The sequence below is a fragment of the Acanthochromis polyacanthus genome, chromosome 16 (genome assembly GCF_021347895.1).
Source record: "Acanthochromis polyacanthus isolate Apoly-LR-REF ecotype Palm Island chromosome 16, KAUST_Apoly_ChrSc, whole genome shotgun sequence".
In the NCBI taxonomy this organism is placed as follows: domain Eukaryota; kingdom Metazoa; phylum Chordata; class Actinopteri; family Pomacentridae; genus Acanthochromis; species Acanthochromis polyacanthus.
Genome location: NC_067128.1, coordinates 25,261,093 through 25,513,457, shown reverse-complemented (window position 1 = coordinate 25,513,457; position 252,365 = coordinate 25,261,093). Strand labels below are relative to the sequence as shown.

Sequence of the window (252,365 nt, the reverse complement as noted above, 5' to 3'; positions counted from 1 at the left end):
TGGCATTGTGAGTTTCTTTTACCCATAGAATTTCCCTCTTATCTTATCTTATCTTATCTTATCTTATCTTATCTTAACAAAACCTATAATCAGCTGATATGATAAAACAACAGTGATGCTAACTTAGTGAAAACAGACTTTTTAAAAGCAAAATACATGACAATATTTATCCGTAGCCCAAATGTAATATGTACCTAACAGAATCTTATGAACTACAATCAAACACTGTAGTCACATCACCCATGGAGTTTTTATGAGGTTATTTAATGGCTGTGAGACACTAAAATCCAATAAAATGCTCACATAATATCAGAAATAATTTGCAAATGCTTTGATGTCCATCTGACAGGCAGATCTTAATCTGTGATTATCTGTAAAAACAAAACAAAACAAAAACAAAAACAAAAAAACAACTCACACACACATTAAAGTGACACAACCTAATTTCTGTTGCAGAATTATGGCTAAAATATGATTAATGAATGTTGATGGTTGTCCTGTAAAGGCCAAAAAGAAAGATAATTTTGTAAAGCATTATAGTGCTGCAAGAAGTCTAGCTGTACCTGAAGGGATATAGTCAGAAATTACAAAACTATAATCAATAATTACTCAGATGTCGACTTCATTTTCAGTGTGAAAACTTCACATTGCACAATTTGCCATGATTTCTGTGAAATAAAATTAATTTTGGACAAACTCTATACAAATATTGTGATTCAGTGCAGTTAAAGTGAAATTATGATCCAGCTGACCTTGTCAGTAAAAGCTGAGTAACAGTGTCCTTCGCCAAACAATCATTGTTTTTAATATTTTGTATTTAGAGAAAAATGATAATTTTCTCCAGGCTGCATAAATCACATTTACATATTTACACCAGAAAAAAGAGAAATTTTTCATGTTTGCCAACCAGACATTGAAGGTTGCTTCTCTGTTCTTCTACAAGCGGTCTCCGAAAGCAGCACAAATTGAGGTCAAGGGGGGAAATGCAAAATTAATCATTTCAGGGCTTATTTAACCATCACCCATTCAAATGTGTTGCAACAGCGCCTCCTGGTGAAATAAAAGCAGTACACACTCTGACCTACAGTTGGTCAATGTCACAAAGGGAGGTCGGGAGATTCTTATGAGCAAAAATGATCAATTCCAGGTGTGATGTGGCAGAGGTGGAACTGTGGGGGTTTCTCGGTGATTTTCTGTACAAGTACCTAAATTCACATTTGACCTCCTTTTAATATGTTATTCTCTCACTGTTAACACTGATGTAGGCGTGACTAACCACAATAGGGGAAAGTCTCAGCTTGATAGGGAATCCAACACAACATAATTTGTTTGCTGTGCAACACCTAATACAACAGCTTTCTAGTCCTCAACACGTCACCTCACTGAGATGTGTTTAATCTGCCTGCATGTAACTAACTTTTGGGTTTTTTTGGAGGCTTTGACTGTGTTTGTTGAAGTTTCATGGAGGAGAACTGGAAAAATACCCACATATGCGATGGAAATTCTCTCAGATCAGGTGATAGTGGTGTCAGCATTTATGACTCATTCTCCGGGAGGTGCACATTTCCAGGGTAATACAGCTCAAGGAAGACTTTCCGTTTGCGTGTGGTCGTGTAAGCTGAACATATTGATATGATTGTAAATGATTCATCTAAAATGAAAAGCTAAACAGCTGGCTGGTTAAAAACTGCAATAATCATTTTAAGTATATTTCAATCTTTATAAACTTTTGCATAGAGTAAGGAGTTTTTAGTGTTCATGTAGTCTAAATTGAAATCTAAGGGACTTACGGGCTGCAAATGATGCTTTGAAAATGAATAATGAGCAACACAGTCTGTCATTTAAACAAAATATCAGATTAATGATGTTTTGAAGTGTAAAGTTATTGGAGAGAAAAAATGTATTACTGTGATGACAGATTTCTCAGCTCATTATCTTCTACTCCTTAAAATGTTAGAAAAATTGCAAAACAAACATGAAATGCTCATCACAATTCATTCCATGCTGGGTGCAACAGTTGAAACCCGAAAGCTATGTTGCGTTTGAAAGTTCATTGTTGACCTTGGTGAAAAAAAAGACCCAAACAGTAAATTCCTATTTAGTTGGTCCTGTGCTTTGATTGCATCACATAACCCCCCTCAAGCACATGAAGAGGTCCAGTTGTCATGGAGATGGAGATGTGCAAAGGACTTCTCAATCACGATGGCTTAAAAATGAGATTTTCACTTTCTTATAAAATACAAAAAAGAGGAAAGAAGTCACAAATGAAAAAATGAAACTAGGGAATGTTTGACTTATTTTCTTCAAATTCTACTTCTACAATTAGCTCATCAACTAACTGATTAGTCATCTACTTGCTATAACTTTAGTGTAAAGTAAAAAGCTAAAAGCATTTTTCACAGAATAACATCACCTCTCTCAATATTCTTGTTTCCTCTCACCTCTTAATTAAGAAACAAAGACAAAATGCTGTCAAAATCACAATGTTTGCATGTCAGACATGTGCATGCAAAGACACGTGCTTCTTTATCACTGCCTGAGCAGCGAAGAAGTTTGAGCAGTAGTTGCTGGCTGTTTGTGTGAGACGAACCCTGGGGCCCCTTGCAGCAAAATCCAGGAATGCACCGAGATCTGGAAAGAGTTCTGTGTTAACACATGATTTATTAGCTTAACAAACGTTGCTTAACTGCAGAGGAGCAGTGCAGTGATAGAATTAGAATAGAGACAGATACTTTGTATTAAAGGATATCTGTGTTAACTAATGTCTTGTTGTCTTTTTAACTTGTGCATCATTTGTTTCATTGGTTCTTTTGTCTCTGGCAACCACCTTATCAATTAAATATACTTCTTTATTTTAACATTCTTTGTTTTCTATGAATTAGACAAGTATAGTCCCTTTTCTTTATACAGTATATCCCTCATTTCCTTCCCATGGGTACTTGCCTGAGGGATACTTGTGGTTAGCTGAGAAGTGGCTAATAAAATGAAAGGGAGCTGTGATTCCTCAGAGGATGAAGTCTGTTGACTTTAGTGATGCCCCGATTTTTCCACTACGGATTGCCAACAATGCACCATGCAATTTAGAAAAGAACTTTTATCCTCTGGCTTTTCATCTACCACCACAGTAAGGTCAAATTTTAATGCGTTCAATACTTTATTTACGCAACAGCTTGGTTTTCTTTACAGTACATTACACAGCATTACAGCACAGAGCTGCCAGAGTGGCAGTAGACCCTTTAATCTTGTTCAATCCTTTATTTTCTCTTACTTCTTTGTCTTTCTCGACCTCTCTCTTTCTTCATCTCCTTCTCCCTTAGTTTGTGTCAAGTCTGTACTTGGCAATAGAAAGCAGGGCATACTCAGCATTCCTAAGGAGTGTCTAAGAGTCAAACTACTCTGACAGGCGGAAGAAGGAAAGAGTCTCTCTCTCTCTCTCTCTTTCTCTCTCTCTCTCTCTCACACACACACACACACACACACACACACACACACACACACACACACACACACACACACACACACACACACACACACACACACACACACAAACACAAAGCCAACTCTACAAGGACTTACAGTGCTGATGTTTACATGCAGACTGTCTCTCAGTGTGTACAGTTATTAAAGGACTTTGGAGGATAAACGGTCCGGCAGTTCACAGAGCAGAGGATGTGGGAAACGCCCGTAACAAGCACAGAAGTACTTATAAATGACATCACTTTGCCTGACTCACAGCTGGGATAGTCACTGCTCCAAATGCCAGCTTGCCATGAAAACTGAAAACCACCCCGGCTGCCAGAGCTCCGCATGAAACCGGCCGCCATATTGGATCAATGGATACATATCATCCTGAGAAGCAAAGAGAGCCTTGAGCCTAAATGTCCGAGTAACTTACGCAGTAACATTTGCCCTTTCTGTCAATCTAAGCCACGCCCCTTTACCTCTGAATGTTTGCCAGAACAGCCAATCACATCAATGTGCTTAATGGACCGACAGCTAGAATGGCGAATAAGAGAAGCAGATGTTGACAGAAAGGGCGGGAGAAGGCGTGCCAATGGGACTAGGGTGTCGCCGTGGTGGCTCCCATTCGAAGGCGACGGCGGTCGTCTGTATTTCGGTTCTAATCTCTCTAGAAAAAAAGCGAAATCGCTCCGGACAGACAGTGATTTTGACACACTTTTTTGCTGAGATTTTTTTTCAAATTCTTATCGGTCGAGTTTGTGGCAGGGCACTGGAATGACGGGGTGTGCCGAGAATTTGAATTAGCTCGCCGTTAGTTTGAAGAAAGAGTGAGTCGGGGTAGAGAGAGGAGCCATTTTGTCCTGACTGTGTGGGAGAAAAGAAAGAGTGGAAAAGAGGAATCACACGGGAGGAGATTCTTATTTTTGCTTTCTGTTCTCATGTTGTAAGGGGGGTAACAGTCGGGTTTGGGAAATATTACTTATCGGACAAGTCTACGGGCACGTTTTTTGGGTGGTTTTTAGCCAACTAGCTTGCCAAGCTAATCAACAAATCCCAGATTGTTAACTGTAGCAGTCAAGAGGACCGGGGCAGTTGGTCAGGTTGGCCAAGGAGCTGGCTTTAGACTTCAGATAGGTGTGCTAGGTCATCAATTGTTTCTGATCTCTGCGTGACTCGAGGTGGTTTTCAATGGCGAAGAAGACGTACGACTTGCTGTTCAAGCTGCTTCTGATCGGCGACTCGGGCGTGGGGAAGACCTGTGTGCTGTTCCGCTTCTCTGACGATGCCTTCAACACAACCTTCATCTCCACCATAGGTAAGAAGACCAAGGGACACAGGCACAGGATGACGTGTTGTTATAGGTGTTTTGGGTGATGTTGAACCCCCATTCGAGATAGTTTGACAGCTGGGAGACTCGTCTGACACTACCCTGCAGCTGGAAATGGTAGGCAGGACATATTTGGTTAGCTAGCAAGCTATCAGCTCTTCAGGCCTGCACAGGTTAGCTGGAAAGCTAGTAGTGCAGTTTTATGGCCCTTAGTTAAACCGTGGTCACGGCTGTTCGCATCCCTCTGACTTTTACAACGAAACCTTGGTTATGTTATTCTGGTCTAGCTTGGCAGTAACGGGAAGTAAAACCGGTTTAGGTGTCAGAGGACTTGCTGTCATATCAGTTGAGCCAGTGGCTAATAAGCTAAGTAGGCTAGTAGCACCACAGGGCCGTGCTGCTGTTAGAGCAACATTAAAAGTCATCTATTCATGCAAGTCTAGGCGTTTACCTCTTACTATTACCGTGATGGATTTGTTCTGACTGACTGACACCTTAAAGGTAATACATGTCTGAGTCTTTGCTCAAGATGAGAGGTTCCATACTAGTAAAGCCTTCCCAAAAGCAGTGAATAAAAAAAGTATTCAGATCCTCTACTTAAGTGGCAAAACCACTGTATTGTGCATCATTATATATACATAAAATATACTGTGTGTTGTAAGAAGCTCATATGTTGACGGTGTAAAGTATGAGGTAGCAGTGTACTAACTGACATAACTGTTGAGGAGAAAAAATCTCACAGAAACTAGAAATATTAAGTAGTAGAAATGGCTCCTGAGAAATGTTTAAGTCAAGTACTTATGTAAAAACAAACAATTCATCATGGTGGCATCATCAGCCCTTTTTTCTCTCTGCCCTTTACGCATGCATTTAACATTATGCTCACATGAGTCAAGTGTCAAACGATGTCATGGCCCAAGTGAAGGCTCCATTTACTCCTGTTGCTTAAGATCAGTGCTGAGTAATAATGTAACACTAGATGTGCTTTACATGAAGCTTAGTGTTTGCAGTGAGCAAGCTTTATATTCCTGATCCCTGTACTGAGCTTTCATTGCAAGCCCAGCTTTTCGTAACTTGTGTATGATCAAGTTGACCTGACTTTATGCCCAAGAACATGCAACCATAATGGGTGACAGTGTTCCCAGTGGCATCCATGCTAGATTAGATTTGTTGAAATACAGCCATGTCCTGTCACTCTGTTGCAAAGCTTGCTGTCACATGTATTATTTTTTTTGGCTTTGTTGATGTTTTGGCTTTCCCTGATTTCCAATAGTGTTTGCGTTTTATTACACTCCATCTCATTTCTGGAAATAAAGTCGGAGTCTATGCTGTTAAAGTAGAAGCAACATTTGAGTAGCTATGTGGCTTGTTTGGATTAAAGCCACCATATCAGATCTCTTCTAGTTTAGGGGAAAGATGTGCCAAATGCTGTGGTAATAGCAGTCCAGACTAACAGGTTCTTCAGTATTCACAGACCAATGGTGACCTTTGCTCCTTGCAGGGGTAGTTTCCCTGCCAAGGTGGATAGTACGTCAGTGACTATAAGCGTTTGCAGCAACCACAGTCATTGTCTTTTCCTTTCATTTAGAGAAATAGTAAAAATATATTCTGCATACTGTGTTTAACTCCAACTAAACTTTATAGGTTCTAAAAGCACTTACTTCACATGGTGGATAATGTGTTTAACCCTACTAAAGAGATTGTATGGGTGTCTGTTGCTTTATGTTAGTTAAAATGTTATTAAAAATATCAGGATGACCAACAACACAGAGGATAACAGTACTTCAGGAAAGCTGTCCACAGCAGTCATTGTTGTCAGTTCAGGTTAGGAAGTGCCCAGCAGCAGTCTTCTCACTTTAGTTTGTCTAATTTTGTAGTGGGATCTGTGGTCTTGAATCAAGTCAAATGATAGTAGCTCAATAAAGATGTTGTGAAGTGCAAAACCCAACATCATTGTGGAGGCTGTTCTCTTAAAACTACTGTAGTTACATACTCCTTTGTGTTCTTGTCTTTGTTCTACATCTGTATTCAAAACAAAGTAGCAAGCAACATGATTAGCAGTAGAAATGTAAGAATATGTAGTAGTAGTGTAGTCTGGACTTGTTGTTGCCTTTATTGTTGTCAAGGTAAAAGTCTTCCGATATGGATTTATTGAAACAGCCTGGCATTAGTTGCTATGTTGCCAGGGAAAGATTCGTCAGTGTGATTGGGGTCTCACTTACAAGACAGACAAGGCAAAACAAGTTTTTAGATGAACTGGTACAATAACAGAAACAAAAAACACAGTATAAAAAGAGAGAGAGCAATACAAAGAATGTTGAAATGAACAAAGAGAGACAATTAGCATAAACTGTACAGCTGTCTTCTTCATTTTTTTTACAGCCAAAATGTAGCTTGAACAGAAAACACAAAGGCTTTGTTTCCCATTTCTGTCTATATTAGTGACACTCAGCAGATTTGTGTTGTGATCTGAGATAAAAATAGCAAGGTGTATTTAATTGACTATTACAATAGTTGTAAATACATGTGACAGAAACTTTTCCAGAATTCTTTTCTAAATGATAATATACCAGAGATATACAACTTTTGCCTGTTATTTTAATGAAAGCATTCACATAGCAGCCAGGTCTAGAACTTAATACATACCTAAATCGAAAGTCTGAAAGGAACAAAATTCTGTAAAGACACAGCAAAAACAGGACATATGAAACAGGAATGTGTTCTTCCTCTGACACAGTACTCATACCTTTCGAGACACAGATGCACAGCTGCTTCTCAAAATACCCCCACTGGAAACCCCCCTCACTCATCCTCTTTTCCAATCCTCTGAATGCCCCTCTCAGCCCTTCCCTCTTACATATCAGAGGTTATGCAGATTAAGAGTGCTGAATATGCATAATATTGCAATCTCCAGTCTTTTTTCAAATAATTTTGCACGGAAACTGACAAATGGCGACAGTGGAATTTATGCTTGTGGAGTGAATGAGTCCTCTATGATTGAGAAGAAAACCAGCCATAAACCATGTACTTTCTGTTTAGAACGTCCAGTTTAACGGTCGGCTGTCTTGGAAAATATCATTCTCCTCCGGTTAGGCATGCCTCTTTTTCCAGTAATGGGGCAAATGACCTGTGATTGCACAATGCACATATTATCTTGACAACTTGCCATTGCACCTCATAAGGGGAAAAAAAACCCTGATTTACTCAGCGTTTTATTCCTCATCAGGAACATACACATTTATCGTCATCCCTGCTGAGCCTGATTTTTGAGAGCTTAGCTTTTATTAGTTGTTGTCAAGAAAACTCACCGTCTTTCACCATTCTATCCCCAGTTCCCCAATTCATATTCTTCCTATTTGCTCTTACTTTCAATCCAACAGCATCTTTCTTTCCCTCTCTTCCTCTCCCTAGAGTGTGCATAATTTGTAGTGAGTCACACTTTGGCAGCCAGTTCCTTCATTATTTGTTTGCCCTGCCCCACCTACAGCACAGCTGTGTCTTGGACTTTCTAAGCAGCCACAATTTTTGACCAGAGCAGAAATGACAGTTCAAAATTTTACAGGAAAACACCACTTGTTGGCCAGAAGTGAAACCTCCTCTATGCCTTTACACTTACAAAGATAAGAATCATGGGTACTTTACTTAATATTGTCAAAATGATAATTGTATTCACCTCCGTCCATCCGTCCGTACATCCCGCATCCTTGTCTGCGCGATATCTCACGAAGGAATTGTCGGATCTTCTTCAAACTTGATGTCAACATGTATTTGGATGATCACCCGACACCAGTCAATTTGGGTGACCTTCGCATAATTTTCAAGGTCACACTGAGCGTTTGTTGACTTTGACTTTGAAATCCTTGCCTGCGCGATATCTCACAAAGGAATTGTCTGTTATTACTAACATTTTCTTCCAATAACATCTGTTAAACATTGTGGCGGGGGACATAGACACGTTAGTGTCAAATACTTGTTCATTTCAATTTTGCACCTGTTGCTTTCAAATTTTTAGACAAAACGAACTGCTGGTAGGACTATGGCTCATTTTCTCTGAATCGTCAAGAGCTGGAAATAACTGTTGTTGTCCTTTTTGAATAATGTCACGAAATGCCAGTTCTTTATAAATTGCTTAGTTGCTCAATGTATGAAAAAAAACTAAGCCACAGCCATGATTTGCCAAAGCCCGTGAGTGATGTACTCACTTCTTGTATTGTTTGACCAACAGTCCAACACCCAAAGCTATCCAGTTTATTGAAATGTATAACTGAGAAAAACTGAAAATTCTGATGCGAGTGTCTGGAATTGGCTATCCAGCAATTGTTAAAGAATTCAACTCTAGTTGTTTACAATAATTTAAAAAAAAAAGAAGTCATAAGTCGGTGACCACATGCCACCACAATTTTCAAAAGCCCAATGTAAAATCTTCAAGTGCCTTGTTTTACCAGATTAAAAGTCTCTAACCCAATGAAACTCAGTTTACAATGAGTTTAATACACAGAAAAGTTGTAAATTCACCAAGTAGGAAAAATATGACAAAGGCAAGCTTGAAAGGAGGAAACCTCCTGGATGAAATGAAATGGCAATAAACTTAGCACTGCACCTTTATATCCAAAAAAGTTAAACTGAAGGTCCAAGGAAAACTGAATCGTAAGCCTCAATACCTTTCCAATGTGGAACATTTAGTTGCTTGTATACGCACATAGAAAAGTTGTATTCTCTCCACCACTGAACCAGTCCTCTCACTACATCAATCAAGTTGCTTTGACTCAAAAGACAAAACAACTCTTAAGGCTTTAACATTAAATATCACAAACCCACCTAAAGTATGCCAGACTCAATATTTCTTTTCAAACTACATGTGTTTAAGTTTATGCTTTACAGTAATGAGGTTATGGTGATAAAAAAACATTCTCAGTTTTCCTTCCTTTAACCTGATTTCACTTCGTACCCCGGTTTGTGTGTGCCCGTTGTTAGCCAGCTGCTGGTCCCACAGCTGTCTGCTGATAGCCTCAGAGCTTGGGCATGACACTGCAGAATCAGGAAGAGCTAATGTTATTGTCTCTCTGATGGAAACACTTGTCACTCACTTTCCACTTCCCTCTCCCAGTGTCATTCTTTGGCTGTTCCCGATTCGCTATTGTTGAAGTATTTGTCTGAGCTGCTTTTTCTCTTTGTTTGCATCAGTGCCAAAGTCTTTGTATGTAAGCCTTTATTTATTCATTCATCTCTTTCCTAATGGTACCTCGTGTGATACTAGTGCATGCAGCACTTTTGATAGATATTGTGTATGCTGATCTGTTTTTAATTCTTTACAGGAATAGACTTCAAGATCAAAACTGTTGAATTACAAGGAAAGAAGATCAAACTACAGATCTGGTTAGTATGTTATATGTTGTAGCTATTCTTTTTCTGTACCCATGTCAAGGGTTGTTTTGTACTTGTGTGCAGACTGAAAAATACACTGACGTTGTGAGAGTCATCTTGCAGTACAGCCTCTTGAGTTTGTACCTTGTTATATGATAGTGAAACATCTGTTTGACAAACCTCCCTCAAGGACTGAAGTGCGCTAGGGCAGGAAATGATCATCAGTCCATCAGGAGGAATGCTGAGGGTTGTCATTGTAGTCGACAGCTGGGGATTTTCACCAAGTGAAACTGACATTTAAACCTCTTCGTTTAGCAAGAGTAGAACACATACACTTTGTCACTTTGCTACTGAACTTTGGTCATTCAAAGCTGACATTTACAGTCATTATTTAGATGTTCAAACTTTTGAGAGACTGGAACCAGCCAGCCCACAAAGTTTTAACATTTTGTATTGGGAAATGATTGAGTGATTAAAGGTTAATTTTCTGTCATCTCAAAGTGTTTTTTTGCAAGAATAACTAGTATACAGTCATAATTTCCACAATGTAACAGCATTCCATTTTAACCGTAACTGGCTTCAGAAAGAAGTATGGAATAGTCAAGATTGTAATGTTCAAAATGTTTTAAAGCACAAGCCAAGACCCAGTTATTGGTTAATAGTTTTGAAGCCAATACAGAAAAAAGTAATGGATACATAGGTTTTTTTATGTCAGGGTGAACATCTCCACAGGCGACAGCGTTTTCATTCAAGACTGATCTTTTACTGTTATCTAGAACATGGAGACACCTGTGCATCCCCACCCACTGTTATGTGAGAACCAAATACACAAGGGGGAAAAAAACAAACTCCTTTTGAGATTTGATCTTTTTGTCAGACCAGATGGTTTGAATACAGTATGGCAGCTTAGGCTCCAGGTGCTTTTCAGTGTTTGAGGGGCAAACATTTATTTGAGGAACTAATTAACTATTAAGATAACTGTTGCAGCCCATCAGTTTTGCTCAGAGGTTCAAGGCATTATGAGAACTTAGAACAAGTTGTTATGCAGTGACTGTCTTAGTGTGTTTTCATTTCCTAAGCCCAGGTGCTTTGCCCAAAGGAGGCTTCTCGAAGAGACATTTGAAATATGAAAGGACATTTTTTATTTTTAATATTTATCTACTTATTTTAACTGTGTGGTTGTTAGTCAGTCTGTGGCTATGAACTCATACAAGGGGCCAAGGATCTGTATTTGCAAGATAAGTTGCAAAGGTTTTGCAACTTGTACATGTATAAAATGTTTGGTTTAATTCTGATGGTGTTCTGTTTCAAAGTTTGATCACATTTGATCCGTTCCATGAGGCAATGGCCGTGGCTGTTTGCACTACAGTCTTTCTCTACATCACATTGCCCTCTTCCTGACCAGGCAAATTATATCTGAGTTAAATCTTCAAAATTTTACCTTGCCTCCCGAGCATATAGTCACGCTCTACAGATCAGCTTCTTGAAGAGACTTTTAGTATTTTATAGTCATTGTGAAGCAGCCTTTTGTAAGTAAAGATTCGTTTTGCTTTTTGTGAGCCTGGTGCTGCTGGGCTTCCTCTCTTTTAATCTCTTAGCAGTGATAGATGAATGTTGGCAGGGCTTCCCTGATAGGAAAATGTCATAATTGAGGTGCATGCTAGTGCAGACGTGTGAGGGACAAGGCCTGCGGTGGATTTTAATGTGTTTGTACCAGGTTCACTTGACTTCTGTGACATGGCAGACTTTCCAAGTGAAGTACAAGTTAGAATTAAATTACAGTTGTTCCTCTGACAGGGCTTTTTTCCCCTGACAGTCTGAATTGTGCTAATGGGTCATTAAATATTTTATAGCTCTTATTAGCCTCTATTGGTGACCAAAAGAATTGCATCACAATAGCACATCAGGCACACCTTATGATGTCCTGTAACTGGCACATATAATCCGTTTTTCCTCAGTAAAGAGGAGTAAAACGGGTAGACACATAAAATATTGGCCTAATGTATTTTTATGCTATTTAATACAGTAATAATCCTCTTTTTTGCTGTTGTGCTTTGGACTACAGATTGTGACATTTGTGGCTGATAAATGTTTTGATTGGCATGAGTGTAAGTCAAAAAATGGCATGATTTAATGGAGGAATGAAGTCATTGGTCAAAGGCTGCAAATAATTTAAGAAAAAAGTCAATACATATAAACAAAATATGCTGCATGTGTGTGCAGGGACACAGCAGGCCAGGAACGGTTCCACACCATCACCACCTCTTACTACAGAGGAGCAATGGGCATCATGCTGGTCTACGACATCACCAACGCCAAGAGCTTTGAAAACATCAGCAAATGGCTGCGCAACATTGATGAGGTAAGACACAAACACAAAATCCCCCCAGACTCGGTGAACATATCGTCATGTGGGTGTATACTGCTTGGTAAATTTTGATTCTTTCTGGGGAGTCAACTGTTGGCACTCCTGGGAATCTTTTGTTTTATCTTTGGCGTAATGACACAGTGATAAATACTTCATGGGAATGCAGCCAACATGACTAACAAGCTAGCTAAACTGAGTGCAGTGAACTGTGGAACAGGAGTCTGTGACTAAATCACATCAGATGAGCCAGATGTCCGTATGCATCTGTCTCACTGTAGCAGAACCAGGGATTGTACTGTTTTAAATCTGATCACAAGTAAACAAGTAACTCCAAAAGCTCCAGATGCCACAAAGGCTGTCTCAAACACTGAGCCTTTTTTTTTTTTTTAAACTACTACTCTGTGTTAACAGCTAATACACTCCAGGTGCAATAGCTGATTGCACCCTGAGTTGTTGGTTAAAGATGTCAGAAGCCAAAGCAGTGGTGATTTATTACATTGAATACTTGGGTTTGGATTTTGGGTTTGGGTTCTAAAGAATTCTTTAAGAAAAATAAATTGAAATTCTTCTTCTTATTGGTTCAAAAGCAATTTTCCCTTTTGTTAGCTTCTAAACAGTGTACTACAGACACCTACTGTGTATCTGCTATATGTCTGCACCATTCATCATACGAGTTGTATGCATCCGTGTCTGCCTATCTCTTGATGCATTTTCCTAAATAATTTATTCTGCTTAGCTACTCAACTGTTACTGAGTTGTTTTGATTAGCAGATGAACAGTAGAAATTGTGTGATTCTCTTGTAACAATCACCTTAATTTAGCAAATGCTGCTACATAATGCATTACAAAGACAGAATTGCACTCTACTATTGTTAGAGTACCTCAAAATATTCAAGAGATTGCTGTAGTTAGGATCACTTTATTTAGCTCTATTTTTCTGCTAACATTTATCTATGGTAAGCAGGGTTTCACACTTGAAAAATGAAGGAGGGTGCCATAGTAACATTACATGAACAGGAACTCTTTAGTCTGTGTGTTGCAGCGAATACAACACACAGACTTTCATTAACTATTCGGCTTATAGACGCATGTTACGGCTGACTGAAGTAACTCACTTTACACGGAAAACCCACCATTCTGTGTGACAACTTTCTTTTATGGCAGTATGCAGCTGTGCAGACTGTGGCTATGCTAACTTTAGTGGTTCTAAAACTAAATTAATTCACATGATAAGTATCTGTTCACTTTGACAGACAGTAATGGGCAATGGCGGAGAAAGCACTCCGATCCTTTACTTATGTAAAAACACCAGTAGCACACTGTAAAAGTGTCCTGCACTGAAAATGTTACTCAAAGTAAAAGTTTGTTAGTATAATCCAGTTAGAATACTATGGTAATGACAGTACTCACTGGAAAAAAAGCTCACCTGTGACTGTTACATTCCAATACAATATATTATATTGTTGGACTATTGTAAGTCATGCATTAACCCCTTGATGCCGGAATTTATTTACAATTAAATAAAAACCTTTTTTTTGTCTTTTTGTTTTCCAGCTGATGCTAAAATAGTGACGATTACTAATTTGTCCATTACACATAGAGCATAGATATATAATAATTAGGTCCCACTCTGACCGGTCCTATGAGAAACCAGTGCTTGCAAAAGGTTCTGAGGTACCTGTTGAATATGCAGAAGCCAGCATTTGGGGAATGGATACGCTATCTAAGCTGCCGTCTGAAGGAAAGTGGTTTGTTGCAAATTTGGGACAATAGGTATCAAGGGGTTAATGTAAAAGCATTTACTGTTGTAGTAGCCACCTAAACCTCAAAGAACTTCAATCAATCTTTGTTAAGAAATGTAATTAATAAACAGAATCAGAATTGTTAAAATAATTCCAAAGCTACTTAACACCCTCATTATGTATGCAGTCTAAGTTCTTTAGAATCTTAATACTGTTAAACAGGAAAGTTGTACATGTGATACAATTATTCTTTACAGAACAGTAAGTACAATTATATTATTTGTAGATTTAGATTTTTAGAATTTGTCCCCAATTTGTGTCATCCTCCTCCCTGAGAAGTTTTAGAAAAGTGTTAAATGTTTACAGCCATGATATACGACCCTAAAGACGAGGCACTGTAGCCTGATCTATGTGCAACATTTAATGACACCCCTCTCCAACAAAGCTGATATATCAAATTGTTGGGTGGTTACCAGACAAGCTGTCAGTAACACATGGTCAGTTTGTCCTCCTGCCACTCCTCTGTGCATCTCCCTGGAAAACTGCTGCTTTCAGCTTCGTTCTCTACGGTTTTCTTTGGTGGTGGTGCTTTGTCTTGATGATTCAGTTATGTGAATAATCTATTGCAGATTAAACACACCAGACAAGTTGATGTGTGTTGGATTTAACATCATCTATCTTCTTTGTTCCAACAAACATTAAAATATTGTGACACTATCAGTGAGTAGGTGTTACACAGTTGGCAAAGTGTCCTGGGTGAGACTACGTTTCTCTGGAATTCATTTTTCTCACTTTTGGTGTTGAAGAGCTTTGAGTCCGGTCGGTGAAAGCAAACACAATGAATTTCCTGCTAACTAAGAACTCGACCTTGCTCATGTTTTACCTCATTCGATGAGGCTGGTTGTTGTTGCCAAACTTTTGTCCTGCGATCACTCAGGAACACGGGTATCTACTTGTGAACGATTTTAAAACCAAAGGGTGATTTTTATTTCCTTGTTCAATTGTGGTCATTTTTACGTTGAGTTGTCATTTAGTTCGCATCAGATTGGTTTATTAGATTTTTTTTGTTCAAGGATCACCTCTCAAGATATTAAAATGCTCTGCTTACTTTGTAAATTGCTTGTGGGCCAATAATGACTAGTTATTGTGATAAATCCTGTCGGAACATATAAAAGTTTAAAGGTGAGAGGAGGTCATCAAGTGTTGTCTGCACATCAGTTATTCAGCACACTGAAGCAACACTAAGCAAGGCATTTTTTGAGTGAAGGAGGACAGGGAGAATTGAATTAGAACTTAACTTAAATATCTTTGGGGTTCGTACTGTTGGTCGGATAAAACTGTCAATTTATAGATGCATTTTGGCCTCAGACCCCAATAATATCCTTAAAAATAATCCAGCAATTTGAGGAAAGTCTAAAATTGACTTTTTTGTAACTTAAAAACCCCTTTATTCTTTAGTATGTCCTGTTAACCATCTTGAACCCTTTCTTAAAAAGAGCAATGAAGTTATTTTACTAGATGACAGTAACACACTTACTCGATTTTCCACTCAGTCAGTATGCCCCCTGGTGGCTCTTAGAAGCTCTGACATGTCAATACATACCTTTTGGAAAATAATCCTATTCATTGCCTGAGTTTCATTGCATTGATTGGCATAGGGGATGTAGCCCAACTTCTCAGGATTCAACGGTTTAGTGTGAATGAAGTCTAAGATGAAGCTTGAAGTTAAATGTTCCAGTAATTTACACTTTCTTCTCTAACTTTTTTCAGCATGCAAATGAGGATGTTGAGAGAATGCTGTTAGGCAACAAGTGTGACATGGAGGACAAAAGGGTCGTACCAAAAGCCAAGGGCGAGCAGGTGAGATGGTACAGTCCTTTGCAGCTATAAGCAAACATTTATCATCAAAGTCTGCCGTGTTGATTAGTGGACTTGTCGCTGCCCCTTTGCATATTGATTTCATAGCCCTGAACAAATAAGATGTCTACACATTCAGTCCTCTGCAGTTAATCACATTTCAGTCCCACTTTTCCACTTTGAGGGCACAACACAATGACAGCGGTCACAGTTCCATAAGTGTCTTGTTTGCTGGTTCACCATGAATCAATGTTGCTGGAAAATAACTGAAAAGCACAGAGGAAAAACTGAAGTAAAGCATGAAGAACGGCCTTAAAGAGAGGTACTGGAACAGGTGGCAAAGTTTGAATTGTGTAATTGCAGCTCAAAACTGCCACTCAAAGCATTTGTACTAACTAGAAAGTGCAATAAGCTGCTACTGGTCTCTGGATGCCATTCAGTCTTATGTTCTTTACTGAACTACTGTGAAAACAAGAGTTTCTTTGGACATAAGCCAAGTTCATGAACAGTCATTTAATTACATTTACTTTATTCCTGTGTTTTAATTGCCACGCAAAGGCTACACAAATGAGTCCCATGAGAACATTTAACACATTTAACCCTCTGAGCACATGGCAGTTTTCACATTTTTACTCACTGACACCTCATTTTTTACTGCAACATAAAGTCCTACACCTCTATAGAAACAGCACAAACATGGCTAAAAGTAGAGAGAACTCAAAAATATATTGTGTGCGGCATAACACTGTTATAATGCCATAAATCATTAAAGTTCTAGGTGAACTGGACCTATGTGTGCAGAAACATTTGAAGAACAACTAAAGAACAGCACCACTTGCATAGCTGCTTACACAGCATCCTGCTTTACTTGGTCTGCCCACTTCTGCTTCATCCAACATGGAACTGACATGTGATGTCTAAAACCGATGAACATTTAATCAAAATATTAACAAAGTTGGAATAGGGTCTAGTGCAAATCCCACATTGCAGGAACTACAAAATTTTCTTTCTGAAGCTGTTACAAGTGAAGTATTGCAATGCCACAGAGATGGTCAACAAGTCATACTGTCCATACATACAGGAACATGCTTGTATAGTACAGACCACATTAAGAATCCCATCATTTGTTTCAGGAATGCAAAATTTCCAATTCCCATTAAGCTAGGAGTCATCATAACATCTGTCAAAATATTGTCATATGATTTGCATTCACATATTGTTCAGTGTTGTTACAGAATGACCCCTGTTAACTTTTACCTTTGATGGCATCACTTGCCGTTCGTGCCCTCTACTGGTACATGTTTGGTCACAGGATGTATTGTCAGATGTGGTTTAGCCCAGTTCCATCCTGAGCACATCTCTAATCGGCTAGAATGATTGAAAACACCTGTATGGGAGTACAGGGGCTTTAAGAGCTTTGACCCAAAGTACAAATGCAAACTCCCAATGACTGCTCAGTCTGCAGATTAAGCAACATCAGACACAGATCTGCTTACTCCCACACACCTACCCGACTAGTATTGTTGTGTATGTGCTTGAGCGATACACCAGTGATACCCGATCTCTGTTCTGCAGAGGAGATCAGCCACTTTATTTTTGGACTGAGTCATCTTTAAGCCACATCCACACTTTCTAACTCGATCTGCTTTCGCCTCCACAGATTGCGAGGGAGCATGGCATTAGGTTTTTTGAGACGAGCGCTAAGGCCAACATCAACATCGAGAAGGCTTTCCTCACGTTAGCAGAAGACATCCTCAGAAAGGTGTGTGCACTGTCTTTGGGTCTTGGACATTAAAAAGACTATATGTATTCAGTTGTGGTTATTTTTTTTGTCATTACTTTTTCAGAGCCAATGTATTTTATTGACTTTGACTGATAGTCGCTGGGATTCCAGTTCTCAGTTTCAATTTACAGTTAATCGTTGTGTGTGGCCTCTACTGGTCGAGTTATGATAGTTACAGGAACAAGCACGTACTTTTTTTAAAAATTCCTATAACAGCATGAATTTAAATGAGTTGTAATAGTTGAATAGCAGTAGCTCTCAACTTTTTGATCTTGTGACACTTCAGAGACTTAAACACTACAGTGAAGCAATATCAGTTTTTTAGCCTTGTGTTTGTCTTTGAGGCACAAGCAGCAAAGGTTTTCCTCTCTAAATGTTTAATTTGAGTGTTTTTTAAAACCCTAGTGCTCTCTGACCAAATTGCAAGTGCAATGTCAATTTAAATGGATACACCAGAGGGCGGAGTGAAAAGCCAGGGGGAAGGAGATGTAAACAGGGAGCAATAGTTTAATTGTTCAGATGAAAAGTGCCAAACAATAATTGAGCAGCAAATGAAAAAGAGGATTATAATGGCCTCCACATATCTGAATGTCTGGTGATCGTTTTCAGGAAGACACTGACACCGACTATCTGACGTTAGAAAGGTGCGATTGTTCAGGTGTTTCTAACAACTACTCTAATTTTTTTACTTTTACAACTACTATTGCATTTCCCTTCGGGGATGAATAAAGTGATTCAGTTCTACTTTGATAGTTGAATAATATATGGATGTGATGTGCTTCGTCTGCTGTTGTTGACTCAGTGAAGCTGCTAATGTTAAATGTTAAGCTTTCCATCTGGGCACCACTGTAACTGTAGTTGGAAAACCACAGTCAAATTGTTCTGAGTGTGTACAGAAACACAATGACATCACCAACAAATCGGCAACCAGTTGCTGGCAACTATTTTAGTCATCAACTCTTGTTGACTGCTTTAATTATTCATTGCATCCCTACTGTCTGACCTTGTGACATGCAGTTTGGACAACATAAATCCTGCTTAAACTCCATCGTTTGAAGACACAGGAGTGGGATTTAAGTGATCATGTCACTCAGACAACTTTAAATCCATCCAAAGCCTTAAACCACAGCTGAATCAGCCCCCTAGAGTCATCGTTCTGTGTTGTCACTGACAACAGAAGTGCTTTGCATCTGTCAAATGCATCACAGTGCACTGTTAGCAGGTGGTAGTGTACAGTACATGCCACTGACGATACGATTTGTTTGTTAGATTTTATTTCCTGTTGGAGAGCATTGGAATAAATGTATTTCATACTCAAATAATATTGCAGACAGTATAAATGTTGCTGTATGCAGTAGAGTAGAAGTAGGCCGCAATTCTGGACACAAACCAGAGTTGGTGTGTTGCAATACTGAATGTCATGTATTTAATTAGATGTTTTTTTGTTGTGTGTGATTGTGTGACAGACGCCTGTAAAAGAGCCCAACAGTGAAAACGTCGACATCAGCAGTGCAGGTGGAGTCACAGGCTGGAAGAGCAAGTGCTGCAGTTGAACAACAACTCTTTCTTTCACACTAATGCACACAAACACACACACAAAAACACACATATTCTCTCTCTCTCTCTCTCTCTAACTGCTAACTCTAACTCTCTCGTCCTCTAACCTGTCTCATGAGTTTTCTTGCACACTGACACTGTCTCTTTATCAGAATAAAACAATAAACCACTTCACTTGTCTAATCCCCTCTCCACCCTCCATATTCCTCACTCTGCATCTGATGATCATTTTTATTTCTGATAAAAAGAGAAATCCAGTCACGTTTCTTGTCATTTGTTTTAAAGGTCTTTAAGAAAAAAGTGTGAAAAGACAAGCTCATATTTTTAATATTTCCTTTGCCTGAGCTCACCTGATTGGGCATCCTCACCTCCCCCCTTAACCCCACCCACCCACAGCACTCACCTTCAGTCAGAGGAAATCCAAGTAAAAAGAAAATCAAACAAAAAAGACTAATATAGGATTAACATTTTGTACACTTAGTGAGGTTTCTGTTGTCTAACCGTATTTGGTCATTACAATTTGTTACCAAGTGACAGAGGCGTGGCTAGCTCCTTTTGTATGTGGGGGTTTATTTTGTCCTGTGCCTTATATGGAAGACAGGGGCGGGGCTGTGTGGTGGGCAGAGCCACATCCACCCAATGAAATTACAGTTTAATATTATGTCGGTTCAGGCTTTCATCATGAAGAAGCCAAACTGAAGCTAAAGAGTTTGAATTTCTCCTCCAGCCAAGAGAACGGCATTATACCGTATGTCCTGTTTTAATGGTGTTTTATTTGTATCTGTATGATTTATTTTACTTTTATTTTTTCATTTATTTTTTTTCCCTTTTTGGGTTGATTTTTTTTTTTTTCCTGCATGCAGATTTCTTTGGGTTGGAAGCGTTTCTGTAACGTGTAACGTTTGCCACTGGGTAACTGTGGGCGGGAGGTACAGAAGTTCTCTTTGGAAATTCAAACAATTTTGCAGATCCATTAAAAATAAGCTTGTTTAAGTTAACTTGTTTGTCCTCAATCATGTGCTGTGTGTAGTTTGATGTCTCCATTCATGTCAGGTTGCCGAAAAAACACTGGTTTTAAAATCTGACACTCAGGATGTGCAAAGTTTGACCGGAAGATGATGCACACAACTCTAGAAAAGCTTGATAGAGCTAATATATATAGACAGAGTGGAGCAGGGGTGTCAAACTCCTCTTAATTCAGGGGCCACATTAGGCCCAATTTGATCTTAAATGGGCCAGACCTGTAAAGTCAGAGCATAATAACTAAAAAATTACCAAAACTCCAAATATTTCCCTTTGTTTTAGTGCAAGAAAAAACTACATTGTAAAAAATTTCACATTTAATTAACTTCATTTTATTATGAACCACATGAGATTTCTCAAGAAAAATATGCAATTTCTACAATCTTATGCCACAGTTCATCATTTACACATTACAACTTACAAATCGCAGTGTGTCGACAAAGGCACAAAACATTTAGTCACAGGTATCTGAAGATGAACAGTGTAGTATTTTACTTTACGATTGAAACAGGTTGTCAAAATCTAGAAATTATTTTTAATTTACATTCATTTCCACATCTGTGTAGTGATCCTGACTGCCTGAACTCCTACATCATACAAACTGAAGTTGGAACTATTTAGAAGGTTTAGTTTTCCCCATGCCTTGTAAATATATTAAATTTATACATTAAAAACATAACAGTTGTGGCAGCACATGAACAATAAGGTTAACAAGGTTTGGTCAAAATTGTTTATCTTTGACCTGAAAGTCAGCCCTTTCAGTGCAGATATTTTAACATCCTTCAAAAGCACAGGTGTAACCAACTGCACCAATGATGGCTGCTTTGTTTAAGCCAAGTCAGGGAGCCAGCATGAAGGATTTAAGAACCTTGGAGCTGGCTGACATCCATGGAAAGCAGCCAGCAACAGTGCAGTTATACCGGTTTTTTGTGGCTAGTCCTCAATGTTAGTACACTGTCAGTGATGCATGGAAAATCTGAGTATCATTAAGACATCAACAATCATTTAAATTAAAAACATTACAAGTGTCAGCATGTTTTGAGTTTAGAAATGCGTAATATGTTCCAGTTGCGAAGCAGAACTGAACAGATGTTTTAAGCTAAATTTTCCCGCATGTTAGAATTATGTATTCATGTAAAGACAACTATTAATTTCCAGCTGAAGCAATGCAGTATGTAATAGAACAGGCAAATGTAAGACACCAGCGCAAGCTCTTTGCATGAGACATGTCTAAAATGATCCTCGATGGATCCAAATTGCTCACTACAGTTGTTTTCATATAAATTATTCTTAAAAATGTTCTCATGCAGGCCAACGTCAATCTTTGTAATTTTGAACGCCAAGGAAATACAGGAGCTAACTGAAGGAAGGTGAGAAAACTGAAAAAAATATTTAAAGTCTAGTTTGCTGTTTTTGCTTGCACATAAAAAAATAGCATCCTTTTTGGAAAATTTTCAAAATAATGCACTGTCAGTGCACTGTGTATGTGTGCTAGCTGGGTTGTTGTCATGTCTTTGGCGCCTTCTGGTGGTATGAGCGGGTAAAACCGGCCCCCAAATCACCACATTTATTTTTTATAAAGGATTTTTTAATGATTATTTGCTAGTGATGATAGACACAAAATCCACAAAATAAGGCATAATAACATTTACAGCGGTAGACTTGTGTATAACTACTTATTAACTGGAAACCCCCTCAAAAACGAGGTGACACACCTCAAGGGGTTATTCCAAATAAAGAATTTGTCTATAACTTAAGCAGTTGACGAGATGTAAACTTTAATGTTCATATTAAAGGTGCTCTATTAATCATCACTAAATGATTTATTAGCCAGTAATAAAAGTTTATGAATGGTGCCTTATCAGAAAGATATTAATAACCATAATACATGATTGTCAGTGGTAAGGCCTACGGTGTTGTTACACTGACGTGTTAAATTGACTGTAGACAAGTTCATTTATTCAGGGAATGCAGTATCTAGTTACTAGCAGAGGCTGGAGCCAGGGAGCCTGTTAGGTAGAGATGAAAATATACATTTGAACATATTTGTATATATTTGTTATCTGTGATTGAAATAATTGAAAAATGTGATCCTTTTGATTTTTTTTTTTGTGTTATGTATTAACAGCATTGTAAATTTTAACCCTAGTCATGGATTCAAAACTTTAGATGAACTAAGACTAATGTAAAATGATGCTGCCTTTGGCATCTGTTGGAGTTTTAAAATACATATTTCTAATTTAGACACAGGAAATTTGTATTTTCTGAAACACTATCCACACGACAATGTCGAAATACCACTCACATGCTAGCTTATGTTTGGTGTTACTTCATTTCCTGACTAAAGCCAGGGTGAAACTACAGAATTTATCAAGTCAAACCCAAGAAGTGTTCCGCTTTCAGATTTCCAGTTGTCTTTTCTGGCAAACTAGCATCAACAGGATTTGAAGGCATTTGAACATCGTGAGACCATACTTACTATTGAGCAACTAATCAGCAGCTTAATTGACGATGAAATGAAAATATGCTTGACGTTTAAATGAGCAGTTAAATAATCTGTTACTAATTCATACTAATGAAGATACATCACGGTTGGTGTTCATGTAAAACACATTTTGTTCTTTACATTCTTTATTTATCACCCTCTTCCCTGTTTCCAAACCTCCCAGAGCAATAACGTACACAAAAATAAAATTCTCTCACAATGAAAACACAAAACCAGTGCAGAATGACAGTGGTCACCATTAAGTCATAACAACTACATTCAGAGATCTTTCCTACACACACAAAAGTACAGCGGGTTACAAAATCATCATGATATGTGATGAAGAGTCCAGTTTCTCTTTATTTTCAATACGGCAGCACACAAAAAAATCAACTCTGACAGTGGCCTGTGGTGTTTCCCCAGGTCGCCATGTGAAGTATTATAGGATGTCATGATCAGGTGCCAAAAAGGCAAGGTACTTCTGGATGATTGTGTAACATAATACCACAAAAACTAGCTTCATGGTGTTGTGACAGTTTGTTTCTAAATGTGAGTTACTGTAAAAGAAAAAAAAGTTAAAAAAAACAAACCTATTTAGTGCTTTGGTTGAGAGGTGAGCATTAAATGGCAATGAAAGTAAGTTCAACAAAAGGCCTTAAATCTATTCAGAGTCCTGTGAATTAGTGTTAAAAGATACATATTAACAGAAGGCAGCAGCGGTGGACACTGATGAGGGCCTGCCCAGAAGGAAAACTAAAAAAGAAAAAAAAAATCAGCTGACAGGGAAGAAGAAACATATTTACATCCACTGTATACAACTTAATTTATAAATACATTTTAGGTATAAATTAGAAAAATATAACAAGACACTACTGAAGTTCAATCACCCACTTCTACTCTTATTTAAAATACCAGTATGATTATTAACCCTCTTTATATTTGGTGAAAGATAAAATAAAATTAAAAAAAATCATAAAAGGCACAGCAATGAATAATTAGAATAATGTATCCCTGCAAATTTCTAAAAGTCACTAAATCCCCATGGCAACAAACATTAAAATATAAATTAAGACAAATCTTACTAATGAAAGTAATTCCAACAACAAAAATCCCCACACTCAAACAGCATCTACACTGTTTCTTAAATAAATTAAGGCTTTAGGGGGTTTGCAATAAGTCATCAATGAGAGCACCCTGATTTTGCTTTTTCCTGCTTTCTGTTCCTTTTAGGGTTTTCAGGCAGCACACATCGTACAGCGTCACCTCTCACAAATTAAAATACAACACTTCCGGAAAACAAGCCAAGATTTATAGTAGACTGAAAAAGGCTACAGACAGCATCTGGTTAAGCTTAGCTTAGCATAATTATGTTAAATGGAAGCCCCGATTCTGGCCGAAGGAAAGAAATTCTACCTACCAGCATCTCTAAAACTCCCTACTAACATGTCAGATCTGGTTTATTTGCTTGATAGGCACAAAACTGAAAGTGCTGAATGGAAACCGTGCACAAGCCTGATGATGCATATATAATGGTTGTTCTATGCCAAAAAGTAAAGATTTTCTCACACTAAAAATGTTTCATTTCACTGTAGATTTGTATACATCCTGGTTGCAGAATAAACATCTGCAGTTATAGTGTTAAGACAAATTTGAGAAGCTTCAAGCTTTTACACAAGTCAAGGTTCAACAACTAACCCCCCTTGAGTGAAGTATTTAGGCAGGTGCTTTTAAAACATATGAGACATAACTCAAGTTGTAATCAGAAGTAGTCAACCTAAACAAAATTGGCAAGAATATTTCAAGAATGTTTGGTTCCAACTTTTCAGATGTGAGCTTTTTTGTGTTCTTTTGTCACATGAAAGAAACAGCATGTTACTTAGTGAGCCTTAGGTCCTGATTTTACTTCCTTGCAGGGTCAAACATGGACAGCTGCAGACACCACGAACTGCTCACCAGTCCACTTGGAGTTGGTTGGAAAGAACTTGGATCCATACGTCTGCACTTTTCTTCTTTTGAGCTGCACAGACTCATGGACTTAGGGAGATGATGAAATTTACATCATGTAGACTTTCGCGCACTACCGGATTTAAAAAAAAGTATAGGCTTGGCCTTATTGGTGTTAACAGGCAGATTTCTTCCCCTTGGACCAAAGCAGGGCACCTGTCTCTAGTGTTTAAGGTAAGTGAAGCAATTTCTGGCCAGCTTCATATTTACAGCTATATCTTTATTCCTATGGGCTGTCTCTGGGCAAGAAAACAAATGTTGAACTATTCCTTTAACTTGTAGTGTCAATTCATTGTTTGTTAAGGCGACTGTGTACTGCAGAGTGTATTGACTGTTCCTACAAACATACTTTCCTACGTTCAAGAATTTACATGCTGTACTGCTGCACTCCCCTTCACACAAAATCCCTTCCACAAACTTATATACAAGCAGCTCAGCTGGCCTCAGCTGCTACACGTAGACTAGGTCTCGGCCCTGTGTTTCTGGACTGGCTGCCTCCTGCATTGTGCCCTCCGAGTCTGCCTCGTCCTCGTTATAGCCCTCATACTCGATGGGTTTAGGGCAGCTGTATGGATGACCGTTGTCGTCAAAGAAGCGCCGAAACGTGAACTCGTAGAAGGCGTGCTCAGGGTGCTTGCCGTTGCGGAACCAGCCATTCAGGGTGTCATTATGGTTGTCCTCACCATCGCTGTCGCTGCTCCACAGTTTATCTGGGTCCACAGGGTCAAAATTGGAGGTGTCTGTGGAGTGAGCGATGGTGGGGATGTAGGGCGCCACCTGTTGTCTCAGGTCACTGGAGAAATCAATGCTCTTAAAGAAAGGGTGAGTTTTGATTTCGTCTGCACCGTTCTTTCCGAGGCGGTCCTCGGGGCCACGGCACAACTTAACAATGAGGTCTGACGCCTCTGGGCTGAGTTTGGCTGCCGGGGGAATGTGCAGCGTGCTCTTCCAGTTTATCACCTGGTGTCAACAGACAAACAACATGAGGAAACAACAAACTCTGTGGACACAAAACCTTTCACTGCTGCTTCACATACCTTCAGCTGCGTCTCCAGGGGTGTGGTCGCTAAGAAGGGAGGCTGTCCAACAACCATTTCATACAAGATGACACCAACACTCCACCAATCACAGAGCTGGGTATATCCTGCCGCAGATTATAGACAACATTGTATTAAACATACTGTAAACTTCTCTTAGGAGGGTTTGGAATCAATATTGTTTGAGACACTTGTTCAATTTCAGTGCTCTGTTGCTTATTTCAGTTGTATTTCTATGCATAAAGACACAATTATCTGTCAAATGTAGCTTACACAATCTTGCTACAGCTAAACGAAAAAAAAAATCTATAGACCAATAATAAACACATTTGCAAATAATTTAAAATACTTCAAGAAAAATTTCTGCGTCTCCAACATGAGGTTATTTGACTGAACTGGGTTCAACTGCAAGCTGTGTTTACTTAGTGCAGAAAGGACACGAGTATGGAATAGTACATGTCACTGTTTAAAATATCTCACGAGAAACTACCACTTTTCCTAGAATTTTACACATACATGAAGTGGTACATGTTGGTTTTCTGAAATTTCTGTACAATGAATGATCAAAAGAATTCCACTTCACTTTTTCATTTTTTATGATTTATGGCATTTTAACTGTAAATGTATTTTAGTTTTCTCTCTACTTCTAACCACAGTTTCCACAGAGGTAAAAATGGGGCAGGAGGAAAAATCCATCAATTATGACTTTGGCACAGATACAACTGGCTTTTGAGATACAATATAAATACAAATTTTTGGAAAATAAATTGTGTGCATCTTATGATATGTAATGCTGATGCTGCACATGAGCAAAAATCATATTTTTTTAACATACTTAAAAGCTACCCCAATAAAGTGAATGTCTTAAATTTTGAGCTGCTCGTCAACAGATTCCTGATAAACATGGTACCACAAGTGAAATATGGACAATCCAATGTAAAGGGGAAACAAATGAAGAGTAATATTTACTTCCGCAGTAAACTGTTCTAACTCTGGTCCACTGTACCTGTTCTGAGCAGCACCTCTGGTGCTATATAGTTGGGTGTCCCCACAAGTGAGTGGGCCAAACAGCGCTGGTGCTGCCTGGCCTTTCTCCGCTCCAGAGGCTTCAGGCGGTCTGTACAGCGGCAGTTGGCCGGATCTTCCCATTCCTTACTGAAGTCCATGCTGTCCTGCCTCACATGATCTCCTGGAGAGAGATCACACAGTACCTTTAAGCAACAGCGTTTATTTTATCAGGAGAAATTCTAGAATCGCTAAAATTAGAAGTCGATCAGCTGTCATTTCTGAAGTAAAAATGCTACAAATTTAGTGATTCTAGCTTCACAATATGTTAATTTGCTGACTTTTGTAAGTATTCTGTGGTACAAAGTCAGATATCTTTGGGTTGTAAACTGTTGAGATAAACCAGACAGTTTGAAGCTGTCAACCACTATTGTATTCTTTAAAATGTTCTGAATAATAGATATCATTTATAGACCAGCTAATAATTTGTTTGTTGCCGTCAGGCATCTAATGAAAAACATGTTCTTGTACTATGAAGGTCAAGTGAATGGAGCTCCCGTTTTCCTTCAAGCTAAATATTTTTTTTAATTAGCCCATTCTTATTTGACAATTTGTGATATGCACTGTAGATTATAAAGCAAATGTATTACTACAGAAAACTACTGAACTGTTAGTTACTAAAAACTTATTACCTACCACTCTGGTAATATTTGGAGTCATGGGTCCAGCGGAAGCCAGTGCAAAGACCAAAGTCAGTCAGCTTTATGTGTCCGTCTCTGTCGATGAGGATGTTGTCTGGCTTGATGTCTCGGTGGATGAAGCCCATCTTATGGACGCTCTCTACAGCGCAGGTGAGCTCTGCAATGTAAAACTGGGCCAGCTCTTCTTTAAAGATTCCAAGTCGAATAAGAAGGCTCATCATGTCCCCTCCAGGAATGTACTCCATGACAAAGTACAGGTTGTCCTTGTCTTGGAATGAATAGTAGAGACGCACTACCCACTCGTTGTCAGCCTCAGCCAGTATGTCCCTCTCAGCCTTGACATGAGCCACCTGGTTTCTCAGCAGCACGTCCTTCTTGCGGAGCGTCTTCATGGCATACAGAGCTCCTGTATCCTCTTTTCTGGCCAAGCACACCTCACCAAAAGCTCCGATGCCGAGCGTCTTGATTCGCTTGAACATGGACTTATCCATCTTGGCCCGCTTTAGCCGGATGTAGTTAGATTCTTTCTGACAGAGCATCATACGCATTTGTTCTTGGGCTTCTGAAGACAACCCCACCTGAGTGCAGCAGAAAGTCAAAAGTCATATACAACATACAACAGCCAAAATATTCATTTAAAAAAAAAATCACACACATCGAGCCGTGGTTAGAAATAAATGGCGTTGAGAGAAACAATTGAAGACAATTAAGGAAATTAAGGAAACCAGGGCAAAATGCATTTAAAAAAATTACTGTAGATGCAAACATAAAATATCTTGCTGTTAAGTGTTAATCTTCTTTTTATTCCAAAAAAAATAATGCACATGCAGTGTCAGGACCAGTAAGATGGAGGTCATGGAGTGGGGCAAGCATCCAACGTACTTTCATCAGAAGATGCAGTACATTTAAAAGACAAACACCAGTCTCTCAACAACACCTTACTTGAATGACTGATGTGTGTGGACTATTGTGTATCACAGGACAGCAAAGATACCTTTACCTTTTAGATCAGCTGTTAGTGACAGCAAGGAGAAAAAGAGAAAGGAAGAACAGCTAAGAATAAATAGAACAGCATGAAAAAGAATATAGTCAGATAGCAGAGTGGTGACAAGATAGTAAATAGGGAAAAAAAAGTTGGAAATTAGCAAAAAGTGAGAATTTTTTTTAAAGTGGCCAGAAAATTCTTTCTCACCCTTTGCATCTCATTTTCCAGTTGCTTCCTCCTTCGAATCCGCTGCTGATGGTTCTTCAGTATGTTCTCCACATGTTGTTCCATGAAGAACTTGAAGGCCTGTGGAGAATATAGAGCGATTCTTCCAGACTCCCCCCTCCGCTCTTCATCTTTCTTGTTTCGGCGGACAGGAACAGGTGATGTTGTGATTTGCTTCTTCTCTTTCTCTGTTGCTGCAATGCTCTCAGGACTTTCTGATGCCTTGTCTCTCGCATTTTCACTGCTGCTGGTCTCCTCTTCAGCAGGTTCTTCTCTGCCTGTGCCCAGCTTATTGGCTCCTGCGTCATATGCTGGGGGGCAGGGTGCAGCCTGCTGCTGGAGGAGGTGCTTTGGGTAGGGTGGAGGGGGCCCCTGGTAGCTGGGGACCTCTGCCACTACAGGGATCTGAGGGACTGCAGCTGAGGGTTCTGGGTAGGCAGGTGCAGCTGCAGATGGAGGTACCTGCTGCAGCCATGGAGGGTGTGTGGGAGCGACAGCAGTGTGTAGTTCAGGTTTCTGGACACGCATGCTTTTGACTGGCTGCAGGATAGGAGCCTGTGTGATGGCAGTGACAGTGGTAGCAGAGGGCTGGGAGCTGGCTGGGTGAGCAGGTCGGCTGTTCAGCTGGTGGTTATTGAAAGAATTTGAGCGGACTGGCTTGTTGTGCTGCCATGATGGGGACAGATCCTGGTTGCTGCTGTTGCCAGAGGAAGATTGGGGCTGGTTAGAAGCCAGAGGAGCCTGGGACCAAGGCTGAGGAGGACCAATACTGTACATGTCGAGGTTGTGACTGTTACGGTTGGGAACCATCATGGATTGAGGAAGGTTTCCACCATTAACATAAGAAGGAGACGATGCAGGTCCTCCCGCCTGCATCTGCTGATCAGTGGGACTGTGTCGGCTGCTCTGGTTGACCGGGTATGGAGGAGGGGGCTGTCTGCTGCCTCCTGCCATGTAGTCAGACTGGGGGGAGCCATTCTGAGACCAACTGGAGGGGAAGGTGAACTTATTCCCCCCAGAGCTTTGCATTATGATGGGTTGGTGCCCCACAGGCACTGGGCTGATACCACGCTGATTCTGAGGTGCTGCAGTTGGGTACCCATCAGGCCAGGCCCCCTGGGGTACTGGAGAGATGCGGGGCACAAGGTAATCCATGTTTCCAGAGTAACGCTTGGTTGATGGGTTGCTGTCCCAGGACGATGCAGGAGGCATGGCACCACGGTTTGGTGGAGGTGTGACACTGCGTACCTGAGGAGGCAGTGGAGGGTTAACTCTCTGGCTGTTAGCAGGATGGCCCTGTGGGAAGGCAGGAGGCGGTCCAGGACTGTCTGAGCGGTACATCATTCCATCCACCATGAGAGGACCATGTCGAGTAGCCAGAGACTCCTTAGAGCCTTTCCAGCTTGGCCTCCTCAGCACAGCTTGCTGGATATGAGAAGCTCCTGTAGAAATAACAAAAACAGTAAAAAAACAAAACAAAAAAACAATCAAGCTGAAGGGGAAAAGGATGAAAAATTACTTGTAGCACTTTATAGTAGCACAACAATTAAAACCAATGCCCAGGTAAAACTATTTTGGTCCAATTGAAACAATTCCTATGTTGTGCAAAACATGTAAAACCCACACTTCTGCATTAACATGTACAACTGTAGTGCTCTCTCTGTATCCAAGAATCAGCAGTTAATTTGGTATGCACAATGTTATTTGGGATGACAATAGGTGAATAACACTGCTTGTTGTAAAATACTTTTGAAATTTTCTAGGATTTTTTTTTGCAAACATTAGCAATAAATAAAAGATAAACAGCACACCTCTGTTGATACTAAACAGATACAGCATCCCTCTACTAGTATGGACTATGACTGCCACTGTAAATGAAAATCAAACAATCTACTATGCAACTTCTTCCCATAACTGATGCAGTGACTCATATTCTTTGTCACCACCTATTGTTATTTCTTTAAGCAAATGTCCCAAATCCTGCAAACAATATCATGGCTGAATGAACAGACCTGGATGGATGATAAAAGAGGAGAAGCAACCGTTAATCCCAGTGGACTGTTTACATACCTGGGGCTTTCAGGCCTGTAGCGTTGGGGTTGGCAACAGCCATCTGTTCCCTCATTGAGTCTTGGTAGCTCACCTTACCCGTGTAGTCAATAGTCAGCCCCGCACCTCGACTGCTGCTTGGCTTAAGAGACAAAAGTAAAACAACTGACATTTAGACGATGGAAAAATGCAATAAGATGCAAATAAGCTGTAAATATACTAAATGTTTTTTGTTGTTCTTGTGCATAATACATCATCTAAATGGTCTTGAGTCTGAGGTGACACTTTTAAAAAATGCAGCAAATCCTCACAATTAAGGAGGTGAAGGATTTTAATTAAAATATTACTTTAATGCAATTAGTCAGTGATCAGAATCATCAAAATTATAACCAACAATTGCTGCAGTTCTGAAAATTACTTGTTAAAGGTGAACACTACTGCAATACATACTGTTCCACTTCATACCTGGACGGCACACACTCACTCAAAACAAGTGGCAAGTGCCAAGTGAGAAACTACTTTTGTAATGTCAACTGCACAAGCTTGCCATTCCACTTTGCATGCCTGTCATTTTCCACATAATTCTCCAGTCAACAAAGTGCCCTAAGTTATTATCCTCTATTATAGAGATATGTATAGAATGACATTCATCCACAGTCCTTCACAATAACCAGTATTGTCATCTCACCTCCTCAAACCCAGCATATGGGGGTTCCAGCAACGTGTGTTTGTTAACATCAGAGCCTGGAGCGCTGGGCTCATTGGCAAATGGCAATAGAGACTTGCGGATCTCCTGTAACTTATGGTAGTGATTTTTGGGGTTGCTACAGCGCCCCTGTTGCCTTGAATCCTCAGGGTGCATTTTTCCAGGTATGGGAATGTCCACTTTAGGCGGGTCAGAGGGTTTGGACAAGTTACGCAGGCTCTTCCGTATTTCCTGTAGCATTTGTTGGCTGTTGCCACTGTAGTTGCTGGCGGGGAACGTTTTCGGTCTCATCTGTCTGTATCCTTCGGGTTTCTCCCCTCTCTTCATGTAAAAGCATGTATGTCAATAACAATGAAGGAAATGAAGAGGATGTCACCACTCCAGGGCTGCAACGATAGAAAGGGTCTCTGATATCTGACCTCACATCTGTGTGCTACTCCTGGTAACATAAGACAAAAGAGTATCATACGTATAAGCATCCAGTGTAGCTGTCATGTGAGGCTGAAAGAGTAGTAATAACAGATAAACAGATGATTCTGTCACTTACGAGGGAGTATGAGCCATTAACTTAAAATGTTTTATTTCACTCGATTTATCATTTAATTTTAAGCTCAATTCGTTGTACAAAAATTAAAATTTAATAAACCTGCCACAAAAGAAACGGTACTCTTGCACACATCAAAACCTCCTCCACTTGTTAGCGTCGTTAGCATTATACGCTAACAGAACGCTATCTTCATTCTAATTCTCCTGAGTAGGGAAAGGTAACATTGCATGCTGAAATTGTTTGTCACATACGCCCAGTTATCTCCATTAGTTTGACACTCACGAATTGTAAACTCTAGTTAACATAATTTAAGTTTTCATAAAATGAGACGACGCAGCCGAACGTCCGCGGCCTGTGTGTTAACGGCATCCATTTACTGCTAGGCTAATTCAACAACAGGTTGCGAATTAGCCTGCTAGCTCCTAACACAACTGGCAACAGCTAGCTGAGTTGGACAACTTACCAGCGTCTGTAGCTGCCACTTTCCTCGACACTTTCCTTATTTTAACAGCTAACGTCGCTTGCTTGACCTTTCGCGGCGACAAGGACGCGGTTTTAAGCAAAAATGCCCTTGTTGTGCTGCGCTGGCTCGTTCCTAGTCGTATTGAATTCCTGGGATGTCTGAATGACAAGTACAACAGCGTCAAGGTAAACACGAAACCAACGACACTCACTTCCAGCTGCTGCAGCTTCAACAATAAAACAAAGTTCAGTTCATTACAGAGATCGCCGATAAACTTGCTCAAAGTTTACTGTATGCTCGAAGTGCAAAAGAAAGAGTAAAAATGCAGTGCGATTTGAAATTTCCAAGTGGAACAGCTTTAATGGGTGTATGAATACGTTAAGCTAGAAACAGTATGAGTACTATTACCAGTATAAACAGTGCATGTAATTATGCAAGATAAAATAATATCTAACATAGCCTATATATGTATATGTTTAATCAGGTAAGTTTTTATTTTACAGAATTTAGTAGTGTTTTAGTAATTAATACTTAAATAAGTTTAGTAAATTCACTTAATAAAAAACACTAGAGTTTTTATATGTCAGATAAAGATATTAGATAAAAGTCCAATCTTTTTTTTTCTCTGCTGGAAAGCACTTCAGCTTAATCTGTTTTTAAAAGCACTACATTAATAATGGTGACTTTAAATGGCTTGACAATTTAAAAAAAATAAATAGAAACAAGTAGTGGACATTATCATTGTAATAACAAAATGCCCAATGATGTCATTAATACAAAACACTTGCTCTTCATTTATTTTTATTTCTTGCTCCTGATGTGGAAATGTCACCTTAAAATCCAGTTTGTTTATTTGACATTAAGAGATTATATGTACAATGTAAATACAAATATGCACACAACAGTGCAAGTAAATAAAACTTTTCATATTTGTTCATTTCCAGTTTCAGTTAATAAGAGGATAATCTCGGACACAGTCAACACCAGTTACTGAGGATGCACACAAAACCTAACTCTCACAATGGTATCATGTTAGAGCTTTAATTTGAAAAGAAACACCAGAAGCCCCACTAAGGGAAACATTAAGTGAAGCCTGGGAAACATCACACAAGTTACCCAAATGCTGTTTGCTTTGTGCACTTTACAGCTTTCACATCACACCTGAACCATTTATTTACCTGTATCTCATCAGCAGCACTGATTTAATCAGGTAAAGATGTAACATTTAATTTACAGCAGCTGCAGTATTTTAACATAACTAAAACAAGAGCTCAAGTAGTGCTGGTGTTGCTGTTTCAGTCTGTGAGCCTTCCTGTGACGGTCAGCCTTGAATTTCTGTATTAACAAAACAGTCAATTAAGTCTTGAGTTATGCATAGAAAGGTTTTATTTTTAGGAAATAACTGTTTGTATATGTACTTCTGTACGAAATGACTGTTGAACTGAACAATTCTGCCAGGAATGACTTACAAAAACCTTGATCCATGATGATCCGTTACCGCACAGGTAACTTACAAATGAAGCAGTGTGTAGGACACAAGTAAAGCTAAACTTAACACAGAGCATTTTGGACACCGTATATGATTTAAAAAGACATTATACCTTCTGTTGTGACTGAAATTGACATCAAATAAACATCTTCATCCACATCTTCTGCTTTGCAACAAAACCCTTTTTAAACTGGAACCTGTCTGTTGACAAAAATAGCCTCTCCATCAGTCCCACAGACAAGACATTGTTCAAGTACATCCAAGCTGTTGACTGACAGCGTCTGGCTGGGAAGCATGTGACTTGTCTCCAGACGGCCTTTACTAGAGTCCCCGCTGAGCCAGGCATTGATGAGGGACTGATTCCCCCCAGCTGGTGCCATCGCACTGCGAGACATCATGCTGCTGTTCCTGCCACCTGAGAAAACAATATTATGAATTATTACAGAAGATTATTATGACCCCATACTGTTGTATATTAATGTTGTGTTCGATATGCCAGATTTGAGATTTGGGCTGACTGTCAGTTTTTCTGACAAACAACATATAGAAGCAAGACATTAAAGACATTAAATATGAACATATTCTATGACTAAATTGTTTGTGATGTCATGTATGATTCTCAATGCTTGTTGCAGCTATTAGCTGAGGAAATTTGGTAACTGGTTTATGTTTAGAGAAGCCATAAATCACTCTTTACAGCTAGATATGCTTGAATAAAATTCACGATGCACAATATTTCATTTCAGCATTGACACTGCATTGTGTACAGAGTTTGTTGGCATGCAGGCTCCACATGTGCACAGCAAAATGTGCGAGGAACTGGAGAGAAATACAAAAAAGAAATATATGCTTGCAAATAAGACAAGCAATGTAGGGCTGCACAATTATTGAAATACTGAGAATCACAATATTAGCATTTCACTGAGCATGGTCAAATGTGATATTGAAATTCAAAATGTGTACTTTGTACACAGTTACTTGGCACATATAAAACAGTCCTTGTACATAAAACCACTTGGTTTCAGCCTGCCTCTTTTCAAAGTAATTTTTTCAGCACACATTTGCCCAAGTTGCAGACTTATCATGTAGTAACTTAGTGGAGACTAGAGGCTTTTCTGTGCACAGCTGTCTAGCTACTATATCCTGCATGTGAGGTGTTCAGGAAACACTGGGAAATAATAAAACACCTGCACCATTTTCACACAATTTTATAATCTTGCACTACATAACTGGAGAACATTGTAGTTGTAAAATCTGACCTAAAATCTTCAAGACTTTTTGCACTAATGACTTTTACATTGAATCTCTGTTGTAGTAAAAAAAAAAAAATACTGTTTTTGGAGCACATAGCTACTTTCTAAAATGTTTATTACTGCCAAAACTGACTAGCAGCAGCAGAACAATCTATAAAAACATTATATCATCTTCTTAATTGACTTGCCTTGTAAGAAGGAGGGCATTTCAGAATGTGAGGAAGTCTCCCAGTGTAACAGTGAGCCATCTTCTGAACATGTAAACAAATGATCTGGGTTGGTTGGGTGAAAGTGAACTTCCCACACTGTCGAGAAATCGAAAGAAAAACATATATAAACAGTAATAATTCTTTGCATGCATGACATCTTTGAAAATTACTTTTAATTGCCATATGGGTAAATTAATTTATCTGCCCAAAACAAATCTTACTTTCAGCAGAGTGTGCCTCCATAAGTGAGAAGGGCGTGTTGCCTTGTCTCACATCCCAGACACAGAGCATGCCATCCTGGCCTCCTGTCGCCACAATGTGCTGTTGATTTGGATGTCTGTCCACACAGTGCAAAGGAACTCTATCTCCAGACCTTGCGCAGGAAAAAAAAAAAAAAAAAAGGAAAAAAACATAGAAAAGTAGCCAAAAAATAAATAAAATGCTCAAACCAATATGTTTTCTTTTTCATCTTTTTTTTTTAAACAGATCTTACAGAGAAAGAATCTGGGAAGGTGAGTTGCTTTGCTGCCTGAAATCCCACAGCTTGAGTTGGCCGATGGAGTTTACTGTCAAAATCTCTGTTGTCCTCAGATAAGTCACAGCATGAATCGTGCTGCTGTCGGCATTCTCTTGCAAAGGTGAAACAATTCAATAAAAATGTTAGTTTCACTTTAGTTCACATGAGTTGAAAATGGTACGTCATGCTAAAAAAAAAACAATTCTGTCTGCATATTAACATGACATGATGGTCTGGCTACAGCAGATGAACCTCAATCTCACCTATGACTCGAACCACTCCCTCCTGGTCGGCTCTAAAGACGATGATCCTGCCATCTTCCCCAACTGTAACAATCTCAGGACTGCTGCATACAACACCAGTACAGGGAGCATTGTCACATGGATAACGATGTGCTCTTGCCCACTGCTGAGCAATGGATATTTTCTGCAGTCAAGAGATAGGAGACACAGGTAATTAAACCATATCCAACAAGTAATCACTGGTGTCAGTCCTTTACTGCCGCTATTTGCTGTGCTCACATATACTGTATTTTATTGCAGACAAATTCCTAGTAAAGCTGTTGTCAATTACTCATTTTTCAGTGTCTGTTGTCATACAACTGAATAGGTATGAAATAGTAAGTGAAATGCAGTATGTTAAGACTACAGTACATGTTAACCAGCAGTAACATCAAAGCCATTTCTAAGCTGTACCTACTATTAACCTACTGGTTTTAGTCATGTTTCAAACTCACCACACAAATGAGTTAAAGATAATGTCTACGCTTGATATGTTTAAATATTTGAATGTAAAATGATCACTCTGAGAAAAAGTTAGCAATGACAGAATGCTCTCAACATTCATTCACATCTGTGTCAGCTGTTTAAGACAGGAGTGCAGCTGCATTCAAAAGATACAGACACTGAAACAGCCCATTTAGAACAGGGTTCAAAGCAGGGTAAAATGAACCATGTTTGTGGTATTTTGAAATGAAACTTGAAAAACACAATCTGAATACGTGTGAGACTTCAATCAACTTATTAAAACACTGTATAATATGGGACTTTGAATAAAGGTTCATAAAATTATTGCTAACACCCCTAAGGACACGGTGTAAGTACTGTTTGCTTATTTTTAACCCTTTCATGTTGGATTAATAGCCTCAGGATTACAAGGTAAAGCACAGCAACAGAATTTTTTTCACTAGCCCAGTTAGCTCCATTTACTTGCACACACGTGGTTCAACTAATTATAGCATTTTTGCAGGACTGCTCAGCATACGTAAAGCCAAATGAAGGATAAATCCTAGAAGTCAACCCCCAACTATCTTTAGCCAAGGATAAAGAGTCAGGCCCAATAACAGGCCCAATCAAAGGAATTTACTTCAGATTTAACAATGTTTGTTTTAAGATATTTTTGTCTTGCACACGAGCGACCTTACATAAGTGACGTCCCTAAATATATTTTCCCACCACATTCTTATTGATTTTTCATTTATATTGCTTAAGCTTTAATCAAAAGCAACAATTTAACTTCACAAAAATGTAAGAAATGCCTGTAAATCTACCAAGCTCTACACAGAATGGCTGCATAAAATGTGGCTACAGACATTTGTCTCAAGTCTGATGTAGTTGTAGTTTGTAGGAGGATTTATGATGACCTACAGACACAAGATTTGGATAAACACAATGTATATGAAACCTGATGGTACCTGATTGTTTTGGTGATGATGGAATATGGTGACTGCTCCTGTTGAAGATGCTGTGACGATTCTGTCTTGGTCCAAAAACTGTAAATAAATAACATAACAGAAGTAAATTAGATCTGATTGTTGAAGATATTCTTCCAGAGCGCATCCACCTGAGTCAACATTTTCCAAATCAATGCAGAATTTTAAAGATTATTTTGGTCTGATAGAAAACAGACTATTCTCTGCAAAAATACAACAGCGACCAAGTCATAGAACTATCTTTTATAACAACAGTGTTTCTTTAAGCAAAGCAACTTCTAACTCAGAATGACAGTTGACAATAAATGCTATCAAGCAGTGACTGTAGGCCACAATGAAGTGCTCGATAATCTCAGTATAACATTCCCAGCACTACAATATTACAGGCTGCCTAATTTGCTTCACACCGTATTGAGTGTCTTACTTGAAGGTCGAGAACATCTCCATCGTGTTTCTGTTCACATGAAAGCTGCGGCTCCCCTTCAAATTCATCTTCCATAGCAGAACTTCCATGACTTCCAATGGACCAAAATGAAATTTTGTTGTGCTGTAGAGACAAACATTTGAACGTAATAATTCAACAAATGTTGGAATTGAAATGATGACGCAGAACAGCCTTTATTTCACATTTTCTCGTGGAAATTTATCAGCCATAGCGAAAATACAGGTTATTTGCCTTTACGCTAGAAAAAAACAGTTGTAGTTTAGCGTTACTAATATCCCAGCGACAAACTGAACACGTTCTAGTAGTAGCGACATGCCGAAGGGACACAGTTAGGTTGATATCATGTCTCAAATCGTACTCTCATAGTTACAACGTGTGTAAATATAAATACATTGTACAAACATGTAAAATTTGGTTATTTTTCTATGACGTTGGGCGCGAGGTGCACTCACTCTTATCATAAATAAGACCAGACAACTTGCCCACCTCGTTGTCCCACGAGCCAGTTGCAAAAATGTCTGGCTGTTGCAGAAACGAATGCGATATTGGCCGCCATCTCGTTTTGCTGATTTTCTGGGACACGTATTTAGCATTTATACTCTCCATGAAATCAGAAATAGCTGTTCCTACTTAAAACAAATAATTGGTGTTAGCTTAGCATTCATGAACAAGACCAAAATATGCGCGCCCGCTACGCCGTACGTAACTACGGTGGCCCTCTAAGACCAAAAAACTGTCAACTAGATTTTCTCACATTTGCTGTCTAACTTGTGTTGCACTCCACCTAGCGACTGCCGTTTATGTTACTGCGGCAAAAGTGTTAATGCACTCAGTGAGGAATGTGGCTTTTTCCCTGCAACTAACATTGACGTAGGCACATGTCCATACAGATTTAATTATTTTATTTCATAAACTATGGCTCTGTTGTGTGTAAGGGCGTGTGTTTGAAAGGCAGCCCTGCAGTAAAATCATTTGGATGTCTGGTGACGTATCCGCCGCTCCGCCGTCTGCTCTGGAGGTTGTCAGCTTCATCGGCAAAACATTTGGCGCAGGCGCGGCACTGACAGCTGCTGTCTACTTGCTCCGCAAAGTCTGTCTAATAATGGCCTGGAAATCTGGAGGAGCCAGCCACGCAGAGCTTGTCAATAATCTCCGTAGTAAGTATAAATGCTTCGTTGAGCGCCAGCACCGACAACTTCACCGACGCGTCGGTACAAAACGGTTTAGTTAGAAGGCTGAGATGAAGACAGGAGGGGCAGCTAGCTGGTTGCTAAGCTGAGTGGTATGTTGTTGTTGTTGACCTAGCGTTACCTTTCTCCACCCCTTTCTCAAACCACGTTTACGCTTAGTACAGATGCATGCTTCCGTAGCTGTAGAAAAAGAAGCATTAAAGATACAAATTACCTCTTCATTGTACGTGAACGCAGAATATGTGTGCAGCTCTGTTTTGTATGGAGTTAGCTTAGCCTGCTAGCTCTATGTGCGTCATTTGGGACGTTGGAGCTAGCGGTCGCCGCACTACAAGCGAAGAGCCGTGCCTACATTCATTGATAGCTGTCTCTATCATTCATTGTACTTTTACAGTGAATGACAGTGGCAGCTGTAAACGTGAGACTGGTTTCTACAGCGCCTTTGTTTGTGGGTGATTGAAAACGACAACTTGCTGTGTCATAGCGGCAGTTAGTATTTGCTGGCTGCAATAAATGAGCAGTGACTCAGTATGTCATCCTATCAGACGACTGTTATGTGGTGCTAAGTCCACTACGATCGATGCCACCAATGCCACATGGTTTTATCTGCCATCAGAGGGTAGTGCATTGTGGGGTAAACACAGAACGTCAGTCTTTCACAGCTACTTTAATAATACTCCGGCTCTGAATGAATATGTTTCTCACATGCCACCAAGTGACGTTGATTGTGATGGTATCTGCAGACTTGAAAGTACAAGTCCACATTCAATATTAAATATCTACCGGGTCTATTTATAGTCTGTGCTGGCCAGCATATCCTTGCAAGCAGCAAGCATTTTGCCAAAAGCTGCATGGTTTGGGGTGCAGTGCCCTGATAAACTAGAATAAACAGAGATGTTCTGCAACTCAGTTTATCATTGACCATATGTTGCAACTAGTGAGATAAAAAAGGAATCTGTTACATAGAGAAGTTTAATCCAACTTCTTACTATGCAGTGCATTCTATAACATATAAATATGTAATAGTAACATACCTAAATGCTGAAAATAAAAAGCAAATACAATTTAAACAAATTACCCTCGGCAGGAGCTTTTCTCATCAAGTCCCTTCATGTTGTCTTTTAATGATGCAAGTTTCTTTGTACCATCAGTACAATTGCACATTTTCAAGTGAAACCCTTTCTTATTTAGTTAATAGTATATGTGCTAAGTGAAGCAAATTTCGTATTATTTAATTTGATCTGTTTTATGTGACTGTTATTGTCTATTTAACTGGACACTGACCCATTTAGATGCACGAATGGCTTAAATTTAACCCTGAGTTTGCATAAGCTGCATTTAAGCAGGTCACACACAGGATGAATGCTAATTCACGACTTTCTTATTGTCTCTGCCCTCCTGGTCAGTACTCAGGACTGGTCAGCACAGGCCTGTCTCATAGTTTCTCAAATCTTGAAGGCTTCATACATTTTTAAAGTTCACCATGCTGCATGCAGATGTGCCTCCAAATTCTAAACTAAATGGTATTATAGCAGAGGAAAAGCATTACATTTCAGTTGTTATGTTGGCAAAGACGAATTTGAATTTGCAAATTGGAAGCAAACAGCTTGAGATGTGCCAGTATGGGTTATTTTAATTTCAGAAATCACTTGTAGGTGTCCATCTGGCAGCTTGTATGGTCTGTTTGTAATGTATCCTAAAGCGGCGCATAGCTCTGGGGGTGGGGGGAGACAGTAATGAGAGCAGCACCGGCTGTTGTTGGCTTTTCCTGTCTTTGGCTCAAGCTGCTACAGGAACCTGTTAGGAAGGGTTAGACTGAAGACACTAATGCATTGGGGAGCTTTCCTGGCTTTTTCCATGACTTGTCTACAAGCTTTAGTGCTTTTCTTCCATACATACAGTGTATGTGATAACCACATGTGTTGCTTGTACTTTTGCAGCATTTTTTGTGCTACTTTTCTAGAATATTTCCATGTTTTCATGTTGGAAATACTGTGATTTACATGCATTTTCCTATTTTTATTGCCTTTTTGTCAGTTTACTCAAGTGTTTACTTTTACATACACATGTTCATGTTTCTGTTGTTAAAATGTGCCAAGGTATAGCCTGTATCAAATGCAATAATAGCAGTAATATCCTCTGTCACAGTATAGGTCATCTTATATCACAATATTAATATGTATTTTAATACAGTAAATTTTTTTGGAAAATCATTTGGGACACAGTTAAAAGGTTAAAAAAAACACAACTTTGACAGGAATGGCTGGTTTTGGCTGATCAAGTGAATTAAAATTCTGAAAAACTAAAGTGTGCCATCAGAAAAGATACACTTCACAGTTTATGTAAACTTTAGTTTTTACTCAAAGCAGTCCTGATTTGGAAAAATGTCAAAGTGTCACAATATTCTCAAACACAGTTGTACAGTATGTGTGGCTTTCTGTAGAGGCCAGCACACTAGTGGCACATGGTCTCATATGTATGTTTCAGTCTTCTGTTCATCCTTTGTTTTTCTCAGATTTTTTGTATTCCCTTAATTAGCATATTATTATCCATCCATCCATCCATTCTCCATACACCGCTTTATCCTCATTAGGGTCGCGGGGGGTGCTGGAGCCTGCATATTATTATTTGTAACTTAATTTTCATCCCTCCATTTTTTTCTTTTTTTAATTACTTGGTGTCTCAGTATTTTCTGCTGCTTATTTTCTGCTCATTTATTATAGACACGCAGTTATGTTGTCTTTCATTTCTATGTGCCATTCTCATAGGCTGGGTGATATGGATAAAATCCACCAGGCATAATTTTATATTGTAATGTGGACACAGGAAATTATCTGGAAAGTTGTTTGAGAAATGGGTATAATAAGTTAAAAAATAAGACAGGATTGTCTGTTTAGATACTGGACATGTCATCATAGTGACTCAATCTGTGTATTTTCATTTTATCATAAAGCAGAGTGGTGCATTGATTTAGAAAATTACCCACAATGGTCTAATACACTCAGTGTTACAAAGGTATCAACTCTGATGGTTAACAAATTTTCACAGTATGTAACATATTACCAAAGCTCAAAGATACAAGTAACTGTAGTAGTGTTGTTGTGTTTAATGTCCCTGAATTTACTCAGCTCTTACCTCTCAGTTATTTCCTCCGTGTATTTTTTTAAATCTCTGTTTGATTCTGCTGCAAGATTATGTAATCCTTTTCTGCCCGTGTCTCCATAACGCACAGTGACACAAACTCTTTTGCATCCTCAGAAAATGGCATTATTAAATCCGACAAAGTCTATGAAGTCATGCTGGCCACAGACCGAGCACATTTCTCTAGGTGTAATCCTTACATGGACTCACCGCAGTCAATAGGTATGTTTGTTCTTGTAATCATTCATGCATTGCAGCACAGAGCAAAACCAGTCTGAGATCTGAGAGATAAACTAACCTGATCTGTGCCTCTCTTTTTACCAAAAGGCTTTCAAGCAACTATCAGTGCTCCACACATGGTATGAATTTAAGGACTTTCAGACATTTCAGCACCCTGTGAATCACAGCTTAGAGTTTTTTTTTTAAGCTTGCTCCAATTCAGTCAATGCTAATCATCTATTTTTAGTAGATGACAACAACAGTTAACTAAATCTTAGCAATTTTATGTATTTGTGTTCAATATTGGTATGTTAGATTGTTATATTTGTCAAAACCTGAAGCAAACTAATAAAATGAGTCAATGAGTCAATACAGCTAACAAACAGAAAGAGGCAAGCAGTGATGTTAGTTAGCTAGCCACGCCTTATAGATTGACTTTAGGGTCATTCTGTGTGGTTTCACCAGATGGTGGTTGCCACACCATTTTCAAATTAGTCCTAAATTTGCATGCCATTAGATAGTCACAAAAGTACTTTCTATGCAAAATTATAGGCCTGTAGCTCAAATAGTTTCTGAGTTGTGGGGGTCTGAAATTTTCAGAATTTGGGCTATAAAAAGCCTCGCCAGGTTTTTTTTTTTCATCTTTAAGTGGTTAATTCTCAGCCTCTAGACATACCAGAGAGCTGTGAGTTGGTAAACAAGACCTCTGCATGTAGCTAGTGCCCCACAAACATCCTCAGGTGTTTCCCTACACTCTGCAGGCCATGGGGGCTTACTAAAAATGCTAAAAATTAAGAAAAACCTACTCGCAAGTGGGGTTTGGGACCTTAAAAGTACTAGAAATACTGCACAGAAGTGTTCTGACACCCCTGGATTCCATTCTACACAAACTTGTGTGATAACTTAGCAAACTGGAGCTTTCTAGGTACCTCAGTTTGGAAAATATGAGCTCCCAAAGTTGGACGAGATTTTTAATTGACTATTTTTGGTGGCAAAAATCTCAGTGTGGGACAGGTACCAGAGACCCCAAATTTTTCTACAAGACAGTTCCATCTGTCTTCTATCACTGCACAAAAAAGCAGCAGGGTTATATTTGTAGTTACTGAGATATTCTTACTCAAAATGGCATGGATAATGTCAAAATCATTTTTTGCTTTTCAGTACTTTAAATTGGGATACAAGTATTAGTAGTCATTCCAGTGGTAGTATTATGTATGTTTTGTTCTTTTTGAAATGTGAGTTGTTAAAGGTGACTACCTTCAAAAAGTATGATGCTCTTTTTGTGTCACAATGTCTAGTTTAGAGCAATACCTGTAGATATCATGACATGTTGACACCCATTTGCAATGCATACATGTAGTTATAACATACACATTCAAATTACATGTACTAACTTGAATTCAGGGAGCTCTGTAGTAGTTCATGGTTGATTAATTTAAAAATACAACAATAATGTTGAATTTTACAGTATCAGTGCAGTGGGATTTAACATGAGCTACTTAGGTATACCTAAGTTATAACTTACGGATAATCACCCATGAACTACTACAGAGCTCCCTGAATTCAAGTTAGTACATGTAATTTGTGTGTGTATGTTATAATTACATGTATGCATTGCAAATGGGTGTCAACATGTCATGATATCTACAGGTATCAGACTTCTATGGCTATGGATGGAAAGTACTTTTGTGACTATCTAATTGCATGCAAATTTAGGACTAATTTGAAAATGGTGCAGTAATACCCCTAAGGAATATCTGGTCATTTCGCCTGGAATGACCCTTTATCCTACTGTGAGTCAGTCTTAGCAGCAACATGAATGCAGACTGATGGATTGTAAAGTAGTTTTCTTGTTGATGCCCCCTCCACCCAGCACGCGTATGCCCTGGAGCTTCTACACGATCAGCTGTATGAGGGAGCCAAAGCTCTGGACGTTGGCTCCGGCAGTGGAATCTTGTCTGTTTGCTTTGCACGAATGGTGAGCCACATATATGACGGGTAAACATATACAATTTCTCTTTGGTGTCAGTCTGATTTATTACACTGATTGACACATTTATGTGTCAACCAATCAACATAATATCTGAAAAAAATGTGTGTAATGAGGTGGAATTCTTTTATGAACTTATCGCCATCCTGCTTTGTCCTTTACAGGTAGGTCCAAAAGGGAAAGTTATAGGTATTGATCACATCAAAGAGCTGGTAGATGATGCAATAACCAATGTGAAGAAAGATGACCCCAGTTTGATAACATCGGGCCGAGTGAAACTATTAGGTAAGATTGTCTTTCATACAAAATTATGGCATTTAGTATTTTGCTCTGTCATCAGACTTTTTAAAAAAAACATTGACAGCTTTCTATATCTTATAAAACAAGAGACAGTGTAATGGTCATCAGTGGAGAAAGCCATAGAGTAGACGGCATGCAGTACTAAATAACTGAGCAGTGACTTTCTCCGTTGGCAGATTGAAGTACTGCTACAATGAGGTCAACAGACACTGTTTTGTATGATTTTACAACTTCGGTCTTTCCATATTTTCCCCTTGTGCTTTTGTATGTCTGTAAATTCCAATTTTGTAAATGTTTTGCTAATTAATTAAGTGAAATTAACATTCTCTGCATACTGCTGTGTGTAATTAGTTGAAAATGGATTTCCATCTGATAGTGTTTGCAGAAACAGTTAATAAAAAAATACTCCCAGCAATGCAATAAAAGGGGGCACAACAGAGACAACACAGAAACAACATTCTGAGGAGTAAAAGGTGTAGGCTGAAGCTTCAGCTTACTGCGCCCACCCTTTTGTACAGAGCATAAGTAACAATATTTCATGTCAAAAGTAACATCACAAGAAGAGCTTCTTTGTTTTTTTTTGGCAGATGTCAGACCAAATAAGCTATTTTCAGACACCTTTTATGAAGCTGAGAGATTTATTAGTGTGCTTAATCGGTGATAACAATCTAGATACCATTGTCAAAATACTGTCACATTAGTCATACCTTATTAAGTTAGTGAGTGAAGATGTTGAAATGTAATTTTGTCAGTGTTGCTCAGCTATTTACAGTATGAGTCCTTGCTTTTACTGGAGGCACTTTGTAGTTTAAATAATGAGGTGAAAATTGGCTATAGATTTATCAGTAATAAACAGTACAGAATCATAGGTAAGAGCTGCGACCGCACAGCAACATGAGTGACTGACAGTCTGATGAGGACATTTATCAGCGTTGTGTTGAGTCTGGCAGCCAGTTAGTGATACCCTGTTGTGTGTTTCAGTGGGAGATGGGCGGATGGGCTTTACGGAGGAGGCGCCGTATGATGCCATCCATGTTGGCGCAGCAGCACCTACTGTCCCTCAAGCTGTGAGTCTCTTGGAATGCTTTGAACTCTGTTGATCAAGGCCATGGAGCATATTCAGAGATGAAAAAACACATTTAATGTATTTTATGAAAGTCATTACATAAATATTGTGCCTCTTGCAGCTTCTGGACCAGTTAAAGCCGGGCGGCCGGCTCATTCTCCCTGTGGGCCCGGCCGGAGGAAACCAGATGCTGGAGCAGTACGACAAGATGGAGGATGGCAGCACCAAAATGAAGCCCTTGATGGGGGTGATTTATGTGCCTTTAACAGACAAAGACAAGCAGTGGTCCAGGTGGAAGTGACTTCCTTCTCCCCCTCCTCCCCCTCTCTCCTTCTCACAGTGGCAAAGGTGAAATGGTGTGGCTTGGAGCAGGCAATGGATCAAAAGAGGCTGCATTTTGCTGCTTGTTGACATTTTTTGCTTCTTCCATACCATACCAAAGAGTTGCACGTTTCCTTCATTTTATGTTAACACCATAGTTTGAAATTGGTTCTGCCCAACTAATGCAGTTTATTCTGTTTGGGAACTAAACACCAGAGAAATAGCAGCAGTGTGAAGGCGTATGCTTGGTTTTCAAGAGCATGACTGCTTTGTTAATTTGGATGCTTTTTAGACAATAAAACTCACCTTCAATTTTTTATCTTCTCTGTGAGATGTAGAAAGAAACAGCTACTGTTTGACTTTTATCATGACAATATATCTTCACATTTTGCATGGAATTCTAACTCTTAACTCTGTTTGCATGACAGGAGGACGCTTGTTTCTTGCAGGTCATCATGTCTTTTCTAACATTTGCATTCCGTGTCTCACAGGGATGAACTTTGAAGAGGAAGGCAGTCCATAATCCACCTTTAAGTTTGAACCTGGAGAAAACTTGGATGGGGGTCAGCCCTTGACATTTTGTTCAAAGCAGAATAAAACATGCTCTTTTTGTTTTACATCTAACGAGGGACTAGAGTACCACGTTGATGACAGCCCTGAGGGGCTGGGAAGAAGGACTGCTTGAAGCTCAGCACAGAAATATTGGAGAGAGTTTTTTGGTTTTTCTTTTCAGGCCTGCATCCTCTTGGTTATGTCTTCTTTGTAACCGCTGGATTTTAGGTTTGTTTTTCTTTTGTGGTCTCACCATTTCAATTGCAATCAGAATTTTTACAGCATTACATTTCAGCAGCATCAAAGCTGAATATAGAAGGAACACTGGACAACGAAGAAGAACGCCTGAGCCTTTTAGATAAGTCACCTAGCTACAGTTTGTATGTGTGTGTGTGTATGTGTGGATCATCTAACAGCAGACTTCTCTGATAAAATGTGAGCTTTCTTCCCCTGCCAGCAGTATTACAAACACACACGCTCAGACACACAGACACACTCTCACATACACAGGCAACACAACGGCTGATGTAACCCACACATCCTGTTTTATGTGCAGCACTCTTAGGTCATTCTACACAAAAAATAACGCATTGGATCATACTGAACATACTCCAAAGAGAGCAGAGCACTAATAACACCGACACGCGTGCTTTCCACTTGGTGACGTGTTGCTTTCTGCCGCTGGTTTCCATTTACAGTTTGTGCAGGCTCTACTGGTGACTGACACTAAATGGGGTAGTCGCTGCTTTGCCAAAATAAACTCCAACAATATAAAGCAAATGAATGTCTGTTTTCTTGGGAAAAAAACATGGAATGAAAAAAGCATATTTTACTTTGGGTGATCTAAGTTATGGATGATAATTGGCTTTCACAGTTTCTGGAATGGCATATGAAAATAAAGAGACGCTTATGTTTTTGTCTTTCGTTACTGATTTTTTTTGTGTGTACAGGCTGCAACGGATATTTTTTTAGAATAGTGAAGTCAAGAATCCAGATCCACACAGGACAATCTCACATTCTAAAAATTTGCTCACCAAAAATAGTTTTTGTGAATATTTAAAATAATGAAAACTTTATATTGAAGTTTTATTATGTTTTTTTTCCAAAATATAAATGCACAGAACTGCTAGGAGAAAAATGAATAATTCTGGTAGAGAAATAGAAATTGTTTTCATTCCTTTTTCCTCTAAGAATAGTAAAATCTGACGATAGCAAGAATTATGTCAATGTCCAGTGATAATTTTGAACAGAATAGGCACAAATTTATCAGTGTTCAGTGAATGATTTCAGTCATTCCAGTCTCAATGGTAGTTTAATCCATAGAGAAAGTGACCCTATTGCTGGTTTGTAAATCTCTGTCAACATATATCACCAGTAACTTTTAAATATATAATAAACTTTAATATGCCACATGAAAGACAGCACTTTGAGGGAATACATCTGTGCAAATATATATGGTACATACTCCAGATATGTTTTGTAAGTGAAGAAAAATAGGCAACAAAATATAGACAAGAATAGAAACTAACCAACAGAATTTTCTATGGCTTCATATGATTCAGGCAAACATTAAGAATAATTAATTTGTTGATTCCTATGGTACATAACAGGCACTCCAATGCTTATGCGTCTGCTCTTCAGGCAGGTTAACTCAGGTGAAATGTACAGCACAAATATGGCACATTAGTGCCACATAGTGGCAGAAATACAACATACTCTGTGCAGCACTTGAAAGGACAATACATCACAAGTAAAAATGATATTAAGGTAACCAGTGTTTCAGGAAGGAATAAATTACAATAACATTGACAAAGCAGTCTCTCTTAATGCATGTATCAGTTCCAAACAAGGAATGTTAATATTTCATCACTGATTCAGTCAGGTTTAAGACAACATAAATATGGATTCACAAGCATCTGAATATGTGTCATTGGCTGTGAAGGCAGCATCCATCACAAGCAGATTTACTGTACCAGTCAGAAGGGATCAGTGTGGGGGTGTTCAGAAACATTCATGACAGCTGAGCGTTGGATGCTTCCAACCAGAAATGAGGATAAATTTGAGATATAGGGCTGCAAGAAATATTGAGTGCAAATTCAGAACATCCTGGAACACGTCTTGGAGGACAACACCCTTTGTTGTTTCTCAGATCTCCGCCTGGCTGATCAGCTACAGGTACATGCCATTTATGAGGTAATCTGACTCCTCTGTGGTGAGGGGTCGCGCTTTCTTCAGCTTGTGACGAACAAGTCTGAGACGACAGCCAATCATGAGCAGCAGCAGAGCGGTGATGATCAGGCCGAGTGCCAGAGGAAGGATGGCACCTGGAGGAGGGAACAGGGATTTACATAAAATGAGGAAGATGACTACTAAAGCAGAATGTTGCACAAACAACAAAGATACAACAGCTACATGTAGGCATACACAGTGGGTCTAACCTGACTCAGGGACTGGATGTCCTCCCATTACTGGAAATGGTTTAGAGATGGGGGTGTCACTCTCTGCTTGGCTCTGTGAGATCTTGGGAGCAACTTCAACAAAAATACAAATGCAGCTTAGATTAGAAGCAGAGAACTATTAACTCTGTGTTACTGATATGTGTTTGCAGCGTTGATGAATTTACCTAACACAGTCTGTTTTGTGACTGGAGGGGCGACACTCGCTGGTCTGAAAGCTGGATCTAAAACGTGTTCATAAACAATAAAATCACTGTATTTCATATTTTTGCAATTCACATATTAATTTAAAACATAAAAATGAATGGAAGACAAGTTCTCACTTTTTTGTATACATTCACTGACACAATCAGATTCCTGGAGGAAGTTGTTATGGTTTCCCTGGCAACCACCATATAGGAAGTGTTTGCATTCTCCTGCGTTTTGGTCATAGTACCACCGTGGGAAGGTGCCTTTGCAGGGTCCCACAACGGGTGCAGCAGCACATGGATCTACAGGGAAAGACAAACAATACACCTGCTTTAGGGTGGACGAATTAAGATTGCTTCTCTTGTGCATTGAAGTAGTTGAGGTTGGCGAAATAGTGAAGTCTTGGGGGGGTTCAGTCCTCAGCATACTGAAAAGATGAAACAATATGCCATCATCAATTTAATTTTAAATTCTGAATTTTAAACCATTTAACTGATAGAAGGCAGACTATCAATTAGTAATCAACTAATTGTTAAAATATGCCAAATACCATAGACATTCTTCTATAATCTAGAATTTTTTTCTTCACTCAAACCAATTAGTGGATTTTTAAAATAGGAGGTGATTAATGTAATAGTCGATAAATAACTAATGTAGCACTACAGTGAATTAATTTTTTTGTAAAACAAACACTAATAACACTGTTAATAAATAAGAAAGTTTAAAGTTGACACGCTACACTGAACATGGTTGGTTGTTGGTATGTTGTTTGGACTTTGGGATTATTTAAGAAAGACTGATGATGAAATGAATCCATACTTTTAGCCCTTGTGTCACCGATGTACATAAGATATTAGATATTACCAACTTTACCTTCACCAGAGTGCACAGGTTAAAGCCATCTAGACGATGTATCAACAAGCATTTCACTGCCAGTAACTGCTTCATGTAATTTCTAGTATGTGACAATAAAAGTCTTGAATGAATGAACTGAACTATATATGTGTATATATGTATCAACTTGCCATTTCCTTTTACTTCTCTCTTTCTCTCCGCCAATTAATGAGGTATCATCTTAGTTTGTGAAGCATTTGGTCATGGGGCTGAGCATTTGTGAAATAAAGAAAAGACTCCTGAGAATGCACCTTAGACATGTAATACCTATGGTAAAATAGCAATGAGGGAAGAAGCCCTTTTGGTGATTCTCAGTCTGATTCAGGGATCAGATGGCGGAGGAGACAGAGGATCTTTGTTCCAGCACTCAGAGGGGAGGCAAGCATGGAGCTGCTTTCCCAGGGAATGCAGAGTGGCCCTGTGGCTTTGCCAGCATTTTGAGCTCAGTGTTATGACTCAGTGGCTGCCTACAGGCTCCATCTGCTTCCATGTCCACAAACACATTACAACCCTTTCTGCATCTTTACACAATCATACTACATTAATGACACAGAGACTGGATCATATTGTTAGGCATACATTTTTAAAAGCAATAGAAACAGTTGCAGATTTCAACTGAACCATGCATTTGGAATGACCGCTTTATTTTTTATCATCCCACTGCAGAGCAACATTTAAAGATGCCTCCCCAAACAGACTGCAGGATGCTTTAAGCAGAAGCACCATCCTACCGTGACTGACTGAAGCTCCCTGTTCACTGGGACTTAGTGGGGGAGCAGCATTGCTTCTGTCCTGTGGTGGTATGATGGTCTTCCTGGATCCAGCTGGGAGCACAATGCTGTCCTGGGCTTGTTCTGTCTGGGCTGCAGGCTGCTGAGGGCTGGCTGGTTCCACAGGGTGGGTCACTGACTTTCGGCTGCCATCAACTACAAATAAACGGACAAAAAGCAATCAACTGTCAGAAAGTCTCGGTGTATTTACTGACATTTTCACTTCATTTTTTGTCAAGCGACTGAAATCCACTGGGTCAAATTAATGTAAGGGATTATGAACTGCTTCTATCAATTCCCTGCTCACAAAAGCATGCCATATAAAAGAGAAAGTTTCTTACAGTTTGGGCAGAAGTCTTCATCAGAGCGGTCTGGACAGTGTTGTTTCCCATCGCAGGCGTAGGTGATGTCAATACAGCAGCCATCATCACACTTAAACTGGTAGTTGGAACAGTGACCGGTACACACTGAGGACATATACAGGTATAACTACAGACCTCCTCTCTCAGTTGGTAAAGAATGCATCAGCGTGAAAGACAGACTGGTAAGCATTCATACACATGAACCCAGAAGACACAACACAGATCAGAACATAGATGCATTTTGTTGAGTTTGTCACCTTCTGCTTGGTGTTTTGGTGCCAGTACGGTGACAGAGACATTGTCTGAGCTCTTCTGTCCTGCTGTGTCAGTGACCGTCATTTGGAAAGTGTAGACGCCTTCCTGTAGCCCGCTGATCTTCAGCAGCCCTGGATGGGTAGCCTTCAGCACAAATACGAACACAGATTAGGTCTCTAATGGCTCTGATTTTAATGTTGAGAACAGAATTATCCGATTACAGCATCATCATCATCATCCTCTTTCCTTGTATATGTATTTTGTTTCTTCACTACAAAATAAATTTTCTGGAAAACTGAGAATTTGTTAACTTGGCACATAGAAATTAGTTAATGCAGCAAGTAACATAAAGCAAATTACTTTATCATTATATCTTGGTAATAATGCAATGAAACGGTCATGATCTTTGTTTTGTAGAATTGCTCACAGTTATCTCAGAAATCCTGTGGTGTTAAAGGGATTGTTACTGTACAACAAAATCTACGAGTTACAGCATAAACTGTGTGGCTAATGCACCAATGTTCCTGTGAGGTGTTCCCACTGGGATGCATTTTCTGTTGAAAGTATGAAATACTAAAACAGGTTTAAAGTTTAAATCTTGTCATAAAAACAGGATACATTCACTGAAAGACAGTTTCAATCACTCTAAAGTTATAAACACAGTTCAGCCTTTAGTACTGCTGCTTGCCGTTTGGACAAAATCAACTCTTTTCTCTAATGATACAGCAAACTTTTATGGAGCTCTGCAGACAAGCCACCCTGTTGACATAAATTATGTAAACATCCAAATGCATTTCAGTCACTCTCGTCTGCGAGGATGATTAGTGACAACTCATACAGCAAATGATAATGTCAGAGACATCTGATTCCTAAAGGGTAGAACAATAGAGTTGTGCCTGCGTATCTTCTTTCATTTTTATTCATTTAGTAAACATTTATTTAACCAGGAAACCCTTTGGGATTGGAGTCTCTTGTTCAAGGGAGACCTGGACCTGGAGTGTCCCATTATGAAGTTATAAAAGATGACAAACTCGAGCATGACAACACACATGGGACAAAGAAAAGCACAATAAAACAACCAATTGCCTAAAAACACACACAGAAAAATCCAGCTTAAGAACAGCAACTGTACTCTTCAGTTACATATCTTTTAGTTAGAGCTTTGAGCTGTCACAGGCAGATAAAATCATGTAGCTATAGTATGTGTTGAGGGAGCAAAAAGAGGAAAAGGTCGTCCTGAGGATCCTGTGCTGCAGCTGTTTAGATAAGTAAAAATGATGACAGGTAAGTGATAGAAAATTACACAAGTTAGAAAGGAGTTTAGCACTCCAGTACTACTTTGAAAATAAAAATATATCCATGCTGCTGTCTCCCTAGCCCCAACGAAGGCCCAGATCATAAAGAACAAAACGATCTGTAGCAGGGCTGTTGTACACAGAATTTAGGCAGCAAAGAATGGAAGTAACAGCACACATACAGAAAATGTCCTCAGTCTAAAACAAAATGTAGCCTGCACAAATGTTCTCCTCATTGCAAATTAGTGTAGGCTCTATTTTGATAGTAAAACCCCAAAATAACCTTCAGTTTTTTCACTGCATGCTCAATAGGAACTCCGAAATCTTAATTTGTCCATTCAGTGCCTATTTCCAGTGCAGCTCGGTGGGATAGACTGCTGCAAATTGCTGTCACTGCCAGAGGTTTAGGCTCTCATTCACACCTGGATTAAAACTGTATATTCTGATACCAGTATAGTACGTATAAAGCAAACGCTGACCTTCATATTAATGGCAGTGTCCCCTTTCACAAGAGTCCATTCATAGCGGCTGATTCCACGGTCATCCACGCTGTCCCGTCCGTCCAGCACGGCCCAGTCTGTGGGTAGCTGGATCACCACATCCTGCCCTGCGTCGCTGCGAGGAGGTTCATCCACGTCTGCAATAGCAAACCCTGTTTAGATGGAAGCCGTGCATCACATGCAAGTATACTCTGAGTAAGAACAGAGATTTTTACAGTGTACATTCTAAAACAAAAGATTGAACTAAGAACTACGCATTATTTTTATATGAATAATTAAGCTGCAGTTAGCATATAAACATTAGAAGTATCCTCTCTAAATGTGAGCAAGTTCAACATCTATTGTATGAATCTAATGTGGACTTCCTCGGAATGTCTGAAACTTGGTTAAATGAAAACTCGCCAACAGCCGGTTTGAATGTGCCTGGCTTTAACATTTACAGAAATGATAGAAAACAAGGAAAATGTGGTGGGGTTCTCTGTTATGTAAAGGATACAATTTGCTGTAATGTGATTACGTTTGCAAACTGTGAACTGGAATGTCTTGGTTTAAATATAGTACTGTCATCTTCAATGTCATTCATCCTTATAGTGATTTACCGTCCCCCTTCAGCAAATGGTAGTTTTTATGAGAAGTTTAGAGAACTATTACTTCAATGTAATTTTAACAGAGAAGTCCTTGTAATGGGTGATCTAAATGTTAATTGGCTAAGCAGATCCTCAAGGAAGCATTTGAAACAGGTAACTGACAGCTTTAATTTAAAACAAATAATTGATGGACCCACTAGACTCACTAATTCTTCCTCAACCCAGATAGACCTTCTTTTTAGCAATAAGCCTGAAAGAATAAGCAACTCATACAATCTTCTAACAGGGCTATCTGATCACAATATGATTTTAATGACACGAAAACTACATAGAAGGAGCTCTAACGCAAAATTGAATTTAGAATGTATGAAGATACCAAATAACAAAAGGGAAGATTTTAAAAATGCTGTAAAGGATATTAATTGGGATGACCTGTTGGTAGCCGACAGTTTGGAGTACACTAGCGAGTGCCTTACAGAAAGATTAAATAAAACAATCAGGGACTTTTCAAAGAAATTTAGAAGTAAATATAAAAAGGCCTCCCTCCCATGGATAAACAAGAGTTTAGGTCAAAATATGAAGGAACGAGATCGGGCTCTAAAAAAGGCATTGAAATCGAAGCTGATAACGGATAGGCTTAAATTCACTTCACTAAGAAATCAAACGACCAGAGAAATTAGAAAAGCCAAGGCAAATTACTTTCTGGAAATAATAGAGAATTCTAAAGGAAATCCCAAAATTATATGGCAAGAAATTAAGAAACTAATTGGACAAAATAAAGTAAGAAAACAGATCGAATTAAGGATTGATGGTAGCATAATAAGCAAACCGTCTGTGGTGGCTGAATCTTTTAATGAGTACTTCGTTGATTCTGTAGCTGGCATTGCCAGCAGCTTTTCAAATCCTTATATTTACAACATCACTGCTCCAAACCCAGAGCAAAATAGCTTCAACCTTGAAAAGGTGACAGAATCACAAGTGCAAAAAGTAACTGACTCGCTTAAAACCAAAAAATCTAGAGATGTGTATGAAATGGACTCTGCTATGATCAAGGACTTGTGCCCTCTGGTGAAGAAACAGATAACTCACATTGCAAATATTTCATTTTCTGAGAGTCAGGGTGGTTTCCCAGAACATTGGAAACCAGCTGCTGTCGTTCCCATCCTCAAAAGTGGCAACCCTGAATTAGTGTCAAATTATAGGCCCATAAGTATACTTCCTGTTATATCCAAGGTAATTGAAAAACTGGTGGCAAAACAATTAATCTCTTATCTTAATACTTATCAACTATTACATCCTATGCAGCATGGCTTTAGGGCCAACCACTCCACAGAAACTGCAACTGTTTACTTCGCCGAGAGGGTCAAATCCTTGATCGACCGAGGTGGTGTAGTTGGTGCTGTCTTTCTTGACCTTAAGAAAGCGTTTGATACAGTCAATCATAATGTCTTACTGGCTAAATTAAATCAATTTAATTTCTCTATATCCACATCTACTTGGTTTAAATCATATCTCTCCAATCGAACTCAGTGTGTTAAAATCCTTAACTCTATGTCCAGCTATAAAAACCTTATGTCAGGTGTTCCACAGGGATCAGTCTTAGGCCCAATCCTTTTTAGTCTTTACATCAACGACCTGCCGTCCGCGTGCCAGGACTGTGAAGTACTTATGCATGCGGATGACACAGTCATTTTTGTTAAAGGTAGAAACCACAGAGAAGCTGCTACACTACTCACAAATACCATGGTCACAGTAAGTGAGTGGCTGAACAACTGTTGCCTACAACTCAACACTACTAAAACAGTTGCTATGTTCTTCGATAAAACAAATAAAGCTCATGAAGACCCTGACGTGTTATTTGGTGGACAGAGAATACAAATAGTAAAGGAATACAAATACTTAGGCATTGTGATTGACTGTAATCTCACATTTAAAAATCATGTCTCCAAGATCCGTAGAAATATAAGGTCTGCTTTGGCAAATTTTCGTCATCTAAGAAATCATATGACTACCAAAGCTGCAAAAATGTACATGTTTTGTCTTATTTTATCCCATATAAACTACTGCTTATCCACTTGGTTCACTGCTAACAGCACTACCTTAGCACCGGTCATGTTTCTATATAAACAAGCTCTCAAAGTCTTGGATAAAAAACCCAGAGCATACCATCACTGCACTATATTGCAAAAATACAGACTGTTAAGCTGGGAAAATCTCATTATTTTTAAAACCTGCTGCCTAATGTTCCGGATACATCAGCGCTCTGCCCCCTCTCCGCTCTGTGACTTAATACACTTTCGATCTCCAACGACTGTAACGAGAGGAGCAGTCAGAGGTGACTGTAAAATTCCACTTCGAAGGAGTGCATTTGGACAGTCTGTGTTCTCCTACAAGACGGCTCAAGAATGGAATAAGATCCCACAAAGCATCAGAGAATCCAGCTCATACATCTCCTTCAAAAATAAACTTAAGAGTTGGCTAATCGATAGTCAAAGATGTGAACATTGAATTCTACATCTGCTGGAGCCTGAACTGGTTTTTCTTTGCTCTGATTCTGAGTATCGAGCATTACTGTAACCACATGTATATGATATATGTTAGGTAGAAATCTTACGTACTAACGTGTAACTTTTTAAATTTTTTATATATGCTATGAGTATGAGACTGGGTCACATAGTATGATACTATGTATCTAGCTGTTTATTAATGCGTTTCTTGTATTTTTATTGTTGATTTGCATAGTATCCGTACTTTGCATTTGTATATTGTCTATTATTTTTATCTCTTTCCGACCAGGCACTGGCCTTTTAATTCTGGCAGGGGGGACAGCCGATGCAAACTAGCCTTTTGGCTAATTCGGGTGCATTTACATTTTTTTTTAATGTATATAAAATGTTTATTAATGTGCAGTGTCCCTCCGAAACAAATAAAGAGAAAAGAAAGAAAAAAAGCACTGTCACCCCACAGCTAGAAGATCCTCGGTTTGCATCGCGGCCTGGACCTGGGATCTTTCTGCATGGAGTTTGCATGTTCTAGCTGTGCATGCGTGGGTTTTTTCTGGGTACTCCGGCTTCCTGCCACAGTCCTCAAAACATGCTGAGGTTAATTGGTGATTCTAAATTGTCTGTAGGTGTGAATGTAAGTGTGATTGTTTGTCTCTATATGTAATAGACTGGTGACCTGTCCAGGGTACCTTCACCCTAAGTCAGCTGGGATAGACGCCATCCCCCTGCGACCATAATGAGGATTAAGCGGTGAATAGATAATGCACGGATGGATAATTAAGCTGCTCATTATTTTATTAAGCAAATGTTTTAGTTATTTATTAGCAGAAAATAGTGCAAAATGCCTTTAGCAATGTCCTAGGGCCTGACAAACAGTCCAATAACCAAACATGAATGAGATATAACATACAAATCACCAAATTCTCACTTTGGAGAAGTTGAAACAGCAGATTTGGGATTCGTACATTTCAAACTGATAATCAAGCAATCAGTTAGTTTTCATCAGCTCTAAGCTTGTTATTTTACTATTTGAATGCATGCACAAGAAAGACCACTTTTGTTTCTATTGTCATAAATACACCTGCTGTCGCTCTCAGTGTCCTCATCTAACTGTGCAACCTGAGAAGCAAATCATTAACTCGCCCTTCCTGCCTTATCAGGACAACAAAAGGTTGTGGTAGTGGCTGGTTCTACAGTTAAACAGAACTGTTGCTGACATGCTGACAGAAAGGTTATTATACTGTCAAACTAAAGTGATGATGCTTTAACAATGAATAGGCAAGAAAACCTTAACTACAGAAAAGAGATTGAAAAACTGCCACACCTTCAACGGGCAAATTTTTTTCAGCTTTCAGGGACCTGAAAAAGTTTCATGTATCAAAAAAGAATGATGAAGAAATGAAGATTCTACCTCCTCCTATCTGTTCTATAAATACATGGAAAGAAATAATGAGTGAGTCATTGCAATATGACCATGCACAATGACTACTTATCAGTGACTGAACTGAGGAGAGAGGTCACCTTCATAACAGAAGAAAAACTTGCTGATAAAAAATGTTCACTAAGCAGTATGAGCCACGACACACAAAGGCTGCCACTAATAATTACCTCTCTCGTTAAAATGTTGACTCAATTAGGCAATTAGTTTGGTTTAAAAAATGTCAGAAAAGGTTAAAAAAAAATCCATCAGTGTTTTCCAAAGCCCAAGATGACAAAATCTTGTTTTAGCCACACCACAGACATTCAGTTTAGTGTCATAAACAATTTAAAAAAATTCAGGAATAACGCACACTTAAGAAGGTGCAATCAGAGAAACTGAACTTTTTTCTTAAAAAATACTCTAATTAATTATCAAAATAGTTGACAGCTGACAGCCAATCAATTAATCGATTAACTGCTGAAGCTGTAAAATCCAGAACAGGCAAAAACTCAATAAGTCTTTTCAATATGATCATGCACAATAACTAAATGCCTTTCAGTGACTGATCTGAGGACAGTGTTTACCTACCAGTCTTTTAAAAAAGTACAAGATTATAATATATAATTTCTTTGTTGTGGAGAATAACATAATGATGAATAATATCCAAGGACCAATATAAGTAACTACACATGAATTACTTTGTATTTCCCTGATGTGCTCGATCATTTACAGGCAAATATCAAGTCCATTCTCTTTAAAATCTGCGTATCAACAGGAAAAAACCTTGACACTTACAACTACTCCCCTGGCTACATTTTAATTTATCAGTAGTATTTTAGTTTTATACTGAACCTTACACACTAAAATGAGGGTAACCCTGATTTCTGATTAACCGCCCAGCATATTCACCCGCTTATTTAATCATGGATTTCTGTGGAATTGAGCTGTTAACTAATGATTCCAGCTTTGTAATGACATTGATGAGCAGACACGCACAACGAAGACTGAATCACGGAGCAGCATCATGTTCCTGGGTTGTCCCACCTTGGGTCTCGGCCGCCTCTGGCGGCCCTTCCCCGGGCCTCCTGGCCGCTCCTCCGGCTGCAGCAGCGACGTGTCCCTGCGTGCTGTTGGCGGTGCGGCTGTATGTGGTGAAGCCTTGCAGCGGGGCGAAGGAACAGACATTCTTATTCCTGTAGGTGCAGGTGAACAGGTAGCAGCTGAGGCTGTCCCCGGGCTGCCGCAGGTCCTCCTGCACCACGGCCACGGTGCAGTGCGGCTGGGAGCAGCAGGCGTGCAGGCAGTCCTTCCAGGTGAACACCCGGTCCGGAGCCAGCAGGAACGTAGCGCCCTGCTCGATGGAGGCCTTGGCCCGGATGATGCGCTCCCCGACCGCGTTGAAGTCGCCCACGCAGGAGTCCATCACATCGCCTACTCGGTACGCCTGATCCTGCTGCAGCTGCTTGCGGAACTCCTCTAAGAGGTCCTCCACCCCTGATATTTTGGATTTCAGATCCGAAATCGGCGAAGCGCGAGTGTCGACGCGTTTAGGGACGAGCAGCAGCAGAGCTGCGAGCAGCAGCAGCGGATGCTGAAGCAGAGCCAGAGCCATGTTGTTTCTTCTGCCTTCCACCGGCTTCCCTCTTAGCAGGTCCCGCAGAGGAGCGTCCTACATGGAAGATTTCTCCGTAAATGTAACCTTAAACACTATTTCACATCATAAATGTTTCTAAAGGAACACAGGAGGAAGTAACGTTGTGTCGTCTGACGATGCTAGAAATCTGCCGTTGTCATGGTGAGGAGGAGGCTGCCGGGAATCCGCTGACGTTACAATGAAGAGCGAACATGGCGGCTCACCTGTGCAGCTATCAGCAGCTGCTCTTTCTGCTCTGCTGTTTGTATCATCCATCCTTCCATCCATTATCTGTACACACCCTAATCTTAATTAGTGTAGTGGGGGTCTGAAGTCTATCCCAGCTAACTTATGATGTACATAATTGTCAAATTAGAAAATATTTATTAAAAGGTGAATCAGTTTTTAATTATTTGATATTAAATTGATATTGGACTCACTTTTGGTGTATACTGGACTATACTGTACTGTCTCCCCCTGAAATGTAGTGGAGCATATGGCAAGTACAGGCATGAAATGAATGTTCTTATGAGGCCACTTGCTCAAAACCCCACAGTAACAGGCGGGTAAAGTAGTGGCATAAAGGTAAAAAATCCTCCAGCTTTTCAGTCGCAGCTATTTACAAATGAACACTGCTAACACATTTCCTTCACAGCTTCAAGATGAAACGTTTTATTTTAACAATATGACAGCAATCCTGAATTATTTTACACATGAAACAAAATGGACACACTGCTCCAAATTCCCCCACCCCCACCCCATTTTTGACATCATAGTTTAAAAAAAGTCAAGGCTCTCTATAATATAAATTTGTTTTAAATTTCATTACAACAAACAGCTGATTGAATGATCAAATCCACACAAGCAAGATAAACACAATTTCTGTCAGTGTACAACAACAAAACAAATATGTGATGTAATATTAACTGCTCACTGAATATTATCTCCTATGATTTGTGACACTAAAAAATACAATAATTTACAATTCCTTTTTCACATGTGTTCATAATAGACTTGGTCCAAACCACAAGGAAATGTAATGATTTTTTATCAATGTCTTACAATGAAGAACGTAAATGTCATTCACGTACAATTCTATAACACAATATTTACATAATCAGCTTCTTAAAAATAAAATTGGAGCTTCATGTTATAAAAGGAAATGTGAAAAAAAACATTGACAAATTAAATAAGTCTCAGTTTGGATTGAAAAAATAAAAACAAAAAGAGAGCATGCACTCACATCCTTCAGATCACCATGACAATTAAATTAAAATACATTTAAATAAAGTAGTGATAAGATGGTATGATAAAAATATTAGCACAGATGATGCTGAATGTAGTATTTTGTGTCTCAGGCTTGTGTTAGAAAACCGTCAGTCTCCAGTTTTGTAAACATTACATCTTGTAAAGACAGGAGAAATTTTTTTTGACAGTTTTCGAGATTTTGACAATAGATTATCCCATCAACTGTCATTTTTAAACACACCTGTAACAAAAGCTGTGTTGTGTCAATCAGGCATAATAAAACTAGTGGCACTTTTTAGCAGTTCATGCTTTCAAAATGACCGAATATCTAAAATCCTTGTTTCAAAATTATAAAACACTCCAGGAGATTTTTGTGTGGGCGGAAAGCTGCTTTGCACACACGGGGAACACAGGCATTTCTCCTAAAAGATTTGCTCTTATAAATACTGAGGTAAAGAGGAGAATGCTGCAGTTGTCCTTGCTTTTCTGTGAGTGGTTGTTGCCACTTAAGGCCTTAGGTCGGCTTCTGTCTGTAGTCTGTGATGGCCTTCCATAGTTTACACAAGACTCCACCTCTGAAGGACAGGAGGAAACATTGTTAGGCAACAGTAAATTACCATTTGCAAGGAACTATCAGAGATGATTTTTTTATTACACATTTTCCCATTCTTCCCAGCAGTATAAAGCAATAATGGAATAATAAGGAATGTTGACTTTGGGCTTAAGATAACAACTGCAAGAGGAGGACTGTATTTTTAATTCTGGCATTGGGTCTTTTTGTGTTTTTTGTTTCTTTGTGTCTTACAGATTTCTGCTTACTGCGGCTTTAAATCCACAGGTTTGTTAACCCATGGATTCTTATTAAGACTGCAAGACCTCCACACATCCCAGAGAGTTAATGTGGTGCGTAAACAGACTGTGCATAAAAGATGGACATAGTCTCTGACGCCAATGCAGAAATGAGTTGAACCTGCATTCCTTTAAACTTCCAGCAGGGGTGGACTCCTCTGGTTGAAAAACGAAATCTGACTGCATAGAAGTCTATAGAAAATGAACCTACTTGTAACCTAATCTACCTTAGCAAACATTTTTCATTTATGATCTTAATTACTACATTCAAGTCTTATAAAATATAAATGGATACAGAAAATGACAGGCTCATCTAGAGTAAAACAGACAATAGAGCAGGGCATGCTTCATGGTGGGGCTAGCTTGTGACTGACAATTCCCAACAGAAAATGCATGCATAGCATCCTTGACTTGCCATTAAGATCCTCCCTTGTTGCATACTGGTAGTTTCACATGACAAAGACAAATTCCAAACTACACACAGAGTTAGATCACAGTAGCTTCCTCATTCTTTTATATACAGACAATGGGAATGTAATGCTGTCTGCCACCATGTATTTTTGATAGTTTCTCCTGAATGCTGTTAGTTGTAAGATTTAGTGTCATCTCTAGAGCAAGGTCGTGTTCAGAGAACATGAGTCAGATCAAATCTGTGGCTCAACAAAACACTTTCAAAACTTGCGAGCAGTTTCATGCAACGTGCATACTGAAAAATACAAAAAAAAACTCACTTCTGTTTTTTAATGATAAATTTTCCTAACGATAAGTTGCCCAGTGCTAACATAAAGTAAGAACAGGAAAACGGAACCATTTTGCAACAGTGAACGTCACAGCTTCCTTTCTGTGTGGCTGTTCATCAGAACTCTGCAGAATCAAGTGTCAGCATGTATTTTTGTGACAAAGTACTGAATACAGAAGTGAAACTAATGTATTAAAAGTAAAAAAAAAGGTTTACTACCTCAATCTTAGACTCTTCAGATCATCTCTTGTTACATCGTGGAGGATATCGTTCAATGTATACTCCTCATTTAGTATCTAGAGAAACAAAATTAATGAAATTAAACCTCATTAATAACACAGTTGCATGAGATCCAAGAAAACCGAGTCCTTCGAGGTTGGACTGTACCACTTTAGAGTTTAATCAAATTGCAAAGTATGTAGTAAAAGTGCTTTACAAGGGGCTTTACAATGAACTTCATTTTCTTCATTGTTGGATAATGAAACAGTTGTCACAGAATGATGACCACCAACTCTGATATCTCAAAGGTTCATATGAACAGACACCCACCCTGTCTATGGAGTCCTGGTCAGCACCGTAAAGCCTCAGCCAGCCGGTCAGCTCTGGGTCTTCATGTCTCTCTGCACATTGAATCCTCTCTCCCTCCAGACCATCTGATGATGTGGGGACATCTAGGAGAGGAGATAATGAGAAGAAGTTAAGCTTCATGTAAAATTGCAACACAAGGACAGATATTTGCTGACACACTTAAGACTGCTAAACCCTCTGAATCCAAAACCCACAGATGAGTTTGAAATTTACCATGGAAATAAATTCGAGAAACTGAGAGGGCAAACAAACATACTTGCTCAAAAAAAAAAAAAAATAGAGAGGGAATACAGTTGAACTGTCAGAAGCTGTCAGCAAGTTGTTGGAAAATACATTCAGCACAGTGACAGAGTTGATGTACAGAACAATGTGAAAAAAATGTAAATAGCTAAATATCTAAAGCACGTCCACATCTTGTGTCGGCAACACAGAACCAAAGAGATTCAACTTTGTCATGTTGATGATTTCTAGCACTATGATGTTGTTGTACACAGAAAGTAGATTTGAATTCTTTCTATTTCTAGCAATGGTAGTTTCCATAGAAGTGCAGGACTTAATATTATTAAGACAAATGAGCCCATAGTGAACAATAATATGACAGGAGCAAGCAAGCACTCAAAAATCAAAGCTGGTTGTAAAACGTAAAGCAGACTGGAAGCTGCTGCAGCAGCAGCAAAGGTGGTGCTACTTTTACAGATGGCTGAAAAGGTAGGTTAGATTAGAGAAAGGACCTGCGGGCTCAGATCGCAGCCTCAGTAGTCTGATCTCCTGCTCTCTCTCTTCCAGCACTTGTTGCAGGATGGCCTGATACTCTCTCTCCTTCTCCAGCAGCTGTTCCAGCAGCCTGGAATCAAAGAGGTAGAGGAAATTACACATGTGGATTTATTTGACAGACTATTACCAGATGTGAATAAATGAATAATTCATAGGACGACTCAAAAGCTGATTAAAAGCTCAACAGATGAAATAATGTGGCTGATAAATGAAGAGATCCCACACTGCTGCTGATGTGTAAAACCACAGTGGATGTCTACCTGTTGGTCTCCAGCTTCATCCTGCCCAGCTCCATGCTCACAGAGCGCTGAGCATTATGGGATTCATGGGAGACGGTGGAACTGAGCGTGCTGACTCCTGACGTGGCCACTGTGTCGTCGTGAGCGACAGGAGGTGCTCGGCTCTGGTGGGTGGAGTTTCTGTCTGGCTCAGCATCATCATCAACGTCGTCCTGATCGGCCGGGTCACTTTCTGAGGCCAGACTGAAGTGAGGCCTCAGCTCTGAACAGATGGAACGTGATGCAGTTTGTCTGATTACATATTTATCATGGAATCAGATGTCACATATGTATGCATGAATATATTTGAGTATTAAAACCAGTATTAAAACAATTCGGCTGACAACAATTTTATTATGAAATCATTTAAATAATACATTAGACAGACACTGGTTCTAAATTCTCAAAAATAAAAATTTTATGCTATTATTTTATCTTTAGCTAAATGATCGATTTGCAGGCCTGAATGCAACACAGCACGCTAAACTTTCGAAGGAAGCCAATCAAAAAAAAAAGAAGAGAAAATAGCATATGGGGATGCTGATGATACTACCTGGCACCAAGATTGTGATGGCTGTCTGCACAGCTTTGCGGATGATGTTGTCCAAAGCGAACATCCAGTGAGGCTTGATGTTATGGTTTCGCAGCACTTTGTTTACCTGAAATTACAAAGGTTTTCATAGTCAGAATGAAAATCTTTGCGTCGATTCTCAGTCATGCAGGTAATGGTCATCTGGACCAAGGACCTGGACTTTTCTTATTGGTTGTTTAAGAGAACTAGGTGAAACAAAGAACGAAGAGGTGAAATTTCTTCAAAATCAAAAAGAGAAGTTTTCTGTTGAAGCTCTTCGACTGCATCAAGCAAATATCCCCAAAGGGAAAATACCACTGTTTTTGCCCATGTTTTACAACATTATCAGTAGATACAGTATTAGCAATCATACACTACGTCATGCTGTCCAAACTGTTTGCACTGTTGACCAGCAGGAGGCGCAAGAGCTTCATATGGATCATGATTATGTAATACCCCTTTCAAATATGAAAACAACCACTTGCTCCAGAGTCATTTCATTTGCATAACGTCAATTTTGAACAGGAGAGCAGATGAGCCTTTTTACAAAATGTTCAATTATTTCTGACAGATTCCCCTTTTATCACCTCACTTAAAGGTTACAAGTATTTCACATTTATCTGTCTGATGCGTGTGTAAGGAGAACGACAACCATCAGAGGCAGCCAGCTGCTGTCTGCAGCTCCTGTAAAATGATAACAATTATACTGAAGTGTTTAGAACCCATGGATTGTGCAGACGCCAGAAGCACCTCCAAATGAGGAAATAATAGACAGAAAATCACATGTTACAGGTGCATGAGAGCTGAAAATGAGCAGCTTGTAAGGGGAATTGTAGTTACAAAAAAACTCATTAAATTAGTAGTTTGTTTATCTAGCAATTTAAAATTTGACCCTTAGGCAACCTGATGACAGTTACTTATAAACTGAACTATATGCTGCAAAGACATGAAAAGTACTGTGGGTTGTCAGGTTTCATATTTTGATTCTGATCAATAATTGATAAGCCCATTGGGATGCGATGTGAGACGAAATACAGCTGAGATTTACTGCATTGAATTACTCCTTGACCCTCGCTGCAGCAGTTTTCTTAGCTCTCCGATATTAGATGGTATGTCTGTTAACACTTACAGCATCCTGGAAGCCAAACAGCACAACCTGCAGCTGACTGATGGCAGTGCTGTCAAAGTCCAGCTCCAACTTGAGTTGAGACAGGGTGCTGGCGATAATTTTCCTGTCTGCCATGCGAACAAAGTCAGCTAGACTCACTACAAGGGTGGAGATGTGCTGAGGTTTCAGCTTCATTTCTTCAGAGCCCTGAGATAGGAGAATGAGGCAAAGTGGGGAAAGAAGATGTGAAAACAGAGTTGTAGGTTTATTTGATGTAGGAGATTATTGCAAGTATACGCTGTTGATTTAGGTATCATGATATGTCTGTAAAACAAACTGAACCTTTAATCGCTGAGTTTTACTACACAGGAATAAATGATTCTAGGAAAAATCGCAGCAGACAATGCAACAGAGATATCTGTCATTCAGTTTTCCATCCATCCATCCATCCATCCATCCATCCATCCATCCATCCATCCATCCATCCTCATTCGGGTCACCGGGGGGGGCCCAGGCTGGGACACAAACCAAAGTGTTTTACATTTCACTCATTTACACACCACTTGTGACAGAACTTCCACACATCAAGAGCAAACTCGGGCCATGGGGAGTAACTTGGTGTTCAGTGTCTTGTCAAAAGACACTTCATGCAGAGGGGCAGGAGATCGAACCACCAACTTTGCAGTCAGCGGACAACCCACTCTACAACCTGAGCTATAGCTGTTCAGCTGTAATTCCGTTTTGACCAGTCAAAATAACAGTTGCACATATCTCAAACGTAATTACAACCAGTCTGAATAATGCTTTGAAACAGAAAGAGCTCATCAGCAGAGAGTTTGTGGAGAGTGAGATCTTCATTCATTAGAAACTTGTGATAGAAAGTTACCATTACTTTGACCTCAGGTTGCACTGACATGCTAGCAAAATAGCTTGTCATACAGTGCAATAGAGTGTTTGAAAAACAACCAGCCTTCGACTTGTTGTAGCTTCTGATGTAACTACAGATATCGGCAACGTCTTTTTGCCCCATTGCCACTCTAATTTAAGATAACTGTAATTACATTCTGACTAGGGAGAATTCCAGTTTGAGACATGTACAACATAATTTTGATTAGCTGTAATTTCAGTCATTCTGACCAGTTTAATATCTTAAACTAGAATTGTGACTACTTAGAATTAAACTGTGGATCACTGAAACTGAAACTAGTCATAATTCAGTTGCACATATCAGCTGAATTGTAGATATCTGTAATGAGAAGCTGATGACTAGTAAAAGTAGCGTCATTCATCCTGGAAAGACATTGTCCATCCCTTCCCTCCAAAAGGTTTCTTCCCTTACCAACCTGTGTGTGGGCCTCCATGAGGTTGGTCACCACCTTGTCCTGATCCTCGGTCAGGATGTGGTGGAGGGTGGCTCGCCTCTCGCTGTCCTTTCGAAGCATAAAGAAGCCCGAGTCCTTCTCATCAGGAGATGGAGGGGCACTGTGGTCCTCAAAGTTCTCCACTGGAATGCTGGGTAGAAAAAATTTAAGATACTTATTGAAATGACTGGTTTGTCTCTGTGTGTCATGTTTGGTTGTTTCTTGTTGTGTGAAGACTGGGTTAATCCACTAGTCAGGGTTAAAACAAATGTGACCTTCAGAAAGGCAACTGGCTTAGAAGTACAATCATAAGGTTATGAATGTAACGTAGTATCATTTCAATGTAAGACAAAGCAAGAAGAATCATTTTCAAAAAACTGCAGCTGTGACGTTCACTGTAGCATTCACTATGATGACACTGTGTTTATGTTTCAGTTGTTCTACCTGAGAAAGAGGGACCTCGGCCCCTTGACATCCCTCTCACTGTAGCACTTGACACTGGGCTTGAAGATAAAGGGGTTGGTGTTGAGGTCGTTGTCAGGGGAGACGGAGCCGTACTCGCTGCTGCTGCTGGTGTCCTCCACCACCACCGGCACAGGCAGGGAGATACTGCGGAGGTACTCTGAAACGCAAGATAAAACTGAGTCTGCCCACATACACACAAAAAATCTTATGCATTTCTTCATTGCAGAGAAATCTGAAGCTTTCTGTATCAATCAGGAAAATGAGTTGCTCTTCCATAACAAGGAGAGCTAAAACTTCAAGACAGTGAAATTAGCCAGAGTGCTGATGAAATTTTGGCTGCCTTTTCAGAAAGGAGAAAAAGAAAACTTGTATCTTGATTCAGCTGCCAAAAATGGTACTACTCCATTATTATGTTTAGGGAGAGGAGCTCTATCTGATATTTTGCAGGAAATTACAATTTTGTGTCATATTTCTGATTATAAAGACATTTAACCTTTTGAAAAGATGTCTTGCTGTGTACTGTCTATTTGGAGTTCTTGGAAAGGGCAAACTCGCATGAGGTACATAGCAACAAGTAGGAGAAAAATGCAAACTTTAGCCTAGATACTCTTCAGCAAAACAGGCAGACATTTCATGGAACTGACATCCAGTTCATAAAGTAGGCCCATTAGTGGTAAATAGGTCTGCAAAAGGAATAAGTGTAGAGAGAAAAATTGCTCACCTGACCCTGGTGACAGAGCTGCGGGGGAAAAACAAACAGTATGTAACAGCAGTTAAACAAGAACAAAGCAGAATGTGACTTACATCTAAGACTGGCAGAATAACATTTCCAAGAATGCAGGGAGGCACAAACCTTTAAGCTTTTTCTAGTCTTTAAAATGTGTGACACATGACTACATCACTGCTGTTAGGTGGAAACCTAACGAGAAGTGAGACTATTCTCAAATCCAGACAGTGAAGAAGGATGTGGTTACAATTTATTAAGAAAACAAAGAAAGAAAAAAAGCTGGCTGCATGAAGAAAAGATGATGAAAAAATTACAAGATTAGCTACTACATATGAATGTTTAGGATAAAAGAAACTCAGCTGCCCCTGTACCAGGCATATTATCATTTAAAGAAATCACCAAAATTGCAGCATTTATTAGAAATAGAACAAACTGTTAGATCTTTTACTTCTCAGATATTTTACTTCTTTTGTCCTCTGAGTACAGCTTGTAGTTCATCCCAGTTGAGCGAAAAAGACACTTAAATTTTGTCACCAGACTGCTGGTCACAGCTAAGTCTCTTACAGCTTCACAGTTGTGGGGAGGAGTACAGAAGTTTCAGCTTACTACAGAATATACAACACATAATTTTAGAATGGTTTCAAAATCGTCATAAACCAAACAAACATTGAGAAAGGTTTTGTTTCATACTGACCATCAACTCTTTGAACTCATCAACCTGCTGGACAGTTTGACAGGCATGCCATCTCTAGAAATAACTAAAATCTGATAAAAATTAACATTATCAATGGTGTGTACAGTCACATTGGAAAGATGATTTTTCAGATTTTGTAAAAGAAATAATACTTGTAGCCATGGTCATGGCATAGTGGTGAAGAAATTTATACAGCACTAAAAAAAAAAATCAGCTCACAATGAGTAAACATGTGACAGGAGTAAACAAAATGCCCTGAAACTGCCTGGGGTTGAGAGGGTTAAAAAGTCTTCATGATGCAGTCTGCTTTAAGCGCAAAACCTCAAAACGTTGTTTCATATGGGGTTGTATTTGGGACTATTTGTTTATTGGGTGCAGTTACATACAGACATGGAAGGTTTCCCATTTTCCTTTTTGTAAGCTATGGAGGTGTGGGCACCTGCCTGTGGACAGATCTAGACAGGCTGTTTCCCTCAGTATCCAGTATTTCTACTGATCTAAGATAACCAGTTTCATATTTACTTTACAAATAAGAGAGCGTGATCAACCTTCTCACCTAACTGAGGAACAAAGAATCTAAGTGTTCCCAAAGTGACAAACCATTCGCTTTGGGAAGCTCAACGTGGTCAATTATTGATACCAATCAAACAAGACTTCACTCTTTTGGACATGGTCAGCTCACTTTATATACAGCTTGCTTGTTAAAAGGAGAAGTTAAATATGAAAAAGGTAAAAGTAACTCTCAATTTGCAACGCAGCAAAAGAAGGGGCATGTGCCAAGCTTCCTGGCCCACATATGGATCAATCATTCAATTCTGTAACATCAGATGTGCCCCTCACAAGACCAACGGAGGGCCTGATCCCGCATGGTGGGCAGGATTCTTCGGGAAAGTCAGCGGTGGCGGCTGCGCAAGGTGTGTTTGGAGATGGGCTGCAACAGCTGCTGGTAATGAAGCAAGACCTGCGCCACTCTAGTGAGGCTCTGCTCGGTAAAGAACAAGGGCAGATTTTTGGATCTTACTGCAAAAAATTAGCCAAGAGCAACCAAGCTGGTGAGTCTGCTCAACTTGACACACACACTCATCCAGAGACTGATATCAAAAATCCCACTGATGGCGCACACATGCAAACTATGCAAACTATCGGTGCGCAAAAAAGGGGACAGACGTGACTCCTACAGTGCGTCCACTAGACTTTCACAAACTGTCAGAACTGTCGGTAAAGGCTGGAATGGACCTCGAAAACACGATAGGACACCACAGAGAGGAACATAAACTCTTGGATCTAAAAGACGGGGCTGTACCGGAGCGCTCTGCTGCAGCGAGTCAGGACGCAGGCTTGGGGAGGACTGTGTGCCACGCTGTGCAAAAACAAAAACAGTTGTTGTTTTTCAGACAGTAAATCATGCCAGAGTGCTCTGGGATTTAAGATCAAAACCTAGAGGCATTCTTGGTGGGCACTTAAATGTCCGAAGTTTAATACCAAAGAAAGATCAGATCCATTCTTTACTAACGGAATCAAATCTGGACTACCTCTGTGTGTCTGAAACTTGGCTGCACAAAAGCATACCTACACACATGATAGATGTCCCAGGTTATGTATGTTATAGGAAGGATAGACCTGTAGGGAGAGGAGGTGGAGTTTTAATCTTTATTAAGGACAGGTTTAAATGTAGGGAAATACAATTAAACACTGGTCTTGAATGTTTAGCTCTCAAGGTTGTTCTCTCACAGCAAATAAACTTTAATGTGGCTGTTCTGTATAACCCTCCATCATCTGGTGTTTCCTTTTATGATGAATTCCAAGCTTTGTTAAAGGGATTTGATAGTCATGTAGAAACTATACTTTATGGGGATTTCAACATTAACTGGTTAAATCAAAATAATAAGAATAGATTGAAACAAATAATGTCAAAGTTTAACTTAAAACAAATTATTAAGGGACCTACAAGGATCACGAGAAACACAAGCACTTTTATTGATTTGATATTAACCAATAAACCAGAGCGGATAACCAAAACATACAACTTAGTAACTGGATTGTCTGACCATAATATGATTCTCTCTGTGAGGAAGCTAACAAAAAGCCGTCTTCAGTATTTTGGAAATGATACTTCTGACTCAATGAAATTGATCATGCCCAAGTCTAAAACGGCACAATTTGAACAAGATCTTAAGAGTATTAGCTGGGATAAGATAATGAATTCAGGCAATGTGGACATGTGCTGTGAGTCGTTGACAGAAGATCTCACAGCACTTGTAGAAAAATACTCAAAAAATATTAAATGTAAACAAAAGAAGAACACCCCACCATGGCTGAACAGTGAAATATATAAATTAATGAAAAAACGAGATTTAGCATTAAAAACATCATTATCTTCTAAACTTAACACAGATCATCTTCTGTACAAAAGTTTGAGGAATAAGGTTGTCCTGGAATTACGCAAAGCAAAATCATCATATTACACTCGAATGATAGAAAATGCCAATGGTCACAGTGCTTTTATCTGGAAGCATTTAAACAGTTTAATCAACAGACCACATGGTCAAAAACAAATCAAAGAGCTGAGATCAAATGAAAAAGTCCTCACTGATAAAATCACTATGGCTCATGAATTTAATATGTATTTTATCAAATCAGTTGAAGAGTTAACACATAACTTTGGTTGTTTGACAGCAAACCCTATGGAACCTAGAGAACAATGCAACCTGTTTAACATCAAAGAGGTAAACGAAGCAAAAGTTTTAGAAATAATAAAAAAGTTGTCAAACTCTAAGGCAAAAGATATTTACAATTTGGATGCACAATTCATGAAAAAGAACAGCTCTATATTGGTTGGTCCCCTGACTCACATTATTAATTTGTCAGTCAGAGAAAATACGTTTCCAAATAACTGGAAAAAAGCTGTCATTACACCAATTTTAAAAATGGGTGACTGTGATTTGGTCAACAATTACCGCCCTATCTCTATTCTCCCTGTATTGTCAAAGGTACTTGAGAAAGTTGTGGCAGAGCAGGTTATAGAGTTTGTAGAAACCAATCAACTTCTTCATCCTAAACAGTTTGGTTGTAGACCAAAGTATTCAACCGAAACTGCAAATACTTGTTTTGTTGAAAACATAAAACAGTCTCTTGACTGTGGTAATGTTGTGGGGGCAGTGTTTGTTGACCTAAAAAAGGCATTTGACACTGTCAACCACAACATTCTAGTTTCCAAGCTTTCATCTTTTAAGTTTTCCAAAAACACAGTTGATTGGTTCAAGTCTTACCTCCTAAATAGAGAACAGTGTGTAAAAGTTGACGGACAAACATCACCCTTTTTTAAAAACACAATGGGAATTCCTCAAGGGTCAATTCTTGGCCCTTTGCTTTTTAGTCTTTTTATAAATGATATGCCCAAAATGTGTTCAGACAATGGCATCCAGCTTTATGCTGATGATGCAGTCATTTATGCTCCTGCTAAGTCACCTAGCAAGGCAGCAGAAATCTTGACTGACCATATGTATGGAGTCCAGCAGTGGCTGGAGCTCAATCATCTTGTTTTAAACTTAAATAAGACGGTGTCAATGTGCTTCTCCATAAGGAAACGGTGCCAACTTGAAAGATTTTGTGTGAAAATAAAGGCTCTAGAAATACAAGAAGTCAATGAATTCAAATTCTTGGGAGTCATTTTAGATCCACAGCTCAGATCTGATAAACATGTGAAGAAAATCGCCAAATTAGTAAAAAGTAATCTGAACTGTTTTAAATTAATAAGGCAGTACATACCAATTCAGGCAGCTCAGATATTTATGCACTCTATGATCTTTTCTCATTTCTCATACTGTATGACAGTTTGGGCCCAGGGTTCACCTTCAACAATCAAAAGTCTGTCATCCTTGTATAATAAAGCCCTTAAAGTAATGGACAAAAAAACCCATCCGTTGGCACCACTGCCACATTTTGAAAAAATACAATCTATTGAGCTTTGAAAGTTTCGTGCAGATTTCATTCCTTAAATTAGTTTTCAAATGTATTAATAATCTTGCCCCCGAACCCTTATCCAAATTTATTCAAAGACAGAACAGCAGCAGAGTAACAAGAAGCAAGGTGAATGGAAACTGTAGCATACAAAAATGTAAGTCAACATTTGGACAGTCAGCTTTCTCTTTTAGAGGCTCTAAACTCTGGAATTCATTACCAACCGATATCAAATTAATCACAGATTTAAAACCCTTCTCTGCAAAGGTCAAGTGCTGGCTAAAAGCAAATCAGAGCTGTAATCATTCTTAGTTTGCCATGTTTTTGTTTTTTTTAACTTATTTTGAACTGGTTTGTGTAATTATTTGTTTTTATGTGAACATGTATTTTATTGTTCTTTTGTAAACTTTTGTGTTATTTTATGATGTTATATATTTTGACTTTTATATTTAAAGGCCCATCTAGGGACAAGAGTTGGAAACTAGCATTTGCTATAAACTCTCTGTGCAGCACATCAGATTCATGCTAAGTAATGGAACTATGTTAAACTGCATCGTCCCTATCAAATAAATAAATTCAATTCAATTCAATTCACTTATTTACTGATATGTAATTATGCTCAACATTTTATTTGATACCAAGAAATTTTAACAGGGGGTTTATTTTTTGTTTTTAGAACCTCATGAAGACCATTTGCTACAAGATTAGCTATGACTTTGTATAGGCCACCTGGGATGAAATAAAACAGGAAAAATGACATCAGTATGTAACTTGTGAGCTGAACCTACCTGTGAAGCTGCTCTTGCTCTTCTTCTTGCGGCTGGTGACGGTGAGGAACTCATCTGTGAGCAGGTCGAAGGCGGTGGCCCGTCGGTCTGGGTCGGGCTCAAAGCAGCGTAGGATGAAGGCCTTGGCTTCCAGCGACATGGATTCTGGGATCTCTGGATGGATCTTAAACATACCCACCTGAGAACAAATGACACACAAACACTTCAGTCTGGTGTATATTTAAAACATATATATAAGTATATAAACAGTTAGGATAAAAAGCTGAGACCACACAGCGTCTCTGAAGTGTCCTTCTCTTTGGGTACATTATTTGATTATCTGTGCAAAGCACGTGTTTACACAGTGAGGTCTGACTAGGACACTGTCCTTCAGGCCTGGCTGTAGTTCAACCACAAGACTCTCGTGGCAATAAGAACACTGCAAATTCTTGTTGTTGATGTTGAGGAATGTTGACTTTAGATTAGCAGTGAGATGCCCCTCCCTTGAGACATTCCACAAGGATGAGTGAAGAGTATATGAGAACTGCTTTAAGGTTTAATGCTATTCCGAGTACAGACAACATGAGATCCTTTCACAGATAAAGCTGACTAGGATTTTACTTGCAGTTCTCTAAACTCTGTGATTTCTGTCCAAAAAGTACATTTCTTTATTATAATTTTTCTAATAGAAGGTATAAGTTACAGTAACATATGCCTGCTTGTTTGGATTCACAGCACTTAAAGTAATGTACATCATACGGAAAATTCCATGATTCACATCTTTGACAGGTTTGTATAATGCTTTTCAGACAGCCCTTAAATGTATTCATTGCTCTTAATGGGCTACACGTGGCTAAACAGCAATAATTCACTGGTGTGGAGCATTTTACATTTCCATTCAAAGCAAATACAGCGTGCAAACTTTGTGGGTAACGAGTTCAAACACACATACGCATGGAAATTTGAAGGAGCCTTTGCCAGTTTCTCATCCTGAGCTGCCCATGTTTGTTTGTGTTCAAACAAAGGTTCATGCAGACACACACACTATTTGGAGTTTCTACTGTGCTTGATCATGTTACAGCCCACAGGTGGTAACATAATGCAGGTGCATTATGGCTGATGGGTTGGTTTTGTTTTCGTAAAACAGTGAAATATTAAGTGGAGATTGGAGATAACTGAATGGCATCTTTCTAACAAATACCCTTTTTATAGAGCAATTAATAAAAAAATGCAGCAGATTTTGAAGGCTCAGAGTGGTGGAGAAAGCCTGGCACAATGCACTGTGTATGCAAGTGGTTTACATACACAGTAGGTTTCCATAAACAACCACGGGTCTGCCTGAAGGTTGGCAAGAGCTAAATACCAAAACAGAGGCTAAACCGTGTCTAGTGTTATCATGGAGGTCTAAAGGAGAATTTATAATGTTAATCCTCTGGACCCAAAGTGCTCTCTGGGTGTAGCTTGGAAAATCCAAACTGAATCTCCATGTAATCTCCTATCTCCATGTTAGGAGATACAGGAGAATCAGTTTGGCACTGGGCAAATTGAATCGTGTTTCCCTCCCGGGAAAGTTTGGTACGACCAATCATAGCACGGGAGGCGGGAGTTAATGCTGCGTCATCTTCAGCGCCTGGATTACCCATACAACTTTTACACATACGCACCGACTTGGTTTGGCTCCGATTTAAAGTTATTCCTAACACCGCTAATCGTTCGGAAGGAGTCTTCAAAAATAAAGTGTTGTACTTGAGAGTACCCCATGTATTCACAGATTTTTGTGACAAAAACGGCAGTAATCATTCACTGCGACGCTTTCTCGGCTGCATGCCATTGTTGTTTGGACTACATGGACTTCAAGGTCGATTTGTTTGTGCGTCACATCCGTGTTACACTGATTGGTTCTTTCTCGTTCAAGCTGCATTCGTTAGCCCCTCCTTTTTGAAATCGTCTCCTGTCATCACAATGCCAGACTGCCTTTATTTGTATTTATATTAATACATAAATAAAGTCAGTCTGGATTTTCCAGGCAAATCTGGGTGTTTTGCTCCAGGGACATTTTTACTAACTGTGGTGATATTTTTCACTGCAATATAAAGGTCTGCACCTCAATGAACAGCCCAACTGTTGTTAGAAGTAAAAAGAACTCAGAAATGTCTGTTGTAGAGTATGACTATATTATAATGCCATAAAATAATTTAAAAAAGGAATAAAAGTGAAGTTAGATTTGTCAGATTATTAATTTTTACAAAAAAATAAACAACCTGGAATCAACATGTGCAACATTTTTCTAAGTGCCCAGAGGTGTTCCTAACACAGAAAAAATGGTGGCACTACATTTTAAATTGTATTTCATACTTTGTGCTCTGTGTGAATACAGCAAGTGGGTCAGTTGAGAAAGTCCTTCAATTTTGTCATATGACTGTCAGTCATAGCTGAGTCAGTCATGGCTTCTTGGCAGTGCAAAGAAGTGCAGAAGTTTTTTTTTTTTTTAAGAATATGGTTTCTTTTTTGCAAATTTTAAAATTGGAAATAAAGAAATAAAGTCATTGGGGTAAAATATCATGATTTTAAGTGAAGAGTTGGTTAAGTTTCCAAATAGTACCAGAAGTCATGCAGGATTTGTTCTGGCCTTGAACTAATCCTTGAACTTTAATGAGTCTTCATATTTTCACAATTTCTGGCTCTAAAAAATATCTTTTTTCTGATTTTTGAAATATAGCATACCTTTCAAACCTACCAGTGGGTTTTAGAGGTCAGAGAGTTAACTAGGCTATAAAAAAATCCCTGACACAAATTGTGTGGTGTTAGAATAAGTCATGCTGTGTCATAATATACTGTTTTATTCCAAATAGTGACATACAGTGCCTTGCGAAAGTATTCGGCCCCCTTGAACTTTTCAACCCTTCGCCACATTTCAGGCTTCAAACATAAAGATATAAAATTTAAATTTTTTGTCAAGAATCAACAACAAGTGGGACACAATCGTGAAGTGGAATGAAATTTATTGGATATTTTATACTTTTTTAACAAATAAAAAACTGAAAAGTGGGGTGTGCGATATTATTCGGCCCCTTTACTTTCAGTGCAGCAAACTCACTCCAGAAGTTCAGTGAGGATCTCTGAATGATCCAATGTTGTCCTAAATGACTGATGATGATAAATAGAATCCACCTGTGTGTAATCAAGTCTCCGTATAAATGCACCTGCTCTGTGATAGTCTCAGGGTTCTGTTTAAAGTGCAGAGAGCATCATGAAGACCAAGGAACACACCAGGCAGGTCCGAGATGTTGTGGAGAAGTTTAAAGCCGGATTTGGATACAAAAAGATTTCCCAAGCTTTAAACATCTCAAGGAGCACTGTGCAAGCAATCATATTGAAATGGAAGGAGTATCAGACCACTGCAAATCTACCGAGACCCGGCCGTCCCTCTAAACTTTCACCTCGAACAAGGAGAAGACTGATCAGAGATGCAGCCAAGAGGCCAATGATCACTCTGGATGAACTGCAGAGATCTACAGCTGAGGTGGGAGAGTCTGTCCACAGGACAACAATCAGTCGTACACTGCACAAATCTGGCCTTTATGGAAGAGTGGCAAGAAGAAAGCCATTTCTCAAAGATATCCATAAAAAGTCTGGTTTGAAGTTTGCCACAAGCCACCTGGGAGACACACCAAACATGTGGAAGAAGGTGCTCTGGTCAGATGAAACTAAAATTGAACTTTTTGGCCACAATGCAAAACGATATGTTTGGCGTAAAAGCAACACAGCTCATCACCCTGAACACACCATCCCCACTGTCAAACATGGTGGTGGCAGCCTCATGGTTTGGGCCTGCTTTTCCTCAGCAGGGACAGGGAAGATGGTTAAAATTGATGGGAAGATGAATGGAGCCAAATACAGGAGCATTCTGGAAGAAAACCTGTTGGAGTCTGCAAAAGACCTGAGACTGGGACGGAGATTTATCTTCCAACAGGACAATGATCCAAAACATAAAGCCAAATCTACAATGGAATGGTTCACAAATAAACGTATCCAGGTGTTAGAATGGCCAAGTCAAAGTCCAGACCTGAATCCAATCGAGAATCTGTGGGCAGAGCTGAAGACTGCTGTTCACAAACGCTCTCCATCCAACCTCACTGAGCTCGAGCTGTTTTGCAAGGAAGAATGGGCAAGAATTTCAGTCTCTCGATGTGCAAAACTGATAGAGACATACCCCAAGCGACTTGCAGCTGTAATTGCAGAAAAAGGTGGCGCTACAAAATATTAATGCAAGGGGGCCGAATAATATTGCACGCCCCACTTTTCAGGTTTTTGTTTGTTAAAAAAGTTTAAAATATCCAATAAATTTCGTTCCACTTCACGATTGTGTCCCACTTGTTGTTGATTCTTGACAAAAAATTAAAATTTTATATCTTTGTGTTTGAAGCCTGAAATGTGGCGAAAGGTTGAAAAGTTCAAGGGGGCCGAATACTTTCACAAGGCACTGTATTTATCTGCAGTCTCACCTCTCTCCTTTCAAATTACATAAAATGTAACTTGATTACAGATTTATTTCACTAGAACAGATTTAGGCAGGATCTCTACCAACAAACAACCACTTGTTTCTAAGTTAGATTTTTATTTTAAGTGATGACAGTTGAGCTGTCTCCATTCACCAACAAATGATGTCCACAGTTCTTTTGTTAAAAAATATTTTCAGTGGAATGGTTTTTGTGAAGCATGAATAGAATAGCTAGCAGATGTCTATAAAATTTAATAAAAAGAAAAACATATGGTGACAATTACAAAATATAAATAGTAATTTATATTAAATATAAATAGTAATAAATAGTAATAGTAAATAGTAATAAATAGTAATTTTAAGTAATAACTTAACTCAGTGGGTAGAGTGGCCGTCTTGTAACTAGAAGGTTGCCAGTTCAATCCTCGGCCTGTCGAGCTCATGTCGAGGTGTCCCTGAGCAAGACACCTAACCCCTAATTGCTCCTGTCGTGGTTAGCACCTTGCATGGCAGCTCCCGCCATCAGTGTGTGAATGTGTGTGTGACTGGGTAAATGTGACATATCATGTAAAGCGCTTTGGATAAAAGCGCTATATAAATACAACCATTTACCATTTTTAAAACTTATAGCTTAACTTTGATCAATTCTAAATTTATGGATCGGAACCCAGAAACCTGTTGGTGGATTTGAAAGGTATAAAAGGCATTCAGAGTCAGAAACTGTGAACACACAAAAATTTGTCTGGTTTTCAACCATCTGGAGGTCTGTGAATAAATCATGTATAATACATGGTTACATCAGGAAAAATAGCCAAAACAGGTTTAAAATAGTGATTATCCATTGAAATCACTTTCACATTATGCTTTATTCACTTCAAAATTTAACAAAAATAAACCAGATCCTGTTAAATAATGAAAAATTCTGTGCTCCTCAGCTGAGACTGACTCAGCTGCAACCAACAGGCACATGACAAAAATTCTGGAAGTATTTGAGGAAACTGCAGGCTGTTTCCACATAACAAAGAAGAGACAACCAGAGACTGGCAGGAAAATAAAACATATTTGAGCAAAAGAAAACATGCAGTATGACTCAAAAATGGCAAATACGTTTTTTGAATATAGACTGATCAGGCATAACATTATGACTGCCTAACATTGTGTTGGTCCCCCTTTTCTGCCAAATCGGCCCCGACCCATCGAGGCATGGACTCCACTCGACCCGTGAAAGTGTGCTGTGGCATCTGGCAACAAGATGTTAGCACCAGATTCTTTAAGTCCTGTAAGTTGCAAAGTGGGGCCTCCATGAATCGGACTTGTTTGTCCAACACATCCCACAGATGCTTGATTGGATTGATATTTGAGGAATTTGGAAGCCAAGTCAACACCTCAAACTTGTTGCTGTGCTCCTCAAACCATTCCTGAACCTTTTTTGCTTTGTGGAACTGCACATTATCCTGCTGAAAGAGGCCACAGCCATCAGGGAATACTGCTTTCCTTAAAGGGTGCGCATGGTCTGCAACAATGCTTAGGTAGGTGGTATGTGTCAAAGTAACATCCACATGGATAGCAGGACCAAAGGTTTCCCAGCAGAACATTGCCCTGCCACCTTGCCTTTCTCCCATAATGCATCCTGGTGCCATGTGTTCTTCAGAAAAGTGACGCACACGCACCTGGCCATCTACGTGATGTAAAAGAAAAACATGCTTCATCAGACCAGGACACCTTCTTCCGTTGCTCTGTGGTCCAGTTCTGTTGTTTACGTGTCCATTGTTAGCGTTTTCAGTGGTGCACAAGAGTCAGAATGGGCACCTGGACTAGTCTGTGTCTATGCAGCCCCATACACACGTGGACAAAATTGTTGGTACCCCTCAGTTAAAGAAGGAAAAACCCACAATTCTCACTGAAATCACTTGAAACTCACAAAAGTAACAATAAATAAAAATTTATTGAAAATTAAATAATCAAAAACAGCCATTACTTTTGAATTGTTGATTAACATAATTATTTAAAAAAACAAACTAATGAAACAGGCCTGGACAAAAATGATGGTACCTCTATAAAAGATTGAAAACTATTTGACCAGAGTGACATGATTAACTCAGGTGTGTCATTTAATTGACATCACAGGTGTTTCCAAACTCATAATCAGTCAGTCTGCCTATTTAAAGGGAGACAAGTAGTCACCCTGCTGTTTGGTGAAAAGGTGTGTACCACACTGAACATGGACAACAGAAAGCGAAGGAGAGAATTGTCCCAGGACATCCGAAAAAAAATGATAGACAAACATCTTAAAGGTAAAGGCTATAAGACCATCTCTAAACAGCTTGAAGTTCCTGTGACAACAGTGGCTCATATTATTCAGAAGTTCAAGACCCACGGGACAGTAGCCAACCTCCCTGGACGTGGCCGCAAGAGGAAAATTGATGACAAATTGAAGAGACGGATCGTTGGAATTGTATCCAAAGAGCCCAGAGCAACCTCCAAAGAAATTAAAGGTGAACTCCAAGGCCAAGGTACATCAGTGTCAGATCGCACCATTCGTCGTTGTTTGAGCCAAAGTGGACTTCATGGGAGACGACCAAGGAGGACGCCACTGCTGAAAAAAACTCATAAAAAAGCGAGACTGGAATTTGCAAAAATGCATGTTGACAAGCCACAAAGCTTCTGGGAGAATGTCCTTTGGACAGATGAGACCAAACTGGAGCTTTTTGGTAAGGCACATCAACTCTATGTTCATAGACTCAAAAACCAAGCATACGAAGAAAAGAACACTGTCCCTACGGTGAAACATGGAGGAGGCTCAGTAATCTTTTGGGGCTGCTTTGCTGCATCTGGCACAGGGTGTCTTGAAAGTGTGCAAGGTACGATGAAATCTGAAGACTATCAAGGCATTCTGGAGAGAAATGTGCTGCCTAGTGTCAGAAAGCTTGGTCTCAGTCGCAGGTCATGGGTCTTCCAACAGGACAACGATCCAAAACACACAGCCAAAAACACCCAAGAATGGCTGAGAGAAAAGCGTTGGACTATTCTAAAGTGGCCTTCTATGAGCCCAGATCTGAATCCCATTGAACATATGTGGAAGGAGCTGAAACATGCCATTTGGAGAAGACACCCATCAAACCTGAGACAACTGGAGCTGTTTGCTCATGAGGAGTGGGCCAAAATACCTGTTGACAGCTGCAGAACGCTCATTGACAAATACAGAAATCGTTTAATTGCAGTGATTGCCTCAAAAGGTTGTGCAACAAAATATTAAGTTATGGGTACCATCATTTTTGTCCAGCCCTATTTCATTAGTTTGTTTTTTAAATAATTATGTTAATCAACAATTCAAAAGTGATGGCTGATTTTGATTATTTAATTTTCAATACATTTTTATTTATTGTTACTTTTGTGAGTTTCAAGTGATTTCAGTGAGAATTGTGGGTTTTTCCTTCTTTAACTGAGGGGTACCAACAATTTTGTCCACGTGTGTATGCAACATGTGATGTACTGTGTATTTTGACAACTTTCGATCAGAATCACGATTAACTTTTTCAGCAATCTGAGCAACAGTAACTTGTCTGTTGGATCAGACCACACAGGCCAGTCTTCGCTTCCCACGTGCATGAATGAGCTCTGGCCGCCCATGGCCCTGTCACTGGTTCACTACTGTTCCTTCCTTGGACCACTTTTGACAGATACTGACTGCTGCAGACTGGGAACACCCCACAAGAGCTGCAGTTTTGGACATGCTCCGACCCAGTCGTCTAGGCATCACAATCTGGCCCTTGTCAGACTGGCTCAAATCTTTACACTTGACCTTTTTTCCTGCTTCCACCACTTAAACTTTGAGGACAAAATGTTCACTTGCTGCCTAATATATCCAACCCACGAACAGGTGTCATGATTAAGAGATAATCAGTGTTATTCACTTCACCTGTCAGTGGTCATAATGTTATGCCTGATCGGTGTATATTCAACATGATGAAATACATTTTTAGAGTGAATGTGCAGAGTAGTATAAAAGATGGCAAGTTTGTAGAGGGTGTAAAAATGTAAAGAGACCTTGTCAAGGTCCTGTTTTAAATTTTTGTAAAAAAAAAAAAATTTACAAGAAAATATTTTAATGATTTATTTCATTATATCTGTGTTATATAGTACAAAAGACATTTCTGAGTTCTCTCTACTTCAAGCAATGGTTGTGCTGTTTCCAAAGACGTGCGGTATTGCAGTGAAAAATGAGCACAGAGTGAGGAAAAATTTGAGTGCAGCAAAAAGGGCCAGAAACTATTTGTCGTTGAGAGTAATGCATGCTTTTGCAATCTATGGATGGATGGATTTTAGCTTTAAGAAGACTTTTTCCTTTCAACAGTTTGCCAAGTTTTTGCAGGATCATTGTCAGCCAACTTTATATCAGCTGTTTAACTTTCTCTGCTTATGCAGTGAAGTAACATTTAATCTGTCTCCAAACTTGTACTAGAACTTAAGCATTTAATTTTTTACTGATGGTTTGCAGAACAGGATAGACAAGGTAATCTGGCTTTTGGAACAAATGCATAAATCTGATATGATTGTAACAGGGAGGTGATGGCAAACTCTTAAGCACAGCCATAAAACATAATATGATACATATCACATACTCAGCTATTCATACTTTTTCCTGTCATCTGTCTCAAGGGTGCAATTATCAGCTCTCAAGGATATAAACTGACGACAGATTCAGTTTTATCGACATCGCAGAGCTGCAGCTGTTCATTGCTATTTTTAAGATGTCACTATAAAAACAGCTGTTCATCAGCTCACTGCAATCTGCTTTCACATAGAGGGATGCTGGAATAACTTACTGCCAAAGTGTCTCACCTTAAACATGGCAGCTTGTGGTTCTCCAAGTTCATAGAAAGGTGGTTTACCAGTGGCCATCTCGATAATGGTGCAACCCAGGGACCAGATGTCTGCTGGTTTGCCGTATCCCCGAGGACCTTTGTCTATAATCTCAGGTGCCATGTATTGCAATGTGCCTGAAAAACAAAACATAAAAAAACATCAAAAACAGTGGCACATAACTCCTGTAAAACAACAATTGGTCATTTTTATTCTTAGGGTTAAACAAAGAAAATAAAATGTGTTCATTAGTGAGTTAGCCTGTCTGTCTCCCCTGTTTCCTGTCTTTATGCAAAGCTAAGCTAACTAGCTTTAGCTTCATATTTATCCTTTCAACTTGAAAATATTTGTAGTTTTCACTAACTCTTGATACATTTTAAACGGTATTTTCTTCTTGATCAAGTGAGAGTTAAAGAACCAATTGACAAACACAGAACCTAAACCAAATCAACCTAGCTTACTACTCACCCTTAACCAACCAACCAACTAACCAACCAATCCAAACCAACGAAAATAACTGACCAACCAAGTAAACAAATAAATAAAATATTGACTGTCACTGTCAGAAATTTGCAACGATGGCACACTCTTACTAATGTTAATTGCATGTAGTTTATACACTGTCAACTCTGCCTTTGGTTGCAGACAAAATAGGTGCATTTTTGTTTTACATTCTTTCTTACTGCTTCATGCATAACACTAATGATGAAATCAGTGTCACAGATAATCTATCCTGTTAGTGACAAATGCATTACAGTAAGCCAGAAAATGACTAGGACAACATTCACCGCATCGGAGTTTCTGCAGCATAACTTTCAAACACCAAGGTACAAAGTGTTACATAGTGTACATTAGGTAAAATTAGCGTCAGCAGCCTGTGAAAAAACTGATGTGAATGTCAAAAATACCTTGCCTTAGGCATAATTATAAGTTACCTCAGCCTTAAGGTGATGACACAATTCCTACAAATGGCCAATCAGGTTAGAAAAGCATTAACAGGGCTTATGCCCTTGTGGGAGCAACAGCAAAGAGTCTCAGTGTTGTCAGCTAATCACTGCTCAGTCGAAAGAAATTTTTTTAGGTCCCTACTGAAAGGATTCTTTTGTTCTAATAATAACCTGCTGGCTACTTATTGCTACTTTTACAAGCTTGTGTGCTGAGCTAAAAACAGGCAGGGACACATTTATATCAGATAGGGGCTATTAAAAGGAGTAGCCCAGTTTCCTGAAAGACTCCACCATTCAGGGTAAGTCCTTGTCTGCTCCAATCAGCAGGCAGATGGACTAATTCAGGAGGTCAAAATGGACTGCAATTGGTGGCTGTGGAGCTGACATCACAAGGCAACAAACCTGCCGGGTTTGACAGCAGACTCATGCCAAACCCAACGCCTCTGAACACCAACAGTCAGCTACTGTCAGTGCTATCACTTGCTGGCCAAGACGCTGAGGCTGGATTACTGCTCTGAAATGGTAACAGCCAAAGACAGTAGATTCTGTATGGGGTTACCTTGATGTTCAGTTTTATTTATAGCAATGACTAAGCAAAGTTTAGCCTCAAAAGGTTTACTCAGGTGAGTGTTAGAACTCAACAGACATCTTAAGCCTGCTTGTGTTTGTTTGTATGAACAGGAGGGAATAATCTCGATGGGGGGGTCAGAACGTACCTGTGAAAGTCTCAGTGCACGGGTTGATCCCAGCTAACCTTTTAGATGTGCCAAAATCTGATATCTTCAGGACGCCACTGTAGGTGTTGATGAGGACATTGTCACCCTGTGGATTGAAAAGACATCTGTGAGAACAGATACACCCATTCTGCTGCTGAAATTCCAAGACCATGATGGTACTGAGATAACGTGTGGTGCTTGCAAATCCTTGAAAGTGACAAACAGCAGGTTACAACATCATGCGGGGGAGGAGGAGCTCCCAGCCAAAACAAAGTGATTACCATTGCTAATGATGCTTATATGACCAAGTTGTTAAATCGGGCGGACGTAAGGGGAAGTGGCTGCTGACCCTAACGAGTGTCAGTGATAGGAATATTATCAGTGCTGGCTGGTCATAACAGAGATAAAACAGGAAGAGTATCTTACTTAAGAGAAAGGGATTACTGCTGTAACCAATGGACTTTCAAGAAAACACTACATGCCGTGACCAGCTGTGGTGCTTTTTGAATGCAAGCACACACACACACACACACAAAAAAATCAATTTTACTGTGCACAGAGAGTCACAGGAAATACATTTTTATAGTACAAACAAGCAGTGAAGTCGAGTCTTTAAAACTGAAATTCTGCGATCCTTGAGATATTTTACTGTAAAACTTGTTCTGGCTGCAAAATGCAAAAGTGCAAAATAATATCCCATACTTTATTTCTTACTCTGTGTTTGTGCGTCTATGTTGGATGTGGATGCAGGGTTTATCAGACTTTGGGAAGGTGGGTATATTCTTAAACGTACTTGTTTTTTGATATCTATATAATCTCTTGTATTTGCTCATTTGTTCATGTTTTGAGTGGTGTTTTAGATAAAGACATCAGCTGACAGTTTTGGCAAATATATCTTAAAACAATAGTCTTGTGTCTATATGTGCATTTAACAACAATTGTAGTGCAAAGTTTACTCTTTATGTTACAATGCCTTTACCAAGCTCAGCATGGAGTATCTGTTCAGAGAAATACCAGGAGGGAATTCTGAGCTAAAAGGAATGAAGCTTTCAAAGATACCCAATTGATCTGGAGACTCATTTCATCTTTAGGTGTGGGTTTTGTTTTTGTTTTGCACAGAACAAGGAATGTGTAGTTTGTTCACCATCACTTTTACTGAACAAATGTAACATTTTAATAAATTCTTTTTAACACAGCGGAATAAGTATTTGTTATTCTAACACACACCATCTCTACAACAGAATGGATATCATCAAACAACCAATTCCAACTATTTTGAAAACACTGGTGAGATGGAGAGGGGGAGTCATAAACCAGAAATCACAAGTCACTTAGGTGTTTTTTTCATCACATAGTGCCACACCTGTGATGCACAGAGTTAATGAGGCTGTTGATGCTGCTTGTGGAATGCTTTCTCACTTATCCCGAAAGGCTCGATGAAGTTGGCAATGTTGATCATGCTTGTCCGACATCCAGAGCATTATGTGGTAGATTGTCTGCAGCATCACGCTGTCTGAAACAATTTCTTAGACACCAAATGGTGAGTTGTGGACATCCAAATGTCTGGTTGTAGCCCTAATTAATTAATAATATCCAGAATGTCCATAGCTCGTTCTCATCTTTTGCTTGTCAGCTGTGGTATTGTGTCATTTGAATAAAGCTGTATTTTAGGGTGGCTTTTCATACTTACAAGTCAAAGAAGTCTCTGTATACTGGTCACAGTATGTGATTATTGTCAATTAAAGTCACACCTGACTAGGGCTGAGTACCGAACTTTGGTTCTTTAATGGCACCAACCGAAACGTTTCGGTAGTAATAAGCCTGGTCTTTTGATTCCATGTTCCGGTACTTATCACGTGATTATGATAAAGTAAACCTGTGATTGGCTGTAACATTACACGTGATTGCGGCAAGCCGGAAAAAAACATGCTGTGGCGCGCCCCCCCATTCACAGACAGGTTTCACGTTAGGTACATTGACTTTACTGCAGTTGTGTAGTGTGTCGTCGAAGTGGGAAAAGATGCCTCTGAGGTCTAAAACGTGGCTCTACTTTTGTAAAATGGACGCCAATAGTGCACGGTGCAGCATATGCCAAAGCGGGTGGAAAACACCATCTAAGGCTAAATACCGATACGAGACCGATAGTCGACAAGTACCTTAAGGGAAAGTTGAAAAGAACTTTGAAGAGAGAGTTCAAGAGGGCGTGAAACCGTTAAGAGGTAAACGGGTGGGGGCCGCGCAGTCCGCCCGGGGGATTCAACTCGGCGGGCCAGGGGCAGTCGCTCGGGGCTTGAGGATCCCCTCGCGGGACCTCTCCCCAGGTGCGGGCCGTTCCCCGCCGGGCACATTTCCTCCGCGGCGGTACGCCGCGACCGGCTCCGGGTCGTCCAGGAAGGGTCCGGGGGCGAACGTGGCTCAGTATGTACTGAACTGTCAGTGATCCAATATTTTCTGTCTTTGTTCAGTCACTGGAGCTCTTAAATTTCTTGCTTACTATTTGGGTCATTTCTTTACAAAACCAAAATGTAAATGTTAAGTGCAAATCTTTTTATGAATATGGCAATGTAGTGCAATTAAAAGAAGCTGTTAAAGCAACTATTGTCATACAATAGGATACAAAGCAATTAATGTAAATACTGAGATTGCTTAAGTTTAGTTAGTCATTTCCTTCAATTTTTATATAATATGTTTCTGAAAAGGAGTGTGCAAAAAAAGCTGATGATCCTACAGAATGGTAATAGTGCAATGACTTGTGTTCAGTCACCTTGATGTCTCTGTGTGCTATCTGGTTGTCATGGAGGTATTTGAGCCCCTCTAGGATCTGTCGTGTGTAGAAGCCAATGGTGGGCTCGTTGTTTTTCAGTGGGCCCCACTTGGACCTCAGCAGAGCGGACAGACTCCCTGGACACAATGGGACAAAGTACAACAACAGTTATTATATTGACTCTGACCTGAGATTAGCAGCACAGGACTGATTAGTCTGCACACTTAGAGTGTCATGCAGCATGTACAGGTATTCAGCTGATTCACTACCTTCAGATCATCGACAAAATCCATTTCCTTCCATGCAATTTACTAATCCCTCAAAATATGACTGTATATTTATGTTTTAGAGCTTTTGCTCATGGTTTGCCCTTTCCAGACCCGCAAAAACTATCCCAAACAATTTAAGTCAAATGGTGAAAGATTATTAACTTAGTAACAGTAACAGGTGGCTGCACAACTGAGTTAAGACGTCATAGATGTTTGAGATTTGGAATATGCAGCACAAGCTGTTTGATGTGCATCCTGTCATCCAATATTTCAATTAATTTTGTGCTCTCAGTAATTTTGTAAAGACAACCCAGTGACAGCAGGTGTCTTACCTCCAGGCACCTGCTCCATGAAGATCTTGATGAAGCCGTTCTCACTGATGGATCCCACGTATTGGACAATGTTCTTGTGCTTTAAGTGCTTGTGAAGGGCGATCTCTTCATGGAGCGGCTGAGAGTATCTGCATTCAAAGGATGACACATCAAAATGCTGAAAAACACTTTCATCCCCAGAAAACAGGTCAGACACTGTATGTAGATGAAGTTGGACAGGGACCAGTGCTAGACATCATACCAGTATTTTCTCTGTTTCTCTGCAATTTTTTCACAGTTCCTTATCTCACTTTTGCTAGATTTCTGAAGGTGCACAACTTATTTTTTTCTGTTAAATGACTCATTTGTATAAAGAGAAGTTCTGAAAACTTTTTTTAAAATATGAATTGGTTGGCTTTCACTGTGTCTGTGTGGGTTTTCCAGATGCTCCAGGTGCCTCTCACATTATACAGACATGCAAGGCAGGCCAACTGGTGATTGTAAATGGGCTGTGGATTTCGGTGAATTTCGGTGTCACAGGTTATCTGTGTCTTGGTGTTTGCCTTGTGATGAACTGGTGACCTGTCCAGGTTGTAACCTGCCTTTCACCCACTGTCATTGTAACTCTTTAAAAAGATAAAGTGGGTTTAACTAAGAAAAGATGAAACGTTAGTGGAAGAATATTAAACCAAATACTAATTACTGCATTACTGGTATTACTTTTGACTACATAGTTATTAAAGCAAAGCTAAAACAGCATTAACATAAAATTGCAAAAAATAAAAATATCTAAAAAAAACACTCCCTGTAATAAATCATTACTTTTACAGATCAATTAATCCAGCAGTTCCTTCTCTCATTACTGTATAAAATGTCAGCAACTGGTGAAACAGGCCTATTAGAAGCTTCCAGCACCTGTTTAGCCGACAGTTAATATAGAATAATAAGAAAACAAGAAAATCTTCCCAAATAGGAGAGTGTTCCAATATTGTTTTTACATGTGGTAAAAAATTATGTTAATCATTAATGATCAAAATGGGTAATATTCCATGAACTGATGTTCAACTCAAAACAAGATAAAAATAAAGACAAAAACAAGTAGAACTTATAGTCACCTTTTATAAGCTGAATCTGAGTGTGCACTGTTCAGCAGAGCAAGTAGGCTTATGGAGATGTCATGTCAATGTGTCATTTCCTTAAGGCTATGTGAAAGTAAACAACATAGATACAGACAACCCAAACCCAGAAACAAAAGAGAAAGCAGCAAAAACCTAGACTGAATCCTGATATCTGACCAGAACAACAGGTACCTCCATACAGTGAAAGAATGCCTGCCAGCAATTTCTTTTCACATTCAACTCCCTGCATGAATCACACCTTCACTCTCTCTCTCTACCTTGAGACTTCTCTCGACTTCTGAATTATTTACCCAGATTCTCCACATTCTTTGCAGCTGAGCGCCCTGCTGCCTCGCTGATGTGATTAGTGGAACTAAGTGTGGAAGTGCAATCATCTAGTCTGTGAGAGAGTCTTGCAGTCTGAGATGAGTAGGTGGAACTATGAGGAGACAGGCATTTTGAGCAGAGACAGTGAAGGGAATAAAAGGCAGAGGGTGGGAGTTTGCCTTCTATGCTCTTTACTAACCAGTCACTCAACTGGATACCAGCATACCAGCATTCTGTGCGCCAGAAACCACCAGGGACAGCGCTGATCTGTGCTTTGCGCTCTCAGTCGGAGAAAAGCAGCACTTTTCTAAATGATGCTTGACAGCATTGCTGAACAAGCAGAGGCACTAACAGCTCTAACACTTGTTAACATTCAGGCTGTAATTCAATCCTTGTACAGTGCAATAAATAGATGATGTGCAAAACTGCTAAATATGTGAAATATGGCCTGAGGGTGGCTTCAGATGAAGACTTTATCCCCCTCTGAACATGAATATGCTGAGCCAGTTCCATAGCAGTCTGTCAGTCAGATAAATATTAATTACCTATTTTGTAAGCAAATATGGCATTTTGCTCTGTTAATAAAAAAAAAAAGGAATGAGTCCTCTAAGCCTGTGTCTTCTCCCATCGTCCTGTGTGGTAATAACGGTGTGAAATTTACAAAGTGACAATTAAAAGAAAACACTCTGTCCTCTTTTTCTGACCTGCTGTCTCTCTCTGGTATCTCTTTGATGGCCAATCGGACCTGGTTGCTGAGGTCTCGGCCCGCGTACACCACTCCGAATGTGCCTTTTCCCAGAACCACTCTCTCTCCGTGCTCATCGTACTCATAGTCGTACTGTGGAGAAAAGAGAAACAGTTTATCATAATATCAATTAAAAGTATACAGTACTCACTATAAGGACCAAACATAGCTGATAAGCTGTTCTTAGTACTGTAATTACAATAAATTTCAGATTAATACTAGCCAAATTCTCTGAAGTCTTTTGATTAACTGCATTTGGCTATTATAATCCAGTGTAATCCAGCAATAAATTGATCCGTGTTGCCATTGTCTTACTAATGGTCATTGTGAAAAACTGTAAGCCATTTTTAGATGAATTTTTTAATCATTTAAGCATATCATACAAATAAAAAAAATGCAATCAAATACAAAATAGCCACTTGAATGAATGTATTACAAGACAAAGACCACATATCTTTGAACTCCTGTACAGACACCAGTGTGACGTGTAAGTGTTAACCTTTACAAAGAAGTTACCTGCTGATACAAAAGCAAATAATTGCATGGTGGGTGTTTGTTTACACTCTAAAATCACTGTTAAAATGAATCTGAACACAGTAAATCTACTTTCTTCTCTTTTTTTGTGTGTACTGTACTACTGATTTGAACACTTCCGCAAGAGCATTCTTCTGTACTGTATTCAGGAAAGGATTTTCCTCCTGTTTTTCTGACACAAACATCCAGAAATCAGCACATCTTTTCACTCCAGAAAAACGGATCTGATCAGCAGTTTGATAATTAACAGGGGGTCTTTTCTTTATAATCAGATTACCTGCAGCCTGTTACACTGATTCTCTGACCCCGACAAGACCTCAAAAAGAACGGCCAAAAGGCGGGCTTGAAAGCCATGTTTTCCTGAAAAACATTGCCAATATGACGCCATTTATCAGAGCTAGAAACTGTAAAAGCAGCAAGAATTTTAAAAAATGAATTTTAGGATGATCCTTAAAGTATTACTCTGTGATGTACTGTTCTGTTATAAAATGAATTCAATCTAAGTTTAATTAAGATATTTCATGATATCGCTTGGGGGAAAAACGGATAGAAAGTGCTTGAAATTTGGAGGTTGAAAAAACGTTTGCATCTGAAATATGTGATTAATGTTTACTGGACTAACAGTCAGTAAGACCCTAGTTTTAGGTTGACGACATTTGAGACTAACTGTCCCTCAGTTCAGACTGATTATAGCGGCACCAAACACACATAAAAATCCCTCCGAGAGAAACCTGTTAGACATCTGATCTGTGCCATGCTGACTCAAAGAAGGTGCGGCAGCATTTTGAGTAATTAGCTTTTCTTTTCCCCAGGCTCTGCTGGGAAGACAGGTGAATCCAACAGCAGGTGTCTGTTCTGTACTGTCAGCGCATACAAAGAACACAAGCAAAATCCAGGCCTTATCCCAGCAGGTTCCTGCTCATCTCTGAGTGTTTGCAGCTGAGTTTAGATCCAGTTATTAAAATGCAGAATGTGATGGACTGGATTAACAATAATAGATAGAAAACTGAATCAAACAAAATCAAAGACGTTTGAAAAAACTATTGTTTAATAATGAAACCATAAATTCTGCATGAAAAAGTCAGTAAGCTGTCAGTAAAGAAGCACATTAATTATCATTGGCAGATGGCTTTCTGTTTTTTCTTACAGTCAGCACTTCAATCCTTCTGATGGGAACATGAAATCACATCATATTTCCTCTGACATTTTAAAACCAGGCACAGTGCACTGCGGTAACACAACAGGATGTAACCTAACAATGCAAAGATTAGCACACTTATACAATTTTCTTGGTATTGATGTGCAAAAAAAGAGTTGCATGACTGTAGATTCGGATTAATTATGTATTTATTTACTACATCACTGCTTGAGTAAAATCTAGTGTAAAAAGTGATGAAGAAAATTTTTAAATTTCGTCTCACCTCTAAGGCATCAGTGTCACAGTCTCCTTCTTCAGGACCTTTCCAGGCCTCCTCTGTTATGCTGTTGACCAGATCACAGAATCTGCCAAAGAATAGTCAGGTCAATCCAAAACAGACAACATACAGCATATCTTAACAGCTTCATATGGGCCGTTAGAAGTATATAATAATGCTCCTGGAACTATGTGGACAGTGTCATTTACTGTTGTTTCATCTCTCAACATACAATATTTACACATAAAACAACAACACAAAGTATATAACACTGACTATAAAAAAAGAGACAAGAAAAGACGAGATAAAACAGAAGAACATTATTAACTCTCTGAACTCCACAACCTGACAGCAGGTTTGAAAGGCAAACTGTATTCAGATTCAGGAACTGTAAATAATGAAAGAGTTGTCTGATTTTCAATATTCCGACTGGCCATTGAGTTAATCCTTGGTGATGTGCATAAAACTGAGCATAAAATGTAATATCTTATCAAATCCCTTTATTCTCCAAAACAAACCATTTGCACCAGATTCTGAAAAAATAAAAAAAATTCTGCCCTCCTCAGCAGAACTGCAAAGCCATAAGGGACTTAGCTGTGAACAACAGTGACGTGACAAAAAATTCTGTAATTTGCCGCCTGAACTGCAGGCTGTGTTTACACAGTGCAGACTGGAGACAAGTATGGAAATAAATAGAAAATGTAAGGAGTAAAATATCTATAGCATGTACACACGTGGACAAAATTGTTGGTACCCCTCAGTTAAAGAAGGAAAAACCCACAATTCTCACTGAAATCACTTGAAACTCACAAAAGTAACAATAAATAAAAATTTAGTGAAAATTAAATAATCAAAAACAACCATTACTTTTGAATTGTTGATTAACATAATTATTAAAAAAAACAAACTAATGAAACAGGCCTGGACAAAAATGATGGTACCTCTATAAAAGATTGAAAACTATTTGACCAGAGTGACATGATTAACTCAGGTGTTTCATTTAATTGACATCACAGGTGTTTCCAAACTCATAATCAGTCAGTCTGCCTATTTAAAGGGAGACAAGTAGTCACCCTGCTGTTTGGTGAAAAGGTGTGTACCACACTGAACATGGACAACAGAAAGCGAAGGAGAGAATTGTTCCAGGACATCCGAAAAAAATTATAGACAAACATCTTAAAGGTAAAGGCTATAAGACCATCTCTAAACAGCTTGAAGTTCCTGTGACAACAGTGGCTCATATTATTCAGAAGTTCAAGACCCACGGGACAGTAGCCAACCTCCCTGGACGTGGCCGCAAGAGGAAAATTGATGACAAATTGAAGAGACGGATCGTTGGAATTGTATCCAAAGAGCCCAGAGCAACCTCCAAAGAAATTAAAGGTGAACTCCAAGGCCAAGGTACATCAGTGTCAGATCGCACCATTCGTCGTTGTTTGAGCCAAAGTGGACTTCATGGGAGACGACCAAGGAGGACGCCACTGCTGAAAAAAACTCATAAAAAAGCGAGACTGGAATTTGCAAAAATGCATGTTGACAAGCCACAAAGCTTCTGGGAGAATGTCCTTTGGACAGATGAGACCAAACTGGAGCTTTTTGGTAAGGCACATCAACTCTATGTTCATAGACTCAAAAACCAAGCATACGAAGAAAAGAACACTGTCCCTACGGTGAAACATGGAGGAGGCTCAGTAATGTTTTGGGGCTGCTTTGCTGCATCTGGCACAGGGTGTCTTGAAAGTGTGCAAGGTACGATGAAATCTGAAGACTATCAAGGCATTCTGGAGAGAAATGTGCTGCCTAGTGTCAGAAAGCTTGGTCTCAGTCGCAGGTCATGGGTCTTCCAACAGGACAACGATCCAAAACACACAGCCAAAAACACCCAAGAATGGCTGAGAGAAAAGCGTTGGACTTTTCTAAAGTGGCCTTCTATGAGCCCAGATCTGAATCCCATTGAACATATGTGGAAGGAGCTGAAACATGCCATTTGGAGAAGACACCCATCAAACCTGAGACAACTGGAGCTGTTTGCTCATGAGGAGTGGGCCAAAATACCTGTTGACAGCTGCAGAACGCTCATTGACAAATACAGAAATCGTTTAATTGCAGTGATTGCCTCAAAAGGTTGTGCAACAAAATATTAAGTTATGGGTACCATCATTTTTGTCCAGCCCTATTTCATTAGTTTGTTTTTTTAAATAATTATGTTAATCAACAATTCAAAAGTGATGGCTGATTTTGATTATTTAATTTTCAATACATTTTTATTTATTGTTACTTTTGTGAGTTTCAAGTGATTTCAGTGAGAATTGTGGGTTTTTCCTTCTTTAACTGAGGGGTACCAACAATTTTGTCCACGTGTGTATCCTCGCATTTTTTCAGTATTGGTAACAACTGTGTTCACATGGACAAATGTTGAACATGTTGATTCCATTTTTTTTTTTAAATGTTTGTAAAATAATGAGTCTAATAAATTGAAATTAAATTATTTCTTGTCTTTATTTTTGACAATATAAATTGGTTATGTTGGACAAAAGTCATTTGAGTTCTCTCTGCTTCTAGCTGTGGTTGTACAGTTTCCATAAAATTGCAGGACTTTATATTGGAGCAAAAAGTCAGCCCACAGTGAGTTAAATGTGACAGGAGGTAAAACACAAAGAAACTGCATGGAGTTCATAAGACTAAATAAAGGCAATAAAGTTTCAAGTTATTGAATGTATTATAAAACAGATTGAGGTAGACTTAGACTTTGTTTTCTCTGTGAGGAAATTCTTTTCCACAGCACCGTTCTGCTTGATTTACATTGACAGGATGATACAAAAAACTATACCGGAAAAAAACATATTCAAATAAAATTAGATTTACATATGCATATTTTGAAGTTTCATCATATTACAATGGAAAGACAACAAATACTTTTGTATTTAAGTATGTTTGAATGTACACATAGTAGGTAAACAGTTTCTGACTCAAGGCTATAACAAGTCCCAGTCAGGACAGAGTAGTAAGACACTCACAGGGCTGAATTCCTACTCTGTCACACAACATGGATGTCAACACCACAAGAGTGAATCCCATTCGGTATGCTTTAATTTAAGCTCGGCAACATTCAAAAGGAACACACCAGATATATTGCATTTTTATGTCCACTGTAATGGATAACACAATATATAATTAAGTTTTAGCTATGAGCATTTGTATTTTAGAACTTCAACACACAATACTATGTTTATTTGAGGCACATAATCCTCGAGCCCAGATATAAAACACTGATTGCAATGAAATAAAGTGTGAAAATTCTCTGACTGTGTTATAATCATTATTATCATTATCATCATTATTACAATCATACAATCATCATTTGCACATGCTGTTGAAAATCCATTTGGTGCATGTTGTGACTGAGTGGTGTTTTTTAGCTTATGAATCAGGAGGGCCTACACTATGTTTACATGCACACCTCCCACACAAATACATACAAACATTGACCTTTAACACTCAGAATGTGAATTACCACATCGCCTCCTCATGCTATCACACATGGCATGTCTGCAGGTGTTCAGTGATACACGTGCTTGTGCGTGCAAACATGCCAATCATACATATGTACTAAAAGTATCACATTGGCCCTCTTCCTCTTTCTACCACATTTCATCTGTTTCTTGCTTCTATTCTTCTCCCTTCTTCTCACCCCTCCTATCCCACTGTCACTCCTGTTAAAATGAAAGGAGCATCAAAACAACAGCAGCTATGACTCACTGACTCTCACACTCCAGATAATGACACTGGAAGTGCTCGTGGGCCTCAGCTGTGAGAGTCACAAGTCTGAGGATTCGGTTCTTGAACGAGCAGCAAGCAAAAAACATGGCAGTGTCAAAATGCAACAAGGTGTGCTTGTGGTGACAGAACAATGTGAAATTTGCCACCTGAGTACAGAGCTGAGAAGAGTGCGTGAACTATGGTAGGGATAGGCACAACCAGCCAAAGAAGAGATGTACTCACAAAGCTTACAGTCTTTGTTGCCTGATGCAGATCTTTAAGATAAAAATTGATGAGCAAACTGATGTTGATTCAATAACCACTGAGGTTTAAGGAATAAAAGTAAAGGATGCAAATTAATCATAGAGATCCTGCTTCAGTTTGCGGCCACTCCTGCTCACATATTGAAGTATTTTAAAGCAATGTGTATGATGTGGTTACAAACAGTTTACTTTACTTCATTTACTTTGTAATTGGTAACATTTTATCAACTCAACACTCAATCTACTAAGGCAACCTTTGTAAAGCATTGTAAAGCTCCTCATTGTTAAAAGATTCTAGATTCAAACTTGTCTTTTCTTCTTCACAGTATTGCACCTATAAGAGTTCTATACTTGTACAAAACCGGTGTTAATAACCAACGTTTAACTATGCTGTCACTAACATTAAAGTAATAGACCTCCATTAATGTAACAAATGTTGAGAATAATCAACATTTATAGTTTATATCTGGGACAGTATGGTGAATTTTTAATGGCATCAGTCTCCGGTGAACTTTGTGTATACTGCTAATTAGTTAGCATTTCTAAAGGTAGCATTTGAGCAGGCTGACCATGGACTGTATATAAAAGATTGTTATAGTAACTGGACCTGAAAAGTGAAGCCGACACAGAAATCAGATTGTATAGACGACTATGAGAAAATGAGCCTACTTCTTATTGAATCTGTTACTTCAGTAGACATTTTCTTAATGAGTGTATTGCCTTAATCACTAGTTTGAAGATTTTTGAATACAGCATGGTTTTCATTTTTGAAATGGTCCTGTTTAGGATAAAATCAAAGATAAAACAGGGTATGTTTTCCTCGTTTCAACCATATGACTGACATCTAGTTTCCAAAGCCCGGCATGGTGATGCATTGACGTTAAAGCACTACTGTGCAGCTCCACAGCTGATAACATGATTGTAGCACTTATGGCCTTGCCTTAGCTTTGTCTAGTATTAGTTTCTCTTCAAGTACAGTAGTAAATCTCTTCTATACATTTAAATCCTCTGGAAGTAAGAGCTAAGGCTAATACATCTGGAAACTGTACTTCGATTTCAAACTAGTTTTCGGTTGATGCTTAATAAATCAAAATTATATTGATTTCAAAAGCATGGGCAAAAGAAGTCAAACAACTCTGATCATATTAAGGGAAGCTATATTATGTTAACTGGCTCCTACAAATCTCACACAAGCACTACACAGCAAGTGTGATAATGTAAACTGAACCGTAAGAGAAAGAACAGACAGACCAACCTTTTACAGTGTATCTCTGTACAGAAATAGATCTGGAAGTCTTCTGCATTGTGAAGAACGTACAGAAAAGCACTGCGTTCATCAAACTTGGAGATGCTGAGGAGAAACAGTCCACAATTAGTTGCTAATCACAGCAGAGTAGATATGACTCAGAGAATGAATTAAGCCTTTCACTGGACTCATGAAATCCGCCATCAAATCTGTGGCAGGAATCAAAAGACTAACACTGCACATGAACAGCCACTCCATCTAAACATAAACGTCAATGACAAATGCTGGATGTGCACACAGATGTAACAACACAGCATGCTGATTTAAGTATGCAGCGGTACGAGTATGCCCTACACAGTTATAGTTTGTTTAAGACATCATCTACAGCTGAAGCAAAAACAAAACTTGTTTTGCAAATTGTCAAATTCAATAATGCTGCATTTCTACATAAACGATGGAGTGCTTCAGTCAACACCTAAACGTAATTTTATCCAGTGGGATGAGCACTTGTCCATTTCTTAGTGAGTGTACCAAGGTTGCTGAGACAGACAACTGAGTGCCTATGTGTGTGGTCATACTGTAGCTTGCATAGCTGCTATTGTGTCCTGCTGACTGTCTGCAGGCTGAGTGGGCACACAGAATGAGTTGTTCCCTAGCAACATGTGAGCACAGCCCTCCACTTCTCTCTGATCTGACACTGAATGCCTTTGAGGACCATGGAAAAATAGGCGCAGAGCAAGACATCATGAAAATGGAGTTCTCCTATACAGTCTGGAGCTTTGAGAGGTGAATTGGTAGCAGTACAACATACATCTAAAATGCATGCTCTGAATTCTTATTTACAACTGCATATTGCATGGTAGTAACTGAAAAATATATTTGCTTTTAATGTGGTATATTGGCAGCATAAACAAGACAGCAAATTAGGGGACAGAGATAAAACATGCAGCAAAGCTCTGCTACACACAAATCAGGGATTCAGGGGTCACAGCTTGAGTCATAAAGGAGTAGTTTGACATTTTTGGAAATGTGCTTCCTTGCCTAGAGCTCAGAGCAGTGCGGGGGCTCCCTAGGGTCTGCTGACTGCCTGGCAATCTCATGGTCAAAGCAGGGCTACAGGAAGGTCCTTTCAGTCTTTGTCATGTCCACAGCAAGTTGGAGCCGGCTGTTAATTTCCATTCAATTATAAAACTCAATGCTTTTGAAAGGCAAAACTGTACAATTTCTATAGGCAAATAACAGTGTAAAAATGCCTTAAAAGTTTCACTAAGATGGCACTGAATAATTTGCAAAAAATGTTCATTGTTTAAACAGTGAACCATGCAATTACTATTCAGCTATTCACAAAAGCTTAACCTCAGTCATCCAATTAAAGAGGCTGCCAGGTAGGCTTGACTTTTGACTTGTTTTTTCACTGCACTCTTCAGTGTGATCCCAAAAGCAGCCGTTGCTCAGATGTTACATTCAGGATCAGCACTAAGCTTGAACCAGAAGCAGTGATGTACAGAAACATGAAAATATTGCAGACAGAAATTCGTAGCGAACTATTTAAAGGCTTGAGACTCTGACTTGCTGGTGTTTAACTAGCTTTGCATTAAAGGCAGCAGACACTGACCTGACACCTCGTACAGATGTGGCGCTGAAGTTCCACTCATGTATTCCCTTGTGCTACACAACAGATCAAAACAAATAACATCATCATCATTTTCTAGCAGGTGTTGTATCCATGTGTGTTATCTAGATAACTCACTGACTGTAGCAATATAACCTCATTACATAAGCAACACTAAAAAAATATCTCGACTGATGTGCTTATATGCTCTGTAGTAATTAATAATGTGATACAACATAAAAAAATCTAAACAAATAAGACTGAGAAGAAAAAAATATCACAGGAAACAACAATGTATTTTCATACAGCATCTAACCAAACATAAGAAAACAGGAAAGCTGACATCGTCATCAACATCATACTTCTTTTAACTGTGGCTATGATTTTGTGATTTTTAGCATAACACCATTTCCTTTCACCAACCGCCATTTCCTCCTACTGAAAACACAGACAAACATAGCATATATTTTGCAGCTTATGCTAAACATTCAGACTTTAGCTTTGCTATTTCATTCACTCATAATATGGAGACCATTATATTTGTCCACAGACTATACTAAAGTCTGTATATATTTGGATTAAAGGATTATGTACAATACATGTTGTGGTTTTATAGTAAATTGACACCCACCTTATCATCAGGAGCCACATGCCAGATAGACACTGTGTTGTCATCGACGTCTTTGTTTATGGACAAATATGAAGGCTGGTACACTTTGGTGGGCTCTAATATCAACACCTAGAGAAGAGATAAATGTATTGTATGTTTTAAAACCTTATTTAAGAAATCCAGAAACAAATTAAACATGTAGGTAGTAAACTACCAATAGTATGTTAAATCACAGTTGTTTTTTTTGTTGTTGCCAGTATTAGTATCTTGGAAAAATGTTGTACATGTTGACTCCAGATTAGTAATTAATCAAAGCAATTTAACTGTATTTTCTTGGCCTTATTTAACCATAACTGTGACACAGTGTTCTTAAACACTTTTGGAGTGCTCTTTGCTTCTCGGCATGGTCATGCTGTTCACAGAGGTGCGGGACTGTATGTTGTAGTGAAAAACGAGCCCACAGTGAATAAAAATGTGACAGGAGCAAACAATGCCCAGAATCTGCTTAAGGTTCAGGGGGCAAATCAGCCAAAGTTTCTGAGCATGCATTATCTTTTTCTGTTTCCAAACATTAAAACGCAGCTCTTATGCAGTATGCAAAATTTAAAATTGAATGGTGCCTTGGCTTGAGTCACCTACAGGGAATCGGACAGATGAGACATCTTTTTTGGTCGCCTCCACAAGGAAGTCCATCCAAAAGTCCACCAGCTCCTGTTTGGGGGCCGGCTGCTCCACGCAAGGCTTTTTGAAGTGTTGGTAGATCAAGAAGGTCTCCACCAGTGAGCGCAAATACCTGAAAACAGCCAGAAAACAAACAATGAGTAACAATCCAGTGTGCTCTGAGAAAGGCAGAAAGCAAATAACTCAAAGTCTGAACTATAAACACCTTTCCTGGTTTCATATTTGTCATCAAAAAACATCTGATATTACAAACAGAAAAACTTGCTCATGGATAATTTCCATTTTTACTACACTGGTTTAAACCCATAAGTATCATTCATGAAATATCACAAAAACAAACTGGAGCACTTGATTGGATTTCCATGCTGGAACACGTTTTTCTTTGTGACATTAATGGAAACTTAAAGAGTTTTCACAGCACTAACACAAATAAAAGCAGCAGAGTCTTACATACTCCAAAGAAGGAGCTGCAGACAGTTTACTTTACTTCTCTACATGATGCAGTCACATAAAATCTTGTAGAAAAGCCTAAATTTGTCTTGCAGACGTCTAAGGCTTTGTTCCTCCACCATAGTATGGGTGAAAATAATATGGGTTATATGAACCATTTTCATGTGTTGATATTAAAATGTTGAGAGGATAATTTAAGGATTTTTTAATGTGTTCCCATCACCCAGATGAATACATCCAGATGTGCAGGTTAGTTTAGGTAAGCAAAGATGGAGAAATGTATCAGTAACACACACCCTGACTTCTAAACCACTTCAATGTCATACAAATGTCAAGTTACCCACTTCCTAGTCATGTCACCTGTTGTGAAGAAGCATTTTTTTCCACTGCACTGTAACAACATCAGACTGATATCCTTCAAATCCATGTAAAGACAGAGATTGTGTCAAATGAGCAAAGTTAGTTCCTGGTAATATTTTGTTTTCTACATGAGAAATGCACCAAATACTTGCACAATGGCCACAGATGGCCAATGTGGCTTCAAGGGAAAGCTGAGCACACTTCAGATCCCAATGCCACAGGAGCAGTTGGTGATGGAGGTGGTCTAAAATGTGTTTTTCAGAATGCTGTACTGAGAACGACTTATCCATGTTCTCACCAGATGGGGGCTTTGAGTTTGAAGAGTTTCTCAGAAGCCTGGATGACCCTGGTGTTGTCACAGGCCAGGATGCTGGCGCCCAAGAAAAAGCCTACATCCCAGTAGCTTTGTAGCTTGTCCAGGCTGCCTTTTTTACCCAGCAAGCTGCTCAGCTTAACTCCTGGAAAACAACACAAAATACATATCGCTATTTTATACAGCAGAAATATAATTGTTTTGTTCTCTTTTCCCTTGGGCTGTAAACAGACAAAACTAGCCAGCAGATGAGATAACTGAGGAAAGAGTTTAGCAAGAAAGGGATAAAAACAATAAGTCTATCTTCTACTTGGACATGCCACAACTTGCAGCAAAGGGGTCTACCTTTATGATAAGCCATCATATTCAGGAGAACTGCAAATGAAAGCTGCTGCTGCATGTTGTGCAGAGACTGCAGAAGAAATGTGCCATTTGAAGTGGCAGTGAGAGTCATACAGGGATAAGTGTAAGCAGCGTCGAGAGGAATGGAGGGTGGGGTTTATTTAGGGAGCTGCAGGCCGATTCCCAGGACTGCCCGCTCTGTTTCTCACATTCCTGAGCTCCTCTGAGCCTCAGATTTCAGGGAAAACACTAAAAATTTGGAGCAAAGGCTTATTTACGTGCTTGTTTGTCAAAAATAAAGGGAAATACCAATATATATTATTCGACTTTGAAGGAAAGAAAAAAAATGTAATCTGAAACATGGTTGTTCACAGTAGCAAATACATTTGCTGAATACATTTTTATGATAAAACCATATTGTGTATGTCTCAATCAAAAATTAGTAAAAAATACAGCCAGGTCCATAGATATTTTGGACATTGACACAATTTTCAGCATTGCAGCTCTGTACACCACCACAATGAGTTTGAAATGAAACAATCCAGATGTGCTTTAAGCACAGACTTAATTTGAGGGTATTTACATCCAAATCAGGTGAATGGTGGAGGAATTGCAACACATTTTAGACTCTGTTTACTCAGAGCAGACAGCAAAAAATAAGAGAGCGGAATATAAATAAAATACACATAATCAATAATACAAATTCAGCATGACTAAAAAGTTGTTGGATGACACATTCAGCACTGCACATATTTTGTGGAGCATATGTGCAGTGTAGTGTGGATGCCTAGTTTATAGAAGTTGACATATAGAAGTAAGACACTGATAGCAGAAGGTGAGAAAAAAGTCACATGAAATGTGTAGTCAATTGTAAGCTTTTACCCACACAGTCCACATCCAGTGAGTTACGCTACACCAACTAACTCCACAAAATACGCAGCTGCTTCACTACATTCACCAGCTAGTCACAAACTTTTATGCTTGCTGTTTGAGGATTTATAAGAGTTTTCCATATAAAAAAGCTTACTGGCCTGCTGGGTTGATAAGAGACTGAGTTGCAACCTCACAAAACCAAAGAAAATGAGCTTAAAGACCTTAACATGCTCCCCAGAACTGAAGGGAACAAAATTTCTGTTTGTGATTTATGGCTTTCATTGATATAATAAGAATGAATATAAAATATTGACAACTAAAAACTAAATCAGATCTCCATGTAAGGGTGCCAACCATACTGAAAAATACAAGCTTTTCTTTTTTAGACAAATAGCTATGATTAATCATAAAGGACTACTGCAGCAAAAAGGACAGATTAGAGTTTAATGACTCAGTGGTTATCTGCAATGTCAATGTAATAAAATGAAAATCAGCATATTTGGGTCAAAGATGTCCACTCACCCACTTTGCGGAGCTCGAAAGATGTGTCAAACAGGTGTCCAGCTGCCAGGAGTAGAACAGCATAGTTGATACCAGAGTGTAGTGTTGGTTCTGACTCAAATCCTTTTTTAAACCTGAAAAAAGAAGACAAAAATAACTCCAATGAACACTTTTCTTCCAAAAAATGCGTCATTGCGAATCTCAAGCATCTCAGAGATAACGGATGGCTTCGGAGGGCTCCCCTGGCTTTCTGAGACACCTCAAGATAGAAAAAACAATTACAGCCATATTGAGTTGGGGCCACAGAACGGCAAACAGCAACTGTGAGTACCCCCACAAAACAAGAAATTTCATTTATTTAATGAGCAATCTGTTTTGTTGAGGGAAGGAGCGTGACTGTTATTAGAGGCTTGTGCCAAGCTGTGACACAGAACCGAAAATAACAGCCAGATGGGAGCTTTGATTATCTAAGCAGTATATTCAGTTGACAAAGATATGAAATTTTAAAAGCAATTTCAATTTGAAGACAATCAGCAGGCTTGTGTCAACTTCCGCCAACTAATATGAGCCCCCCCTCTGTGCTCACATGACAACCACAGATAAGAGAAAACAAATCTGAGTTAACCGTCCCTTTAAGTTTTCAATCATGTTTTACATTGTAGCCAACACCATGCAGTGGTTTGCTTTTCAAACAGCCTGACATTCTTAAATGATCAAGGCCGGGATTCAGAAAAGTGGTGCAAATCGTTCAGATGCATCTCCCTTCATACTGACACATTAGCATCAAGCTAATATTGCTGGGACTCTTTTGGTAGTCCACTCAAGGTGTGAACATCCAGCTCTATCACATCCCAAAGGTCTCTGCAAGTCTCTCTGTTTCATCAACTGCTCAAACTATACATAGCCCAAGTCTGACAATTGCCTGTTGACACATTGTTATTTGCAGCAGCTCTAATGTCACTTCTTTTCTAGCACTGGTGTCTCCAAAGGATTCCAGATTTCAGTGATGATGGCGTCATATGAATTTATGCCACATCAAACCTCTTTATAAAAGAAAAAATGCTGAAATTAAGAATGTAACTCACCTTCATATTAGTTCACAGAAAAGTTAAATCAAAATATATTTATATTCAACTAGTGAAGTCAAAATGATCAACATTTATAGACAGAACTGATGGAAGCTATCCTTTAAAATATGTTTTGGTCTTGGTCGAACCTATTTTCTCAAAATCATACTCATTCTACTGAAGTTACAGTAGACTGGTGACACCCTCAGCCCAAACAAGGATAAGTTTACTTAACGGAGAAGGGTCACAACACTCTGGGTCAGGAAAGTCATTCAGCAGTTTTAAATAGGGGAGCACTGAGGTTCCACTGAAATATAGCAAGCTTTTCTGAATGATGATGCCTGTAGCCTCTGAGCTGTGTGAGCTAAACATCTCTAAAATGATCATCTTTACATTAAAGCAGAAGGAAGGAATTTGAAACAGGAAAAAACAGCATCATTTTGACAATATAAAATTGTCCTGCAGCTCCTTCCTCTCCAATGTCTAAGCCAAAATTCACATAAATTTATGGCTTCGAACCCTGGTCTTCAAAGTGAAAGAGCATCCAGCTAGAAGGACACTTCAGGGTTTTGGTATGTCCAAAGCCAACTTTGAACATTGACAGAGGACACTTCATAATACAATAAGTACGAGTTGGTCTGCTACACGGATGGTTGCATTGCTCCTCACAATGAACACTTAAATACATGCAGGGCTCTCACAGATGTTTCTAAAAGGCTTTGACTTTACACCTTTTGTAGATTATAGCACTAAGTTACAAAATGAACTGTAGCATCATGCTAATGGGACTATTCTAAGGTGAACTGAGCACAGTGGGCAGTCATAGCACAGGATTTCTAGACAATTTAGAATTTCCCACTGTCACACAGCCAATGACTGAAAACAAGCATAAATTTCTGCTTGAAACTAGCATTTGTTTTGAGCACCATCTGTCTTCCTGGTATTTGTGAGGGTGGCATACTTGCAGTTCGAACAGCCTGCATCATCACAATTTTGGGCTGCACACAGACAGTGACAGAGAGTTCATACAGACCCTTGTGCATTTAAAACAGAGTGAGGAGAAGGACCAGAAGTCCAGTTGACTTTCAGATCACTTGAATTATGATATGCAGAAGGGTTTACATGAGATGTTTGGTCAAGTAGGCCAAAAAAAAGATAATGTCTACACCAGCTTTAAATTAAACAGGGGAAAAGTTAAACTTGTACCAACACGATGTGTTTGCAATTTTATTCAAATAATGCTAAACTGGCAGTAAGAAGCACAAAAATATTACTATCAGTACTTTCTGGTACCAACAGCAACCTGCACTTCTGTTGGATCCTGGTCATTCCTGTCCCCATGTCTGGGATAATTTATAATTAAAACAAATTAATGAACTTACTGCTGTTGTATCATTAATCTTTAAGCTGTTAAGTCTCTGATTTTGCAGTAAAGGTCTATTTTTAAGGAAATTTCATCTTCCAGCCTGATAGATTTGAAACTGTAGAGCAAACCAAGTGTGTTGTTTCCTTGTGATGTTTTTAGATGTACTTTATATTGGTTTTGAAATGTGGAAAAATGTCTGAAAGTGTCTTTTTATGCCATTTTGCACACCACTGTGGTAATGAACTGTCATAAATGTGATGCCTGCATGTATCCTTGAATTAGACTTAACAGCTTATTAAAAAAATCCTGTATTGATGGTACCATTCAGGGTAAACTCTGAATGCTGAGGTGCCAAGATTCAGTGAATCAGCGCACAGCCATCTATCAGCCTATCTTGTCCTTCGGAACATTTCTTCTAACAATATTTAGTGGTGACTCAGTGTGTGAAGAAGCAAACTGTTTGCCTGAGCTGAAAAGTCATAGACACACACTGAAATCCTGCCCTGCCCGGCTCTCTCACCAGAGTGTGCCGCTGTCTCTGCTCTGTGTGTCGGTAAAATGAGACTCCAGGAAGATGTCCTTGTAGATCCGTCCCACTAGGCAGTAGATGTCTGATGCTACCTGCTCTTCTTCCTCCACCAAGGGCAGCATTATGTCCAGAGCTTTCTGTCTGTCGCCTGGCAGGTTCCTCCTACACTCACAAACAAGCACAAACACACAAAAAGCACATTTAGCATGCAGCAAGTCAGAAATGAATTAAACTTGTCACGTTTTCTAATTTGAGTGTCACATTTATTTACCAGTAGTAATGAAGCAAAAATTAATCAGATGTGAGCATCTGTCCAGGCATGACAGTGTAAAGCTGTAATTGGTATCAGAGATTAGTTGCAGGTGTTAAATGTTCACATTGTTGTAAGGACTCCACCACTTTTGCATGTCAATGTCTGTATTTATACTCTACCTACAAAATAGTTGTGTAACACATTCTGGAGCTCTGTAGTGAGCTGCACAGACAATACAGAGCTGCACCGCAGAAGATTTAAGATTGTGTTATAGGAATGTGACCTACAGTCAGTATATGGTAGCTGTTGCTTACATCATCAGCTTTATCCATCTCTTGCACATGTAGTTCACTGCTACATTGTGAAGCACATTCACTTCTGTGAAGGCCACATTCGCTACATTTACATTCAGCCTTGTACATCAGTATTTATCAAAAATCTTTTAAGTTATTAAAGAGAATGAAGTGTCTCATAAAAATACAAGAATGGACTGATATTGGAAAGAAAATGAACTGCATATAACATATCAATGCTTGTCATGTAAGCACTCCTTCCCTCAGTTCACTTTTTATTTTGGGATAATTACACAGGAGTTTCCAAATTCTGAATAATGAAAGGCATAACAGGTGGCACGCCTTCTCCCATTTGCGAGTGGGTGCTAGTAAACAATAGACAACAAAGCAGCAAAGTGCTATTTGTAAGTAGAAAAGCATTTCCATCTTTGTCAAAAGTTTGTTTGTGGTCTAGCCTCCTTTGTAAAATTTGCAAAAGTGCTGAAGCCTGCCTTATTCATATGCACTGGACATGGCATAGCTTTAACAAGTATGGGATGGAGGTTTTTCACACTCTATCTCAGATATTAAATGTCAAACTAGATCCGAATCTAATGGTTACTGTTTGGAGTTACTGCAGAGAAGGCACAATTTACTGTGGAAAAAACTACACACTATATCCTTTGTTTCCTTTCTGGCTCAGGAAGCTATACTGCTCAGGGAGAGGGAGGCTGCCCTGCCCAGTCATAAACAATGGTTAGTGGACATTATCTATCCATCCATTCTCTATACACCGCTTTATCCTCACTAAGGTCGCGGGGGTGCTGGAGCCTATCTCAGCTGACTCCAGCGAAGGCAGGGGACACCCTGGACAGGTCGCCAGTCTGTCGCAGGGCTACATATAGAGACAAACAATCACACTCACACCTATAGGAGTAATCAATTCACCTCAGCATATTTTTGGACTGTGGGAGGAAGCCGGAGTGCCCGGAGAAAACCCACGCATGCACAGGGAGAACATGCAAACTCCATGCAGAAAGATCCCAGGCCCAAGCTGGGATTTGAACCATTTCGTGATTTTAGTTGGAATAATAACTGTAAGTGTTCTCTATATTTTCCAAGCCTGAAGTATGAATTAAAAGTATCAATTAGGGATGGTTCGATCCGATCCGCTGGATCGATATCGAGTTCGATCCAGGCCAAAATGACTGGATCGAGCATCGGAGTTTTTTTATTAGAACTCGTTCGATCCGATCCATAAGCCCAATCTGTCTGATATATACTCAAGTTCAATTCCCGCGACATGCCGTAACACAGACGAGCTGTTACAATGGTTGCCATGTGCCCGTGTTTTCTTCAAGTGAGCAGAGAGTGAACAGAAGCCTGCAGAGCTGTGGTCATGTCTGCCGTGTGGAATTACTACATGCGAACGGGGGAGAAAAGTAAAATAGCTGAGTGCAACGTTTGCAAAATGAGCGTCTCAAGGGGTGGCAGCAAAAACGGACATTTTAACACAACGAACTTAATAAAGCATCTGCAGAAGCATCATGGAAAGCAGTACGGAGACTTTTTACAGGCGAGTGCAAAAAAAAAAAGAACCGCGGCAACCATCATTGCAGGAAGCACTAGAAGAGTACAAAACTCACTCCAACCCCAAAATATAACAGAGAAAATTGTCGAGTTCACTTTGCTGGACGACCAACCACCTTGTGTGGTGGAAAATGTGGGTTGTTGTAGTATTTTTCGACCCCCCCTTCGTGTGAACGCGTGCGCCTTACGTTTCACTCTGTGGCCACTTGACGGCTTTTCTGTTGTACGTTTACTGTTTTTTGTTGTTGTTTTCTACTGTTTTTCGGGTTAAATGTGATAAAGTAGCCAACTGTGGACATGTTTTCGTGTTAAATATGATTAAGTGACAGGTCTCTCCTCTTCTCATCCGCATGTCCACCCCACCGGTGTCTAAATGGCATCAGGGGAGATCCTACGCTGCTCTCAGCTTCACTCGCATGAGAACGTTAGGACAAGGTTTAATCGCCAGATATTGTTTATATTCCATCAGTGTTGTACACGTGTCAATAAAATAATTGTTCACTGAGAAAACTTTATATCTCCCTATTTAAAATTGGACTCCCCCAAGAATGCAAGACGTGGTACTAATATATGTCTAGTGCTTTATACATAAGCATTATACTTAATTATACTAAACACTTTGTACATACATCATTTATTATTGTTATTTTATTGGACCAGTTAACAATAGAAATTATTTATCCCACACCTGGGAGACTGCCCTCCTTGGCAGTCACGGCTGCTAAATTACTTTGCACACCTTCAACAAGTGTGGAGAGTGAGAGGCTCTTCAGAACAGCCTTCAACATTATTGATGAAAAAAGCAGCAGACTGACAGCTGAGAAGGCTGAAATGTTAATCTTTCTGAAGAAAAATCTGTCCTCATGTTGCAAGACAAGGCAGCTTAAGTATTTTCAGTTCAACGTCAGGCAGCTAGCATGTTTTATTGTTTTCAGTGAACATAATGTGAGTATTGGAATAGTGTTCATTCTAATATTTAGTTTCATGAGTGTTTTACATACAGTACAACATCAGCGGCTGCATGCAAAAGAAGAAAGACACTAAATTGCACTATCACTGTTTACCCTTGTTTTTCTGTTTTTGTTTTGGTGCAGCAAATCAGGTGTACAGTCTCGATTTTTAGTTTTGATTGTGTGTCTTGAGAAGCCATGTGTAACTTACTGAGTACTACCTACATTGTTCTAGTGGGGATGCTATTATTTTATGTTAATTCATAAAATTATTTATTGCAGCATTGCAATGCCATTGAGGTATAATGTCACTTTTCTGTTTATACACTGGGATTATTTAGTTTAATTTAAATATGTGCACCAAGTTGCAGTTTTATTTCAAACATTTGAAAGGGGCTGCTGGGTCTGTTGTGTTTACAAACGCTGTTAAAAGCGATGTGAGCTTTAAGTTTTAATAAAGCCACAGCAGTTATACATAACTTGTTGTAAACATGTTTTCCTTCTTTCTTTAGGGGACCAGAACAGGTGTTGTAAAATGAACGTGGTGTTTTTAGATGCCAGTATCAAGCAAATTACATCCATGTATTATTAACAACTTTTAGAATGACAAAAAGAATCATATCGGTATTGGATCGGTATCGCCTGATCCTCAAGGCTGCAGTATCGATATCAGATGTGAAAAAGTGGTATCGAGCCATCCCTAGTATCAATGTTAAAAGGCCGCATGATGGCATAAAGAAAACAGTGTGTATACTGATACTACTTTAAAAAAATATGTAAAAAATCTGCATAATACCCATGATATTATTAGGTCTACAACATAATCACTGGTTTCAACAGAACTAAATTAAAATAAGTTAAAAACATGTATGTGAAGTATATTGAGTGTGTTAAGCATGTGAGCACATACTTATGAGTCTGTTTGTGTATGTAGCTGGGGAACAGTTGCAAAGCTATGAGATGGGATACCTGGCAAAGAGGAGGCCATTAGAGGCCTGACTTAAATTACAGAGGTACCTGGTTCATTAACAGAATTCCCTGTTTTTTTAGCACTGTGAGGCACAAATTGTGCTGCAGATGAACACTCTGGCACGAAAATATCTATTCTAACTAACCTGTGAGGAAATCATTTTACGTTCTCTAATTAGTGACCCACTAGAAAATAACAGAGAAGACTCATATTAGAAAATCAGCTGCAAACTCTTCAGGAGTTAATTAATGAAATCACATGAATACCTGCCAATTAAAGCTTTTATATTTCCTGTTCACTTGGTGTCTAGAAGATGACACTTGATGATTCTGCCTCATCAGAAAAAAAAGAAAACACACGTACAACTGAGCGAATAGAATAAGAAATTACGCTTATAAACTAAAATCTGTTCATTTTACTAAATACTTGATCTGACTACCAAATATAATTAATTAAAACCTAAACTGTCCATTTTCCGGGCACACTTAGTGCAAGTCCAATACAACAGCACTGTAATACGTTGTGTTTTCAGTATTTTTTCTCTCTTTTTAAAATTATTATTCTTATATTACTTGCTCTAGATTTGTATATATATTTATCCCTATTTCTTTATTATGTCATTGTTGCATTGCTTGTTCTACGTGCCTTTGTAATTGCCCCCTGGGGACAAATAAAGTTTTCTGAATCTGAATAAATCCTGTCTGAATGAGTGTATGGCTTCACCCTTTGAAACCTTTATATCTCTTTCGCCAGTCAACCACAACCCAGTTGTTTCTTAAATGTTAAACCTTAAACATAGCTTTATCAAATTACAAGAGAAATAATGATTTTGGAAGGAACAGAAAAATGACAATGTCTTACCAATAAAAATGCCAACTCAAAAGAAGCTTTGTTGTGTTTTTGAAAAGTGAAAGGACAAACTGAATATGTATTTCTGACCACCTTTATTTTTGACAAGGACAGTGGAGAGAAGGACAAGAAACATGGGACGAAGAGGGTTGGGAAATGAAGCATATCAAATGATCCCCAGGTGGGATTTGATCCGGAGATCCACTGCTCAGAGCATACGTGTCCATATGGTATGTACCTTAGCCACCCGGCCACTGGGTCGCACCAGTAACGAATGAGCTAAAAAACATCAACAAAGACCTTTAAGAGCTTAAGGAAAATCAGTTTGCTTGATATTATGTAAATTTATTCAGAATCTATTCAGAACATGTGCTCCATTGGGGAATTTTTGTTTCGCGGCTTGACATTTCAATCAGGCAGCTTTCTTGAGTTATAGATCATTTCAAAACACAGACGTCAGAAATAAATGAGAGGTTCTACCCCATAAAAAGAAGTCACTCACGCACTCACTCACGCACGCACGCTCATGAAAAAAATACTGATAAACACAGTGTGTCTCCTCTCCGGGGCATGAAGGTTAAATAAAACATATGAGCTGACAGCTATTACCATGGAGACAGTCCAGAGGGAAGAGCACTCAGGGAGACAAGACCTGCTCTCTTCTCAAGCATCTATCTTTTTCCTGCTTTCTTATCTCCAGAGTGCTGGTGGGTATTTGGATAGAGGAGATTTTTTGCTTTCAGGCTTTCAGCAGCGAGCCCTGCACAACAGGCCCCTGAGCGGCGTTCAACACTCACATGCCTGAGGCTGGAGCCACTTCAACCGAGCAGATTCATTTAGAAGTAGAGCACCTACTTCAGATCAATGACTGAGCTCCTATTAAGGCTAAATATTGATAATCTCAGGGCTTGGTGTGGGCTGAATGCTGCTGAGTCAGAGCTCTGTGAAAATAGTGAAGGTAATGATTTATACAACTCCACTTCAAGGACTCCACACTCGAAATAGGATTTTTTGACTATGTGATTCTATGGTATGGCTTAGTACATCCTATAACTAATATCTGAAAGGTAAGGCTTTCTGTAGACTCTTACAATATCAGTAATTACCTCCCAAGTTATAATCTCAGTTTTTCTTAAACCCAGAATGTGAAAGTAACAAATCTGTATCTGTATCTATCGACTGTGGACTGCAGTAAAAATGCTCCTTTAATTTAGATTCATGTCTCCTGACAGACAAACAGACTCAGTTGGTTCAATATATAATGGTGGGACTTTTTGTAACATAGCTGACAGGTATCAAAGTTGACATTTTTGCTATTTTCAGGCCTAAAATCAGCATGGCCGCATATAACCAAACACCACATGGTATTTTTACAGAAAGATTCTTCTAAATATTATACAAACAATTGAGTAAAATTGAAATTGAAAGGTATTTGTAAAGTTATTTTAGCAACACTGCTGATATGTGTTAAATCCACTACTTTATATTAAATAACTAAGAAAGAGGAAAAAGATCATACCTTGGAGTCTTGCCAGTCTTTTCTTCAGAAGGAAATGACATGATGTTGAACAGGTTATCTGCACACTTCCTTGAGAGGTGTTTTTGTAATGGGTAACTTAATTGAAAGTGATTTCTCAGATACAGATACAATTAGTCATTTTCCATATAAAATTTGATATATTGCCAAAAAATATCTGTCATGATCATCTCAATTTAATAATAAAAAGAACACAATCAATACTATTTTTGAATAAGCTCATATTACTATTGTATAGCTAAATAGAAGGTGGTTGTTATCAAATTCAGATGGTTATTTAGTTGACATTTTAGTGATATCTAGTCATTTTTTCTTACCAAGTGATTGTTTTCATAATAAATAATTATGGAATTTGTAAAGACATGATCATAAAGAACATAAAAACATTAGTTTTGTTTTTTTACTTTTAATGAAAATGTATGCAAGATATGTCCCATGGACTTCAAATGTCCCTCAATTATATACTGGCCCAATTATAAAACAAATATGTGATCAACAATGTCTGGTTACACGCTTAAGATATGTACAACATATTGTAAGGTCATACCCTTCTCTCTCTGCCTCAGTTTCTTGTCTCTCTACAAGATCAAATAAAGACAAAAATGCCCCAAAAATCAAATGAATCAATGTATTCCTGATCCTTTTAGCAATATAGAGGGAAAAGTCAGATTCAAAAAAAAAAAAAAAAAACTATAAAGTTCTCATCCAAAATTGGAGGCGTACAGTGACATTACCATACTTAAGCTCATTTTATGGTACTTAAGTTATTACATTTTATGCCATCTTCGACTCAAATATTGCAGTTTGTATTCCACCACCTTTATCTGACACCTTAAGTTGCCATTAATGATAACAATAATACTAATACTATCCCAAATTAAAAAAAAAAATTCATAAATGATGATCTAACATTTCAAGGTAGCTACTTATAGGTAGCCCCACATAACAGCTGCAACATTTAGGCCCTTTCAGGCTAAAAGTGTGGCACTTTTTCGCACCAAAATCCAATATTTTCATTAGTTTGTGCTGTGCCAAGTAAATTTTGTGCTGTTTTGAGCATAGTTCAGCATGCCATCAGGTGAGGTTGTGGTCAAGATTCAAATTTTGTGAATTTTGACAACTGAGCTGTACTATAAATGCTCTCATGGCCAATAGAAATGAGGCATTCAGCAAAGTACGGAAGACAAAACGGAAAAAAAAATGGATGAGTATGTTTGCAAGTTTGCATTCATAACAAGCTGTCCAGAGGAAATACCTATCATCTATGTCAGGTGTGTTTCAACATCTCGATACTGACAGTCAGGTAAGCATTTTAACTGTGTTCGTTATATGTCTCAATAGCTGTACAGATCGACAAAAGGTAAAGGGGTATAATTTTCATGAAAAATATTTTCTGAAGGCAATGACGTCGCTTTGCTAGAACTTTTGGAAATTTGTCCGTTTTGCTCGGTCTTTCACAACTCCATCAAACAGCACTAAAACCAGATGAGAGCTCAGCACACACCTCACTGTGTCAGACAGGGCCTTGATGCTTAAAAATAAGGCTTAAAAATAATGCCTCCATACTGATAAGCCAATGAAACCAAACCATTCATCTAAAAAGACAATTTATGTATAATTATTGCTTGCATTTTTTGGTACTTTGCACATATCTAGATGTTAATACTTCACAATACAAATCCAAGTTATTCCCATGGAGACATTCCCAAAAACGCGTTACTTTCCCTTAACCCTCCTCTCCAGTTCATCTAGAAACCAGCTTGTTAGGGTTGAAGTCTCATGTAAAGCCTACTGTCTTGTTGGTTTCTTCTAAGGTCGGTCTAGCATAGCCTGAAGTTGTGTTTTATGTCATTATCTGACTTCTTTCCTTACTTGATTTTTCTTGTCATAATGACAATGTCCAAATAATGCTCCAGAGGGTAGAACAAGACAGTGTGTTCTAAAGTTGCTCTTTTACAGACAGAGGTGTTTGTAAGTAGGCTAATCAACAAAAGACAGGACTCTGACATTTGACAGAGTTGTTTCCATCAACTTTCAAGGCTCAGCTTAGTTCTGCTGTAAACCTGTTAACAGTTTACCCATTACTTGCATACATTCATGTTCACTTTTGGCAATCGAAGTTTTATTTATTTACTATTCTATTTGAAGTTTTGTCAGTTTTCAGCTTATTTTTGTTTCATTTCAGATCATTCATTGGAACTCAAATGGTTATATTTCTATACAACAAGAAAGACAAGATGTGCTAAAATTTCAAACTACCCAAAAATGTTCTTTTCTCAAACAGCAGCAACAAATCAGAAAACACAGTTCCAGCACCAAATGGTAAAACAATTTCCTGTAACAGCTACTTTAGTTATAGTGACTCATGCTGCTTTGTTGAAAAGGTAAACTGACACAAAAGACTTCCTGTATCATGTCTGTGCCATGGCATCCTTTTTGAAAGCTGAAGGAAGCATCTCAGCCACATGACAGAGGGAGACCTGTCAATAACACTTATTAAAAGACATCTCAATATGCTGCTTTTACCTCGCAAACACAATATCACTTCCTGGAAATCGGCCAGATAGTAACAGCGAACACACGGGCATCTTTGCACCATGCAGAAACATTTTCCATTTGCTGCCAAATTAAAGAACAGCACGCTTTATTGCTGTTTGAGGCAGTCGCTCTATGAAAACCGCAGGAAGTTTACAAGAAAAGCAGCTGGTGAGAAACAGGCAGCCAAAACCTCCTGTGTCCTACATCTGTCTCTTTCCTGAACTGAGCAGCGACACATACACTAACAATACCACTGCTGTTTGGCAACATAAATTTGCTGCTATTCAAAAAAGATAATGCAAAAATAAAAAATCTACCACACTTCTGCTGAACAAAAAGCTCCTACTTTATTTTCCATATGGCCAATATGACAGGTTTACTATTCATTCAAATCTAAATGTCATCTGACATTGTGCATGTATCGTCATCATCGCCATCCTAGTACTTGAAAGCATTACACTACCAGTCCAAATTTTGGATACACTTTCTCATTCAATTATTTAATTATAACATACATTGTAGGTTAATACTGAAGACATCAAAACTATAAAAGAATACACATGGAATTATGTTGTAAACAAAAAAGTGCTAATCTGCAATGTATAAACTAATACAATTAAATAAAAAGCATTGAATGAGAAGGTGTGTCCAAACCTTTGACTGGTAGTGTATACATCCATCCATTCTCTATACACCGCTTTATCCTCACTAGGGTCGCGGGGGGTGCTGGAGCCTATCCCAGCTGACTCGGGCAAAGGCAGGGGACACCCTGGACAGGTCGCCAGTCTGTCGCAGGGCTACATATACAGACAAACAATCACACTCACATTCACACCTACAGGCAATTTCGAGTAATCAATTAACCTCAGCATATTTTTGGACTGTGGGAGGAAGCCGGAGTGCCCAGAGAAAACCCATGCTTGCACAGGGAGAACATGCAAACTCCATGCAGAAGGATCCCAGGCCTAAGCCGGGATTTGAACCGGGGATCTTCTTGCTGCAAGGCAAAAGTGCTAACCACTACGCCGTACGACCATTCTTGTTTGTTCAATTTCTTGTTTATTGTAATGCCTGGTACCACTAAAGGTACATTTGGTTGGACAAATATAATGACAACAACAAAAATAGCTCACAAGAGTTTAATTTTAGAGCCAATATCTAGCCATTTTCCATGGTTTTCTTGATAATAACCAAAATCACTTAAGTTCTTACATCAGTAGCTATGGCATTGTACTGCCTAAAATAGTGCTTTAATGCATTCCATGTTTTTTAGTCTGTCTGTTTTAGTCATATGATACACAGGAGTTAGTACTTGATTGAAAAACTATTTTTTGATGACTGCAGTCATGTCTTGGCATGCTCTCCACCAGCTTCTAACATTGTTCTGCTGTCACAGCAGCCCATTCCTGTTGCACAAATTCAAACAAATTTGCTTTGTTGTTGGGCTTGTAGTTTTCCATTTTGCATTTGATGATTTTCCACTGGTTTTCAATGGGATTTAGATCTGGTGATTGAGCAGGCCAAGGCATGGTTCCAATGTTCTGACATCCTGCTGTGTGGCATGGGGGGCATTGTCTTGTTAGAAAATCCAGTCATTGGAGGTTGGAAAGAGTTTTCCAGCTGATGGAAGAAGACTGTTTTCAAGAGAACTTTGTACATAACCTGGTTCATTCGCCCTTCACACAGTTGCATTTAGAATTACAATTGGATTAACCTCTGAAGAGAACCTTAGTCCAATCATCAAATCTGTAGTATTAAAATCTATGGTCCTACAGGTCTGGTGAAATGTAAGTTTGAAGCTACGATTCCCAAACTACCATTTGTTACCATCCTTGTGATCCCAGCAAAGAGTAACTGGGCTTTTATCAGCTTTTCGTTGATGAAGGGCTTCTTCTGTGTCTTGTATGACTTTAGACCAGCTTCAAGAAGTCGATTTCGAACTGTCGTTGCCAAACAAGTCACATCTCTCGAAAGTGCCCACTCATTTTTACGCTTCCTCGAGGTCTGACGACAATTCCTGACAAAGGAACGGGTGAGTGTACAGTCATCTCGTGGGCTAGAAAGACGTTTCCGGCCGCAATCAGCAAGCAATTTGGTAGTACCATGTTCGGCTTGTTTTTTCTTGGTGTAACGAACAGCGGTCTTGGAGATCTTCATTTTTTCAATGTCTGTCTGTCACTCATGCCAATTTTGAGCAGTGCCAAGATGGCTGTCTTTGTGGCTTCACATAATTCGGTTTTTTTAGGTATTATGTGAGAGCTGACAACTTCTGAGTTGTGCTATGGCTTGAATGTAAGCAGGAAACCGCTTTAGGCCTTTGTATGTGCAGTACTGCTTATGACTTGAAATGGCCTCATATACCTTGGGAATACAATTAAGCTTAAGCCTGTCAAATAGGACATAAAGTATTATGTAATCAGCTGCATTTTTTTTTCATGCTCATTGTATTCTTCGGGTAATATACCTTTAGTGTTACCAGGCATTAAAATGAACAAGAAACTGAAGAAAACAAGGGTGATCTCATATTTTTTCCATAACTGTATAAAAGACAAAGGATGCATTTCCTCCAAAAAAATCACGATTTCTCACATCAGGCAACTTTAGCATGTGCGCAATTACCTTTATATGATAAAAACGAAAGCTAAATCATTGTCCATCTCTTAATAACTGCTTTGTAATGTGTCATTCTGAAGTAATTCCAATTCCATTTAGATTCTGCTATCTTGGTTTTCTCCACAGACATCAATATAGAATCCACACCTAATTTAACTGAATTTATACAGTTCATTGTAACTTTACTTACCTCTACAAGAGCATTTGTTCATAGCAGCTCACACTACTGGTTACCAAATATACACATAACACATAAAGCAAAAGCAAACTGTGACTACTGAACAATTACTGCTGTGGAGAGGCATCAGGACCAAAACGGACTATAAGCGCAGTGATCACCTGAGTATCCACGATTCCATTCTCCCTGGCACCCTAAACGCATTTTATGCTGGCTTTGACACATCTGGCAGCAGAGAGAGTGTCCATCGACCCCGACTGGAGGAACAACATTAGTTTCTGGTCCTGCAGCTGCACCAAGTGAGCTCTTCCATGAACAGAATCAATACCAACAAAGCTGAAGGATCAGATAGGGTGTCAGGTCACACTCTGAAATTGTGTGCCGATCAACTTGTAGGAGTTTTTTTGAAAAAATATTTTAAACCCATCCCTGCAGCCTGCTACAGTCCCTGTAAGCCTCAAAACCTCCATCATTCTACCTGTACCTAAAAAATTTGCAGTCATCTACCTGGGCGACTACCACCCTGTCACTCTGACTCCAGTGACTATGAAGCGCTTTGAGAGGATCATCCTAAAGCACATCAAGGACATCATCCCTGCTGGCCAGGATCAACATCAGTTCACCTACAGGGAGAACACATCAACAGAGGATTCAGTCTCCATGACACTTCAGTCCACTCGATAAACATGGTCGTGAAGTTCGCTGGCGACACCACTGTAGTGGGTCTCACATCAGACAATGATGAGACCCAGTACAGAGAGGAGATCCAGCACCTTATGCAGTGGTGTTCAGACAACAACCTTGTTCTGAAGACCAACAAGACCAAGGAGGTCATCGTGGACTACAGGAGGTCCAGGGGGACAGAGCACGCTCTTCTCCTCATTCAAGTAGAAGCGGTTGAGTGCGTTGACAACATCAAGTTCCTGGGCGTCCACATTACATCCGACTTGACCTGGTTCCTGCACACAGCTCACTGAAGGCTCAACAAAGACTCTTCTTCCTTAGGAAGCTGAAACATGCTGGTCTCTCCCCTCAGCTCCTGGCAAACTTCTACAGAGCCATAACAGAAACCATCCTCTGTCTTGGTGCAACAGTGCGGTACAGTAGCTGCATAGCTCAGGACAGAAAGGATGTAGCCTGGGTGGTGAAGGGAATTGTGAGAAGTCCTCTTCCAGATCTGGACTCAATATATGAGTGCTGGGTCCAGAAGAAGGTCAGATGTGTCACTGTCAACCCCACCCACCCAGTAAATGGATTGTTTGCTACACTTCCCTCGGACAAATGGTACAGTAAAATAAAAACTCTCACTTCCAGACTGAAAAACACGTTTTATCCCAGAGCTGTCCAATCTATTTCCTCCCTGCACTGACAAACAGACACACTATGTGCAGTAAAGAACTGAGTCTTGCATTGGACTGCACTTTACCACTCATCCTACTGCAATTTTGCACTAATTCCTATATCTTTTGAGGATTTTTATTTTCATTGTGTACGCCTTTTTCTATCTTTTATCTATAGCTGGGAGTTGATTTTTGAATACAGTTAACTTTGCTAATAAATACATTAATAAATATTGAAAAACATTTAAAAAAGACAGAAAATAATGGGGCCCATGGTGTTCTTACCTTTTTTCACTTTCTTGTCAACAGATTACACTGTTCACATTTCAAGGAACACAAAATTAAAGGTGATCACAGAGGCTACAAACAAGCTCCTGGTTAACATTTTAAACGAAACAAGTTTTTCACCTGTCTAACTAAATACAACCCTATTTGAAAGGGACAACTATTACCTGGGACCTCTAGTAATTTGCAATAATTGCAGAGGTCATCCATAACCTTCATCCTGCCTGATTCTGCAATGTCTGTAATTTGTAAAGTAAAAATTTCACTGCAAATTATCTACTATGTGTTTTCCAAAGCGTCAAATGAAACCGCAGTGAAAAGGTAATTTCCAAATTATTCAAGGTCCCCTGGCAATATTAGTTCTGTGCAAATTGAGCTTTTGTATGTATCTGTATGAGTATGCCTGCATGTGGCAGCTGGTCATTAAGTGTGACTGAGTTTATCATTGTGCCATGCTACATTGTGCCATCTTACCGATTCAGTGCAAAGGCATAATGGAACTTCACATGAGGATGAGCCACAGGGTCAAAGGTTGGAAGCTTCTCCAGAGTCTCTACCAACTTCACAATGGACTCATAATCCTAGACACCAAGATAGGAACATGCTGATGAGTTGACTGCTGAACACTGTGTGACTGCTGTACATGTATCTCTGCAAAAATGCCCTCAAAACATGCTCTCTGACTCATCAAGCTGTTGTTTTGAACCTGGAGGGTGAGTTTCTGATGTCCTCTTATTTATTCTGAGACTCAACTGTCTGCTTAACACTAAAGACACTTCAATAATTGAGGGGCCTCTTCATCACATTTTTGTTTCTTACACATGCCTGCATAGTCACTATACCCAAAGCATGTTGAATAATTCAGCACATCCTCAATGCTTGTTGTCTTATGAATGATTTATGAGGCTTACTGCTGCCTATGGTGAGTGGGAGGATCTGGACTGTGAGAGCCATCACAATGTGGAGACTAAAGACTGAAAAGAGCGGCAGATTTAAGATGAGCAGACCAAAAGTTTCGCCTAGAGCTCTCTACAGGCGGTCTGCAATGGCCCTTGTTTGAGAAAACGACACTCGTAAAGGGATGAGGCAGATTGATGCTAAGGCGGTGACCTCTCTCTAACTAGTACAGTAGGTTTGTACAGTAGCTTCCACTACCAAGGTCAGGAACACCAGCACGCACACTCAGTTTGTCTGAGTTGACAGTTTGCTACTAAACTTAAGAAGGGCATTGGTGGATAACTGACTGCCTGATAGTTTATCCTTAAAACTTTCTGGGATGTTCTCAGGGTGCAAAGTGGAGTAATGTTTTAATGCAGACTGGGAAATAACATGGATGGATATTGATTGTTTTGTCATTTTAATGCCTGTTAATGATCTTTGTAGGACTGAAATATCTGATAAGGTTAGAACAATCTGTTCTGACCTCATAAAAGTGGGACATTCCACCCTCACTTCTAAAACAGCTTATGAACTGTTTTGTTTTATTGACTGACATTATCTTATATTATCAGCATTATTTTAGTTTTTTCCTTTTTATTTCATTCTCTTTTTTTGATGGTTGCTAGAAAACTAACTGGCAGCTGTTGATAATTCAACTTATTAGACTGAATATTTTGGGCTTTTGGAAACTGTGATGGGTATATTTCGGGATATTTTCAATTTCACAGACCAAATAATTTCTCTATTGGATCAAGTTTGTTGCAACCCATTTGCTTTATTAAACTTACTGGGGTACAATAACCAAGCTGTTTAATTCTTATTCCACCTGCCTCTGAAATCTTTTTTTAAACAGTTGTCCATGTTCATGTATAAACCTGCCACATTGAAAGTTACATTTTTAAATTCCAGAAACAAAACAGCATCACTGGCATCTAACTATTTGTTTCTTTTACAATCTCTTTGGTTCTACCAAAGACAGCACACCTAATTCAACAAATGATAACAACATGTTGATGTTCAGAATGTCCACACTCAGCAACTGTACCTGGATGTCCCTGTACGTCAGCAGCAGGTTGATGACGACATCGACTGAAAGGCACTCCACGTTGTCCAGCCGCTGCTGGATTCGGCTGAGCTCAGCAGCCAGCTCCATGCCAGTGTAAAGCTCACGAGCTTTACGGATCTCGTTCAAAATCGTCTCACGGAAATACTGGCTAAAAGACAAAAAAAAAAAAAAACGTAAATTTATACATGTGAAGAACAATCAGCTTGAAAGTATATACTATATCAATACATCCAAAATCTACTTCAGCTCAAAACATATGATGTCATTGTAGAGCTTCCTTTAACTAAAAACTGCAGTTCTATGCCAGCATGTTTATTCCAGATAAACATATCCAAGCAAAAACAATTAACACCTGACTAAACAAATTATCTGAAGTAATTTAGGATCTCCTTGAGGACAATTCTAAAATGATTGGATTTCATTCGTCTCCTGCATTTTGTTACCATTTTATATAATTTCAGATCATTCTCCACTGAGACATGAGCCACTTTGTCTTAGATGAGATTTTTTTCAATATCTCATAAATGTTGATTAAATATTGTTATGGAATTCCAGTAAAGTAGGGACTTTAAAACAACCACAAACATATTTTTTTAACTGAATCTGATAAATTGCTGCCGTAACTGGAAAGTAGGAGCTTCATAAATCTGCATCGAAATTTAGATAGTAGCTTCAAAAGGGTTGCATCCCAATATGAGTATTTGTATGCCATTTTGCAAAAAACAAACAAACAAAAACTCATCTGTTTTATTTCCATTCACATTCCAAACAGTGAGATCATTATGTTGATCCTTAAAGTATACATTTGAAAACAGTACGGTTTTGGTGTTGGCTTTAAAACTTTGTACTAAGATCAAAAAATATCAAAAGATCAATGTACTGCTGCAGACTACTGTCACTCCCTATTCTGTGTCTTCTGTGCTAAACCTACAGGGAGTGAACAAAATTAAAGTCTAAATGGTGACTAGTGACTGACTCCATGCTCTCTGTTCACATTACCGAGCTGTTAAGATTGAGTTGTCTCAATAAAACATTTTGTTCATTTTCTTCAAAAAAAGTAGCTCTGGCAAGCCCCGACATCTGTTTTACAGCCTTGAAGGTTTTATGAAGAGCCCTAGGTCTCAAAAAACAGGAATACTGTAAAAAAAAAAAAAAGAAGAAGAAAGAAAAAGAAATACCCCCAGATTTATTCTTCTGTCATTTAAATCATGCATTGGCACTAAAAACTAACAACTACCCCTAGCCTAACCTTAACTCTTGATAATGAAATGTTATCACTGATCAAAATGGCTTGTGTTCTCTGTGTGTTATTCAAGCAGCAGATTGACTAAACACTGCATGGAACTCGCACATTTTGTGTGAGCGTGAGAGAAGGCACAGCAGTTATTGGGCCTATCATTGTTGGCATCTGGTGGTGAAGAGCTAGCAAATTTATTAAGGCCTGACTTGAAAGCTGTGGCTATAAAAAGATTTTTCAAAATGAGAAAGGACAAAGACAATGAGGCATGGGGAGGAGGTGTAGAAAGTGTTGTCTCAGTTGAATAAGTTCTGCATCGCTTCTCCTGGATCATTTAAAATGTTGGTCACCCAATTCATTATTACCTCCGCCAGGAGGTTATGTAATCACCGGAGTCTGTCTGTCTGTCTGTCTGTCTGTCTGTCTGTCTGTCTGTCTGTCTGTGTGTGTGTGTCTGTTAACAGTTGTCCAATTGAGAGATGGCCCGGCGGCCATCTCTCAATTGTCCTTCGACCTTCAAAAAATTCCTGGATCCAGATGGTGATTCGGATCACCTCCAAAATCTAATCGATTCTTACTCTTGCTGTTCCGGACATCCTGTAAAAATTTGGTGAAAATCCGTCCATGGCTTTTTGAGTTATGCTGTTAACAGACAAACACACACACACACACACACACACACACAGACAAACGACATGGCGGAGGTGTGCGCTCTCCGAGTGCCTTTCTAGTTTAAAAAAGTGAATAATGTGAGTAGATCGTCACTATTTAGGCTCACCTGCACTCACTGTGACAATAAAGTTGAACCTAGACTAAGCATAGAAAGAAAGCGGCATGACCTTACTTTGCCTATGGCATCATGTCCCACACTTTATATTTTATTCTGAAATCATTTGAAAATGGTGCAATTATACAGTAATTAGCATACTAAGTTTAAAAATCCCAACAACACCTGTATATATGGAATCAAGATATGAGAGACAGTTTTGTTTCCATAAGATCCTTATTTATTTTAAAAGACCAATGTCCACTCAACACAGTACTGCCTAAACACTAAACTATTACAAAAGAACACCGTTACCTCATCATTTCATTCACTAATAGAATACATTTAATATGTACTTGGTAATTCTTTATAAATAGTGATTACAACTAGTAGTCGCAGAATGTACATAATGTATTCCTGTGAGTCTCTGATGGCTGAAAACTCTGCTGTTATAACTTTATGTCCAGGAGATGAAGCCTTCATCAAAGTGCACATTTTCTCTTTTCTGCCTATAAAACCTGAGTCACTATTCCTGGAGCTGAGCTAGAACTAACTGGCTGCTGTATCGCCTGTTGGCAGGAGAACCTAAAATATTACCCCAGCAACAGAGGCACAGCAAATGTTCTTTTTTTTTCTTTTTTTAAAATGTAGATAACCACGCAAGTCAAAGTTGAGGCATGCATGCAACAATAATTATAGCAAGTAAAAATAGGAAGAGTGGGATAATGAAACAGAATCGTGGTTTTCTGAATAAATGTCACTACTGTTCAAACGTGAACACCTGCAAGATAAATTTTCTTAACAAGACATCCCACTATAGTGACTACAAACAACCAGTCAATTGTTTTCCAATATACCCTGTGCTTAAAGATATACAAGGGAGCATTTCACACGTACAACAGGGCTATCATTAGCAATAGTGACATTCCTGATTTCAGAGGAACTTATTGTTTGTAGGAAATTGCTTTAAATACACTACCAGTTAAAAATTTTGACACACCTACTCATTCAGTGGTTTTCATTTAATTATTTTATACATTGTAGATTGATACTGAAGACATCAAAACTATGAAAGAATACATATAGAATTATGTTGTAAACAAAAAAACCCATCATCTTTAAAATTAATCTACAATGCAGAAAATAATACAAATTTTGAAAAAAGCATTGAAGGAGAAGGTGTGTCTAAATGTTTGACTGGTAATTGTGTATTTTCTCTTTGCTCACTCCTTTGCTGTCAGTGATGAAGTGTTTCCTTCAACAGTCACAATGGCTAATCTAAAAATTCTCACATTATTGATGACAAGGAAATACCTTATTTCTAATGCTACTTAGCCCCTGAAAGCCAAAATGCAGTAACTTCGTATTTGCATTTTTTCTCATCTGTTTAAATGTATAACAAGTTCATATTCTAAAAAAATTATAACTTTAGTGAAACACAGAGTAAATATTTTAGACAGAGAAAAAACAACTATACAGCTAGCATAGATGTAGCTATTGCAGCTTAAGCTGGAGGTGAAACAAAATTTAGTATACTTACTGATTTTACTCTATTTAATTTCATTAAACAGTACCAAAGCATTTTTGTTGCTTTAGTGCATCATTATCTATAGAAATGAATAATTTTATTGAAAACTGTCAAATTTTTAGAGAGAGAGAAAAACCACTACACTTCTCGCCTGACTAAAACAGTTCGTCTAAGCTAAAGCTACAACTAAAGGTTCTGTACTCACTGATTTCACCCTACTTGTAATAATGGAAGTGAAAACTGTGAACCATTGTGATACATTTTAGGAACCAATCTTAGTTTGTTATTTCACACAACAGTAACTAACCTGTCATTACTGAATGAAGCTAATAAAACTCCTGCTAACGCTAACTCTGTAACATTAGATTAGCAGAGTAGATGCCATCTTAGCTGTTGAATACTGGAATGTATCTGATGTCACTAAGCTACCTTTAAACACACTTGAAAACTTGAAAAGTTTAAATTGTATTTGTTTCTACAGTTACTTCTCTTCCTTTTGTAGAACAACAATGACCTTAAAAACAGGACATTTGTATTGTTCAGCATCCCTATTTATCTGCTACTATTTGTCACAATTGTCAACATCAATAGGAGCCATGAGTATTTGTGCTTCATACAATTTTTTATTTCAGTTATGGCTGATGAAAAGCATTTAAATAGATAGCATATATATTACAGAATCTGTGCAATGTGACAAAAGGAAAAGATGCACAGTATGATAATTCTACGAAAAACGCACAAGGAAAGTCTAGTGTTTAGTCCAGTTCAACCAGCGTACTTACTGGGAGTTGGCCTCTGACACTTTGAGCAGCTGGATGAAGCGGTCCAGTAGAGGCATGCAGATGGGCCCCAGCAGCATTTCAAAGCTGGGCTGCATCAGCTCAGTCAGGCCCTTCATCAGGCTGCTCTCACAGCAGTACACCTTGTTGTGGGGCGTCACCATGTATGGGATGAAGGTGTAGTTTGCTGAGCTTGTCTGTCAATACAAGAAACACAGATTTGAAAAACAGATATTAGTACATTTAAATATCAGAGGTTGGCACCGTGGGCTTGGTGTGAAAGTGGCATCAGTAATATTTTAGCCAAAAGTGGGTGTTTGGAAATATCCAAAAATGTGAAAAAATAAAAATAAAAAACCTTAGGCTTGACACAATCAAATATATGTATTTCAGAGCAATCCTTTATTATCCTATATATAGTGAACACCTAAACCTAATAACTGGTTGAGCCACCCTCAGCTGCAACAACTGAAATCAAGCGTTTTTTATTACTTGCAATGAGTCTTTCACATCTCTGTGGAGAAATTTTGGCCCACTCTTCTTTGCGGAATTGTTTTGATTCAGCAACACTATATATATTCAGTACCAGTCAAAAGTTTGGACACTCCTTAATGAGAAGTTTGGTCACTGCAGATTGGGCTTTCAGTCCAAATGCTCTTTAACATTGAGGCACTGTATGATGAGACAGATTCTTTGGACTGGCGAGCAATCCCAGCTGCAGTGTTGAACCGATTGCCCATTGCGATCCTCTGCATTAGCTTATCCTCTCTGGCATTTGTCTTTTATGGCTAACGAGCCTCCCTGGGGGACTTGATTGAGTTTGTGACGATGTAAAGATGCAATATTCTAGAAATCACAGATTTGGAACAACCAACTTCTCTTGCTATGGCTAATAGGGTCATCCTTTTGGCCTCCATCTGGACAATCTGCTGCTGGACAGTTTCAGGCACTTTAGAACAGCTCACCAGCTTGCAGTCAGTGAAAATTGGAATGTTTTGCTGCCGGTTCAATACAAACAAGGAAATTAGCACAAGGTACCAGATTAACATGAATAACTGTGAGGTACACTATATTGCCAAAAGTATTTGCTCACCCATCCAAATAATCATAATCAGGTGTTCCAATCACTTCCATGGCCACAGGTGTATAAAATCAAGCACCTAGGCATGCAGACTGCTTATACAAACATTTGTGAAAGAATGGGTCGCTCTCAGGAGCTCAGTGAATTCCATTGTGGAACTGTGATAGGATGCCACCTGTGCAACAAATCCAGCCGTGACATTTCCTCGCTCCTAAATATTCCATAGTCAACTGTATTATAAGAAAGTGGAAGTGTGTGGGAACAACAGCAACTCAGCCAAAAAGTGGAAGGCCATGTAAACTGACAAAGCGGGACCAGCGGATGCTGAGGCGCATAGTGCCAAGAGGTCACCAACTTTCTGCAGAGACAATTGCTATAGACCTCCAGACTTCACGTGGCCTTCAGATTAGCTCAAGAACAGTGCTTCAGCAGAGAGCTTCAAGGAATGCGTTTCCATGGCCGAGCAGCTGCATCCAGGCCATACATCACCAAGTGCAAAGCGTCGGATGCAGTGGTGTAAAGCACGCCACCACTGGACTCTAGAGCAGTGGAGTTGTGTTCTCTGGAGTGACGAATCACGCTTCTCCATCTGGCAATCTGATGGACCAGTCAGGTTTGGCGGTTGCCAGGAAAACGATACTTGTCGGACTGCATTGTGCCAAGTGTAAAGTTTGGTGGAGGGGGGATTATGGTGTGGACTTGTTTTTCAGGAGCTGGGCTTGGCCCCTTAGTTCCAGTGAAAGGAACTCTGAATGCTTCAGCATACCAAGACATTTTGGACAATTCCATGCTCCCAACTTTATGGGAAGAGTCTAGAGCTGGCCCCTTCCTCTTCCAACATGACTGTGCACCAGTGGACAAAGCAAGGTCCATAAAGACTTGGATGACAGAGTCTGGTGTGGATGAACTTGACTGGCCTGCACAGAGTCCTGACCTCTACCCGATGGAACACCTTTGGGATGAATTAGAGCGGAGACTAAGAGCCAGGCCCTCTCGTCCAACATCAGTGTGTGACCTCACAAATGCGCTTCTGAAAGAATGGTCAAAAATTCCCACGAACACACTCCTAAACCTTGTGGACAACCTTCCCAGAAGAGTTGAAGCTGTTATAGCTACAAAGGGTGGACCAATGTCATATTGAACCCTATGGATTAGGAATGGGATGTCACTTACGTTCATAGGCGAGTCAAGGCAGGTGAGCGAATACTTTTGGCAATATAGTGTACCTGAAAGTGTTCTCTAATTGTGCTCAATGTTCTTTTTCTAATATCTCATTTAAAAGTTTTTTTTTTTTTTTTTTTTTTTTTTTTACACAGTGTGTGGTCGGACTCAAACCCGTGATGACTGTGTCGAGTCCGACCCACGGCCAATTGTTGTTCTTCCCATGCTTCCTGTCACTGTCTTCTGTCCTAAATAATAAAGCCTAAAAAGGCCAAAAAAAGGAAGTACAAACACGGACTTCACAGACTTAAAAGTCTTTTGCACAGGCAGTCCCTGTGCACTTTTTTTGTGTTCACCCACTTCACCTCACTCTAACAGGGACAGATGCTACTGAATTATGCTGATCCCTGATAAAAGAAAAATGTTTCTGCTGGTAGCTGCTCAGAAAAAAATAAGAATACAGATTTATATATGTTAACTTGCTGTTGCTGGTGAGGTTCTTGTTATAATGTTATGATTCTGGTTCTGGACTCTCGGGGTAACTTGTTTTCTGTAACAGACCAGATAAAATGTTAATGCCCTTGTTATGGCAAATAGTTTTGGGTTTATTTGATATGATTACATTACTGATTAGGTTGAGATTTACAAGGAATATGATAACTGCTACTGTGTAAAGGAAATACTGCTGTTAAAAGGCACTTTTTTGTGTAAAGTGTTTGCAAACCAAATGTGATTGCATTTTTGTTCATATAGTTGTGCTTTCATAATAAAAGTGCAGAATACACTACTCACAGCTCAAATATATATCCATATATACACATATATGCTACACTATAAATATTTAATGCAGCTCTTTATAGTTTTGTTAATATAGGGCATATTTATCTATCATATGATCATATGTGTTAAGTTTAAGCATCATAAGCAGTTACAAAAATACTTAACTGTATAATTTATGCATATATAGTACAGAATACTAGGGCTGCAATTAACAATTAATTTCACTGCCAAATACCTGTCCAATATTGTCGTAATTACTTGATTAGTTGTTCGGTCTATTAATGTCAGAAAATGATTCAAAATTTTCATCAGTGTTTCTGTGTAGGTTCTCATTCATCCAGGTCATGGTTATCCAAAGTTGTTTAAATCAATCCACTGGACTTTAAGAAAGTTCCTTGAAGACATTTCACCTCTCATCCAAGAGGCTTCTTCAGCTCTGGTGGGGTTGGTGTTGCCTCAGCTTTTAAACCTCTGTGAGGTGTGTTCAGGGCTATTATTCGTAGTCAGACGAGTCTTGGTGTTGGTTGTTGGAATAATAGCCCTGAACACACCTCACAGAGGTTTAAAAGCTGAAGCAACACCAACCACAACCAGAACTGAAGAAGCCTCTTGGATGAGAGGTGAAATGTCTTCAAGGAACTTTCTTAAAGTCCAGTGGATTGATTTAAACAACTTTAGATTTTCATCAGTGTCTTCCAAAGCCCAAGATGTTGTCCTTGAATGGCTTGTTTTGTCCACAACCCAAAAATATTCAGTTAACTGCGGTAGAGGAGGATTGAAAGCAGAAAATATCCAAAAATGAAGTAGCTAAAATCAGGGAAGACTGACATTTTCTAACAAGAATGATCAAAATTGATAATCAAAAAGTTGCTGATTAATTACAAATAGTTGACAACTAACTGATGAATCATTGCCGCTCTATAGAATACACACTTTCATAAAACAATCACCTGCTCTCAAATTATGTGAGAAACACACTATTTTTCAGCAGTTTTTAAATACAATGTACAGTAAGACATGACACAGGGAGGAAGCAGATCATCTGGAGGAAGTCTGAGTCGTTTCCCCTGTTTTGACACAGTTTCAAGTAATGACATGAAGCTTAATCTCTGGTCTGTCTACACAGACAATAGTGGTAATGTGGCATTGTGTTGAGTGAGTCAGACTAAACAGGTAGCAGCTGGGAGGAGAGATCTGCATTAGTGCTGACGGCCCCATTAGGAACTGCTTCCATACAAACACTTACAGCAGTGCACTAACAAACTCTGTTTGTTTACGCAGTCTGCTCCACCACAGAAAATCGTGCAGAAACTGAAGTCTGGCTGCTCACCTGGAGCAAAGCTCTCTCCTGCTAGTTACTGTGGCATTAAGAAGTCGTTTTGTTTCATGCCTGCTTCAGATTTATCTGTGGCTGTAGCACTGAAAGCATACTACTTTATTTACTCTGCAAATTTCAGGCATCTGCTTTTTGTCTGTATTTTGTATCTGTATTTGTTGTAACTTCACATTATTCTCCAGCGGCAGCTGTGACGTTCCCATTGTGGTTGCCCACCACTGCTGAATAAACCAAGAGGAAACACATGCGTGCAGTATTTACAGACAGAAAGAGTGAGAGGCAGGAAATCCACTACTGATATCCTCAAGAAACAGCCGAGGTCTTTTCAAGGAGAGCTATTCCCAGAATGTCAGATGTGTGCTGAAAAAACAAGTTGAACATTTGAAGGTGGTCGGGCTGCTACCCAGCTGCATCCTGATGACTTTAATATTCAATCATGGTTTCAGCTTTTCAGCAACATTTGAGTAAACAGAATACTGCTGCTCTCACTGCCATCAGAAAAAAAGGAAGTGAAAAGAAGGTGTGGTGTTGAAGCAATGAAAGCAACTCGCAACGACAACTACTTCCTCCTGTGCAACCGTGGTTCATGACTTCATCAGCAGCTGCACAGACAGTGTATGCCTTTCAATAATAAACCTGCGACCTGTGTCTATTAGGTGTAAACAGACAGGTTGTAATACTCCGATGCTAACTTTATCTTCTGTGTGTGTGATCGTGCTGCCATGGGGATCACATGACAGCTTCGTTGTCACAGGCCAATGCATATTTCAGTGAGGCTGCAGGTCACTTGAAGCTACCTTACCCTTTTATAGGTAACACGTCTCTGAGCAGAAACACGTGACAGCTCTGGCTCACAGGGAATCTGATGAATGTGACTGAGAATGAGTCAGTTATTCAGAGAGTGACTCATCAGGTTTGTTAGCCTTGGCCATCCGTCCTGCAGTTACAGCAGGATTGTGCTTCATTGTACAAAACTGCGTCCTCACTCACCTTTGCAGAGACTCATAAAGAACAGACCACAACTCCGTGTTAGCACTTCATTTCAATGATTGTTCGATTCAGTAACCTACTGAGGAAGTAGTCATGATCTGCTCACTTCCACCAGGCTAAAGCTATTATAGTTTGTACCTGTGGGCTGTGACTTCAGGAAACAAGTCAATGTGTACAGTAAGTAAATTAGGAGAGGAACAAGCATTTATCCAGGTACAGGAACTGGATATACACAAATAGAGACTAATTACCTGGATTTCAATTATCACGGTAGGTAGTTAATTGTACTGTGTTGATGAGAATTAGTAACACAAGCATTTATTTTTACCAGGAGAGAATAATCAGGTACTTTTGTGGCTGCAGAGAGACCAAAATAAAAGCATTTGCATCAGCACAGAGGGTAGTTAAGAGCAACTGACTGTTTGCTAAATTTTAACAATAATTAGAATTAGCACCTGAATCCACAGCTCCCCTTGGAATTACGAAGCTTTAAATCAAATTTCAGCTCACTGCCCGGCTTGCAACTTTATGATCTTAGTTGACTCTAATAGAGTTGTTTTTGGCATTTACAGACAGTAAACACTGTATAACTACCAGCTTAGTGCCAAACTGCAGAACGTTGAAGACTGGGTGGTAAAATAAGGGAAGAATAGCAGGTAAAAACCCATATACAGGCACAGGTCAAAAAATGACAACTGTGAAAAGTTTACATTAAAAAGAGATACTTTCACTTTCAAATCAGAAATGCAGAATCTCAAAATATTAGAATTATTAATTTGGAGTTTCAGTTACTAAAGTACTATTCAACCACTTCAAAAAAGAAGACTAAAGAACTGGACAGTTGCTCAGTATCCAAAGTCTTATTTTCAGATGAAAGTAAATTTATTAAAATTTTATTTAAAAAATTTAATGGAAACGTTTTCATGATATTCATATTTTTTGAGCTGTACCTGTATTTCCCTCAGAAAATGGTGAAGACAACACAGAGTTTAAGGAGAGCATGCAGGACCTTTTCATAGGGTGACTAAATTATTGACAATGTTACTCTATAACTTGTGGAAAAAATAATTTTAAAAGTTTGACATATCATCATCTTGCCTTTAATAAAAGCAAAACATGTCTAAGTACATTCTACTTATATTTAATATGATATTCTGCATATAATACTGGGACTACGACTTGATTTATACATTATCAAACAATAAAATGGTTATCAGCACACATTGTTCCCATACATGTGGGTCAGTAAGGACCTCTTCTACCTTAACAGGCACAGTAAGAAGGTTATCATGCATTATGATCATTGATGAACAGAAACTAACCCTGAAAACATTGGCAAACTCATGTCATGTGAATAAGAGCATTTAAAATAATAATTAGTTCCTGAGAAGGGACTCAAACGCAATCTAAAGTCCTGCACATCTATACTGCACAACCATGACTAGAAGTAGAGAGAGCTCAAAAACATATTTTGCGCATTATAATAAAGTTATAATGCCACAATTAAAAAAAGAAACAACGACTGTTTAATTTCTTAGATTACTCATCTTGAAAAAAAATAAAATCTTGAATGAGTGTTAGGATCAGTGGCAGATAGAATCCAAGCAGCAGGCAAAACAGGCAGGCAGGTGGATTAATAATGATTTAATAATAATATAACATAAAAACTCTCCACATGAGAGGCACGGGAATAAACAGAAAGGGAACTGAACTAAGCTAATTGAAGGCGACGGACCAGGCGGCCGTGATGGGGGCTAAACTAAAACTAAACGGGGAGAGGTGACTCACGGTTGTCCGGGGGATCAGGAGACGAGGCGAGGGGGCAGAGCAGATGAAGCCGGTGGCTGGGCTGTGGCAGAGACGGCGGAGCAGGCAGAATCCGGGCAGACGGGGGAATGCAGAGCGGAGGAGGGGAGACGAGCAGACGAGGGATCAAGGATGCGGGGAGGAACGACGAAGCAGGCGAGGGAGTCCAAAGGCCGTGGGGGGAGAGACAGAGCTCGGACTGAGGTGTACACACGATGGGGAACCGCAGGTAATGATCCAGCACCGGAGCAGTGGGGAGAGTCTGGTTTTATACTGCCGCTGATTACAGATGCGAACCGGCTGTGCTCCTGCACAGCCGCTCTAATCAGCCGGAGCGCGGAGCAGGAGAGGGAGGGGCCATGACAATGAGCTTGCACAACAACTGCTCAAGTGTTAACAATATTAATATTAATATTAATAAATTCATTTTCTAAAAGGTTGCTCAACATACTTTAAATATTTTACTACTAGCATTCTAAATTTTGTAAATACTTGGCACATCACATATGAGTAATAAAGTCAGTAAGTTAAAAATTCAACAATAATCTCTAGTTTTACAGTTTCTGATAATAAATGGTGTAATTTAGCAGATTTTAAAAACATAGCACATCTTTTAAATCTTCTGGTAAATTTAGCAGTTCAAAGGGTTAAACAAAGAGAATCAATGCAGATTAAGTTTACAGCATAATGTTGACTTCCAAAGACCATAGCGGCTGAAGTGTCATGTTTGGGCTTGAGATTTTATTTTTAGCTTGCAGGACAAGCTGGCTACTAGTGAACAGTTTCTTTGTAGGTTTTTGAAAATATATTTTAATACCTATATTAATGAGGATTAAAGTATTTGAAGAGGGTTAAAAAAAACAATGTTTATTTTGGTGCATTCAGAGAAAACAATTGCAATCGCATCAAAGGGATGGAAAAAAAAGATCAAAAACAATATTGCACCTTGATTGCACTTTTACCAGCACTGGGTTAGTGAAGAGCACATGCACCAGTGCAGAGGGCCTTAATACAAGCAAGAAACAGAGAGAACAAAGACAATAAGTGCACATAAGGGGGATCTGTGAGTTCACACTCTCTCTCTCTGTGAGGGATAATCAGCTCTCCTCACACAGTACAAGTCAGAGAACAGTACGTTACATGCAGCACAGGGCCATCTTCCACTCTGAAAAGCCACTTAGGAGAGCTAAGCCTTTCATCTAATTCCTCAGCATGGACAACAATCAGCCTGCTCCTTTTTCAGCATTAATGACACTTCCAGTGCCAAATTAGTCTATTGACAGAAAATAATCAGCATTAATTTCTCGGAGCAATTTATTATTTTTAAGCAATAATCAAGCAAAAATGAGAAAAACACATTATTTTTGGTTTCTCAGATGTGAGAATTTGCATCTTTTTTTCCTGTTTATCACTGGAGTTAAATTCTTTTGAGTGTTCCGAGTCAAAAAGGAATTTAAAGATATCAGCTTGGGCTCTGGTAAACTATGAGAAGCATTTTTTCTCAGTTTTCTGACATTTTTTGTAACTAACTGCCTCAAACTGACAGAAATACAGCACTCAGCCACAACATGATGACCACTGACAGGTGAAGTGACTATCATCGATCATCTTGTTATAATACAATGTTCTGCTGGGAAACTTTGAGTCCTGACATTCATGTGGATGTTTGACATGTACCACCCACCAAAACACTGCAGGTCAAGCAACCCCCCACCTCCCATGGCAACAGCAGTCCTTGATGCCAGTTGCCATCCTCAGCAGGGCAATGCACCCCGAAACACCACAAAAACTGCCCAGGAGTGGCCCGGGGAACACGGTAGAGCTAAGGTGTTCACCCGGATTCCACACTCCCCAGATCCAAATCTTATTGAGCATCTGTGGGATGCACCAGGATAACCCTAATCTAGGGAAGTTCCACCCTGCAACCCACAGGACCCACAGAATTCACTACCACCATCCCGGTGCCACAGAACATCCCCAGAGGTCCTGTGTCCATGCCCTACTGAGTCAGAGGAGTTTTAGCAGCATAAAGGAGGCCAACACAAGAGTGGTGGGGGCAGGTGGTCATACTGTTATGCCTGATCAGTGTAATTATTAAATTACTTGTTCATGAATATAATCTCTCTCAGCTGAGTGCACAATGCAGTTCAGGAGCCTACAATGCTGTTTAGTGCTTTAACAAGGCTCATGGGTTTACACATGCACCACTTTGTTATCCTCATATGCATTAGTATGAGCCTCTCCAAAAATATAAATAATACTAATAAAAATGCTTCAGTGGGTGAATCTAAATCAATTTACTGACTTTATTAAGAGCTACAAAAGTATATAAACCCGTAGAGAGGAGGATTTCCTTTGCTTTAAGTCAGCACCTTATTTGAATGCTGCAATTTTTGTAAGTCAAATGCTCAGAATGCTTGTGCCTTTTTTATGCGCGTGCAGTCTCTCATGCAACAGCTGTCATCTGAGAAACAGATCTTGAAAGAGGTTTTCATGAAACCAAACATTTATCACCGCTTCTAAACAAAAGTGGGCTGCACAAGAGAAAGCCTTTATAACAGTGAGAGGAGGAACATAAGGCGTTAGATACTGTGCTCCCCGCACGCTGTACAAAAGCATATTCTTTGCACCACATAATATGTGTGATGTGTGAGCAATGGGTGAGTAATCTGTGAAAGGCAAAGGCAAGGGAAAATTGCTTTGTGTACTTACAGTGTTCTTCTGGCAAATTATTTCCTGTAAGAAGACAAGAGAAAAAATACATTTAGAGATTCAACAGGAATATTTTCTGCTGCGAGCAATTTTGTGTTGGACGCTGTGTTATTGAGTAAAACACGTTGAATCATTTCCATTCAATACATCACAGAGAGACAGTAACATTGTGTCAACATGACACTGTCTTTGTGACAGTTTGTCTGCTTGTCCAATAGCTGATGAATGTTTCCAGCGAAAAGCTTTGACAATGTGGCAGACACTACATGGCAGCAACTGCAACCATTAAGTCCAATACACCAGTAAAATAAGAGAAGGCTACAAGCTGATGCTAATAGCGCGTCTTTTAAAATATTCGAAGATTGTTTGTACTGAGGAAGGAAATTCATTCAACATGCTCGATGGGCTGTAAGGCATTATTTACAATGACAAGTTCCTTTAAGGCTGCATGTTCAGCATCTGGCTCCAAAGCATAGAATATTATAAAGGCATTTTGCACAGGTGAACCTGAATATTGCATGGCTCATAATACCTGTAGTATTTTAATTAAAAGAAAACATTGGGCTTGGCAATAGCCTGGGCCTTCAGTGTCATTGTAAGTCAAAAGCAGCAGGATCATTTCACATAAAATCACTCGAATCCGAATACAGTTTCCACCTGACCCCCTTTAAAAACGAGCTGTTTATTTTTTTGTTCAAAAACTTAAATATATGTTATGAAGTAATGAACTACCTTCATGTAGTTTTAATATATGTTCCAAGTTACAGGCCCTCAAAATACACAGGGGTGTGTAAATATTGCCTATATTGTAACATTTTCTTTGACATGGAAGGCATCACGACTAGAAGATAAACTTGGTATCAAAATGTAGGTCAAAAAAATAAACAGATGTCACATACAGGTTATAGATGCTTGTTTCTACCGGGGCAGTTTTCTGTTGAAACTGTGATACACAGTGCCTTGTGAAAGTATTCGGCCCCCTTGAACTTTTCAACCTTTCGCCACATTTCAGGCTTCAAACATAAAGATATAAAATTTTAATTTTTTGTCAACAATCAACAACAAGTGGGACACAATCGTGAAGTGGAACGAAATTTATTGGATATTTTAAACTTTTTTAACAAATAAAAACCTGAAAAGTGGGGCGTGCAATATTATTCGGCCCCCTTGCATTAATACTTTGTAGCGCCACCTTTTGCTGCAATTACAGCTGCAAGTCGCTTGGGGTATGTCTCTATCAGTTTTGCACATCGAGAGACTGAAATTCTTGCCCATTCTTCCTTGCAAAACAGCTCGAGCTCAGTGAGGTTGGATGGAGAGCGTTTGTGAACAGCAGTCTTCAGCTCTGTCCACAGATTCTCGATTGGATTCAGGTCTGGACTTTGACTTTGCCATTCTAACACCTGGATACGTTTATTTGTGAACCATTCCATTGTAGATTTATCTTTATGTTTTGGATCATTGTCCTGTTGGAAAATAAATCTCTGTCCCAGTCCCAGGTCTTCTGTAGACTCCAACAGGTTTTCTTCCAGAATGGTCCTGTATTTGGCTCCATTCCTCTTCCCATCAGTTTTAACCATCTTCCCTGTCCCTGCTGAAGAAAAGCAGGCCCAAACCATGAGGCTGCCACCACCATGTTTGACAGTGGGGATGGTGTGTTCAGGGTGATGAGCTGTGTTGCTTTTACGTCAAACATATCGTTTTGCATTGTGGCCAAAAAGTTGGATTTTGGTTTCATCTGACCAGAGCACCTTCTTCCACATGTTTGGTGTGTCTCCCAGGTGGCTTGTGGCAAACTTTAAACGAGACTTTTAATGGATATCTTTGAGAAATGGCTTTCTTCTTGCCACTCTTCCATAAAGGCCAGATTTGTGCAGTGTACGACTGATTGTTGTCCTATGGACAGACTCTCCCACCTCAGCTGTAGATCTCTGCAGTTCATCCAGAGTGATCATGGGCCTCTTGGCTGCATCTCTGATCAGTCTTCTCCTTGTTCGAGGTGAAAGTTTAGCGGGATGGCCGGGTCTTGGTAGATTTGCAGTGGTCTGATACTCCTTCCATTTCAATATGATTGCTTGCACAGTGCTCCTTGAGATGTTTAAAGCTTGGGAAATCTTTTTGTATCCAAATCCGGCTTTAAACTTCTCCACAACAGTATCTTGGACCTGCCTGGTGTGTTCCTTGGTCTTCATGATGCTCTCTGCACTTTAAACAGAACCCTGAGACTATCACAGAGCAGGTGCATTTATACGGAGACTTGATTACACACAGGTGGATTCTATTTATCATCATCAGTCATTTAGGACAACATTGGATCATTCAGAGATCCTCACTGAACTTCTGGAGCGAGTTTGCTGCACTGAAAGTAAAGGGGCTGAATAATATTGCACACCCCACTTTTCAGTTTTTTATTTGTTAAAAAAGTTTAAAATATCCAATAAATTTCGTTCCACTTCACAATTGTGTCCCAATTGTTGTTGATTCTTGACAAAAAATTAAAATTTTATATCTTTATGTTTGAAGCCTGAAATGTGGCGAAAGGTTGAAAAGTTCAAGGGGGCCGAATACTTTCACAAGGCACTGTATCCCATGACAATGATGCTCAGAGTTGGATATTGAAGAAATTGTGCTCAACAAGATTTAGTCTTTAGATTGTGACACCTGCCAGCCCGATCTCACGAGGATTCGTGAAACTGTCACGTAAGTTTTAGTTTCGGTTTCGTGCGCACCAACACGATTTCGTCATGTTTTTCGTGCCGCTCACCACGAAATGCGCACCAATGTATTTTAAACGGCGGACTTTTCGTGCCACTCAGAACGTATTTCAAAAGAATGTGTATATTATATTTTTAATGTAAAACCGTGGCGAATCCAACGCTATATTTTGCATGACATCGTCCCTAAACATAACCCTAACCCTAACCATAACCATAACCTAACCATAACCTAACCATAAGCCGGTGGTACACTTACCAATTTCCATAGGAATTTCAAGAATGTCCGGCGGCCGGCGGCCGCAAACGCAATCACACAAGCAGTATACGCCGATGGACAGCTTAGATCGTCATGAATCCGCCGGTATAAACCACTTTCAGATGTGATTACCACAGCGAAAAACATTTCGTGGTGAGCGGCACGAAAAACATGACGAAATCGTGTTGGTGCGCACGAAACCGAAACTAAAACTTACGTGACAGTTTCACGAATCCCCGTGAGACCGGGTTGCACCTGCAGTGGATGCACTTATGATTTTGTTGCACCTCCAGTATCTGAAGTATGAGATATTAAAAATTCTGGGAAAAATAACATAAATTAAAAATTGTGAAATTTGGACTCATGCCTATGCACCTCAAGGACCTATAAGTATGAAAATATTTGTAGTATGAAGGTCAAATGTTGCATGGCCCCATTAAATATACTAAAGTTTTTGTACATAAAAACAGGTGATTCTGCAGAGGTCAATCAGGCTTGAGGCATTGCCTCATTATGCTTCAAAATAAATGTTTGCTGGATTATCTAACAATGTCTGAAACCCCATTTCAACACAAAACCAGTGTGCTTGGTGGTAAATGTGATTTGCTTCACTTTTTTGTAGCAATCACAGCCATTTCAAGCAGGGAATGGCGGTGAAAAAGTCATCAGAATTTGAATTACTGTTTCAAGGTCTGGATTCATTCTTCATTCATGTCTGAACGAACGCCTTGGTTACTGCTCTAGCATAAAAACAAGACGTTGCGGTCATGAAGACACGGCAGGTCGGATCAAGGATGCTAACTTACAAATGCAATCCAGATTTAGGCAAAACATTCACAGAAACCAAAGTGTAGGTTCAGGTGTTCATAAGAGTTTTTCCTATGAGGTAATTTCATTAGTTACCTGTAGTTTTATCCATGACATGGAGACAGGAATAATTAAGGTCTAATAGCAAGTCACACTGTATAATGTTTTGACCTCAGACAGATGAGCTGTCACACAGTTTATTAGCTGCAGTTAAATCATGTGTTAGCAGTAGTTATTTTACTGTCATAGAAGTAGAAGTTAGATTATTATCACACATGATTTGAACTTTGAGGAGTTTAAACTATGCTACTACTTATTTGGACAGTTTGATAAGCCGCTGTTACAAGTTCAATTGCTTGCTGTAGTCTTTTATTGATTAGTACATTACTAGGCATGAATCACTTTATGTACTGTCCATTTTCTAACTTAATGAGAATATGAATGAACAGATACAATTTGCAGCATTTTGTAACCAGACACACAAAAAAATCTGTTTTGCCAATCTCTTTTATTACAAAATGGGTAAAATGATGAAGCAGCTGAGCAACAGAAAAAGATTGAATGTTCATTTCTCTACCATAAGTTTCATTGTTTTTTATGCTAATTTCAGTTTGTAAAAATGTAAAACTGTAGAGTGAATTTTGCCAATCTTTTTATTACAAACTGGTTAAAATGATGAACCAGCTGAGCAACAGAAAAATATTGAGAACACCTTTCCTCCTGGCAACATTAAATGGCACAGAGTATTGCTAATACCTTCCTGGCCTTAAGGACGACAAAGTAATAATCTGTGTTTGCAGAACATCAATATCACGCTGGTTTGTCATGTAATAGCTGTGAGGACCTCCAGGATGCCTTACAATCTGTAAACAATAATGATTATTCCTTCATGCTGTTTGTGATTTGAAATGATTTCAAAAGAAGAAGTCCTTCGCATGGATGAACTAAAGAATTACAAACAGTAGAACTGTAGCTAACTAACAAATAAACTACTTGCTAAACTACATTAAGACTATTTTTCTTCAGAAAAGATGCTACAGTAAAAAGAAGCATAAGCAGTATGGCTACACTGAGTACACAAAGATCTTCTAGGATCCTGGTGTATATTTGAACTGACTTTAAAACAGCACTCTGAAACTATTTGCCAGCCTGATAGAGATCAGAGGAAACCAGCAGAGAGAAGTAGTCTTTTCAGGCAGTGTGAGAAGCAGTTATTGCACCGCTCAGTCAGATGGGTGGGCACTGAGGCAGACCACAGGAAGGGAGAACTCCCATTATCCCAGTATCCGTTTCCATTAGAGCAGGAAAGAATGTCATCTTAAGCAATTTTTATGACATAAAAAGCAGACACAACAGAGCTGAGAATGTGCATTAGTGTCAATGTTGTGTTCATTTTAACTCTGGAGATGCATTCCTCCTTACAGGCTGGGCATCAGTGTAGGTTGACTATACAGTTTGTTTACTGAGGAATTATGCTGTGTGTTTGAAGCAGGGCTGCATGATATTGGAAGAAGCTGACATTGTGCTATTTGTTATTCTGCAATATGAATTAAAATATAAAAAGCACAGATATTTTCACCAGCTAACTTGAATGACTCTATTGGGGGGGGGGGGGGGGGGGGGGACCCAATCAGGTGGGAGTGTTTTGTAGGGGAGTGAAGAAAAAAAAAAGCATATTTTAAAAAAGATGAAACATGACTTATTTGAATACAAACTGTAACACTGGTAAACACCCAAAACTCTTTTTTGCTTGGATGACTTTCAGATGTGGCTTTGTTGTGCTAATTTAAATGTCCAACCAAATGAGCTATGTTGCCTCGTGTAGTGGAAGAAAGTGAAGGACATTTAAATAAACAGAGTATTGCTTTCACTTACTTGTTGTGCTACATTTCTGCTACTGTACAAATCTGCATAAAATAAGACTGAAACAAAGGGTTTTCTTCACCTGAATTGACCTCACCTCCTAACTGCTACATATAAGCTACACCGTTCCCACAGCGCCTCACTTGCTGAACACCTGACACGTGAAAGACATTACAATTTACCAATGTCCCCTTAATGTCTCACTGGCAGGCTACAGTAGAAGCTGTAAAAATGATCTCAAAGAAGAGGTTGCATACTCCAATAAGATTATGTACTCTATATTTGTTATCTTATTTGAAGAATATAAACAGAATAATGTGGCCTGTTAATTAAGATGGATAACACAAAACTACAACGTTACCGATTGGATTTGGCCAGGGACTATGTTGTTCCCTTTTCTTTCTCCGTGTGGCTCTTGTCTGCATTTGCAGTTCTACTATCTAATAATTAATATTATTAATATTAAAAAAATACAATGATTCATGACAGAATAGCCAAAATGTTCCTAAATTCCCTATCATTCATTGATTAGCAGATTAAAAAAAATGTTATCTGCACCTGATCCACTCATTCTTTGGATCATGACTTAACGTCACACTAAGCTTTATGAAAATGGTAGTCGATTTTACAGTTTTCCAGCAAATAAACAATCCAGACTGAAATGAAACCTTTGTGGTGGAGGTTAAAATGTGCTGCCTAAAGACAATCACATTTAATCAAAATTCAAAACATTACATCGAAATGAAAAAATGTAAAGGCTCTAAATAAAATATATTAAACAGAACTGCCTTCCCTCTTTATGCCCTGAGGTCTAATATTTTGCTCACAACAGCTTTTATAAGTTCATCTCCTTACGTCAAATTATTGATGCATTTATGTGTCGCTCCCATCAAATTACATTTCTGTCAACTGCATGCCCTCCCATCGCCTTCTCCTAAATATAGTCTTTAATCACCACCTTCATAAACCGCTGTGATTGTTTGGACTGTGTGTTAAGGCAATGAGGTTAGGAGTGATGACGGTTTACCTGCAGGGACTGGAGGGAGTCAGAGTTAGTGTCACAGTACAGGATGATGTTGTTGGCCATGCTGAAGCTCTCTCTGACTCCCAGGTGGTAGAAGAGGGAAAGCTGGCGGAAGGCATCTGTCATCTCCACCACTGCGATGTCTGATGATGAAAGACAGGTCGAGGTGCTATGTTAGGAGTCAGTGTAGCATATGTATGTGTGTATAAACTCTATAATTCTTGATAGCATTAGCTTTTAAAGACCAATGATAATATCACAGGTGCACTGTATTGTCAGTGGTATTTTTTGCACTAATGACGGCCATATGTAATAATTCATCTCCCTTTAAACCAGGGACATTAGCATTTTGCTGTAACAATTTACACTCTCTGCTTTCCACCAGATTTTGGAACCTGACTGCATAGATTTACACACGTGGACAAAATTGTTGGTACCCCTCAGTTAAAGAAGGAAAAACCCACAATTCTCACTGAAATCACTTGAAACTCACAAAAGTAACAATAAATAAAAATTTATTGAAAATTAAATAATCAAAAACAGCCATTACTTTTGAATTGTTGATTAACATAATTATTTAAAAAAAACAAACTAATGAAACAGGCCTGGACAAAAATGATGGTACCTCTATAAAAGATTGAAAACTATTTGACCAGAGTGACATGATTAACTCAGGTGTGTCATTTAATTGACATCACAGGTGTTTCCAAACTCATAATCAGTCAGTCTGCCTATTTAAAGGGAGACAAGTAGTCACCCTGCTGTTTGGTGAAAAGGTGTGTACCACACTGAACATGGACAACAGAAAGCGAAGGAGAGAATTGTCCCAGGACATCCGAAAAAAAATGATAGACAAACATCTTAAAGGTAAAGGCTATAAGACCATCTCTAAACAGCTTGAAGTTCCTGTGACAACAGTGGCTCATATTATTCAGAAGTTCAAGACCCACGGGACAGTAGCCAACCTCCCTGGACGTGGCCGCAAGAGGAAAATTGATGACAAATTGAAGAGACGGATCGTTGGAATTGTATCCAAAGAGCCCAGAGCAACCTCCAAAGAAATTAAAGGTGAACTCCAAGGCCAAGGTACATCAGTGTCAGATCGCACCATTCGTCGTTGTTTGAGCCAAAGTGGACTTCATGGGAGACGACCAAGGAGGACACCACTGCTGAAAAAAACTCATAAAAAAGCGAGACTGGAATTTGCAAAAATGCATGTTGACAAGCCACAAAGCTTCTGGGAGAATGTCCTTTGGACAGATGAGACCAAACTGGAGCTTTTTGGTAAGGCACATCAACTCTATGTTCATAGACTCAAAAACCAAGCATACGAAGAAAAGAACACTGTCCCTACGGTGAAACATGGAGGAGGCTCAGTAATGTTTTGGGGCTGCTTTGCTGCATCTGGCACAGGCTGTCTTGAAAGTGTGCAAGGTACGATGAAATCTGAAGACTATCAAGGCATTCTGGAGAGAAATGTGCTGCCGAGTGTCAGAAAGCTTGGTCTCAGTTGCAGGTCATGGGTCTTCCAACAGGACAACGATCCAAAACACACAGCCAAAAACACCCAAGAATGGCTGAGAGAAAAGCGTTGGACTATTCTAAAGTGGCCTTCTATGAGCCCAGATCTGAATCCCATTGAACATATGTGGAAGGAGCTGAAACATGCCATTTGGAGAAGACACCCATCAAACCTGAGACAACTGGAGCTGTTTGCTCATGAGGAGTGGGCCAAAATACCTGTTGACAGCTGCAGAACGCTCATTGACAAATACAGAAATCGTTTAATTGCAGTGATTGCCTCAAAAGGTTGTGCAACAAAATATTAAGTTATGGGTACCATCATTTTTGTCCAGCCCTGTTTCATTAGTTTGTTTTTTTAAATAATTATGTTAATCAACAATTCAAAAGTGATGGCTGATTTTGATTATTTAATTTTCAATAAATTTTTATTTATTGTTACTTTTGTGAGTTTCAAGTGATTTCAGTGAGAATTGTGGGTTTTTCCTTCTTTAACTGAGGGGTACCAACAATTTTGTCCACGTGTGTACTCCCATCCAATCTCAAGAGCATTAATGAGGCCAGTCAAAGATATTAGGTGATAAAGCCTGTCTCACATTGGTGCTTCACTTTAATCTGAAGGTGTAGGACAGGTTGAGGTCAGCTCGTCAAAGTATTTCAAATCAGACTTAGAAAACCAAGTCATTACAGAAATAACATTTAAACCGCAGTGCTTTAGTACCTGAAGTGCTTTTAGTAACGGTTGTCACTAAAAAACACACACACACAAAAATGTATTAGCCATAATGTGTAAAAAAAAAAAAAAAGTAAGAATCACTGGATTCTCATGCCGTACCGTCAGCAAAAATAGTCAAATCCAAGCTTAAAATTGTGACATATCACCAAATTATTTTGGTCTACACGTCATATTTGATCAACAGAATGGCAAGATTAAAACAGTGTACAGTGGAGTAAACTGTCACCAAGTTATTGGAAGACACACTCAGATGGTGAAATATGTTCTTGGAGTTGATGTGAAGAATTTATTGAAGTTGTAAAACTGTAAACAGACTTAGTCAAACCACCTATTGGTGACATGTGGGAGCCCAGAAACTGCTTGGGATTCAGAGAGTTAAAATAAAGTTCTTACCTGCGTCTCAATTCATTGTAATCTGCATACAAAGTAAAATATACAATGGGACACTGGAAACTTGGAGAACAATTCATTTATTAATTGACTTCTTTTTTAATGTATAGATTAATCAATGGTGAGTGTTCATTTGCTGAAAACATTTAATGTATCATCCATTCATCCATCCTCTATACACCGCTTTATCCTCACTAGGGTTGCGGGGGGTGCTGGAGCCTATCCCAGCTGATTCAGGCGAAGGCAGGGGACACCCAGGACAGGTCGCCAGCCTGTCGCCATTTAATGTACCATTAATCAAAAATATCACAAAATGCAAAATTTGTATGGTGTTGCTAACTGTTCATATCTGGATTTCAATAAAACAAACATCTTCAAACATACCCTGCGCTGCAGGACTGAAAGATTCAGGAAATCTTTCTTGCCATCATCAGCAATCAGACTGTTTAATTCAAAAGCAAAAAGATAAGACCAAACAATAGAATTTCTCTTCGGGGATCAATAAAGTCATTCTATAGACCCTTTATTTGTTTACAAACATTGTGATGTTTTTTGTGGGCGGGGCTTATGCTGGAGGCAAAAGCGGAGCGAGAAGTCAAGCAGGACTGGGAGTATTTAGTTTGAGCTGGGAGTTTGCGCTGCAAACTCCAGCATTTTTAACCCGTTAAACTTAAGTGTACCACCGGCGGTACACTTACTAATTTGCATAGGAATTTAAAGAATGTCCGAAGGCTGCAAACGCGATTATATAAACACCATACGCCGATGGAAAGCTTAGAGTCTCATGAATCCGCCGGTATAAACCACTTTCAGATGTCATTACCACATCGGGTAATATAAACACATTTGTCCAACAAACAACGAATATCCATCCATCCTTTCCCTGTACACAGCTTTAACGTACACAGCGCGACTCACATTTCCGGGTTCATTATTACACACAGATGAAAATATTCCACAAAAAACGGCCATAATCCAACCTTGGACATCCAGACGACACAAGCCAGTAAACTATTTTGTCCAAAACATGTCTTGAAGTCGGTATATAATCCACGAATCGGTCGTTTTCAAGGAAATGCACCTTGTATTTTTTCTGTGTCTTGTTGTGTCCTTGTTCTTATGGTGTGTGTATTTGGACCCAGAGTCTGGAATAAAGCTGAATTGAATTGAATTGAATATTTTTTATTTACAAATAGAATATTAGCAATTTTTTGTACTGAAAATGGCTGGAATTGACTGCACCTGATCGTCTCTGTATAGTCTTTTCGCCTCAGTGCATTTAACCACAACTGTCTTCGTTCCCTCTGAGCACGCGTGTTCGGTGGAATCCTATAAAACTTTAATTTGCGTTCGCCAATGTCATTCCTCCTATTCTGGCATCCAAAAACACAGCAGGACGACATTTTAGAAAAGTTGATAGAGCCTAGTCCCTCAGTCTTTCGCCTTTCGGTCACGGCCGCGGGCTTCCTCTTTTGCCTCCAGCTAAAGCTGTGACGTCATTCGTGACGTGTGTCATTAAAGGGTCTATTCTATCTAACAGTTTGTGTTCTAAGATATGGTTAAGAGCTACATGGTAATGGACAGTTATAGACAAGTGGAGCTAATTCAGAAGCACAGTCTTGAAAACTTAAAGAATTTCATCGATGAAGGTGGCTTAACCCTCCACTTCAACTCTGTCAGTGAATAAAAATACACTATATACCACACTGACTGCAGCTAGACTCAACCATACGATCAGGATCAGCAGGTCAACAGGTGGCAAATATGCCGATTGTCACTCTAGCTAGCAGGGTTTCTGGTGAAGGGGTGCAGAGTTCCCAGCCCTGAACAAAAAGGCTTGTGTTGTTATACTAGCATAACAATAACTAAAGCACTCACTGGCTGGTGGGCTTTTTAAGTTGATATTAACCACATGTGAGCCTACCCATCCTTTAGTTCTTGCATTTAGATGACATCATGTAGGAATGAGGCATTAAACACACGCCTTGACTTGTAGAATAAGCAGGATAGTGTTATGGAGACCTAAGCATGAGGCAGGGCAATACACGTTGTCCCCCGAGGCTGCCTCACACCGCTGATAACAACTAAAACAAATGAGCCCAGTGGCAGCGCTCCAGTAATGACAGAGGAGCTCTGAGAGTCATAGAGATAAAGCCGCACCCAGGTTTTTCATCTGTTTCCAACTATCCACCTCTCTGTGTCAACAAACACATTACATGGAGCTCAAGAGTAGATATTCTCTGACCCTGCAAACGGATTCATTTTCCTGTAATGGGTTATTCCAAGCTGGTGCCCATTAGAGCTAGTGGAGTAAAACTAGAGTAAAAACAGCAAAACATCCCGGCAGGCATCACATGCCAGTGTAAGCTCAGATAATGGGTCGCTTCAATTTTTGAAAAATATTTGAACAAAAAATAAAAAACAATAATTATATTTTTAAGAAAGCATATTACAAAGATCACAAACAATATTTCAGCCTCTATAGCTAGCTCAACTTGGCTTGTGTTTGTAGAGTTGAGGCTGCTCCACTATGTCCAGGACAAGACTGGAGCCTAATTTATGTCATAGAAAAGAAGATCTGAGACTTGAGACAAAAACACTTGAGCTTTAACTTCTGACCTGGTGAAATTGCACAAAAGAGTCATATGAGCTAAAGTCTGCATTGTACTGTTGTCTGAATCCTGTTACCAGGCCATGCATATCTCTGGGCTATGGACTATCCTGTCAGTCAAAGCAGCCATACTCCTAATTATGAATAACAGCAGTCCACAAACCAATGGAAGATGTAACAGTGACTCTTGTCACAATAAAGTCCAATTCTTTTCTCTTTGTTGATGACAACTGAGAAATGTATCTGTGTCTTGCTTGTCTTAGTTTGTTTTTGTACTGTGAAACCCTGCTTTAATCTTCTTTTCAACCTTATTTGTTGACTCCATCCTGCTGATTCATGGTAAATGCAATTTAGTTCTTGATCGCTTACTCCTACCTGCAGTTAAGTGAAAAAACCCCCACTCCTTGCAGCTTTCTAATACAAATAAGAAGGTATTAGAACTACGCGTTCAAGGGATTTTGTCTCCGCTACATTAAAGAGTCCCTGTTGAGGAGAACTTTAACATCTTCATGTTTTTATAGGCTAAAAGACATACCACGAGCAAGAAAAACAGGCTTTCTGTATCAATAATTCTTCTTCATAATCAGTTTGCAGTTTAATCTCATCTGACAACTGGCCATCATGAGCAGAGTCATAGGTGAACTGGAGTGTTAGAGCAGCAGTGAATGGGGAGGAGTGGGTAAAAATTGGACTTAAACTGGTCAGATGGTCAGAAACGCAACTTTAAATTAAAGCTGATGTTACTGTGTTTCTGCTTACTGTTTAAATAGGTGACTGTGTGTACAGATCTGATTAGCAGCTATGCTAATAATCTAATGCAATGTCAAACTAATGAAACTTTAATTGTCTCAGAGTTGAAGGAATTTATTTATAAAGCGCTTTCTGTCAATGTGTTGTACATAGAGATAAAAACAAGAAAAGCAGATAAAAACAAGAAAAACAAAACAATAAAAAAGATATCAGTAAAACAAACAATTTAAGATCCATATGTAACAGTAAACAAGTTGGTCTCCAGTTTTGTTTTAAATACATCAACGGAAGATGTCTGCCTGATTTCAACAGACAGACAAACAAATTCCGGTGAATACATAACCTCCTGGCGGAGGTAATAAGTCAGTTCCATTGACAATTTTGTATTTTGTTAACAGCAGCACCTTAAAGTCTGCTCTAACCTGAACAGGTAGCCAGTGCAGAGAAGCCAGCATTGGAGTGATATGCTCATATCTACTGGCTCTGGTCAGAATACGAGTAGCTGCGTTCTGAACCATCTGCAGACCACAAAGGCTCTTCTTTGCATAACTTCATAAAAGGGCATTACAATAATCTAACCATGACTAAACAAAATCATGAATTACGACCTCAGCATCCTGAAACGACAGAAGCGGTCTAAACTTTCCAATGTTTCTGAGGTGAAAAACAGCCACTCTGGTCACCTCGTTAATATGGAACGCGAATGAAAGAGTTTTATCAAAGAGCACAGCAAGATTTTTGATTCTGTCTTTACAGTCACCCAAAGACAAAGTAAAATTTTCAAACAGAGGAATAAGTCTCACAGTTACATTAACCATCATTTTTGTCTAAGCACAGTTCAGAAGCAGGAAATTTGTTGACAACCAGCTCCTAACACCTAAAGTTTATCAGTGTCAGATCTACTTTGAAGGACCAATAGCTTGTGTAACTGTAGATTATCTGCATAACAATGACAAAAGATCCCAAAAGAACACAAAATTTGATCCAAAGGTGTCAGATAGAGAGAAAACAACAGTAGACCCAGTACAGACCCCTGTGGTACCCCATGCCTAACAGCACAGGACTCAGAGAACATGTTGTTGAAGGAAACACTGACATCTCTCTGGCAGGTAAGACTTCAACCATTTGAGCACCTGGCTTGAGATGCCAAAATAATTCTCAAGTCTGTCCAGTAAAATACAGTTGTCCACCGTATCAAAAGCAGAATGTAGATCCAGCAACAACAGAACAGATGATACCTCTGCGTCAACAGTTAGCAAAAAATCATTCACCACTTTTGTCAGCGCTGCTCCTGTGGAATGATTCGTCCTAAAAGCTGGCTGAAGAGGCTCAAAAAAATTATTTAATGACAAATATTTCAAAAGCTGATTTGAGATCACTTTTTCAACGGTTTTTGACAAAAAGGACAGGTTTGAGATGGGCCTATAACTAGTTAGGGATTCAGCATCCAGGCCAGGTTTGTTCAACAAGGGTTTAACAATGGCCGATTTAGAACAAGCTGGGAAAACTCCAGGGGAAAGCGATATATTCAAAATATATAACACACAAGTGCTTAATGTGGCCCAAAGCTCTTTACTGCTAACTATTTGAAAGCACAGTTAACCCCTTGATGCCTATTGTCACAAATTCGCAACACACCACTTTCATTCAGACTGCATTATTATTATTATATATTTACGTATCTATGTCTATGTTTAATAGATAAATTAACAATCTCTACTTATTTTAGCATCAGCTGGAAAACAAAAAGCACACAAAAAATGTTTTTTATTTAATTGTAAATACATTCAGGCATCAAGGAGTTAACAACAAGCAGTCCATTTAATTCAGTGACTTGAGGACTGCATGCCAACATAACACTGCAGAGAAGAGCCAATCAGGCTGGTTGTAGCATTGGAGAGCTTTTAACAGTGATGAGGTGCCACACAGCTCCTAATACTACTCATCAGGACATGCAAATTAAACAGAAAGCAGGTACTTATTTTTGGCCTCAAGTTGTCATCATTAACCCTTCTTTCCCACATGCTTTGGTAAGCAGCCTCACATTTTCATTGCAGCCAGTAAGCGGAAGACAGGATTTAAAGGATTGGAAGCTCTGTGGCTCTGTGCAGTGATGTGGACATCATGACGGTTTTGTTCTGTGGTTCAGCCTCTTCACATGAGGATGTCTGCTGTTTGCCTGAGTGCAAGTTAGATTTCCCTTTCTGACGTAGAAGGCAGAGAGGTACAATGCACCTTAAGGCTCACTAGGACTAGCCTCTGCTTAACAACCACATGTTAGATTCACATCAATAATTGATGATAGTGTCAACATCATGCACACCAATTCACTTTTTTCAAAGGTTAAATGCCGAACCCAAAAAAGACTGTGATGAATAAGATAAGCTTGTCTCTGCTGGCAGTAGACCCCATCAATGTTACATCTGAATGAGATTTTAATGCAAGCAGACCATTAAAAGGCAACAGAATAATACAACTCAGCTTTTGCAAACATAACAAAAAAACAAGAATGCAAGAATGACTTGACTGGGACGATTTTGCATTGCTTGGCTTGGGAACCTCACCTGCTTCACAGGAATCAGTCTGAGGCAAGGAAAATATTTGCTGGTTGTCACATGGCACAGCTGATTTGGGTGCTGAATAAGGAATGCAGCAACTTGGTGCACAAATGAAAATTGGGGGGGGGGCAGTGAATTTTGTTTGTACTCACAACAACACTTGACTGTCAGTGTATATTAACTTTTACACTTGAGTGAGAAGCTGTGGCAGGCATACAGAACCACATTAATTGCTCATTTCATTGGATATTCAGTTTCAAAAATGGTCATATTTTAAAAAAGCAACTAGAATTCTTATCTGTGTCTAGAATAAAGAGTGACAGTACTCAACAAAAGTGAGTACACCCCATGTGTAATCATTTAAATGTCAAATGATTAAAATATGTATCACTTCTCTACAATTGCAATATTTCTAAGCAAAGAAGTAGAGCATTTCCTCTGATGAACAACAAAGAAAAAAGTTTGTAGAGAATATATTGAAAATACATGTCCCAGAGTACAAACTCACAGCAGGGCAAGTAAGAAAACCTGAAATCAGTGAAACTAAATTAAGCACACCTGTGGTTTCTAATCAGCCTATTACACAGTAATAAAATGACCTGTGAACGCCAGAACTTTCTACTTTTGGTCCTATGGTCTGTGTCTACCTGCATGACTACATCATGGCTCCAAGGAGATGAAACATCTGATTGTAAGACTTCACAATGATGGAAAGGAACACAGGAAGAACAGTGAAAACACAGTATATTCAGTAATCAGCAGGTATGGACGAGTCATAGTACCATTAATCAAAGCTGCAGCGGTCGTCCTCCTAAAATGATGTCATGGAGAGCGCACTACTTGCACAATCTACCTCTGAAGAATAGACACTAGTACTTCAGACAGGGGCTCTAGACAGATACTAATTTGCTTGGCTTGTTTTGTGTGAATTTGTCTGGGGCTACCACAGTGAATGCAAAGACCTGACAGTGAAGCATGGGTATGGGAGTGTGATGACAGGGGGCTGCATGAGTGCAAAAGGTGTCAGAGAGATGACATTTATAGATGTATTATGAATATCTGCATATTTACCAAAATGACAAGCTGACTCCCAGTCTGGAGAAACTTGGCAGAAGAGGAATAATCCAGTTTGATAACCATCCAAAGCATACTGCCAAAATCAAATAAGACTTTCTAAGGAAAAGAAAAATGGAAACTAAGACCTGATGTCAGTATTGAAAGTGGTACTGACTTTTGTTGTGTTGAGTTTCTACTGTGGGGCCTGTACTTTTACAATAGTAAATGAAACATCCATCCATCCCTCCATTATCTATACACTGCTTAATCGTCATTATGGTTGTGGGAGGATTGAGTCCATCCCAGCTGACTTAAGGCGAAGGGAGGGGACACCCTGAATAGGTCACCAGTCGACCACAGGGCTACATATAGAGACAAACAGTTATACTCACATTCACACCTACAGACAATTTAAAATCGCCAATTAACCTCAGCATGTTTTTTGAACTGTGGGAGGAAGCTGGAGTACCCAGAGAAAACCCACGAATGCACAAGGAGAACATGTAAACTCCATGCAGAATTACTGTACAATTACTGTACAGTGAAGCAATTTCAAATCATTTAACATTAAGCAACATTGTGTACTTTGAATCCATTGCTCCACAGAGCAAACATCACACTTCGGTAGAGTTGGCTATTTTAATTAATGTGCATTGTATTCAGTGTGTGTGGTATGCTGCTGTGCTAAATGTATTACATGCTTTGCACATTTTAAATTCCCCATAGAAACCTGTGTGGAATTAGCAGTGACTTTAATTTTGAAGATCAACATTTCTATTATCTTTACTAATTTTGCATATTTCCTAAACAGTGGCTGATATATGTTTACATGAGAACAAACAGATTCTTTTGCTGTCCTGTAGGAGGGAACAATCCATGTTTAACAGAAATTAGCAGCTGTTTTATGCCATAAATTGGTAACTTTATTTACTCTTTGCATACTGCCTTCACTATTTACTTGCAAAATGATTGCTTTTGCAGCTTATGCTAAGTTACCTTAAAGGAGTACAATTTTTTCACACTTTGGAACTAAAGTTACATTTGTTCATTGTCTTCTTTGCTAATTAAGAGCAAAGTTTAGGTGGGCATGTGTGGCATTGTCGCAAAGCGGCTTGCAAACTGTACTGTCAAAACCATGATAGTGAGTGTGGGTCATTTTGTGGCCTTGTGTCTAGTATTACAGAAGCAAAGACAGCTTTTCTGCAAGAGTGGCCCTCTTTGAATGCAGTGCTTGCTCACAATTGCAAGGATGCTAGTACCTTGTAAAAAAGTAGTTTTTTGCTAAGTGTGGTCCTTACCCAGCATGTACAGTACATACACACGTGGACAAAATTGTTGGTACCCCTCAGTTAAAGAAGGAAAAACCCACAATTCTCACTGAAATCACTTGAAACTCACAAAAGTAACAATAAATAAAAATTTATTGAAAATTAAATAATCAAAATCAGCCATCACTTTTGAATTGTTGATTAACATAATTATTTAAAAAAAACAAACTAATGAAATAGGGCTGGACAAAAATGATGGTACCCATAACTTAATATTTTGTTGCACAACCTTTTGAGGCAATCACTGCAATTAAACGATTTCTGTATTTGTCAATGAGCGTTCTGCAGCTGTCAACAGGTATTTTGGCCCACTCCTCATGAGCAAACAGCTCCAGTTGTGTCAGGTTTGATGGGTGTCTTCTCCAAATGGCATGTTTCAGCTCCTTCCACATATGTTCAATGGGATTCAGATCTGGGCTCATAGAAGGCCACTTTAGAATAGTCCAACGCTTTTCTCTCAGCCATTCTTGGGTGTTTTTGGCTGTGTGTTTTGGATCGTTGTCCTGTTGGAAGACCCATGACCTGCGACTGAGACCAAGCTTTCTGACACTAGGCAGCACATTTCTCTCCAGAATGCCTTGATAGTCTTCAGATTTCATCGTACCTTGCACACTTTCAAGACAGCCTGTGCCAGATGCAGCAAAGCAGCCCCAAAACATTACTGAGCCTCCTCCATGTTTCACCGTAGGGACAGTGTTCTTTTCTTCGTATGCTTGGTTTTTGAGTCTATGAACATAGAGTTGATGTGCCTTACCAAAAAGCTCCAGTTTGGTCTCATCTGTCCAAAGGACATTCTCCCAGAAGCTTTGTGGCTTGTCAACATGCATTTTTGCAAATTCCAGTCTCGCTTTTTTATGAGTTTTTTTCAGCAGTGGTGTCCTCCTTGGTCGTCTCCCATGAAGTCCACTTTGGCTCAAACAACGACGAATGGTGCGATCTGACACTGATGTACCTTGGCCTTGGAGTTCACCTTTAATTTCTTTGGAGGTTGCTCTGGGCTCTTTGGATACAATTCCAACGATCCGTCTCTTCAATTTGTCATCAATTTTCCTCTTGCGGCCACGTCCAGGTAGGTTGGCTACTGTCCCGTGGGTCTTGAACTTCTGAATAATATGAGCCACTGTTGTCACAGGAACTTCAAGCTGTTTAGAGATGGTTTTATAGCCTTTACCTTTAAGATGTTTGTCTATAATTTTTTTTCGGATGTCCTGGGACAATTCTCTCCTTCGCTTTCTGTTGTCCATGTTCAGTGTGGTACACACCTTTTCACCAAACAGCAGGGTGACTACTTGTCTCCCTTTAAATAGGCAGACTGACTGATTATGAGTTTGGAAACACCTGTGATGTCAATTAAATGACACACCTGAGTTAATCATGTCACTCTGGTCAAATAGTTTTCAATCTTTTATAGAGGTACCATCATTTTTGTCCAGGCCTGTTTCATTAGTTTGGTTTTTTTAATAATTATGTTAATCAACAATTCAAAAGTAATGGCTGTTTTTGATTATTTAATTTTCAATAAATTTTTATTTATTGTTACTTTTGTGAGTTTCAAGTGATTTCAGTGAGAATTGTGGGTTTTTCCTTCTTTAACTGAGGGGTACCAACAATTTTGTCCACGTGTGTGGCTCAGAATTATGAGCACTGTAGCTATATTTGCAAGGTCTTGAACATAATCCTAATGAATATCTGATTGATTAAACAAACCAAATGAGGAAATGCTCCACAGTTCAAACAAAACACTATGGTGAATATGAGTTAATTAAATGTCACAGTTCACCATTGTTGGCACACTACAGCCATCGTGTTTCCTATAATCTGCCAATCTTGTCATGTTAGGGACGATAATCTTGATTTCACAGAGATAAACAGCACAGAAATGGGAAACATCATGCAGACAGTGACTGCAATTCAACAGCACAGCCTCTGAATGTTTCTGGAGAGCATTCAGATGTCGTGATTGCTTACCAATGCAAGAGCAGAGCTGAGTGCACGCCAATGTAGCAGCAGACTTGCGAGCATAGTGTTAACAGAAGGCTGCGTTAAAGCCAGTAGCAGAGTAACTTGAGTCACCCACTCACCCTTTTCACAGGCACTGCCACCTGATCACACGTGCTAACCTCAGCCACTGTTGTAGTTTCTGAATTCACCTTAAATTACAAGTACGCTGAGGTCAGTCTACACCATAGAGATACAAGACAAGCTAGAAAAAACAGGAGCAGAACATGCATAGTGATGCCCTCACAATCCTGCTACACCTCCTACGGCTGGACCTGCTGCTGTTGACCAAAACTAAATTGATTCCCTCGCCTACTGCTCAAAGCAGAGGAGGGAAAACAATTCAATACTCTCCCATAGTGTTTGGCTTTCAACAGGCAGCTGCAGGTTCCTCTGGCCCTGTGGTGTCTCTGAGGGGGGAGAAAGAGTGAGAAGAGAAAAGGAGGGAGGCAAAGGCTGATGAGCAGCTCAGTGAGTAGAGAGCAGCATGAATTTACTGGAGACTGTCCTGGTGTTTATTGGTTCCTCACTATAGATACTTCTCAACCTTACCCTGAGAGTCTCCATCAGCTCCACATGCTCTTTTTTTGGAGGGAAGGTCTGCTCAATATTATAATCACAGCAAGATCTAAGTGGCACTTGAGACTGTTCAAGTGAATATGGATTATTTCAGCGATGCAAAGTCTATGTCTCTACCGAGCCCAGAGCCAAATGGAGAGCATACATTTGAACACAGAGAAAATTATTTCAATGAGTGTGGGCTGTGTAGAGATGTAAACAGGAGCTTCCAACAGCCTTCAGCTAAAAACAACACTGAGACTGTGTGCATGGTTTATGCTATGAATCTCTAATGTTAAATGTAGAATATGCACCAGCATAATACAAAACAAAGCATAAACAAAGTCGATGTCTACTTCAGTCATGTTTATTGTCGTTCACAAAAATATCAGGGAAACCTTGGACATTTACTTTCAATGCTTTGCATTTTAGTCAAACACAAACTAAATTACATTTTAAGTTTTGCTGGTTTACAAATATTTTGAGTCATTTCAAATTTAGGTCATAAAATTGGGGACAGCAAATTTCCAGGCTTCTCAAAACACCCAAAATATTAAATTGTCAATAATATAAAAACTGGCAAAACTAAAAAAAGCAAGAAGCTGAAAACACTGACAAATAATTTGAATGATGAATCATGGCGATGGCTACAGATACAGCATGAAACACCAAGCCATGGATGACATTAAATCTACGGACATCTTTTGGAAGTAGGTTTGATAAAGATTTAGGAAAAATAGTTCTCTGCAAATGTTTCAAACATTTTATGTTTAAATTCTTATCCATCAAATGATACCATGGGGGACTCATCTGATTGTTCCAGAATTCATTGTGTGGCATGATAGTGCACCCAAACATCCTGTGGCAAGACCTCTAAGATGGTACAGTGCAACAGGTATTACTGCTAAGCCAATAATTGGGGCTTTTAAAGAATAGTAGCCACAAACGCAAAACGATAAAAAACTGGGACTGAAGACTCTCTCATGCAAAATCAATGATGCATTACCTCAAAATAACAGATACTCATTAATGACATCCTTGCATCAATTAAATCCAATGTGCATACCTGGCTGAACTGTATGTTTGTCAACTCATTACAGGAGAAATTGTCATCTTGTTTAACTTTGCTGATAGTCTGTTGCTCTACTGTCTTTCATTTTCCAGTACATCACAACTGTTCCATTCTCATAGTGCTACAATACAGTTCAATGGACTTGATCTAGCAGGGAGAGGATGGGATAAAAGGTTTACGTGTGGGGATGTTCCCTTGCTTTGGTCCAATAACACTTCATATCTGTGAAAGTGTCACTGCATGGCACGACTAAAAGCTCCTGCAATCACATTAGCAACAGCAGAGTGTCCACTGGTCACTCAAAGGCCATCTGTGTAGGCCTGCAGCTTCAATGTGAGGACCCCAGTTTGACTAGAGCAGGAAAGGTACAGTAGGAAAATAATCTAACAATCAATTATATAACAGCTACACATAAGATACTGTAACCATAGAGACTCAGTGAGGAAACTGATGTGAATGATGTGAGTTAAGCCATGAGTGTGGATGGTGGATGAGTTTTTCTCGTTATCTGATGGAGGAGGAGGGAGTGAGGCTGGTGTTAGTGGAGCAGAAAGCAGCAGGAGCTTTTTCCCTGGAGCCTGGCCCACACAGAGGACAGGAGGAGACAGTGGAATTACTGTCTCTAAGCTCCACTGGAAATTATTTCCCACAATCAAGAAGTCTCTTTCCTTCCCTTCGAAAAACAGAACCCTCGAGAGCATCGTGTCAGATTCTTTGCCAAATCTCCAAACCCTGGAGTTTAGAGAGGCGTGAGGCGCTGTGGATCAAACAAACAAGGTTGCACAGGCTGTCCTCCAAGTTTACTCATGAAGTTTCATAAAGTGACAGCTGTTCATCTCCACTTGAATTTTGTGTAGTGTGGTGCTTGCTCTAAAGATTTGAGACTTTTCTAAAGGACTTAAAAACAACTCAGTGCTATAGCTTTTACATTTTCCAGCTTGAAGCACTAAACTGAATCGTTTGTTGGTTTCTCTGGTGAAAGCAAGACATGCTTGCTTTTATGTCTGGTGTCAATTATTAGATTTTAGCAAACATTTTATGTACCCTGTTCTATAGATTTCAAAACTAGATCCAGGCTGTGCTACAGCTCCAGCTAGAAACAAGGTGGCGTATGTTTGTTCCTCCAGGAGCCTCCATTACTCACGTGGAATTACATTTTTACTGTTGCCTTGTGATTTTTCATTTTCAACTTATCTATGTCAACTGCTTCTTTCAATAAACAAGAGCATCAGCATGAAAATACAAATTTTATAGCATTATTGGGGCTTAAAACTAGACAAATATCTTGATGCATATGTGCAACCCTGTCTCACAAAAATGTTCTGTACGTTTTAAAAAACTCACTGACATAAATATATTTTCTCCCTGGAGGGTGAGACTGTGACATAACTAATAGAAAACAAGTTTATTGAATTCCACTTAGTGCAGTATTGTTTTATCTAACAAAATAGCCAAGTAAACAAACTAAAATATGTCTTAATAAACAGCTTTTGTCATAGTTCCATTCACTGCTGCATTCTAGCAGTGAAAATAAAACACTCAAAATGAGTAATACAATCACAGTTCCACATCAATGTAAATGGTTGTATTTATATAGCGCTTTTATCCAAAGCGCTTTACATGATACATCACATTCACACACACATTCACACACTGATGGCGGGAGCTGCCATGCAAGGTGCTAACCACGACCCATCAGGGGTTAGGTGTCTTGCTCAGGGAGACCTCGACATGAGCACAATGGGCCGAGGATCGAACCGGCAACCTTCCAGTTACAAGACGGCCACGCTACCCACTGATCCATGCCGTGTAATAGATTAACTTAAAATTCACAGTTATGACAAATACAAACTAGAACTAGAAAAAGGATTTAGAGAAGACAGTACACTGTCAAAACTGCTCATTCCTTGTATCATTTCCGACAGATGAATCCTGATAAGTCCGCAGTGGGCAGTTTGTAGTAGGATCGCAATCATATGATCATCAGCAGGCACCTGACGTAGTGTTCACTTGTTGTCATAGTTACGGTGACGCCGTGCCATTATCAATGACACAGAAATCTTTAACAAATAGGTGGATCCAGACTATAAGCTGCATCACAGCCAAAATCTAATCAGTTGGTTCTTGTGTCATTTCTGACCTTCCTTGAAAATTTCATCTAAATCTGTTAGTCCATTTTTGAGTAATGTTGCCGACAGAGAGACAGACAAGCCCTTGCCGATCGTAACATACCTCCGTCAAGGCTCTGCCTCCTTGGTGGAGTAATAACATTTCACTTAGTGCAGTGTTGTAGAAAAGCTAGTATACTAAAACTGAACAGAAATTTCAATTTCACTCCACAATGGTAAAGGCAACATCAGTCACGTCTGATGAAAGACCTCATAGGAGGTCAGGGACCTTGTTGTAAAATTCAGGTGCTGCATAAAAAGCAGCATTTTGATTTGAATTGTGTGCAAACAGGTCAATTATGGCATTTTCTGCTTTCCATACAAAGCTCCAAAAGATGGCAAAAACCTGTATTCTCTAACACAGCAATGGCCTGTGATGGGAAGTGTCAAACTGCACTGAGCACTGAATCCAGCTCTCTTATTACCACCTCGCAAATGTTCACACAGCAGATATTATAAGCAGCTGTTCGACTGATTTAGTTTTTCCAATTTGAAATATTGTCATACTGGAGACATTTCAGTGGCATCCTGCAACAAACTGTGCTCTTCTTTACAACTTCTGTGTGAAAGCAGAAATAAAGGAAGGCTTTGGATTAGGTTTGTTCTCAAAAAAAAACATTAACAATCAGTTTAAAAATATATGAATCCCTGATGACGGTCTATGAGATAGGATTGAGACATCCCTTGAAAAATATGGGTCAAAATACACTCTTGTACAACATGTCTGAAGGCTCTCCTACATTTACAGAGTTACCATGATGCAAAATCCCACCTAATTTAATCTATGACTGGTTGGCTGAAAAGGAAGCAAAAGTAAAGCAATAAAACAAATGGTAGATAAGTTCATTAGAAACACATTTGCAATACATCACAAACGCAACATAGCAGGCACTATTTTTCCTTCATTGAGAATGTTTCCTTCAGTTTAGTTGGAGAGGAACTTCATTTGCACAATATACAGCATTTCCATCTACAAATGCACCTCCTACACGTAGTGCTGGGCAATATGGCCAAAAAATAAAAACTTGATTTTTTTTAGTCATCTTAGACGATTCCGATTTTAATCGATTTTTGTTGTTTCTTTGCGGTCTGTTTGCTATGGCTAGTGCTAGCCATGCCGCACTCCCATAGCTGCAAGCACTCTTCCCATTCTTTAGGATGTCTCTGCCGGCGGTGCTGAAAGAGGTTAGTTGTGCTGCTACTCTTCGCTTTCACAGTACTTTTGCAAACCTTGCACATGACTGTAGTTTGCTCTGTGTCAGTCTTGTCAAAGCCAAACCACTTCCATATAATCGATGTAACATGAGGCCCTTTTCTCGCGACCAACTCTTCGTCTGCTGTTGTGTCCACCATGATGGGGGTGTGAGTGTTTTGGTGGAAGGAGATGAGAGGCGGAAGCAAACGCCAGTGCAGAAGTCGTGAAAGGCAGAAGAAGAATCTGCATTGTTATATATTTAAGCTCTCCTCGATTTTACGATTGGGCAAATTTTCAAATCGTCAAGTTTTAAAAAGGCAAATTAATCGAATTAATTCGATTTATCGCTCAGCCCTACCTACAGGATTATATAGGAAATACTAGCTCAGGGCTCCAGACTGCAACTAAATGGTCGCATTTTGCAACCAAAATTTGAGCGAGTGCGAGTAAATTTTTCATCTACTCGTGTGCGACCAGTAAATTTGCCGATTTTTTTAATTACTATTGAATACTTTTTGTTGCCGACAATCTTCTGCTCCACTCTTCAGTCCAGTAGACAGTCATGCACAAATGACCTGGTTTAACCGACATTAACTCCAAAAGTAGAAGAAAGGAAACGAACACCAAAGAAAAAGGCCAATGTGTGTGAGAGCGAGGGATGAATGACGGTGAAGCTCCTGATGTTTCACAAAGCCTTTATTTACATTATGTACTTTTCTACAGTGTCTTCGTCATGTCAAGAAACATCTTCTTAGAGAAACACTTCCTGTGCCGCTGAAATGGTCACAAAATAAAAGCCGGTAGCATTGAAAATACGCCTTCAAAATAAAGCCTGGAGGAAACGGTTATTTTAACACTAGCAAAACAAAGGCTTGCCAAAATTGATGAACTGATCAACAGACCTTTATAAGAGTAATTTACACGTGATTCAGTATAAATACATAACGTGCACATGCATAACACATGCCTGTACTCAGCACAAGGTCTTTTTATTACAGATTTCATCCGTCGGAAATTATACATCAACCGAGCAGCCTTGGTGGAGTACTGCGCTCTCTGAGTGCTTTTTTTGTTATGTTGTGTCAACTGCTGCCCAATAAACTGTGAATTGAAAACATAGTTTCTGCATTTATTGTGCAAGTATTTATACAGTGAAACTGAGAGGAAATGTGAATATTTACTGCAAGTCGATTTTGGTGTGCGCCCCTAAATTTTCTGCTTGCGCTCCTAAAATTTTAAGTTAGGGGCCACTATGCTCCTAGGAAAAAAGTTAGTCTGCAGCCCTGTAGCTGATGGTAATTCAGGAGTTTGGATGCCCTAACCCTGCTGAGAGGATTAATCCTCCCTTTATTTTTAGTCACAAGGGTGCTCAAAAGAAATGACCCAGAAAATAAACATGATTCAGGAAATAACAGCAGCCTGCCAGTCGCACTGTTCTCCTGGCAGACTGGTCCTTTTTAACTCTGCTCCACTTTGTTGCCCTTTCACACACACAGATTTTACAAACTGCGATACCATGGCCCCGAGGGAGAAAATAACTGAGAACAGAATGTGACTTCACCCATGGCTGACAAACACACAGAGAAGAGCCCATGCTGGAGTGCAAGTTGCCTCAGCATGCCTGCTTGATGTACGTCTGCCTACTTTTCAGTGAAACAAGAGAGACCAGTATGAATGCCAAGTAAACTATGTCAACCTAATCTCAGCTGCTTCACATGATAAGACTGGGGAACAGTTGTGTTTGTTTGCAAACTGCTTGACTGAAAAAAAAGTTGCACTAGGCAGCAAGAAGTGTAAAAATACACTTGAACACCCTGAAAAAGAGTTTCCATCTGAGACAGCAGAAGCATCACACACCAGCATGTTGATTTTGGACCAGTTCAGGAAAACTCTAAAAGTTACTAAACAATATTTTTTGAAGATGTCGAGGCTCTGCAGTGTCTTGAAGTGTTGTTTGACCTTTTCACACTTCAGATGACAGTGGTAGTTGGTCTAACATGTTGGCCCAGACTAAAAAAAACTCATCTGCTATTCAACAGATCGCCATGCAATGTAATGCAAATACACGTTAACCAGAGGATGAATCCTCACAACTTTGACTGAAGTCACCAGACACAAGCACCACTATGACACTGGCCTTTGTGATTTGATTGAAATATCTCAACAGTTATTCCATGTACTGTCCTAAAGCTTTTCATCTGGGTCTATCATCAGGTCAAACTTGATTGTGTTTATTTAATGACCAAAAATGCAAAAAATAATGGCATTCAGCAAGTTAGCATGCGCATGTTAGCCTATAAGTCAGCCAACTGGTCTGTCGAGGAGCAGTATGTGTTCTGAACAAAAGGTTCTGGGACTCTGGAGTATAAGCATGGAGCATGTCAAGCTCACGCACAGACGACATGTACGAGCAGTAACTGTCACAAGCCAGGAGACTGTGTGTCACTGCAACAGAACCTGCACAACACGTTTTTGTGACCAACACTACGTGCATTTTTGTGATTACTGACCAAATACTGGAGCAAAGAGCAAACGTCACCCCTGTGTTAGTCAGTCAGCAGCCAGGATAATGCAACCTTCATGTGTAGGATCACTTGTGACCAGAGGTGGGTCTGCAGGTACCACTGAGAGAAGAAACAGCTGTTTATTGTGGAACAAGTTGTAGAAGAACCCAGACAAGTTGTATCAGGTCTGTAGTACCAGGACTATGCTTGCTGCTTTCTTGTTACTGCTATTCATGTGTTGGTGCTGGACCGTTCAGAAAGAGTTTCACGGCAACATCCTGTCTTAGGGACACATACAGTTCAAACGACCTGAACGGTCGCTGCATGCGAGTGTTGCAATATGAACACATTTTTTTGTCCACATCATCAGACTTCACTCACTCTTCTCACTAGATTTGACTCCCTGTGACTTCACAGTTTACATAACGGGACTTCCAGGGAGTGTTGCATGTGTTGTAGAAACAGTGGGGGCAGTGTATTGCTCCACAAGATGACTGCTTCCATAGGGAATGAAGTCAAACTGAAATCCTGTACATGTACAATATTATTCTTCAATACATTTATAACATTTAGAAAGACTGCAGTGATATAAGCCCAAACTGTCACTTCATCAGTTGCAGGTGCATTGAGCTGATCCGTGCGTCTTACTCGGTTAATAGTCAAGTACTGTCATAGACTACCTACTGAAACAGTACACTAGGATTTTAAGAGATTTTGGTTCCAAAAAGACACACAATGTCAGTTTCCGTCTCCTCTTGTCAAGTGTTTTTTTTTGCCTCCATCAAAAACAGATTTTTCTCTTTCCCACAACCACCCATGCAATTTTGCAAACACTTCACTGTGATCTTTGTGGTATGTATGCAGAATGACAACAATAAAACAAACCAAACAAAAGCCACACACTGTCTGTGAGAGAAGCAGTTGTACAGACAGATGATTAGCACATCTATGTTGCTGCCTGGCTACAGTGTTATAATTAGACACCACAGAGTGCACTGAAAACTTGTTGCATGCAACAATGAGTCTGTAGGAGAAAACAACAGTGTGATAGCAACTGTTTTACTTGAGACAGAAAATAATCCAACAGATCTTAGACATCTACTGCTTAGTTCTGCCTTATCATGATACCAAACCTGATATGAATCAGTCCTCTCTCACCCTCCACCGGCTTCTAAAGATGCCGGCGAGCCACTGCTGCTGCCTTTCACCTAAAATTAACCCTGATGAGGCTTGAAAGGGAGCTTTGATACTCCAGCTCACTTCTCCACCTCCTGTCATTTTTTTGAGGCTCACTTAAGAGATTTAGCCTGGGGTTTATACTGCACTTACAACATGTTCAGCTTACATGAGGAATACTGTCTTGAAGACTGTTTCAGGTTGAAACACAGCACATAAGTATTTTGGGTATTACTGTTAATAGTAATACAGAGCATGCAAAGATGTCTGAGCAAAACACTTAAATGACATGACAGCTAGTCTAAGTGTTTAATCTCTGACATACTTCTATTGTAAAGCGAATTTAACAGTAACAATGAATGAAGAACACACTGATCTAAAGCTGAGATTATGCTTCCTGTTGAACAATATCAGCATGAAAAAAATCTGTCCTCGGTAATATGCACTTGCAGTTCTGCCTGCAGCCTACCTCTCCCACCGAGGGGGAGGCAGCTCTCCCCAGACACCAGTGAGTGGCCCATGGGCTAATTCTTTCTGACCTTGTGCTCTCTAACCTCTGAAAAGCAGCCAAGCATGCACAGTAAACAGGAGGGAGGATAAACAACTTAGCAGAGGCCCAGCTGATGGGATTTCAGAGCAGAGTGGCCTCCCAGTCAGGAGGCTGAACGTACAGTCTTATGCTGGTGAATCCTGAGATGCCATCAACAAGAAGCTGTCAGCTGACGCCTGGTGGTGTTCACAGTGGACATAGTAGGACCTCACTCACTGTGCAAGGATTACACCCAGCTCTGTTTGGTCTACACTTGGCAGATCCTGCCTGCTGGCTTGTTGGCTTACTAGCTAAAGTAGTCCACCAACTACCCAAGTTGTCTACGTTATGAAGACATGCAGATGAGTTTTGTTGCTGCTGCAACTGATGAAACACAGATGAACAATTTCCGCTGCCAACCTCATGCGTTTTTATCCTTTGATCCTCAAGCAGTTTCATAGCAATGTTTGGTTTCTGTCACATTTTTACTCATTTTGGTTTCATTCCTCACAACATATAAAGTCCTGCACCTCTATGGAAACAGAACAACCAAGTAGAGAAAACTCAAAAAAGTCAAGTATGACACAGACACGATTTCTTTAAATGTGTGTTGACAAAAATAAACTAGAAAAGCACTCAGAGAGTGCAGACCTCCGCCAAGGATAGAGAGGAAAACAGGAAACCCATGCAGTAAAGGATCATGAGCTGGAATCGAACCTGCATCTCTGACACAGTTCTGTTTACGAACCACCTTCTTAACCAGTTGATCTCTCTGGACACCTTGCTCCAATTTGTTGGACGACATACTAACCTATGATGTTTTTTGTCATATTTTGGACCACATACTAAAACATACTAAAAAATTCAAAGTGATCCAGAATCCAGGATCCTGTCCAGATTGCCACCAAAATTAAATCAGCTCTTCCTCTTACCATAGTCTACATCCCCTCAAAATTTCATCTGAATCTGCCCAGGCGTTTTTGAGTTATCTTGCTAACAGACAGACAGATAGACACACAAACGCCGGGTGTCACATAACCTCTTTGGCGGAGGTAATAAATAAATCAGCATGTTCAACAATTACCCAAGTGTCCAAAGGTGTCACCAATATTGGAAAAATGGTGTCTGTACAAACTACAGATGTTTTATTTTGCACATTTTTACACTCTCTACAAACTCTGCACATCAACTCCAAAAAGGTATTTCACCATGCTGAATGTATCTTCCAACAACTTACAATTTGCCTCTCTGTATTCTGCTCTTGAGCCATGCTACAATTATTTTATTGATCAAGCATGTTTATTTTCCACTCAATCTTTCCAATTTATTTCCATACTTGCTTCCTCTCTGCTCTATGTCAACACAACCTGCAGTCCAGCTGAAAAGTCCCTGAATTTTTTTGTCACATTACTGCTGGTCACCAGCTCAATCAGTCTGTTAACAGAATCTGGTGCAAAAAGTTGTTTTTGGACAATAAAGTGAATCTGATTAAATGTTTTGATTTTAAGCTTAGATTTTATCCTTTTTTTTCAGCTAAACTGCAAGTCACCCATGATTAGTTTGCAGACCGTCTGAAGGAGTTTGGCCTGGTAGACTGGATAATCGTTGTATTTCTCTTTTTTCTTTTTTTAAGACAACCCGCCTTTGAAATCATCCAGTGAGTTATGGGGCTCATAGAATCTCTATTTATAATTTAGATTATTGAACACACAAAATAATAGATTTTAAAAACAACATCTTGGGCTATTGGAATTGCCGAGTGCATTTGATTTAGTTTTTTGTCATTGGCTTAAGTGACTAATGAAAATATGTACATATGGTGAAAAGAAACACTAGTCTTGCTCAGAGATACTTCAATATTGAGCAAAGAGGCAACATTTCTCCTTTAGCTTCAGCACCAGCCATTTTCCAGTCAGTTCTTGGATACAAATCGGTTCAATACTGGTTTATAATAATGGCGGCGCAATGCCGGAGGAGTTAAGCAACACTGCAGGAAACACAGATATAATGACAAAATGTGATTTAGTAGATAAGATGCTTTAGTATTTTTACCTTGCAACTGATTCACCTCAGAGCTTGGACATATGTTCCTCTCAGCCTTCTTAATATCACCACACAGTACAAACAAAAGGCCTGAAAACAGTGTGAGCTGTATCTGAGCTGCTGGCAGAGAGGCTGCTGAGAGGTGGAGTAAGGCTCTCAGCACAAAACAAGAGGTAAGCAAACACTGAGATGGAGGCAGAGCTGCTTTCAAAGTGCTCAGGAATTGTTCAATAAGTCATTGTGCTCCCTATAAATTACACAGTGATACAGTGTAAGGATCAGCTGGAGAGACAAAGCTCTGCATACCACAGCTCTGACACAACACCAAACACTAAAACAGGTAGAGTAGCACAAGCCTGCACAACTGACCCATGACAAATACCAATATTCACGTCTGCATTTTTAACGCTACATTTTGAAACTGGTTTTCTCAGTGTGTATTATTATTTTGTTATAAACTATAAACTGTTTTCACTCTGACAATACCTCATTGTGTTTTCAATTCAGGACATGTATGTTTACCCAACCAATCACTCAAATAATTTGCCATTTGAGCAATATCAGCTTGAATATCTCATTACTGGGGTGTAATAACACCACAATCAATCAGCTTCCTTCTCTTGATCCTCAATCAAGATGATCAAGTGAGAAACACCTACAAGCACTGATTCCTCTGGACTTTTTGTCTCAAGTAAAAGATCAAGCAAGAACAAACATCAGAAAACAAAGAGGACAAAATACCCACATACCTCTGAAAAAAGAAATGTGACATTTTAGGCGTTTTGAAAAACAAAGAGAAAAACTGACATCTATGAAACACATCAAATACACACTGTGTCTGATTTAAGAGCTCTTAAATAAGTTAGTCAGTCAGATGATGGCACGTGAATTTGTTGTCATATTGGTGGGTAGGAAACACCATTCAACAGCCCTCAAAAGCAGATACTACTTATGTAGTTTTGGAAAGCGCCAGCTAAAAGTATTGTCAGTGCAATGTGGTGGACTGTGAGGTCCTTCTTTCCACAGCTGATTGAGAGCCTTGACAAAGACTGGGACAGAAATTTAGGATCAAGCTGTCACTACCTGACACAACAATGTTTATTTGCCCATTCTGAATGGAGTTATACGCTGGTTAAAGCTTGTTTTGTTTCATTACATTTTGTGCTGCTGATGGATGACATTAGCTGATGACAACAGGTCAGCATGGCTTAATGTCATGCATCAAATTTGATATGTAATACTGAACACTGTGACATGCTTTAACCTGCAAGGTCACCAGACTGAAATGGACTCAGTAGTGCTAAGCAGCACTGAAACAAGTCAGCAATTCATTCAGCTTAACAAAAATAGGTATTTCCATAACTGATCAATCATGTTATTTAACAAGCACAAATTGTAAAAAAAAAAAAAAGCTAATTAGATTCACTTCTTCTACTGCTTTTGAGCAAATAAACCAGACTGTGCCAATGCCATCGGAAAGTGGTGGAGCAAATCACAAATCGCAAACAAAACCAGTAGTTTGCCAACCGCCAAAAAAAACACCACTTGAAACCAGTTGACTTGGCCATCTGCAAGAGAAAAATCCGAAGAATTCCTTGAAATAGCTTCTTCCATTTCTCTAGAAGCAGAAAAAAACTGATCAGTTAAATGTTTGCTACATTACACCTGATTTTTAACAAAAAAAACATGTTTAAATCTCCCATGAACTCTTTTAGAGGCAAAAACCACCTCAAGCAAATGTAAAGATTTATTAGCAAAATTAAGGAAGTGATTTTTTAAATGTTGCTGTTATTGTTAATTTTTCGAGTGCAATACATAAAAATGTGCAAAGAACTTCACTGATATAAAGATGCTTCATCTATATAACTTCAGATCTGAAATCTTTACACAGAATCTGTGTTCAGCATCTTGGCTGGAGGGAACAAAGCCCCCAGTGATTGAATTACTGTGGCCAAACTTTTGCTTCTCTATTTTTTCCTAACATTTCCTGTGTTTCATTGCCTAAAGGCAATCCTGCTCCACCATCTTTTAGCCAAATGCCATTTTTGTCCACAGCATCATATGAGGAGGACATTTAAGGACACGTAGGAACAGCTTCTCATTGTCTTTGAATCTGTCAAATCATTTTTCCAAATTAGCAGGGACCCACAGACTTTCAGTCGGTCCCTGAGCTCATTGTTTAAAGTTTTTTGTTGTCTGGCCTTCATCTCTGATACACACTTGTGCAGGAAAAGGACGGAAAGGAGTGTTTGAACAGATACAGTGGCGTATTTCTGGGAAAATGCCACTGCTCTCCCATGTGTATTATGAGAAAATTCCACAGCAGTTCAGAGAAAGAAGACCAAACAAAATACAGGGAACTTGATGTGTTTGTACAACTAATGATAGGAGAAGCAACAAGCTTGTCTTTTGTGTAACGGACTCAACAGTTGTCTGGTCTCACTGGTATGCTCTTACAAGGAGGGCTTTGGATGGTTTGAAGTAGGTAAAATGATTACCTACTGTTACTACATTTAACTTTCTGTAGACTGCTTAAGGTCTAAAACATTTGGTTTGACTACCATCACTCTATATTGTACTGATGTTTCACATAAGGAGTTCAAATAATAATGGTCCCTCAATCTCAGGGGCTCTAACCATCAGAAACCTTAAATGGCCACTTGAAGCTGGCTCCAAGAATGAGTCAATCCTGATAGAGCCCCACAGTAAAATGTCTAAATTTACAGCAGAAACAAACATGCTAACAGCCTGGTACAAACAATAGTTTTGGTTTCTGTACCTCCTTTTCCTATTCCTGACAACTGCTCAAGGCTGTATTATTATAGAACTCCTCTGTTGATTTAGAAGGTTCAAGCCACCACAATCAGCTTCAAAACTTCAGTTCAGGAAACCGACATGCAATGCCACAGAGGGTTTATCCATCTTTATATAGAGTCTATGCAAATGATTCATTACTAGAAACTTATCAAGTTATTAAAGGCTAATTAGCCCTTTTAGTACAAGACATGAATATGAGCTTTTGGTTTATTGTACTTGTGTGTAGTGTGGATTATTATCAACTCTTTATTAACAGATACTTACATATGTAACATCCAATTAATCGTTTTTAGAAATGTTAATGTCATAAGTTAGGTAATAATTTATTCTGGCAACCCCAAAATTGCTTTAATTGCTAGGTTTTTACTAACTGTACCAGTACATTAACCGTTCACAGGCTACTAAAAAAATTCAGAACTTCGTTCTACCCACATAGTGTCTCATTGTCAGACTTATCGCCACAGAACTGCATCAGTGCTGAAGAATGATCTGACAGCACCTCACTATCATTCTGCTGTAGAGAAAAAAAATTGACATATTTTATTTTCTATGAACCAATCACATTCATCTTGGGTGTTGCTAAGCTCAGGATGTAGCAACAGTGCCTCTACAAAATAGTGACAAGGAAATTGTTTTGGTGGGAAGACGAGTGATGTGACTAAAATGGATAATTAACTGAAGAACCAAGCATGTCTGCTTTAATGCACAATCCAAATCTGAACCAAAATGTGACATTTTCAGTATGTACGCTGTTGCTTGAAGGCTGTTGTTTCCTATAGTGAAGGGAATATCAAAAATGCACACACACAGATGATGGAGTGGCAGAGAAAGATGTGTGAAATGCACAGTGGAAATAGCAGGTTTATCCCTGAAGTCTACATGTGGTGAGTCAGACAACTACCCAAATAAGCACTGTTTTCATTGGTAGACATACTTCATCACAAAAGGGTCTACAGTTTAGTCAATGAAACACTTTTATACATGAAAGTGGCACATTGGCACAACAGTTGTTTTTTTTGTTTTTTTTTAATGTGCTGTAAAACTACCGGTGACTAGACTTGATGGCACATACTTAAGCTTTGGACCAAGTTTAGTCTGGTTGTCTGGATATTATTTGACATCCAATATAATCAAAAAAAGCTGGTGATAAATTATGCACCTATTAGATTAGTTTTTCACTGTGTTCTGTATCCACAGTGGCCTTAAAAATCCTTTAAATGTCTTCAGAGATCACTGAGATTCTCATTTTCATTTGTGTTGTCCTTAAATTTGTGTTAAAATTCCTTTTAGGTAAATGTTTTTCATTTCTGACATCATGCAAATAAAGACGGAAGAAACTATTGTATTTAGGCTAATAGAGTGTGTACTTAGGGTTTGACATGGGCCCCACCAAAGACTGATAAAGCCTATAGTAGCTGTATCCTTGACGGTTTTGCGGAGCTGTTGTTCTTTAAAAGGCTTTGTGGTTCTTAATAGCACAATTCGCTGTGCTTCCTGAGTGTCCTGACACCAAACATCTTGGTAAAGTGCAAACGCTGGCTGCTGTTTCTGTTGACCAGCACTGCACATTACAGCTGGTTTGTATTTCATTAAAATCCCTGAATGACCTGCTTTTTTTCATGGCTTATTACACAACTGAACATTTCCAGTAGGATTAGGAGCCAACTACTACATATACAGTATGAATGAGAGGTGGAAAGTGCTTTCAGTCAGAGGCTTCAAGTTTGCTTCTCTGCTAGTAAATTCCAGTGGAAAGTCTAGCCTCATGGCTCAAACCATGACACTGCAGCACAACAGAGGTGCACAATGGAAGGGGGAAAGTGTGCGTAGGGAAGGGGGTGGGGGGTATAGAACAATAACTCCTACATTTTTGGCGCAAATTAAACAAGCCTGAATGATGCTTGTGCTCAGTGAGTTAAAGCTTGGTGTGGAAATGACTGAGACGTGCAGGCTGCAGCCTCAAGCCCTGACATGCAGCTGTGAGTTGTGTTTGGGAGCTCAGAGCAACCTGTCCTGCTGCAAACCGTTTCTAGGAACAGAGGCCATGCCTGAAAAGTGACTTTTGACCTCTGGAAATAGTTTAGCAAAGAGGTAGGCATTCCTGTGTCATGCCGATAGATTGTATGGTCATGCTACCGTGAAATACTGGGACTTCAGGGGTAGATGGTTTAATCATTATACAGAGGAAAGAGGAACTTAAAGGACTGGCCTAACAACTCACAGTTAGAATCAGTTAGATGTAATGTTTACATGCTGTCAGTCATCTCGACTCCTGAATTTCGTTTGATAGGAGCACTTTGGGTAATTTTTCAGGGTTGGATGTGAAATGGAAGGATTTTAGTTCTCCTGCAGCTGACTCACCTGCGTTGTAAAAGCGGTCTAGCACTGTGGTCTCCCCAAAGTCCAGTTTGCCAAAGTTGACGGTCTCCAGCTTGCTGCCCACCGTGTCGCAGGCGTCCTTCAGACACTGTAGGGCCATGCTCTCCGCGTTGTTCTGCTGGCTCGCCTCTCCGTTCACCACGTACGCCACCGTCACCGGCCTGTTCTTGCAGGTCTTACCGGTGGAGAGCAAACCTCCGCCATCCATCGGGCAGCTCCCGGGGGTCGGGCTGAGCCCCCCGCCTCCTAACACCGAGTCCTGCCAGAAAGTCCCAGCTGCAGGGATTCCTCCTCCTCCTCCTACACCAACGCTGCTGCTGCTATTATTCTCCCCGCTGAGAGGCTCTCTGCGGGGACCAGCACCAAAGCAAGGTACCGGTAAGGAGATCCCGTCCTGGTCTTGACTCATCTTGCATCAAGTGTCGCTTCCTGTCTTAAAGTGTGGGTTGTGCTGAGCGGCTCCTCCAGCAGTCCTCCATGGAGAGCCAACGTTACGCACGACGGTTACCCATGGAGCCTCTGCACAGGCACGACGTGCAACCTCGTCCCGTCTGTAAACAGGAGACCGGGCAGTTAGAGGAGCAGTTCCACATCATGCTGCATGTTTGCTGCTGACTGCACGCTCAGAAAAACGACGGCCACCGTAGTTCCGCGACACGACACGGTTCTGAGCAGAAAACACAGCAGGAACCGCCACCGAAACCGCGCATTCCGCCTCAGCTCTCACAACAAATCCACAGTTGTCAAAGTTGAGCAGCACGGCCGGTGTCAGCGCAGCGACGCCCACAGGATACACCGATGTGACGCCAAGTCCAAGTTAAACACAGTTTAAAGGCTCGCGTCGGAGTATCATCCGTCCAGAGAGAAAGTCCACCAGACTGTTTTCATGTGCAGATAGACCCTGCCCAGTTTCCACTCTTATCTTCCCGTCCACACTCACGCACGGGGCGGAGAGACAACAGAGGAGCCTTGTGTAACTGGGCGGAGACAGAAGGACCATATGTGGAGCTGTGGACTTGAGGAAAGGAGCGGTTCACTGAAAACACACTAAAAAAATACAACAGTCCGTCTGCATCCATCACATGTCTAATCCACTCTGCTACTAAAACAAAATGGAAAGCTGTTGGGCCTCCTGTTTATCAGCTGATATGATGAGCAAACAAACAATCCTAAGTTTACAGTCCAGACTAACATTCATCTCTCTAGAGGCAGAGCTATTTTTTTCGTTGTGAGCTGGAAATGTTTCATACTGTTGCAAATCAGCATTGGTCCAAGCGTGTATGACCAGAATAGATTACACAGTAAATTGTGAAACGTATTATGCAACAGTTTCAGCTGATATCCAGCCTGCCGGAGCAGCCTGGTACGACGTGGATTTATAATTCCTTTAGAATAATATTAGATTTCACTGCACTCAGGAATGATGTAATAATTCACCTAAAACCGATTTGAATTCTCTTGCAACCTGTTAGCATAGACTGTCTGTTAGTCGCGTTTATTTCCTGTTTCAAGGAGGACCTCTTGTGGTGAGGACTTGATATTACAGCTCAGTGCTTGAGGTGAAAAAATGAACAGAAAGATACACATATGGACTAAAATATGTGTATTCTCTACGTGTAAAAATCTAACTCATGCACTAGATATTTATGGCTTTTAGGAGGATAAAATAAAATTCTCTCTCAGGAGTGAAGTAGAAATTATTCCATTACCAATTGTGACGAAGTGGGAAATAGAATTTCTGTGCTAACTTCAAATGAGGTCCTTCTGTTAGAAAACAATAATTGCATGCTTTCTTTGTAAGTCTTCATTTTAAATGAAACCAGTATATTATTAAACCCCTCAGCTTTAAAGGGCAATTATATTTCTAACTACTTTTCATCACTGGGAGTGGTCCTGCTTTGCCCCAAGGATAGTAGTGGAGATCACAATAAACCTGAATTTCTGTGTTTAACACTTTTCACACTAATAGACTGTAACACAAAGTGCTTTACAGAACAGAATGTACTAATAAAGCAATAAAAGAAACAACATTCTTCAGCCCAAAACATCATATTATGAACTAAAAACTCAGTAACAGTGACTGATGAACCAGTGAAATACTGTCATAGATAAATGCAATGAGGAAACAGCAGAGAAAAGAGATGTCACTTTCACAACAAGCAATAAAGTAAACTCTGCACACACACACACACACACAAACAAACAAGGCCACTACCAGAAGACTTAAGGGCTCATAGAGGTATTAAAGGTACATGACATAAAAGCAAATCTGATGATTTAGACCAAAACCATTAGGAATTTTATAAGCAGTTTCTAACAGAGCTCTCATTTTCTTGTGGAGACCTGATAGCAGAGCCTGAACTGTTAGAGCAAGGTTGACTGCAAAAAGAAGCACCTCAGAGGGGAAAAACAGTAATGTTAAAGGTAAGAGAACCAAATCAAATCTGGAATGCAATATTCATTTAAAAAAATTTTCAAAGATCTTTGGCTTTGATCACAAATATCACCAATGCATACCCTATCTGATATATAGGCCTGTACACACTGAAACCAAACATCCAAATCCAAAGGCTCCCTTTCAGCAGCTCTTTGGTGACAGCAGGAATTTAAAAAAAATCCCCTGTAACAGGGAAAAGCCTCCAATAGAACCAGACTCAGGGAGGGTGACCATCTGTCTCGACCATTTGGAGTGAAAGGTAAAAAGGAGACAGCAGGATAGAGAGAAAAACAAACAGGCACTGTGTAAGAGAATAATGAACATTAGGGAGGGTTGGTGATTCCAGTAACTGCAGATTAGAATTTTTGGGCTCTGCAGCTACAAATACCTGCAATGACATGCAATAGTGGCAGACAAATGTATGGAGAGAGAAGGGGGAGTGAAGGAAAGGTGCTCAGTGTATCATGGAATGTCCCCCAGCAACCTGGGCCTGTAGCAGCTTCACACCCATCTCACACAAAACTGCCACTATGAACAATTCCAGTCCGGCTTCCGTCCCCGCCACAGCACTGAAACAGCCCTGATTAAGATCACAGATGACCTCCTTATGACATCTGACTCTGGTTTACTCTCCATACTCATCCTCCTTGATCTGAGTGCAGCCTTCGACACTGTTTCTCATCCCATCCTCCTCAGTAGACTTTCCTCCATCAGCATCACTCACACCCCCCTTCACTGGTTTTACTCCTACTTCACTGGCCGCACTCAGTTCATTCAGGTCAAGTACTTCATCTCACAGCCCTCCCTCGTCACTTCTGGTGTGACCCAGGGCTCCGTCCTGGGGCCCCTCCTCTTCATTATATACCTCCTCTCCCTTGGCATTATCTTCCGTAAATATGGTATCCACTTTCACTGCTTCGTAGATGACACCCAGCTCTATCTTTCCAGTAAACCTAACTCCACCCTCCCTCCCTCCTTCCTCACCCACTGCCTTTCTGAGATCAAATCCTGGCTCACTGCAAACTTCCTCAAATTAAATAGTGATAAAGCTGAACTACTTCTAGTTGGCACTAAATCCACCCTATCCAAAGCTGACAGTTTCTTCCTCACCATAGACAGCTCCACAATGTCCCCCTCCCCTCAGGTAAAGAGTCTGGGTGTCATCCTCGACAGCTCACTTTCTTTTCACTCCCACATTAATAACATCAATCGGTCTACTTATTTCCATTTACGCAACATTAATCGTCTCCACCCCTCCCTCACCCCTCATACCACGGCCATTCTAGTTCACAGCCTCGTCACCTCCTGTATTGATTATTGTAATTCCCTCCTCTTTGGTGTCCCCCACAAATCCCTCCATAAACTCCAACTGGTCCAAAACTCTGCAGCCCGTATCATCATCTGTACTCCCTCCTTTCACCACATCACCCCGTCCTCCAGCAGCTTCACTGGCTCCCGGTCCATTTCCGCATCATGTTCAAAATCCTTCTGTGTACATTTAAAGCCATCCACAACCTCGTCTCCTATCTGTCTGATCTCCTCCACATTGCCACTCTGTCTTGTTCCCTCAGGTCCTCCTCCTCCCTTCATCCCTCTGTACCTTTTGCCCGCCTCAGCACCATGGGGAGCAGAGATTTCAGCCGCTCTGCTCCCTAACTCTGGAATTCTCTCCCACCAGACATCCGCAACATTGTCTCTTTACCCAGTTCAAGTCAAGACTCAAAACTCATCTGTTTAAATCTGCATATTCATTTTAATCTCATTGTTTTTTTAACTGTTGTGTTACTTTTGTCTGTATTTTTGTTTTATTTATTTTACTGTGCTTTTATCATCTGTAAAGTGACCTTGGGTGTTGTGAAAGGCGCTGTCAAATAAAATGTATTATTATTATTATTATTATTAGCAGCAGCATAACTAGCCCTAACTATATGATTTATAACAAAGAAAAATTTCCTTATCTTAACAACTGTGAGCTGGTTCCACAGCAGAGGAGCCTGATAACTGATACTCCAAGAGCCACATGTAAGTCTGCAGTCTGAGGATGAAGTGTTCTGTTGGAAAAATAATATGGTACAATAAAGATCAAGATAAAAAGATGGAGGTTGGTCATTCAGGGAATTGATTGTGAGGAGAAGGATGATAAATGATCTTTCTTACTGGTTCCTGTCAGAACTCTAGCTGTAGCCTTTTGGGACATCCGGTTAATAAAAAATCACAATAGTCCAGCTTGGAAATATCAAATACATGGTCTAGTTTTACAGCATCACTCAGAGACAAGATGTTCTTCAGGTTAAAAGTTTTACTGAATTCACTAAGTCCAATGTATGAGCAAACACTTACTGTGTGCTTTATATACCCGTCAGCAATGTCCATCCTGTGTTGTTTGTATGATATTTTGTATGTATTTGTAAGTATGATATGATATTTTCATGGTACATCACTAGAATTCAATCAGCATATCTGCAGTAGCCTTTAAAAACAACTAGATAATCTTAAAAGTTGTACCAGGCCTGATTTCAAAGAACTTACAACAGCAGCACATTTATTTAATCTTCAAGATGAAAACTAGATCTAAATCCCTGCGTGTATCCCTGAAGTTTCCATATGATTAAAGCAGAAATTTGTCTTTCTTTGCACTGTAGGACCACAGTTGTGCTGAGTGTAAAGTAGCCTCAATGCGTCAGTTTGCGTACCATTCAAAAGTTTTCCATGAAAACTCACACATTTCATGAACTAAAATAATTGCACAAGAGTTTTCTAATCATCAGTCAGCCTTTCAGCACCATTAGCTAACACAATGTAGCATTAGAACACAGGAGTGATGGTTTCTGGAAATGGGCCTCTGTACCCCTATGGAGATGTTCCCTTTAAAATCAGTTGTTTCCAGCTCAAATCGTCACTTGCCACATTAACAATGTCTAGACAGTATTTCTGATGAGTTTATTGTTATCTTCATTGAAAAAAATGATTTTGTTTAAAAAGTAAAGACATTAATAAGAGTCCCTAAACTTTTGAACGGTAGTGTACATTATGGCGTGTACAGCTGCTCTGCACTATTGTAACTATTTATAATGAACAGTATTCAATAGTGGAAGTGGAAATGGCCTTCAACAGGAGTGTGCTAGAGTAGAATCTACAAATACTGTGACCGTTTGGTGATTGGCATGAAATTTGATATTGTAGTTGTACAGTTATTTGCTTTAACTGTCAATTATTAACTCAAGCTTTCAGTGGCAGCTCAAACTCTAGTTATGTAATGCCCAGCTCTCTGTAGCGCAACATCACTGTGGTTCAGTGGTTCATTACAATGTTAATCTTGAGAGAAACAATATCTAGTTGAATAAAGGTAAATAAAGACAAATAAACCAGTATAGTTACAATAAGTGTCCTTTTCCCTTTCTGCCACTAGATGTCCCACATTGACCATCCTTGAATCAGCACTCAGCAGTCTTCAGTTTTCAGTGAAAATGCTGCCAAACCAAACACATCCACGGGGTTGTGTTATTTCTTTAAACACATCTGTCTGCTCCCCATCATTTAGCTGTAGGCAAGTTACAGATCATACCAACCATTAATGCATCAACCATGTTTATCATTCACACTCAAATCAAGTAGAGTGAATGCTGAGGTAAAAAAAAAAAAAAAGTCATATTACATATTTTTATTAAATAGGGTCAAATATATTTTTATCTTCCTGACTCAGTTGGCTTTATTTGTGTACCCCTGTCTCTCATTCTCTCACTAGTTCATTCACATAAATACACATGAGAAAAAGTAAAGAAAAGCAACATTTGCTGACAGACTTAAATTTCAATCTTTATTGTATTCAGAAAATAACAATTAAGAGACAAAAACACAGTGATGACAAAACAGTAGAAAAACTATGCACACAGCTACCATGAATCTTGCAACCAACATTGCTTGACACATCTGGCAGACAGAGCTGAGCTGATCCTCTGCATCCTGTAGATGGGCCTCAGAAAGTTTCATGCCACTGGCTTTCAGTTTGTCCTGGAGCTGTGACCCAGAGATTCTCATATTTAAGCTGCTACACAATGTAAAGAATACTGACAAGGTACTTCCAGTAATGTCTGAAAGGAGGAGACCTTTTGTTCTGTTCAGTTTACTGACTTTTATAGTTCAGCATAATTAGCAGTGGTACCAAATACAAATATTACAATTCAAAGAAAGAGCATCAATCAGGAAAAATGTACTTGGACTGTCAAAATTACTCACTTTTTATTAGTATATGTTACAATATATTACACTATTCAAATATTATGACATGTTCATTATCATTTAAACAACATTGTTGATGTATCAGGTCCAAGTAAAGCTAATGCTAACATTTTGCTTGCTGGTTGCATACTTTTTAAAAAACAATTTATTGTATTAAGCTGATAATGACAGAGAAAAGACCATAAATACCAATTTAATCTGAAGTAACATATTTTTAAAACACCATTTTACATGTTTGTTTATATGTTGTGCCTTGTGTATTGCAATTTTGACTCTATGTCTATATGAATCTGATTAGAGTGACTGTATAAATAATTACGAATATGCAGTATAGTTATAGATATCAGATACATGCAGTAGAATTAAAGCTAAGAAACATGGAGAGGAAGGTGAACATAACATAACATAAGACTGACGTATAGTTGTGCACAAGTATCCAAAAGCTGTACTTTTCAGACATTATACACTAACAAGTCCTTCTTTAACTGGTTGATTTTATCTAGTAAAAATGGAGAGTGCTTTCTACAATGCATTAATCAGCCTTTACAAAAACACTTTTTCAAATATTTTTCTGAAATGCAATATGAATGAAAAAATTAGCATAAATAAGAATCAATGTTTTTTTGTTTTTTTAAAAAAAACTTAGTTAACATCATAGACTATATATAACGATGGACAAACCTTTTAAAGTGTCACTCACTGGTTCCAGTGTGTTCCACTTTTCTTACTTCCATATACAGCATGCCAGAAAAGATTTAGAAATTCCTTGAATTAATATGTCAAATGCAGTACAGCACGGGTCTTTCATTACATCGGGTTGCATTTTGCAGTATGCAAGCCAGCATGTTTCTCTGGCCAATCTGACTCACAGTTCCTTGTGCAGTGGAAGATGCATCACATAATTCATGGCCATGGTCAAGTACCCAACTTGAACTGCCAAGAGCATGCGAACAGATGATTTCACTCTGTAGACTGCAACAGATACATGAACAGGACTATCAAAGCTCAGAGTGGAATATTACAACAAGGTAGAATGTCATAACTTTATGCGTACTGCATGCAACAGAATGGAACTCTGTAGGGTGCAGATTCATACTGAAAGGAAAAAAGAAAAAAAAACATGATTTGGAATGAAGGACCTGTGTGGCAGCTCCACTTGTTTGCATCTTAGCAGAGCTTGACACCTCCTAACTCCTGGCAAATCCAAAAATGAGCAAAGAAGTGGAACGTAGGTGGAGTTGAGGTGTCTTGGCCATGAATGGTCTTGTGAAGGCATCCACCTGCCACACAAGTGACCATACCCGTAAATTAAACAGGTGAGCTATACAAATAATTATCCACCATAAAGGTTTCATGAGTGGAGGGCAATACCTACAGAGATCAAACATTTTTTTTATAACAAGCTCTAAATATGATTATTTCTGCTGTAAAGTTGGAATGACCTGTGAAGCCAACCTTAGGTACACTTTAAATATTTTTGCATTAGATTCATTTTAAGTCTCCAAAGGTTGCTTGGTTAATATTTATTTAATTTATATAGAGCTGAACAGAATTTTATGTCAACAGATTTTTGATGTCAAGATTTTTAACGTCTTGATTTTATTTCATTTTATTATATATTTTTTAATATGTAGTCAGATCATTTTCTGTTATACATGTACTCTTCTAATCATAGATCTCAGATCATATCTCAAAAATCTGCCCACCTCTTTCCTCTGCTATTGTTGGAGTGTTTTTTTTCCCAAAAATTGCAGGAAGGCATTTGTTTGTATTAACAATTGTGTGCAAACACAGATTAACTGTGTGTTGCAAAAGTGGATACTAAAGTAACAATCACTTTCTCAAAGGTTAATAATAAAATGCAATTACTGCAAATATAGATACAGTTTGCTTTACATAATGGTTGGCTAGCACTATCTATAGTTTTCCATAAATATGTTATCTATACCCTGTTTAATCCTCATTGGGGTCACGGAAGGCTGGAGTCTATCCCAGCTGACCTAGGGTGAAACAGGGGACACCCTGGACAGGTCACCAGTCTATCACAGGGCTACACATCGAGACAGACAGTGAGGTGTGAGGTGTCACACTCACATTCACACCTACAAACAATTTAGAATCACCAGTTAACCTCAGCATGTTTTTGGACAGTGGGAGAAAACCCTGGCATGAACAGGGAGAACATGCAAACTCCATGCAGAAAGATCCCCGGAAGGCCAGGATGCAAACCGGTGATCTTCTAGCTGCAAGACGGCAGTGCTAACCACATAATCACTGTGCAGCCCAGCTACACCTTTATTATCATTTATCATTTTATTATTCCACACTACAATTGCTCAATCTGTGATTATATGTTGAATGTACTTAGGCGTATGTTGATGCTCAATTTGGAAAACACGTTGCTGCTGCTTAGCCACAGATTTTATTGACAATAGAGCAAACACTGATGTCAACACAGTCTCATTTGTACTCATTAATAAACAGTATTTACCCTAATCTAAAGCTAGAGATTACAGCGCTATCTAAATTGACTCAGTGAAGTTTTAAAATAATTTGTGAATGTCTTTGAATATGTTTGCAACAGTGTTATTAATTTCTTTTTCCTTTTTTTTGAATTAAAGTCTATGAAAAAGTGACCCTATTTATCATTTGAGCTGTTACCTCAGTAAACATTGTTTTAATGAATTTATGGTCTCACTTAAATGGTTATTTAACGCAATTTTAGTGGTTTTACATGCTATGTTCTTGTGCAATTTTTTTTCGAGGTGAGCCAGGTTGTAGAAATAATTGTGTAGAATTTGTTAGCAAATCCCAACACATTCAGCTAGCACATTGGCACTGAGGTTTTTTTTCTGTCCATCTGAGGTCTGTTAAGTCTAACATTTGCTCTACTTTTAGCTCTGTTTTGTTCTCCACCAACTCAGAGAGGGAAATGTGTGGCTCTTTAGCAGCTACATATCACACGGTGTTCTAAAAGTAGTGTCTAACTTTATCTCTCAGCTCTTTGTTGTGTGACAGGCTCCACTTGTAATCCACATGGCCAAATAATAAATTGTCAATATAAAAAAAATATTGATTAATAAAGCTTAAAAGAGCAAAGTAACAGCAGGTCAAATTCTTCTTTTCTGAAATCTATGCAGAGATGCAGAGGTGAACTCTTGAGTATCACTTCAATCTGGTATCATTGGGTTCATTCAGATGTTCAGTTGACTTACAGCACAGAGTGCAGTTAAACGATACCTTTCAACCTGCTGTTAAGTCCCTCTTTAATCATGGCCTATTTAGGAGATGTTCCAAGTGCATTTAGTTAGATAAAAGTGCACATAAAGACTTTATAAATGTCAAGTTAGCTTTGTGAAAGCATACAATGTCTTTTTAAGTGTAAATTTATGTACATATTATAGTAAAATTACAAATTACAAATAAACAACCTCCACTATGGCGCAATGTTTGAAGTTTGTAAGGTTTTGAGAGTAGTTAACCATCAATAGGCCATCCATGCTGCACCCTGCAAATAAAGCTTTCCATTCTGCTCTGCCACAGACCATGAAATAGTCACTCAGCTCTGAAATGGAGAGAATCACTCACATGGAGAAACAGCGAGAAGTTCAGTTAGTTCTGCAGTGCAGGTAGGAGATAGATACTTGGAGGCACAGACTTATTGCAGTCCTCCATAGATATCTGCCAAAGTCTACACAAACATTAGAGGGAAACGGGGAAACAAAATTACAGAAATCTGCTAAGTTTGACAAATGGTCGGCCCAGCTTTGCCACTAGCTATTAGCCTGCAATGATTAATAAGTGAGAAAATAATTGCACTTCATTGAGATTGATGACGCCCCATTTAACCTCCCCACTCATCCTGACTGCGCCACAGAGCACTAAGATGAGCCTCGGACACACTGCTGCTCTGCCGGCCTCATTGGCATCAAGCACGCACAGTCACACACACATAGATGCACACAGGGTCTGTAATGATCCTATGGGGCATTTTTTAAGAGCCTTGCGGCACTCTGATCATAAGTTCATTGTTAGTAAGTGAAAAACAATGATCTCAGCGCTAGGAGGCCTCTGGGAAACTCTCCCTCCACCAATATAGAAGCATTTAAGTCAAACACCATGGGGAATTAATGACAGTGGAGTCACCATTAACTCCTATACTAACGAGTTTGTGAGCTTTGGCCTTCTTGTTAGACACATCTCCTGCGTGTGTGTTTGCGTGTCTGCCTGAGCCTTTTGTTGGAGAATCTTGTCGATCTGAAACACACACGGTAAATCTGTTCGAATGCGATTTTCACGGGTAAAATGCAAACAAAACGGCGGCGATCAGGAGAGGCGCTAGGAGTGCCGTGGTGCCTTATCCTCTCAGTCTGCAAAGAGACATGGCCAAGGTTATTAAAGAAGGATGTAGCAGAGCAAGATGGCCGCTGTTGTGACCAGAGGCGGTGTGGAGAGATAAATGGTTGACCCAGCCTGGTGTCAGGTTAGGATTGATGCCACTATCAGCCCCACTGCTTTCCCAATGATTTTCTCAAATCTCTGATAGAGTGTGTTATCTAGTTACTGGCATGAGGGCAACGGCCTGCAGGCACAGAGAAGGTCAATCTATGAGGACAATCTTTGTTGGACTAAATGAGAAAAAGACCTCACAAAAAAGAATAAAAAGCAGCTGCTAGGTCTCTGGGATAAGATAAGCCAAATTACTTCTCTTTAGTAGAATAGGCCTCAGGCAAAACATCAAAAAAAGAAAAAAAAATTAAGTGAGGCTGGTGTGCTCTCTAACTTCAATGTTGTAGATTTCACCTGGAACCTCGGCTTCCTTGAACTAATGTTGATTCGGTGGCAGCAGCACCTTGAGGAATGGGCTGGGCATGTTTGTATCTGTCTGCTGTTTAATCTGCATTCACCAAATAAATCTCCTTAAGAGGCAAAAATGGGAATTTCCACAATGTATAATACCAGTCAGCAGTGTAAACCACCTTGCAGACAATCAAACCTCTCCATAATCTCACTCTATCAACCTTCCGTTCTTTGGTCTTTTCAAATCTGTTGCAAAGAGTTTGAGTAATAGGTTGTAATTTACTGGCCGAGGTCTTGATCAATAATTCTGTGTCAATAATGATGGAGAGGTCTGCGTGAGGAGAAATGATTCCACTCATTGTCTGAGAAAAATGAAGGCGTGGACACCACCTCAGGCTTTAGGCAGATGTCCACAGGTGCTCGACTAGTATGATGGCTGAGTCGATGAGCGCAAAGACAAATACCAAACACATGGACACACACAAAGTGCACTATGTGTTTTCCCTTCTGGTGCATAGGATCAAAACTTTAGCACGCACACAGACACATACATGCACACACACACACACATCCCTAATGGATGCATTTTTCTCCACACTTCTTTTGCTGACATTTTAGTCAACGGGCCTTTGTCATGACAATCTCATTTTGAAAGCAGTCTTCTGACAGAAATATTGACCAAACTGCTATAAATGGAGAGGACAATCTGTTTCTTTATGATCCAGAAAATTGCTAAAATGGTTTCAAGGAAATATATAGCCCATCTTGATTCCTTTCTGATGTGGTGTGAAAATACAGCACCTCTTATCTGTATGTATACGACACATCAAATAAAATTAGCTGGGCCAAATGTATCATGGAAAACATACAGAAATAATTCTCATTAAGACAGAGTGATCATTTTCTAATGTTTACGTTATTCAAAAATTGAAAAGCTCAAGGTGTTTATACGTATTGTCAAAATTTCAATCTAATTTTCACAAAGCAACAGATCTTACATCATAGCATTCTGTGACACTAATCTCTGCTAAATGAATCTTTAAGTTTACAATCCCTATCCTGAAATATAGCAGCTGCTTTGGGTGTTTCAGTCATATCTTGTGATATTTACCAACAGAAAAACGCTTTCAGAAATTTGAGAATCATTGGAATTCAGAAAGTTCTGTTTTTTTTTCCAGCATCACAGCACATGTCATCATAACTGCTACCACCCCAATCTGTGATATCCACATAAAATGTGCTTGCTACATGTCATCATTTCTCCATTTCATCTGTAATGTCTGCACTTTAAATCGTCAAGCCTATGCTGTTCAGCATTCCCTGTCCATTTTTGTAGTTCACAGGTCAACTGGCTTAAAGCAAAAGATGTAACATTGAATATATCATGCAAATAAACAATGCTGACAGCAAGTTAACATTTTTTTTGCATCTATTTCTACCCATCACTTTAAGTTGTCTAGCAGAACCTAAGTTTTGAGAATTTGCACATTTTATGTGTTGCAGATTTAATTTTAAATTACTAAAATTGTAATTTTTGTCAAAAAGATTCCACGATGATATAGTGAAAACATGATTCTTATAGATTAAACCACATTTGTTAAAAACAGAAATGACTAATTTAGGAAAGTATTTAGATTCTTTGCTGTGGCACTGCAAACTGTGGTCAGGTGCTTTCAGTTTGTCTTAAATATCTCTGAGAATTTAAAGCACTCTGAGAGCATGTGGGTGGAAGGGAGGGGTGGGGTGGGGTGGGGTGGGGGGTCTGGGTTGAATAGAAAAAACCTTATCATGTTGGGCAGAACTACTAACACTTTGTCTAGCAAACAGCAGTCACTGGCCATCATCTAAAAACACTATCCCGACAGTAAAGCATGGTAGTGGCAGCATCATGCTATGAGGGTGCTTCTCAGCAGCAGGGACAGAGAGGCTGGTCACAGTTAAGGGAAACATGAAAGCAACCAAACAGAGGTTTTTGAAGAAAACTTTCTATAGATTATTTACTTTTGTAAATGAGATATTTTATATTTTTAATTATTGATAAATTTGCAAAAATAAATAAATAATTAAAAATTATGTCCATTTGCCAGTTTTATTTATTAAAAACAACATCTTAAACACAGTGAAGTTTTAGAATATGGACTGTGGAAGTCTGCATTACATTGTAAATGTAGAAATTGTGTGATTCATCATCACCATGTAACCCGAACCTTGCTATATTTACATTTATGTCAAACATTTGGTAAAATACTGAGTGCCTGTTTGCATGCCTCTAATTTTAGTGAGAAATGTTAGATATAGTGTTCTCCACGCCTCCATGTTTCACTGCCTTGCTTATAAAAAAGGGAGAGAGTATTCCTGTAGTGAGACTCCAGTCTCTATTTACATGCTTGATATCAAAATCTACTCAAGCTGCGGTAAGCCAGAGTTTAATGCCTTGATCTGTCAGTCAAAGATAAATGTTACCGACTTCAACCAACATGGATGCAGGGAGTTTCTGAAAGCAGTTTAAATATGTTGAAACAAGCTTTCAGTATAACATAAGACAAGCAGTCCCAGAGCTCAGGCTGTGGGCAACACACACAGAGGAAACTAATGATTTTAGGTTCATTAAATTAAAATACAAATGTAAGCTGTGATTGATGCGGTTACCACATAAACGTCCTCCTGAACCGTTCCCATACAATGGCAAAAACATTTAATACTAAAGTGAAATAGGTCTGGATAGCTGGATAGATGGCAAAGCAGGAGTAATTTGAAGGCCACAGTCAAATGCCCTATTCTATACACTTACTAGCCAAGAAAAAAAACAACCTGCTGTGTAGATCTTTCTTGTGCCATAAAAGCAGTAGTGACCCATCACAGTCAGTACCTTGAAACTCTTTGTTTTGTTTCCTAAGCCATTCTTGAACATGCACTGAGATCTACATGTGGACTCTCCATGTACCCTAATGGACACGGAAAGTACGTCACTAGCCTTAAGCCTTGATAATAGTGTCTTGTGGAGGCTGACATACTGTATAGCTGTGGACACCATAAAAACATAGCTGTTTCGAATTATTTTGCTACTTGTCTAGTCTGCAGAGGTTCACTTGGAAAATTTCATTCCTTGCATATGTAATAGGTATTATTTACATACTCTGATCACACACAGGCAGCGTGCATAGTGTTGCCCTAAAATAGGGCAAAAAGGCAATAGTATGCCTTGCATGCATACTGTTGCCCTGTTGCAGTGGGGTTGCAGTCTTGGGGAAATGACCAATGGAGAAAAAATAAAAGTATGATAGGTTGGTAATGATTCTTGGAGGCTGCATACTTGGGGTTTCTTCATGCGACCAAACTTTGTGTTGTTGTTATGTGCTTTTATAGCAATTTGCATTGGATGCATTTCTGTGAAAGAACATTTTATGAAACAATTTTCTTATCACTAATGATGAAGTATCTGTCATTGGTAGTCACCACTATCATTTTATCATCTAGGTCTGCTCGGAAGTACAATCTCATTCACATGCGTGTGATAATGTTGATTGCTCTTGCTGTGATTCTGATCATAAAACAGGCCGAGCCACCTTGTTTGTATAAGCCACTTTTTATGATTTTTGACAATCATACTGTTAAGTTTCAGTACTGCTTCCTCTCACAAAATCCTAATTCTAAATTGCTAGTAGCCTAACTGGAGTAGAATGCAATATAACCATGACATGTGTTTTGAGTTAGAGGTGGGGCCTACAGATAAAGCCCAGAATTCAATGACAAAGCATCAGACTTCTTGAAATATAGAAAGCCATTCAATACTAATAAAGCACTTATCCAGGTTGTTTTTCCTCACTAGATCCTTGCTTGTTTTGTATCAACTCTCAGATGTACGTCATTTTGGATAAAAGTGTCTGCTAAATGAAATAGTAGAAATTGTAGAATATAGATTTATTGACCGCTATAGAAGAAGAAGAATCATCTTGAGGGAAACAGTAACTGTTGATCTGATATTGCCCTCTGACCCCTCGGACCCATCACCTGGCCTTCAGGCTGCTCCTCTACTAAGGTGAGCAGAGGTGTGTGTGTCTGAGCAGACCTGAAGAGTTTGAACATTGTGCTCTAAGTGGATTGGGTTCCTGTCAGAGCTGAGCAGTTGGACATTGATAAATTTCCTCCTGTGTGGGATCGATAACTCTCACCTTTCAGCCCAGGGCTCCTTCAGAGTGGGACGTCATAATTACTCTGTCAAACTGAATGCCTGTCTGTGTTAAGACTGACGACTGTGTGTGCGTGTGCGTGTGTGTGTGTGTGTGTGTGTGTGTGTGTGTGTGTGTGATATACAGTAGATCATGTGTGCAAAGCAGTACACTGTGCTTTTATATGTGAATGTGCTATTGTGTGTTTGGGGATGTGTGCATGGAGATTTATGGATTATGTTAGTACATGTGGGGTTGGAAGGTTGTGTATCTGTGCGTGTGTGTCTGTGTCTGTGTGCATGTGTAGGCCCAGGTGATGCTTTAATAGCTGAGCTGGACTTGTGACTGGCAGTGATTGACAGCTGGGCAGCCCGCCTCCTCCTTTTGCCTCCCACGGCGCTTTTTGATGCCTGTCACGTTGGCCAATCAGCGAAGTGATCTGACAGCTGTCCCGACACACACATGCACACACAAACACTCACAGGCACAGATGTGTACAGATTGTGCACAGGCAGGCCTAAATCTAATATTAACCCCAAATTCAACTACTAGCTCCAAATTCACCATTTGAACTGAATAAGGCAGTAGTTTTTCTTTACAATCAAAATTTCAAAGCTACGCTCCTCTTAATAACATTTTAATAACAGTAAACTATAACAAAACATTTACAGTACTGAAACAGACCACAGCAGATATATTTTCTCACAGATTAGCAGCTACGATTAGCTCCAAAAACAACATGGTGGAGATGACAGGCCCCTCATGTCGATTATATTAACTGAATTAGCATATGCAACGTTCCTTTCAGCTACTTCCACGGATCTGTAATCTGTCCAGATGTAATGATGATTTATTTATTCTGTTTCAGGGAAGGAAGGGGAATTGCAACCATCTGCTCCATTAGACACTGGTGCTTTGCTGCATGCAGCCTTCTTCAGGTCATTGCGGGTTAATGCAGATATTTGCATGCATGAAAGTGCATGTTTTTGTATGTTCTGTGTCTGTATATGTATTTACTACATATATATGTCTTTATGAATTTGTCTTGAATGCTTTGGTAGTATTGCAACTTTCCTGCATGCATGCTAGTGTGCAGACATGCATGTACAACTGTTAAGTACATTTTTATGATGTGTGTGTGTGTGTGTGTGTGTGTGTGTGTGTGTGTGTGTGTGTGTGTGTGTGTGTGTGTGTGTGTGTGTGTGTGTGTGTGTGTGTGTGTGTGTGTGTGAGAGAGAGAGAGTCACACCAGCCATGTGGAGCTGTTGTCGGTAAAAGAGGCAGCCTGTGGAATTAAAAGTGAATGAAGCGAAGATGAGCGAGGCCGCCTGCTCCTCATAACACCGCCACAATAATAATAATAATAATAATCATGGCAATAATAACCTCAGTGCTCATTTAGACATCAATACTAATCACTCTCATTTGGAGGACAATAATAATAATCAGGCTCATTTAGAGTACCGTTTCTCCACAGAGGCTTTCACTGCCTTTGGGGTTGGTTGGTGCTTAACCTAATGATAATAGTCATGATTCATGGCTCAACTCTCCCTCCCTGCATGTTGCTTTCTCTCCACATGAACACAGGACGAGTGTGTGTGGGTGACAGAGAGATATAGTGACACAAACAAGCTACTTTTTGTATTTATTATGGGACATTGAATTTTTATCTTCCTTTACTTTACTGACTAACCTCTGAATGTGACACATTCCAATGAGCCTTCATATTTTTCTGGTTCTGGATGTCTGAGAATGTGGTAGCAGTGCTGAAAAGGAGCCTAACAGGAACAAGAAACCAGCAAACAATCACACAGATTTTAAACAAACCTCCAGACTAACCAAACTATAATTTTGAAGAAAAAAATAAAGGCATAAAATTATACCCACAATTGTCCACTTTAAATATTCATCACAGTTTACAGATTGACTACACAGCTTTGCGGTCTGAGGAGGAGGTAGTATCAACAATTCTTATGTTTTCACCTTTGGTTTTAACCCCAAATAGACTATTTTTGATAACCTGCTTCAGTTTCTGGTTTGTTTAGTTCTGTGCTATCATCTGGTAAGACTTTATTTTAGCCATAGCTTTCTGTTTGCCCTGTTGCTTTCTTTACTATATCACTTTGCCTTATCATAGTCGACAGACAGTATGGTACCACAATTGCATATAAAATGCAAACAGTTAAAGAATGGTTTGACATTTTGGGAAATATGTTTATTCTCTGTCTTCTGAGAATAAGAGAAGATTGATGCCTTCCTCTTGTCTGTGAGTAAATAAAGAAGCTACAGCCTGCTGCTTGGCCCAACATAAGGAGTGGGAGCAGCTAGTCTGGCTCTGTCATGGTGACCGCACAATGCTGCAAGAGGTCTGAAAGTCGAGGTAGTTCACACCCAGAAATCTTGTGCACTGGTGAAGTAAACAGTTAGTTTTGATTGATCACTTTCTATGCAGAGGAGTTTTCTTACAGGTGATCATGCTGACAGCAGAATGAAATTCAGACAACTAATATGCATTCTTTGAATATTTGGAGCTGTCTTTATTTGATTTGCCTGTTTCCATTTTTGCATTTGTGGTCAAATGTGCCTCTGAATACCTGCAGAGATCTGTTTTTGCTCTGCGAGATCACAGTCCAATCGACATGGAAGTAGGGTAAATGCCACAGGAATTTAGGTTTTGCAATAACACTCTGTCAGCCCTTTACAACACTATAAGGCCATCTTCAAGTCATGAAAATATTCTCTTCTCTTTCTGATGTATTGCGTGCCGGCACATGGGACAGTCAGGCACTAATGTAATTCCTTGCGAGTGGTGCTCATCTCATCTGGGCTCCAGCTTTGAACTCGTGGCTTGGCGGCTGTTCAGAACGAGACAGAAAATGGGGACAGAGGGAGAGAATTGTCCGGCACTGATTCGCTGTAAAAAACTCGGACAGAAGATCATTTCAGCGCCGCTTGGGAAGATCAAAAGCTTGGCTGGCAGAGAGCGGGCGCGAGGGGAGATGGTATCGCTGGGCTCTCATTTCATTCACAGACGAGTGTGAAATGACTTCATCTGTTGTGTGGACTCACACTAGACACCATTATACATTACTGTATCCTGACCCTCCCTTCCTCTCTCACTCGTCCTGCACGCTGGCTGCTACAGGCCAAAAACCATTGCAGCTTGGTCCTAATAATACATCTGTAAGGTATTGCTTTGTGTATCTATTAGCCACACTGGCAGCTTTTACCTACATTGACATTAGGAATATTAAAGGCCTGATTCTGTAGCACTAATTGCATTGTGAAAATCTCTTAAATAACACCAGTTGGACTCAGGTCTGGTGTTAATTGCCTATTTATAGGAGCTGAGGATGTCAACCTTCAAAAACACTAAAGGGGGAAGTGCTAATAAGAGAGGATCAGACCTCAAGTCCAGGCCTACAGTAGTTTCAGGCCCGGCGGTGCACATCGTTAACACTCTGCCTCCTGCACTTAAAAAAAGGAAGAAAGGCAAGAAAAAAAAGCAGCAAATTGCTCAAACTTCTGAGACTTAAACACTTGAATTATTTAGTGCTGAATATCATAAATCCGCTTGATTATTTCAGGAACGACAACAAACGCGTTTTAGCACTGCAGTTCGCTCTCTTTTGGCGTCGCTGCTAATGGAGATTGCAGCATACTTTGCAGGCACACACACACTCAAAGAAAGACAGAGTGTGAGAAGGAAAAAGAGAGAGGAGAATAATGAGATAATAAGAGCCGACTTAACACAAGGATTTTCCTCCTCTTACTTCTTCCTCCTTCATCCCTCATCTTCATTTCCTCCTTCATTAAAAGAGGAGTCCGGCTCTGAGCCAGGCCGTAATGCTGTGCATTGGCCGTGAGAGCTTGTCTTCCTCTCTCTCTGTCTCTCTTTCAACCCTCCCTCCTCCTGTCTTCTCCTCGTTTCTCCCTTGAACATCCTGTTTAGCTGTTTAAGCTGATGACACAGAGAATATTGCATGTTGAAAGGCTGTTTCACCCCACACCCACACACACACACACACACACACACACACACACACACACACACACACACACACACACACACACACACACACACACACACACACACACACACACACACACACACTTTGACTTACACATGCACACACTCTTGCCCAGAGCAAAAGGCCCCAGGCAGTCTCTTTCCCACTAGCCAGGGGCGATCATTCTGCCTCTATGATACTTTAACTGTGGGATGTCAGGAAACATTAGGCCTTTAAAAACACAGCTACGATGCAGTGCAGACACACACTGACAATACACATACACACACACAGTCTCAACTGTAGTCCCATCCACTTTCCTCCAAGGCCATAGTAGTTATGCAACACTCTTGCGTTGATGTTTTTGAAGTAAGTCTGTGATTTTTTTCTTAGCTATGTTTTTCTTTTTTGTCAAATCAACTTTTTAAAAATAATCTAACAATCAGAATTTCAAATGCATGACAAGTGGGGTTGAAACAAAACATCAAGACAACATTGTGCTATCATATCAGTTCTTAGTGCTGCACAGTATAACAATACTAGAAAGGTATTGTAATAGCTGTTGAAAATGATACTACTCTTCATTGTATTAGTACTGATATTGATAGTCTGACACACACAGAATGACCATGTTTTAATAGGTAAATGTGTGATAGAAGGAAATTTAACATATCATGTACTTTATAAAAACTACATTTGACTCCCTTAAAGTAATATTATCTTTTTTCTTTTCTTCATCTTAGCCATGGCAGGAGAAATCAAATAAATTCAACCATAAAAAGGTTTAAAAGAGAAAAATAATCTTGATGAGGCAGTCCTCCCAAGGAAACAGCATTAGAAGTTTCAACAGATGTCCCAGGTAACGTGAATATGGAGCTTCAGAGTCCATAGGAAGGTGTCCACTGTTGATGGATGGAGCGAAACACACTTGTGGAAGAACCTGCAGTCTCTAAGAGCAAAGAAGGTGCATCAGGTCAGGAATGCGTGAGTGCCATTTTGTTTGACATTCGTGGGGTTGTGCACCGTGAATTTGTTTACCCAGTGTTGACACTGAGTTCTCCTGCAACGTTTGGAGGTATCTGATTTGGCACAAACGACCTGAACTGTAGCATGTGCCAACCCACGTTTACACGTGTCTATTCACATTACATTAAAGGAGTTTGTTAGCCACACCAGCACCATCTTCTCTCTCCACTCATCCTACTCATTGGATGGCTCCCAGTGACTTCTTTCCCTTCTGCAACATTAACTTCAAATTGAATGGTCACTGTTTTGACATAGCAGAGGAGGTTTAGCATGTTGCAGATGGTGCTTGATGCACTTACAGAACAGGACTTCCAGAGAGCATCTGAAATGTCGTAGGAGCGCTTGGAGCAGTGAATCGCTGCACAAGAAGACTACTTCAAAGGAAGCACTGGCCGAATTAAATGGACTATGGTTTTTACTTTTAGAAGATAGAGACTCTGAACTTCTTCTTTGCATATTGTATTAATAATGATTTACTGATTGTGGACTTTTTGTAGGATATATTGAAAAAAATACTCCTCACTTGCAGTGGAGCGCTATGAGAGGGTGAATATAAGATAGCATTGTGCTCACTTGTACTGCTGCTACTGCTTGCTGCAGCTATGACAATAGAATCCAGGCTGCTGGAACTTTTACAGCTTGCTGTTTTGCTCTTGTGGTCAAATGTTGCGGCAATGTCCCAAAAAGTCAGGGAACTTAGCCATCTCTCTTTTCACATTTACTGTCTGCCTCTCTGCCGTGCTATATGAAATAATAGCAAAAAGGCCAAAAAGTTTTAAAATGTTATATACATGAAGAGACACAAAGTATTTCATTGATGTGAAATTTTTATCTGTGGTCGTCTTTTCATAGGAGTCTACTGAGTGTTCACTTCCATTGGTGTTACTCTATGATCGGTTAAGATGAGTCTGTTGTATCTGGCATTATGAAGGACTCCAGCCTGTCCAGTCTCTCTCTTCCTCTCAGTCTTTGAGCCTCTGAGAACTGCAAGGAGTGGACTGAGTTTTAATAATAAAACATCTGACATCAGGATTTAGGGGGCTCTGCACTGGAATACTTCCTGTATCTTTGCAATAACTCCTGTATTTTGCTTCAAAATCAGGGAGAGATTTCTGTGTGAGCAGAGACACAATGAAAGAGAGAGTCTGGAGCTCCTCTCAGATATTAGCATTTAATGAAATGCACATTTTTTCCATTTAGTTTGAAATGTTTCCAAATCTAGGGAAATACAGGGACGACCCATATTTTGATATGCTCTTTATTAGTTTGTTTTCTTTTCATGCATTCTCTTTTCTCCACTTAAGGTTTCAATCCATCTGCTTTGAGCCCTGCGTGCCAAGCTGCTCTGAGGATGACTTGTGTTTTTACTCTGTTCACTGGTTACTATTACAGCTTTAATACATACAATGCAGACGTATAGGTTGCAGTTACACTAGACATAATTGTCTTTGCTTCTGAGCACAGCCTTAACACTTTCCTTCCATTCTAAATGTTTCAGTTGCTTAAACCTAACAATAAAATGAAGTATAGTTATTTCAGCTTATTGCATTTCTGCCAGAATAGTTTCATTAGTTTAGGTTTGTAATTCTCTTTTTTGTGAAGTATTGCAGTTGCCATCAGGTAATCTAATGACATCTAAATGTGTGGGCTTTTTGTCAAAATGAGCTACATACTCACTTCTCTGCCAAAGCTGTGACATAAACTGTAATGTAATGTAATTGAGGTTTGACAAAATGTTAACAGGAACTGATGCTGACTTGCTTCCAGCTGTTTGTAGGAATCTGTCCTTTGAGGATATTAAATACTTTCAGCATCAGACAGCAGCGACACCCATCGGAATGTCTTTAAAGACAGGACTTGCTCAGTTTACACAATTGAAAACAAAAACAGTAACTTCAGTAATTACTTATAATTCTACATGATCTCGAACATGGAGACAAGATCAATCAGGATCTAATGGTAAGTCACATTGTGTTTATTTCCTTCTCCTCAGACAGGTGAGCCATCACACACACAGTCACAGTTTATCAGCTGCAGTTCAGTTATTGGATACATAGCTGTTGGGATACTTTTATTTTACTCTTGGTGTAAAGTAATTAGATTATCATCACACATGGACAGAAGTTGTAGTATTTTGGAAATCATAACCAAACTAGACTGTTAGCTTCTTGAGCAGTTTGATAATTTGCAATTAGTTTATATTTAGTCTCTTGTTTACTACTGTATTATTGTATATTTAACATCATCCAATGCTCTGTCTAGTCTCTGTGGTGAGGATGTCTGAATGATGCTATGAGGAACATTAATGTAAAAGTGACCCATGTGTGAATGACAGAATGCTGTCACTTTACCAGAAGAATTAACATTATATCCCATGTCCGAAAACGATTTTTGATGCCAAAACAGATCCGACATTCAAAAAAGCCAAGCAGAGATTTTTCGTTCTCAAGACAGTGAGAAGTTTCAATGTAGACGTGTCTTTGTTGAAATGATTTCATTGCACTTATATTTGTTAGCATTCTCATTTATCTGCTGGTTCGGTAGCCCTGCCTTAGATGCAGATTGTAGAAAGTAGTTAAGTTGTGTCAGAAGATCACTGGCAGTAATCTGAATGATCTTGACCATCTTTTTGGTGCTACAGTGAAATCTGAGGTGATCTAACAGAACCAACAGCATCCTCTGCACAAGGAATTTTAAGTTGGTTCCATTAAGACACAAGATCAGCATGTCTAGAAGGGCTAAAACCTACAGATACTTCAGGTCTTTTGTTCCATCAGCCACTGGCTTTTTACACAAGAAGTAGTAATATTCTTTTACCATTACATCAGTTTATTCATTTTCTATCTGCTCTATCATTCTGAGAGTGGAATAATTTAAATGTTACTGTTCTGGCACCATATTTATGTTTTTATGCTTCATCGTTACAATTTTTTTCTCTACTTTACTCTACTCAGCTTTACTCTACTCTGTGGGAAGCACAGCCAAGTGAATTAGATGCATGTAAGTTGTAATAAATTGACATTGACAAATTTTCACAACAGGGAAACCATCTGTAATAACTTAAAGTATTTCTCTGCTGTTCGTCCTGCCAACATTATCAAAGCATGGCTAAATAAACTGACTCCCTGTCATAGTATTGTTCTTAAAGCTTTGATGTCTTCCCATATGTACTGTCTTGGTATATTTCAGGAATGCATCATATGTTGAATGTTAAATACTGCAATATTTTTGTGGCTGAAGTACTTGTTGGTGATTTTCAAGAGGCTATTGCATTAAATTCAACTGAAATTAATTTTTAATTTTTGTACAGACAATACCTCCCGCAATGCCTCACAGATAAAAGATTTAAACAAACATTCAAAAAAATGATAACTATAATCATAGTTAATTCAGAGGCATAAGGAAAATCAGAATTGGAGAGGCAATGGTTAAAATCTGAAGTTGAGGCTGCAAATGACAGGGCACCTTAATTAAAAGCCAGGTTTGAAAAATGTGTCTGAAGGTGTCTTTTTAAAGTGTCCACGGAGGTGGAGTTCTCCAGCTCCTCAGGCAGACTGTTCCAGAGAGGCTGCCTCTTCATGCATTCATTACTAACTTCACAAAAATAAATGTCTGCATACTAGACAGGGTTTAAAAAAAACAGGCAAATGGAACCAGCTGTTATGAATCTAATCACAAGTGCATGCTTCCAGTGTTTAAAAGTGTTATTGTAAAGTCTAGAATGTGGATGCAGCTTTGTCGATACAACACCTGTAAAATGTGATGCTGTTGAAGTCACTTCTGGTGCCTTATGACACAATACTAATATTACCTCCCCACAACCACTGATATGTTGGATTTATTGTCTACTATTGTCACATGACAGACAGTTAAGTGCATTCGCTCACAGATTTTCAATGTATTGTGACAATATAACAGAAGTACATGTATACATGTGTGATAGTAACTCATTGCCGTCATCTTTGCACCATAGTACACAACTGACCAGCTTTCATCTGAAAATTGATGTATATGGTTTCATTCACTAAACATTTTAAAGTGATTCTGTACACGTCCGTCTTAGAATCACCACTCCATGTGCAGCATGTATGCTGATATGTGCATATGAGGTGAGTGGATTTTAAAGGTTTGATGAGACTGAGAAAGTATTACACAAACATGTGCATGCCATGTGACATGTTTTGCCTCTCATTCACCTTCTTTAACCTTCACTTTCTTTAATGAAGCTCTTGTACAGAGTCTTAAAGACTGTAAGGATGAAACATAGTTTAAAGAGTTAGGAAAACAAGTGGTACAAATTGATGAATAATAAAGACTGAACCAGAACCTGCAGTTGAAAAAAGAAGATAAAGACTAGATGGACACAGTGTGATGTCTCAATATCATTATCTTTTGAGCTTAATCAACAAGTAAAAACATAGCTTCAGCAACTGTTCTAGACTTTGTATCCTGAGGATTACATACAAAGTTGATTGAACTATATATGAGCTCTCTTGTACTTCTAAATGAGAACATGAGTCTTTTCTGAATACTGTAAGCAAATAATACGAGTGAGTGACCAACAAATAATTATCTGGCCGACAAAAATTTGCTAGAAAAAATGAGACATTGTGCCATCTCAGTGTGAGCGGTTGTCTCAGCCTGGACACCTGTAATTGCCCAGCTCTGCCCGTGCACCTGAGCCACAGCTGCCCCACCTACAAGATACATCAATAGCTTTCCAGCTTCACATGTGATGTGAAAGTGACATTTAGAATCTACAAGCTCATTCACTAGTTCTGTTCTGTTTGTCTTTTAAAGTCTGTAATTCGCAACCGAAAACAAAAAAGCAACTTCAAAATAATTAACAGTGTTTGTAACGATCTGGGATCTGCTGCCAGTATCATGAATTCAAAGAAGAGCGAGCTGAATGCATTAGCACCTAGCAGCAGAGCTAAAAGTTTCCTCCAAAATTTCCTATTTTAACTTTGTTCAAACCCACACATATTAACACACACAGACACTCAGAGGACGGTCCAGTGTATGTGTGCGTGTATGTGCATGTGTGAGTGTGTGTGTATGTTTGGCCGTGGGCCCATATGGTGTTAATTGGATAATGAGGTACAATGACAAATCCCTGTTGCTGCGACAATAAGGTGCTGCTGTCCAGGTTTAATATCGCGGACCCTGGTGTAATGCTGTTTGGACACACACACACGCGCGCACACACACACACACACACACACACACACACACACACACACACACACACACACATACACACACACACACACACACAGACACACACACACAGACACAGACACACACACACACACACACACACACACACACATACACACACACACACACACACACACACACACACACACACACACACACACACACACACAGCTCAGGTGTCTGTTGCACCACTTTGGAAACTAATCTGGTTCTTCCTCCTAGCAGCCAATCAGAGGCAGCCACTGCTGCCCCAACAACCAATCAATTATCTCTAATTCCTGTAAGGCTCTCCTCTCCTCTCCTCTCCTTTCCTCTCCTCTCCTCTCCTCTCCTCTCCTCTCCTTGTTTACTTTCCTTTTCTCTTATCCTGTGATGTTTGATTTTTTTTTTCAGATTTTTTCACTTTTTGTGTCTCTTCTCCTCTCGTCTCTCATTTCCTGTTGTTTTCTAATAATTTCTTCTCTTCCTCCCTTCTCATCTTTACTTTATTTTCCTTTCCTTGCGCTTTTGCAGTTTGTTTAAATGCTAATCCACTTTTACTCTTGTCTCCGCTTGTTTCTGTTCCTTGGCTTTTATCTCCTTATTTCCTTTCCTTTCCTTTCCTTTCCTTTCCTTTCCTTTCCTTTCCTTTCCTTTCCTTTCCTTTCCTTTCCTTTCCTTTCCTTTCCTTTCCTTGGCTCTCCTCTTCTCTCCTCTCTTGCCGAGCCATAACTGGAGGGATGATGGGCCATAATTCATGGGGATCCAGGCCGCCCCAGACGTGCTCACATTAATTGGATGTCCATATTAAATGGAAAATGAGAGCGGCACTGAGGGAAAAAGTGAATGACTGACTCTCTTGGCTGCTATTGACCTATGAGGAAGAGACGCTGCCCTTTTCCCCAGCGCTCTCCCTCGCCCAGTTTTCTCTGCTCCCGTCAGCGTGATGGATCTCAAAGCATTCATTTTCTGACCCCTCACCTGGAAGCAGATTAAGCGCTCTGATTCAATAGGGCCGTTAATGGGGGCGCCAAAAGTTTATGAGGATTTCTGGAAAAGGCCAGGGAAATTAGATTGTAAGCTAACAGATTTATTGCTCTGTTTCAACACATTGTAAAAAGATTATAGGACCTCAAGGCAGGTTGGAGGGGCAGAGGGGCCGTGGCATGTCTCTCGGTGTGAAGGAGAGGTATAGGAGGGAGAAACAGAGTCCTGCTCTCACATTTAGCAGCTATTCTACACTGACAGGGCAAAGACAAGCATGTCAGTCAGCAGAGGATAAGCTCATGTCTGACCGTAACCTGAAGGACAGATGTTTAGACAGAAAGCCAAGCATTCCTCAGCCAAAGTCTGGCTGCAGGTGATGTGATGTGGAGTGATGTTGTTGTCTGTAACCCTTTTCACCTGTTTTTAAATCATGATGCTACTGATTTGTGCAAGCAGTGGGGTAGTGGCTCTCAAAAAAGCACATATACTGTGACCCAAACTGTGTAGCTGGTAGTCATCCTCAGGCGTGGCCAACAAGAAACAGCTTTGTTTCTTTTTCTGGCTGAATTTTCTCCTACATCAAAATGTTACGTGCTCATGTTTACTTTTGCACTTAGACTTGCAATTATGTTTAAGTTATTATAGGGGTCAATAATATGCTATCCCTGGAAACACTATGTTGCCAGATAATATGGCAACAAGTGATGGTACAAAGTACTTCTCTTGTGTGTTGTTTAGAACTAAAGAGATATGCTTTCATATTAGGGCCCTGGATTATGCTTATAGTGAATCAAATCTTGATTCAAGATTTAAAACCTAAGCTTTAATTGAGATAAGTTAGCCACTGCTAAAGTCAACTCTATCATCAATATATAGCAATATGAAGTGGCAAACAATTTGATTAATGTGTGAAATTAGTCCAGTGTGCCAGATTTGGACATTATCATCCCATTTAATGGCTAGATTTTGCAAATATCATTGCTATTCATATGGGCCAGTACTGACAAAGTTGGATTCTAGGATCCATTTGAAGCATTATCTTCCATTATAGATACGTAAACAGTTTTTAACCCTGATAATGATGATGACCTCTCACCTTATCAAGATGAGAAGATTCCTTTATCCTCATTCATTTTTATTTATGTGTGTAAATTTATTTGTTTTGTTAAATTTGAAATCATTACATGCAAACTTTGATAAACTGTTCATGTAATGTTAATGTAAACAAAATTTCTACTGGGCTTCAATATGCACTAAAAGAACACATTTAATTGTAATATATTTCTCAGCTTTATCACCATGCTCTAACTGCAGCAACTGTGTGTCCAGCTGTTGGTATGCATGTCTTCTGGGCAGTATAATCAAGGCCGAACACGGAGAAGACTGAAGCCTAACAGAGCGCAACTACTCAGATCTGAGTGTCAGATTGTTTGTTGTTTGCTGTCAGATGACAAGCATAGACTGTATAAGAAAAATAAGAATACTTATTTTACAGTCTATGGTGACAAATCATTTAGAGTTTATTTCAGAATGGCTATTGTAACTTCAAATTAAATTATTTTGATAAGTTGGTAGTTTTTTTTTTTAGCTATTTAGAAAAAATAGGACTATAGAAACAAGAAAAGCACTCAGAGAGCGCAGTATTTCGCCAAGGCTGCTCATTTCTTCATATGGCATTGTTAGAAATGCAGGATTTTTTTTTTTTTTTTTTTTAGAAATCCAGAATTTGTCTATTAGTTATTGATGATTAGAAATCATGGCAACACAGAATGTGACCATTTAATATAGATGTACCCACAAACAAAATGACCTTCGCTGAGCACAGGCGTGTGTTATGCATGTGTACATTATGTATGGATACTGAATCGCATGACCTAAATATGTAGCGGACGGCAGGAATGGATGGGACTTGGAAACACCCCGACAATTTAATCAGTGCTTCCTTGTATCATTTCTGATGGATAAGTCCCGATAAGTCCACAGCGGTGCATTTGTAGGAGGATCGCAATCATGTGATCGTCAACAGGCAGCTGATGTAGTCATAGTTTGTCATCTTGTAGTCATAGTTACAGTGGCGCCATGCTGCTATCTCACAATGCTGCAGAAATCTTTAACAAATCCGTGGATCCAGACTATAAGTCGCATCACTGCCAAAATCTAAGCATTTGGTCATTGTGACATTTCTGACCTTCCCTGAAAATTTCATCCAAAACTGTTTTTTTCATTTTTGAGTAATGTTGCTAACAGACAAACAAACAGACAAACCAATGCCTATATAACTCTGTCACGTTCCTTGGCAGAGTAATACATGATCCACAAATATATATGAGTAGACTAACCAAAGACAGACACAAGAATCATTCATTGTTAAACAAACTAAACAAAACCACCATTAAAATTACAGCATTTAGAAATAACAGTTGGCTTTAAACATAATCACAAAGACAACAGAGAAAGAATTTCTTTTTGTTGATTTCCAACATAGTCCTGCATCTGTGTCTCACTGTTGGTGTCTTCCGCTTGCTGTGGGAGGAGCTTAAGAGGTACAACTTTTCGCTGTTTACCAGAAAAGTTGAGTAAGAAAACCAAGGTTTGATTACCTGCAGATTATAGATTTTTCAGATTAAACAAAGTGTGCACACCCAAATTAGAGAAGCACACTGTCAGGAAGTCAATAAAGTGTGTAATTTGAGAAGTACTCTAGTGTAGAGTTTTTCTGTGACCATGTACAAAAGACACACTGATCCTGCCATTGGATAGCTGTCACAGGAACCACCAATACGATGTGCTTTAGCTATGTGTCTTTAGAAAACAGATTCAAAATCCCGAAGATAAACACTACATAAAGCCAAAGTGGTCACACTAAACACTTCACATGCGGGCTTTAACCATGCCAAGCATGGTTAAAGCCCGCATGGTTAATACTGGCATCACTGCTTATTTGTTTCATGCTTTGTATAAAACTGATGCACTTTCTAGCTGCTACCTGGAGACTGACAAACACAGCCATTAATATGTACTTAAAATACAAAATCATGCAATGCAGAAGAATCTCAGTCTCAGTAGTTGTTAGTCTCCGCTGCCTGCAGGAAAACTTTCTGTTTGCTTACACATCCTAAATTCTCAGCACTTAAAAAAGGCCTCCGCCTGAAACGAGATCAGCTTCATGATGTCAGTGCTGATGAGCTGAGATGCTAACACTAACAGATTCCCACAGTGTTTGGCAATTCACTCAGGAGGAATGTGGAACTGAGCTGTGCATGTTAGTTTGGCTGTTGGTGGGACCTACATGCATGGCTCAGGGTTAAAATGTACTCACCAGGGCTCAACTGTCTCTGTGGGCTGAGCTGAGTTTGGGTTTAACCCTCTGATGTCTGATGTTCAGTTGCACACCAGTGCCTCAGGATCTCTTTCTGTAGTAAATTAATTTACATTTGGAGGATTTTCTAAAGATGCTGGCTTCCTGTGGAGCCAGGGAGATCAAAGTGTCTCATTCTGTGTGTTTGATGATGTTTGATGTTTGCTTTGAGTGTGAATGTTGCTGACTTTTTGCTGTCTTTTTCTCTGCACAGCGGGAGGTGCTCTTTCCTGCCTTTTACTTTCTGCCTTTCCTCGCCCAAATTTGGTAAGTTGCGTTTTACTTTTTTTCCGGCTCTGATTCAGATTCCCTCTGCTGACATATTCTTAATCACCTCATGATATCTACCCAACCAGCATTTGATGGAGAGTGATGATGCAGAAAGAGGAGGCCAAGTTCAATTCTAGCCCCAAGTAGCACAAAATCTTTGAAATGTAGTATTGTGGATCAGTAGAAATCCTGCTCCAGAAACTTCTGAACTGACATCAGTGAGATATTTGAGTTCAGATTCTGGCTACCCTGAGTGTCAGACTGAACTGCAATTTAGTTTTCCTGCAATTACGCAGTCTGATGTTTTAAGTCAGTACAGCGGATTTGCTCTGTCAAAGACATTTTTGCTTGATGTTGATTTTAAAACTGTCGTATTTTTCAAACAGTATCTCAGCTTCCTCTATGCTTTCTGTTTTTATGGCTGTTTTCCTTTCACCAAATTTGTCTTGCTCTGGTCAGACTCTTTTCTTAATCCACTTCAACTTTCTCCAACAGAGGAAGCAGTCATTTATGAGAACACCAGGCCTCTTTGAAAACCTTTGGAAATGAGAGCTGTGAAGTAATTCAGAGATCTGGAACCTATAAATCACCATTTCAGCCTCATATGAGCAAAATGAACAATCATACTTGCTACTGTAAACAGATACCTTTCACTGGTTTTACTGGTTTGGGGTGCATGACACTGGATTTTGCTGATATTTAACATGCTGATGTTTTCCTGCTTATTTTGGCCAATTGCTGGTGCAATACTGATATGCGTAGGCACTTTTTCCACCCAACATGAGTCTCTCCTGTAGTAGAATTTACATATTATTACAACTACTCTAATGTCCTTTATAATGATTTCAATGCACACATTCATCCATTCAACCTTTATCAAACTCAGAATACATTGAGGTACAAAGGCCTCATTTCTAGTGTAGCTCAGTAAGAAAATGATAGATGTAGACACATAAATAAGATGACAGCAAATGACAGTGGCAGCTAAAATATTAAAAGGCAAAGTAAATAAAATAATTAAAATGTTAATTAGAGATTTGAATACAAAGGAAGCAACTAAAACAAAGACATCTGGAAATGAAATAAGATGCAATAAGAATCCTGAAATACCCTGAGAATAAAACTAAATGTAGCTGCAAAATGAGCTGCAGCTTATTCCAGGTTACAGGTGAATACTGAGTAAAGCTGTATTTTTCAAGCTCACTAAAACTGCAGCTGTAGTCCATCCATCCATTCTCTATACACCGCATGTTTGACACACAGGACATGAAGGAAAGAAACTATCCATCCAACTATCTATCCATCCATAAAGCGGTGTATTCTCTATACACCGCTTTATCCTCACTAGGGTCGTGGGGCGTGCTGGAGCCTATCTCAGCTGACTCGGGCGAAGGCAGGGGACACCCTGGACAGGTCGCCATTCTGTCGCAGGGCTACATATACAGATGAACAATCACACTCACATTCACACCTACAGACAATTTAGAGTAATCAGTTAACCTCAGCATATCTTTGGACTGTGGGAGGAAGCGGGAGAACCTAGAGAAAACCCACGCATGCACAGGGAGAACATAAACTCCATGTAGAAAGATCCCAGGCCCAGGCCGGGATTTGAACTGGGGATCTTCTTGCTGCAAGGCAAAAAAGTGCTAACCACTAGGCCACTGTGCAGCCCTGCAGCAATCCAGTAATTTGAGAGTGTATGGTAAGAACCTACATTAAAGGACAGTGATGAGATAATGTAATGAGATATAAAAACAACAGATAAGGCCTGGTGTGCATCAGGCATCCAACTTTAGCATACAGCTCACAGCGATGAGTAACTATGACCAATAACAAATCTTAATACAAAGTGACAAACAGGCATTATCATCCTGCAAATGGGGATTTTAAGGCCTTTTTTAGATTATGCACTGATACCATTGTGCGTTTCCATTTCTGATTCTACATCTGTAGGTTGATCATATTGTGTATTCTGAAATTTTACCACTGGAAGCTTCCAAAGATTACTGACATGGTCAAACAAATGTATAAATGTTTTTCTGAGAAAAACTTTTCAGTGCAACTTCCAGAAAATAAGCTGCATATCCATATAGGGCAAGTACAGTCTAACAGACTCGACATATAAAATGTAGATTCCATATTCTGGATTAAACAGGAATGATGATGAAATTATGACGAATCCCCCTTTTTGGAATATATATATATATATATATATATATATATATATATATATATATATATATATATATATATATATATATATATATATATAGTGCTGTGTAAAGTTTCACACACTTGATGTTTAGATTCTTATCCATCATGTAGCCCTTGAGGGATTCGTCTGATTGGTCCAGAATTCGTTGTGCAGCATGACGGTGACCCCAAACACCCCGTGGCAGGTTCTCTAAGATGTCTGTAACAACCTGCCTGCCAGATACCTTGAAAACCATGTGCACCCAGGAGAACCAGTGCTGTTTCATAGGCAAAGGCTCATCACAACCATTATTGATTTGATTTAGCTCTTTTTTCGATTTCCTGACCTTTGTATAGAGTTAATTGAAAAAGAACCACTAGCATTACTTTTGAAAACATGCCTCCTTTCCTTATAATCCATAAATCACTGGCACAGTAATTTATGTGTGCATTATTGTTGCGATTCCAAAAATGAATTATGAATGTCTGGAATGTTGTAGCATAAGCTAACACCTTGTCCAGTGTGGTGTGGGTTATTTACTTGATGTAGACCACATATATTTCAAATATTTCCCTTTTTCAGCATAGTAAAGTTATGGGAACTTTAATCCAAAATAAACCATTCGCTTTTCTTTAGTTGCTGTAGGTTACATAACTGGTCAGGTTTCACTGATTAGTTACTGTTTCATACCAAGCTGCCACATAGGATACTGACAGAATTTTTGAGGTATCAAATGCTTTTTTTTTTTTCAAATATCCCTTGTAACCCTCAAAAGAAAATCTGCATTTATGTGACTGTGTACGTTGGTGCAGACTATTACACTAACAGCAGAAAATAAATATTCATGGATTACAGAAAGGTGCACAGCTTGAAGGGGGAAAGTTTGTAGAACATAATCAAATTCATGAGCACCACCTTCTTCATATCTTAGATTTTTGCCGCTTTGTTCATATAACTGACCACTAGTTGAGATTTTTTCTGCTTTCTGAACAACGTACAACACAACAGTATGTTGTAAGCAGCTGTTGTGTGTTGATAATTGTATGATGGAGCAGCGGTGTGTGTTGAGTGTGATCCTGTATCAGTGTGTTACGCTGCAGGCTGAGAGGCACAGCGACCTGATGGAAATGAATCTGGGTGATTGCAGTGAAAGCTGCATCTTATTGCCTGTTTTTCAAATTCCATTATGGCACAGAATGCATATGTCTGTGTGTGTTTGCATATGTTTATTTGTGCGTTTATTTGTGTGTGTGTGTGTGTGTGTGTGTGTGTGTGTGTGTGTGTGTGTGTGTGTGTGTGTGTGTGTGTGTGTGTGTGTGTGTGTGTGTGTGTGTGTGTATGCTAAGAGATGTCAATGAGTTACTATGCGAAGAATTACGTGAATCCCCCTCTGACTCTTCCTACATATGACTCCCCCAGGCTACAGCAAAGGGCCCCTGGGCATTTTGTGAGGCCCCCATGCCTACTCTTTTATGTATACTGCATGTGTGTGTATGTGTGTGTGTGCACAGATAGATGCAGCTATTGTTGTTAATCTGATTTGGTTAAATGTCCCCAGGGCACAAACAAAGCAGAACCTCCTCACCTTTAACCTCCTCCTCCTCATCGTCTTTCTCTTTCTCTCACAGTTAATAATCCCTGACCATTTCATTAATTTGAGAAGGCTAATCAGTATAAAACTTTGATACAGAGAATATTTTGGGGCACTGTGTGAATGTGAGCTTAGTGCAGCAGTATTTTATTTTCGTGTCAAACGGATTTTAGCCAGATTTCTTTGCTATTTCAGGCTCATTTCAATCAATAATAACTCAGTGTATCTGTATCAACTTATGTTGAGCATATACATCAGTATTACGGTATGGATGAACGTTTTTATGGAAGTCAAATTGGAATTCAATACATACACCATCACAAAAAATTGTCAGTTTGAAATTGTAAAAAGTGACCATAATCACTAGTTGACAAAACAATTACCACTTGGTCCATTTAATATCTATTTTGCAGAATCCGCTCAGTTGCCATGAAAATCTAGATGCTGAAATTTTCATTGTTCTCATCACTGTTGAGTCAGTATGGACAAGAAATCCTGAAAATGCACAGAATAATTATAACTGCAAACATTTACAGTCCACTTTTTAGACAAAGAAGATTGAGTGATACAATCAAAAGTCTTTTTAACCTCGTTAACTCAAAGCAGTTAGTTTTTGCTCTTTTTTTTTCACTGTGGGCCCTTTTTTTTTTTAACAGTAAAACAAAGTCCTGCACCACCAGGGAAACAACACAGCCATGGCTAGAAGTAGAGAGAACTTTAAAATATTTCCTTTGCATTGTCCTAATTTCTTTGACTGCTTAATTTACAAAATTTAAACAAGAACATGAGAGTACCTGCAGGAGTTACCAATAGTTTGTGTTTTGCTGGATTCATCTTTTCTGAAGTTAGGAAAGTTAGGACATACAGAAGAAGTCATTTTAATGAAATATCACCACTTTAAGCTTAAATCCTGCCAACAGAACCACATATCACATGTGATCAGTCCGAGGCCTGACAGAAAGTTGGAACTCTGCCACTTCTATGTTCTATGTTTTTGAACTATCTGGCTCTGATGAATGGTGCAATTTAGGTAATTTAGGTATATATATATATATATATATATATATGTGTGTGTGTGTGTGTGTGTGTATATATATATATATATATATATATATATATATATATATATATATATATATATATATATATATACATATATACATTTCAAACCTGACAGGATTTGGGGTTCAGAATGTGAAACATTTGTTTAAATTAGTCTTTTCTAATAAAGTCAATTGGAAATTAATTGTATATTTTGTGGTTGGAATAAAATGTAGCAGGGCTGAGAAGAACAAATTAAGCTTTTGACTGTCTGTCCAGTATTTTGAACTACTGCTGATTTCAATCATATTTTGAATTTTAAAGCGTTTTTGCTGTTTTGCCTTCATTGAAAAGGCTAACAGCAGAGAGAGAATTTATAATTTAATTCTCATCAAAATCTGATCAGTTGGCATTGTGATCACTCAATATTTTATATTTTAATCTTTTAAAATTTGTCAAAGTATCATGTATGTACACATGTACATGTATCCTTAATTTGAGAATACCTCATTCCACTAGAGACATACTGTTACATTGTCTCCGTGTCTGACGGGACTGACAGCATGCAGCAGCTGCTGCAGACCTGTATTTAACATGTACTTTGAGGCTTGTATGTTTGATGTCAGTTCTGTAAATATTTCTGTGAGCAGAGGAAATGTCAGGATTGTTGGTTTAGCCTCATTATACCAAATCCAACATCATTTTCAATCAGACGAATGTTTGTGTATTTACTCCTCGCTGCTTTTCTCTCCATTATCTGAACTGTGATGTTCAGCTGACCTCAAAGCTAACAGTCGCCCATTTCGTCTCTCCCCTTTTCTCTCCCTCCTGCACTCATCTCACCCCCTGCCTCCCCATCCCTTCTACCTGGGGCAAAGTCTTATGTAAAACACATTTATTTTTAATGGATTTTTTAATGAATTTTTTAGCTGCCTATTAATAATGCCATTAGTGGTGGCAGAGCGGCGTCAGACAGCAGCCCGGCCTGCTAATCCTGCCCCCCAGCCCTGGCAAACGCAACTAATCCAGGCCCCTGCTTTGGCTCCAAGTAGGCCTCACACACACAAACACACACAGAAGGGCGTGCAAACACGTACTGTATGTAAAACACACTGCCACACACACATTGGTTAATCCTCAGTGTGTATTTTCAGTTGCTCTGCATCACCACACTTTTCTCTCTCGCTGTCTTTTCACACGCCCTCCCACCACCTCTTCTTCTTCACTCAGTCACAGTCCTCCTCCTTTAATCCTTCCTTCTCTCTCTCTCTCTCCTCTCTCCCTTATTCACGTCTTCCCTTTGCCTCCCACCTTATTTCTCCCTTCGTCCCCCTTTCAAGCACTCCTCTCCCCTTCCCTCTTGACCTCTTCCCTCATTTTTTCTCTTCGTCTTCGCCTCCCTCCTCAACTGTCTTTCTTCTTCTTCTCCCCTGGGCACCCAGCAGGCCTGGCCTTGGTGCTCGACTCCTCACGGAGGCTCCTTACCTGGGGCCCTGAGTGCACACACACATAAACACACACCCACACACATCTGTGGATGCTGCAAAAAGTCAGTGCAGAGCAGGGAAATGGTGAGCTGCTTAAAGCTTAATAGAATTTGAGCCCAGCTCAGAGAGCGCTGGAGAAAAGATGTTAATTACTGCTGGTTTTAATGCTAATTAAATGTTTCAATTAATGGTGTGTTTGTTGCCAAAATGTGTGTCAGTAATTGACGAATGGCTATAAGGTGTGTGAAGGCATTAAAGAAAGAGACAAAGAGAGAAAGAGAGCGCTCTACCTCCTAGATGTGCCAGAGCCTGGAGCAGTGCAGCATGGGAAATTTCATTCATGAGGTGGGAAAAAAGCACTGGAACAGATTCAATACAGCTGTTTTCCATAAAACCGTTCATGGTGTCCATCAAATATAGTATTTCTGTGCTGCTGGACTATTGGTGTATACAATGTAGTGAGCTGAAGGCGTGCTGGATGTTGAACAAGAAAACAATATAAACAGGCTGAGAGGGTTTGATCCCCACAGTTCAACTTAGCAGTGGAGATATGAAACAAAACTCAAACCTCTTGACTATCTGTGAGTATAAAAAGGGAAGGAAAATCTGTGGCTATTTAATATTTGTGATATGTCAAAGATTTTTGATTTCTATAGACTTATTCTTCTTTAATCAAATTATACCCAGATTTTCTGCCCCAACCCCCTGGATGGTCTCAATGATTTTTGCCATCTCAGAATATACTTTTGGCGAAAGAAAATAACATGAAAAGGCAAGTTAGTGATTTATTATGCTTCTTTTTTCTTAACACTGTTATTCTTATGCAGTTATCAGATAGCTTTTTTTTAACTGCACCTCACACTCAACAATCACTTTATTGGAACTCCTGTGCAGTCTGATTTGGTCCAATAGGGCTGCAGATGTCGATTAATCTGTTGAATAGTTTGGTATTTAATCGATTAGTTCTTTGGTCAATAAAATGTCAGAAAATGGTGGAAACTGTTGATCAGCATTTCCTAAAGCTTAAAATGACAAAATGTCTTGCTGATATTTTGTTCACTGTCAGTGAGGAGGAAAGAATTTTAACTTTCTTTCTTAGCAAAAAAAAGATGAAGCTAAAACTGATTAGTGGACGAGCAAGAAATTAATTGTTGAATTTTTATAGTTCCACCAACTATTTTTTAAGAAGATTTACATTTTCATTTTTTTGGTTGACTTTGTCAGAAAGATGCCTTTATGTTTATTCTTGAGGTTGTGTGAATGGTGTCTTTCTGACAACAACATTGTTAACAAAAACTTACTGAACTTATTCAGTATGATAGTCAAAATACCCAACAGCACTTCAGAGAGTTAAAATGATCAGTTTATGTAGCTGTTCGTGTTCGGTGAACTGAAAATTTGTCTCATACTATTTTCATAATTAATAATTTACAGTAGTTTTAAAAGCAAACATGCAGAACATTTTGATGCAGCTTCTTAAATGTGAGGATTTGCCACTTTTCTATATTTTAACGTTATAATACATGTGATTGTCTTTGTCTTGGCTTCCTAGTAACTGGACAATGGATGAAATAATTATAGGTATCTTGTCTTTAAAAAACACTCCACATTCATTGTGTTCACTTTAATGCATCAACAATAATAAAGCACTGATATAACACTGCAATCTGAGTACTTTAAGTCTTGATATTTTAAGTGCATTTTACTATTACTAAAATATTTTGCATGTAGGTCTTGTACTTGTATTGTTATATTTTTGTATCGCTATATTGCTACTTTTACTTCAGTAAAGACTCTTTCTTCACCACATCACTGCAGGTTTCTATCCCTGTATACCTTTTAAGAAAGCAGTAATGTTGATAAAAAAAAAGAAGAAATGCAGAGTTTATTTTTCTTTTGTCAGTGTGGCGCAGACAGGTGTTTGTCTCTTGTTGCCAGTGTGCTGAGACCACAGGTGTGTGTGTGCTGCCCTACGGAGATACACTGCAGACACAGACAGTCCATCACGCTGAATTATAACCTCACTGAGGAGCCAGCGATGCACTTTGTGTTCACTTTACACACTCCCTCTGTGTGTATGTGTCTTTTTTTTGCTTGTGCATACTGTGTGTCACACTTGCTGCACACTGATATGAATTCTCTCTGACTTGGTATGCAAATCAAAAGACTCTAGGTAGTGTAGTGCTAATTGCCCGGTGGCTCCTTGAGCAGTGAGTGTGTATTGCATGTATATGTGTGTGTGAGAACAAGCTTGTGCACGAGTGTGTGTGTGTGCGTGTCCTAAGGCTTTCAGGATAAGGATGTGAAATTCCAGATCAGCGTTTCGGTGCTGAAGGCCTGTAGGCTCCTGTCAATCCTGCTGACACACACACACACACACGCACATGCACACACATTTCTGCATGAGTTTCTGGCTCAGATTAACATAATTAAGTCATTTGTTGTGGTTCAGGCTGATAAAATCATTGAATTATTCAATACCAACAATATCGCAGGCTAGATAAGTCTGTGTGTGTGTGCAAATGTTTGTTTGTATGTGAGTGCTGGTGCCACCATACACCCAAACACCACCTCTCCATCATCACCCACAATGCCATGCACTTCTGGCAGTGATATCGTGGGCTAATCAGATACTCGTCTCCTCAGCATCACAGCAATCCATCACACTCAAGTACAAAAATTCGTCACCAACAAGCATTAATTTGTTTGCATGGTGGCGACTTTGTAATCGCTGCTACACCATGGATCATCTGCAGCACACACCCATCACGTACAGTCTGAAAACAAAGCAGCCAACATTGCTTCATATTGCTGCGTTGAATTAGCGTCAGCATCTTCAGCATGTCTGAAAGCTGCCAGAAAGTTCTTTTGTTGAACACTGACAGCAAAGCAAAATGGATTGTGGGGCAGAAGGAGGCGGAGAGGAGGGGGTAAATGTACTTTGAAGTACAGCAGTTGTGTGCCAAGGACAAAAGGCAGAGTTTGATGAGAGCGGAGAAATGCTGTAATTGTGGAGGTGCAAGGTGTTACGGTGAAAATGAAACAATGTTTGTAGAGTGAAATTACAAGTCAGAACAGAGGAGGTGAAGCTCGCTGTACAAGTCATTTGGGAACATACAGTGAGATTCAGCTGCACAATGTTTTGCTTTTTTGTTGTTGTTGATGAAACGGTTTTCCTCATGGAGTTTAGGTGATGAGATTGCTGTTGCCAGAACTTCACCTTCATTGCTTAAACTTGACAATGTCTCAATGTCAATAAAATCAGTGTCTCCTAAAAGTTAAGATGATGTCCACAAGTGATTTTTTTTCCCCACAAATCAAAGATTTTTAGCTTACTGTCATGGAGGAGGACAGAAATCAAAAATATTCACATTTAAGAAGCTGGACTCAGATAATTTATTTATTTTTTTTATTACTGAAGCAGTTCAAAGTTCAGCTTTACAGTCAACTCCTTAGCCCTCATTACTTTTACATTACAATGCAGATTCCAGGTTTTCAGGGCAAACAAATCCTTTATATTCTCTATGCAACATTGATCACCTTAACAAAATGTTCTTAAAGCTGTGAAATCTCTCAGGGAAATAAATATTATCTGTCTTTATATAATGAACTCCGGTTGCTTTCTCAGAGTTGTTTAGTTCTATTAGACTGATTTCAAATGAAAGACATAGTTCAACATAGTTCTTTCTAATTTGTGCACAGGAGGCACCAGACTAACCATTTTCACACTACTACCAGCTCTAGATAACTGCCTTCTGGCTCCAGCTTCATACTAATCAATATAATGTTGCATGTGGTTCTGGAAAGGGTCTCTACAATCTAACACTAAATCCCTGATGTTGGTTTTATCTTATATCATAAACTGTATGTAAAACATTAATGTAGCCAGTGGGTCTAAACAATGAAGCCAACACAGAAGACTAAACCTACATTCTTTAAACAGACAGCAGAAGACGACTCCTCTGGTTCTAAAAAGAAGTTGTGCATAGAAGTCTATGAGGAAATGATTCTGCTTCTTACTTGATTTCTGACTTCAGTATACATATTCCAAATGAGTTTCTGGTCTCTGTTGCTAGTTTAAGTCTCTTTCAATACAGCATGATCTCCATTTAGTAAATTAAACTCCAATTTAAGTAGACAGTCACACAGCATCTCTGTAAGGTAGGACTACCTTGTGATAAACAGACTGCTGAAGTGTCACATCTGTTATATCTGGTTTCAAAAGACCAAGATGACAACAGCTTAATTCCAAATTTGAGGCTTTACAAAAGTAGTCCACAAACCAGTGGTAAATGTCATGGTTAATACAGCCATCTGTTATGTACAGTCTGAGTTTGGAAAAGAAAGAGTGCACACACATTAAGAGCATGAAGTTTAAAAGAATTGGGCAGTTGTAGAGTTATTTATGCTATTTATGGCGAACCGATGGCAAGAAACAACAGGAGTCCAGGAGTGTGAGGGTCCTCATGGACAGGAACCTCTTGGCTGCTCAGATCCTGGGCACATGAGACGGGCTTGCAATTGGAGGATGCTGGTAAACCTGGACCAAAGGTCTGCTTCCCACCTGAGTTTGCATCCACCAACCTGTGAACAGACCTAGTGCTATGGTCAGCTTTCCTTAGACATGTCTACATCATCAAGCTCACAGTGCCCTGGGAGAGCGCAATAGAGGAGGCCTATGAGTGCAAGAAGCTGAGGTATATGGAGCTTGCTGCCAATACAAAACAGCGAGGCTGGAAGGTGAGGGTCCAACTAGTCGAAGTAGGCTGAGAGGATTCAGCCACCTCGACATCCAGGCTTCTCCAGGAGATGGGAGTACACGGGAAGGCCCACCAGCAGGCGATCAAGGACCTCTCCAGAGCTGCTGAAAAGGGAAGTCAGTAACTGTGGATGAAGAGAAAGGACTCCACCTGGGCCTTCAGGTGAGTAGACGGCATCTAAGGGGTGAACCTGGGACACTGGGAATCAGTACTGAACACTCCGGAGATGTCGTGGGCCTATCAGCACACCGATGAAGAAGGGCACCCACTTGATAACCCAGGGGATGCCCTCACTAACTTGACCATCCCACAGAGTCTTAGGTGTCTCATATGCAAGAAGGGATATCAACATCTAGTCCTACACAACAGAGCTACATGAGATATCATGGGAAACCTGTGATTGTGTTACAGGACTAAGAAGGAAAAAATTAGTTTTTCCTATGAAAACCAAGTTTCATATCCAACCACTTTATATTTGTTTCAAGATTGTGCAAGGTATTAAGAGCAGATGTAAAAATTACTGACAACATATTTATCCCTTTTTATATGAAGAAAATCTAAAACATTGAAAATGAAAATAATTAGTGGAAATGTGCAACAAGATTAATAGTGACATATACACTCAACAAAAATATAAACACAACACTTTTGTTTTTGCTCCCATTTTTTATGAGATGAACTCAAAGATCTAAAACTTTTTCCACATACACAATATCACCATTTCTCTCAAATATTGTTCACAAATCTGTCTAAATCTGTGATAGTGAGCACTTCTCCTTTGCTGAGATAATCCATCCCACCTCACAGGTGTGCCATATCAAGATGCTGATTAGACACCATGATTAGTGCACAGGTGTGCCTTAGACTGCCCACAATAAAAGGCCACTCTGAAAGGTGCAGTTTTGTTTTATTGGGGGGGTCCACTCCTCTTCAATAGCTGTGCGAAGTTGCTGGATATTGGTGGGAACTGGTAACGCTGTGGTATACGCCGATCCAGAGCATCCCAAACATGCTCAATGGGTGACATGTCCGGTGAGTATGCTGGCCATGCAAGAACTGGGCTGTTTTCAGCTTCCAAGAATTGTGTACAGATCCTTGCAACATGGGGCCGTGCATTATCCTGCTGCAACATGAGGTGATGTTCTTGGATGTATGGCACAACAATGGGCCTCAGGATCTCGTCACGGTATCTCTGTGCATTCAAAATGCCATCAATAAAATGCACCTGTGTTCTTCGTCCATAACAGACGCCTGCCCATACCATAACCCCACCGCCACCATGGACCACTCCATCCACAACACTGACATCAGAAAACCGCTCACCCACACAACGCCACACACACTGTCTGCCATCTGCCCTGAACAGTGTAAACCGGGATTCATCCGTGAAGAGAACACCTCTCCAACGTGCCAGACGCCATCCAATGTGAGCATTTGCCCACTCAAGTCGGTTACGATGACGAACTGGAGTCACGTCCAGACCCCGGTGAGGATGTGCAGAAATTCTTTGGTTATGCAAACCGATTGTTTCAGCAGCTGTCCGAGTGGCTGGTCTCAGACAATCTTGGAGGTGAACATGCTGGATGTGGAGGTCCTGGGCTGGTGTGGTTACACGTGGTCTGCGGTTGTGAGGCTGGTTGGATGTACTGCCAAATTCTCTGAAACACCTTTGGAGACGGCTCATGGTAGAGAAATGAACATTCAATACACAAGCAACAGCTCTGGATGACATTCCTGCTGTCAGCATGCCAATTGCACGCTCCCTCAAATCTTGCCACATCTGTGGCATTGTGCTGTGTGATAAAACTGCACCTTTCAGAGTGGCCTTTTATTGTGGGCAGTCTAAGGCACACCTGTGCACTAATCATGGTGTCTAATCAGCATCTTGATATGGCGCACCTGTGAGGTGGGATGGATTATCTCAGCAAAGGAGAAGCGCTCACTATCACAGATTTAGACAGATTTGTGAACAATATTTGAGAGAAATGGTGATATTGTGTATGTGGAAAAAGTTTTAGATCTTTGAGTTCATCTCACAAAAAATGGGAGCAAAAACAAAATGTTGTGTTTATATTTTTGTTGAGTGTATATTTTCACCTGAGTACATTGGTGTGAAATTTGCCCAAAATCTCTGTTAATTTAAGTTTGGAACTATCATTTCTATTATACACTGTTGCAAAGAAACTACAGTACAGCAATCAAAAGTGGATCTGAAATTTTGAGGACATAGGATGTGATGTAAACCAAACAAGTAAAGGTCTAATCATCTTGACCATGCCTTGTTGATATAGTATATACTTTGAATTGTGTATATTCCCCTTCTTTTTCATGTTTGACCATTCGCTGCCTCTTCATTCCGTTATTCTAGCTGAGACTGAGCTCTCTGGCAAAGAGGTAAATAAGAAGGGTGATTAAGGGGAATGAAGCGCGAGCCCCCGTTATGTTTGTGTCTTCTTTCTTTCTAATCAACATTAGTTCAGAGTCATTATGCTTCTGAAGCAGTTGTGTGAGCGTGTTTCCGCACATTCATAAAATTGTCCATTACTCTCTGCTGCCAAGCAGGAGGTGGAGAAGAGAGAGAGAAAAAAAAGCAGTGAAGTTGTTTTAGTGCAATGTGTTTCATTTGACATTTTTTTCAAAATACAATGCAACTTTTTTTCACTGAAGATGTTTCCATGTTACTGTCAGGAGCTTTGCAAACAGCTTTATAAAATTCTGAAAAAAATGTATATACATATATGTGTGTGTGTGTGTGTGTGTGTGTGTGTGTGTGTGTGTGTGTGTGTGTGTGTGTGTGTGTGTGTGTGTGTGTGTGTGTGTGTGTGTGATGTTAGTTGAATCTTTTTCCAACATGTTCTTTGACCTAAATGGCACAATATTTTTCCATTCCCTAATAAAACAACACTTTTTTGTGATGTAATGCTCCAGCACATGAGACTGTTTTCCGCTACAGGAACAGGTGGGCCATTTTAGAGTGGTCTCTGGGATAGGTATAGTGTGAGTCTTTATGCAGACTTAGAGTAGAGAAATGCTGATTGGTTAAACGCAACAACAAATGCCATTATGTCAGCACTCTTGATTGTGCTTTTTCTCCATAACATCACCACCCTCAAGATAAAATTCTCCATACAAGCCAACATAACAAACCTCCTTGTTCTGGTTCCTGTGTGTCCACAGGATTAGAGTTACATCCAGTAACTACTATTTGTTGTTGGTGCACTTGGAGTTTATGTCAAAGCTGCTGGATCCAACATTGCAATAGAAACAGAGAGGCTGAAAGTACTGATTGTGGGGACACTTCTGTCAATGTTCTCACCAAGTTCCTGCAATCTAAAGTTGCCTATTGTTTGTTAGTGCCTTCAACTGTTACGGTTAACTGTTGCTGTTCTATGCTGTGGTTAAAACTGTAGTATTAAGACATATCATGCAGACGGTGATGAATCCATACAGAATATTGATTCCTCTGAATCCACAGGAGGATTTTACAGTCATTCAGATTCTTTTTTTTAATTTGTACCCCAAAACTTTGCTACTGTTTTGACTCTTTCTCACTGCTTTCATCAACCTCACCCAGTCACAGCAGGCAGCTGTTGTCAGTAAAAAGGTTTGATTGAAGCTCTAAATACGACCATCTTAGCTTCAAATGGCAGACAGACAAAGTAGTGATTAGCTGTTGATTGCCAATAAACACTTAGCAGCCGAATGAGTTACAATCCTTTGACGGTCCACATGTATACAGCTGTTATTTCAAATGTGGATTTAAAAATGCTTTCTGGCCTTTTGTCCACACCAAACATGTAAAATTAACCAGAACTGGTTAAGTGGTGGAGACCTAAACAGAGCAAAAGAGAATTTTAGACTTACATATATTTTCAATATGATAAATGTTGTGATGAACATATCAACTCCCAGCTTTGACAGTCTGTAGAGGTGAAGTGGAGAGTTCACGCTCCTCTGTAGCTGTTTGATCCTGTGAGACAGAAAACAGACGGGGCAAAGGAGGAGAGCTGAATAACAGAGGGATGGAGGCAGAGTGAATAATGTTATGGAGAAAAAGGGAAATATGGACACAGAGCAAGAAGGAGAAAAGAGGTGCATGATGAAAAAGTTCGAAATTAGACATCCTTCTGTGTGTGAAATCTGGAGGTCAAGAACTGCAGAATTTATTTTAGTTGAATTTGGGAAAAGAGACAGAGGCTGTAAAACATGTTGTGTGTTTTAAAGAGGAGCAATCAGTTTGTCTGTCAGTCTGTCTGCAGTTGATTCCATGTGTGAGTCGGATTTTCATCTGCAGAAGAAATTCCTAATCCGCTGTCAGCATCTCTGAATTTGAAATCTGAACATCAAATCACTGCGCAAACACATGAAGAGTACTATCCAATCAGAGCAGCTGCCTAATGGTTAGTGCTGGAATTGCACGCAAATACATGGAAAAATAAAACGCTGTTGTGAGCTGCCACTTTAAGGAAACAGTAACAGTAAAGTATAAAAAAAAAAAAACTTTAGCAGCAAAAACTAATAATTGCAAAGCAGCCAATTAAATTGTGCGGGAGAGATGAAACCGCTCATATTTCCCCTGGTAATTTCATGCTCTAAACTCGCTTCCGTGCGCACATAAAAAGAGGAGAGAAAATATCATTTCAGAAGCTGACAGAACTCATTGTTCGTGGAATTTTAAATTCAAAAAAGTTAATAAAGGCGAGTGCGAGATGAAGGGAATTTGCATTTCTCAGATTAACAGCATGTAGAGCAGCGGCGGCGCGCGCAGCCTCGGGTCATCATTTAAGAAACCTTTGCATATTTTATTTAAGAGTGGCCCGGTTTGGAGCGTAATAAGACAGACAGATAATGATTAGAAGGTCGGGCCTGCAGGGCACAGCCGGGCTGGGCGCTGTAACGCTCTAATACCCAACACACACACAAAGCACAGCACAGCACAGCCTGTGCCGGCTCCTCTAATTGGCTGCTGATGGTTTATGAAATGTTTTCCAAAGGTTTTATTATTGTTGTTGTTGTTGTTGCTTTTATTGCTTTCATTATTTTAATGGAGATTTCTGCTTGTGAGTGTTGGTTTAGCTCAAAGCCACCTGGTTCTGCTAACATCCTCTTTTTAATCAATGTAGAGAACCCCAAATGGATCCAAAGATTTTAGATGGTGGTTACATGCTAAGACAACAACACTGTCACAATGTTTGTCAGCTTCAGTAGACCAACCAGAGTGTTTAAGTGGAAGAATGGAAAACCCTCTGAAGCAACACTGAGATCATTAAAAGTAAAGTTCACTGAAGGGAAGTGACACTGAAAGTCTTTCATATAATTACAAGATTCATTTAAGCATCCTCGGTGTTCTGTTTTCTATTTGACATGACTTGGCCTGAAACTTCTTAACTTCCTGAACAACCCCTGAATCTTATAAAAGACATGTTTTTGTAAATATAGGGTCTACTTCTAGCCTTATTTACAGAATACAAGAGAGGACACCCCTTTGTAATATCACTTAAAAGTAAAGTGATTGAAAATGTAATAGCTTGGAGTAATTGTATTATTTTTCATTTGAACAGCAGGCATTTGCATTTTTGATTTTTCTCAGTATGTTATATGTCCTTCATTATTTTTGATGACAGACTTCATCCTTAACACAAAATTTATGAAGAGATGTTCTGTCATTCTTCAGAGTTTTTTCAGCTGCTGGAGAGGTTGTGTTTCTCTTCCTTTCTCTTTAAAATACAGCAACTAATTTTCAATCAGGTGACATACTTGGCTAGGTTATACATTCCATCTTTTTCTTCTTCTTACCTTTTTTTGTCACTCTTGTGTGTTGTTTAAATGCTCAAATATTGATCATCAGCCAAGTTTCTGCAGACTGGGAGTCATCTGGTCAGCCAGTATTTTAGCAAACCCACAGTCATTCATGGTGCTATCCAGAAGTGTTTTCTCTAACACTTTTCACTCTTTCACACATGTAGCCTCATATCATCACACTCCCATTTCAATGATTCACTGTCAGGGCTATGCCTTCACTATGGTGGTCCTGGACAAGTTCATGGTGGACTCTGAGCTTAACGAATTCATCATGATGTAAGCTGACCAAAGAAAGAGCTCCCAGTATTGATCAGACTTCTTTCCATGTTCTTTAGCAAAGTTTAATCTTGCCGTTAGTGATGAAGATGAAGAAGGTTGTTTGCTGAACCATTGAAGGTGATGTTATGTCCTGTCCTTCCCATTATTTAAGCTCTCACAGACAGTCTGATTTCCATAGACATCACCTGTACCAAGTCTGAAACACTTTCCCATCTGTGTCTTAGAGGTACATAGTGTGTTGTCTATGGAATGATTTTCGGGAAACAACCATTGCACCTCTGATTAGTGGTACAATGGCTTGTGTTTCCTGATTATCATCTTTCAGCTGGTTTGTATAGTTAGTTACAAATCTTTTAGTCACATATCCTTTTCCATCTTTGAAAAGTCCCATTTTACAAAGATGGACAGATTTTACAGCTCCTCTGGCAATTCTTTTTCATGTGGCGCCATGATGCAGACATGCAGATAGACACAGTCCGTAAGTTCATCCATCCATCCATCCATCCATCCATCCATCCATCCTCTATACACCGCCTTATCCTCACTGGGGTCGTGGGGGGTGCTGGAGCCTATCCCAGCTGGGACGCGAACGAGGGATCTTCTTGCTGCAAGGCGAAAGTGCTAACCACTACTCCACTGTGCAGCCCTAGCCCATAAGTCCAAATTCAAAAATGTTCTGCTATTCTCAGGTCATTTCATAACTATGTTTATGCACTTATGCTGATTAAAAATGACAAGTCTTCTCAATTTTGTTTCAGAGATGATGGTTTTCTAACTTGTGTGTCAGTGATAACTGGTATATTCTCTTTTGTTGTGTTGGTTTCCTACTATTTGACCTGTATTTTCAATGTAGTCTTTGCAGCATATTTGGTTTTGATTTTTCTTACTTGTCAGCTTAAAAAATAATATTTTTATTTTAATGTAAAACAAATTTGAATCATTTCACATTTAGATGATATTGCACCCACGTCTGTTGCTGACTGTGTATCTAGAAACTGTTAATCACATCACATTTACTTTCACATGTAAAACTCAAAATTTGAAACCTTGTCAAATTCTAGATTTTGTCCTCTCCAATTCTCTGTGTTTTGTTTTATTACACAACATGGATGACAGTAGATTTGTGGTATAATGCTGATTTGTTGACTAGTATTGATTGAATGTCTGACATTTCCCATTTTGTAGCATACTATTTCAGTTTTTTTTGTAGCATCAAAAAACGACACAACAAAAACTGATACACCTTTGTTCAGCTGCTGGCAGGTGTAACATCTGTGGGATCGAGGATAACGAAGTCAGAGCTCTGTTGACAGTACAATAACATCCACTGTATCTACAAAGCAGAAGTATCAATTAAGAGCAATGTCACTGGTGAAGACTTGTACTTCAGAGGTGCAACAGAAACACAGTTATGCTTGTTTTTCCTTGCTATTGTACTCTCTATCTGAAGTTGTGAATAATGCATCTTTTTGATCTTTCTCACTCTCATGTATACAACAGAGGTGTGTATATGTGTGCTTGTGTGTATGCTTGTGTGTGTGTGTTTCCATGCCCCTGAGGGTGTCTGTATAATGATAGTATCTCACAGGCTCCTCCATGGGTTTGAGGCCTTATTATCAGAGCAGGTAAAGTAATTTCTCAGTTAGACCAATGTTCCACACTAATTCCTCCTCTATATGTGTATCCATGTGTGTAAACGAATGTGTGTGTGTGTGTGTGTGTGTGTGTGTTTGTGTGTGTTTGCACACATCAAAGCAGTACAGAGAGATGAGCCAGATAGTATTTCTCTGATTAATTTAGTCATTTGGGATACTCTGTTAACTGGATTACACTCAGATGGGTTGATATGACCACATGGCCCTGGGTTCTCTCTCTCTCTGTGTGTGTGTGTGTGTGTGTGTGTGTGTGTGTGTGTGTGTGTGTGTGTGTGTGTGTGTGTGTGTGTGTGTGTGTGTGTGTGTGTGTGTGTGTGTGTGTTGCTGCTCATCCAGATATGCATGCTTTTAACTATTATTAAGAAGCTCTGTGTTTCATTCCACTTGTGAGGTCCAGAAACCCTACAGTGACACATAAAGACACTCTGATGTGGGCGAATCTGCTTTAAAGTCACACTGCTTACGAAATTGTTCTGCAAATGGCCTCAGTGATGAGACAGTTCTCCAGAGTCATCCATGTGTCCCAGGTAGCCTACTAATCAGAGGGAATTACTCTTTTGTTTAACTGCATTTATTGGACCTGGGTTTGTGTATTTCCATTCCTTGTTGGGATGTTGTATTTTGTTTTTAGTTTTAAACATTTAATTCAAAGACATATACATATTTAAAATACTGTTTTCCTAATTCTAATTTCCTAATTCTAATTCTGAATGATAACTGTTTGCTTTTGATTTTTCATACGAAACAGCGTTTGACAGTTACTAGTGTAGGTAGCAAGAAAACTGTGTTTAGGCTCAAGCTCACAATACATTTTTTTTACCGTGTTTCTAAAGATCTGTAGTTGAGGAAGGTTAATTTAAACCCTGATTGTACTCATGATCAGACAACATCAGGCTGTTTTCCATTTCAGGAAATTACTTGCTACTTTAGGGTGGCCACTTAACACAGGAACCACGCCTGAATCTTTTTTAGAAACTGTATCTCCTCCGGTGTAGATACATCTGGATGGCCCTGACAAACTGTGATGGGACTCAATGCTGATTGGTTAAAATCAGAGAGGACAACAAGCATCTTTTTTATGTTCTCCTTGATGTCCTTTTCTAGTGGCAGTCGTCTCCTCAAACATCATCATCAACAATGTCACAGCGTCACTAGATTTGCCAACTTTTAAGAAAGCTTTACAAACAGTTGTTTTCCAACAATGTAATTGTGGATGTGTGCTTATTTCCCCTTGTCTTTTGGTTCTACATGTGCCATTGATGTAACTTTCTTGCTGTACCCTTGTATGAGGATTGTACAGATGAAGGCTGTCCTGGATTTCCTACTCGTCAGTGCATTTTTAACGAGGACCTTTTTTTTTCATAATAACATTGAAATTGTTTTATTGATTGTGCTCAGACTGCATTGAAATCAGCTGAATTAGTTTTTCTGAAAAATGTAATGTGATATGATTAAACTGCATTGTAGTATAATTTACTAACTGCAATATATTGTCTGTGTCCAAAGCACTGCAGCTTGGTCCACTTGTTTGGGACAAAAGTTATTACATCAGTGATTCATACGGTCAAATAAATGAGTTGTGATGCCTCGTGTTGTAGCAACAGTTGCAAGACACTGGCAGCAGAGTTCCTGATTGTTGTAAATATCAACCTTACTGCAGCTGAAATATTTCCATACAACTGATGTAATGCTTGTTTTTGCAACTTAACCTTTCTTTTCAGTGTTTCTCTCCATTCCATGCACATGTGAAGCCTGCACGTCAACAAACTGTCCTTTGAAATGAAGTAAAAATAAACTTCTGTGTATCTGTGTACTCTTTAACTACAGTACAGTATGGAAAATGAGAACCAAGTGACTTTTGCTTTTGTATCAAACAGCAATAAAAGTTATGACGTGTCTGAGTTAATTTGCCTTAGTTTACATGACTATGACTATTACTCATGTGCATCTGACAGTGTCAGTGCTGAAACCACAGTATATCATGCAGTCCTAATAGGTCTTTACATGTGCTGGAAATGTTAATAAATGCTAATAAGTCTGTCTCACATGGCTAAAAGTACTTACGACAGGTTTTTCCTTATGTCTGAATTCTTGCTTGTGTTATACGTCGCTTTGGACAAAAGTGTCTGCTAAATGAAATTGTAGAATTTTAGAATTGTAAAAGCTTTGATTGAACTTAAGAAAGTATTTTTAAAATGAAGTTGGTGGATTTTAACCATACTCTCAAAATAAAAGGTTCTTAGAAAATGGTTCTTCAGAACACTCACTGGTCACTCATGGTTCGGAAAAAAGCAACAACAATGAGTAAGGCCTATCACAATTTCACAAATCCCACTTAAGCATCTGTTCATATGTTGCTTGTTCTAACCAACAATCCACATCCTAAATTAAATGTATATTATTTGAAGACCCAGAAATACTGTCCACACTGGACTTTTTTGAATTGAACAATACTACAAGTCCTGGTACCAAAATAAAATCAGATGTGTTCACAAAGATCTTGACAGTGTTTCCTTAAATAGACTCTTTTTGCATAACTTCTTTGCACCATTTGTGGTGGCTCAAGGAACCACCTTTGGATCATTCTTTGAGGTATCTTTAGGGATTCTTTAAAGCATTGCAAAAACGGTTATATTTATTAATGTTTTTGTTTGTTTTTTTGTGAAACTATGGTACAACGGTTCTGGTATGTATCATTGCAAAACCATAACTGTTTCAAGTTAGCACTATTATTTTTTCAGTTTAGTTTTTTTTTTTTTTTTTTTTTTAGCAGTGCAATTTCAGTATAAGGGCTTCTTTGCAGCCAGAATGGACAACATTAATGTTAACAGCAATCAACAACCATTTTAATGTGCACATATATGTGCAAGTATTCTGTTAAAACAAAAATAAATCTGAACATAACATCTATAAAACAGAAAATTGTGGGATGAGAGATATGAATGTGAATTTAAGTCCGATTGTCAGCAAATGTGTGAAAACAATTGTTGTGTGTAGGTTTGAAATTGTGTGCTGTGTCAAAGCACATTATGACAGACAACCAGTGAAATGTAAAGAAAAAGAGAGAGAGAGTGGAGAGGGTTAGGATAACAGTGAGGGGCAGAGAGACACCAAGAAGGAGAGAGTGAGCACATGAGAAACAGAGAGAGAGATGGTGGAGTGGCCAGAGGGCAGTGTGCATTAGAGTAAGAACCTGATTGGCTCTGACCTTCCTCACAGCCAGCTGTCAGCCTCTTAGATACACACACACAGAGTACAGCACACAGCCTGTTACGGCCCTGCAGGCTCTGATTACCATATCAGCACCGTCTCATTTGCATAAATCCCAGCACTCTTAATTAGGCTTCATCTCTCTCTTCCTCTCTTTACCTCACTCTCATTTTCAGCTCTTTCCCTCCACTTTTCTTGCTCTCTCTCTTCCTCCATTTGCTTGCAGATATGGGCTGGGGTTTAGGGTTAGAATTAGCAGATAGGAGGGTCCATGACTCCCAATTAGTTTAGTGCTGATTAGCCTAATGACAATTTCACTTCATCTACATGTATTAGCACACCATATTCTCTTACGACTTCTGTTCACATAAACATTATCTACAAGGAATTTTCTCTTTCATCTTCTGCCTCTCCTTTCTTCCTTCCCCTCTTTATTTTACAGGTGTTATGGTCAGAAAGGACAATGAGCTAATTATGGCCAGAAGTAAACTCTTGTACCTGCAATAAATTAATGTGCAGCAGCATCCACCCTTCATGCAGCACGTTGTGGTAGAAAAATAAGTTGTTGTTTTAGTATGTAATTACCTTGTAATTGTTTACATGAAGCCCAATAAAGCTACATAATCAAATTCATTTGTCTGCCAAGAATCTGTCATACAACATTGTATTGCAGCTTAAGCAGTTGAAATTAGAGTTTGCGTGTGCTGCCTCTTTTCCAAAAGTCTAACTAACTAGCTAACTGTGTTGAACACATATGCATATATGCAATGTTTGGAAATAAATAACTCAGTTTAACTTTATTGTGATTAAAAGTATCAGCTTCGTAGAAAATATGTTTTTTTCCCTCTTTATTTAGTTATTGCAGTAGAAGGTAACTACATTTGTTACAAATTCTAACACAAAAAATAACTGTTTAATCTGCACTGAGCAGACAGAGCTGAATGTGCAACAAGTCATTTTTACACATGAACTCAAATGGAAGAGCATATAAAGAGCATTTAAAGATAGCGTAAACAGTAGCTATAGAACTCATTGGTTTAATTCTAGCAACAGCAATGACATTAGTATCTGTATACATACACAGTTTGTTTAATAAAGTAAAAATATGACATGCAGATGATGATCTTCTGTAAAACTAGATCTGACAGGCATTTGATTTTGATTTATTATGCACCATTAGTGTTGGGTGGTCAGATAATCCAAATATTTCGTCCTTTGCCTTTCTTAAACACTTTTCATCAAAGACTTTAAGGAGTATTCATGCGGACATGAGAGGGCGCATTTGCAATTTGCAAACACACTTAAATGTTTTTATACAAGTTTGGATGCTTATGATTTTAGTCAGGAATAAAGGAAGTGAGTTATAAAGTAAGTGACAATCAGCACTCTTTTATTTCCTTGAAGGATGTTGAAAAATCCTTCTGTTCCCTCAAACTAAATAAAAGTTATGGTCCTGATAACATCTGCGGCCGCTTGTTGAAATCTTGTGCAAAGGAACTGAGGTCTATTTTTCAGCACATTTTTAATCAATCTCTAAAGAGGCAGCATGTGCCAAGAGTCTGGAAGGATGCTGTTGTCATCCCTGCCCCAAAAATCAGCTTTCCTAAAACACTCAGTGATTTCAGACCAATCGCGTTGACATCGTTTGTAATGAAATGTTTTGAGAAAATTGTTAGATCTGAAATTCTGAAGAATACTGAGCATGACCTTGATCCCATGCAATTTGCTTATAGATCTAACAGAGGGGTAGAAGACGCTACAGTTACTCTATTACATCTGCTTTTTAAAAATTTGGAGGGGAAAGGAAGACATGCAAGACTTTTATTTATTGATTTTTCATCTGCTTTTAATACGATCCAACGCCATGTCTTAGCCTCAAGGCTTTTAGACCATTTTAACATAAGTCACAATCTTGTGGGTTGGATTCTGAACTTTTTAACTGACAGGACACAGAAAGTGAGAGTGAATGGAACTGTCTCGGGTCAGGTTACATCCTCCACTGGATCTCCACAAGGATGTGTGTTGTCTCCTCTCCTGTTCATTCTGTATACAAACATGTGCTGTAGCAACAGAGAGGATTGAACCAATTTTAAATTATGCAAATGATACAGTTATTGTCAGCCGACTGAAAAACATTGAGACGAGCCATGGCCCAGTTGTTGATGATTTTCTGGAGTGGTGCAGTAAATCTTTCCTTGAGATGAACGTCTCCAAAACAAAAGACATGATCATCGACTTTCGGAAAAACAAGGCTCCCAATCGAGAGGCCACAATTTTAAAGGGTCAGATAGTGGAGTGTGTTAACACATACAAATATCTTGGAACTATCATCGACAACGAACTGAACTTTGAAGCAAACTGTGAAGCGGTGTATAAAAAAGGACGCCAGCGCCTGTTTTGTCTGAGAAAACTGTCCATTTTTAACATTGACAGGGCTATGTTGATCCTGTTTTATCGTGCTTTTATCGAATCAGTCTTATCTTTTTGTCTTGTTTCATGGTTTGGAAATGTGTCCTTAAAAAACAAAAACTGTTCAAACCAAATCGTTAAATGGTCCAGCAAGGTGATTGGAGACTCTCAGCTTCACTCAGAATCCCTGTATGCCAAACAGTTACAGAGGATAGCTAACTCTGTTGTAAGAGATGACTCCCACCCTCTTAACAGTGAATTTCAGCTGCTTCCTTCAGGTCGGAGTTTCAGGGTACCCTCCTGTAAAACTAGACATTACAAATACAGCTTCGTACCAGCAGCAATCTGTGCTATCAACAAATGAGAGAATCTGAAATATAACTACTAGTTATTCCTTGTATTGCTTCTCTCATCTTAATCTCACGGATGGCACATTTTTATCGAGCTTGGTCTGACATATTTTTAGCCATATTTATTTATTTATTTAATACTATGTTTTTAATTTATCTTGTTTTTACTTTGGGGCCATCTTCTTTGTTCTTTTAGCCGTAGCACTGTCGTCACTTTGTCTTGTGTTGTTTTTTTAGGTGTGTTACAATACCAGAGAACTCACTCACTGTAAACTGAATTTACCTAAGGGTACAATAAATATTTTGAATCTTGAATCTTGAATCTTGAAAGACAACAGCTGCACCAAGAGAATCTGACTTCCTTTACAATAGGCTATGTAATTATGCAATGGCAGATGTGGTTAAGGTGGGTCTGCTGTGCATAGGGTGCTACTTTAAATGTTGCTAAAGCAAGGAATTGTAGGACAGAATTATCATCATTCATTTCGCAAAGAGTGGTCCAGTGTATCCTGTGCTAAAGGAAACTCTGAAGCAGCTTTCCTTAACATATGGAGGATGTACAAGCTCTTACCATGACTACCACTTAATGCTAATTCATGGTTTCTGCATGATCAATCTGGACAGCGGATGTGCCCATGGTTCTGTCCATGCAGGACTGGGCTGCAATGCAGATCCTCACTTTGCCCCTCATATTGAACACAGAAAAATAAGCAGTTCTCCCATGGCTGCCTCTGAAAGGCTGTGACTGCAGTTTTACATCAATGGCAGTTAGTTACAGATTGGGCTGTAGCACCATGCCAATGTGATTATTCAGAGGTGTGCTGATCATAGGGGGCACAGCACAGGATATCTGGAGAATTTAGAATTTCCCGCTGTGTTTAGGTACCATCAATGGAAAGTGTGTACAAATCAAAGTACCTCCAAAGCAACTACTTCCATTCTAACTCTTTAAATGATGAATTATAAAGGTGTGGTTTGGCCAAGGATTTCTTCAGACATTCTGTCCCCAAAACAAGCATTTGCTTTATGCACCATTTAGTTTCCTTCCACATTCTTGCAGTATGGACAGACAACACAGTCACACATTTTGGACTGCACATGGATGTCTTCAGAGGCATCTGTGGGCGTCCTCACAAGCCTGGATAGATGACAAAATTTGCATCACACGTACCCTTGTTGACATTTGAAAAGCATGAATTAGCCTTTATATACTTCCAGGTCACTTCACTCAATGAGGAATCCTTCCAAACAAAGACTATTTGACCACAACCTTGGTCTGATGATGGCTTAGTTCATTTGATCCCAAATAGACGATTTCAGCCTGCAAAAGATTGCTACAGGCCGTGCAATGCTAACAGTTTCATAAAGCAAAACCTGAAATGCCTCAGAAAGTAACTGTGTATTTCTTGTATGTCCAATTTAAACACATTTAGCATTTCTTTAGTAGGACTATTGAGTATTAGCTTTATGCAAAATGGGAATGCAATGTCATGTGTTATCCTTTTAAAGTCAGGAATAAGTTCCATTCCACTTTCAGCATGTATAAATGACATGTTGATCAAAGCTAAAATCATTTCATATTTTATTTACATATACACATAAACATTATTTACAACTACAGTGCCGCCCTTGTGATGATGGTGAAATGTATTTGTGTGTAGACACATTTTCTTTAAGCCTTATCTTTTGTATTTGTTTTAACTTGCACCTGAAAAAAATAAAAATGAATGGCTTCGGACTCTAGGACAAGAAGCACTCAGAAGAACTTAGAAATATAATAAATCTCCTTATAAAGTGAGATCTGAAGAGCTTCAGATTCAAAATTTGGGAAGCACATATGTTTCATATGTACAGAGACAATATATTATTAACATCTGTAAGGCAGAGGCTTTTCTTCTCTTGGGAACACATATGAAATCTTTAAAATGCGTTTCAGTTAAATACATGAAAAATCTCTGGTATAATCCACATTATTTACTACTTCTTCTTTTCATACTTGGGTTGTAACACAAAACAGGATTTAATCTGAGTTCATTTTTAATGATTGTTGTTTAAAGATTATTTGAACAAAGTTGAACAGCAATTTAGTTAAACAATGACTTAAAAACACAACCACTTGGTTACTTATATATAGTTTAAAGCACTATTCTATATTGAATTTTGTTTGTGAATGTGGGTGCGTGAATGAAAATGGATTGGAGGGGAACCTAATCATATTCAGCTTTGGTGCCTCACTCAGCCGGAGGCGTCGCTGATCTGTGGACCTCCAATATGTCTGCCAGAGGATGTGTTACATCACCTGAAATCCTACAAAACTAACGGGGAACTCAAGACCAGTTGGGGAACAAGTTATTAACCTAACTAGGTTGCCTGAGAGGGATCTAGATGAAAGAACAAGACTTAAACAAGTGGAGAAGGTTCAACTGCATCTACATTATCTTAAAGCGAGATGCACAGACGGATGGTTTTTGAGGGTCCAGTATGGAAACAGGGGCCGCTCTGGGAGGCTGTTGAACCCCAAACACTGAATTCTGTGTGTGTACACCGTATGTGTGTGTTGTTGGAGGGAGGTGTGTAGGGGGGTTAAACACAGCTATATTCTGAAGATAACAGGATTAGCTGGGAAGCGGATAATAAGTTAGCATTTCCTCCCTGCGGCACTCTCTCCTCTCTCCTCTCTCTAATCCTGCAGCTTTGATGTCCCTGCTCCCATCAGGTATCTGGGCTGCTCTGGCCCCGGGGCCCTGGGGCCTCCAAATGCTCAGACACTGAGTTGTGTGTGTGTATGTGGGTGTGGATGTCTGCCTGTCTGTGTGTGTGTATTCAGTGTCCTCATTAGTTCTGCCTGTTTACTAAAGTTGGCTTCTTGGGATGAAATCTGCTGTGCGGCCGCTCTGCCAGAGATCTGCTCACTATTTACAGCCCTCTCTCGCTCTGACCCAACAGAAAGCTGATGAGGCATTTTATTCTGGGCATGAAACATCTAAACAACAGCAACAAACCAACAAACAACAATTTCAACACCAAAGCAATAAATTTAGAACCTTACAGAAAATAATGAGCTCTATAGGATTTTCTTTTTGAGGATTTCAGCCCCCTGTCACATTAATCCATGATATGTAGTTGGGAATTATCTACCTGTGATCATTTTTCAAACCGCTCTTTTTATCTGTGTGTGAGCTAAACTGCCCTGTCTTTTTCTGTAACTGTGATTTATTCCCCCTATGATGTGATTCTTATCTTTGTGGAAAAGCCTCTAAACTGGACTGTGTGCAGCAGAGAGACGACAGCTCCTATTGACTGTTGTCAAAATACACCCATGTTTATGTTGTCTTGACAGCATCTGAATGTGATCTATTTTTCAGAGTTTGCAGTGGATGTTGGGGTGTACAAAGGCAATCAGCTGTATGGGCTGCACCTAGTGACCCCTCTTCTAGTAACAACAGTTAATGCTATGTTCTCTGTTTAATGTTTGTTTTCAGGTAGTTTTGTACTTTTGTGGACAGGGATAGTAGAGAAACCTAGGAAACACAGGCAAGAAAGAGTCAGAGAGTGATATGTAGCAAATAGTTTGAATCAGGGACTTGCTGCTCAGAGCTTCGTTACACATGCGAGTTGGTCTGGTGCTGACTTTTTTTATAATCACTATGATAGTTTCCTTACAATAATTTAGCAATTAGAAGCACTCATTCAAATTATTTTTGGAGTAAACATTTACCTTTTTGGAAGGCACTGACAACTGTTTTTTGCGGTGTGTTGTTATTAGAAACTAAAATTCTCATTAGACTGTGCTTAGATTGACATTAACACCACGGGTGCTTTCCACTGCCAATACTACAAAATCATATATTATGCTAGAAAAATGTTGCATGTCACATATTATTTCAAATGCAATCTACCAAAAATACCAGGATGTCCTACTAGTTCTGGTCTGATTTTGCAGGAAACAAGCCAACATGTTGTTTCAGGCATCCTGACCCACAATTCTCTGTATAGCAGAAGATACGTCACATAGACCACGTTGTCTTGTGTGAGGATAACCAAGCTGAAACCTTTGACAGTGCATGGACAGATTCCAAGCTCATTTGTTTTCTGGTTATGTGAAGCATTTTAATACTTGGATTTTGAAAAGCACTCTATAAATAAAGATTGTTATTATTATTTATATTGTTATTCTTAACGTAAGGCGTATTGTTGTGACAAAGCAATGTTTTTTCAGTTGTATCTATACTGTCTGTATTATGTTCTTTATATGGGCAGTGGTAGTACATACTAATTATAAAAAGACAAAGTATGCAATTTGGAATGTAGCTATTTCCAAAAAAGAAAAGAGGAATCCGTTTATCATTTTCATCGAGGCTGCTGTATCGGCACAGCATGGGCCTTATAGAAGTCTCCGTTAACAATCACATAGTCTGGCAACAACACTGAACCTGCTGCAACAAAGCTTGAGTGAAATAATTTAGCGGTATTTTGGCTGGTCAAAAATGTACAATTCAAATTTATGGTAGATATACAACTTTATATAAAACTTTAATTCATGCCATGTGATTGCTGAGTTGCAAAACCCCGTTTCAAAGGATTATAGAGTATTGTGCAGTGTTTCACTGCCACATTATCTTAAACCAGTGGATTTATTCCTGAAACTGCACCTCTTGGTTCATGTTTCGCATTCTCATCTGTAACTATGGTGACAAACATACAGTGCAGGAAATGGCTTTTTAAAAATTATTTCTGTCTTGAAGTGTGCTATAATAACTTAGGTTATAAGTTCATTTTTTGATAGGTGAGAACACTGATACTATGCTCCTATCACTTTGTTAAACATGAAGCTGGAGTCAGCAGCTTGTTGTGCTATGGGGGTTTATATCCATGACTTCTTCGGGTCTGTATACTTGAGGACAGAACTAGGCTGGCTGTTCCTCCTGAACCAGACTTTATGATAAGTTAACCAGCTTGTGGATCCAAGTTCACATCAGTTAGGAAGATATGACAGTGGTATTTATTGTATTACGCAGCTATCTGTCTCAAACTACTCATTTAAACTTAAAATAAACTCTGCACCACATTAGGAGGCAAGGGTGTTGGTGGCATCAACTGTCCCTCTCTAATTAGATGTCCCTAAAGTATTGAGATAATGATAACAGCACAGACTCTTCTTTTTTCTCTGAGTTGTAAATGTTCTTTATCTTGCACCGTTATCTTATCTGCACACCAGATGTAGAAGTTATAGTACCTCTATACTGTTCTCTGAGTATTTACAAAGTGCGGGATGCTCCAGTGTGTGCGGGTGTGTGTGTGTGTGTGTTCTGTGGGAAGGGAGAAATTGAGTCTAGGAGTGTGTGAGTCTAATTAAAACGATGAAAATAATTACTGATACAGCCTGACAGACAGCCTCGCCCTCAGACATCCTCAGTAATTAGTTAATTAACCAAACGCAAATTAGCAGCAAGAATTAGTCAGCCAGGCTTAACGGAGAAGATGGTGAGCCCTCCTCTCGCTTTCTGCTTTGCTACTCTCTGCTCCGCCTTTGCTATCAGAGTGTGTATGTGTGCGTCTGTGTGTGTGTGTCTCTGCAATGCTACACTGCACTGTTTTTAAAAAGTTAGAAATAGGGCACGTCTGCTTTATTACACTTTATCGCTACTTTGCATGACACAGTCGCAACATAGTATGCAATATTTTTATGCCTAAGTCAATTCATTCAAATTAAAAAGTGATTTCAGGATAATGAGGCAGTAATTTTCTCAGTTTTTGCCTAAAAAGCTGGCCTACATGGAGTGAATGTTTGCATCTGTTCCCCTTCAAATCCAATAAACATATGGTAATACTAATGAAAATGTCAAAAAAAAATGGAGCAATTTTCCTTGAAGCTGAAGTTTAAACATAAAGTCATAAGAGACCAAGTAAATATTCCCTCCAATGGACATGAGACATATTTCAAATATATATGTGCTTATATACATATACGTCCTCATCATTCCGGCTCGCATGATCCAAACAAGGCACTGTACTGCAGCTCCCCTGAGGCCCTGCAGGTCATAAGAACAACCCCTCAGATCTACCACACTGAAGTCAAAATGATTACGTGAGCAGGGATGAATATTCGCCCACTGCTGGCTCCAGCGGGCGAGTTGAAGCTCAGTGCTGGAAGTGGCTGGTGTTCCTCGTGTTAACACTCACTTTGAGTTGCCTGTGGCTCATTTTAAGGAAGATCTGAGAGAAAACAATGCTCCGACTCCTCAGCAACCTTCATTCCGGACTTAGTATAACTATATACACTCTATAGAAATGTGAATAAAAAACATTGTGGTATTTTCTATATTTCTGTCAATTTCAAATTGTCAATAAATCCCATGAAACAAAACCATGAAATGAACGTTACTCAAAAAGTGTTTTGTTTCTGAAGCCTGGTTTATTATAACATATTTTTGTCCAAAAAACATTTAAATGCACCAAAGAGTCACATTTTCGCACTGCAAGGGTAAGAATGAGTAAGCTTGAGATTAACTAAAAAACTATAATTGTCAGTTCTCTTTGTTTTGTCTGAAGCTCCAGTACTTTGTCATGTCTTCATGCTGTATCAAGCTATACATTAGAAAAGGTGTTTTTAGCATTAATGAAACAAGGTCCGTCTTACATCATGGCTCCAGTGAATGCTTTATGTTGAAATCTTGAAACAGTTACTGTAGATTTAGAGAACTGTTCACTTGTTATTGCTATACACTACTGTTCAACAATTTAGGGTCACTTTGAAATGTTCTTCTTTTTGAGAGAAAAGCAGTTTTTTTAAAGAAGAAAACATTAAATGAATCAGAAATACAGTCTAGACATTGTTATTGTGGTAAATGACTATTCTAGCTGGAAATGGCAGATTTTTAATGGAATATCTGCATAGGAGTACAGAGGAACATTTCCAGCAACCATCACTCCTGTGTTCTAATGCTACATTGTGTTAGCTAATGGTGTTTAAAGGCTATTTGATGATGAGAAAACCCTTGTGCAATTATGTTAGTACATGGAAAACATGAAACTGCCTGTGTGACCCCAAACTTTTGAATGGGTTGTACTCTGTCATCACAGGCCCACATTTATGGAAAGTCACGATGCTCACTTTATTTTAGGTGCACAGTCGTTTCAGAAAGTAATGCAAAGAAAGATGCTTAAATATGCATTAAATGCATATACACATGCAGTATATGCATAATAAATATATCCATGCTTACACAGATGAAAGAATAAATGGTTTTGTCATTGAACATATGACTATATGCACGCAAGAATGCATGCATGCATGTGTGTGTGTGTGTGTGTGTGTGTGTGTGTGTGTGTGTGTGTGTGTGTGTGTGTGTGTGTGTGTGTGTGTGTGTGTGTGTGTGTGTGTGTGTGTGTGAGTGTGTGTGTGTGAGTGTGCTTGTAGCTTGAGGGTAAAGAGCCATGTGCACATTCAGGTCAGGGCTGTCAATCTATGTCCAGTCTGTGTGTGTAAGTGTATGTGTGTGTATGTGAGTTTGAGTGTGCATTGACTTGTAAAAGTAACATAAAACCAGCTTCAGTGGTAACCAATAAGTTTCTGTCCATTAGCTCTCACAATTTTTTTCATGTCCATCACTTCCTTTCAGGGAAGGCACTTTAAGAAGGAGGAAAGATTCCAATTGTTCTAAATGTCGTACAGGTCCACAAGGCCCATGTTTGAATCTTTGAAACATTACTTTGTTTGTTTTCTTTATGTATTTCAACTGTGATGAAATGTCTTAAAGTAATGCTCCTTTATTGAGGCCAGTGGATAGGATCACAATAGTTGTAAATCCTATGGTTACAACATGTCATTTATTTATGCATTTTCTTGATTAAAATTGTGACAGAACACGTCGAGGATCAACCCTCATTTTTAAATCGGGCTGAGGCCCATGCAATAAATGCAGATACACTTAAAATCCAGTAGCAATCAGTGAACAATGCATCAGAAAAAACATTGCTAAAACATGTAAGAATGAACAATTACACCAAGAAATAAAACAATAATAATAAAAACAATTAAAACCCACATTGGGTTAGCTCCTTGTCAGAGTCTGCTCAATATTCACATCTCTCCACCTTTATGTGTCACACTGTTGATGAGCTCACCCTGACTTTTAGCTCTTTATGTGAAATGCTCCCATATTCTGCTTTGTGATCTACTTTGTGGACAATCTGTAGACAATCGGAGGCACACTTGTGCTTCCTTGTTGTTTTGTCACCATAAAAGCTGCAGTGTGCTTCTGAGAGAAGAAAAACGTGGTTGGCACACCCACTATGCCGGCAGAGAGTTGAAGCAGAGTGCCACACACTGTGGCACATCGAGGCAACAGACAGGAGGCACAGCTTCTATTAAAATATTGTCATTCTTAAGGTACGGACACTAATAAAATGTGAAAACGTATTGTTTTCACCAACAAGATGTTGTCATACCATTCATTGCACTGTGCAGCATTAGATTTGATGTTGAGTAAACCTTCGAACTTGTGGATGTATTCCTCAAACAGAATACCTTCAGTCAAACTTCATTTCCTCACCTGTCCTTGAAGCAGCACACCCAAACCAACTAAGTGATGTGTTTTTTAAACATACTGCTATTTTCAGTCTGAAAACCTTCATTTTCTTTCCAGTCGCAGTCATTGTTTATTTCTGTTAACCTTTGAGGTAATCTTATCCAAACCATAGGTACCTAAACTTTCTCATATTTTGGCAGTTGTTTGGAATACACTGACAAATGGTCTACTTTTTTGTTCAGGTATGAGGACTTGTTGGACTGAATATTTCATCTAAGGGTTCATGCCATCGACACAACACTTTTGTTTCAAATCCAACTTGTATCTTTTGTTTATGACATCTCCACTTTCTCCCATGTTTCCTGTCACACTCAACTGTGAATCACTTAGTAAAACTAGAATGGCTTGAAAACAGTCTGTAAACAGCTCTGTTTCTCTAGTGGGAATGTCTGACTGTGTTTCCATTCACTAAGCAGCCAGCAGCCAAAGAGCTGGCGCAGTGGGATTCAAACTTTTTCTCCAGGGACCCACACTAGAAGCTCATCTACACAAAACACAACACCAAAATCTAAAGTAATAATTTTTGACAGTAGCTAAAAATACGAGCTACAACCTCGGGGGAGTGTGTGTGTCAATATTTTTTCAAAACAGGATAAAAATGATTTCTTTTTTCTTCAATTTTAAAATGTCATTTTTCTTAACTTTCAAACATGAGGAGTGGCATGCACAGATTCTAAATGACAAATGATGCATTACTAAATTGTATAGCTTCCAGTCATGACAATGTTCGCAATCAGGTGAAGATCTCAAGCTGATATGTGAAATAACTGAATAAATAAGTGGTAACATGGGAGCAGTGTGCGCCATTCTCCTGTTTTATGTATTAATTCCCATGAGAACCATGATAAGCTGGTATCTTAGGATATATTTTGGCCCAGCAACAAGAACTGTATTTGTGTCTTAGTTTATATATTTTTGACTGTTTACTGTCCATGAAAGCCCCTAATGGGGACTTCAACTGAGTGTTCATCACAGGAACCATCAGGTGGCTGCAATCAGAAAACAAATGATAATCTGGAACTCTTTCACTGGTGTTGGTGACTGCTAGCAAGATGTGAACAATTCCTTCCACACATTTAGACTTGAAGGTGTTTGTGTCATTTAAAGGCACACAGGTATGTACTGTAACGTTATTACATGCAGAAATTCATAATTTTGCCCAAGTAAGTAATCATAAATAAGGATAAAGCAGAAGAAGAAAGCAAATAAACTCAAGTTTGAGGTAAACAGTAAACTCATTAAGATGAAGTTAACTAATTTTTAAAAAAATGCTTGAATTTAGTAGATAAAATGTGTGCGGTCAGACTCATTTGAACAGAGCCCAGCATCACCTCTGTGTGCACCCCAATCTCATGTCTTTCAACCCTTAGAGCAGGCTGACCGAAAGGCATCGCTTAGGCAGAGGACATGGACTCATAGCTCTTTTACTGAAAGCTTGCCCTGCTGGCTGCAGCATCCACCAGGCGGGTCATATAACTATTATACTAACTCATATCCTTAAAGAAGAATACAAACATACTGTTGGGTTGTTAGTAAACTTAATATTGTATACAAAATTGAAAATAGAAGTACATGATTGCAATGGAGATGAGACCTCAAAGAAGAATGACAACTAAATGGAAAAGAGTTTGTATGCTATCAAGCAGAAACTACAAACCTTGTATCTTCAGAAACTACAAACCTGAGAAAACCTGAGATCTCTTTTTTGGACTCCTGTGGTCCACCAGACACACCTCACAGTACAATACGCAGCAGTCAACCTATAACTCTAAACACATAAGATTATTTTTCTCTGTAAATTACAAAACATAAAAGCAGCTGATTATGAATAGAAGATTTACAGATAATTGACACATAAACAGATGATAACTCACGACCTTACAAGTGATTTTATTTGCACAGTTTGCAGACATGGAAAAGTGTGATGAGAAGTCCAGCTGGTTGTGGGCTAGCATGGCACGGAAGTTCAGAGGGAGAGTGACAGAGGTGACAGAGTGGCTCCATTATCAAGGTATGACAAGCTGCTGTGAGGTGGGAAGGTAACACAGTTGGAGTTTGTTCATACAACTGAATTTTGTCGTTTGGTTATGTACAGTACGCCTAATGCATTCAAGTGAACACAGTGAACATCCATCCATCCATTCTCTATACACCGCTTTATCCTCATTAGGGTCGCGGGGGGTGCTGGAGCCTATCCCAGCTGACTCGGGCGAAGGCAGGGGACACCCTGGACAAGTAGCCAGTCTGTCGCAGGGCTACATATACAGACGAACAATCACACTCGCATTCACACCTACGGGCAATTTAGAGTACTCAATTAACCTCAGCATATTTTTGGACTGTGGGAGGAAGTCGGAGTGCCGGAGAAAACCCACGCATGCACAGGGAGAAGATGCAAACTCCATGCAGAAAGATCCCAGGCCCAGGCCGGGATTCGAACTGGGGTTCTTCTTGCTGCAAGGCAAAAGTACTAACCACTAGGCCACTGAGCAGCCACAGTGAACATGCTTGTGAAAATTTTCTTTTTTTCAATTGAAGAGATGTGTATTGCTGGCACATATCCTTGGTTATGCAGTCTGATGCATTAAGGCTACACTTGATTTCAGATTTTTTAAATGTAAATTATAAACTGGTATAAAGATTTAATACATTGTATGATAAATATTACACTAAATGCAGACTTAAATACCTCTGATGACTTGGACTTGGAGGCATAGTTTTTGGTCTTCAAACAAGCATGTACAAGCACTTGGATACTGGTCCTTTCTCTAGAGTTTCCCATCATTACCTTCTGGTTGTTAACATGAATTCCATTTAAAAGTGGTAAACTGGCAAATATGGTGAATCCCCCCCCCAAAACAAACAAACAAACAAACAAACAAACAAACAAACAAACATCAGGAACTTTATATTTTCCTGGTAATTAAGGCTAGATCATATGTTTCAGATAGTGAGAAAAAATTACTACTTATTCCATATTTGCATTGTCATTTTTCCTGAGCCTGATAGTAAGAGCATACATCAAGAAACTTTAATTTTTGAACATCACCTGATAAGATTCAGTAAAGATGTTTGACACATTTCTGTAAAGTTTTGTACTTGAAAATACACCCCTCACCAAACAATGAAAAAAAGAGCAGATGCACAGGATAATGCGATGCTGTGACCTCATGCTGCACTCAGCCTGAATGCTTGCTAACTTGCATCTCTTTGTTTCCATCGGCTCTGCTGCCATTGACTTTGCCCTAATGTCAGAGGTATGACATGACCTGCAGGCATCTGTTCTCCTTCCCTGGAAGCTTCACACAAACACACATCATAAACATCACACACACTCTTGCAACACACAGTCCCCACACCCTTGTCTTGTGGTATTTCTCGGGTATCCACGCCCCGTGTCCTGTGGTGTGTCTCCTGTAGAGGAGTGTATGTTTTGTTTATGGTCAGTGACATGCACAAGCACTGTGGGGCCTAACTGAATGTGAGCACTGTCAGAAGAGATTAGAGCCATGTGTGCTGGTGTGTGTGTGTGTTGGCTGGTTGACTGGTGGGGAGACACCAGTACAGATGGGGGCTTCACAAGTGATGAGCGTCATGACTGGGTCTCCTCCTGTCCTCTTGGTTCAGCATCAAGAAAAGCCCTGCTGCTGCCATCCAAACTAACACAAGTAGCCCATCGGCCATACCAGTGTCCCCTTTGTCTCCTTGTCCCCATGTCATACATCCTCACTCACACATACATACTGGGTTCAGTTGATATGAGTATTAAAAAGACAATGTTGGCTTTTTGGAAACATGAAGTGCAAAAAAAAAAAAAAAAACAGATGAAGTTTCACCTGGACATTCCCAGGAATTCCAAAGTTGTTTTGTTTTATGCTACAAGAAAACACTGATCACCACAAATTATCAAGTTCCAATAGCTCAAAGTTCTTCTGATACTATAAAATGGAGAAAATCCTATAGACGGCTGTTTTTATACCAGACGTGGACTTAAAACAATACTATATATACTATATTTTATTTAAAAAATGTTTATTTTAAATATTGAATTTTCACCCAATTTTAATTTAATTACAAGTAAATGCTGTTGTCCTGAAAAATAATCCCTATCCAATTATATTCATGATAATATTAAGCCCTCTGCTTCAACATATTGTGGGTGGTATGGTGTTCTACATTAAATATGCATTCAAACAAATTGTATTGTATACGTCTCATCAGAGAAGAACTGTCAAAGAACTGATTGTTATATTTGTCTGTGCACACGCACACTTTACCACACTCCGTGTCAAAAATGTCATGAGAATGGGCTGGATGCTATAGGGGCTGATGGTTAGTTCATGCCCCTGCTCACTCGATCAGACGACGCATTTTGTTCAGACGCTGAACAGAGACCTCTATTGCCCTGAGGCCATATCTCCCTCTGATGGTCTCACACAGTCTGTGAGCTGAAGCAGGATTTCTATTCTATCTGTAACTAACAAACAACATGGCTTGTCAACGGTCTTTCTCATTATCTTCATTCACAGCACATCATCAGCTTCCTTCATTTGAATGTGCTCCAATTTTTCTTCAATCTTTGACTACAGCCTTTGCGTTTGTTCTCCATTTACATTATGTAGATACACATCAGGTGTGAGTGAATGAGCTATATGTGCTTGCTGACCATATCAAATTTAAATCCTGACAGTGTCCCAGCTGCAGAAATGGCTGCATTACTAAAGTAGACCTAAAGCAGGGAAGAATTGATGTATGCAATACAAAAACTGACTTACTGGCTTAGCTGAATGAATGGACATGATTTAATTTATGAACAGAATGTATTTTTTTTTATTTTGTAATCACTACAGGACTGAAAGCCAGAAACATTCTGTGAAATGCTTTTGAAAGTTTAGAGAAAGAATGGAGTGAAGAGGGTTTGTGAGATGAAGAAATTAAGTAGGCTAGATGAAAATAAACATGTTTATTGACATAACTGATTGTACACATGACTTGACAAGTTGAAAGATCTAAATGGTAGATAAAAGTATTATCTACTCACTCTTGTCTCAGGCTGGTAAATTTTTTCAAGTCCAAGCGCAAATTTCCAAACCATAAGGAATATCTGCTATGCCTATCAAAACAAACAACTCAATTATTGCACTGCTTTTATGGCCCTGTCTGTCCATCGGTGTTCTGGTGCAATGCTGGAGAACTTTAAACCTTAAACTGCAGCGGCCCAAATACGGGCCGCTGAACGATCTGCATAAGCAAATTTCCAAAATTCACGGAAGCTGCAAACGCAATTATAGAAACACTATACACCCATGGAAAGCTTAGATTCTCATGAATCTGCCGGTATAAACCACTTTCAGATGTGATTACCACATTGGGTAATATAAACACATTTGTCCACCAAACAACAAATCACATAAACGTGCACAACTCACCTTTGACGGCTCATAAACGCTCATGACTGGACACAGATGAAAATATTCCACAAAAAACGGCCATGATCCAAGCTAGGCATCCAGACAAAACAAGCCAGTATAATATTTTGTCCAAAACATGTCTTGAAATCAGTAAATAATCCACAACTAGCTCGGCTCCAGGCGCGCACGCGGTGCATGGTGGCGCTGCGCGTTTCATATTCACTGTATTTCTCTCCATATTTTTATGAAGCATACAGATATCACCATAGATATATACAAACACTAGATGTCTCAAGACAGAGTCGGCAGCGTCGTCACTTGGCGGCCATCTTAGGACAGGGGACTGCTTCTGGCGCACTGTACTGTAGTCAATGGTAAGGTGGATGATTTCCTCACTTTAACATTCATAACTCGCTCAATTCTTGATTGATTTACAAATGGTTTAGTTTATTACAAACATTATTAACGTGGCTATGATTCAGGCTAAATTTCGAAATCGCAGCTTTTCATTTTGAAAAATGCGGCATAGTTGTGTGTCTTTTCTGCCTGGCTACTCAAGGCTGAGAACACAATCTGATTTTCAATTATTAGGTTTTCCTGAGACCAACGTTTTTTGAGAACCTAATCTTCAGGCGAAATTACATTCTTTGTGGTTGTAGTTGTATTTATTTGCTTGTTAAGAGATTTTGATTGAGACCTTAGACTTATTGTTTGTATACATCTATGCCTGGATTAGTTAGCCTGCAGCCGAAATGCATTGTGGGTAATGTAGGCACCAGGTTCATGAAAAGAAAAGACAACATCTCTGTTTATTGTGCATTGATTTTGGTTGAGCTTTGTTTTTATCTGTGCATTAGAAAGCTGATAGTAATAAAGAAGTGCAATGCTAAATAATAAAATTACATTTACATCCATTTATGCTGAAAAAAGATGATATCTGTGTATATTTTTTATTTTTTTGCAGTGGCAGCCTGAAGTTTAGAGAAGTGGAAGGTCCTCGCTGCAATCCTCAAACCAGCAGGATAAAATTCTGAAGATTACAATATAAGTATAAACCATAAATTAAGAATACTAAGACACAAAATAACCTTTGACTAAAAAGACAGCTAGCAGACAATTTTCATTCCTGAGATTTAGAAATAAATAAATTCCAAAGCTTAACATGATACTGTGCAGCTGGAAAATGATTTATTGAAAAGAGTGGGAACCCTGTTATTATTTTTCTTTATTCATTATTTATTTTTGTTCAAATGTCATTATTTTTTTCATTTTAGCATGACTTTTTGTTATTTATTCATCATCATTTATGTATTTTGTCTATTTGAATATTGTAAATATTAAAGATTGACAGTATAATATCTGTGTGTGTATAGCTATTTCTTTATTATCTATCTACTTAATATAATTTTTATATGAATTCAAAGGTTTTAATTATTCTTAAGTAAGCAGTAAAAGAAGTACATCTCTGACGCTTGTTTTGTAGCTACACGTGTGACGTTTCTAAGAATCAAACAGTTTGGCAAAATTCAGCGCATAATTCCACTTTGAGTTTCAGCAGTACCTCTTGCCTCCATAGCACCGCTGCCTCCGCTGGTCCCGTTCCAAGATGGCGGCGCTGTAAGCACGTCTCTCGACAGCCTATGAGGCGTCTACGTATATATGTCTATGGCAGCCGCAGCCTCTCTCTGTCCCTCTCTGTCTGTGATACTGATCCACAATGAAGCTTATCTGAAGTGATTTTTTGAGTTCTTCATGAATTTTTGGAGTGAAAATAATGTGAAAACAGGCTGAAAAACGAACATATATCATTGTGCCCAGGGTGTGCAGAGGGTGTACAGAGGGTGTCCAAAATTGACAGCGCCTGGCCATAGCAGTACAAATACATGTGTGAAACACTCATTTCTTGTATTGCTCTGAAATTTTGGCCTGAACTATGTAAGACCCCAGGCTGTTGCCTTTTTGTGTTTTCAAGCTCTCACAGTGCTGCCACACTTATTTTCAGGTGTTTTATCAGGGAAAAAATTTAGGCGAAAATAAAATTCATCCTAATTCAGTGTGTTCCAATATAAAATACTCTGTGCCAGTAGCAGCTAGAGTAATTCAGACTGCACTGAGTGAAAATTCAGGTTGTCAGCTTTCAAAGGAGACCACAACCATGCATGTACTCCAAACAGTTCAAGAACAGCATTCAATTTACTTTCCGTACATCTTCAGTAGAAATTTCAGGCGAAAATTGACTGAATCTTATTAAACCACGTATGACTATTTATTTTCTACTCCCTAAAGGCTAGTAATATAGTTCAGGAAAGCACAGGATTGTTTCATACTTGCATTGTCATTGTCCTAAAGCCTGATGGCAAGAAGATGTTCAAGATGTTTCCATGGCATTTTTGTACTGAATATAACAACTCTGGCTAAATAATTAAATAAAACCAAATCTAAATATAACTTCATGCTGCAAAAGGACTGCAAGATATATCGTTTCAGCACCGATCCTGCAAAAAGTGTACGCACAATAGTTACATCAGTGGAAGGACACTATAAAGTAAGGCAGATCAACTCATGCACATCATGTTATCATTATTTTTTGGTCCTTGATAGAAAAAAGCTTGCTAATCAACAGGACAAGTCTGTCTGATTTCTGGGATATACTTTTCTAAAAAATATATTTTAAGAGTTGTTGACAAGCAGGCTCCACATGTGCACAGCAAAATGAGCAAGAGAAATGCTGAAGCATAATGTTACAAAATGAAATGCAATAAAAGCTACATAGAAATATTTCTATTACAGAAAGCAAGACGTTGACTGAAAACATTTACTCTGATGGAAATTGTTGAAAACACCATGGAGCAACACATCTGACTTTTTTGCCATTTAAATCAGCACCATAAAGCTTGGTAGGATTAGTGCAAAGTCAGATGTGAATGCAATCGAAATAGGCTGTATTGGGGCCATGGAAAAAGTGCCTAGAAAGTGAATTTTGCTCCACTACGCTGGATCTTTGTGTTCAGTGCATTTTTTCATAGACAATACCCTTCTAGACTCTGGGTTAAAAGTTCTACTCAGAATATTTGTCCGAACTTTGTCACCAGCCAGAAATGTATCTTTATGAGAATACCCAAAAAACGAAAATCTGGTGCTGCTGTTTTTGCTTGTTTTAAGTGCTATGTTAATTCTGGCAACACAAAATCTTTATCAAATGTCATAAACACATCTACCAAACATTTGAAACAAGTATTGGTGCCTTAGTGTACACATAGGTGAATTCAGAGTGAGAAATGTAGCTAATTTCTTGAAGGAAACGCTTCAACTTGAGTGATTTGCACCCAGCACAATGAAATATATAGTAAATTTAGCTAAAAGCTTATGTGTCGTATATTAATTAAAAATATCACAACCTACTGTGTAATGAAAGATATAAAATAAAAAATGCACACCACGGCCATAAATGGCTGAAAATCAACCGAATTGCTACCACGCCCTCCTAAATCAGAATAATGGCAAAAATGGAATAAGACCAAAAAAATAAATGCACAAAAGGTCAGTCATTCACAAGTATGGTATAAAACATTTATTCAAATACGACAGTGTCTCTGAATATGAAAATATAGATTAATGCACATACAAATACGTTGCAGACTCTCATACATAAGTTTGTGTGCTCTCATGCTGCGGTTGTACTGATGACCACTGATCACCCCATTGATGGATCCTGCGGCAACAACTTCTGACTCAATGAGTATATCTTGCAATCCTGCATCACCAAACCTTTTTCCTAAAATACCTAGGAAAGACATGCATGTATGAAACTCACCTAGTCAATTCACTAGCTGCTTCATGAAATCGTCATTTTTCCAGCGGATTTGTTGAGCTTTGGCATATATAGCTTGGTCAAAAACTAATACTACCTGGTCCAGTTCTAGCTGATCAGCAACTGCAACACTTCTCTTCAGAATTGTGTTAACAGTTGACATCTCTGTCGGTGAAGCCTCAATGACTGGAAGATAATACAATGTTGACTTTTGCAAAGTCGCATTACATTGAAGCATTGTATGGAAACCTGTCCAGCTTAGCACTGTGCATGCTTCAGTATCTGCATACTTCAATAAAACGCATGCCAGTTCAGTTTTGGCAGCCGACACAGTATTCAACCTGTATGTTTCTGCCTGCAATGGAACACTTTCCTTGTGAGACAAGCTCTGTGGCCCCTGTCTTTTAGACTGTTGGTAGTGTTCTACAGGGATGTTAGGAGGTGCTTTGAACGGGTAAACTGCCTTCTGTAGCGGCGGTCTGTCTGATCCTGACTCAGTTTCAGTGACAGAACCTTGGAGCATAATGCCATTTGTATGGTAAGTGGTTCCACCACCAGACAGTGTCTCCTCCCCAAAATCAATGTTGTCCCACACCAGTACTGTAGGCACCTTCTTTGAGAAACCCTTTGGGATTTTGTCTATTCTGTATCACTTGTAGTTCAGCTAGGCTAGTGTCTAGACTGAGTACTGTGTTCCATGAAGCACAATGTTCTAGTCTACTCAGCAATGACATAAGATTAGATGATCCTGTTAAATGGTGTACAGTTAGCCCAAGGCACAATGACTTTGGTGTCTGCTTTCGACCTTTAGATGCAAGGTAAACAATGTCTTGACAAACACTTTTAGCCTAACATCATCGGGAATATCGACATAACCCACTCCTGTTGCCTCTTCTGATGCCCCTATAATCCATACAATTAGATTACATAGTTCTTCTGGCACAACAGATTGAGCATCAGACACATTTAAATTGTCAGCGGTGGGAGGCCAGGGGCATGTCATACCAGGAGAGTCACTGAGAACCCTCTTTAAAGATCAAGCCTGCACTGTACAGTGTCCTTGTGACATCAGTAGTATTCTGTCCAGATGTTGTGCAAGCCACGTGTTCACTGTCACTTTCAGTTTGGCTTTCAGCTTGGCTTACCTCAGTGGACTCAGTAGATGTACCTGACTGTGGAGGTATCTTTTGTAATAGTCTATCAGCTGACAGTGTCTCAACAAAAACAAGTTTACTGATGTTTCTCTTGGCAGGGCAGTGGAAAGTGAGCTACGGGAAGTCACGCATCAGCCGCCTCTTCAGCAGATCCTGCCTGAAACACAAAAAATATGGGGAAAGATGAGTATGTGTGTGCGCATGCACGTGTGTTTACATAAACATACGCGCATACCCTTTTTTTTGTGAGAATAAGTCAATAACAATTAACCTTGTAGTATTTCCTTTTTTTTACAAGAACTGTGAGAGAGAAACATGATATTTCGGTTACCTGTATTCTGAAGCATCAAGACCCTCTTGATTCTTCACTATGTCCACGAATGTCTTTCATAGCTTGTCCATTCGCAGCACTTCCTGGTCAACTATAATCCTTTGACGGATGACAGTCTCACATAAGAAATTGTAGCTGTCAGTGAATGGTGTTTCAGTTCTGAAAAACACACGCACACACAAACCATCTGTAAACTGTTGCAGCCATGTCATATTTACATAATCATTCAGTCAAGATTATCTAAGCTTGACTATTCCGCCAATTTTTCCTGAATAAAATTATCAAATAGGTTTTCGGAACTACAGTTAAACAAACTAAAGACTATGTTATTTGTCAATGCCTCATTTTGAAATGTACAATGTGTAATAAAATGTTAATGCATTGTAATAACTCACGTTTCTTCTGGGGTTGCAGTACTTATTTCCATAGGCCTTGACAAAAACTTTGTGTACTGTGCGTAACAGGTCCTGTGGTACCGCACCTCCAGGGCCAAAAGCAAAAGCATGCTGGTGTCCTCCTTCAGCTCAGCAGCCTTCTGCAACCAGCCTTTAATAAAATATATAGAGAAAGCCACTGTCTAACGTAGGTTCTGTAAGTTTCCCACCGTTTCCGTGTAAAGTCCTGCACGTCTTCGCCCTGGACATCTGTGAGATGAATATAGCATCGTTTCGATCCTTTTTTAGTAACTTTTGAAGGCAGTTTCCTTGTCTTTCTTTTCTTTTCGTCATCTTTGCTCGTATCTGTGCTAGATACAGTTGACGCCATGTTGTGTTGATCTGAAACCATGGCAACAGGACTCGGCTCCTATTGGTCCACGTGACCAAAAACTGCTGCAGGCACTGCAAATCCTTGTTCGCCCGTGTAAATATCACTACGCTACACTAAAAAAAGACCGACACAAAAACGCTAATTATTAAAAAATGACTGGAAATGGTGAGTAGGATTTTTTTGGGTACTAATTAGCAATAGATATATCTTATAAAGCAGAGCTATGTAGATCCACTTGAGTGGAACGAACCAACACAATCTCGTTCAGCCAATACAGCCTAAAAGCAAAAACCACTAGAAATGCCTTTTCCAGTGTTGCGCCACATAAGAAAAGTTCAAAGTAGCAGAGAGAATCCAACTTTTCACCTTGCAAAATACATGATACTAATTAACAGAGTCACAGAAATGAGTTTTAAAACATGATCTGACCGCTTAAGTGGAATGAAACAACGTCATACACCTATTTTTCTTGAATTGCCTTTCAGGAGCTGTATACACGTACAACTTGAAATAGAGCTGAGACATGCGGATTTCCAACTGTAAAGTTTCTGTTTACAGACTGCATTTTTTCCAGATGATCATACAAGTGAGAGCATTGCAGCGGTGATGAGAGAAGTGTTGGCTGCTTGGGCCCTTGATGAGAGATGTCATATCTGTATAATAACAGACACAGTGAACATGGATTGAAAAAGCAGCCAGCACTTTGGCCACAGTCTGCAACGTGCAGTTTGTAAGCTATATCCACAATATCTAATAATCTGATTTTTCAAAACAAAGTACAGCGATGCCAGTTTTTCCACCATCATACAGCCCTATGCTGCACTAAGCCTGAATGCTTGCTAAGTTGTATCTCTTTGTTGCCACTGACTCGGCACCATTGACTTTGCCCTAATGTCACAGATATGATAACTTGTTGTCATTCTCCTTCCATGGAAGCTTGATACAATTACACATCACAGTACGTCTGTGCAACTGTTTTGAGTAAAATTTATCCAATAAAAACACTTAATAAAGCGACATAACTTGCACTCTTGTGGTAAGGTCTGATCTTTGGCAGTGGATTTCTCAGTCTGAAACACAACTTACCAACACAAACACACATACACAATGTCATTTTACATAAACATGTAAAACTCTGATGTTGAAACCATGTTTATAGCTGCCAAATTTGTCCATACAGGCCAGTGTCTGCGAATTTGGTACAAATGCTTACCAGTTTCTGCTTGTTTAAATGAAAGAATAAAGATGGTATGTAATCACAGTAATCAAGTGCAGCACTCTTGATTTTGTTAACAATATTATTTGTGTATTTGTGTATTTGTGCAATGACTGAAATATTCATCTCTTTCATCTTCACTGAAACCTCTGCCTGTGATCGATGCTCTTGTCTCATGTCTGATCTCCTGCTGTGACATTCTTCCTTCTCACTCACAGATCGTGCCTCCCTGTTTAAGTGTCTGTAAGTGGTATGACCTAAGCATGCCTCTAACAATAAACACAGCTAATAACACAGGGGACTGTGTGTGTGTGTGTGTGTGTGTGTGTGTGTGTGTGTGTGTGTGTGTGTGCATATGTGTGTGTTGGGGGGATGGGGAATAGAGAGTTAATAATGCACACACAACCTCTAGTTCAATAGCAGTGATGTACACTTAGTACAGTTATCCTAACCCCCCCCACACACACACACACACACACACACACACATCACGCCACTCTGATATGTCGATGATGCTTACATTGTTTTTAGATTAAAAGTGAATTTTTGCTCATATCCATTGGCGCTGAATCCATGAAGGATTTTCAGGTTTTCTTTCCAGCTCATTTGTATCATTGCTCATTTCAGTGATTATTATCATACTAATGGTAAAGTGTAGGAGGTGATGACTTTTGAGATCAGCCCCAACAAATTCAGCATTTTGACAACATGATGTTTTGTGGCAGTCAAAAGGGATTTTCAAAACAGTTTAGAACTAGTTTCAGAGTACTTCCTTCACTGCAGCCCATCACTAACTAACAAGGTAAACAAACACTTAACAATTCTATTATTGACTATAGTTACCGCACCCTCAGTCAGGCAACACCTTTAATGAAAATTGGGATGTAGACTGATAGTTTAGTTGTGTGTTCTAGTGTGCTAGAGAAGCAACATCATGTTGCTTCAGTCCCAGTAAAATATAATTAAAAATGCAGTAACGCTGCTGTAGACAGCTTAACAAACCTGAGTAGATCCAAAAATATTCACAGCTTTGACCACAGCTGTGCCGATCAATGTCCAAATCAGTATTCGAATGGTACAGATTTTTTTTGTGCTTCTTCCTATATAGGCCTTGCATTAACACAGAAATCCCCATAAGACCATGATTTACTGATCTGACATTATTCATTTTACTTCAATATTTGTTATTATTTTTGTTTGAGGGCAGCACAGTGGCTCAGTGGTTAGCACTGATGCCTTGAAGCTAGAAGACCTCAGTGTAATGTAACTTCAACTGTGAAGATGACTCTCAAAAAGTCTTGTGCCAGATATCACATATCTACAAAAACTTTGGGAAATTACCAAAAACTGTATGTAACAGCTTAGTCATGTTGCATGTGCAACCTGCTTGCTTACAAAGTATAACATTACGTAACCAGCTGCAGCTAATTGTCATGTCATTGCCATGTTATTGTCGTAGGTGCATCCGTTAACTCTGCTGGTCGCTCCAGCCCCCAAGAAGTCTCCTGCCTTCAGCTCCATTTTAAAAATATGACAGTGCTTTCAATTCTTTTCTGTTTTTTAATTTGATTTGTAGCAAGAAAGTTGATATGTGCAAAATGGTATCCATTCAATGTAGGTGAAAAGGGTTACAGATTCCTGATTGTCAGTCATCAGTAGGTCAGCTGTAATGTGACAACCATGTAGCTTAACAGGGACTTAAACTGCTGCAGATGGACATTCAGTGAATTTATTTAAAGTGCAGCTTTACCATGGAGGCTTGTCCCATGCACTTTACAGTCATAGAGAGTACACAGAACAAAACTAAGAGCAAGAAAATAATGAAGTCGGTACAATTTTAAATTAAACATTAGTGTTGAAGGGATGTTTGAAAAGCTCTGATTGCAGGATACCCTACAAATGAAGTAAGTAAATATAACTTTTCAGTCTTGATTTGAAGATTTCAGCTGAATGTGGGAGGGCTGTTCTAGAGATAAGAGCAGTGAGGGCAAATGCTCTGAAGCCAAATGATGTTTTTAACTAAAGACCAGCAGCAGGGAGTGTTGATGTGTATGATATAATTGGTGTAAAGTAAAATTGTGCAAGTCCATGCCAGGCCTTTTAGGTTAAAAGTAAAGCTTAGTTTGCACTGTTTGCCAGTAAAGGGAGACCAGAATAAGTGTCATATGATCACATTTAAAGTTTTTTTTTGTCAAGATTCAAGCTGCAGCATTCTTAAAAAAACTAAAGAGTTCTAGTAGCAGAAACAGACAGACCAGAGAACAGAGCTTCACAACATCGAAAGTACAACTTACAAAGTCAGGGAGATATGAATGCATAAATCACTGTATCAGCATCATGCAAAAAACTAATTTGTAGCAATAGTAAGATGAAAAATAGTGCTTTAGAAAATCCTTGGTATGAGATTGGAATATCAGGTGAGCCACTTTACGTTCTGATAGTTCAGCTTTTAAATATAGAAGAGCCTTCAATGTGAAATTCTTCTTACACATTTATCTTGTCAAACAACTAATAACTTTATTTAATCAGCATTTAACAGTAGAAACTTCATCCCAATTTTAACACTTTGACTGATGTATCTCTAAAGTTAGGATGTAAGAGGTCACATGATCACACCAGTCAAGGTAGGAGCTTTCACTGAAATGAGCAGAACTTTAGCACAGAATCATGAGGTCACATTGAATTGATCAGATGGCAGATTTAAATTTATCGACATGCTTATAAAGTTGTAAGACACCAGACCATAACCTGTTAGGATGCTCAAATATAGTGTATAAGGACATAAACATTAACCATACTATTAGGCACTCTGTGTCTATGGCCTTGCAGTACTGGCTGAGATGGAGCATTGCTTTGTATTTGTATCTGCATGTGGGTGTCTATGTGTGAAAGTGAGTATAAGAAGCTATGTGGCAGAAGTGTATTCTCCTCTGTGTAACCTTGACCCGTCTGGAGAGGCAGCCTTGCCTCAGCAGCAGCAGCAGCTGTGTCACTTCAACTCAGCGTCTTCAGTCCAACCTTAAGGGACCCGGACTGCCCGTGTCCCTGCCCAGCCAATTCAACCAGGACCCCCCTGATGGAACAACCAGCCAGAACCCCCTCCCCTCCACTCCAGCCCTCAGCTCCCAGCAAACACACACTCATGCACACTGTCCGTCATGCATACTGATAAACGGGCTCACTATCAACAGCGGCAGACAGTGGCCTGGCTAGCTGCTTGAGTGCTGACAAAGCCCAGACTCTGCCTGCTTGGCCCTGCAGACACGAGAACAGCGGTGGAGACAAACACTGGCCTCCAGCCACTCCCAGTCAGCTCTACATATGTCACATGTTAATGACATCAAGTCTGTGGCCACCCACAGACTGCGGCACACTTGAGGGCTGCAGATTGAGAAATAAAGTCCTTTCTCCTTGGAACACCAGTCTTATCCTTTTGCTGTGGCATTCATTGCCAGGACTTGAAGGCTTTAACCCTTCGCTGCAATGCAGGTGTGTCAAGTCACCTTTCCCCACCTTCTGCAGCCACAAAGCAAACACTCTGACATGGTGAGTGTAGTTACTAAGTGATTTAGAATAAAATTTGTACAACACAAATATATCATTATAATATTTATGATACATGTTTT

General features: G+C 39.3%; 6 protein-coding genes across 9 annotated transcripts; 2 read left to right on the top strand and 4 right to left on the bottom strand.

The window, feature by feature from the left end:
• Window positions 1-4,057: 4,057 nt before the first annotated feature.
• On the top strand, window positions 4,058-20,458 carry rab10 (RAB10, member RAS oncogene family). The gene is made up of 6 exons (XM_022199826.2): window positions 4,058-4,777; window positions 10,105-10,165; window positions 12,377-12,515; window positions 16,034-16,123; window positions 17,781-17,882; window positions 19,370-20,458. The coding sequence occupies exons 1-6, from the start codon at window positions 4,651-4,653 to the stop codon at window positions 19,454-19,456; spliced, it is 606 nt and encodes a 201-aa protein (XP_022055518.1). The 5' UTR covers window positions 4,058-4,650; the 3' UTR covers window positions 19,457-20,458.
• Window positions 20,459-23,081: 2,623 nt separating this feature from the next.
• On the bottom strand, window positions 23,082-32,951 carry lats1 (large tumor suppressor kinase 1). Of its 2 annotated transcripts, none has more exons than XM_022199824.2 (8): window positions 32,691-32,951; window positions 31,663-32,119; window positions 30,996-31,116; window positions 28,908-30,367; window positions 27,711-28,293; window positions 27,016-27,198; window positions 26,010-26,116; window positions 23,082-25,932 (listed from the first exon to the last, which is right to left on the bottom strand). In XM_022199824.2, the coding sequence occupies exons 2-8, from the start codon at window positions 32,005-32,007 to the stop codon at window positions 25,423-25,425; spliced, it is 3,309 nt and encodes a 1,102-aa protein (XP_022055516.1). In that variant the 5' UTR covers window positions 32,008-32,119; window positions 32,691-32,951; the 3' UTR covers window positions 23,082-25,422. The 2 variants fall into 2 exon arrangements, with proteins under 2 accessions (XP_022055516.1, XP_022055517.1); XM_022199825.2 differs by having other exon boundaries at window positions 31,663-32,066.
• Window positions 32,952-33,717: 766 nt separating this feature from the next.
• nup43 (nucleoporin 43) lies at window positions 33,718-39,054 on the bottom strand. Its single transcript, XM_022199821.2, has 8 exons — window positions 38,801-39,054; window positions 38,294-38,416; window positions 37,852-37,929; window positions 36,422-36,584; window positions 36,135-36,270; window positions 35,863-36,014; window positions 35,621-35,737; window positions 33,718-34,594 (listed from the first exon to the last, which is right to left on the bottom strand). The coding sequence occupies exons 1-8, from the start codon at window positions 38,918-38,920 to the stop codon at window positions 34,365-34,367; spliced, it is 1,119 nt and encodes a 372-aa protein (XP_022055513.1). The 5' UTR covers window positions 38,921-39,054; the 3' UTR covers window positions 33,718-34,364.
• A 130-nt stretch (window positions 39,055-39,184) lies between these two features.
• Window positions 39,185-48,013, top strand: pcmt (protein-L-isoaspartate (D-aspartate) O-methyltransferase). 2 transcript variants are annotated; one of them, XM_022199823.2, is made up of 8 exons: window positions 39,185-39,471; window positions 42,763-42,867; window positions 42,973-43,004; window positions 44,738-44,842; window positions 45,019-45,139; window positions 46,136-46,221; window positions 46,342-46,568; window positions 47,033-48,013. In XM_022199823.2, the coding sequence occupies exons 1-7, from the start codon at window positions 39,291-39,293 to the stop codon at window positions 46,519-46,521; spliced, it is 810 nt and encodes a 269-aa protein (XP_022055515.1). In that variant the 5' UTR covers window positions 39,185-39,290; the 3' UTR covers window positions 46,522-46,568; window positions 47,033-48,013. The 2 variants fall into 2 exon arrangements, with proteins under 2 accessions (XP_022055515.1, XP_022055514.1); XM_022199822.2 differs by having other exon boundaries at window positions 39,186-39,471; window positions 46,342-46,511.
• Window positions 48,014-48,386: 373 nt separating this feature from the next.
• Window positions 48,387-60,366, bottom strand: lrp11 (low density lipoprotein receptor-related protein 11). Of its 2 annotated transcripts, none has more exons than XM_022199818.2 (9): window positions 59,370-60,366; window positions 53,794-53,966; window positions 52,022-52,163; window positions 51,744-51,869; window positions 51,364-51,558; window positions 49,873-50,040; window positions 49,717-49,773; window positions 49,532-49,624; window positions 48,387-49,417 (listed from the first exon to the last, which is right to left on the bottom strand). In XM_022199818.2, the coding sequence occupies exons 1-9, from the start codon at window positions 59,935-59,937 to the stop codon at window positions 49,263-49,265; spliced, it is 1,677 nt and encodes a 558-aa protein (XP_022055510.1). In that variant the 5' UTR covers window positions 59,938-60,366; the 3' UTR covers window positions 48,387-49,262. The 2 variants fall into 2 exon arrangements, with proteins under 2 accessions (XP_022055510.1, XP_022055512.1); XM_022199820.2 differs by having other exon boundaries at window positions 53,794-53,951; window positions 59,370-60,361.
• A 235-nt stretch (window positions 60,367-60,601) lies between these two features.
• Window positions 60,602-173,228, bottom strand: map3k5 (mitogen-activated protein kinase kinase kinase 5). Its single transcript, XM_022199817.2, has 30 exons — window positions 172,164-173,228; window positions 142,796-142,935; window positions 136,126-136,149; window positions 126,263-126,456; window positions 121,929-122,097; window positions 120,419-120,525; window positions 106,561-106,731; window positions 103,629-103,741; window positions 101,877-102,036; window positions 100,727-100,880; window positions 100,109-100,216; window positions 99,481-99,533; window positions 97,875-97,970; window positions 92,604-92,685; window positions 90,608-90,741; window positions 88,480-88,607; window positions 87,879-88,015; window positions 85,115-85,220; window positions 83,431-83,588; window positions 74,109-74,286; window positions 68,661-68,678; window positions 67,919-68,096; window positions 67,457-67,625; window positions 66,135-66,320; window positions 64,988-65,093; window positions 64,417-64,657; window positions 64,114-64,226; window positions 63,344-63,465; window positions 63,014-63,090; window positions 60,602-61,781 (listed from the first exon to the last, which is right to left on the bottom strand). The coding sequence occupies exons 1-30, from the start codon at window positions 172,588-172,590 to the stop codon at window positions 61,721-61,723; spliced, it is 4,110 nt and encodes a 1,369-aa protein (XP_022055509.2). The 5' UTR covers window positions 172,591-173,228; the 3' UTR covers window positions 60,602-61,720.
• Between the last annotated feature and the right edge of the window lie 79,137 nt (window positions 173,229-252,365).

Excerpts from the sequence above, each read along its gene's own strand:
- lrp11 (XM_022199818.2), bottom strand. The coding sequence starts at position 59,937 with ATGGCTCTGGCTCTGCTTCAGCATCCGCTGCTGCTGCTCGCAGCTCTG. Across the intron at positions 52,164-53,793 it reads ACACTGCCATTAATATGAAG|GCTACCCATCCAGGGCTGCT; the intron begins GTCAGCGTTTGC and ends TTTGTGCTGAAG. Across the intron at positions 50,041-51,363 it reads GGGAGCTTCAGTCAGTCACG|ATCCATGTGCTGCTGCACCC; the intron begins GTAGGATGGTGC and ends CTTTCCCTGTAG.
- map3k5 (XM_022199817.2), bottom strand. The coding sequence starts at position 172,590 with ATGAGTCAAGACCAGGACGGGATCTCCTTACCGGTACCTTGCTTTGGT. Across the intron at positions 136,150-142,795 it reads ACTCCCTCCAGTCCCTGCAG|GAAATAATTTGCCAGAAGAA; the intron begins GTAAACCGTCAT and ends GTCTTCTTACAG. Across the intron at positions 64,658-64,987 it reads CATCACAATCTTGGTGCCAG|AGCTGAGGCCTCACTTCAGT; the intron begins GTAGTATCATCA and ends CCATCTGTTCAG.
- nup43 (XM_022199821.2), bottom strand. The coding sequence starts at position 38,920 with ATGGAGAGTATAAATGCTAAATACGTGTCCCAGAAAATCAGCAAAACG. Across the intron at positions 36,271-36,421 it reads GGGAGTGGTTCGAGTCATAG|AGAATGCCGACAGCAGCACG; the intron begins GTGAGATTGAGG and ends CACCTTTGCAAG. Across the intron at positions 35,738-35,862 it reads GGAGGCACACTCTGCTGAAA|TGTGGGAAGTTCACTTTCAC; the intron begins GTAAGATTTGTT and ends ATTTCTCGACAG.
- rab10 (XM_022199826.2), top strand. The coding sequence starts at position 4,651 with ATGGCGAAGAAGACGTACGACTTGCTGTTCAAGCTGCTTCTGATCGGC. Across the intron at positions 12,516-16,033 it reads GGCTGCGCAACATTGATGAG|CATGCAAATGAGGATGTTGA; the intron begins GTAAGACACAAA and ends AACTTTTTTCAG. Across the intron at positions 16,124-17,780 it reads CAAAAGCCAAGGGCGAGCAG|ATTGCGAGGGAGCATGGCAT; the intron begins GTGAGATGGTAC and ends TCGCCTCCACAG.
- lats1 (XM_022199824.2), bottom strand. The coding sequence starts at position 32,007 with ATGAAGAGAGGGGAGAAACCCGAAGGATACAGACAGATGAGACCGAAA. Across the intron at positions 30,368-30,995 it reads TACAGGCCTGAAAGCCCCAG|GAGCTTCTCATATCCAGCAA; the intron begins GTATGTAAACAG and ends TTATTTCTACAG. Across the intron at positions 28,294-28,907 it reads TGGAAAATGAGATGCAAAGG|GTGGGGTTGTCTTCAGAAGC; the intron begins GTGAGAAAGAAT and ends TGCTGCACTCAG.
- pcmt (XM_022199822.2), top strand. The coding sequence starts at position 39,291 with ATGTCTGGTGACGTATCCGCCGCTCCGCCGTCTGCTCTGGAGGTTGTC. Across the intron at positions 43,005-44,737 it reads CTATCAGTGCTCCACACATG|CACGCGTATGCCCTGGAGCT; the intron begins GTATGAATTTAA and ends CCCTCCACCCAG. Across the intron at positions 46,222-46,341 it reads CACCTACTGTCCCTCAAGCT|CTTCTGGACCAGTTAAAGCC; the intron begins GTGAGTCTCTTG and ends TGCCTCTTGCAG.